This window comes from Anolis sagrei, chromosome 2 (genome assembly GCF_037176765.1).
Source record: "Anolis sagrei isolate rAnoSag1 chromosome 2, rAnoSag1.mat, whole genome shotgun sequence".
In the NCBI taxonomy this organism is placed as follows: Eukaryota; Metazoa; Chordata; class Lepidosauria; order Squamata; family Dactyloidae; genus Anolis; species Anolis sagrei.
The window spans coordinates 16,593,547-16,881,904 of NC_090022.1; the positions used below are offsets into that span (position 1 = coordinate 16,593,547).

Genomic DNA, 288,358 nt, shown 5'->3' on the forward strand with positions numbered 1-288,358 from the left:
TGTTTCGTCCTTTTTGTATAGTTCTTTATAGAATGTCGTAAATTGTTTCCTGATCTCCTCTTCTGTATGGTAGTTTTTTCCCTCTTTCGTTATCTTCGTTATATAATGTTGTTGTTTCCTTTTCATCAGTTTTTTGGCTAAGAGTTTCCCCGGCTTGTTTGCATTGGTGAAGTAATTTACCTTTGTATATTTGAGGTTTTTTGCTATTTGTTCTAGTTGAGTCGAATTAAGTTGTTTCCTCCTCAGTTCCAATTCCAATTTGATTTTCTTGTTTCCGGGTCTTCTTTTTAGAGTTGTTTCCAATTCCTCTATTTTTTCTTTAATTCTACTTGTGCTTCATGTCTTTTCTTGTTTCGGGACACCCCTTGATGGATGAAGTGCCCCCTCATCACTGCTTTGCAGGCATCCCAGACTACCTCAATTCTGGTTTCTTTATTGGTGTTAAACTTGAAGTATTCCTTGATATGATTTTTATTATTCTCTATGTCTTTGTCCAATTTTAGCAGGAATTGATTCAGTTTCCATTTCCTCTGGTGTCTCTCCCCTTGTAGCTCCACTAGTATAGGGCAGTGATCCGTGTTAGTTCTGGGAAGTATTTTGATCTTATTTATTGTAGTTAACATAGAATTGGTTGCCCAGACCATGTCTAGTCTAGACCATGAACTATGTCTATCGGAATAGAATGTGAAGCCCTTTTCCGTCGGGTTTCTTGCTCTCCATACGTCCTTCAGGAACAATTCATTTTTTAGGTGGAGGAATTTTGCCGGTAGTTTCCACTTTGTAGCCCCATTTCTGAAGGTTGGCTCTGCATCTCGTGGTGCCAGAGCGCAGTCTGTTCAGCGCCTTCCAAGTCGCCCAGTTTTCTGTCTGCCCAGGGGGGAGTCTCTCATTTGGTATCAGCCATTGGTTGAGGTGCTGGGTTTGAGCCTGCCACTTTTGGACTCTCGCTTGCTGAGGTGTTCCAGCGAGTGTCTCTGTAGATCTTAGAAAACTATTAAGTCGTTGACGTGCTGGCTGATACCCAAACAGGGGATGAGCTGGAGATATCTCTGCCTTGGTCCTTTCACTATTGGCTGCTACTTCCCTGTGGATGTCAGGTGGTGCAATACCGGCTAAGCAGTGTAATTTCTCCAGTGACCCCGTGATTATGTGGCATGTCTCATTAAGAGCCACATCTGCTCTCATGATTTCATCACATTCGGCCATGGCAGTTAAAGTGGTGTCAAACTGCATTTATTCTACAGTGTAGATGTACCCTAAGATTGTATGATTTAAAGCTTTTTGAACCCTTACTCTAACCCACTTTTGACCCTCCAACTCTGGCAACTATGACACACACATTTTGTCCTTGTTCATGATACTTTTTTTCAGCTTGAAATGGCCATGCAAAAGGGTGGAGGCAATTTAACTTACTGGATTGTTCCTATAATAAATTCTACACCTCCCTAAACTGGCTCCTGTAATACAAGAAGAATTGTGAAGAGGTGTTATATACTACAGTCAAGGTAAGCCCCATCTAACTAAGGAATGCTTGGACGACTCAGTTCCCCAGAGGGAAGGACAACACTTAAATCTGATAATGATGAGAAAGACATACGTATAACCTCTACTTCTCAGGTGCTTTCCTATTCAAATCCTTCCATTCTCTTCTCTTGGACTGTTTTGCCTAAACTACCTACCACTTTGATGGCCGAAAGTGAGGAGGAGCTGAGGAGCCTTCTAACAAAGATGAAAAAAGAAAGTGCAAAAGCTGGGTGGCAGTTAAACATTTTTAAAAAAACAAACAAGATTATGGCAAGCAGACTGATTGATAACTGGCAAATAGAGTGAGAAAACGTGGAGGCAGTGACAGACTTTGTATTTCGAGGTGCCAAGATGACTGCAGGTGGCGACTGCAGCCAGGAAATAAGAAGACGTTTACTGCTTGGGAGGAGAACAATGTCCAGTCTCGATAAAATAGTGAAGAGTAGAGACATCAAACTGGCAACAAAGATCTGCACAGTTAAAGCAATGGTATTCTCCGTAGTAACTGGACCATAAGGAAGGCTGAACAAAGAGAGATGGTTTTGAACTGTGGTGTTGGAGGAAAATTCTGAGAGTGCCTTGGGCCGCGAGAAGATCCAACCAGTCCATACTCCAGGGAATAATGCCCGACTGCTCACAGGAGGGAAGGATATTAGAGGCAAAGATGAAGTACTTTGGCCACATAATGAGAAGACAGGAAAGCATAGAGAAGACAATTATGCTGGGGGGAAAAGAAGGAAAAAGGAAGAGGGGCAAGATGGATGGATAGCATCCTTGAAGTGACTGGCTTGACCTTGAAGGACCTCTGGCGTGGTCTGGTCCATGAAGTCATGAAGAGTTGGAAGCAACTGAACGAATAAACAACAACTTTCCCCCATACAATCAGGGCTCTGAAGTCAGAGTTGACACTGACTCTGATTCCAGCTTCAAAACAAAAAATTATAACATTAAATGCCTAGTTCATTGCATACAATCGACTCTACATCGGCTGGCATTAGCTGCACATGAGCCCCTGTGAATGTGGGAATGAATGCATGAATGAGAATGAGAGAAAAAACACGTATTTGTTTGACTTGAGAGAACATGTATCTAGGAATTTATAGGCCCTTTAGTACAACTCTATAGGCAACTTCCAGCAGAATCACATCACAGAGTTACTGGATGACCTAGAGATTTCTTCGAGGGAACATTTAATCAGATTCGCAAAAGTCAAACCTAGGACTGACTGCCTCATAGGCATTTAAGAAAGTCTTTTCAGAAACTGATCAAATAAATTATGTGTTCTATCCTTCTACATAAAGCAACATTTCACATGCCCATGATTAAATGCCTGGTTTGAGTAAGTTTTGGTGTGCTAACCCCACAGCCCTGTACACAGTCACACTTACATGCACTCAGCATTTACACACATCTACTTGTGAACAGCTCACTTTGAAAGATGCCACAACACTTGCAAATGGTTACGAATCATGGGTTAATTTAATTACAGCATTGGTTAATTTGTACCACTTTTCTCCTTTGTCACCCCCAATGGGGAGAGAAAAGCCTTTTCACAGAGATTTCTGGGCCACAAAATACTGTTATCCAGGAGAAGGATATTCCCGCAATCCCGACAATTACGTCACTTCTAGGCCCAACTGCTGTCAACACCTTAGCCAACTGGAAATGGTGGTAAAGGAAGACTGAAATACAGCCAAGATCCCAGAATTACTCTCCTTACCCTGGCAAATGACTTTATATTCCTCACCCCACATTGACAGAGTAGTTAAAAAAACAAAAACTATCAATCAAAGGGTGGTCAAGTATGGCTTTCCAGAAGTTGGACCTCAGTTGTCAGCATTCCGAACATTGGCTATGCTGGCTTAAGCAAATGGGAGTTGCAGTCCAACAATACCTGGAAAGCCAGGCTTTGACCAACCCTGGAGTATCAACTCCCCATGCCTTCCTCTGCATCTGCAAAGGTAGCGGAGTATTTACATCCATTTTTTGGGAAGCGTTATGAAGGACTCCCTTGTGGTCATCTGAGGCCTCATAGTCGAGCTACCCCAATCTCAGTCCTCTCTGGTTGTTGACCATGGAGTCCAACTGAATGTAGACATTGTGATGACAAGCCATGCTCCAGCAACAACTCTAACCCTAGTCCTCCCCGGTTGTTGACCATGGAGCCATACTGAACATGGACATTGTGGTGACAACCCATGCTCCAACAACAACCCTAACTCCAGTCCTCTCCTACTGTTGATCATGGAGCCATATTGAACATGGACATTGTGGTTATAAGCATGCTCCAAAAACAACCATAAACCCAGTCTTCTTTGGTTGTTGACCATGGAGCCATACTGAGCATGCACATTGTGGTGACAAGTCATGCTCCAACAACAACCCTAACCCCAGTCCTCTTCGGTTGTTGATCATGGAGCCATACTGAACATGGACACTGTGGTTATAAGCATGCTGCAGCAACAACCGTAACCACAGTCCTCTCTGGTTGTTGACCATGGAGCCGTACTGAACATGGGCATTGTGGTGACGAGCCATTTTCCAACAACTACCCTAACCCTACTCCTCTCCAGTTGTTGACCATGAAGCCATACTGAACATGGACATTGTGGTGACAAGTCATGCTCCAAAAACAACCGTAAACCCAGACTTCTCTGGTTGTTGACGATGGAGCCATACTGAACATGGACATTGTGGTGATAAGCATGCTTCAAAAACAACCGTAAACCCAGTCCTCTCTGGTTGTTGACCATGGAGCCAAAATGAACATTGACACTGTGGTGACAAGCCATGCTCCAACAACAACCCTAACTCTACTCCTATCTGGTTGTTGACAATGGAGCCATATTGAACATTGACACTGTGGTGACAAGCCATGCTCCAACAACAACCCTAACTCTACTCCTATCTGGTTGTTGACAATGGAGCCATATTGAACATGGACATTGTGGTGACAAGCCATGCCCCAACAGCAACCCTAACCCCAGTCTTCTCTGGTTGCTGACCATGGAGCCATACTGAACATGGACATTGTGGTGATAAGCAGGCACATAAAGCAACCGTAAACCCAGTCCTCCCTAGTTGTTGACAATGGAGCCATACTGAATGTGGACATTGTCATGACAAGCCATGCTCCAACAACAACCCTATTCCCAGTCCTCTCTGGTTGTTAATCATGGAGCCATACTGAACGTGGACACTGCGGTAACAAGCCATGCTCCAACAACACCCCACCACTTCTCTCCTCCTGACTTTACTTTAATTTTCTACCTCTGTCACAAGACTTGATGTGGCAAGAGAGATGAGTGAGGTGCCTCCCTTTCTTCTTCTTTGAAGGGTGAAAGAGGAGAATACCTTCTGCCCCATAAATTCCATTCATCCCATGGACCACTTTATGTGCAACGAGTATCCCATAAGTAGGGCTGTGGCCCACCTCCCTGCGAGGTTTGTTCGGAGCAAATAGGCCGATGCTCGCAGTCTGCAAAAAATGATGGTGGTGAAAACATGGCTTCAACTGTGGAGAGGAAAACTGGAAGAGGGAATTAGCTTCTCTGCATTCCTCCCACCCCCTGGCACCCACATTTTCTCCCAGCAACCTAGAAGCAATAGGAAACCATGGCCACACACTTTCCTCCAGCATTTTCTGCCTCTCTTCCAAGGGATAAGAAGACAAGCACCAGAACACAGCTTGGTGGCCCAGTTGGCTGCATTTGTACCATCAAGCCAATAGCTACACTCTTTGAAATGTCAATATAGGTATATTTTTAATCACTGAGCCTCTTCAAGCTTCAGAAATATTTATCTCAGAAGAGAGGCAGAAATAATTCAGCCCTACGATCATTTGGATGTTCTTGCTCTCCCTTCCAGAGAATTACCCACAGCATTATAACGGAGGAACATGGCAACCACCCTTGTTTGCACAGTCACCCACAAAGTAGCCCTATTACAAGTTTAATTCCGTGTTGCAGGGAGATTAAAGAAAAAGGTAGAGGGAGATTTGCCATGGCCGACTTACATCCCGCTGCTCAGTTTTAACCCTTCCCTGTCTCCTGCCTAGCTTTGTGCAGTTTCCAAGCAACGCCACCCTCCACCCGACAACTGCCCCAACCCCACCCCACCCCGTAATATCACAGATCGTCTATCCAGTTTTGATAGTCTTTAGTATTTAGGGCGAATCCAGTGGGGGTCCAGCCAGTCAGACACTGAGCAGCCAAAAGAAGAAGAAGATGGCAATGAAGAGGAAGAGCGAATCCTGCCAGCTTGATGGCCTGGCGGCATCGACATCTGCACAACAAAATAAACAAAGAAAAAGGTGGAGAGACACTCAGGATTAGAAGGAAAGGGCTGGTGTCCCTCCAGGTCAACTTTTATCATACGCTGCAGCCAAGATGGAGCAATGCAGGGTGACACACAAGGAATTCACATGTTCCATGAGTGATATGTTGTCCCCAATATAGTTATTGCAGAGCTTCCAGGAAAAGTGATTATTTTCTTCTGGTTTTCAAAAATGGGGGGGGGGGGGGGGGGGGATAAACTATTATTTATTTATTATTTATTGATTTACCCCATTTATATCCCGCCCTTGTCAACCCCGAAAGGGACTCCGGGCAGCCTTAAAAAGGCAACAATTCAATGCCATATATTATTACAGTGATAAATGAACAAAAAAAGTTAAAGCCAAACTCATTAAAAACATAGCTTTAAAACATCAATTGAAATCACATGATCCAAATTGTATTTCAGGGCCGGTCTAAGTCGTCATTATGTTAATTTGTAGTCTCATATTGCACTACTCCCATTACCGGCCGAAAGGCTGATCCCAGAGCCATAATTTCAGTTTTTTCCTGAAGGTCAGTAGGGATGGGGTGGATCTAATTTCACTGAGGAGGGAGTTCCCTAGATGAAAGGCCACCACTGTGAAGGCCCTGTCACTCATCCCCACCAGAGCGAGCAGGGCCTCCCCCGACGATCTTAACCTCCGAGTTGGGTCATAGAGAGAGATTCATTTGGACAGGTAAGCTGGGCTGGAACCATTTATGGCAGTGGTTCTCAACCTGTGGGTCCCCAGGTATTTATTTATTTATTTACCGTATTTATATACCGCTTTTCTCAGCCTGAAGGCGACTCATTTTGGTCTATAATTCCCAAATCCCAGCCAGTTTGCCAGCTGTTAGGATTTCTGGGAGTTGAAGGCCAAAACATCTGGGGACCCCCAGGTTGAGAACCACTGGTTTAGGGCTTTATGGGCTAAATCCAGCACTTTGAATTGTGCTTGGTAGCAGACTGGCAGCCAGTGGAGCTGATGCAACAGGAGGGATGTCCTCTCTTTGTATGCCACTCCAATGAGCAATCTAGCTGCTGCCTGTTGGACCATTTGAAGCTTCTGAACAATCTTCAAGGAGTGCTTTGCAGTAATCTATTCTCAATGTAACAAGAGCGCGAACCCCCATGGCCAACTTCTACAAGAAATGGTTTAGGGAGCTCGGCACATTTAGCATTAAAAAGAGAATGTCTACATGAGACATGATAGCTATGTCTAAATATTTGAAATGATGTCATATTGAGGAGGAGGCAAGCTTGTTTTCTTCTGCTCTAGAGACTAATGCATGATAAAATTGATTCAAATTGTAGAAAAAGAGATTCCACCTAAACATTAGGAAGACCTTCTTGATGTCTGACAGTGGAATATGCGGCCTGGGAGTGCAACAGAGTCTCCATCTTTGAGGGACTTTAATCAGACCTTGGATGGGCTTCTTTGGGAAATGCTTTAGTTGTTATTTCTGCATGGCAGGACGATGAATTGACTGGCCCTTGGGTCCCTTCCAACCCTTAAGATTCTAAATATGGCTTGACACACAAAAAAGTAACAATCAAAACCTGCCAAAATTCCCTCTTCCGGAGAGTCATTATAGGGACAGAAACCATCTGCAGTTTTTACTCTGGGAACCCTAATTATACTCCCTCTTTCACTAAAGTGGATGAAAAAGACAAGCACTACTTGCTGTCAAGTGTTAGGATCAAGGAGCGCAAATACATATGACGGGGAGAGAGAGATAGGGTAGGGCAGGGGTCCTCAAACTAAGGCCCGGGGGCCGGATACGGCCCTCCAAGGTCATTTACCCGGCCCTCACTCAGGGTCAACCTAAGTCTAAAACTACTTGAAAGCACACAACAACAACAACAACAACAATCCTATCTCATCAGCCCACACTTCCCATTAAAATACTAATAAGTTTATATTTGTTAAAATTGTTCTTCATTTTAATTATTGTATTGTTTTAAGCATTTTTTGCACTACAAATAAGACATGTGCAATGCGCATAGGAATTCATTAATGTGTTTTTAAAATTATAATCCGGCCCTCCAACAGTTTGAGGGTCTGTGACCTGGCCCTCTGTTTAAAAAGTTTGTGGACCCCTGGGGTAGGGTATAAAAAATGAGTGCCAAACTCTCTAAACCACAGAGTGGAATGATAAAGGGTTAGAGCACATGTCAAGGCAACAAGTACCTCTTAAAGTGATGTGGCTTAATGCTGGCTTTTGCCAAGCAGAAAGTGTGGTTTAATAGTAGAAATAAAAAGTATATGTGGCCCTCCAGATTTGTTTGGGTCTAGGGCAGTGGTTCTCAACCTGTGGGTCCCCAGATGTTTTGGCTTTCGACTCCCAGAAATCCTAACAGTTGTTAAATTGGCTGGGATTTCTGGGAGTTGTAGGACAAAACACACGTTGAGAACCACTGGTCAAGGGCTACAGGATCCTATAACAGAGGAAAAACGGAATAACAAAATACTACTTTTTTAAACTGAAAGAACACAGGCCATGATTCTGTGGTCACTCTCCAGGGGAAATGTATTTGTTTGTTTGATTGATTGATTTATATATCACTTTCCTCAACCCCTGGGAGACTCAAAGCAGTTCACAACAAAGAAAATGACAAAATTCAGTGCCTCACTATATAATATAATATAATATAATATAATATAATATAATATAATATAATATAATATAATATAATATAATATAATATAATATAATATAATATAATATAATATTATAATATAATATAATATAATATAATATATGTTGGCCATAGTTTCATATTGGAGGACTAGAGATTCCCAGAGAGATTATAATATTCAAAATTGTAAATAGTCAGATTTTCAGAAGTTGAACCAGCAAATGTGGAGGGCCTCATCTGAGTCATGCCATAAACAATGTGGAAAATTTTATGGCATTTCACAGTCACCACACTGCAGTCAGGCAGGAAAGGCCATGTTGGGACCTTTACGAATCCAGGAACATATCCAGGGCAATTTTTAAAAACATAATGAAATAGAGTAAGAGCGATGGAACATGAACAGTCCTTTGCAGGCAGACTTATACTACAAGCTGAGGCCAGGTTACCTGCTCTTTCCCCTGGAGCACTGTATCCCGTGGCAAAGAACCCAAAGGGAAATGCGCCGATGCCAAATGCCATGTGGAAGCCAGTTGCTGCTTCGGGGAAACCAGCCATGCCCTATGGAGGAGGAGGAGGAAGAGCAGGGAGGAAAAGAGAGGGAGACATTAACACACTGCTTCGTAAGGCAGAGTTTCCATCAGGATGAGAATGGGCAGCAGTATTTCTCCAGCTAATATAATCACTGGGAATACTGGTTAAGGGACTCTGCAAGTTGCAGAGCTTTTTAAAAACAAAAAAGCTCTGGAAATGGGACACAGTTGCACTCACCCCTCGAGACTCAGGCTCTGGGCGCTGGCCTCGTGGTCTGGGAGGTGTTTTCAACCTGTGTGAGGAGAGCAAAGTAAAATATGTATATATGTATATACATACACACTGCATAACATACCATGCCTTGGAAAAGTAGCCATTCTACCCTTTGACTTTTTTCACATTTTGTTGTGTAAACAACTAAATACTGTATACATCAACTATATTGTCACTAGTTGATTATACAGGAAAGTCAGTATTTAAGGCACATGTATTAGACAAGGTATGCTTATAAACACATACGTTGCGAGAAAATACATTCAACATGCACATTTATATACATTTCTGGATAGATAATTTTCAAAGAATTGGACATTGAATTCAAAATAGAATAGATCATAGAAGTTATGAAAGCAAAACTTAGGAGCGCCAACCAACCAACCTGCCCTTTCTGGTTGTGCTGCCTTTGTTGTTAACTGTCAAGTCAACATTGACTTACGGCAACCCCATGAATGAGAGATTCCCGAGTCACCCTGCCATCCATAGCCCTACTCAAGTCTTGCAGACATGGTTTCTCGGATTGAGTCTGCCCATCTAGAATGTGATCTTCCTATTTTCCTATCACTTTTTGATGAATTATTAGCTTTTCTCATAAGTCATGTCTTCTCATGACAAAATCAAGGTACAACTGATTCAATTCAGTCATCTTGTATTTGTTGTAGCTCAGCCAGGGGCTGATGGGTTCACTTATGATTCAGAAGGGATTGTGGGATTTTCTTGGCTTCAAAGTGATGAAGATTCAGGCCAGGGAAACAAAACTGGTTAAACAGTGATGAGCTCCAAAGTCAGATGAGCCAGAAATAACATAATTAGTTAAGGGGTCCAAGGAAGAGGTAAGTGAAATGGAAAGCTCTTCCTGATGTTACAGAGATTAGCAAAAATCTTTGTTTACAGATCAGAGCAGAAAACAAACTCCATAGGTCAACAAGATCATGTAAGGAAAATATAGAGAAAATTCATGGGAAATGACATGATTTCATGAGTGCTTATTAACAGCCAGTTGTTTACCTTAAAGTTAGTTCAGGCAACATTGGCTTTCGTGCTGGAAGCTAGGCCTGAATCTCTGGTCATTGTGTCAAATCAAGTCAGTTTTGGATTTAAGTATCCTGAAAGTTTTCTATACTCTTGTTTTATGATTCCTGCTCAAGTTTTACGAAGTATACATTTTGCTTATAGATTTATGCTGTGGTTGTGATTTTTGGCTATTCCTGGACAGTGTTACCTTTGGATTTTTATGAGAGATTTGGATTCTTGTGTGGTTATCAGATATTTCTAAAAACCTATTTGGATTATTCCCCGTCTTTCTATATTCCTGCTTTTTCATATATTTTATGTGTATTTACAACAAACCGCTTGCTTATATTCTGGACTCTTGTGTTGTGCTATTGGAACAAACAGTTTTGTGTCTGCATGTTGTTTTTGTTCTTGATGACACTACTTCACTACAAGAAGTTATTTGGCTCCCTGGCACAGTTCCCATAGCACAAAGCAACTAGTATTTTTCATTAGATATGATTTTAGGACATTCTTATAGTTTTTTTGTGCTGAATTCAGATCTGTTTATTTTTTCATGGATAGTTTTTGTCATGAGGCTAATCAAATAATTAATGCATTTACACACTGATATCAACACAATCTAATGGATATCTAATGCTTGCCTGCGTCGCAAGCACGTTTGGTGGGGACACGAGACAGGGCCTTTTCTGTGGTGGCCCCCCGACTCTGGAACACCCTCCCCAAAGATCTTAGACAGGCCCCTACACTGGCAGTCTTCAGAAAGAACTTGAAGACCTGGCTTTTCTGATATGCCTTCCCAGAATAGGAAATCTCCAATACCAAGTCCCAGAAGCACTTTATTAAAACTAAGATTGCTGCACACTGCACACTGCACTTGCCCTATAATCCTACATACCTCCTGTCACATCAGCACTTTTAATCCTGTACCCATTACTCTAGCCCGGCCCAGTTTTATTGTGTTTTAGTGTATTGTTTATTGCTTGTTGTTTATATTGCTTTAATTGTTTTTAATTTGTCTTAGGTTTTGTATTGTTGTATTGTGTGTTGAGGCCTTTGCCTTTGTAAGCTGCATCGAGTCCTTCGGGAGATGCTAGCGGGGTACAAATAAAGTTTAATAATAATAATATCAGTGTGTAAATGCATTAATTATTCGATCAGCCTCATCGCAAAAACTACAGGTGATCCAAAAAAATAAACTCGGATCTTAATTCAGTGCAAAAAACTCTACAAGAATGACCTAATATATCTGATGAAAAATACTTGTTGGCTTGTAATTAATTAGATTCTATTTATATCAGTGCATATACACATTAATTATTTGATTAGCCTCATCCCAAAAACTACATGTGACAGAGAAAAAAAAATAAACCCAGATCTGAATTCATCACAAAAAAAACCCTATAAGACCTAAAATCATATTTGATGAAAAATACTTGTTGGCTTGTGTTACACGAATATGATGTGAAATGTGCAGACTTTACAGTAATCCGCTGTAATGTACCATTCATCGCATTTTAAAAAGTTGATGTGATGGGGAAAAAATTAAGACATATTTAAAATCAGCATAAAAATTGATTTAAACTGTGCTAGTCTCATTTCTGATTATTACAAAAAGTTTGATTTTGTTGGCTTGTGTAGCCATACACAGAAAATAATCTGAGCCACATCTTCAGAAGATATTTTTTTTTAAAGGCTGAGATACATAACAGTAATAGTGTGTGAATGTGTCCCTATTAGCTCCAAGGCCATGGGACCTAGACATTTGAAATGTGGCATACATACAAAGGGACTCTTTTTTTTAAAAGTGCGAATGAATTGGAGCGTTGTGTGGTTTCTGGATTGTATAGCCATGTTCTGGCATCATTTCCTCCTGGTGTTTAGCCTGCATCTGTGGCTGGCATCAAATTAATTAATTCAGTGTTGATCTGTTACTTGCTATACTATCCTTTGTTACTAGGTGGCACTCCTCCCTTAGAGCAGAGCTTTCCAAGTATTTCATGTTGGTGGTGACACACATGCATCATTTCACGACACAGACATCCCATTTTACTAGAAAGCTGGAGGTTACGCCAACCTTTGATTAGACACACACATAAATACGAATAATAAAACACCCTGGTGCTTTATCCAATGGTTTTGAAAATATCACAAGGGGAAATGGCTTGGAGAAAATGCTACTCTAGTCTCTTAGGAGGACTACCAGAATTGCACAGAGAATGGGAATTCAGGTATGGGATGGGAAAGGTCTACCTGGGATCCTCCTGTGTAGAGCTACCACGACCATAAAGCGGGATGACTTTGTCACGGCTGATGCCTGCCTTGCACACAGGACACTCCTGACGGTCTGGCCGCGTTTCTAACCACTGTGCAAAGAAAAGAAAGCACAAAAGGGACAGGGTTGAATGTGGAGGCACCTTAATCACACTGCTCTTGTCCCAATTGGAGACTTTCAATCCTGATCCACTTCCTTCAGTACTGTTTCAATGTCATCGTTTCTCTCAGGCTCTTTCCACACAGGTGAATGAAACCCTACATTATCTCCTTTGAACTGAAATATCTGGCAGTGTGGACTCAGATAACCCAGTTCAAAGCAGATATTGTGGGATTTTCTACCTTGATGTTCATAGAATAATTGAGTTGGAAGAGACCTTGTGGGCCATCAAGTCCAAGCCCACCAAGAAGCAGGAAAATCGCATACAAAGCACCCCTGACAGATGGCCACCCAGCCTCTTCTTAAAAGCCTCCAGAGGAGGAGTCTCCACCACACTCTGAGGCAGAGAGTTCCAATGCTGAACAGCTCCCACAGTCACCAAGTTCTTCCTCATGTTCAGGTGGAATCTCCTTCTTTGTAGTTTGAAGCTATTGTTCCACATCCTAGTTTCCAGGGCAGCAAAAAAACAAGCTTGCTCCCTCCTCCCTATAACTTCCCTCACATAGTTATACATGTCGGCCATCATGTCTCCTCTTGGCCTTCTCTTGTGCAGGCTAAACATGCCCAGCTCTTTAAGCTGCTCTTCATAGCGCTTGTTCTCCAGACCCTTGATCATTTTAGTCACCTTCCTCTGGATACATTCCAGCTTGTCAACATCTCCCTTCAACTGTGGTGCCCAGAATTGGATGCAGTATTCCAGGTGTAAATATTCTGGGTTATATGGCTGTGTGGAAAGACCCTGAGTAGAATGGCAAAAGGCAACAGTTTGGTCCATTCCAGGAGAACCTAAAAGAAGCACCGACCTACTCTACTCACAGTGCCACTTCTGGTCTTTTCAAATGTCTGAGCAGGAATCGGTGGCAATGGCTGCCAGGTGCATCAGGCCACCTGAGGAGGTAGTGGTGCCTTCCCCTCTCTACTGAATAACCCTTGAATTATCTATAAACCATATCCAAATCCATAATTGTCATAGCCAGCTCAGATAGCAAGGACGAGAAGTTGCTGAAAGGACTAGCGAAGGAGATGGAGACCAGCAGCTCCCAGCAGCTTGCCATGCTTAGCTCGGCTGTGATTGAAAACAAGCCTTCAGCAGAAGCAAATACTTCTCACCAGACTGAGCAAACTCCTTTAGAGGAAGCAAAAGCTCTCAGCATTGTGAGTCTTTTGCTGTGACACTGTTGTTTCCTGGTCTGTTTGCTTTCATCCTTGGACCTGACTCTGCTGCTTCTCAATCTGTCATTCAAGAACTTCTGGTTTGACTTCTGGTAACCTGACTTTTGGCTCTGGCATCTCTGTTTATTTGAACTTTGTGCTTCTGACCCTGGAGTGAACTCTGTTTTCTAAGGACCTAAGTATGCTTTTCTGGCCCTGGACTGTTGGCATTGGCAATCTTATCTATTTCAGTGAGATTGTTTGGATTCTGCTCCCAAGAAGCAGCCCTGTTTATGACAATGATGTTGGCCCTAAAACCTGCTCTCAAGTTATACACTAGTGTATATGGTATGTTATATTTTACCAAACGTCTTGAGCTGGGATGCAAGGCTGCAAGCCAAAACATCCAGAGAGCATCTGACTGTTGTCCAGTCCTTTAAAAAGTAAGTTCAGAGTATAGATGAATGAAATTCAAACTTATGGAGGGGGGGGGGGGGTAGCTGTAAATTCTCATAAGCTAAGCTACATTGGCTATGGTAAGGGATGATGGGAGTTTCTGTTCAAAACATTTGGAGAAAGAGGAGCCCTTGGTCGCGTAGTGGGTTAAACCCTTGTGCCGGCAGGATGGCTGACTGAAAGGTTGGAGTTTTGAATCCGGGGAGTGGGGTGAGCTCCAATCTGTCAGCTCCAGCTTCTTGTGTGGGGACATGAGAGAAGCCTCCGACAGGATGGTTAAACATGCGGGCATCCCCTGGGCAACGTCCTTACAGATGGCCAATTCTCTCACACCAGAAGCAACTTGCAGTTTCTCAAGTCACTCCTGGAATGAATTTTTTTTGGTGAGACTTGCCCTTTTCCTATTACAAGTGTAAGAGGATATTGGGTTAAGCAGGCATGGTGAGAGCTACTAAATATGGTAGAGATAGAGAACTTAAATGGGTGGAAAGTCAGATGGACCCATCTTTAAGCTTTCACAGTAGGGTGGGCAAAATATGGCCCCAAAAATACATGTAATATCACTAAACGCCACCTCTAGGCTGAAAACCCCCAATTTTATCTTTTAAAAGACCTGATTTTCAAGCTTCCCTCTCCAAAAGCAGCCATAAAGTAACTGCATTTAAACTTCCCAGCTCTGCTTTACATAAACCTTGTTATACTCTCAGGAGACAGTGAAAAGTGCAAATCAAGAATACCTCGAAACTACTTTCAAGAATCCATACCAGGGCCTGTTCTCAATACAAAACCAGGAAAATATGGAGAATGGATAACCGAGTGCCTGACCATGCACAAAGATCATTTTCCCCAAAGTAACCCCATTTTGACACTCCCTGGTTTTTGGTCTCACATTAAGTCCAGTCGTATCCGACTCTGGGGTGTGGTGTTATCTCCATTTCTAATCGGAAGCATCAGCGTTGTCCACAGACACCTCCAAGGTCATGTGGCCAGCATGACTGCATGGAGTGCCATTACCTTCCCACCGGAGCAGTAGCTATTGATATACTCACACTTGCATGTTTTCGAACTGCTAGCCTGCCAGAAGCTGGGGCTGACGGCGGAAGCTCACGCCACTCCCTCGATTTGAACCTGCGACCTTTCGGTCAACAAGTTTGGCATCTCAGTGGTTTAACCCACTGCACCACCGGGGGCTCCTTGACACTTCCACTTTAAGGAAATGTACAATTTTGGAAAGGGAGGACTTTTCAGAATAATAAATGCTGAAATTATGTTGATTATACATAAGCCAAACAAATTGGGTTTAAAAGAGGGAGAGGAATATAAGAAGCATATGTTGAATATGGCTATCATCAGGGTGTTCTGAGAAGCCCAAAGGCTACAATGAGAAACTGTGTTGCATATCTGAACTAGAAAAATTCTTGTGCAAGTTTAGTAACTAAGTTTTATTAATGTTAGCGCAAATGGAAACAATGACATCTGGAAACAATGTACAGGCCTTGAAAGCTTTTAAAAATGTACACATCCTAATGTTTTCTGTTTCTATTTGAGAATAATAAAGAGATGTACATTCAACCCTCCATATTTTCTAAGATTTGGGGTGTAAGGACCCCCACATCAATAAAATGATATTTTTAATGGGAGAGAATACCTCCCCTGGAAACTCCAACTCCTCTAGTATGACTCTATAGTCAACCTCCACCAGAAGCTAATCACCTAAATGCTCTGGAAGACATAGAGATGTTTCCCCTAGGAATCTCTAGGTCCTCCAATATGACTCCATGATCAATGGCAATTTGTGGATTTGATTAAAATCTTTAGGTCCTCCATTGTGACTCCATGGTCAACAGAAGAGGATCATGGAGACATATTGGAAGACTTAGGCAGTGGTTTTCAACTTGTGGGTCCCCAGGTGTTTTGGCCTACAATTCCCAGAAATCCCAGACAATTTACCAGCTGTTAGGATTTCTGGGAGTTGAAGGCCAAAACATCTGGGAGCCCACAGGTTGAAAACCATTGACTTAGAGGCTCCCAGAAGGAAGGTTTTAATCAACTCCATGAATAACCAAGTCTGCCAATAATGCAGGTGTGTCTGGCAGGGACAAGAGACAGGGCCTTCTCAGTGGTGGCCCCTCAGCTGTGGAACTCCCTCCCTAGATCGGCACCCTCCCTCCTGACTTTCCAAAAAAAGTAAAAACTTGGCTCTTTGAACAAGCTTTTGGAAATGCAACATAACAGATAAACATGAAACTATGAAAGAATGAAACATGGAACAGCTTAGATGATACCACTGGAAAATGAGATTAACTGAAGACATTGGCGATATGTTTTATTGGGTATTTTGTATGGATTTTTATGATGTTTTCTCTAAATGTTTTTAATTGTATTTATGACTGTTGTGGCATCAAATTGCAGCCAATTTGTAAACCACCTTGAGTCACCTTTGGGCTGAGAAAGGCGGGATAGAAATAAATAAACAAACAAACAAACATTGCCCTTAAATTCTGGGCACTTTATAATAGAATTGTGTAATTGTTGATTTGCCCCATCTTGAGATCAAATTCTAATTAAAATATATATCATATTTAATTAAATTAAGAACACATACATGTTTCTGCAAGCAATGAATTATTAAGTGATACAAAAGGTAAACAAGGCACAGGGTTCTCCCTGTAACAATGATGAGCTTAGAGATCGGAAAGTTACCTCAAATTCCTCAATGACTATTCTGCTTGAAGGATTCTGGTATTGCAAGAAAGGTAATTTCCCAATTAATGTGAAGCTAAAGGCCAAAAGTAAGGAAGAAAAAAAGTCACTCTCCTTCCGTAGTGAGCCTTTGGCACCTGTTTTTGATAGAGGCTGAATTAAGAACTGGGGATGTTTAACTTGGAGAAAAGAAGTTTGAGAGAGGACAGGATACCCACATTTAAGTATTTGGAAGGATGTCACATTGAGGAGGAGGCAAGGTTGTTTTTTGCTGCTTTGGAGACTAGGACACAAAGGAACAATGGATTCAAACGGCAGGGGAAAAGATTCCACCTGAACATTACGAAGAACCTCTCGGTGGTAAGAACTGTTTGGAAGTGGAATATGCTGTCTTGGACTCTCCTTCTCTGGAGGTTTCTAAGCAGAGGCTGGAGGTCCATCTCTCAGGAGTGCTTTGACTGTCTTCCTGCCTGCCAGAATTGGGTTGGGCTGAATGGTCCCCGTGGTCTCTTCCAACTTTATGATTCTATGAAAAAACATGCCCTGTTGTTTACTTTTCTCCCTCTTTCTCATGCTTTTCCTTTGATCTTGAGCCTTGTACAACTGTTTGATAAAGATATTCATCCTAATGACGAGGGCTCTGTTACTTAAAGCTGAGATGTAGAGCAGCCATTGGGCTGTTTATCAAGTCTTCTAAGTGAGCATGAACACTGCTAACTCTAGCCTTGTAAAAAGTCTGGCTCCATTGAAAGGACTCAATCTTCCGGAGATCTATTCAGCCACACCGATGACCAAATCCTGATAAAACCTTATGCTTTCCCCCAACCAGCCCCAAGTCCCAGGTCCCAAAGAATATGATGCAAAGACAAATAGAGACTCACCTGATGAAGACAGGGCCAGCTGGAGAAAGAGAGAAAGGGGGGGGGGGAGAGAAGAGCATTAATTCTTTGTTGCTTGGAAGAGATGCCACTTAAAAGAAATCAGGGTAAATTATACAGCATGAGGGAGAGAAGATAAGCTGATCAAGACTCATAATCCTACACAAAGATATACAGTCAACCCTCTCCATTCACTTAGTTTAGGGCAGCGTTTCTCAACCTGGGGGTCAGGACCCCTGGGGGGGTTGCGAGGGAGTATCAGAGGGGTCACAAACACCGTATTTTCTGTTGGTCCTGGGGGTTCTGTGTGGGAAGTATGGCCCAATCATATCGATGGTGGGGCTCAGAATGCTCTTTGACTGCAGGTGAACTTTAAATCCCAGCAACTACAACTCCCAAATGTCAAGTCTAATTTCCCCAAACTCCACCAGTGTTCACATTTGGGTATCTTGAATATTCGTGCCAAGTTTGGTCCAGGTCCATCATTGGTTGAGTCCACAGTGCTCTCTAGATGTAGGTGAACTACAACTCCAGAACTTAAGGTCAACGCCCACCAAATCCTTCTAGAGTTTGCTGTTGGTCATGGGAGTTCTGTGTGCCAAGTTTGGTTCAGGTCCATTGTTGGTGGAGTTCAGAATGCACTTTGATTGTAGATGAACTATAAATCCCAACAACTACAACTCCCAAATGACAAAATCAACCCCCCCCCCCAACCCCACCAGTATTCAAATTTGGGCGTATTGGGTATTTGTGCCAAATTTCATCCAGTGAATGAAAATACATCCTGCATATCAGATATTAACATTACGATTCAGAACAGTAGCAAAACTACAGTTATAAAATAACAACGAAAATAATGTTATGGTTGAGGGTCACCACAACATGAAAAACTGTATTAAGGAGTCATGGCATTAGGAAGGTTGAGGGGCACAGGATCCCCTGAAAAAAATACCACATTTGTATTTTTTTTGTACCTGAGAGAACATCTCACTAGGATTTCCTAGGTCTTCCAATATGACTCTTTTTTTAACCTTCTAGAAGCTGAACATAGGATTACACTGGAGGACGTAGAGATTTCGAGATAGAACCTTATTCATCAAATCCATGAATAATAATATCCACAAAAATCAAAGCTCTAAACGTGGAGGGATAATTGTATTCTTAAGGACCTCAGTTTGACTAGATACTCTAATAAGCAAATGCGGGAGAACCTGTTGTTCTACAGTTGTTGTTGGGTCCCATTTCTTATCAGCCCCAGCCATCATAACCAAAGGTCAAAGATAATAGGAGATATAGTCCAAACAACATTGAGAAGGTCATCATTAGCTTCTTCCCTAAAGAGAATTAGCTTTTATGACAGCTTCTTGGTCACAGTGATCTTCATGGATAATGCATATTCCTAATTCATTGCATAGTTAAAGCAATGGTATTCCCCGTAGTAACCTACAGATGTGAGAGCTGGACCACAGGGAAGGATGAGTGAAGGAAAATAGATGCTTTTGAACTGTGGTGTTGGAGGAAAGTTCTGAGAGTGCCTTGGACTATGAGAAGATCCAACCAGTCCATCCTTCAGGAAATTAAGCCCAACTGCTCATTGGAGGGAAGGATAGTAGAGGTCAAGATGAAGTACTTTGGCCACATCATGAGGAGACAGGAAAGCTTAGAGAAGAGAATGATGCTGGGGGAAATGGAAGGAAAAAGAAAGAGGAGCTGACCAAGGGCAAGATGGATGGATGGCATCCTTGAAGTGACTGGCTTGACCCTGAAGGAGTTGGGGGTGGTGATGGCCTACAGGGAGCTCTGGCATGGGCTGATCCATGAGGTCACAAGGAGTCAGAGGTGACTGAATGAATAAACAACAACAATTCTAGGTCCAATACTACTACACCACATTGCTGTTGTCTTTTACTGTTGTTATCTAACCCATATAAAACATCAGCTAAAAGATACCACTTCAAATGAGATAAACTAAACTGGGTGATGTTCCTATAATTTTTTAAAGAAACCCTTCAAGTGAAATCAGGTGGAGTTTGGACTCTCAAGAGTGAAAACTGGAGGCCTCTGGTCCCTTTAAAAATTGTGCATCTGCTATATCAGTGGTTCATGGCCTATGGATCCCCTAATTATACTCTCTCTTTCACTAAAGTGAATGAAAAAGACAAGCACTTTTTGCTGTCAAGTGTTAGGATCAAGGAGCACAAATACATCTGAGAGGATGGAGAGATGGGGTAGGGTATAAGAAATGAGTACCAAACTCTAAATCACAGAGTGATAAAGGCTTGGAGTACATGTCAAGGCAACAAGTACCTCTTGAAATGATGTGGCTTAATGCCAGCTTTTGTCAAGCCAGAAGTGTGGCTTAGCAGGAGGAATGAAAAGTACTGTATAAGTGGCGCTTCACATTTGTTTGGGTCTAGGGCAGTGGTTCTCAACCTGTGGGTCCCCAGATGTTTTGGCCTTCAACTCCCAGAAATCCTAACAGCTGGTAAACTGGCTGGGATTTCTGGGAGTTGTAGGCCAAAACACCTGGAGACCCACATGTTGAGAACCACTGTGCTATATGGAAATCCAAACTACTCCAAAATCCCACACCGTCCACATGAATTTATTTATTCATTTATTTATTTGCCATATTTATATCCCGCCCTTCTCTACACCGAAGGGGACTCAGAATAGCTATTACATAGTAATACCTCTGCGTTCTGATGGCATGATATATGCAAACTATTACACGGTGTATAAATTATCTTCTGGCTATGTGTTTATGTTAAACTTAAATGATTTTTGTGTTCAGGCTATAGTCCTGCCTCCAAGAGACCTGACTCTATGTGCACCTTCAAGTCACCTATAGCCAGAAAGTCTCCAAAAAGGAAAGAAAAACTTGCAAGTAAAAGAACACACAATAAGTGCCGATCACTGGTTCCTTGGAAAACAATAATTTCCACACACTAACATCAGATAATCCCAGAAGCACTGTTTTTTCATATGTGAGCAAAAATGCCTTCAAGTTATCCATCAAATTATACTGGTTCCAGGAATTTCATAGGGTTTTCAAAGGCAATGAGGTGGTTTTGCCTAGTCTCAATGCTAGTATGTTTCATTGCACTCCTTTCCTTGATTGCTGCATTTATGTGTATGTGAGTGGGACTTCTTGGTGAACGTGACCACATAGTTGCCTTCAAAGGCTTGCACTAAGGTCACTTAGATCAATGTTGGATTCCAAAAAAAACCAAAAAAAAAACCAAACAAAACAAAAACAAAAATCTGCCCACAATAAAAGGTTTCTGAATGTCACCTAGTGGCTGTTATATGTATTTACATCAATCTCTCTACAGTGTTTTTTTTTATTATTTACTTATTTGTGTCATTTATATGCCGCCCTTCTCACCCCGAAGGGGACTCAGAGCAGCCTACAAGTCATATGTACATACAACATACTATATTATTAGCATAGTACTAATACATCATTCATAATATTAGTATTATATAATATTATATTGTTGCTGGGGGAGGGGCTCTGATGTCACAGGAGACAAGATGGAACTCTTTACTCTGGCCCGAGTGGCCGTTGTCAACAGTGGGATGCATTTTTAGTGGACTCTGCATAAGACGCACTTCATAAAAAAAATCAGATTGTTTAGCAAGCCTCGTAATTGCTGATTTATTATCAGTAAATGTTTAATTTCAGAGATGACTCCCATGTTCAGAGCGCTCTTCTAGTCCCACCAATGACGAATCTGGACCAAATTTGGCACACAGACTGTAACGTCCCCCCCAAGACCAGAAAAGACTGGAGGGTTTTTAAAAGGGGGGGGTGACCCTGGATTTGGGAAATTATAGTTCACCCCATATCCAGGGAGCTCTGTGACTCCCACACACAACAGATCTCAACAAAATCCAGCACACATACCCAACATGATCAGCTTTAAGTACTTGCAGAGTTTCGACGGAACTGACCTTGGATGTTGAGAGTTATAGTTAACCCACCTCAAAAGAGCACCAGGAACCCAAATGATGGTGAATCTGGGCCAAACTTGACACACCCACCCAACACAGCCAACTTTGAATATTAGTGGGGATTGGAGTGGAATTGACATTAAATTATGGGAATTGTAGTTCACCCACATCCTTATTTCTTTTCTAATCAAAGCATTCATGGAAACAATGACTATTCCTTGTAAACAACCTACAAAAGGAATAACTTGGGCATCACCGGATAGCTAGGTTAGTATACTTGGGGTCACATGAAAATTTCTCTGCATAAGAGTGGAAAGGGGCTGTGAGTGGAAAAGTTTAAGGAGCCCTGCTGTTAGGTACCACTGCTGGATATTTTTGCAAGGAGGGGATAGATGGGGAGAGTCTGGAATGAGTGCACCAGCTAAGAAAAATGGGGAGGCGGGCTGCTGTGGTTTTATATGTTTTTATGGATGTAATCTGAATTATTTTTAATGCTAATGATGTTTAATACTGTTTAAATATGTGTATATTTTAAATTGTATGCTTTTATGTCAAACTGCTTTGAGTCCCCTTTGGGGAGATAAAGCAGGATATAAATAAATATAATAATAATAAAGCTAGGAAATTAAATTAAAAGATATGTGTGTACATTCAGTTCTCCACATCCCCCCCCCCCCCCCAAATGAATATGAAAAACAATAAATAGAGAGAACATGTCTCTAGGAATCTTTAGGCTCTCTACGGCCAAACTGTGCTGGCAACTGAGCATATAATTGCTTTAGAGTCCTATAAAGATGTTCTCTCTAGATCTTTCAGAGTGAATGGGGAACACTGACAACAGAGTCACACTGGAGGACTATGAGAGAAAATGTTTACTCAAATCCATCAAAGCCAAATTCACAAATAAGGAGGGACAACTGTATAGGCCTTATTGCATGGGCAAACTTCAGCCCTACAGGTGTTTTGGACTTCAACCAATTGTGCTTTCCCTGCATGGTAGGAAGTTGGACTAGATGGCCCATGTGGTCTCTTCCAACTCTGAATCTATGATCCTATGACAAAGCCCACATGAAATGTATGAGAGTTTATTTGGATGGGAGAAACATGTTAAACTTCAATATGTAATTTCTTATTTAAGCGATGGCTGGGTGTAAAATAAAAGGGATTGAGAATGGGTTGGATAAACAAACTGGCAGAATCAAAAATAAAAATAAATATCCAATTTATGATGCTATGACATTTTGTAAAATTGTGATGCCATTTGGCATGTTATTGGTCAACAATGGCTGGTACCAAGAATAACATTTAGGTATATTCTTTCAAATTGTTCTGATAGTTATTTACATTTAATATGAAAGGGTTTATTTAAAATCCTTTTGTTGTAATATTTATTTATTTGAAACATTTATATTCTGCCCTTCTCATCCCAAAGGGGACTCAGGATGGAGCACTACATATATATGGCAAACATTAAATGCCGGGACACAAAACCATAAATATATACAAACATTAAAAACACTTATATTCACATTAAAAGTTGCTTGAAAACCATTTCAGAACATCATTTTATTACTGACTCGTTGCACTGCCCCAAAGGCTTGGTCCCATAGCCAGGTCTTCACCATCCTTCTGAAGGACAGGAGGGAGGTGGCTGATCTAATATTGCCAGGAAGGGAGTTCCATAGCTAGGGGCAATCACTGAGAAGGCCCTGTTCTCTTGTCTCCGCCAAACACACCGGTGACGAGAGCACAGTCACAGGTGCATTTGACGAGGACGAAAGCAGGGCCTCCCCAGATCTTAGTCTTTGTAATGGTTCATAAAGGGAGATGCGTTCAGACAAGTAAATTGGAATTCAGAGTGCTCTTAGATTGCAGGTCAACTATAAATCCCAGTACCCAACTCCTATAAATAATGGTGATTTCTCCTCAAACCTCTCTAGTATGTTCAGTTGCTGACCAATTCCTCTGTTTGCTGTGTGCCATAGAAAAGAACTGTCGTTGTTTGTTGTTGTTCATTCGTTCAGTCATTTCCAACTCTTCATGGCCTCATGGACCAGCCCACGCCAGAGCTCCCTGTCGGCCATCACCACCCCCAGATTTTTCAAGGTCAATCCAGTCACTTCAAGGATCCCATCCATCCATCCTGTCCTTGGTCGGCCCCTCTTCCTTTTTCCTTCCATTTTCCCCAGCATCATTAGCTTCTCTAAGCTTTCCTTTCTTCTAATGATGAGGCCAAAGTACTTCATCTTTGCCTCTACTATCCTCCCCTCCAATGAGCAGCCGGGCTTTATTTCCTGAAGTATGGATGGGAAATAGATGGAGAAAACATGGAGGCAGTGACAGACTTTGTATTTCTAGGTGCAAAGATGACTGCAGACGCAGACTGCAGGCAGGAAATCAGGAGACGCTTACTTCTTGGGAGGAGAGCAATGACCAATCTTGATAAAATAGTGAAGAGTAGAGACATCACACTGGCAACAAAGATCCGCATAGTCAAAGCAATGGTATTCCCCATAGGCACCTACGGATGTGAGAGCTGGACAATAGGGAAGGCTGAGTGAAGGAAGAAGAATGTATCTCCTTCTATGTCCCACCTCAGAGTTTAAGATCTGCTGGGGATGCCCTGCTCTCGGCCCCACCTTTATCACAAGCGAGGCTGGTGGGGACGAGAGACAGGGCCTTCTCGGTGGTGGCCCCTCGCCTGTGGAATGAACTCCTGGGGGAGATTAGATCATCAACATCCCTCCTTTACTTTCAGAAGGAAGCTAAAAACCTGGATGTGGGACCAGGCCTTCGGGTAAGCTGGCAGATGGACAAAGATAACCAATGACGACCAGAGTAGGAAAGGATAATGATGATGCTAGATGGATCATGGACTATGAATTGGCGAACATGATGATTTTATTGCTGCTAGTATATTGTTTGATTGTTTTAATAAGTTATAATTGTTGACATTATATGGTAAATTTGTGTATTGTATATTGTACTGTATTTTATGAATTGTCAGGCATCGAATTGTGCCTTTTTTGTAAGCCGCCCTGAGTCCCCCCTAGGGGGTTGAGAAGGGCGGAGTAGAAGCACTCCAAATAAATTAATTGGAGGAAAGTGTTGAGAATGCCTTAGACCACGATAAGATCCAGTCAGTCCATACTTCAAGAAATAAAGCCCGACTGCTCACTGGAGGGAAGGATAGTAGAGGCCAAGATGAAGTGCTTTGGCCACATCATGAGAAGAAAGGAAAGCTTAGAGAAGACAATGATGCTGGGGGAAATGGAAGGAAAAAGGAAGAGGGGCCGACCAAGGGCAAGATGGATGGATGGTATCCTTGAAGTGACTGGATTGACCTTGAAGGAGCTGGGGGTGGTGACGGCCAACAGGGAGCTCTGGCGTGGGCTGGTCCATGAGGTCATGAAGAATTGGAAACGACTGAACGAATGAACAACAACAAACAACAACAATTCTTTTCTATGGCACACAGCAAACAGAGGAATTGATCAGCAACTGAACATACTAGAAAGGTTTGAGGAGAATTCACCATGATTTATAGGAGTTGGGTACTGGGATTTATAGTTGACCTGCAACCTAAGAGCACTCTGAACTCCAATTTACTTGTCTGAACGCATCTCCTTTTACAAACCATTACAAAGACTTAAGATCTTCTGGGGAGGCCCTGCTTTTGTTTCCGTCAAACGCACCTGTGGCTGTGCTCTCGTCACCGGTGCATTTGGATGGATGGGATCCTTGAAGTGACTGGATTGACCTTGAAGGTGCTGGGGGTGGTGACGGCCGACAGGGAGCTCTGGCGTGGACTGGTCCATGAGGTCACGAAGAGTCGGAAACGACTGAACGAATGAACAACAACAAATGGACTGGATAGATCTTCTCGCAGTCCAGAACATTCCTCCAACACCACAGTTCAAAAGCATCTGTCTTCCTTTGCTTATCCTTCCCTATGGTCCAGCTTTCAGAAAAGAATAGGAAAGGGTTAAGGGAGAGGCAGTGGGCGGGGTTAATCAAATTCCACACCAATGGAGAGAGTAAGAAACACTGGGATGTCTGTGGTGGAGGAAACACATGGAATCTTGGATGAAACTGTCCCCATATGAAAGCCTTCAATATGCATTTAATATGGTGACAACCTCAAAGCAATGATTCCCTGAGCCTTTAAGTGTTTTGGACTTCATTTCCCAGAAGCCCTCCCCATTGGCCACAGAAGCAAAGGCTTCTGGGAGTTGAAGTCCAAACCTCCCTGCTGTTGGGAATCACTGTGATAAAAGGATACTCCACCTGCACAAAATGAAGGGGATGCCAGTATTGTTATTTACAGTGATCCTGGCTCCCATCTCCCCCCAGCCACGCCCCTCTCACCAGTACAGGTGGCCACAGAGCCCAATCACTGCTTCCCTCGCAGGTTCCAGGCAGATATTGCATTCAAACGCGCTCCGGTCACGGTTTGACCCCTCCTGCTCCCCGTCCGGAACCCCCGGACCCGTCCCAGCCGCTGCAGCCGCCGCCATCTTCCGCCCTCACTTAAACTAAAGGAGGGGGGCGGGTGTTGTTGGAAACGCCCGCTCTTCGCCAATTGATCCTCTCGGCCGTCCGTCACGCCGTGCCGACATCTCATTGGGTGACGCCTCGGTCAATTGTGGCCTCTGGCGACGCGGATTGTGCACGTTCGAGGGAGTCCCGCCCACGGCGCTGTGTGGGGAGCATGAAACTTTTCTCATTGGCTGCGTGGGTTGACTCGCTGCTTTGTCATTGGCTGGGGAGTCTCAGCGGCCTGCCTTCGTCGTCCAGAGAGCAAAATATGATGTCATGTGACTAAAGGAAAAAGGGGGAGGGAATAGAAGAGGCGCGGCTTGATTGATTGGATCGTAAGCCTCTCATACGCCACGGAACAAGGGATGTCGGGGGTGGGGCTATCCTCTAAAGAGACGAAAGCAGTCGCCTGATTGGTCTACATGGACTCAGATTGGGGCGGGACTAAGCTTGATTGACGCGTCGGTGGCCCAATAGTGACACAAAGGGGTTGTTTTCGGTCGAATTGGTCTACATGGACTCAAATGGGAGCGGGACTAAGCTTGATTGACGCGTCGGTGGCCCAATAGTAACACAAAGGGGTTGTTTTCAGTCGAATTGGGAGCAATACTGAGCTGGACGCCTTTCCATGATAGCAAATAATCGAAGGAGGGGAAAGGGCATTTCCTGCCTTGGCCTGGATTTCTGATCAATTCCAGCTCCTTTAAAGCATACAGGCCCATTGGGCCTCTATGAGTAAAGGCTCTCCAGTGAGACTGTAGGGCATGCATGGGCCAACTTGGGTCCTCCAAGTGTTTAGGTGTTTTGGTGGGCAGGAAAAGAGATTTAGAGATGGGCTCAAAGCCAACCTTAAAAACTCTGAACTGGGAAGCCCTGGCCCTTGCACACTCCAGCTGGAAGTCGGCTGTGACCAGCAGTGCTGTAGAATTTTGAACAGGCACTAATGGAGGGCAAATGAGAGAAACATGCCAAGAGGAAGGTGCGTCAAGCTGATATCGAGCTAGAATTTGGAGGCTTCTGCCCAGGAGAGAGGAGCCCTTAGACCAGTGTTTCTCAACCTGGGGGTCGGGACCCCTGGAGGGGTTGCGAGGGGGTGTCAGAGGGGTCACCAAAGACCATCTGAAAACACAGTATTTTCTGTAGGTCATGGGAGATTCTGTGTGGGAAGTTTGGCCCAATTCAATCATTGGTAGGGTTCAGAATGCTCTTTGATTGTAGGTGAACTACAAATCCCAGCAACTACAACTTCCAAATGTCAAACTCTATATTCCCCAATTCCATCAGTGTTTGCATTTGGGCATATTGAGAAGTCGTGCCAAGTCTGGTCCAGATCCATCATTGTTTGAGTCCACAGTGTTCTCTGGATGTAGGTGAACTACAACTCCCAAACTCAAGGTCAATGCCCAACAAACCCTTCCAGTATTTTCTGCTGGTCATGGGAGTTCTGTGTGCCAAGTTTGACTCAATTCCATTGCTGGTAGAGTTCAGAATGCTCTTTGATTGTAGATGAACTATAAATCCCAGCAGCTACAACTCCCACAAGACAAAATCAATACCCTCTTCCAATCCCACCAGTATTCAAATTAGGGTGCATTGGGTATTTGTGCCAAATTTGGTCTAGTGAATGAAAATACATCCCGCACATCAGATATTTATATTACTATTCATAACAGCACCAAAATGGCAGTTATGAAGTAGCAACTAAACTAATTTTAGTTTGGGGGTCACCATAACATGAGGAAGTGTATTAAGGGGTCATGGCATTAGGAAGGTTGAGAACCACTGCCTTAGACTCACCAAAGAGAGTCCGAAACCCTTGACAAGTGAAAGAGGAGAAAGGCCCAGAATTTTCCCTGATTTTTCCCAAATAAATCTCACCAAGGTTGAAGAAAAGCCATCAAGGTTTATTTAGCGATCCAGCTGAAAAGGATGCAGAGCTGCGATCGTTCGCCAGCGGAGCATAAAGAAATACATTTGATACAGCCATATTTATAGTAAATTCAAAGTTGTAGAGTTCAAACTCCCCGCCCCGGCCTCCCTGCTGCCCTCCACTGTGATTGGACAACGGGCAAACAGCTGGGAGGTGGCCCTCCCGCCCCCGCGCCCCTGGACCAATCAGGAAGCTCCAACGGTCCGTAGGGTCCAATGGGGAGGCTCCTGCCATCTAGCGGCGATAGCAAATCAGGAAAGAGGGAGGCGGGATGATAGAACACAAAGGAATCTTGTGAATGAATTCTAAAAAAAATGCCATGTGGCCTGCGAGACAAAGAGGGAGTCTTAAGCAAGCCTGATCTTTTGTGTTTTGATTGGAATGAATCAACATGTGTAAAGGCAAGTCCGGATTTTACTAGCCAGCAAATATGAAGACAATGAGGGTGAAACTGGGGTGAATGTTCCTTAGTGGGAAGTTAGTTAAATCAACCAGTGCGAAGGTGGGGGCTTTTCGAGGGTCCCCTGACCTCCAGGTAGAAAAATGATTAGGGGTCTGCCAGGGGGCAAACAGCATTGTTGGGCAATCCTCCGAGAACAAAGCTGCCTGCCAGTTTATTTTTCATGCAAAGGAAATTGTGGATTGGGGTCTTTGGAATGTCTGGAGATCTGCAGTTTCCTGAGGGGATTTCTTCTTAAGGAAAGGGAAGGAAAAAAGGTCAAGGGAAGGCCACTAGTACAAAGGAAAATATGAAAATATATACATTTGATGTAGCAGAAACCATGTGCCTATAATTCATAACAGGAAAAGTCCATATAAGTCCAGTATGTTTTTGAAAGGGAAACAAAAGGGTTTATGGGGAATGATTAAAAGCATGAAATTCACGAGAAAAGGTCCAAAAGTTTTCACTGAGCCAGTCAAGGAAGTCCTGCAGCGTTGAGGTTGAGACTTGTCTTTGGCCCTTTGCAAGACTATAAGATATTATCTCTTATTGGGGGGGGGGGGGGGGGCATGCTCGGCTTCAAAGCCAACCTCGACGAGGACCGCCTTCCACCTGGAAACCAATGCCCTCACTATGGGAGAAGATGCAGATCAAGAATAGGACTCCACAGTCACCTACAGACCCACCGCCAGTACACCGATCTTGGAAGACAATCCTACTCAGACAATGAGGGATCGCCTAAGTTTGGACTTCAATTCTCACAATTCCTAACAGCCTACCTGCTGTAGAATCAGACAATGGCAAAGCTACTTTTTTGGACTACACTTCCCATATGCTTATCTTGCTGGGGGATTCTGTGAGATGCAACCCCAAAAGTATATTTTTCAATGTGTTTCAATGTGCCATTTATAGATGTCCTAGTCACCGGCAAAGCAAATCAACAATTGGATCACACAGCTTACAGAAAATCTACACACACGGATAGATACTTACATAAAAACTCCCAACTATCACCCAAGTCAAAAATGTAGCACCATTAAAGCCCTGGCAGACCATGCAAAAAGAATCTGCAAACGCCACCTCCTCCAAGAAGAACTGAACCACTTAAACTGGGCTTTACATGCCAATGGAGGCTCCACCACAGGCATCCGAAGAGCTGCAAGACCAAGAACCAGCCACGCGAGTAAAGACAAAGATCCACCCAGAGGAAAAGTTCTTGCCATACATCAAGGGAATCATTGACCGCACAGGGAAGCTGATGAGGAAACACAATCTACAAGCTATCTACAGATCCACTAACAAAATCCAACAAATGCTGCTTTCAGCAAAGGACAAGAGGGGCCCTCTCACCTCTGCAGGAGTCTACCGTATACCATGCAGCTGTGGACAAGTCTACACAGGGACCACCAAATGCAGCAGCATTGCCCAGACACAAATCAAGGAACATGAAAGGCACTGCAGACTACTTCAAACAGAGAAGTCAGCCATAGCAGAGCACCTGACAAACCAACCTGGACACAGCATATTATTTGAGAACACAGAAATGTTGGACCACTCTAAAAACACAAAGAAGCCATTGAAATCCACAAGCATGTGAACTTCCTTTCAACAGAAAGGAAAAATTAATATGAAAATGAACAAAATCTGGCTACCAGTATTAAAAAATTCTAAAATCATAACAGTAAATAAAGACCAGGGAGCTCCAGACAAGAAACAATCGGGGACAGCTAATCACCTCAACAAAGGATACTTCCGGGCAATAAAAGCCACACCTTGAAAACTGTTAGGCCATTAAATGGTAATCAAGGTGACGCACACCTACCTGCAACAGACAAAAGTTCTTTTTCCCACCCTGGACTTTCCACAGACATATAAACTCTATTTTCCTAGATTGTTGTAGGTTTTTCGGACTATGTGGCCATGGCCTAGAGGCATTCTCTCCTGACGTTTCGCCTCCATCTATGGCAAGCATCCTCAGAGATAGTGAGGCCTGTTGGAACTAGGAAAAGGGCTTATATATCTGTGGAATGACCAGGGTGAGACAAAGGACTCTTTGTCTGCTGCAGCTAGCTGTGAATGTTTCAACTGACCACCTTGATTAGCATATAATGGCCTGACAGTGCCTAGAGCAAACTTTTGTTGAGAGGTGATTAGATGTCCTTGTCTGTTTCCTCTCTGTTGTGCTGTTGTAATTTTAGAGTTTTTTAATATTGGTAGCCAGATTTTGTTCATTTTCATGGTTTCCTCATTTCTGTTGAAATTGTCCACATGCTTGTGTATTTCAATGGCTTCTCTGTGTAGTCTGACATGGTGGTTGTGAGCCCCTGAGAAGTCCTTCTGCCATCTTTAAGTGCCATTCCACTAGCCGATAAGTGGAAAGGACCCAGCCTACCAACCAAGCCCACTCCAACAGCCCCTGGGAGACAACTCCGAAATCTTTAACTACTATTCTACCAGCTAGTGAGTGGGAGGAAGCCAGCCCACCAACCAGGAACTCTCCAACAGTCCCTGGGAGCCCCTCTTTAACTGCCATTCCATCAGCAAGGGACCCTACCAAGCCCACTCCAATAGCCCCTGGGAGGCCATTCCGCCATCTTTAACTGCCATTCCACTGGCCGGTGAGTGGGAGGGACCCAGTCCGCCAACCAGGAACTCTTCAACAGCCCCTGAGGGGCCTTCTGCCATCCTTAACATCCACCAGCCAGGGAGTGGGAGGGACCCAGTCCTCAACCATGCGCTCTCCAGCCACCCCTGAGAGGTCCTTCCGCAATCTTTATCTGCTATTCCACCGACTGGTGAGTGGGATGAAGGCAGGTCACCAACCAGGAACTCTTCAGTGGCCCCTGAGAGGCCCTTCCGGCATCTTTAATTGCTATTCCACCGACCGGTGAGTGGGAGGGAGCCAGCCCACCAACCAGGAACTCTCCACCAGCCCTTGGGAGCCCTGCCACCATCTTTAACTGCCATTCCATGGGCTGATAAGTGGGAAGAAGCCAGCCAACCAACCAAGCCAAATCCAACAGCCCCTGGGAGGCCATTCCACAATCTTTAACTGCCATTCCACTGGCCGGTGAGTGGGAGGAAGCCAGCCCACCAACCAAGAACTCTCCAACAGTCCCTGAGAGGACCTCTTTAACTGCCATTCCACCACAAGGGAGTGGGGGGGGGGGGACCCAGCCTGCCAACCAAGCCCACTCCAACAGCTCCTTGGAGACCATTCCGCCATCTTTAACTGCTATTCCACTGGCCGGTGAGTGGGAGGGAGCCAGCCCACCAACCAGGAACTCTCCAGCAGTACGAAGGAGACCATTCTGCCATCTTTAACTGCCATTCCACCGGCCAGGGAGTGGGAGGGAGCCAGCTTGCCAACCAGGCATTCGCCAGCAGCCCCTGAGAGGTCTTTCCACCATCTTTAACTGCCATTCCACCGGCCGCTGAGTGGGAGGGAGCCAGCTTGCCAACCAGGTATTCTCCAACAGCCCCTGAGAGGCTATTCCATCATTTCTAACTTTCATTCCACCTCCCTTTGTGTGGGAGGGAGGCAGCCTGCCAACCAGGCATTCTTCAACAGCCCTTGGATGCCCTTCCACCATCTTTAACTGCCATTCCACTGGCCACTGAGTGGGAGGGAGCCAGCTTGCCAACCAGGTATTCTCCAACAGCCACTGAGAGGACCTTCTGCCATTTTCAACTGCCATTCCACCAGCCAGAGAGGGGGAAGGATCCATCCTGCCAACCAGGTATACTCCAACAGCCCTGAGAGACCCTTCCTCGATTTTCAACTGCAATTCCACCGAACGGTGAATCAGAGAAAACCAGCCTGCCAACCAGGCATTCTCCAGCTGCCCCTGAGAGACACTTCTGCCGTCTTTAACTGCTATTTCACCAACCGGTGAGTCGGAGAGAGCCAGCCTGTCAACTAGACGCTCCCCAGAAGCCCCTGAGATACCCTTCCACCATCTTTAACTGCCATTCCACTGGCTGGAGAGTGGAAGAGAGCCAGCCTACTAACCAGGTGCTGTCCAGCAGCCCCTGAGAGATGCTTCCACCTTTTTAACTGCCATTCTACTGGCCAGAGAAAGGGAGAGAGCTAACCTGCCAATCAGGTATTCTTCAATAGCCCCTCAGAGGCCCCTCCACCATCTTTGACTGCCATTCCACTGCCAGTCAGAGGGAGCCAGACTGCCAACCAGGCATTCTCCAACAGCCCCTCAAAGACCACTCCGTCACTTTTTACTGCCATTCCATCAGCCAGAGAGGGAGAGGGAACCAGCCTGCCAACCAGACGCTCTCCAGAAGCCCCTGAGAGACCTTTTCACCATCTTTAACTGCCATTCCACCAGCCGGCGAGTGGGAGGGAACCAGCCTACTAACCAGGTGCTGTCCAGCAGCCCCTGAGAGGCCATTCCGCCATCTTTAACTGCCATTCCACTGGCCGGTGAGTGGGAGGGAGCCAGCCCACCAACCAGGAACTCTCCAACGGCCCTCGATGGCCTTCCTGTCATCTTTAACTGCCATTCCACCTGCTGGGGGGTGGGAGGGACCCAGTCTGCCAACTATGTGCTCCCAAATAGCCCCTGAGAGGTCCTTCCGCCATCTTTAACTGCCATTCCACCAGCCGGTAAGTGGAAAGGACCCAGCCTGCCAACCAAGCCCACTCCAGATTGACTGGCCAGTTTACAGAGAAATATTAAAAGTCAAACAAGGGGAGATAGAAATGAAAGAACAACAGGAATGAATCTTAATTGACAAAAATATAACATGGTTGCAGTATTGGCAAATCAAAGAGAAATTTAAACTAGATAGGAAATTAGGTTTTGCACAAGGCAACGAATTCTGGGATAACATCATGGAAACAGAAACGAAATTAATAACTAAGTTATATAAAAATTGTTAGAATGGTATTTGAAACAAAAGGAAGAGAAAAACTACATGAGAAGATGGAACGAAAATATACAAAGAAATATTAGAAAAGAAGAATGGAAGGAAATTTGGAGAAAAAGATTAAAGTTCACATATGCAATAGAGCTTAGAGAAAACTGGGTAAAAATATCGCAAAGATGGTACTTGACACCGAAAAAAAATAGGTAAAATATATAACAATATGAGCACGGCCTGCTGGAAATGCAGGAGTAAAGAAGGGTCCTTTTTTCATGCATGGTGGACGTGTGATAAAGCGAGAAAATTTTGGAGGAGAATACATAAGGAAATTCAAATTATGTTGAAAATACAGTTGCCCTTGAAGCCGGAGATATTTCTGCTTGGAATGTATGATAGAAAACTGGAGGAGAATAAAGACAAAATACTATTTCTGGCATTGACAGCAGCAAGGATGTGCTACGCCAAAGTGTGGAGGCAAGAAGAGATCCCAGAGGTAAATGACTGGGTAACAAAAATGCTGGATAGTAGGAACTTGGACAGGCTAACCGTTCTATTGCTGAAGAACAAAGAAATTAAAAGATAAGAAACGGATTGGAGTGAAGTTACAGAATACTTAAAAAAGAAGAAAAAAGAAATAGTAATTTAAGAAGTACAAATAAAGTCTGAAGTACGTCAAAAAGAGGGATAGAAGAAAAACAAGAACATAAATAACAAAAGGACTGAAAAGATTTTCCGAAGATACCAGGGGGTCAACTTTTAGATTCATTTTTCATCTTTTTTTTTCTTCTTTTTTCTTCTTTTTTTTTCCTTTTCCTTCCCTCTTTTTCTGTTTCTTTTGTTTCTCTCTTTTCTCTTTGCTATATTTTATGTTTTATGAGAGGTGGAGTTAGCCAGTCTTCCAACCAGGCACTCTCCAGCAGCCCCTGAGAGGCCCTTCCACCATCTTTAACTGCCATTCTACTGGCCGCTAAGTGGGAGGGAACCAGTCTGTTAACCAGGCACTCTCCAACTGCTCCGGGACAGCCTTTTCCATTGGCTGCCTGGCTGACTAGTGCTCTACTGAGGGTCTGATCCCATCAGGGCACTTATGGTTTCACACAGACCTGACCACCAGCGAGAGCAACGAATACCACGATTTGATTGGTGGCTTCCCTGAGCTGTGCTCCACAGCTTTCCCTCCCACTGTCCAGCATCAACCTGGAGAAGATGGTCCAGCAGAGTCGCTCTACCATCACCACCATTTCCTGCTACTGTGCCATGACCTTGGGTTAGTCATAACCCAAACTTGCATCAAGTCACTGATACCTTGTAGGACGACTGTACTGGGGAATTGTACCAACCAGCTCCACTTTGATCATCAACTTAGTACTGAAACTGTGCTTGGCTTTGGGCTGCTGACTTCTCTGCTGACGCTCAATTTTCGACTCTGTTCCCCCTGGGCTGTAGCGGGGTCTTTTGTTTTTGTTTTGTTTTCAAATTTTATTTTATTTTACTGTATTTCTTGTCAAGACGTCTCTTAATTTTCTCACTCGGTCATATTTTTCACTGATGACTAAGCTAAGTGAAATATACTGTTTAATTAATGTGTCTCCATAATAATTGTAATTGGTTTTAGATATTTTAATGATGTGTGTGTGTGTGTGTGTGTGTGTGTGTACAGGACGTTATTTTGCTTTGCTTGATTTTTTTCTTGTACTTTATGTTTGTGTCTCAATGTATTTCAATGTAACAAGTCATTGAATGTCTATTTATATGCTGTAATCCACTCTGAGTTCCCTTGGGGAGAAGGAATATAAAGTGTTGTTGTTGTTGTTGTTGTTGTTGTTATTATTTACGAACAAAGCTCTTCGGCAGGGAGATTGAGTGACAGCATCCTCCCCCCCCCCCCCAAGTGGCTGGAACTGATCACAAGCCTTCAAGATGCCAAAAATGGGGAAAGCCTATATATACCTCTATTTCATGTACAATTGTTTGTCTTGTCTGTATATAAAGAGCACTGAATGTTTGCTGCATATGTATGTTCTGTGATCTGTCCGGAGTCCCCTTCAGGGTGAAAAGGACAGAATATAAATACTGTAAATAAATAAATGTTAAAACAGAACCAAAGTGCATCATTAAAACAATTCAGCTTTGCCTAAAAGGATAATATGCCATTACCCATTTAAAACGCCCTTTAAAATAATTCACTGTGCAACACGATTTTTGTTTCTGGGTTATAAATGTCATTTCCTAATTGGTCTATCACAAAAACATGGAAAAGGATGATTGAACTGCAAAAACTAAAAGCTTTATTTTTGTGGGAGGGTCATCCTGCAGCACATTTTCCTATAGTTTTTTTTTTAAAAAAATAAACATCTCTTTGAGTGTCAACCAACTCAACATAGTTTGTGGCAGCCACAAAAACAAAGTTTCTGGAGTATAACAAATACTTTCAAAGTAAGTACCATGTAATTGAACAGGAAATAACACTTTCAAACCAAGAACATAATTTTTTAAAAAAATATCTGTTACATAAGCAACACAGCACTCTCTATATCAGAGCTTTCCAAACATTAAATGTAGGTTACTCACTTTTTAGACACATTATTTTGTGACACAATCATACAGTTTTATTAACAAACAGGAGGTTAAACCAAACCCTTTAAATTGCAACACCAAAATGTACAGGGACACAATGTACTCATGAAAACTTCCATTTATACTTTTAGAAAATACATAGTTTGTAAGATAATAACATACATTCGTAAGATTTTTGACATTTCTTGTTAAGTTCACGTCATACACCTACACACTGCAGCTGACATACTACACATAGTTTGGTAAATTCTACCCTAGACCATTGCTTTAAAATGTTCTGTTTTAAAAGTCTGTCTGGATATCAAGGTTTCTCTGATGATCTCAGAGTTTGGGCAGGTTTATACAGGGAGATACGGCCTGCCAAATAGCTTGGACCTGGGCCATACAGGGCTTTCTGGGTCATGACCAGCACTTTTAATTGTGCCCTCAACAAACTGGTTAACTACCTGGCTGCAGCTTTTTTATTTGCACAATCAAAGCTAGCAGATTAACTGTACCCATTCATGGATGTTTGAAAACCCAGATGTTTGAAAACTTCAAAATGCTGAAGCCAGGTTACTGATGGGGTCGGTGTCTACAGTATGGAATCAATGCGGTTTGAGGCCACTTGAAGTGCCATAGCTCAATCCTAGGATTTGTAGTTTGGTGAGACACCAGCATTCTTTGGAAGAGAAGGCTACAGACCTTGCAAAACCACAACTTCAAGCATTTCAGATCATTAAGTCATGGCAGTTAAAGCAATCTCAAACTCCATTCATTCTATGGTGTGGATGCACCCTAAGATTAAATGATCCTGTCTTTTTTCCACCCACAGTACAGCAGCCTGTGTTTTGGACTCTCCTTTGGGGAATGGCTATGGGAACCATTATGAAATGCACCCCAAAACTGATCAATACATTTCACTTTAAAATACATGAAAACTCAGTGTCTGACTAAGGTTCACATAGTAATTTAAGGAAACCAGTTCAGTGACACATATTTAACAGTGTGATTAATTGTGACAGAGTGCTGATATTGACCAATAAATATCTGGAAAATGTGCTTGACTTGGAATGCACTCACACTGCAGAATTATAGCAGTTTGACACCACGTGAACTGGCATGAATGGAGTGGTAGTTTGGTGAGGCACGAGCACTCTGGTTAAGAAGGCTAAAGACAATGTAAAACTACAACTTCCTTGATTCCATAGTTTTGAGCCATGGCAGTTCAAGTGGTATCAAACTGTGAGAGCCGTTCAGCAGTGGAACTCTCTGCCCCGGAGCGTGGTGGAGGTTCTTTCTTTGGAAGCTTTTAAACAGAGGCTGGATGGCCATCTGTCAGGGGTGATTTGAATGCAATATTCCTGCTTCTTGGCAGGGGGTTGGACTGGATGGCCCATGAGGTCTCTTCCAACTCTTTGATTCTATGATTCTATGATTCTATGATCTGTCGGAAGTCTTTTGAATCAGATTTTCCTGCTTCTTGGCAGGGGGTTGGACTGGATAGCCCATGAGGCCTCTTCCAACTCAATGATTCAATGATTCTATGATTCATTCCAAGTCAAATGCATTTTCCAGGTATATGTTGGTCAATATCAGAAGTCAGAATTAATTGTACTGTTCTATAATATTGAGCCATAGCACGGATTAAAGGAGTGTCAAACTGCCTTAATTCTACAGTGCAGATGCACTCACAGTTATTTAAAACTAAACCCCAAAATTATGAATTATGAGATGTGGCTTCATTTTGGAAATATAACTAGCCACATGGTTATCTTTGATTGCCCTACAATAACCTTCCTATGACATTTCCTGGAGGTATCTCACCTCAACCTCGCCCAGAGGAAATAATCATAGTCCTCACACAATGAACTGAGAAGAATGGGAGGAGGGCGCACAATGAACTTGTGTCAGAGCCTTTTGGGTACACTTTGTCTGTTTTACTTAATATGATCTAGACTAGCTCAGGAACACTCCTTTTCCCAGGTCTCTGTATTGGACACCTATTTAGAGACCTATTGACTTGGCCCAAACCTTGAAGCATCCTATTGTTTATCAAGCCTAATATCATCGTCCACATCAGAGCTGAAGTCCATTATCACCCAACACACCACATTTCTTCTCGATTGCGCCCTCTCCTGTGCAGATCAATAAACAGACTGACACTTCAAATGCTCCAATGACATTTTATCAACATTTCTAAACTAATCACAAGCTTGTGTGGGTTTATTTTTTAAATTTTTTTATTGAAGTTATATATAAATACATGGAAAGTGGGGGAACAATATGTAGAGGATAGTGCAGTAGGAAAAGGCATCGTTTCTGTGTCTCCAGAAAAACAACAAAAAAATTAAAAAAGAAGAAAAGAAGAAAAGAGGGGGGGTGTAAGAGGGAGAGCTTGTGTGGGTTTATTGAATAGCTGTCAGAATAAAATTAAAATGCTCTGTATTTGCAGTTGGATTGTCAGTTCTTCGGAGTGCTTTTTCCACTGACATCTTCTCTGGCTATTGAGAATAAACCTCTGATTTTGCCTTCAACTTGTACGTCTCATTTGGCCTTCTGGGAAGCTAAAACACTCCTGACCCTGAACTCACAATTTCAGCTGAGCAGAACTCACATAACACCACAATGAAGAGACAAGCACAAAGGAAGCAACAGATAAAGGAGAGGGAGACGGAGAAAAGGATAAATATGTGATTACATCTGTTTAGGCTTGACTGATTATATATTATATGCAATTACATGGTTACTGGGTTTAGAATTGGATTAATATATATTATATTATTATATGCAATTACATGGAAAGTTGGTTTCTGGGTTAGATTATTGCATGATTATATGTAATTACAGAACACTGGAGCTTGATTTATTTTACACCTTATGGTGAGAGTAACTATACCTTACGGGCAAAGTGTCAACATGGTGCAGTGCTCTGAGCGCTGGGCTACAGCTCATCAAGGGCTGGTGAGAGTTGGAGTCCCAGATTCTACACTGTAGAATGAATGCAGTTTGACACCACTTTAACCATTATGGCTCAATGCTAGTTAATCCTGGGATTTGTAGTTTGGTGAGGCATTAGTACTCTGGTAGAGAAGGTGGAAGTCCTTGCAAAACTAGAACTCCCATGATGTCTTAGCTTTGAGCCATTGCAGTTAAAGTGGTGTCAAACTGCATTTGTTCTACACTGCAGGTGCACTGCAGGGCGCTCTTGGGTTCATTCAGATTTGGGGGGGGGGGGGGGGGAGCTGATCTTAAGTATCCAAATATTCTGCACCCACAGTTTCAGCCATCTATGACTTTTAAATATTCAAACGCTAAAAGCAAACGTTTACTTTGTCATTTTATATAAGGGACACCATGTGACCACAGATATATAAACCCATTTTTCCTACTTCCAACAGACCTCACTAACTCTGAGGATGCTTGCCATAGATGCAGGCGAAACGTCAGGAGAAAAATTGCCTCCAGAACATGGCCATATAGCCCGGAAAAACCTACAACAACCCAGTGACTCCGGCCATGAAAGCCTTCGACAATACATTATTATTATTATTATTATTATTATTATTACATGTTATGAAGTATATAATGGGACTTGAGCACCCATCGACAGGAAAGGAGTCTCAGTCTAATGTATACATTACTGGGATATCTTGGGAGTTGGGACAGAAGCCATAACACAACATTAATTTATATGCCATATAAACTTTATATAAATACCCTAAGGGTAATTTTATGCACAATTCCTGCAATAATTTGGAGCATGAAGCAACGTTTATGTAAATGGAAGCAAAGGCACCATTTATGTGGTCCATTTTGGAGCATTTTGGATTTCAACACAAGAAAAGGATGTCTCACTGTGTGTGTGTCACTCTCAGCAAAAGTGCCATTCTCCAGGCCACTCTTGTGGACTATTCTGGAACATTTTGGATTTCAATAGGATACATACATAAACGGCATGTGTGTGTGTGTATATATGTCTATGTATATGTGTGTGCCACACACACACACACTAGCTGTACTCGCCAGGCATTGCTGTGGCCAACCTTCCCTCCCTCTTCTTCTTTCTTTCCCTCCCTCCTTCCTTCTCTTCTTCTTCCTTTCCTCCCTCCCCCCAACTTTTCTTTCCCTTCCTCTTTCTCCCCTTTCTTCCTTCTCTACCTATTCTTGGACTGCAACTCCTAGCAGTTCTCCTGATCAATCTACCTACCTACCTGTCTGTCTGTCTGTCTATCTAATCTCTATCTAATCTATCTATCTGGAGGATTGCTGGGAGTTGCAGTCCAGGAATACGAAATTGGAAATATGCCGGGATTGGGATGCTCTCAAAGACATCCAAGGAGAAGAAAGCTTGCATCTTGGAAGCAGTGCATATGGATCATCCTCTTCTCCTAAAGGGGCTGGTCTGGGGAATGCTGGGAGCTGTTGTCCGGAAGAGAGTGTGGATATGCTATTGTGTGTTTTGTTTGCCAAGGGGAGTCGTTTTTACACATGCACAGTAGCGTCTTTTTGCTTTTTTGACTTTTTAAGTCCCTTCCACTGTGTTTTTCAGTGTTTTTATGACTGATGGTCACTCATTGGCCTGATAGGTTATCGTGTCCAAATTTGGTGTCAGTTCATCCAGTGGTTTTTGAGTGATGTTAATCCCACCAATGAACATTACAAACATATATGGAGAGAGAAAGAGAAAGAGAGAGTCCCTGAGCTACAAATATTTGACTTACATAAAACTCATAGTTAAGAATAGGGGTGTGACAACAGGAAGTGAGAGAAATTTATCCCTCAGAAGAGAAATTTACACTTGAAAGAGTTATGATGTGAAAGGGTTTCTCAGCTGAAGCTTTATTACCAATCCTTGTTTCCTTAACAAACCAAATTTTTCAAAATCCAATTCTCACAGGCACAGAAAGTGAGGAGCAATCTTCTGAAGAGGGGCACAGACAGCAAAAGAAACACCACAGGGGTGTTAATCCTTCCCTAAGCTATCCAAAACTTATCTGTCTATCTATCTATCTATCTATCTATCTATCTATCTATCTATTTATTTATTAACTGTGCTTATATACCACTGTTCTCAGCCCGGGGGTGACTCACAGCGGTGTACAACATATCTATCTATCTTGCTGGAGTTACACTAAAAAAATGTACCTGTTCCGACTTACAAACAAATTCAACTTAACAAACTTACAGAACCTGTCTTATCCGTAACTTGGGGACTGCCTGTATATGCAATTGTATGTGTGTGTGTATGTGTGTGTGTATATATATATATATACGCACACATGTGTGCGTAAATATGCATGTATGTATTCATATCTCTGTCTCTGTATATTATATTTGTGTGTGTGTGTGTGTATGTATATATATATATATTGATGTATTCTTATTTATTCATTCATTTAAAACATTTATATTCCACCCTTCTCACCCCGCAGGGGACTCAGGGCGGAGCACAACATACATACGGCAAACATTCAATGCCGGGACATAAAACTATGTATGTATATATGTTTATATGCATATATCTGTGTATATATATGTGCATGTATGCATTCATGTGTATATATATTTATATATGTGTGTATATATATATGTATATAATATATATGTATATATTGATATTTATGTATAGATGTGTACATGTGTATTTATTTACATATGTGTATTTATATACACATGTATATGTGATTTATATATATAGTCTTAGAAGATTTTAATATTTTAGTTTTTACCATTGTCATCTAAGCATATAAATGTTTAATACTGCTTCTGCATCACTACTTCTTCTTCTCCTACTACTAGTAGTAGATATGGTGCCAGAATGCTGAGTCTCAACAGTTTTATCTATCATACTCAATACAGGCTTTTAACTATTTTTGATAATGTTTCTTAATACTGAAATGCATGTCACGATCCTATTTTGACGTTTGTTTACTTTTTGGTGCTGGTTGTTGACTATAATAATAAATATACTCTCTCGCTCTCTCTCTCTAAATGTAATGTTCGTTTGTGGGATTAACATCACACAAAAACCATTGGACGACTTGCTCCCAAATTTGGCCACAAGACACCTACTAACCCAAGGAATTACCATCACTCAAAAAATTGATTTTGACATTTGGGAGTTGTAGTTCTAGGGATTTATAGTTTAGAATCATAGAATCATAGAATCAAAGAGTTGGAAGAGACCTCATGGGCCATCCAGTCCAACCCCCTGCCAAGAAGCAGGAATATTGCATTCAAATCACCCCTGACAGATGGCCATCCAGCCTCTCCTTAAAAGCTTCCAAAGAAGGAGCCTCCACCACACTCCGGGGCAGAGAGTTCCACTGCTGAACGGCTCTCACAGTCAGGAAGTTCTTCCTAATGTTCAGATGGAATCTCCTCTTGTAGTTTGAAGCCATTGTTCCGCGTCCTAGTCTCCAAGGAAGCAGACTAGTTTACTTTGATTGTTTGATTGTTTACTTACAATCAAAGAGCATTCTGAACTCCACCAATAATGGAATTGAACCAAACGTGGCACACGGGACTCCCATGACCAGCAGAAAACACTAGAAGGATTTGGTGGGCATTGACTTTGAGTTTGAGATTTGTAGTTCACCTACATCCAGAGCGCACTGTTGACTCAAACAATGATAGATCTGACCAAACTTGGCAGGAAAACATGTTTTCTCCCTCTATTTCCCAGTTGTCAATCATTCTTGTTGCCATAATCTTGGTTTTTTTAATGTTTAACTGCAACCCAGCTTTTGCGCTATGCAAGTGTGTGTCTTTATGTTCATGTGTATACACATATTTGTTAATACTGATTTAATATTGTGTATTTGAAATCGCATTGTAATGCTTTGAATGTATAATGTTGCCGGTTTAAGTTTCCTTAGGGAGAAAGTGGGATATAACTATCTATCTATCTATCTATCTATCTATCTATCTACCTCTATCTATCTATCTATCTATCTATCTATCTATCCACATACATACACACATATATCAATATATAAACATGAAGATATATATAGATATATATTCATGAGTATATGTATGTGAATATATTTGTCTATGTGTGAGTATACGTATATGTATATGCATATGTGTCTCTGTGTGTGTATAACGGGAAAGAGAATGAATGAAAAACCTCTCTGGGTGGATGGCAGGCAAGCAGAGGATGAGGAGGAAGAAGAGGGAGTGCCAAGAAAAACAGAAAACAGGAAGGAGGGAGATAGAGGAGGAAGCCAGCCGAGAGAGTGGCCACTTTGGGGGAAGGAGAGCCTGCGGGAAGGGGAAAGAAGAGGGGGGAAAGAGGAAGAGGAGGAGGGGCGGAAAGGTCCGCTGCCATTGGCGGCCGGGGCTGCCCATCAGCTGCCCCCTACTTCCTGCCCCCTCCCTCTCCCCCCTCCCTCCCTCCTTCTCTCCCGGCAGAAGAAGCAGCAGGAGCAGCAGCCAAGCCAGAGCATCTCTCCCTTTCCTTGCTCTCCTTCTCACCACCCCTTTCCCCTCCTTCCTCTGAATCCATTTATCCCTCCTTTGCAGCGCATCTTGCAAAGCAGCAGCTGCAATTGCATCTCTCCCTCCTTCTCCTCCTCTTCTTCCTCCTCCTCCATCGCTGCCTCAATCTCTCTCTCCCTATCCCCCCCCCCCTTTCCCCTTTCCAAAGGCTAGCATGGCCTGGGCCTGGAGGCGAGGGGGGTAGCCAGCCTGGGGCCTCCGGGAGCCCCCTCCCAGGAAGGGGAAGCAGGTAAGGCTTGGCTTTGCTGCAAAGGGTGAGAGGCATCCTTTGCATTCCCTTTGGAGGGAAGAGCCGAGGCCCATTGGATGCTGCCATTTGTGGGGTTGCATAGGATTTGGGAGGGGGGGGGGATATGAATCATGGGGGTGGGTGGGTGGGCTGTGTTCTTTGCCTTGGAGAGAGGATGCCATGGGGTGGGAGGTTTCCTTTGCATGGTATGGGGAGAAGGTTGCATGGGGTGGGAAGGGGGATTTGTGGGGGATTTGAAGTGTCATTTGTGTTAGGGAGGAAGGCACAATTAACATTTTCCTGAGAGTAAGGTAATGGGGGAGGAGATGTGGGTCTAGGCCAGGCATGGGCCAACTTGGGCCCTCCAGGTGTTTGGACTCCAACTCCCACAATTCCTAACATCAGGCCTACTTGGGCCCTCTAGGTGTTTTGGACTCCAACTCTCACAATTCCTAACAGCTGGCGAACTTTGGCCCTCCAAGTGTTTTGGATTCCAACTTCCACAATTCCTAACATCTGGCCAACTTGGGCCCTCTAGGTGTTTTGGACTCCAACTCCCACAATTCCTAAGATCTGGCCAACTTGGACTCCAACTCTTACAGTTCCTAACAGCTGGCAAACTTTGGCCCTCCAAGTGTTTTGGACTCCAACTCCCACAATTCCTAACATCTGGCCAACTTGGGCCCTCCAGGTGTTTTGGACTCCAACTCCCACAATTCCTAACATCTAGCCAACTTGGGCCCTCCAGGTGTTTTGGACTTCAACTTCCACAGTTTCTAACATCTGGCCAACTTGGGCCTTCCAGGTGTTTCGGACTCTCAACTCCCACAATTCCTAACAGTTGGCCAACTTCTGCCCTCCTGGTGTTTGGACTCTGACTCCCAGCAGGCTGTTAGAAATTGTGGAAGTCCAAAACACCTGTAATGGGTGGGAGGTATCATTTTAATCATGCAGGGCAGAGGATAGCTTTTCATTGGGGATGAATAGATTGTTTAGGGCCCTTCCACGCAGCCATATAACCCAGAATATCAAGGCAGAACAACCCACAATATCTGCTTTGAACTGAGTTATCTGAGGCCCTTCCACACAGCTAAATAAAATCCCACATTTTATGTTTTGAACTGGAATATATGGCAGTGTGGAACTCGGATATTGTGGGATTTTCTGCCTTGATATTCTGGGTTATATGGCCCTGAGTCCACACTGCCATATATTCCAGTCCAAATCAGATAATGTGGGATTTTATTCAGCTATGTGGAAGGGGCCTTAGAGTGGGAGGTATAGTTTGAATTGTGGGGGGAAGAAGGTGTCACTTGCATTTGGGGATTGGGGAGAGAAAGTTTTGCATGGGTGAGAGGTGCAGTTTGAATTATGGGGTGCATCTTCTGCATTGGATGAGAGAATTGCTTGTGATGAGAGGTATAATTCTGGAAGGAAGCAAGAGGAAAGTAATGGAAGGGGGAAGTTGAGCCTCATGCATCAAAGGGCCCTTCCACACAGCCATATAACCCAGAATATCAAGGCAGATAATCCATAGTATCTGCTTTGAACTGGATTATCTGGGTCCATACTGCAGTATAATCCAGTTCAATGTGGATTTTTTTTACAGCTGTGTGGAAGGGGCATAACTCAAGGCCTACAAATGTGGTCCTCCATGTCATTATATGTGGCCCTCCTGAAGGTGGACTACAACTCCAGTCTTCCTCTTCATTAGACATCGTGGCTAGTGCTGATAGGAGTTTTGATATAATGACAGCTGGAAGGCTGCCGTTTCTTCTGTTTAGTCAGGAGGGTGGGGTTTGAGTTGAGATACAAGGATTGTGGCTGTAATGCCTGATGTTCATATGATGTCCTTTAACCTTTCCCAAACCTCAGAGCCACAAGTGATGTTGGGTTGCCTGTGATAAGACGTAACATTTTGTAGGGAAAGGAGAGGGAAGTAATGGAAGGAGGAAGTTGAGCCTCAAACTAAAGACCTACAGACTGAATGCAGCCCTCCATATCATTATATCTGGCCCTCCAGAAGCTGGACTACAACTCCTGACTTACTCATCATTAGACATCATGACTAGAGCTGATGGGAGTTGTGATATAGTAACATCTGGAAGGCTTGTTCTGTTTAGTCAGGGTGGCATTTGGATATAGATACAAACCTTGTGAATACGATGCCTGGCTTTAAAATGTCTTTTCACTTTTCCCCATCAGAATCACAAGTGCCCTTTGGTTGCCATTCCCATTATCCCCAGTCCACATGGCGGAGAATCAAAACTGATTGGAGTTGTGGTTCAATGACATCTGTGGACCCAAACTTGGTAAAGAACTAAAGAGCACGGACCACTGTGTGAAAAGGTTATAGTATCCATGGAGGTGGGAGATGTCATTGGAATTATGGCAGCAAGGCATCATTTTCATGGGGGGAAGGAGAGGATTGCATGAGGTGGTGGGATGCACACTTTGACCTATTATGACAGTGGTTCTCAACCTTCCTAATGCCACAAGCTCTTAATACAGTTCCTTACAGTTATGGTGACCCTCAACCATAACATTGTTTTCATTGCTACTTTGTAACTGTAATTTTGCTACTGTTGTGAATTGTAATGTAAATATCTGATCTGCAGGATGTATTTTCATTCACTGGAACAAATTTGGCACAAATACCTGATACGCCCAAATTTGAAAACTAGTGAGGTTGGGTGTGGGGGGGGGGGGGGGGAGAGGTTATTTGGGAATTTAGTTGTTGGGATTTATAGTTAACCTAGAGTCAAAAGGCTTCCCTCCAGTCTTGCATGCTCTCCCTCACCTGCACATGCACATCACACTACCATGCCCCGAGCATGCTTGCTCACCCCTCCTTGCTTGGAGTCTCAGAAAGAGCTCCCCTCTTGGCTGAGAGCTGAAGGAGGGCTTTTGGTGAGAGGATTTGCATCTAGAATCATAGAATCATAAAGTTGCAAGAGACCTCATGGGCCATCCAATCCAACCCCCTGCCAACAAGCAGGAAAATTGTATTCAAAGCACCCCCGACAGATGGCCATCCAGCCTCTGTTTAAAAGCTTCCAAAGAAGGAGTCTCTACCACACTCCGGGGCAGAGAGTTCCACTGCTGAACGGCTCTCACAGTCAGGAAGTTTTTTCTCATGTTCAGATGGAATCTCCTTTCTTGTAGTTTGAAGCCATTGTTTCTCATTCTAGTCTGTTTCCAAAAAGGAAGAGAAAGACAGGTGGAAAGATCTTCAGTGTTCTCTGCCAAAGGGGTTCTTAAGGCCATCAGAAATATGTGTTTTTGTTGGTCTTTGGTGACCCTTCTGAAACCCCCTTGTGACCTTCCCCCCAGGGGTCCCAACCCCCTGGTTGAGAAACCATCATCTGGAGAGGCTCTGCTCTCAGTCCCGCCACCATCACAGTCATGTTTGGTGGTGATGAGAGACAGGCCTTTTCTGTGGTGGCCCCTCTGCTGTGGAACTCCCTCCCTAAAGAGGCTAGATCTCCCCCTCGCTCCTGACTTTTCGCAAGACACTTAAGACTTGGCTGTGGGAAAAAGCATTCGCAGAATAGACGATTTTTATTGGCTTAGATGAGATTGTATGGATCACATTTTTTGGATGGATTTGGAGCACGTTTTAAACTTGGCAAACTGTTTTTAAAATGTATCTTTATTATTTTATGTAAATGTGTATTTTATCGGTGTTTTTATATTGCTGGAAGCCGCCCTGAGTCCCTTTTTGGAGGGCAAGAATAGGACGGAATACAAATGTTCTAATAAATAAATAAATAAATAGATAAATAAATAAATAATAAACTCTGAATTATGAAGTGGTGAGAGACGTTGTTTGCATTTTGGTGAGGATAAAATAACAGGGGCAGGAATTGTGGGCCTAGGCCTTGAATGCTGCCATATGGGGAGAAGGGGTCGCTTTGAATATGGGGTAAGTATAGAGCAGGCATGGGCAAACTTTGGCCCTCCAGTTGTTTTGGACTCCCAACTCCCACAATTCCTGACAGCTGGTAGGCTATTAGGAATTGTGGCAGTTGAAGTCCAAACCACCTGGAGGGCTGAAGTTTTCCCATGCCTGCTTTAGGTTATTTGTAAGTGTGTATTGCCTTCTGGTTGCTGGTCACTTTATTTTGCATCCATAAATTTAATAGGAAGACTCAAATGTGGTTTTGCCAGTTGCTTCCTCTGCAGTGTCTCAAGAACATCTTGGTAGTCACCCATTTGAATATTAACCATGCCTCATCCTGCTTAGCTTCCAAGATCAGATGGGATCTGCTGCCTTTTGGGTAGTTGTATGTATGTGCTCTCAGGTTGTCTACATGAATTTAATGGACTTTCTTAGACATAGAAGATGCAGCGCTGGTTTTACCAGTTCCTTCCTCACAATTATAGCCTACAGCATCTAGTATTTCTGTATTACAGTATAGTGGTATAGTACAATATAGTAATATATAATACTAATATTGTGCTGTGCTAATAAGATAATATATTGTATACACATATAATATTGATAATATTGTAATGTAATACAATATAATACTAATAATACAATATAATAATTATATATTTTCTGCTACACTAGCAGTCCCCTGCTATGCATTGCTGTGGTCCAGTCTGTGTATATGTGTTTTGTGTGTATATATATTTGTGTATATATGTATTTATGTGGTTATGTGCATTTATTGTAATGTATTATTTATTTTTTTGGCTATGTTTTTCAGTGTTTTTATGAGTGATGATCGCTCATTGGCCTGATAGGTTTATTGTGTCCAAATTTAGTGTCAATTCGCCCAGTGGTTTTTGAGTTATGTTAATCCCACAAACATTACATTTTTATTTATATAGATGTAATGTAATATGTGGGAACATTTGGTACTAATATTGTGCTATGCTAATAATATAATATATTGTATTTACATATAACTTGTAAGCTGCTCTGAGTCCCCTTTGGGGTGAGAAGGGCGGCATACAAATGTAGTAAATAATTAAATAGTCTCTCATCCAAGTACTAACTAGGTCTGATCCTGCTTTTCCTCCAAGAGCAGACAGGATCTGGTGCCTTGAGGGTACTTAGGTTGTCTGGTGGTATGGATACTGCTAAATATTTTTAAAAATGCAAAATAAGACGTGCATGCATCTCTGGGCACTCCTTTCAGATGTAACTGCAAGGTCTGTTATGAGGATTTTCGCACTTTAGAACATAGGGTGGGAGAAACAAAAGACATGACCAACTTTTAAGAATTTGACATGTTGCTGGCAATATGTTGCTAGACTACAACACCTGGAAATCCATGGTGGTCTCCCATGCATGATCTAACCAGGGCTGACCCTGCTTAGATCGGGCAAGATCTGGTGCCTTTAGAGTGTTTGGGTCTGGTTATAGTCTTCTGGTTTCAGTCTCTTCCATTGCACTTCTTTAAATATGGAAAACAGGCTTGTTGCAATGGGGGGTGGAGGAGATAAGTTTCAGGAGTTGAAAAGAATTTGGAATGGTCAGGGTCTGGAGAATATAACTGCATTGCGTTTGGATGTTTGTGATAGAAAACAAGCTATTGAAAGTTACATTTTTCCCCATCAGAGAAGGCTTGGAGGTACAATGTTTGTGTTTTTGACTTTATAGGAGTATGGGATTTGAGATAGATATAAAGAACAGAGCTTCCAAAGGTACATGTGTGAGGAACTGTAATTTGGAGGGAGGGGGAGAAAGGTTGTAGGAAATTAATGGGATTGGTGATGGAAAAACCTGGAGAGAAAGTTATGGTGATTCTATGGATTTCACAGAATTTTCTTAACTGAGGAATAGAGGTGGTTTTGTCAGTTCCTTCCTCTGAAATATAACTTACAGTATCATTATTCTTTGGTTTGTCAATTCCTTCCTTTGAAATATAGCTTACAGCAGTGTTTCTCAACCTTCCTAATGCCGTGACCCCTTAATACAGTCCCTCATGTTGCAGTGACCCCCAACCATAACATTATTTTCATTGCTACTTCATAACTGTCATTTTGATACTGTTATGAATTGTAATGTCAATGTCTGATATGCAGCATGTATTTTCATTCACTGGACAAAATGTGGCACAAATACCCGATATGCCCAAATTTGAATACTGGTAGGATTCGGGGGGGGGGGGGGGGAGGTTGATTTTATCATTCGGGAGCTGTAGTTGCTGGGATTTATAGTTCACCTACAATCAAAGACCATTCTGAACTACACCAATGATGGAAATGAACCAAGCTTGGCACCAGGGGCCGTAGCCAGAATTGGGGGGGGGGGGGTGTTGAAAATTTATATGGAAAATTTAACTTGATTGGTATTTTGGCAGAACATTGGAGGTGATGCTGGATAAGATTTTAGTGAAACTGAGTTGCCACTTGAAACATGTGTTCTTCCAAATGTTGCTGGGCTGTAGCTGTCCCATCATTCTGGCTCAGACTAATGGGATCTAGAGTACATCTTGGAGAGATCCACACCATTCCCTGCTTCATTCTCTCTCTTTTATTTAGAAATCCTTTAAAATTTCAATTCTTCCTAAAAGTTTAATGTACCAACAGAACGACAACATACACACACGACTACAATAAAGGAGATGCAAACATCAAAGACGATACAAACTACACTAGAACATTATATGACTTCTGACATCTTTTCTGAGGATATACAGAAAGTTCATTCCTCCCCTCTTATCAGTTACATTGTTTACACTTTAAAATATAACTCAAACTATTAGTCAGAAATCTTCTTATTGCCTTAATTGTTTCTCAGTTGTCAATTAAGGGTTTGCAAACTTATAAACAAATTCACAATGGCCTTTCCCCATTTGATCTCCCTTTCTAAGCATATAATATTCTTCCTGTCATAATCAAATATTAAAGTATTCTTTGAACATTAGTAACCATTAACTTCTAATGCAGTTACTCTAATTTAAGTTAGATAAAAACCTCTGGCTAATACATACTGCCTTTTATATAATCTGTTTATCTCCTTGCCCTCTTTTTAAACCATCCATTTCCTTTTCCCATTCTCAAGGAAAATACAGTTAGCCCAGCATGAATATTTAGGATTAATTCTTTGGGAATAAAGATTTAGGAGCAGCATTGGCAGCATATGTTTGAAGGTTTCTTGCACCAAACTTGTGGATTCAGTAAAGGCTGCCCTTTATAAAAATAATATGTCTTTTATAAAATTGTATCTTAGGTACCTGGTGATGCCTGGGTCAGGAATTCTGTAATGATAAATGGTACCATTAGAAAATGCATAAGGATACAGGTAAACTATGGACCCTTTCACACAGCCATATAACCCAGAATATCAAGGTAGAAAATCCCACAATATCTGCTTTGAACTGGCTTATCTGAATCCACACTGCTGTGTTCAAAGCAGATAATGTGGGATTTTATTCAGCTGTGTGGAAGGGCCCTATGTGTGTCCAGTTTGGTCCAGATCTATTATTAGTGGGGTTTATAGTGCTCTTTGATTACACTTTGTAACACAATTTTTGTTCCTGGGTTATAAATGTTAGTTCCTAATTGGTTATGTCATATAAACACGGGAAACTTTGTTTTTGCAGGACATCCTGCAGCACATTTTGCTACAGTTTTTCAATGAATATTATCAACTACATCAACATAGTTTTGGGCAGGCACAAAAACAAAGTTTCTGAAGTATAGCAACTACGTTCAAAGTAAATTTTGAAGAACTTTACTAGGAACAGAAAAAAAAATCAAATTTCATTACATAGTGTTATGGGTGAATTATATCTTCCATCATTCTGTTATTGCTCTTCAAACTGCACCAGTTGGTCATGTTGGGTATGTGTGCCAGATCCATCATCGGCTGGGTTTACAGTGCTCTCTGTGTGGTGGAGGCTCCTTCTTTGGAGGCTTTTAAGCCAAGGCTGGATGGCCATCTGTCAGGGGTGCTTTGAATGCGATTTTCCTGCTTCTTGGCAGAGGGTTGGACTGGATGGCCCACGAGGTCTCTTCCAGCTCTATGATTCTAGGTGAATTACATCTCCCTATATTCAAGGTCAAATCGCCCCAAACCCCACAAGTATTCAAAGTTCGCCGTGTTGGGGGAGTGTGCCAAGTCTGGACCAGATCCATCATTGGTTGGGTTCACAGTGTTCTTTGATTGTGGGTGAAGTACAATTCTGCAAGTCATGAGTCAATCCTGTTATCTCCCCCCCCCCCGCCCCTCCGCAAATCCCAGCAGTATTCAAAGTTGTTCATGTTGAATATGTGCGCCAAATGCGATCCAGATTCATTGTTGGTTGGATTCACAGTGGTCGTGGATTATGTGTAAACTACAAATCCTGAAATTTTGGGTAATTTTTCCTGCCCCAACCCAAGCAAGTGTTTAAAGTTGGCCATGGTGTGTATGTGTACCAAGTTTGTTCCAGATCAAATATTGGCTGGGTTCACAGTGCTCTCTGAGTGTAGGTGAACTACAGCTTCCAGAATTCATGGTCAAACCATCCCAACCCCCATCAGTATTCAAAGTAGACCATGTTGGGTATGTGTGCCAAGTTTGGCCCAGATCTATCACTGGCCGTGTTCAGCATGGTCTCTGGACATTGGTGAACTATAACTCCCAGAATCCAGGGTACATTTTCCCCAAACCCTACCAGGACTTAAAGTGGGTCATGGGGGGAGGAGTCTATGAGTCAAGTTTGGTCCAGATCCATTGTTTACGGGAGTTACAGTGCTCTGTGAAAATAGGGGCCATCTTGGAAAATACATACATACAAACTTTCTCTTTTATTATATACGAGCTTAGGTACCTGGTGATTCCTGGGTTGGGGATTTTGTAAGCATAAACATTAGAAATACTCATTGTTTGGTTTTGTTATTAATTGTTCCATTAGAAAATGTGTGGATGTGGGTGGACAACAATGCTCATCATCCCAGGTCAATACCCCGCAAACCCCACCAGTATGTAAAGCTGGTCCCGATGAGTATGTGTGTCAACTTTAGTTCAGATTCATCATCAGTAGGTTCACACTGCACTTTGTCTATGGGTGAACTATAACTCCCATCGTCCCCTTTCTTTGCCCCTCAAAACCTGCCAGCACTTCACGTTGGTCTTGATGGGTCTGTGTGCCATTTGTAACTAGATTTGTTATTGGTGGGAGACACAGTGCTCTCTGGAAGTGGAAGCCATCTTTTAAAATATATACATACCTACATATTTTCACTTTTAGATAGATAGATAGGTAGGTAGGTAGGTAGATAGGTAGATAGATAGATATAGATGTGAGCATGGGCTAGGCTCACATATTAATCTACAATGGCCCTGTTTCCAAAGACACGTTTTCTTGACATCAGCATCTAAAGGGTGCCTGAGACAAGTCAGGTGAAGATTTATATGGGTTTGCACTGGGCTTAGCTTTACAAGAGCTGGAAACAGAAGCTTTGGCTGTTTGATTTTATAGGTGAGGCTAGAGTGAGCGATAAAGTGGGAAGGTTTTTTAAGTTTGTTTATTCTTGCAAAGGCCCTTGTTAATCCCATTTTACAGATGATGAAACTGAGGCCTGGAATTGTGCAGGTCTCTTGGTGGTGTTGGGCAGCAACTCCCTGCAGCACAAGCCAGCAAAGATAGCAGTGTAATGGGAGTTGTGGTCCAACAAATGTCTAGAGGGCCAAACGGTTCCGGCCCAAGATACCTAACTGACCGCCTCTCGGCCTATGAGCCCACGAGGACTTTGAGATCTTCCGGGGAGGCCCTGCTCTCGATCCCACCTGCGTCACAGGCATGGCTGGCGGGGACGAGAGATAGGGCCTTCTCAGTGGTGGCTCCTCGGCTATGGAACACCCTTCCCGTGGACATCAGGCTAGCCCCCTCCCTGTTGATATTCCGCAGGAAGTTAAAGACCTGGCTGTTTAAGAAGGCATTTGATCAAGAAGTGCAATGACTGGTAATTTGACCATAGGAACGGAACAACGGAAATGATATCGGATTGTGGGTTTGACGATGAGACAACTCGGAATGGCTTTTGTAGTAATGTTGATGTTTTGATAAGATGTTTTTCTGATAATGATGAATTGTGGATTATTTTACACTATGTTTTGTAATTTGCACTTGTTTTTCCATGTTGTACACAGCAATGAGTCGCCCTTGGGCTGAGAATTGCGGTATATAAGCACAGTAAATAAATAAATAAATAAATAAATAATACAGTTCCTGCCCCTGTCATCAGTGAACTATTTGGAAGATGATAGAAGGGAGCTTTTGCAACTTTTGAATTTTTCAGTTTTGATAATTCACTGATTGGATTAAAATATTAACTCTGGAAATCACTATGTCCTCCAGTGTGTCTCAGGCCCCTTCTACACTGCCATTTAAAATCCAGATTATTTTATTTGCATTGGATTATCTGGCAGTGTGGACTACATTGCATTAACTACTTTGATAATCTGGATTATATAGCAGTGTAGAAGGAGCCTCAGTGGCCAACTTGGGTGCCATAATTGAAGTTATATGAATGTAGTGCAATTTAAAGCTTATGAATTGTTCATTTCTAGAGTTTTCCATCGACTACAGGTTGAATATCCCTTATCCAAAATAATTGTGATTTTTTTTCAGATTTTGAAATTTTGCATATTAATATGTCATTTGAGGCCCCCTGGTTGTGCAGTGTGTTAAAATGATGAGCTGCTGAACTTGCTGACTGAAAGGTTGGCGGTTAAAATCCGGAGAGCAGGGTGAGCTCCTGCTGTTAGGTCCAGCTTCTGGCAACCTAGCAGTTAGAAAACATGCAAATGTGAGTAAATCAGTAGGTACCACTTCTTCTGGAACGTAACAGTGCTCCATGCAGTCATGCTGGCCACATGATCTAGGAGGTGTCTACAGATAATGCTGGCTCTTCATCTTAGAAATTGAGATGAGAACCAACTCCCAGAGTCAGACACGACTAGACTTAATGTCGGGGAAACCTTTGCTTTTACCCTTATGTTATTTGAAGAGGGGACACAGAATTCATGTATATTTATGTATTTATTTATTTACAGTATTTATATTCCACCCTTCTCACCCCATAGAGCACTCAGGGTGGATTACAATGTACATACACATGGCAAACATTCAGTGCCATAGACACACAACATATATAGACAGACACTCAGAGGCTATTTAACATTCCAGCTTCTGGCCACCAGGGGAGCTGTTGCTTCACCGTCCATTTGTGACACTGATAAAGTACTTCCTCATTCTTTGCATACTTGCTGGAGATTTTTATGGCCTCGTAAATGAGTTAAATTAGCCTCCCTACATAAGTTGTACCTAAATTTCCTACTTGACAGATGCAACTGTCTTTCGGGCTGCAAAGGTCAACAACAAGCTACACAAATTGGTCGGAAGCTCACTCCGAACTGGGTTGGCTTCGAACTCATGACCTTTCGGTCAGTAGTGATCTTAATGCAGCTGACTTCCAGCCAGCTGCTCCTCAGTTTCATATACAGGGTGTCCGTAAAGTGTCTTTACTATTTCTCTTGATAAGTAGCCATTTTTAGGAGTAGGTATCATTTTGCAGTATCTCTTTCATCAACAGGGTACCTGAAATACACAAATGCAATGTGATAAGAAACTTTAACAACCACTGAGTACATAGAACAAATCTGATTAACATATCTCATCAATTGCCTTTGTAAATAAACTTTATGGACACACTGTATATCCCAAATACTTAGCCAGAAAGTAATTGTATGCACTATTTTAAATAATTTTGCATATGAATAAAGTTTGCTTATGTTGCATCATCAGAAAGCAAAGGCCTCACTGTCTCACCTTGTTTGGATCAGATCATGGTAGCACTACAACTGGATCAGGCCAGAGGTTTTAATCTAGCCCTGCATTGTGTTCCCAAAACGATCAACTGGATGCCTCCGGGAAGTCCAAAAATAGATCTAGGACACAATAGCATCCTCCCTTGTGTGTTTCCCAACAACTGGGATTCAGAGAGGCACGCTGCTCGTGTTACCGGAGGTGGGCACTGACAGCCTTATCCTCTTTAAATGTGTCTAATCCCCTTTTAAAGCTGTCCAACTTGGCAGCCTCCCATGCATCCTGTGCAAGCAAATCCCACAGCTCGGTTGTGTATCAAGGGAAGAGCATCTTCCTTTTATCTCTGCAGCCATTCAGCTTCAGCCAATGAACTCCACGTTTCTAGCAATATGAGACGAGGAGAAAAATTATTCCTTTCTTCACACAGAGTGAAAGCTGATATAATGTAGTGCTGTGAGTCCTGGGACTAGATACCGCAAAAACCATGGTTTGAATCCCTGTTTGGCCATGGAAACCCACTAAGTGATCTTGGGTGAGTGACACTCTCTCAGCCTCAAAGGAAGGCAGTTGCAAAGTCCCCTGAACAAATCTGGCCAAAAAAAAAAGCCCCATGATTAGGTTTGGTGTTTAAAATGGCACATAACAATGAACATCAGTAATCACATCACATCTATGTGATGTGTGTGGCATAAATATCCCAAAGTCACCAGATTTTCCCATCTTATTAAATATGCAGGATACAAGTTTAAAATTCATTATTAAAACTGGCAGGGTACTCAGGTCTTTGTTCTAGAGCTGAACTTACCCTAAATACCATAAATACATATCCTAACGTACCCTAAATACCATATATATGGACATACCCTGAAGGTACATGATTTTTTAAAATACGTATTTCTTTGGTTCTAAGACACACTTTACTCCTAATAAACATATCTAAAAACGGAGACCATCTTCGGTATATTTTTGTTGGTGATGGTACTGAAATTAGTGTGTGACTCAGAAGTGATGGTGCCTTAGAATGAAAGAGATGTAGTAATTTTTTGCATGAAACAAAGTTTGTTTACATTGAGCTACCAAAAAGCCATGGTGTCACTCTCTCAGCCACCCACGTGGACAGTTTTGGAGTGTTTTGGAATCCTGGTTAATCTGTCTTGAGGTCACAAGGACGACATAGTGATATTACTTTTGATAAGGAGTTGGCGCTTGCCGTGACGTGGGAATGTACGGAATCTCAAATTCGAGACATCCCCTATACATAACCTGCCGATGAGGTCATATTGTTATGATTATTACTCTTTGTAATTGTGATTGCTACCAGATGTCAAGATTACAGTTATTACGCTTAACCGCAAAGCACTTTTCATCAGGTGCAATGTTTCGTCCGCCTCTTACCCTCCCAGCCACCCAGAGGCAGCAAAGTTGTTAAAGACTCTCGTTTAACATGTTTTATAGGATGAGTAAATTTGCTGGTTTGGGCAGAGGTGAAAGTAGTATTCTTGAGGCTATTGGATCCTGAGATGAAAGGGATTTACGAGTGATAAGGCACCTAAAAAGTCCTTGTGATTCTAGGCTTCATCAATAGGAATGTGGTGTCTAGGGGTATTGAGGAAGTCATAATCCCACTCTATTCTGCTTTGGTCAGATCTCACCTAAAATAACCCTGTGTCCAGCTCTGAGCACCAGAATTCAAGAAGGATATTGATAAGCTAGAGGTTGTCCAGGGAAGAATGATCAAAATGGTCAAAAGTCTGGAAGTATGCCCTATGAGGAGCGGCTGAGGGAGCTGGATATGTTTATCCTGGTGAAGAAAAGGTTGAAAGGGGAGGCATTACAGTCAAGTTTAAATATTCAAAAGGATGTCTGAGGAGCGTGGCAAGCCTGTTTTCTGTTGCTTCAAAGACTAAGACACAGAGCAGTGGGTTCAAACTGCAGGAAAACAGATTCCAGCTAAATGTTAGGAAGAACTTCCTGATAGCAGAACTGTTCAGCCATGGAAGACTTCACCACTGCCTCATAGAGTGGTGAAGTCATCTTCTCTGGAGGTTTTAAAACAGGTTGGATGGCCATCTATTGGGAGTTCTTTGATTGTTTTTCCAGCATTACAGGAAGTTAGATTGGATGGCCCTTGGGGGTCTCTTCCAACTCTTGGATTCTTTGTTTCTGAGATGGTGCAAAATGGTGACAGAACTTATTCATTCGTGATGTGTATTTTTTCATTTGAGTTTGCTCATACCCAATAATAATAATAATAATAATAATAATAATAATTTTTTCAATGTCAGAAGCAACTTGAGAAACTTCTAGTTGCTTCTGGTGTGAGAGAACTGGCCGTCTGCAAGGATGTTGCCCAGGGGACGCCCGGATGTTTGATGTTTTATGTTTTACCATCCTTGTGGGAGGGTTCCCTCATGTTTCCTCATGGGGAGTTGGAGCTGACAGAGGGAGCTCATCCATGTTCTCTCCAGATTTGAACCTCCGACCTGTTGGTCTTCAGTCTTGCTGGCACGCAGGCAAGACTTGTGCCACCGGGGGGCTCCAATAATAATAATAATAATAATAATAATAATAATAATAATAATAATAAACAATGCAGAGCAGAAGGGAAAACTGGGGAAAAAGAAAAAGACTCACCAAGAACAGTTCCTGGGAAAAACTGAGAGCAAAATTGACAAGTAAAAAATATGGATATGACTCACAAATGGAATTTTGAAATTTTGCCTGATTCTGGCAGCCCAAGAACAAGCCATTAGAACCAATGCCATCAAAGTCAGAATCCTTAGCTGCTGCAAGAAGATTGCGCATATGGACTATAAGCAGAGGCATAATACCATTGTTCAGATGATCCATTGTAACTGCTGCCACAAATACTATCTGCCTGTGACAAAGAACTGGTGGGATCATAAGCCCCAAAAAGTTACAGAAAATGAACACGTCAAACTACTCTGGGACTTCCGAATTCCGACTGACAGAGTTTTGGAGCACAATACTCCTGACCTCACAATCATGTTAAAAAACAAAGTGGATTGTTGATGTTGCAATGTCAAGTGACACCAGGATTGAAGAGAAACAACTGAAAAAGCTGACACGATATGAGGATTTAAAGATAGAACTGCAAAGACTCTGGCACAAGCCACTGAAGGTGGTCCCAGTGGTGAGCGGCACACTGGGTGCAGTGCCAAAAGACCTCGCCCTGCACTAAACACAATCGGGACTGACAAAATTACCATCTGCCAGCTGCAAAAGGCCACCTTACTGGGATCTGCACACATTATTCGCCAATACATCACACAGTCCTAGACACTTGGGAAGTGTCCGACGTGTGATCCAGTACAACAGCCAGCAGAATGATCTTGTTTGCTGTGGACTCATCTTGTTGTTTTTCAAATAATAATAATAATACTATGTAACAAAAATGGAAAAAAATGTTCCTGGTTTGAAAGTGTTATTTCCTGTTTAATTGTGCAGCACTTACTTTGAAAGTACCGGAATTTGTTATACTCCAGTAACTTTGTTTTTGTGGCTGCCACAAAGTATCCATGGGGCCCACCAAAATCCATAATTTTGACCCCCAACCCTGCCTTCGACTTATAACGAGGTTGAGTTACACAGGGTGATATATGATAGGAGCCAGCCTATTGCCCTATGGAGTGGGAGGACTATGACTGGAAGTGTTTACCAGGAGTAATGGGAAGTCCTAGGCAGCTTTTGTTTACTGTGGCTTCTTTGGGAATGTGCCACCCTGAGATGGGTGTGGGGCCAGGATGGTGTGGGTGGGTGTCCCTGTTGTGGATTGCATGTCAGAGATCTTACAAGTGATGACACCCGTCTCTTCCCAACGTTTATATAGAGCTGCTATCTGAGTAAGCGGTGGGCGTGGGCGTGAGTGTGTGCACCACGATTACAACATGTGCCCTCTGTGTCTGTCCCCTCGGGACTTTGCTTCGATGCACCTCTAATTGAAATGGGGCTTGCTCCTTCTGCAAATTGAGCAATTGACCCGGCTGGCAAATGCTGACTTGACGTTTGGCAAGTTTCTGCAAAATGATATTTCAGACTTCCTGGAGTAAAATGCTGCAGGGTTAGAGGGTTCAAACAGCGAGACAGCTGGGGGGATTTGGTTTTACTGGCAGCCTTGTAAACAAACCCATGAAATGAGCAGTCAGTCCTGTGCATTCTCTGGGGTTGTTATTATACTTACTATATAACTCTGCATTAGCTGGGGTTAGAGGTTTGGGATACCTGTGAAAGTGGAAAACCTATACATGATAATTTTTTTTAAAAAAAAGCAACTTGATAAAATACCTCTCCAGAAACTCTAGATTAGAAGTTCTCAACCTTCCTAATGCCACGAACCCTTAATACAGTGCCTCATATTTGTGATGACCCCCAACCATAACATTATTTTCATTGCTACTTCATAAGTGTAATTTTGCTACTGTTATGAATCATCATGTAAATATCTGATATGCAGGATGTGTTCTCATTCACCGGACCAAACTGGGCACAAATATCCAATACGCCCAAATTTGAATACTGGTGGGGTTGGGATTGATTTTGTCATTTGGGAGCTGGGATTTATAGTTCACCTACAATCAAAGAGCATTTTGAAGTCCACTAACAATACCCAATATGCCCAAATTTGAATACTGGTGGGATTGGGGGGGGGGGATTGATTTAGTCATAAGGGAGTTGTAGTTGAGCCATCCAGTCCAACCCCCTGCCAACAAGCAGGAAAATTGCATTCAAAGCACCCCCGAGAGATGGCCATCCAGCCTCTATTTAAAACCTTCCAAAGCCTCTACCACATTCCGGCGGGGCAGAGAGTTCCACTGCTGAACAGCTCTCAACTTCTTCCATGTACTCTTTCCAGCTCATCTTTCTGAATAAGGGGTGAGAACTGTGTACCCTTCCAGATGTGATTGGACTGGATATCCCAATGGCCCTTATTCACCCTGAATTCCAGTTTGGGGGAAAATAATAGGTCTAAATAAAGATGTGTAAACAATAGAAACATATGCAATGGTGAAGCATGTTGCGGGAGCCAAATGGTTCTCGGCATGTTCTAAATTATTTAAAATCCCCCTTTTATTTAAAAGCTTGTTGGGGTACCGAAGCTGTTCCATGTCCCTTGATCATGTTTGGTCGCTCTTTTCTGTCCCTCATCCAGCTCTGCGCAATGCTTCTTTGAGATCTGGTGCTTCTGGGTGTCCACAATGACTGGGGAGGCATAACATTACAGTCTGGCTGTTTTCGCTTCTTTTCCCAACAACCCCTAGCATTGAGTTTTGCCTGTCGGTCTCTCTCTCTCTCTCTCTCTCTCTCTCTCTCTCTCTCTTCTGTTCCCTGTGCACACTGGATTGATGTTTTGATTGAGCTCATCCAGGCTCACTTCCTGGCTAGTCAACATCAGTTCCAGCCCAACAGCTTCACATTTAAAGACTCCATCTCAAGAGCCCATTCCAATATAATTTGTCTTTCTTGCATGGAGTAGCTTTTCTTCCATGGAGTGCAGGGTATACAGTCACATTCTCAGAGAACACTTCTTTAGGAATGCCTACCGTATATACTCGAGTATAAGCTGACCCGAATATAAGCCGAGCCACTTAATTTTACTCAAATAATTTACTGTGTCCAGGTTGGTTCATCAAGTGCTCTGCTATGGCTGACTTCTCTGGTTGAAGTAGTCTGCAGTGCCTTTCAGGTTGAAAGTTGCCTGTATGACAAAGCAGGCAGAAAAACAACTCATCCTGTTTATATACTGACTATTTCTGTCCTGCAATCTTGGCTCCTTTGACCTTCACATTTACTTAGGGTCTCCATGCATCTGGAACAACTTGAAGGCACATAGCAACATTAATGCTTGAGACTAAATATGGGAGCTGGGAGAAGTCACGGTTTTGGATACAAATCCAATTATGCTTCCAGGTCAGTTCTGTCATTAGTAGTGGCTGACCTCTCCATTCTGAAAACATTAAAAAGACATCTGTAGCTGAATCCTGTCTTTTGCCTGAGGTTGAAATAACACACCAACTACAATTTCAATTGAAGCAAATACAAAGTGAAGCTTTTGGACAATGAACAAATAAGACCAGTTGTGCAGATTCAAGGTGTGCTAGGGCTAGTCGACCTGGAAAGGATTTAAAATTCTGGCCACTAGATGTGAGGCAGAATGTGGCTACAAGGAAACCTAATGTCATTGTTAGGCAGTGATCCTGCAGCCATAGTCACAGCATGGAAAATAGTTTTGTGGTCATTCTGGTTGGGAAAGGCATTCAAGGGAGTGTGATCTAATATCTTATCTAAGCTCTGGCTATAGCTTCCAAGCCATGGGAAGTAATACAGCCATTCTGTAAATACTAAGTACTATATCCTGGTCCAGAACCTGTATTTTAATATAGAGACAATTTTCTCTCAGCTTGGAAGTAGCTGTATTGCACTAAAGTTTCCATGATCATCTTCAATATTTTTCCAACCTGGTCATGCTGCTGTCTGGAGATAGAAGGAAATATAGTCCCACCTGGAGGGCCCGGCTTGTAGGAAACTTCAAACAGAGAAACTGTAATGATGTGGAAACTGTTCCAATCTATTTGTTCTCATGTTACAGGAAGTTCCCAATGTTCTTTAGACAAGGAATTCTCTTAAGTAGGAGGCAGCAAACATGCATACTTGCTTAGTTAGAACATATTCATAGACCGGCCATCAAGGTGGGTCAGCGGTATCGAAAACAAATACCAGAAGGGAAGGTCAGAGGATCCAGGGTGTGAAACTTAAGAGAAAAGGCGGAACCGAGACACAGTTGTGCCCTCCAAAGACTTCAAAGGTTGTCACAAGGGAGAGGACACATTCTTGTTCTTTACCATCTCTGAGACTGCGACAAGATCTGTGTGTGATGCCTTCAAGTCCTCTGTTGATTTATGGAGATCTCATAATGCTTATAGGGTTTCTTTGGAAGTGAATAATTGGAGGGATTTACTATTGCATTTCTGTGAAATTACTGTACCTGGTGTTCCTTGATAGTTCTTCCAAGTACTCCCCAGGCTTGACCTGTCTTAGCTTCCAAAATTAGACCATATCTGGGGGCTTCTGAGTACTGTATTTAGTCTCCAGGGGGAAATATTTGATTGGGCATCACGAAGAAAAGAAATACAGTTGGCCTTCCAAGTTTGCAGGCTTGACTTTTGTGGATTTGATTATTCACAGATTTGATTGAAAATTTTATCTCTAAGGATATTTAGGTCTTCTAGTGCAAGTCTCTCCAGCAAAGGATCACCGCCTTGTCGGGGCGCTGGAGCTTGAGCACCTCAATGATGTCATGAGCGAAACCGTGAAGGGACACCCAAGACGGGACGGTTGTGGCAGAGAGGTCAGACCAAGCGTGATCCCTGGGGAAGGCAATGGCAAACCACTCCAGTATCCTTGCCAAGAAAACTAAATGGACCAGTACAACCAGAGATATGTCGGTATGCCATTGGAAGATGGGACTCCCAGGTCGGAAGATGGCCAAAATGCTACTGGGGAGGAGCAGAGGATAAGTTCAACTAGCCCCAGATGTGATGACGCAGCTAGCTCAAAGCCGAAAGGAAGGCTAGCGGCCGACGGTACTGGAGGTGAACGACGAATCCGATGCTCTAAAGATCAACACACCATAGGAACCTGGAATGTAAGATCTATGAGCCAGGGCAAATTGGATGTTGTTATTGGTGAGATGTCAAGACTAAAGATAGACATTCTGGGGGTCAGCGAACTGAAATGGACTGGAATGGGCCACTTCACATCAGAAGACCACCAGATCTACTACTGCGGACAAGAGGAACATCGAAGAAATGGAGTAGCCTTCATAATTAATAAGAAATTCGCTAAAGCGGTGCTTGAATACAACCCAAAAAATGACAGAATGATCTCAATTCGAGTGCAAGGAAAGCCTTTCAACATTACAGTGATCCAAATATATGCCCCAACCACAGCTGCTGAAGAAGCAGAAGTAGATCAGTTCTATGAGGATCTGCAGGAACTACTGGATAATACACCAAAAAGAGACATTATTTTCATTACAGGAGACTGGAATGCCAAGGTGGGAAGTCAAATGACAACAGGGATCACAGGCAAGCATGGTCTGGGAGAACAAAATGAAGCGGGACGCAGGCTGATAGAATTTTGCCAGGAAAACTCGCTGTGTATAACGAATACTCTCTTCCAACAACCTAAAAGGCGGCTTTACACATGGACCTCACCAGATGGTCAACACCGAAATCAGATTGACTACATCCTTTGCAGCCAAAGGTGGCGGACATCCATCCAGTCGGTGAAAACAAGACCTGGGGCTGACTGTAGCTCAGATCACGAACTTCTTATTGCCCAATTTAGAATAAAACTAAAGAGATCAGGGAAAATACACAGACCAGTTAGATATGATCTCACTAACATTCCTAGCGAATATACAGTGGAAGTGAAGAACAGATTTGAAGGACTAGATTTAGTAAACAGAGTCCTAGAAGAACTATGGACAGAAGTCCGAGACATTGTTCAGGAGGCGGCAACAAAGTACGTTCCAAAGAAAAAGAAAACCAAGAAGGCAAAATGGTTGTCTGCTGAGACACTGGAAGTAGCCCAAGAAAGGAGGAAAGCAAAAGGAAACAGGGATAAGGGGAGATATGCCCAGTTAAATGCGCAATTCCAGAGGTTAGCCAGAAGAGACAAGCAACTATTTTTAAACAAGCAATGCATGGAAGTGGAAGAAGACAACAGAATAGGAAGAACACGAGACCTCTTCCAGAAAATTAGGAACATTGGAGGTAAATTTCAGGCAAAAATTGGTGTGATAAGAAACAAAGATGGCAGGGACCTAACAGAAGCTGAAGAGATCAAGAGAAGGTGGCGAGACTATACAGAAGATCTGTATAGGAAGGATAATAATATCGAGGATAGTTTTGACGGTGTAGTGAATGAATTAGAACCAGACATCCTGAGGAGTGAGGTTGAATGGGCCTTAAGAAGCATTGCTAACAACAAGGCAGCAGGAGACGACGGGATCCCAGCTGAACTGTTTAAAATCTTAAAAGATGATGCTGTCAAGGTGATGCATGCCATATGCCAGCAAATATGGAAAACACAAGAATGGCCATCAGACTGGAAAAAATCAACTTATATCCCCATACCAAAAAAGGGAAATGCGAAAGACTGCTCCAACTTCCGTACAGTGGCCCTTATTTCTCATGCCAGTAAGGTAATGCTCAAGATCCTGCAAGGAAGACTCCAGCAATACATGGAGCAAGAGTTGCCAGATGTTCAAGCTGGGTTTAGAAAAGGTAGAGGAACGAGAGACCAAATTGCCAATATCCGCTGGATAATGGAGAAAGGCAGGGAGTTTCAGAAAAACATCTACTTCTGCTTCATTGACTATTCTAAAGCCTTTGACTGTGTGGATCATAATAAATTGTGGCAAGTTCTTAGTGGGATGGGCATCCCAAGCCACCTTGTCTCTCTCCTGTGGAATCTGTACAAGGACCAAGTCGCAACAGTCAGAACTGACCACGGAACAACAGACTGGTTCAAGATTGGGAAAGGCGTACGGCAAGGCTGCATCCTCTCACCCAACCTTTTTAACTTGTATGCAGAACACATCATGCGATGTGTGGGGCTGGATGAATGCAAAGCTGGGGTGAAAATTGCTGGAAGAAACATTAACAACCTCAGATATGCAGATGACACTACTCTGATGGCCGAAAGCGAGGAGGAGCTGAGGAGCCTTCTAATCAAGGTGAAAGAAGAAAGCGCAAAAGCCGGGTTGCAGCTAAACGTCAAAAAAACCAAGATTATGGCAACAAGAATGATTGACAACTGGAAAATAGAGGGAGAAACCGTGGAGGCCGTGACAGACTTTGTATTTCTAGGTACAAAGATTACTGCAGATGCAGACTGTGGCCAGGAAATTAGAAGACGCTTACTTCTTGGGAGGAGAGCAATGTCCAGTCTCGATAAAATAGTGAAGAGTAGAGACATCAGACTGGCAACAAAGATCCGCCTAGTCAAAGCCATGGTATTCCCTGTAGTCACCTACGGATGTGAGAGCTGGACCTTAGGGAAGGCTGAGCGAAGGAAGATCGATGCTTTTGAGCTGTGGTGTTGGAGGAAAGTGCTGAGAGTGCCTTGGACTGCGAGAAGATCCAACCAGTCCATCCTCCAGGAAATAAAGCCCGACTGCTCACTGGAGGGAAAGATACTAGAGACAAAGTTGAAGTACTTTGGCCACATCATGAGGAGACAGCAAAGCCTAGAGAAGACAATGATGCTGGGGAAAGTGGAAGGCAAAAGGAAGAGGGGCCGACCAAGGGCAAGATGGATGGATGGCATCCTTGAAGTGACTGGACTGACCTTGAGGGAGCTGGGGGTGGTAACGGCCGACAGGGAGCTCTGGCGTGGGCTGGTCCATGAGGTCACGAAGAGTCGGAGACGACTGAACGAATGAACAACAACAACAACAAGTGCAAGTCTATGGTAGGAGGGGGCTATAGAGCAGTGCAATCCAGGAGCCAAATATATTGCCAAAAAGTTGAGATGAAGGTAAAAGAAGCTGGAACAAGGGCAAAGTGGTCAAATGCCACTGTCCTACAGCAGATAATAGAGAACAAACAGTCTTTAAAAACATCTCAAGAAGCAAAACAGTGAGTTAGAATATCTATCAGGGATCACAACATAATACAGCCCCCCCCCCCCCCAATGTTTGCAGTTTGTGGATTTTGTTATCCACGGATTAGATGAACATTTCTTTCTAGAGCAGCATTTCTCAACCTGGAGGTTGGGACCCCTGAGGGGGGTCATGGGGGAGGGGTGTCAGAGGGGTCACCAAATACCATCAGAAAACAGTATTTTCTGTTAGTCATGGTGTTTCTGTGTGGGAAATTTGGCCCAATTCTATCGTTGGTGGGGTTCAGAATTCTCTTTGATTGTAGGTGAACTATACATCCCAGAAACTACAACTCCCAAATGTCAAGTCTATTTTCCCCAAACTCCACCAGTGTTCACATTTGGGTGTATTGAAGTATTCGTGCCAAGTTTGATCCTGATCTATCATTGTTTGGGTCCACAGTGCCCTCTGGATGTAGATGAACTACAACTCCAAAACTCAAGGTCAATGCCCATCAAACCAAGTTTGGTTCAATTGCATAGTTGGTGGAGTTCAGAATGCTTTCTGATTGTAGGTGAACTATAAATCCCAGCTACTAAAACTCCCAAATGACAAAACCAATCCCTCCCAACCCACCAGTATTCAAATTTGGGCGTATCGAGTATTTGTGCCACATTTGGTGCAATGAATGAAAAAACATCCTGCATATCAGATATTTACATTATAATTCATAACAGTAGCAAAATTACACTTATGAAGTAGCAATGAAAATAATGTTATGGTTGGGGGTCACCACAACATGAAGAACTGTATTAAGGGGTCGCAGTATTAGGAAGGTTGAGAACCATTGCTATAGAATCATGATGAGAAACCTAGAAATTCTGAGATAAGTGTTCTCTTGAGAGGAGAGGATGATTTCACTTTCCTGGGAATCCTGTGCCCCTTGCCCCAGGAAATGTGGAGGGCTGACTGTAATGCTAATTTGGCAGCGAGACCAATTTACTGAAGAATGTTAGGAATTTCCTTTTTGGGGGGCTACATCTTCCAGAATTGAGAAGTGATGTTGGCTGAGAGATTCTTGGAGTTAATTTTTTCAAACTTGGTTTTCCATCACTTCAGGCAACAGCTGCCGGACTACCGTACAAGTTCCTTCCAGCCCCATGATTTTGTCCTCTGATACAGTTGGGAGCATCTTTTTGGACCAAGAGTAATTGCGTGATCTGTATCTCTTCCTTTTGCAAGAGTTTGCTTCCATATGTTGACATACAATGAGATATTTTCATCAGCTGCTCCAAGGCTGTGGAATGACCTGCCGGAAGAGATCTGACAGCTAGATCATCGGTCGGAATTTAAAGCACAAGTAAAGACACATCTCTTCCGGCAGGCCTTCCTGGTCAATTGTGATTTTTAATCTGTATTATATCAGTGGATTTTAAATTGTATCTTAACTCTTTTTATCTTGTTGTGTATCATTTAATAGTGTTTTATCTCTTGTTTGAATGTGTTATATTTCTCTTTGAGTTGCAGGGAGGGACAGGTAATATTTATTATTTATTTATTTAAAAGTTTTGTATACCGGCCTTCTCACCTCTCTTGAGGGACTCAGACCGGTTTCCAACCATAATATCACATACAATCAATAAAACATCATAATACATATTACAGTAAAACATTAAAACAGCAATTACAATCAATAACTATAATGGTCAGTCGTCACACTAAAATCATTGCTCATCATCCTCCATCCATTTCTCAGGGTGTTGGCTCACTCGTCTCCATAACCAAGTCTTCACCTGTTTCCTAAATGTCAGGATAGAAGGGGCGGTTCTGATCTCCAGTGGGAGAGAGTTCCAGAGTCAAGGGGCCACCACCGAGAAGGCCCTGTCCCTCGTCCCCACCAGACGCGCTTGCGAGGCCAGTGGGACCGAGAGCAGGGCCTCTCCAGACGATCTTAATAATCTTGATGGTTCATAGGGGAGAATACGTTCAGAGAGGTAAACAGGGCCGGAGTCGTTTAGGGCTGTATAGGTTAACACCAGCACTTTGAATTGTGCTCAGAAGCTAATTGGCAGCCAGTAGAGCTGGTGTAACAACGGAGTGGTGTGCTCCCTGTACCCAGCACCGTTAGTAGTCTGGCTGCCGAGCGTTGGACTAGCTGCAGCTTCTGGGCAATCTTCAGAGGCAACCCCACGTAGAGAGTGTTGCAGTAGTCTAAACGGGATGTAACCAAAGCGTGGACCACTGTGGCCAAGTCAGACTTCCCAAGGTATGGGCACAGCTGGCTCACAAGTTTTAATTGTGCAAAAGCTCCCCTGACCACCGCCGAAACCTGGGGCTCCAGGCTCAGCGATGAATCTAGGAGAACTCCCAAACTGCGAACCTGCACCTTCAGGGGGAGTGTAACCCCGTCCAACACAGGCTGTAACCCTATACCCTGTTATTTATTATTATTATTATTATTATTATTATTATTATTATTATTTAATACACAGCAAGATTAGTACATAGCAAACAAGATCACTATGCTGGCTTTTGTATTCGATCACATGTTGGACACTTCCCAAGTGTTGAGCACTGTATGATGTATCGGCGAATAATGCATGCAGATCCGAGTAGGGTGGCCTTTAGCAGCTGGCAGATGGTTATTTTGCCAGTGCAGATTGTTTTCAAGTGCATGCCAAGGTCTTTAGGCACTGCACCCAGTGTGCCAATGACCACTGGGACCACCTTGACTGGCTTGTGCCAGATTCTTTGCAGTTCTATCTTTAACTCCTTGTATCGTGTAAGCTTTTCCAGTTGCTTGTTGTTGTTGTTAAATACGCATTCAGCTCGTCTGTTTAATTGTACTGATTAACTCCCATCTCGATAATAGCTGACTTCTCAGCCATGGCCTGTATTATTTTGTAGTGCCAGACCTTGTGCTATGCCAGATATGCTGTAACTGCGGTAATACATGCCCAAGGCAATTCCCTTCAGATGTTGTGGCTACAGTGCCAGACCCTGAGAGCAAACACTCGCTGGCTACATTATGTGTGGACTGCATAGCCCTCTAATAAACATTAGATATGTCTCATATGCACTTTGTCCAGGTTTGTGTAACTCTGAAGTTCTATAAAATAATGACGTTGGGAATAAACTTTTATGTGTTTCAACCAGTTCAGTGAGTAGGTTGGACTGAAAAGACTGCTGGGACTTGATAGGCCAAAGTTATTGCTTGTTTGTTAGCTGGTAACCATCTTAGGAGGAAACGATAGGATTGATATTTCAGCCCTATCCTACATGGGTCGCACTTCCCAAAACTCTTTAACAATGAGAGAGGTTAGTGGATATTTTTATAGATTAATATATATCTTAAAATTGGCTAATACCATTTGACTATTTTTGAAATATTTATAACTCTATATGAATATTTCTCAGCTTGGGGGTCCAAACCCCTGAGGGGGGGTTGTGAGGGGGAAATTAGAGGGGTCACCAAAGACCATTAGAAAACACAGTATTTTCTGTTGGTGATGGGGGTTCTGCGCGGGAATTTGGCCCAATTCTATGATTGGTGGGATTCAGAATTCTCTCTGATTGTAGGTGAACTATAAGTCCCAACAACTACAACTCCCATATGTCAAGGTCTATTTTCCCCAAATTTCAGCAGTGTTCATATTTGGGCATATTGAGTATTCATGCCAAGTTTGGTCCAGATCCATCATTGTTTGAGTCCACAGTGCTCTCTGGATTTAGGAGAACTACAACTCCAAAACTCAAGGTCAATGGCCACCAAACACTCCCAGTATTTTCTGTTGGTCATGGGAGTTCTGTGGGCCAAGTTTGGTTCAGTTCCATTGTTGGTGGAGTTCAGAAGGCTCTTTGATTGTAGGTAAACTATAAACCCCAGCAACTACGACTCCCAAATGACATAACAACTCCCCCCGCCTCAACCCCACCAGTATTCAAATTTGGGTATATTGGGTATTTGTGCCAAATTTCGTCCTGTAAATGAAAGTACATCCCGCATATCAGATATTTACATTACAATTCATAACAGTAGCAAAATTACACTTATGAAGTTGCAACAAAAATATTTTATGGTTGGGGGTCACCACAACATGAAAAACTGTATTAAGGAGTCATAGCATTAGGAAGGTTGAGAAACACTGCTCTATAGAATCATAGAGTTGGAAGAGACCTCATGGGCCATCCAGTCCAACCCCCTGCCAAGAAGCAGGAAAATCGCATTCAAAGCACCCCTGACAGATGGCCATCCAGCCTCTGTTTAAAAGCCTCCAAAGAAAGAGCCTCCACCACACTCTGTGGCAGAGAGTTCCACTGCTGAACAGCTCTCACAGTCAGGAAGTTCTTCCTCATGTTCAGGTGGAATCTTCTTTCCTGTAGTTTGAAGCTATTGTTCCATATCCTAGTCTTCAGTGGTGATACTTCAGCAGCACTTTAAAACTAAATTGTACCCAACTGTTTCCCCAACATATTACAAAATATCGCAAAAATAAAGCACACACCCCAGTCAGCAATCCCCGCTCTTACCCATTAAAACCCCGCAGACACAGAAAGCTCTTCGCTTTGTCAGTTCCTGCTTCTGTAATTCACTTCGGATCATTTTTAGTACGCTTCCGTTTTAGCGATTAAAAAAAGAAACAAATTAAAGAATGGATTAAAAACCAGCAGATTAGTTTGTATTACATTTTCTGAATGGTTCAATGTTAGCAAATTAACTTGAGAGATTTTGGCATTAGTACCTCAGTGCTGATGCTAATGTTTTTAAACCCGGTTGGAATTGATAGACTGTGCCTTCTTTCAGGGAGAATTTTTTAAGGGACCATACACAAAATATAGCTTGTTCTATACAATGAAAACAGTATAGAGCCTAAATATAACTTTTGAAATATCACTTTAATCCTACCTGGATTTTACTTACTTGTGGTCCCTCGTAGCTCGAGGATGATTGTCTTCCAGATGTGGTGTCTTGGCGGTGGGTCTGTAGGTGGCTGTGGAGCCCTATTCTTGATCCGCATTTTCTCCCACAGTGAGGACATCTCTTTCCAGAAGGAAGGCAGTCCCAGTCATGGTTGGCTGATGAGTCTTCCACTTGGCACGTTTCTTCCTTTCGCCCTCCATTCATGCCTCTTCGAATTCTGCAGCACTGCTGGTCACAGCTGACCTCCAGTTAGAGCGCTCAAGGGCCAGGGCTTCCCAGTTCTTGGTGTCTATGCCACAGTTTTTGAGGTTGGCTTTAAGCCCATCTTTAAATCTCTTTTTCTGCCCACCGACATTCTGTTTCCCATTCTTGAGTTCGGAGTAGAACAACTGCTTTGGGAGACAGTGATCAGGCATTCGGACAATGTGGCCAGTTGATGGCGGAGGAACATTGCTTCAATGCTCGTGGTCTTTGCTTCTTCCAGCACGCTGACATTTGTCTGCCTGTCTTCCCAAGAGATTTGCAGGATTTTTCAGAGGCAGTGCTAATGGAATCATTCCAGGAGTTGCATGCGACTCCTGGAATGTCCACGTCTCACAGGCGTATAGCAGGGTTGGGAGGACAGTGGCTTTATAAACAAACACCTTGGTCTCCTTATGGATGTCCCGGTCCCACTCTCTGCTTCATTAGGAAGAATGCTGCACTCGCAGAGTTCTGGCGGTGTTGTATTTCAGTGTCAATGTTGACTTTTGTGGAGAGGTGGCTGCCAAAGTAGCGGAAATGGTCAACATTTTCTAATGTTACACCATTAAGCTGTATTTCTGGCATTGGAGAGGGATTGGCTGGTGACTGCTGGAAGAGCAGTTTGGTTTTCTCGATGTTCAATGACAGGCTGAACTTCTCGTATACTTCTGCGAAGATGTTTAGAATGGCTTGTAGGACTTCTTCTGAATGTGCACAAACAACATTGTCATCAGTATATTGGAGTTTTAGAGCAAAGCTTTCACTCAGCCCCAACAACAAAATCTCACTGATTTTGCTCAACTTTGTTTCCTAAGTTATTCTTTTATGGGACATACGTATCCTTAATTTTATAAGCAACCACCTCAAGTCCTACTTTTGGGGCTAATGTGAGACATTGTTACAATATGTAACAATATCTCAAAAAGGATATTGTTATCCTTTTTGGGCTACAAAAAGGATATTGTTATCCTTTTTGGGCTCTCCTCACTTACATATTTTCTAATCCTACCTCATCCAGGGTTTTATCATTTTATCTCGTCTATTTGGCCTGCCCATTCTGTTTGACTTTATATTGTGTTAATTTGTTTTATTTAATTTATTTTGCTACTAAAAGTATTTTCTGATGTAATTTTTGTTGTCTGCATTCTGTATTTTATTGTGCTGTGTTGTATTTTTGGGCTTGGCCTCATGTTAGCCACTTCGAGTCCCCTTTGGGTAGATGGTGGCGAGGTATAAATAAAGTTTATTATTTTATTTATTACGATCCCCATATCCACGAGACCAATATCCACAATTTCATGTGTCTATCCTAAATATGATCTTTCTAGACATTTTCTGGGTCATCCAGCACAACTCTAAGATCCTGGAGTCCTCGTGGACAACAAGTTAAACATGAGCCAACAATGTGATGTGGTGGCAAAAAAAGCCAATGGGATTTTGGCCTGCATCAATAGGAGCATAGTGTCTAGATCTAGGGAAGTCATGCTAGCCCTCTATTCCTCTTTGGTTAGACCACACCTGGAATATTGCGTCCAATTCTGGGCATCACAATTCAAGAGAGATATTGACAAGCTGGAATGTGTCCAGAGGAGGGTGACTCAAATGATCAAGGGTCTGGAGAACAAGCCCTATGAGGAGAGGCTTAAGGAGCTGGGCATGTTTAGCCTGAAGAAGAGAAGGCTGAGAGGTGACATGATAGCCATGTATAAATATGTGAGAGGAAGCCACAGGGAGGAGGGAGCAAGCTTGTTTTCTGCTTCCATGGAGACTAGGACGTGAAACAATGGCTTCAAATTACAAGAAAGGAGATTCCATCTGAACATGAGGAAGAACTTCCTGACTGTGAGAGCCGTTCAGCAGTGGAACTCTCTGCCCCGGAGTGTGGTGGAGGCTCCTTCTTTGGAAGCTTTTAAACAGATGCTGGATGGCCATCTGTCAGGGGTGATTTGAATGCAATATTCCTGCTTCCTGACAGGGGGTTGGACTGGATGGCCCAGGAGGTCTCTTCCAACTCTATGATTCTATGATTCTAAGGTATTCTTGGGCTAGCAGTCCTCTATTTGAATAGGATTTGCTGTTGTCTGTGTTCATATATGCACGTACCCCTGTGAATATGGAGATTGTGCTTGTCAGTTGCAGATTAAGGACTTGATTAAAATGTTCTCTAGATCTATTGTTGTGACTCTGTGGTCAGTGTTTGCTGGACTCATGCTAGAGGACTGTCATCATCTCTATCTCATGCCATCCAACTATCCTGACACCCAGCGCATAGCCATGAGCCAAAAGGGAGGACAGGATATATGAACCAACCATAAAAGTCAGTTGCCCCGAGGTGGGGGGAAAAAGGGAATGTGGAAAGGGGAAAGCTCCAGGAGCCAGGACTCTTGCGTGATTTATGATCTTGTAGCTAGGCCTATATAGACCGGCAGTTGTGCAAGACTCTCGTATTCTGAACAATAATGACATATGGTATTTTCAGCCCTTGTGTGTCTTGCTGTGAAGCAACACAGTTGGAGCTCAGAAACCTTACAAGGACCAAGGGATTTCTAGAGAGATGTTTTTTCTGGAGGTTTTTTTGGGGAGAGGTGCAGAGGACTCACTGAAGGAAAAACATTTTTCATAAATGGGAGGTAAGAGGTTTAGGGCAATACTGGAGCTTCAATGACCCCAAAAAAAGAGTGACCAATGTGCTGTTCTTTCTCCAACTCTGCTTTAGAGTACTTCTAATTGAGAAGCTCCTGCTTCGGTTACCGGAGACTTAGGAAGTGGATCCTTCATTGCTTGGCTCTTCCAAGGCCACAATCTTGAATTCAATCAAACTGGTTGAGCAGCAGGTGTCTTTGCACAGTTGCACAAACAATAGCAGGGTTGGCAGTGCTTTTGCGCTGCCTTTCTATTGTGCCTTGTTAGAACGAAAACAATCGGAAAAGTCAATTGATGCTTGCTTGCAGCTGCCGAGTCTTCCCCCCTTTGTGATGACCTGGAAAGCAGAGTGAGAAAATAATAGTGAGAGAGCTGCATATGACAGAAAGAATACAATAATTTGTTTTGTGTTTTGCTTATTTATCTTCTAAAGCAGTGTTTCTCAACCTTCCTAATGCTGGGACTCCTTAATACAGTTCCTCATGTTGTGGTGACTCCCAACCATAAAATTATTTTCATTGCTACTTCATAACTGTAATTTTGCTACTGTTATGGATCATAATGTAAATATTAGATATTCAGGATAGATTTTCATTCACTGGCCCAATCTTTGTGGTGGCATTATTATTATTTGAAACACAACAAGATGAGTCCACAGCAGAAAAAATCACTCTGCTGATTCTTGTATTGGATCACACGTCGGACACCTCAAAATATGTTAGACCACTGCTTTTGAACCCCAAATAGGGATCCGTTAGCTCAATGTTGAATCACAAAAAATGGCCACAGTAATTTTTTTCTGGATGCCACACATTTACATAACTCCGTTAGCAACAGTGTGCAGTGTTTACAGTGGATTCTACAGACGATGCTTCAGCTGTACTCCACAAAAAGGAATATCAGCCTGTTAAACAAGCCTTGGTTTATTATCATTAAATGTTTGGGATTTGTACCTATTTTATATACCTATATGCCCAGGGGTCATATACAAATTTGTTAGGTGGAAAGGAATCTCTAGTGGGAAAAGTTTAAGAAGCTCTGTGTTAGACCACAAATTCCTCCACCCCCAATCCCACAGGCCAACATAGTATGCTGGGGATGGTGGGAAATCTAGTCCAAACCTACATAGATGGAGGGTGCTGAGTTGCTGAAGAATCTTTTGAATATATACCAGTCCCCAAGTTACGAACAAGATAGGTTCTTAAGTTGAATTTGTATGCAAGTTGGAACAGGTATATATTTAAAGTTAAATGGCTGAGCTGCTGAACTTGCTGACCAAAAGGTTAACTCTTCAAATCCAGGGAGTGGGGTGAGCTCCCACTGTTAGCCCCAGCTGCTGCCAGCCTAGCAGTTCGAAAACATGCAAATGTGAGTAGATCATTAGGTACTGCTTCTGCAGGAAGGTAACAGCGCTCCATGCAGCTATGCTGGCCACATGATCTTGGAGGCGTCTATGGACAACACCGGCTCTTCAGCTTAGAAATGGAGATGAGCACCTCCCCACAGAGTTGGACACAACTAGTCTTCGTGTCAAGGGGAAACATTTACCTTTACCTCCAGTCAAATATATTATATTAGGGAAGGATCAAAACCCCTGTGACATTTGTTTTGCTGTCTGTGTCCCTGTTTGGAAGATTTCCCCTCCATTTCTGCTCCTGTGAGAACTGGATTTTGAAAAATGTGCCTTGTTGTGGAAACAAGGACTAGGGATAAAGCCTAAGTGGAGACACCTTTTCCCCATGAGAAGTCTTCTAGGACTGGATTTCCTTTCCTAGGGATAGATTTCTCTCGCTTCCTGTTGCCTCACCTCCGTTCATAGCTATGAGTTGGATGTATGTCGGATGTTTGTAACTTGGGGATTGCCTGGATGTATATTGTTGATTGATCTTAAAGGATGCTGGGTTGGCGAGGAATCTTTGGAATCCTGGGACAGATAGTCTATTCAGATTTTGTTGGGTAATCATGAGATGAATCGATTGCAAGCATCGTCCTGAAAGGCTCCAGTGAGCAGGAAATGATAGGGTGGAACTCATACATCCACCATGCTAACCTGATGTGCCCCGACCTTTTCTTTGTTCTGTTCTGTTTGTTTTTAATCTCCCCTTCCTCCTCTTTCCTCCTGGGATCCTGCCAGGACAGGTTTCCATTGTAGATTGCACAAGAGCCGAGAGGAAGTGTGCATTTTCATCCTCTCTGTGTTGTTTGGGAGAAGGCTCTGAACGCCCGGAGTGGCTGGAGGTTGAGCCTGGAGGCTCAGCCCTGCCTCTTCGGCCTCTAGATTCCTCTCCCTTGGTATCTACCTGGTCTTGCACGCCCCAAAGTCATTTGCCATGGCCCCACCTCTGGGCAGTCTTCCTACCCTGGTCTTAATCCTCGACCTTTGGGTTGCCTGGTCATTTCTTGTCCATTGCTCTGTTCAACCAGCCTTTGGGGTATCTCTTGCCTGCTTTTCTGGCTGGGCAAGCAGCCATTCCTTCCAGAGGAATAGTCGGGAAGGCTGTTCGCCATCCACTGATATCCAGGTATGTGCTGAGATAAATATTATTTATTTATTTATTTACGACATTTATATGCCACCCTTCTCACCCTGAAGAGGACTCAAAGTGATATATATATATATATATATATATATATATATATAGAATATATTAAATTATTAGCATAGTACAATATCAGTATTATATATTACTACTAGCTGTCCCTGCCACGTGTTTCTGTGGCCAAGTCTGTTGATCTGGAAAATAAAATAATGAGAAAATGTTGGTTTCTAATATATGTAATTTCTTCATGCTTGTGGGTAAACAGTATTTTTTGCTCTTTCTTGGTCAGTGTTGATGTGGAGAGTGTCTGGTTTGCCCACCCTGGAACATGCAAGATATCATTGTCCTTCTTTAAGGGTCCCTTTCAAGTCTGTGATACTATATCTGTGTGTGTATGAATTATATCTATCTATCTATATCTATGGCTGGATGGCTATTTGTCAGGAGGGCTTTGATTATGTTTTCTTGCCCTGATGAAGGGAGTTGGATTGGATGGCCTTAAGTATTTTCTGTCATGGGGGTTCAGTGTGGGAAGTTTGCCCTGATTCTGTCGTTCATGGGGTTCAGAACGCTCCTTGATTGAACTGTGAATCCCAGTGACTACAACTCCCAAATGTCAAGGTCTATTTCCCCCAAACTCCATCTGTGTTCATATTTGGGTGTATTGAGTGCTTGTGCCAAGTTTGGTCCAGATCCATCATTGTTTGAGTCCACAGTGCTCTCTGGATGTAGGTGAACTACAACCCCCAAACTCAAGGTTGATTCCCACCAAACCCAATATTTTCTGTTGGTCATGGGAGTTCTGTGTGCCAAGTTTGGTTCAACTCCATCATTGGTGGAGTTCAGAAAGCTCTTTGATTATAGATGAACTATAAATCCCACCAACTACAACTCCCAAATGACAAAATCATAAATTTTTGAGTGATAGTCAATCCTTGTGTAGTGAGACATTTTGTTGCCAAATTTGGTGTGATTTCGTTCATTGGTTCTTTTGTTTTTAAGGCACTCATTATGCACAGAGCATTTTTATATATATAGACTATATGGTACTACACCATTATATTGTAATATTATTAGTAATATTACATGTAATATAAATATATATAATTATAATATCATATCATTATTAGTATTACATTGTATTATATTATAATATAAATATTATATGTATGTATGATACATTACATTACATTACATTATATTATATTATATTATTAGCATAGCACAGGATAAAAGGTGGAACTGTCTTCTGCCTGCCTCTCTCTTCACTCTGGCCCATATGCAGGAGACAAGATGGAATTTATCCACAATATCTGATTTGAGCTGGATTATCTGATTCCTCACTGTCGTATAATCCAGTTCAATGTGGATTTTATACAGTTGTGTGGAAGAGCCCTGAGATGAGAAAAGGGCTTCTCTGATGATCTCAGAGTTTGGGCAGGTTTACAATATAAATATAAGATATATAATTATAATATTGTAGTAGTAGTAGTAGTAGTAGTAGTATTATATTGTATTACATTATAATATATTGTTGGCTGATGAGTGTACTTGTGAACATACCATCATTGCTGCACATTTGCTGGGTTGCAGCACAGGACTCTTCATGAACATTTTTTTTCATGTCAGTAGCAACTTGAAAAACTGCAAGTTGCTTCTGGTGTGAGAGAATTGGCCATCTGCAAGGACATTGCCCAGGGATGGCTGGATGTTTTGATGTTTTACCACCCTTGTGGGAGGCTTCTCTCATGTCCCCGCATGGAGAGCTGGAGCTGACAGAGGGAGCTCATCCGCACTCTCCCCGGATTAGAGCCTCCAACCTATTGGTCTTCAGTCCTGCTGGCACAAGGATTTAACCCACTGCGCCACCAGGGGCTCCTACATAAAAGTGAAAAACTGTGAATTAAAAAAGTCACAAAGAGAATATTTGATATTTGTTCCGTGTATTTTAATATGTATTTTGTTGAAATATGTTTCAATTTGTGTACTTTATCGAATATTTTAGATCAGTGGTTCTCAGTCTTCCGAATGCCACGACCCCTTAATACAGTTCCTCATGCTGTGATGACCCCCAACCATAAAATTATTTTTGTTGCTACTTCATAACTGTCATTTTGCTACTGTTATGAATTGTCATGTAAATATCTGATATGCAGGATGTATTTTAACTCACTGGACCAAATTTGGCACAAATACCCAATGCGCCCAAATTTGAATACTGGTGGGGTTGGGGGGGGGGGGGATTGATTTTGTCATTTGGGAGTTGCAGTTGCTGGGATTTATAGTTCACCTAGAATCAAAGAGCATTTTGAAGTCCACCAACAATGGGATGGAGCCAAACTTGGCACACAGAACTCCCATGACCTACAGAAAGTACTGGAAGGATTTGGTGGGCATTGACTTTGAGTTTGGGAGTTGCAGTTTACCTGTATCCAGAGAGCACTGTGGACTCAAACAATGATGGATCTGGACCAAACTTGGTGCAAATCCTCAATATACCCACATGTGAAAACTGGTGGAGTTTGGGGAAAGTAGAACTTGACATTTGGGAGTTGTGGTTGCTGGGATTTATAGTTCCCCTTCAACCAAAGAGCATTTTGAACCCCATCAATAATAGAATTGGGCCAAACTTCCCACACAGAAGAAAATACTGTGGTTTCTGATGACCTTTGGCGACTCCTCTGACACCTCCTGGCAACCCCCTCAGGAGTCCCGACCCCCAGGTTGAGAAACACCATTTTAGATTATTGTGTGTTTTTAGCAATTGTGTGTTTTACCACAAGGAGAGGCAGGTAATAAATAAAATAATTATTATCTAGGAATATCTAGCCATTCCTAGATAATAATAATAATAATAATAATAATAATAATAATAATAATAATACTCTGTGGACATACTGGAAGTTGACTACAGAATCACACTGGAGTACCTGAAGAGTCCTTGATTATTCCCAGATTTGATTTCAACGAATCTCTCCAGGAATCTCTAGGTCCTCCAGTAATATGACCCTATGGTCACTTTCCTGAGGTCATGCTGAAATCTCTCCTTCCCTCAACATGACTAAAGGAAAGTGACCATAGGGTCATAATGAAAGACTTTTAACTTTGCATATGCACAGAATATGTTTGAATGGTTTTTAATGAATGTGAATTTTTAATACTATTTATATTTAATTCTATTTTAATATTGGTATATTTGTATATTTTAAATTGTCTACTAATGCTTTTTATGTTACGCCCCTTTGAGTCCCCTTCAGGAGAGATAAAGCGAAGAATAAATAATAATATTAATAATAACAACAACAATAGTAGAGGTTCTTGGAGGTAACCTTTTAAAGAAAATCTGGGAATAATCAAATCTGCAAAAGTCAAAAGCGCAAATGTGTAGGGATATTATAGTTCCAAAATAATAACATTTTAAAGTCGCCATCTGCTCACCCACAGAAAACCATATTTAATAAGCCTTGACACTATAAGAAGGTTTCTTGCAACAGTAATGGTGAGGCCGTGGACCATATTTTAGTTCTTGTGGACCACTGGTGGTCCACGGACTACAGGTTGGGAACCACTGTTCTATTCAGATGTATTCTGATGCATTGGAAGTCTGGTTACCATTTTGTTGATATTTTTTTCAGTTTGGGATATTTTAAGCCATTATATTTATGGCCAGCTTTGGTGCATTTGGGGCAGAAATAAATAAATTCTTCCTCTAACTCAGTGGTTCTTAACCTGTGGTCCGTGGACCACCAGTGGTCCGCAAGAATTAAGATATGGTCCGTGATCTTACCGTTACTATACTGTTTCAACAAGAGCTACTGGTCTCGCAAAACCCTCTTACAGTGCCGAGTCTTATTAAATATGTTTTTTTTTTTGTGGGCAAACAGATGGCGACTACTGGATAACATATGTTCTGTATCAGAAACTAGAGCTTATGTGGTCTATCCGATGCAATTTTCTGAATCAACACCCCAAATAACCAAACACATTTACATTTAAAAGAATCTGGGCATTTGTAATTTGGTGATGGAAAATTTTCTGTTAGAAAGTTCTAGTGTTCTTTTACAGAGGTCCCTCCCAAAACTATACATCTCAGGATTCCATAAGATGGGATCCATAATAGGTAAAGTAGAGCAGATGCACTTGTAGTTTGAGGGAGTGCTGTACTGGTTTTTTTAGTGGTTCCTGCCCAAGAGAGATGGATTTTGGAAGCTAAGCAGGGAAGGCCCTGGTTAGTTAATAGATGAGAGACCGCCAGCAAATGCCAAGTGCCGTAGACAGAGGAAGGAACTGGCAAAACCAGCTTTGAGCCTTCCTTGCCTAGGAAAACCTCATTTGATCCATAGAGTCCTCAGAAGTTGTCAGGCAACTTAAAGGCATGTATACATACATTCAGGAATTTGAAATGTTATCTCTGCATATCTGAATTGTCTTTTGGCATTAACTTTCCTAGGTAACAGGGAATTGTCAAGGTTCAAAAAGACCTGTTCTCAAAAGTCATGAGTCAGAAGTAATGTGGTTACCCCACTAAGGAATTACTCTTGTCGGGATCTACATTGTAGAATTAATGCAGTCTGGCCCCATTTTTACTGCCCTAGCTCAGTGCTGTGGAGTTCATAGTTTTCTCTCCCAGATGCCTCTCCGAATACATCCAAGTCCTACCCAGGGCAAAATCCTGTTCAGCTGCCAGGATTTCAGGGGAACCTGTTTTTATTTATCGTATCAGAAGCAAACCAAGTGTACAGTTGTAATATATTTAAAAAACACAAACGTTTTAAAAACTTGGCATAATGCTAAATGTACTTTGACCAGTAGCTGGCCACTTGGAGTGCCTCTGGTGTTGCTATAAGAAGATCCTCCATTGTGTATGTGGCAGAGCTCAGGCTGCATTGTAATAGGTGGTCTGTGGTTTGCTCTTCTCCACACTCACATGTTGTGGACTCCACTTTGTGGCCCCATTTTTTAAGGTTGGCTCTGCATCTCGTGGTGCCAGAGCGCAGTCTGTTCAGCGCCTTCCAAGTCGCCTGGTCTTCTGTGTGCCCAGGGGGGAGTCTCTCATTCTCTCAGTCGGTATCCACCATGGCTTGAGGTTGCAGATTTTTGCCTGCCACTTTTAGACTCTCACTTGCTGAGGTGTTCCTGCGAGCATCTCTATAGATCTTAGAAAACTATTCATGCTCCCCCTCTATTCTGCCTTGATTAGACCACACCTGGAATATTGTGTCCAATTCTGGGCACCACAATTGAAGAGAGATATCAACAAGCTGGAATGTGTCCAGAGGAGGGTGACTAAAATTATCAAGGGTCTGGAAAACAAATCCTATGAGGAGCATCTTGAAGAGCTGGGCATGTTTAGCCTGAAGAAGAGAAGGCTGAGAAGAGACATGATAGCTATGTATAAATATGTGAGAGGAAGTCATAGGGAGGAGGGAGCAAGCTTGTTTTCTGCTGCCGTGGAGACTAGGATGCGGAACAATGGCTTCAAACTACAAGAAAGGAGATTCCATCTCAACATGAGGAAGAACTTCCTGACTGTGAGAGCTGTTCAGCAGTGGAACTCTCTACCCCAGAGTGTGGTAAAGGCTCCTTCTTTGGAAGCTTTTAAATGGAGGCTGGATAGCCATCTGTCGGGGGTGCTTTGAATGCAATTTCCTGCTTCTTGGCAGGGGGTTGGACTGGATGGCCCATGAGGTCTCTTCCAACTCTATGATTCTGTTCCTTGATTTAAGGCATTGGCATGCTGGCTGATACTCGAACAGGGTGTGGGCTGGAGATGTCACTGTCTTGGTCCATCTGTTGGCTTTAGGGTATTTGGACCCTTCTTTTTATCAGGTCATGCAAAGATTGTGAAAGCATAGCTTGCCTGCAGTGTTTACTGTAATCTCCACCACTTTTAAGTGTCTAGTGAAGCCTTCCACGTAAATCTCTTCCTCATTGCTCAAGATTACGGATCCAAAAGCCTCCGAGGCCATAGTTTTGCTATTCAAATTCCATTTTGCCTGCAGGCCTGTTACAGACAAAGAAGGAAAAACATTTGTTAGATTATAAGAATGCATCTTGGCGTAAAACTAGGTGGGGCAATTGCATTTAAATGGCAAGTGCATGTATTAGTCTACTGTCATCATTCTTCCTGTATTGGTCCCAAGCAGCTTACGGTATATTATTTGAAGACACAATAGGAAAGATTCAAAACCATAAAACAACCAATCTAATTAAAATGTTCATCTGAAACAGTGATTCCCAAACTCTAATCTTCAAGGTGCTTTGGACTTCAGCTCCCAGAAGCCTCCGCTGCCTTGGCCAATGATCAGGGATTCTGGGAGCCAATGTCTAAAACTTCTAGAAGAGCAGAGTTTGGGAAATATTGATTTAAAACTTCTAAAAAATCATTGAAGGCATTGTATAAAAAATACAATACACATGCTTAAAAGCCTCCTTGGAGATTTGGAAGGAGGATCTTGACCAGCAGGAATTACTTATACCTGATGCCACAAATGATTATGTTTCCAATTACTTTTTAAGGACTTTTAAAAAGAGATTTTTCAGGCTGCATGCAATTATTGCAACCTACATGCAATTTGTTTATTTATTTGAGATAGAGAACAACAACCAGAACAACCTTGGGGAACACCCTCCCCAAGGACAATAGATCGGCCCCCACCCTCTTAACATTTTGCAAAAAAGTCAAAACCTGGCTTTGTGAGCAGGCTTTCTCAAATGCAGTGTAGCAAATAATTACTTGACCTCGGAACGGCTGGAGAATTGCGATCGGATGATGATTCTGGAAATGAGATGTGGAGGATTTATGTTTTATTGATTTTTTGCCTATGGAACTTTGTGGTTTTTATATGCTTTTAACTGTTTATATTGTGGCATCAAATTGTGCCATTTTGTGAACCGCCCTGAGTTGCCCTTGGCTGAGAAGGGCGGTATAGAAATATAGTAAAGAAATATAGTAAATAAACAACACTTTTTTTATATTCCGCACTATCTTACCAAGGGGACTCAGAGCAGATTTCAACATACACAGATAGGCAAATATTCAGTACCTTTAGTACAGTGAAATAACAATGACACACAAATACACAGAACAAAGGTAAAGGCTTCTCCTTTCATTTCCGGCTTCTGGAGGCGATGCTCAACTCCGACCATGGAGAGGTGCTCTTGTTCCATTTCCAAGCCAAGGAGCCTGTTGTCTGTATGGCAGCATGGGCTCCTTTATTGCCTTCCCATCGAAGCGGTATCTATTGATCTACTCACATTTGCATGTTTTTGAACTGCTAAGTTGGCAGGAGCTAGGGCTAACAGCAGGAGCTCACCCCAACTCGTAGCTTCAAACTGCTAACCTTTATATCAGCAAATTCAACCATTCAACAGGTAACCCATGCACCACTGCAGCCCCAAGAATAATAGATAGATAGATAGATAGATAGATATTAAGGGACAAGTAATCTAATAATTTACTTTTTAAAACACTATAGTATACTACAAGTATGTTAAAAATCTCTTTTGTTCCAAAAGATCAGGAAAGATCTGATGTTATGGAGTTGGCAGCCATATCCATACCCATAGATACTATATACACAGATTCAGGCTTCTATGGCTTAAAAATATTTTTTTAATTCCAAAAAAGCCCATCTTGATTTTGCCATTTGGATATCCACGGGGTTCCTGGAACCAAACTCCGAGCAGATACCAAGGGCCCACTGGACTCAGTTGAGTTTTGCGGGCCTGAGTTCATGAAGTGGATCCCCCAAAGTCTGCTTTAGTTCTGGCCCAACTTACATATCCAAACGTGTCTCCCCTTACGAACCTTCCAGGGATTTAAGATCATCTGGGGAGGCCCTGCTCTCGATCCCGCCTGCCTCACAGGTGCGCTTGGCGGGGATGAGAGATGGGGCCTTCTCAGTGGTGGCCCCTCAGCTGAGGAACTCCCTTCCTGGGGATATTAGATCGGCCCCCTCCCTCCTGACCTTTAAGAAAAGAGTAAAAACCTGTCTCTCCGAGCAAGCTTTTGGAACCACATTGTAACCAGAGAAACTCAGTATTGTGAATGAATATGGAACGGCTTAACGATGCAAATGGACATGGATTTTAACCTGGAATTTATAGTTTTAAATTGTTTTTATATGAATTTTATTATGTGATTTAACCTGTTTTAAATGATGTATTTATGTGTGTTCGGCATCTAATTGTTGCCAGTCTGTACGCCACCCTGAGTCACCTTCGGGCTGAAAAGATTGGGATAAAAGTGTGGTAAATAAATAAATAAGGGTGGTCTCTTGAACACTCCTCAAAGTCTTTCTCTGATTTTCTGGCACTGAATGTCAGCACATTCCCCCTGGAAGCGCTTTCCCTTTGTGGAGACAGCATTGTTTAAGAAAGAAGTCAGCCATCGCTGCAACTGGTATGATATACATTGTTCCCTCCTCGCCTTTAAGAAACACCTGAAGACATACCGTACTTCTGCTCACTGGCTTATGAGGAGGAGAAGGAGGAATAGATAATGACATTGCTATTATACCTCTGAGTAACATCTGCAATCCGTTCTTGGGTCTTTCTGCCCAATTGACATTTTGAACAATGATCAATTTATATGCCCCCAAGAAACTGTTGACTCTGCTTTGGGTTTTTGTGTTATGTTTGTTTTTATGTGTTATATAATAGGTCGTTTAAATTTTATTTTAATTTGCTAAGGGATGATTTGTTTTTATATGCTGTGGAGTTTAATTTTTGTTATTATGTGTCTATTAGTTGTTATACTCAGGCATTGAATGTTTGCTTTTTTTGTGATTGGAATCTGCCCTGAGTCCCTCCAGGGAGATAGGGCAGAATATAAATATTCATAATTATCCAAATGTTGGGCTAGAGCAGTGGTTCTCAACCTGTGGGTCCCTAGATCAGCGTTTCTCAACCTGGGGGTCAAGACCCCTGGTGGGGGGGGGGGTTGTGAGTGGGTGTCAGGGGGGTTGCCAAAGACCACCAGGAAACACGGTATTTTCTGTTGGTCATGGGGGTTCGGTATGGGAAGTCTGGCCCAATTCTATTGTTGGTGGGGCTCAGAATGCTCTTTGATTGTAAGTGAATAATAAATCCCAGCAACTACAACTCCCAAATGTCAAGGTCTATTTTCCCCAAACTCCACCAGTGTTCACATTTGGGCATATTGGGTATTTGTGCCAAGTTTGGACTCTCTTTGAGTCCACAGTGCTCTCTGGATGTAGGTGAACTACAACTCCAAAACTCAAGGTCAATGCCCACCAAACCCTTCCAGTATTTTTTGTTGGTCCTGGGAGTTCTGTCTGACAAGATTGGTTCAATGCCATCGCTGGTGGAGTTCAGAATGCTCTTTGATTGTAGGTGAACTATAAATCCCACCAACTACAACTCCCAAATGAATGAAAATCCATCCTGCATATCAGATATTTATATAATGATTCATAACAGCAGCAAAATTCCAGTTATGAAGTAGCAACAAAAATAATGTTATGGTTGGGGGTCACCACAACTTGAGGAACTGTATTAAGGGGTCGTGGCGTTAGGAAGGTTGAGAAACACTGCCCTAAATGGTTTGGCTTTCAACTTCCAGAAATCCTAACAGTTGGTAAACCGACTAGGATTTCTGGGAGTTGTAATCCAAAACACCTGGGGAGACCAGGGCCGTAGCCAGAAAAAAAATTCGGGGTGGGTTGAAAAATTCGGGGGGGGGGGGTTGAAAATTTCAGGGGGGGGATTAGGGTCACGCTGAAACAAAGAGCACAGCAGAGGGCAGAGTAGCCTTCAGTAGCCTGCAGCTCCGCCCCTGTCAACCACCTCCACCAAGTCTGGCCTCCTTAATGAGAGCATTCAACACTCCCCCCCCCCCAACTTGGTTGCTTCACTACATCGGCTATTGCTGCAAGTAATGACAGTGTGAATAAGTTGTCAATATTTGCTTGAGATAGTGCTTGCAGTTCTGGAGGGACTCTTAATTTTTTGCGTCTCATAGTCTTTGCATGGGGATTTGGTTAATCAGTTAAAATTAATGAGTAAACCAGGATTTTTTTTTAACCTGAAAAATTTGGGGGGGGGGGGGTTGAACCCCTAACCCCTAACCCCCCCCCTCCCCCGGCTACAGGCCTGGGGGAGACCCACATGTTGAGAACCACTGGGCTAAAGCTTGTGAGACCTATGTTGAAGTCATGAAACTCACTAGGTAATCGTGGGCGAATCATGCTCTCACCGCTGGTTTTGGCTCACAGGATTGCTATGAGGATATAGCGGGGAAAGGAAGTGAATCATCTAAGCTCCCTGGAACTCAGCAGTAGAGCAAAGTTTCGTGAGTTCAGTACCTGGCATTTGCAGGTAGACCCTGAGAAGACATCCACCTGGACGGTGAATGAGAACCATGCCTTCTTGAATCTCAAAAAGTTTGGGATTACAGCTACTGTTTCTCCTATTCAAAACACTCTTAAGTCATTGCATCCTCCAGATGTTTTAGACTCACTTTCTAAAGTCTGGAATATTGACAAAGTTGATGAATAGCTCACCTGAAGTATTTGGCAAGTATTAGGAGGCTGATGTGAACAATAAGGAAGTACAGGTAGTCCGCAAGTTACAAACAAGATAGATTCTGCAGGTTTGTTTTTAAGTTGAATTTGTATGTAAGTTGGAACAAGTACATTTTTAAGTGGAATTCCAACTCTCTCTCACACACACACACACAAACACACACACACACACATGTATAGGGCTGTGTCCCTTAGTCCCAATCTGTTCTGCTTTGTATGGTCGAAGGCTTTCATGGCCAGAATTACTGGGTTGTTGTAGGTTTTTTGGACTATATGGCCATGTTCTAGAAGCTTTCTCTCCTGACGTTTTACCTCACAACCTCTGAGGATGCTTGCCATCGATTCAGGTGAAACGTCAGGAGAGAATGCCTCTAGAACATGGCCATATAGCCCCCAAAAAACCTACAATAACCCTGTTCTGCTTTGGTTAGACCTCATGTGGAATAACACTGTGTCCAGTTCTGGGCATCATAAGTCAAGAAGGATATAGGCAAACTCCAGAGAAGGGCAGGCAAAATGATCAAAGGTTTGAAAGCCAAGCCCTATGAGGAGCGGCTTGGGGAGCTGTATATGTTTATGTTTAGGGTAAAAGAAGGCTGAGATTGTATATGATAGCCATGGTATTCCCTGTAGTAACCTACAGATGTGAGAGCTGGACCTTAGGGAAGGCTGAGCGAAGGAAGATAGATGCTTTTGAGCTGTGGTGTTGGAGGAAAGTGCTGAGAGTGCCTTGGACTGCGAGAAGATCCAACCAGTCCATCCTCCAGGAAATAAAGCCCGACTGTTCATTGGAGGGAAGGATACTAGAGACAAAGTTGAAGTACTTTGGCCACATCATGAGGAGACAGCAAAGCCTAGAGAAGGGAATTATGCTGGGGAAAGTGGAAGGTAAAAGGAAGAGGGGCCGACCAAGGGCAAGATGGATGGATGGCATCCTTGAAGTGACTGGACTGACCCTGAAGGAGCTGGGGGTGGTGACGGTCGACAGGGAGCTCTGGCGTGGGCTGGTCCATGAGGTCACAAAGAGTCAGAGACAACTGAACAAATGAACCAACAACAACAAACCATGTTTAAATATTAGGAGGAGGTGAGCATGTTCCCATCAGCCTTGACCTCAGTGTTGTGACTTGCCGCAAATTGCAATTCAGCACCCTTGTCTGTCGTTCACTCACCTCTGTTCTAAAACCTTTGTTTTCATATCCTAAAACTCTAGGATAAAAGAAGGCTGAGATTGTACATGATAGCCATGTTTAAATATTTGAAAGGATGTCACATTGAGGAGGAAGTGAGCATGTTCCCATCAGCCTTGGACTCAGTGTTGTGACTTGCCAGGAATTGCAATTCAACACCGTTGTCGTTCACTCACCTCTGCTCTAAAAGCTTTTGTTTTTATATCCTAACACTATTTGCCTCAAGTCAGCTTTGTCACACTGGGCTTGTGGGCTTTTTCGTCATTCTTTGTCAGCTGCTTTTTTATTTTCTGATAAAATTAATAGTAAATGTGATTTATTTAAAGCATTTCTACCCTGTCCTTTAGACGGAAGGGCTCCAGGATTGGCTTACAGATCAATACGCACAAGACAGTCCCTGATCTTGGGCTTGCAAGCTTAAAATAAAAGAGCTGCTCCAAAGGGGGAGAAAGAATGACGAGGGGGAAGGTAAAGCGTGAATATTCAAGGTTTTAATGCTAGACAGATAGCTTTCCAGCTGCAGGGGAAGATAAGTGAGATAGAAAAGGAATGCAATAAAATGAAGGCTTGTGAAAATCAGAGACTGAGATTTGAAAATATCCTCAAATGATGGATAGAGCAAACCTTGGAAATGTATTGTAAAAGGCTTTCATGACCAGAATCACTGGGTTGTTGTAGGTTTTTCAGCCTATATGGCCATGTTCTAGAAGCATTCTCTCCTGACATTTCACCTGCATCTATGGCAGGCATCCTCAGAGGTTGTGGGGTTTCTTGGAAACTTGGAAAAGATTGGAAATGCCATTTTTGCAGCATTGTTATTTTTAGGCTCCTTGGTGACGCAGCGGGTTAAACTGCTGAGCTGCTGAACTTGTGGACCAAAAGGTCCACAGTCCAAATCCTGGGAGGGGGTGAGCTTCTGCTGCTAGGCCCAGCTTCTGCCAACCTAGCAGTTCGAAAACATGCAAATGTGAGTAGATCAATAGGTACTGCTTTGACGCTCCATGCAGTCATGCCGGCCACATGGCTTTCGAATCATAAAATTATAGAATTAATTGGAAGAGACCTCGTGGATCATCCAGTCGAACCCCCTGCCAAGAAGCAGGAAAACCACATTGAAAGCACCCCCGACAGATGGTCATCCAGCCTCTGTTTAAAAGCCTCTAAAGACGCCTTGTAGGTGTCTACAGACAATGGAGACCACCCCCCAGAGTCAGACATGACTAGACTTAATGCCAAGGGGGGACCTTTACCTTTACCTATTTTTTTGTAAATGGTCAAGTTTGACTTTGACTTTAAGAATAAGAGATCCCCGATTCACCCTGCTCAGTCCTGCTCAGGTCTTGCAAAATCATAACTATAGGGCTTTATTTCTTGAATTTATCTACCGGTAATGCAATTTTCCTCTTTTCCTACATGCTTCCGCCGTACCAAAAAGTATTTCCTTTTCTAATGAATCTGTCCTTCTTTTTGGAACTACAGTTGGCTCCTTATTTTGGGTTGGAGTTTTGTGGGTTGGATTATTCTTGGTTTTGATTTTATTGTTTTCTTCAGGAATCTCTAGGGGCCTTTCACAGTCTTGTAATCCAGAATATCAATATCCACATTATCTGCTTTGAACTGGATTATCTGAGTACACACTACCATATAATCCAGTTCAAAGCAGATTTATTTATTTATCATGTCATAAGCGAATTGAGGGTATAATTACTGTATAATGTATTTAAAAACTTGGCATTGTGCTAAATGTCCTTTGACCAGAAGCTGACCACTTGGAGTGCCTCAGGTGTGGCGTAAGAAGGTCCTCCATTGTTCATGTAGCAGGGCTCAGGCTACATTGCAATAGGTGGTCTCTGGTTTGTTCTTCTCCACACTCACATGTCATAGACTATACTTTGTAGCCCCATTTCGTAAGATTGACTCTGTATCTCATGGGGTAGAGCACAGTCTGTTCAGCATCTTCCAGCTCACCCAGTCTTCCATGTGCCCAGGAGGGAGTTTCTCATCTGGTATCAGCCATTGATTGAGGTTCTGAGTTTTTGGCTGCCACTTTTGGACTCTCACTTACTGAGATGCTCCTGTGAGTATCTCTGTAGATCTTAGGAAGCTATTTTTAAGATGTTGGCATGCTGGCTGATATCTGAACAGAGGACAGGCCAGAGATGTCACTGCATTGGTCCTTTTGGCTGCTACTTCCTGACGAATGTCAGGTGGTGCAATACTGGCTAAACAATATAATTTCTCCAGCAGTGTAGGGTGCAGACACCTGTGATATTGTGGCATGTCTCATTAAGAGCCACATTCACTGTTTTAGCATGGTGGGATGTGTTCCACACTGGGCATACATACTCAGCAGCAGAGTACTAAAGCACAAGGGCAGATGTCTTCACTGTGTCTGGTTATGATCCCCAGGTTGTGCCAGTCAGCTTTTGTACAATGTTATTTCTAGCACCCACTTTTTGCTTGATATTCAAGCAGTGCATCTTATAAGTCAGAGCACGGTCCAGAGTGACTCCCAGGCAGGTTTTTTTTTTTTGGTCATGTCAGGAGCAAATTGAGAAACTGCAAGTTGCTTCTGGTGTGAGATAATTGGCTGTCTGCAAGGACATTGCCCTGGGGACGCCCAGATGATTTGATGTTTTTATCATCCTTGTGGGAGGTTTCTCTCGTGTCCCCGTATGAGGAGCTGGAGCTGATAGAGGGAGCTCTTCCACCTCTCCCCAGATTTGAACTTGCAACCTGTCAGTCTTCAGTCCTGCCGGCAAAGGGGTTTTACCCACTGCGCCACCGGGGGCTCCCAGGTAGTTGAAAGCATATAATCTAGATTTTATACAGCTGTGCAGAAAGGGTCTAGGTCTTCCAATTGATTCTGAGGTCAATTTCTGGAGGAAAGCGGCTATGGAGTCACGATGGAGTTCCTAGAGGTTCCTGGAGAGATGTTCATTCACATGACTGGAGAGGGCTGACTGTAGTCAAAATACAGGGTTTCTACAGGCACAAGCCAATCAAGGTGGTCCCAGTGATGATCGGCACACTGGGTGCAGTGCCTAAACACCTTGGCCTGCACTTAAAAACAATTGGCGCTGACCAAATCACCATCTGTCAACTGCAAAAGGCCACCCTACTGGGATCTGCACACATTATTTACTGATACATCACACAGTCCTAGACACTTGGGAAGTGTTCAACGTGCGATCCAATACAGAAGCCAGCATAGCAATCATGTTTGTTATGCACTAATCTAGTTGTGCATCAAATGATGATGTAATAATAATAATCCAGCATCTGGAGGGCCACATAAAATGACATGGTGGCGTGGATTCGGCTCATGGACCTTGAGTTTGACACATCTATACTAGCGGGAAACTATTAAACCAAATGTGAAATGAATCAATTCAATTCCCATGACTCCGTGCTATGGAATCCTGAGAATTTTACTTTAGTGACATCTCAGCATTCTTTGGCAGAGAAGACCTTGTAAAACTACAGTTCCCACAATTTCATAGCCTTGAGCAATTACAGTGAAAGTCTTGTCAAACTACATTTGTTCAACAGTGTAGAGAACAAAAAATACCAAAACAAGATACTAGCATTTGGGAGCTCTCTAGGCTTTTGTCTGGGATGAAGGGTTCCTAAGCTGCTGGCAGGCTGCCCAGGAGATGAGAAATGTTTCTCCCGGCACATCTAGGAATGCAAAGTATTTTTCCAGCCGTGTTCCCAGTGACCTCTGTGCCTCGTAAGGAGTTGGGTTGCCAAGTTGCATTCTGTGTTCTGTTGGGGCTTTGCATTCTCCCCTAGGCCAGACCAACCTACACACATGTTCTGCTTTGCATTGTGGTTAGACACAGACCTCTTAAAGGGAAACGTCAGCATAATGTGAAGATGCACATTCCTGCTGAAGAGAAGTTTGAAAGGAGATAGGATAACCATATTTAAATATTTATCATATTCATGTTGGATATGTTATCTGAATGTTGGACTACAACCGTTTTCCTCATAATTAGACATCATGACTAGAGCTGATATGTATTGTGATTCATTTCATTTAGGTGATCCCTCGTTGGACGAGTAAGATGGTCTTCCATTATGGATTTCCTTGTGGGTCCGTATGTGGCTGTGGAGCCCTATTCTTGCTCTGCATCTTCTTCCGCAGTGAGGGCATTGGTTTCCAGGTGGAAGGCGGTCCCGGTCGGGGTTGGCTTGACGTGCCTTCCTCCTGGCACGTTTCTCTCTTTCACCCTCCATTCGTGCCTCCTCAAACTCTGCAGCACTGCTGGTCACAGCTATCCTCCAGCTGGAGCGCTCAAGGGCCAGGGCTTCCCAGTTCTCAGTGTCTATGCCAGAGTTTTTGAGGTTGGCTTTGAGCCCATCTTTAAATCTCTTTTCCTGTCCACCAACGTTCCGTTTTCCGTTCTTAAGTTCGGAGTAGAGCAACTGCTTTGGGAGACGGTGGTCGGGCATCCGGACAACGTGGCCGGCCCAGCGGAGTTGATGTTGGAGGACCATCGCTTCAATGCTGGTGGTCTTTGCTTCTTCCAGCACACTGACGTTTGTCCGCTTGTCTTCCCAGGAGATTTGCAGGATTTTCCGGAGGCAGCGCTGATGGAAACGTTCCAGGAGCTGCATGTGACGTCTGTAGACAGTCCACGTCTCACAGGCATAGAGCAGGGTTGGGAGGACAATAGCTTTATAAACAAGCACCTTGGTATCCCTACGGATGTCCCGGTCCTCAAACACTCTCTGCTTCATTCTGGAAAATGCTGCGCTTGCAGAGCTCAGGCGGTGTTGTATTTCGGCGTCGATGTTGACTTTGGTGGAGAGGTGGCTGCCAAGGTAGCAGAAATGGTCCACATTTTCTAATGTGACACCATTAAGCTGTATTACTGGCATTGGAGAGGGATTGGCTGGCGACTGCTGGAACAGCACCTTGGTTTTCTCAATGTTCAGTGACAGGCCGAGCTTCTCATATGCTTCTGCGAAGGTGTTTAGAGTGGCTTGTAGATCTTCTTCTGAATGCGCACAGATGACATTGTCATCAGCATACTGGAGTTCTATAACAGCTGTTGTTGTAACCTTAGTTTTGGCTTTCAGTCTGCTGAGGTTGAATAGCTTGCCATCTGTCCGATAGATTATTTCCACTCCGGTGGGAAGCTTCCCATCAACAAGGTGAAGTATCATAGCGATGAAGATGGAGAATAGAGTTGGGGCAATAACACATCCCTGTTTGACACCCGATTCCACCTTAAATGGGTCACTTTGGGAGCCACTGCTGTCCAAGACTGTTGCCATCATGTCATCATGGAGGAGCCGCAGGATGTTCACAAATTTGTTTGGGCACCCAATTTTGTGGAGGATGGTCCAGAGAGCGCTGCGATTCACTGTGTCGAATGCCTTTGCAAGGTCGATGAATGCCATGTACAGAGGTTGGTTTTGTTCTCTGCATTTTTCTTGGAGCTGTCTTGCAGTGAAGATCATGTCCACGGTTCCTCTGGAGGGGCGGAAGCCATTCTGGGATTCTGGGAGGGTGTCTTCTGAGAGGGGCAGAAGGCGGTTTGCAAGGATTCTTGCGAGGATTTTCCCAGCAGAGGTTAGAAGGGAGATACCTCGATAGTTTCCGCAGTCTGTTCTTTCCCCTTTTTTGAAGAGGGTGATGATGGTGGCGTCCTTGAAATCTGCTGGGATTTTCTCGGTCACCCACACTTTTTCTATGAGCTGGTGGAGTTGGTGTGTCAGCTCAGGTCCTCCCTCTTTAAAGATTTCAGCAGGGATCCCATCTGGTCCGCTGGCTTTGTTATTCTTCTGTTGGCTGATGGCATTGCTGACTTCTTCCAAACTAGGCAGTGCTGCAAGCTCGTCCCTGGTTTGTTGTTGTGGGATTTGTGAGAGGACCTCTTCGGCCACATTGGAGCTGCGGTTCAGGAGGCTTTGGTAGTGTTCTTTCCAACGTAGTGCAATTGAGTTTTGGTCCTTCAGGAGTTTGGTTCCATCTGATGAGCGTAGAGGCTGTATCCCATGGTTTCTTGGTCCATAGATGACCTTTGTGGCTTTGAAGAATCCCTGAGCATCATGGGTATCTGCCAGGTGTTGGATTTCTTCAGCCTTCTTTGTCCACCAGATGTTCTTGAGTTCTCTTGTCCTTCTTTGGACCTCAGCTTTTGCACTGGCATAGATCTTTTTCTTAGCAACACAGTTGATGTCTCTCTGCCATGCTTGGAAGGCTTTCCTTTTCTTGTCAATTAGCCGTTGGATCTCGATGTCATTTTCATCAAACCAGTCTTGATGTTTCTTGGCTTGGTATCCAATAGTTTCTTCGCAGGCTTGGATGATGGAGGTCTTCAATTTGTTCCAATGTTCCTCGACATTTTCGGGGTGTACTGTGGGTAGATGGTCCTTGAGTGCTGTTTGGAGATGGGCTCGTCTGGAGGGCTCCTGAAGGGCTTGGGTGTTCATTTTGCGCCTTGTCTTCCTTCCTTGGAGTCTGCGCTTGGGGGCAATCTTGAGAGCCATCGAGGATCGAATTAGCCTGTGGTCAGTCCAGCAGTCGTCAGCACCTGTCATGGCTCTTGTGAGGAGCACGTCACGACGGTCTCTGGCGCGTGTGATTACATAGTCTAAGAGGTGCCAATGCTTTGACCGGGGGTGCTTCCATGATGTCTTGAACTTGTTTTTCTGGCGGAAGAGCGTGTTGGTGATGACGAGGTTATGCTCCGCACATTTGGTGAGAAGCAGGATGCCATTTGAGTTGCTGTTTCCAACCCCGTCTTTTCCGATGGTCCCTGGCCACAGGTCGAAGTCTCGCCCGACTCTTGCATTGAAGTCCCCCAGGAGGATGATTTTGTCCTCCTTAGGTATCCCCGATAGGACAGTATCCAGCTGACAGTAGAATTTCTCCTTGATGTCTTCGTCAGCATCTAGTGTTGGTGCATAGGCACTTATGATGGTTGCCCGTTGGTTTTTGGCAAGATCGATTCGGAGGGTTGAGAGTCGTTCGTTGATGCCAGTGGGTGCTTCGGACAGATGTTTCACCAGATCATTCCTGATGGCAAAGCCAACTCCGTGCATTCTTTGGTCTTTTTCGGGCAGTCCCTTCCAGAAGAAGGTGTAGCCTCCTTTTTCTTCCTTCAGCTGTCCCTCTCCTGCTCTCCGGGTCTCCTGAAGGGCTGCTATGTCGATGTTGAAGCGTCCCAGCTCCCTTGCAATGATGGCAGTTCTGCGTTCGGGGCGTTCACTGCCACTGTTGTCCATCAGAGTCCGTACGTTCCACGTACCGAAGTTCATTTTCCTTTTTTGGCCGCAGGGTGGTGACCCCACTGGACGCGGCAGTCCAGTCAGGGATAAGTGAGGCAGACTATGTTTAGGGCACCTTTTCTAGCCCCCTCCCCATGTGGGGTGAGCAGAATATTTATCATATTCATGTTGGATATGTTATCTGAATGTTGGACTACAACCGTTTTCCTCATAATTAGACATCATGACTAGAGCTGATATGTATTGTGATACACTAACATTTGGAAGGCTGCAGTTTCTTCTGTTTAGTCACAATATTGGGGTTTGAATATATATACAATGCTTGTGGATATGATGTCAGGCTTTAAAATGTCCTTTAGCCTTTCCACAAATTAAGAGCCACAAGTGCTATTGGGTTGTAATTCCCATTATCCCCAGTCCGCATGGTGAATAATCAAAAGTGATGGGAGTTGTCATTCTTTAACATCTGGGAAACAAAACTTTCTCAAAGCTAAAGAGCACTGAACACCATGTAGAAGCAATTATCGCTGGCCCTCTGTATCCATGGATTCTCCATCCATGGATTCAATGGCCCTTTGAAGGCAACTATAAGTGGCCCTCAGTGAAAGTAAGCTTGACACTTCTGTTATAAGACTTCAATATCTAAGGGTGGATTAATAATTCATATATATATATATATATAATAAAAATAGTACAAGCATTCCCTGTCACGTGTTGCGGTGGCCCAGTCTGCATATATGTGTTTTGTGTGTATATATTTGTATATATATTTGTGTATATATGTATATATGTGTGTTTAAATCTCTTCTGTGTTTTTCAGTGTTTTTATGAGTGATGGTCGCTCGTTGTCCAAATTTGGTGTCAATCGTCCAATGGTTTTTGAGTTATGTTAATCCCACAAACTAACATTACATTTTTATTTATATAGACTAGCCGTCCCCTGCCATGCGTTGCTGTGGCCCACTCTGGTGGTCATGGGGGTTCTGTGTAGGAGGCTTGGCCCAATTCTATTGTTGGTGGGGTTTAGAATGCTCTGTGATTCTAGGTGAACTATAAATCTCAGCAACTGCAACTCCCAAATGTCTATTTTCCCCAAACTCCACCAGTGTTCACATTTGGGCATATTGAGTATTTGTGTAGAGTTTGGTCATTGTTTGAGTCCACAGTGTTCTCTGGATGTAGGTGAACTATAACTCCCAAACTCAACATCAATGCCCACCAAACCCTTCTAGTGTTTTCTGTTGGTCATGGGAGTCCTGTGTGCCAAGTTTGATTCAATTCCATCATTGGTTAAGTTCAGAATGCTCTTTGATTGTAGGTGAACTATAAATCCCAGCAACTACAACTCCCAAAAGACAAAATCAATTTTTTGAGTGAAGGACATAGATTGGGTTGTTAGGTGTCTTGTGTCCAAATTTGATATCAATTCGCCCAGTGGTTTTTGAATTCTGTTAATCCCACAAATGAACATTACATTTTATTTATTTAGATTTGTAACTACTTGATCAGATCCTTCGGATACATAAATGGAGGCAAAGAAACAACAAGTAGCTACAAAAAAACCCTCTAAACAGGGGCAAACTCTGAAAAATTAAGTATAGCTTATTATTTAATTGAGTAGCTATTTTAGCAACTTTTGAATGTTTTTCATTCAAAAGCCAGGGCCAACTCTTCAAAAATGTTAACTTCCTCTTCTACTTTTTTAATGAAGCCAAAGTGCAGCAGTCCCAGAACTAACAACAGGGGTGTTTGCACAACAAAAGGGGTGAATAAAGAGAAACAGCAAGGTATTGTGGTTTGAACGCTGCACTACAACTTTGGAGACTAATCACGATTTGACCATGGAAACCCATTAGGTGATCTTGGAGGGGTCACATTCTCTTGGCCTCAGAGGAAAGCCACGCTGAAGCCCTTCTGTACTAACCTTGCCAAGAAAAAATTAGGATTGGTTTGCCATAAGGTCTGAATATGTTGAAAATGACTTGAAGGCAGACAACATTATTATTGAAGCAACATGTGCAAGAGGACATGACAGCTTAATAGCATGCACCATGCATTATTTAGATGTTATGAAGAAAATTCAGAAACCCTGAAAGGATGTTAATATATTGCCTGATGTATTTTTTTTGGGGGGGGGGGGAGTCTTTAAATATAGTCAGCCTTCCATGCTTGAAGGTTTTACTTTTGTGGATTTGATTATTTGCAGATTTTATATTTGCTCAAGGATAACTTTATGTTGTTGAGGCTTTTTTGTCAGAAGCAACTTGAGAAGCTGCAAGTCACTTCTGGTGTGAGAGAATTGGCCATCTGCAGAGACGTTGCCCAGGGGACAGCTGGATGTGTTACCATCCTGTGGGAGGCTTCTCTCATGTCCCCATCTGTCAGCTGGAGCTGACAGATGGGAGCTCACTCTGTCTCACAGATTCGAACCGCCGACCTTCAGGTCAGCAGTTCAGCTGGCACAAAGGTTTAACCCAGTGGCTCCCAACCTGTGATCTGTGGATCACCAGTGGTCCGCAAGAACAGAAATATGATCCATGGCCTCACCATTACTACACTATTTCCTCAAAACCACTCAGCAGACAAGAAACTCACCAGGTATTGCGTGTTATTTCCCACAAAAGAAGAATTTCCAAGGTGCAGACGAAAACTTTGATTCATAACTTCACAGCATGAGAAAATGCATTTCCCATACAACCAAAGCATCTCTCCACAGGTCCAAATGTGACTGTGGAGGAGGTGGAAACTCTGCACTGTCATCCCTGAAATTAATAAAAGGGAATCATATTGAAAAGAAACCTTAGATCTGTCTGCTTACGTCTATCATCTTGGACAAGAGCTCTCAGCTTTTCAGTCACCTTGGTTTCCCAATGTTTGTATACCAAGCTTGAGAGGAGATCTCGCCTATTAATATTAGTCTTTCAACAAAACTTAAAACATATGATCAGATCGTTATGATGCAATGCCTCACAGTCATTACAAAATATGGCAAGAAGTCCTATTTTTTGGTAAACAGGAACTGTTTGGCCTGTAATTTGACTCTCTAGTATTTGTTCTAAAATATTTATTACCTTTGAAATGATTCTGAAACGTCCGTAGTGTTTCCATATTGTATTACATGTCTCTCCTTTTTTTGTAAACCACATAAAAGACATTTTATTTCAACACAATAGCTGTGTTAGTCTGGAATATCAGTGTGCAAAGGGACCGTGTAGCATCTTAGAGACAAAGGATGCAACTGCACTACATGATTATGGCAGTTTAACACTACTTTGATCCCCATAGCTCTGTGCTGTGGAAACCTAGAAGTTATAGTTTGGTGAGGCCCAAGCCCTCTTTTGCAGGAAGGCTAAAGATATTGTACAACTACAGCTCCTAGGATTCCCATAGCATTCCGTGCTGCAGTTAAAGTGGTGTCAAACTGCAATGATTCTACAGTGTAGATCAGGCATGTAAGAGCCTTTGCAGTTCGATTTTGAGGTCCTGATAATATTTTTCCTGTTGTTTTTCCTCAATGCGACTGTCACCTGGTATGGTGACATCAATAATCCAAACTTTTTTTCTTTTCCACAATCGTGATGTCTGGTGTATTGTGTTCCAAAACTTTGTTCAGTCTGGATTTGAAAGTCCCACAGTATTTTTGCATGTTCATTTTCCACGACCTTTGGAGGTTTATGATCCCACCAATTCTTTACTGCTGGCAGGTGGTACTTGTGATATAAGTTCCAGTGAATCATCTGGGCCACAGAGTTGTGCCTCTGTTTGTAGTCCGTCTGTGCAATTTTCTTGCAGCAGCTGAGGATATGATCCATGGTTTCCTCAGCTTCCTTGCACAGTCTGCATTTGGGTCATCACCTGATTTTTCAATCCTGGCCTTAATGGAATTGGTTCTGATAGCTTGCTCCTGGGCTGCAAGAATCAGGCCTTCTTTCTCCTTCTTCGGTGTTCCATTCGTGAGCCATATCAAGGTCTTTTCCTTGTCAACTTTTCCTTCAATAATAATAATAATAATAATAATTGTTAGCTTTAAGCCCATTTTTAAGTCTCTTTTCCTGTGCACCAAAATTCAGTTTTCTGTTCTTGAATTCGGAGTATAGTAACTTCTTTGGAAGATGGTGAGTGTGGTGTCTATAGACAGTCCACATTTCACAGGCATATAACAGGGTTGGGAAGAAAATAGCTTTGTAAACAAGCACCTTGGTAGATGGATGCATGCTTTGGATAACACAGGAAAAGCTTAACACCCCTGTGGTGTTTGTTTTGTTGTCTGTGCCCCTGTTCAGAAGATTTCACTTCACTTTCTTCTTCCTGTGGGAACTGGATTTTGAGAAATGTGGCTTGTTGTGGAAACAAGGATTGGTGATAAAGCTTCAATGGAGACCCCTTTTCCCCATGATAATAACTTTTTCAGGAGTGAATTTCCCTTCCAAGGGGTAGATTTCTCTCACTTTCTGTTGTCCCACCCCCATTCTTAACTAAGAGTTGTTTGTAAGTCGGGGACTCCTTGTGTTTTCATTGCCATGACTAAATGCAATGGAATTCTTGGAGTTGTTGTTGTTGGGTCCTTGTAAAGCTAACCATCTTGCAAAAGTGCAAACATTCATGGTTGCATAGCATCAAGCCATGGCAGTTAAAGTGGTATCAAACTGCATTAAATCGACTGTATAGATGCAACCTAAGTCCATGCTAACTAGGGAGTTCTGTGAGATTTTATCCAGAAAGAGAATGTTTCCAAGCCCTGTGTTTTACTAGATCTTCTGTTCTGACGGCTTCCATCTTCTTCTGTCTCCCAACAGGGACAATGGAGATCTCGCTGGGCCAATGGATCCTCATCCTGATCCTGGTGGTCGTCCCCCTTCTTTACGAATGGAGCACCACCTTCAAGTACTTCTGCAAGATGGCGTTCTACAATAGCTACATCCTCTTCTTGGCTGTCATCGTCATCCCCATCTGCGCCATCCGGGGACGCAATGTGGAGAACATGAAGTGAGTGGATGAGTTCCCCGTTTACATGACAGTGTCAATCTGCATGATTTGGTGATGTAGATAGGACCTTTGTCCACAGGCAACATCAGCCAGACTTGGCTCTTTGTCAGTAATGCAGTCTCTCTTATTTATGGGTTTCCCCCCTTTCACGGGGGTCTGCTCACTTAACACCACTGAATGCAGATGGGCTACCATGCATATACCTCACATGTTATCTTAAACAGAAGTCAGATTTAATGGTTTGATGTGTTTTTACTCTGTTTGGATTATTTTTATGGCTTTACATTCTGAGCGGTGTGGTTGGATAAATAATAAATGGCACAGTGAGAGCTGAGAGTAATTAGTCCAACCGGCCTGGGGCAACTGAGATGCTTTTTTATTGATTCAATAGATTTCTATCCTGCTTTTCAGCACCCATTTCCCCAAAAAAGAACTACTAATACAAATCTGGTTTGACCTCCAGTTTAAGGTCTGAAACTAGCCTTTTAGGAAAAAAAGCTAGTTTCTAAAAGTTACATTGTGATCTTTATATAATACTTGTGTCAGTGTAGTGTAGTGGTTTGTGGGTTAGACTATGGAATGCCCGATCACCGTCTCCCACAGCAGTTACTCTACTTCGAACTCAAGAACAGGAAACAGAATGTCGGTGGACAGGAAAAGAGATTTAAAGATGGGCTTAAAGCCAACCTCAAAAACTGTGACATAGGCACCAAGAACTGGAAAGCCCTGGCACTTGAGCGTACTAAATGGAGGTCAGCTGTGACCAGCAATGCTGCAGAATTGGAAGAGGTACAAATGGAGGGCGAAAGGGAGAATGTGCCAAGAGGAAGGCACATCAAGCCAACTCTGACCGGGGCCGCCTTCTGTCTGGAGACCAATGTCCTCCCTGCGGGAGAACATGCAGATCAAGAATGGGACTCCACAGCCACCTACGGACCCACCACCAAGACACCACATCTGGAATACAATCATCCTCGAACAACAAGGAATCACCTAAGTAAAAGGTACTAGAGACCATGGTTTGAAACCCAGTTCAACCATAGAAACCCACTGAGCGACTGTGGTAAAGTCACACTCTCTCAGCCTCAGAAGAATACAAAGACAAACTCATTTTGAACAAACAAAAGGGCCAGGCTTTAGCACAGCTGGATAGTCACCAGCAGCAATAAGATCACACCAATCGAAAGTTTGGCAGTTCGAAGCCCAAGTCGGGGTGAGCACCTGACCGTAATCCCAGCTCACTGTCAACCTAAGCAAAACACTGGAAGGGTTTGATGGGCATTGACCTTGAGTTTTGGAATTGTAGTTCAGCTATATCCAGAGAACACTGTGGACTCAAACAATGATGGATCTGGACCAAACTTGGCACAAATACTCAATATGCCCAAATGTGAACACTGATGGAGTTTAGGGAAAATAGACCCTGACATTTGGGAATTGTAGTTGCTGGGATTTATAGTTCACCTACAATCAAAGAGCATTCTGAACCCCACAAACAATAGATTTGGGCTAAATTTCCCACACAGAATCCACATGACCAACAGAAAATACTGTGTTTTCTGATGGTCTTTGGTGACCCCTCTGACACCCCTTTGCAACCCTCCCAAGGGTCCTGATCCCCAAGTTGAGAAACACTGGTTGACAGCATTGAATAATTGACATGTATATGTTCAATGATTCACACTGAGTTCCCTTCAGGGTGAGAAAGGCGGCATATAAATGCTGTAAATAAATGATAAATAAACAAACACTGTGAATAAAACCACATAAGAGACTCACTTTAGGGTTGCCATAAGTAAGAACTAATTTGAAAGCAAACAAAAACACATCCTGCTTTTGAAAGTCAATGTGATGTAATCATGTGGGTTCGAATTCCCATTGAGCCATAGAAACCCACAGACGAACATTTTTTAAGAAGTATTCAATACAATCCTCTTGAATAAGCTATTGGTTTAAAACAATTAAAAGCGGATTAAGATTTACCAATTCCTAGTGCAAATCCCATTAAAAACGAAATCCCTGTTTAAATGTAACTGAGATGGTGGCTGGATCATTGCGGGAGGAGTCCTCCCGCAAAGGCCGTTTCACACAGACTGTTGTCAAACGCGTTTGTACCCATCCTCAATCTGTGCAATTCATGTCTTCTTACATTTTTCCTTGCCGAAATTCATGTTTGTCCCCAGCTCTCTGATTATATTAAGGTCATTTAGATTCTGGTCCTGACTTGCTAAGAGCATCTCTGATTGATCTAGATTGAACTTCAACTTGTTTGCTCTCATTCGATCCATTACTGATAACAGACACTGGTTTAGCATTGAAAAAATTTCCTTGGAGTCAGACAGAAAGCGGAAATAGAGCAGGGGAATCACCAGCTACAGCTCTGATATTACTTAGAGTGCACAATACTATGCTGGATCCTGGTGGCTGAGTACCTTTATCAAGATAAGTAACAAAACAATTAGGTTCTTGTGGGTTTTTTCGGGCTATAGAGCCATGTTCTAGAGGCATTTCTCCTGACGTTTCGCCTGCATCTATGGCAAGCATCCTCACTACCTCTGAGGATGCTTGCCATAGATGCAGGCGAAACGTCAGGAGAAATGCCTCTAGAACATGGCTCTATAGCCCGAAAAAACCCACAAGAACCTAGTGATTCCAGCCATGAAAGCCTTCGACAATACATTGAACAAAACAATTGCTGGAAGAAACATTAACAACCTTAGATATGCAGATGACACCACTTTGATGGCCAAAAGCGAGGAGGAGCTGAGGAGCCTTCTAATCAAGGTGAAAGAAGAAAGCACAAAAGCTGAGTTGCAGTTAAACATAAAAAAACAAGATAATGGCAACAAGAATGATTGACAACTGGGAAATAGAGGGAGAAAATGTGGAGGCCGTGACAGACTTTGTATTTCTAGGTGCAAAGATGTCTGTAGATGCAGACTGCAGCCAGGAAATCAGGAGACGTTTACTTCTTGGTAGGAGAGCAATGTCCAATCTCGATAAAATAGTGAAGAGTAGAGTCATCACACTGGCGACGAAGATCTGCATAGTTAAAGCAATGGTATTCCCCATAGTCACCTACGGATGTGAGAGCTGGACCTTAGGGAAGGCTGAGCGAAAGAAGATAGATGCTTTTGAACTGTGGTGTTGGAGGAAAGTGCTGAGAGTGCCTTGGACTGCGAGAAGATCCAACCAGTCCATCCTCCAGGAAATAAAGCCTGACTGCTCATTGGAGGGAAAGATATTAGAGGCAAAGTTGAAGTACTTTGGCCACATCATGAGAAGAAAGGAAAGCTTAGAGAAGACAATGATGCTGGGGAAAATGGAAGGAAAAAGGAAGAGGGGCCAACCAAGGTCAAGATGGATGGATGGCATCCTTGAAGTGACTGGCTTGACTCTGAAGGAGCTGGGGGAGGTGACGGCCAACAGGGAGCTCTGGTGTGGGCTGGTCCATGAGGTCACAAAGAGTCAGAAACGACTGAACTAATGAACAACAACAACAACAAAACAATATACTAGATTGTTTTTTTTAATGTGAATTCACTGCTTAAAGCATAGCAGGCTCAGATGTTATTCTCATATCTGAGGGTTGTCTTAAGTAAACTAATAAAAAGTAGGACTTTAATTTTTTTTAAAGGTTCTTAAAAAAAGAACCCAGAATTCCTAGTTTTACTAGTCTTGAGATTATTTATTTATTTCTAGCATTTTTACCCCGTCTTTCTCAATTCGATGCCAACACATACTAAAACACAATACAACATGACATAACAGAGTGGATAAAAACATTAGGTTAAAATTTATTTAAAACATTATTATCAACCATATTGCCATATCTGAGTCCAATTAAGCGACCAACGACCCAGTCCAAAGCCTGTCCATAGTCCGTTCTAAAATATTGTGATTGCTGTCAAGCCTATTACCCAAATGCCTGGTCCCAAAACCATGTTTTGAGCTTCTTCCTAAAGGAAAGGAGAGATGGAGGGATAGTTGTACGAAATCATGGTAATACTTGATGACGCAATTGAATAATGACTTGACATGGAGATGCTCATGACAGTGTTTTAAGGCTTTGTACAGTTTCATATTTTTATATTGTATGCTAATGTTTTTAATAGTATTTTATGAGTGTTTTACTTTTTAATTGTTATGATTGTTGAGGTATCAAATTATTGCCAATTGTAAACTGCTCCGAGTCGCCTCTGGGCTGAGAGGGGCGGTATCTAAATATGATAAATAAATAAATAAATAAATGGTAAATGGAGCTGTCTTAGTTTTGCTGGGGATCATGTTCCACAGGCAGGGGGCCACCACCAAGAAGGCCCTGTCTCTTGTCCCGGCCAAATGCATCTCTTGGGAAAGGTTAACTATTATTTATTTATTTACTTTGCTTATATACCGCTGTTCTCAGCCCGGGGGCGACTCACAGCGGTGTACAACATAGAAAGAACAAGGTTCAAAATTCAAGACACAATCTAAAATAATCAATCCAGCATTAACCAAAAACATCATCATCAAAAACATCATCAATAATACAAAAGCCATTCCGCGTCATCTCATCGTCTAAACCACAAACCAGTATCATTTTCTGTTGTTCCATTCCTGTCGTCATTACCAATTATTGCACTTCTTGTTCGAACGCCTTCTTGAACAGCCAAGTCTTTAGTTTCCTGCGGAATATCATCAGGGAAGGAGCCAGTCTGATGTCCACGGAGAGGGTGTTCCACAGCCGAGGAGCCACCACCGAGAAGGCCCTATCTCTTGTCCCCACCAGCCGTGCTTGTGAAGCAGGCGGGATCGAGAACAGGGCCTCCCCGGACGATCTCAAAGTCCTGGTGGGCTCGTAGGTCGAGATGCGGTCGGATAGGTATCTTGGGCCGGAACCGTTTAGGGCTTTATAGGCCAACGCCAGCACCTTGAATTGAGCCCGGTAGCAAATCGGCAGCCAGTGGAGCTGGTACAACAAGGGCGTTGTATGCTCCCTGCGTCCCGCTCCTGTTAGTAACATGGCTGCCGCACGTTGGACCAATTGAAACTTCCGGGCCGTCTTCAAGGGCAACCCCACGTAGAGAGTGTTGCAGCAGTCTAAACGGGATGCAACCAGAGCGTGGACTACCGTGGCCAAGTCAGACTTCCCGAGGTACGGGTGCAGCTGGCGTATTGAGGAAGGAAATTGGGTGTAAGAATTCAGGATGTCACAAATCGGTTTTCTCGTTTTTTCTTTAACTTCCAGAATCATCAGATTCATGTTGCTGCATATAAAATACCTGTACGGGGTCAAGATCGAAGTGCGAGGGGCGGAGAGCTTCACCATCAAGGAGCCTTATGTGATTGTGTCCAACCACCAGAGTGAGCTTGACTTGCTCGGTACGTCTGATGGAAAAGGATGGAAATGGGAGGAAATGGGCATGGAGGGAGCGTGAAGAGAAGAAATGTCATGTTATGCATGTATTTATGAGAGAGACAGTCGACTTACAGGAATATATTTTTTTACTGTTTTGAAAATACCCCTTTAAAAAGGGGGGTGCGTCATAGAATCACAGGTGTATCTTATGTAGTTCTATGTGTTGTCGAAGGCTTTCATGGCCAGAATCACTGGATTGCTGTGAGTTTTTCAGGCTGTATGTCTGTATTCCAGTAGCGTTCTCTCCTAATGTTTTGCCTGCATCTGTGGCTGGCATTTTCAGAGGTTCGGTTGGCAGAGATGCAAGTGGAATGAATCCAACCACAGTTTTCAGCATCGGGATTGTAGCGCAGCTGGCTGAGTGTCAGCTGCATTAAGATCACTCTGACTAAAAGGTCATGAGTTTGAAGTCAGCCCGGGTAGGAGTGAGTGTCCGATCAAGTGTGTAGCTTGTTGTTGACCTTTGCAATTCAAAAGACAGATGCATCTGTCAATTAGGTACCACCTATGTGTGGGGAGGCTAATTTAACTAATTTATGAGGTCATAAAAAAAGACTCCAGCAAAGCACTCCAGCAAAGCATTGCGGGGAATGTGGAAGTATTTCATCAGTGTCGCAGATGGACGATGAAAGCGACAGCTCCCCTGGCGGCTAGAAAAAGTTAGCCTCTGTGTATGTCTATATAGGTTGTATGTCTAATTGGCATTGGAAGTTTGCCATATATGTGTACATTGTAATCCGCCCTGAATCCCCTGCAGGGTGAGAAGGGCGGAATATAAATGCTGCAAATAAATAAATAAATAAATAAATAAAGGCCACCAGAGTGGTAATTCTTAGTAGATTTTAATTGTTTTAATGTTTTTAACTATTTATAATTATTGACTGTTTTTATTATGTACATATTGAGGCCTCGAATTACTGCCGATTGGAAGGTGCCCTGAATCCCCCCAGGGGGTTGAGAAGGGTGGGGTACAAATATTAAAAATAAATAAATAAATAAATAAATGTATATCTATATCTTTATATGCTCTGTTCGTTTTGAGTGACATCATAACTCAAAATCTGCTGGAAGAATTGCTGTCAAATTTCGGCTGTTAGGAATTGTGGAAGTCCAAAACACCTGGAGGACAAAGTTGGCCCATACCTAGTATACACACTAAGTCCAGAACACCACAGGGTCTCCTCTGTATCTGCTGCTGTGGCTAACCCCTCTTTTTCTCTCCACCACCCACAGGGATGATGGAGATTCTGCCAGATCGGTGCGTGCCAATTGCCAAGAAGGAACTGATGTACATGGGTACGGTGGGCTTGGCGTGCTGGCTGGGGGGCATCATCTTTATCAACCGCAAGAAGACAGACGACGCCATCAACGTCATGTCAGAAGCTGCCCAAACAATGTTGACTGAGGATGTAAGTCTCACTGGAGGACTGGGGATTGCTGGGAATTGTGGGAGAGCTGGAGGTGGAAGGAAGGGTTTGGAAGAGGTGAAATAATCCCTGGTTTATATATACCCAGATGTTGGTTGCAGCAATGGGAACATAGCAAGTTTCCCTTTGCTGGACTGCATCTTTAGAAATTCTATATGTCAGCATGGTTAACCTGGTGGCTATGCTTGCTGATAGCGTGACCGCATCACAGTCTACAAACCCACACGTTCACTCCGGTCATCAGGAGAGGCCCTGCTCGTGATCCTGCCCGCGTCGCAGGCGCGTTTGGTGGGAACGCGGGACAGGGCCTTCTCTGTGGTGGCCCCCCGCCTCTGGAATGCCCTCCCGAAAGATCTCAGACAGGCCCCTACTTTGGCGGTTTTCAGAGAGAACCTGAAAACCTGGCTGTTCCAACGTGCCTTCTCAGATTAGGAACCCCACTACCAAACCCCAGAAGCACTTTAGTAGAGTCAAGATCACCCTCACTGTACACTGCACTTATATTTAATCCCATATCCCTCCAACACTTCAGCACTTTTAATCCTGTACCCTACTCCGGCCGGCTCAGTTTTTAATAATGTCCTGTTGTATTGCTATTGCTATTGTTTTCTGCTTTAACTGTTTTATTTGCTATGTATTGTATTGTTGTATTGTGTTGGGCTCCGGCCTGTTGTAAGCCGCATCGAATCCCTTGGGAGATGCTAGCGGGGTACAAATAAAGTAATAATAATAATAATAATAATAATAATAATAATAATAATAATAGCTGTAGTGCAGACAGTAACTTTCTGATACCTTTATTGTGTTTCCCACGATCTCTGGACACTGGCCATACTGGGTTGTTGTGTGTTTTCCGGGCTGTTCCATATTACACCTGCACTCAGAGGAAAAGTGTTCTTACCAAAGATCAAGGGAACTACTGATGGCATAGGGAAGCTGATGAGGAAACACAATCTACAAACTATCTACAGACCCACCAAGAAATGCTACATTCAGCAAAGGACAAGAGGGATCCTCTCATCTCTGCAGGAGTCTACCGTATACCATGCAGCTATGGACAAGTCTACATAGGGACCACCAAACGCAGCATTACCCGAACATGAAAGTCACTGCAGACTACTTCAACCGGAGAAGTCAGCCATAGCTGATAACCCAATGAACCAATCTGGACACAGCATTTTATTTGAGAACACAGAAATGCTGGATCACTCTCACCACCATGTCAGACTACATAGAGAAGCCATTGAAATCCACAAGTATGTGGACAGTCTCAACAGAAAGGACATTGTTTTGGTGCTAAATTCATAAATACAGTAATTACTACATAATGTTACCATGTTATGCAGTGGCTGTGTGGAAGGGCCCTTAGTCCTACCCACAGTTTCACGTAACCATGGTCCAGTCAGGAAGCATCCCCATGAACACAGGGATCTTACTGTACAACCAATATTTCAGAATATTTCCATGCTTTCATCGTGATGCTTGTTTCCTGACCAAAGAGCAAAATAGTAACCAGAAAGAGTGGCATAGGAAATCATTCCTGTGTCAAGCAAAAAAAAGCTTCCCTGCTGGCTCCCTCGCTTCTCCCAAAAGTGAGTTACGCTCTTTTCAAAACACTCTTGTAATGGAATATTAGGCTAGTGTTAAGCCTCCAAGGTGTTTCATATTGGTACAGTCCATCTAGGAGAATATAGAACCCATCCAGAATAAGCAAAATATGTGAGGCAAGTGGGAACTAGTGAATTTTGGTAAAAGAAGACAAAACAGTTGGTAGGAAAGTGCACATCCCAGATCTCTACACAGACTTTCTGCCTACAGAAAAATAGTGGCATTGCAGAACTGATGAAACTCATAACTTTGCTGCATGCTGGAACAAGCTGGAACTTTGCTTCAACTTTGCCGCAAGCTGGAACAAGCTGGAATGTGTCCAGAGGAGGGCAACTGAAATGATCAAGGGTCTAGAGAACAATCCCTATGAGGAGTGGCTGAAAGAGCTGGGCATGTTTAGCCTGAAGAAGAGAAGGCTGAGAGGAAACATGATAGCCATGTATAAATATGTGAGAGGAAGCCACAGGGAGGAGGAGCAAGCTTGTCTTCTGCTGCCGTGGAGACTAGGACGCAGAACAATGACTTCAAACTACAAGAAAGGAGATTCCATCTGAACATTAGGAAGAACTTCCTGACTGTGAAAGCTGTTCAGCAGTGGAACTCTCTGCCCCGGAGTGTGGTGGAGGCTACTTCTTTGGAGGCTTTTAAGCAGAGGCTGGACGGCCATCTGTTGGGGGTGCTTTGAATGCAATTTTCCTGCTTCTTGGCAGGGGATTGGACTGGATGGCCCACGAGGTCTCTTCCAACTCTATTATTCTATGATTCTTACCTCGGCCAGATTGTAAAAGTGCTTATTAGATAGAGTTTTCAAGCTCTGGAGCTCCTGTGAGATTATGGAGATGATATGAGTTCTCCCTGTTATTAGTGTGTCATTGTTATGACATCTGTGTTGTCGGTGCTTTGATTGTAACATAATCAAATGTGAGTCTTGACAGCAGGTGGAGCAGAAGCCCAATTTTGTCATCTCTGCCTTTGCCCAGAGGCAGAACTTGGCACCCAGTTAGATCTTGCATCTTCCTGTATATCCTGTGAGTGGGCAGGCAAGTGGGAGAAATCCAGTTGGGCCACACCAGCCATTCAGCCTAGAATTTGCTTTCTTGACCAAGTCAGAGGGTGACAAATGCCTCTGATCTGGGCCTGGTGCCAGAAAGCAGCTTAAGCTGACAAATGCTCTCCATTCAGCAGGGCTTACTTACTGCTGCCTCCACTGGCATTGCTGCCACACCAACCTAGCATCCCAAGTTGGCTTTATCCCAGTGCATGTCTTTTCAGGAATGATGCAGAGTTTGATATTCCCTTCTTCGCTTTGAATCCCAAAATCCTTTCATCTGGATCTAACACAGAGTCACTCGTTGCAACCATTCCATGCCTAGTGGAGTTAGATATCATACAGATTTAATCTACTTTAATTTGTAAGGTATCTTGAGTCTCCCAGGTGATATGATGGTGGTGTACAATAAAAATAACAATAATCAAGCAAAGGTGTTATTATTTTCTGGTAGAATAACAACAACAACAACAACAACACTTTATTTCCACCTTTCTCCCTGAGGGGACTCAAAGGGGATTACAGCACATAAACAGACACAGGCAAAGACTCGATGCCTTGTGAAATACAGTGCGACACAAAGACACAGACAAAGGCTTCTCCTTTCATTTCCAGCTCTGGAGGCAGTGTTCATCTCTGGTTCTGGGGGAGATGCTGTTCTCCATTTCCAAGCTGAAATGCCTGCGTTGTTCATAGACACCTCCTGGTCATGTGGCCAGCATGACTGCATGGAGCAGTGGTTCTCAACCTGGGGTCCCCAGATGTTTTCAGCCTCCAACTCCTAGAAATCCTAACAGCTGGCAAACTGGCTGGGATTTCTGCGAGATGTAGGCCAAAAACATCTGGGGACCCCAGGTTGAGAACCACTGGCATGGAGCATCTTTTTCCCTTTTCCCGCCAAAGTGGTACCTATTGATCTACTCCCATTTGCATGTTTTCAAACTGCTAGGTTGGCAGGAGCTAGAGCTAACAGCAGGGGCTCAACCTGTCCCACGGATACAAACTGCTGACCTTCAAGTCAGCAGTTCAGCAGCACAAGGGTTTAACCCATTGTACCACCTGCTGTTCCAGATCTCTAGACAACACAATTTGTGCGTTGTTGTAGGTTTTTCGGGCTGTATGACCATGTTCTAGAAACGTTCTCTCCTGATTTTTTGTCTGCATCTATGGCAAGCATCACAACCTCAGGAGAGAATACTTCTAGAACATGGCCATCCGAAACACCTACAACAACCCAGTGATTCCGGCCACGAGCGCCTTCGACAATGCATTGAATACAATTTGTGTCTGGCTGCAGGGACATAGCCAGATGCAAAATATGGCCCTACGGCTGTGTTGGATGTCACTTGCATAACAAGAAGAAGGCAGGAAATCAAGTCCCAGCCCAAACATAGCATAGAATTTCACTCAAAAGAGCAAGGGAGTGCACAAACATTTCTCTTTCCTTGGTAGAAATGATTGCCAAATCAATGATGCCGCAAGAGGCTGACAGTTCATACTTTCTAAATGGACAGAGTCTTTTGTAGGTTTTTTTGTTAGAAGAATTACATTTTTTTTCCTTTTGAGCAGAACTCAGAACAACCATTTAGGAAAAATTGCTGTTTTACCTGACAACCTGCATCTCCCACTATACTTTCAGACTGCAACTTATTTATTTAATATTTTGTGTCAAAAGCGCTGCATAAATAAGTATAAAATTGATAAAATAGGGGAACCACAAGCAGCTAAATAATTTTAGACCAAAAACAGGCAACAGTAACCGCATTGTCTGTAGCTATAAACAATTATTTCTCTGTGCATGAGGCAGGGCATTGTGGGCAAACATACAGGTGTGGGGTTGTTTGTTCTGCTCCACAGTCGCACAAGGTGGGGGATTCTTTTAGGGAGTGCCATTTGCCAGATTGTCTTTTGATCTACCCACTCCACTTCTGAGTCTGTTCAGGGACTTCCCCATTGCCCATTCTTGGTTTGCTCCTGGAGGAAGGCCCTCATGGGGGACCACCGAGTTAGGATTTCTTGGTCTAGCTGTTCAGAGGGATATTCTTGCTTTTGCTAGGGGGACATTAAGAGGAGTGCTGGTTCTCATTAATCTTTTCCTTGATTTGAGTCTACTGGGAGGAGGCTGATAGCCATGCAGTGGGTGGCTTTCACAGTGTTCAACCTTGGGCGAGATGGAGGTGGGGTATAAATAAAGTATTATTATTATTAGTAGTAGTAGTAGTACTATTATTATTTCTCTCACAATTAGCAGCAACTTCCTGTTGCACATCGGGGGGGGGGGTACAATGCTAGCTAGCTTATAAAGTCTATCAATACGTGTACGTTTGAGACATCCTGTGATTAATCTGCATTACTATCCAATACAGGATTGCCATGCCTTTTAGTGCTTCACTTTTGGACCCCTCTCTCTTTCAACAGATTTAAATTCTAGCCATATACCACACTTTCAACCACTGGTCCGCTCTTTCAGCCATGCAGCTTTTCACCCCTGTCAACACAGTTTTTTCTCTTTGTCAGCTTGGTGCCATCTAGTGCTCAGCCTTGCATTTGCAATCTAAAAAAATAAGGCTGGGTTGTGCTTTGTAACCAATTTTAGTTTTTGATAATATCCTGGTTGCTAACCCATCTAAAAAAAACATGGACGATCTGTATACTAAAATGTAGAAATCCTAACATTGACATGTAATTATACTCTTAAATTAACAAGATCTTTACAAGTGTCTCTCTTGGAATTTCTATGTCTTCCAGCATGAATTTATGGTCAATTTTTGCTGTTGACTAGAATCATATTGGAGGATCTAGAGGTTCCTAAAGATGTGTTCTCTCTAGAAATCTCGAGGTCTGAGTTGCCGTATGTTTTCCGAATTGTATGGCCATATTCCAGAAGCACTTTCTCCTGAGAAACCCCACCAATTTGCATATATATGACCCATAGTTTTTGAATGGTATCCACTCACTCATGCTTTCTTTTTCTGCAGGTTCGGGTCTGGGTCTTCCCAGAAGGCACTAGGAATCACAGCGGCTCTATGCTACCCTTCAAGAGGGGCGCTTTCCACCTGGCTGTGCAAGCCCAGGTAAAAAGGGCAAAGAGTGGGACAGTTCTTTCTGTCCACGGATGATAAGTTGAGCATCCCTTATCTGAAATGCTTGGAACCAAGGAGTGCTGGCCACCTTCAAAACCTAGGGCTTTAGGCTCAGAGATAAATCCAGGATCACTCCCAAGTTGTGAACCTGTGTCTTCAGGGGAGTGTAACCCCATCCAGCACAGGCTGTAACCCTATGCCCTGTTCAGCCTTGTGACTGACCTCTGTCTTGTTTGAATTCAATTTCAGTTTGTTCACCCTTCCTTGTATGTTTAATTTTCCCTCTTTTCTTGCTCCTGGTCCCCTTCAGGTTCCTGTCATCCCAGTCGTGATCTCATCGTATCGGGATTTCTACAGTAAGAAGGAAAGACGCTTCACTACAGGTGAGAGTCCAACATTTAGTGCTCCTTGTTATTGGGAGTGAAGGCCCAAATAGTAGTAGTCGGGGGCCAGAACCGTTTTGAAGCAGCATAGGCTCAAGACTGGTAAGCGGTTCATGAAAAAAATTGTAAATCCGAATTATGATAAGAATTATAGTAAGACCTCCATATTAGCATGGCATACATTTTCACCCAGGTGACGATTACCTGAAACAGGTACGGGCTAATGCCATTGAATTAATATGGTATGCATTTCCACCATACTATACTGTTGCCTTTGGAGGAACCTAGACATTCCTAGAGAGGTGTCCAATCTAAGAATTTTCTAGATCCTCTGGGCAAATTATATGGTAAAGTCCAGGAGAGTTATACCATTGATCACCTGGAGGACCCTAAAAATTCCTATTTCTCCCCAGGACCTGGTAGCTGAAACTAGATAAGGGTCTTCCTGTGACTACCATGAAACATTTACAAAATAATTCATGCACTATTATAAATTGTTTAAAGCACAACATTAATTTATCAAGGAACCTGTAAAACTGTACAGGTTGATTTGAAATGTTTGGGACCAAAGGTGTTCCGTATTTCAGATTTCTTTTCAGGTTTTGAAATACTTGCATATACATCAGAAGATATCTTGAGATGAGACTGAAATACAGTACACTTCAGGTCCAAAGAATTTCAAACATTACATAAATATCTACACTGGATGAACAGTCATGTAAGCTTCCAAAGTTAGTATTGTTAGGGGAAACTAGCCTAAAATAAAGGAGCAGAGCACCCCAAAACAAACAGGATGCAAAAGTTGAGCATCAGCTCATTAGCGAGCAGAGCGTGAAGTCCCGTGTGATGTGGCTGTAAAGAATTCAGAGCTTAGACAACAAGAGACAGAGTCCAATCTTAAAAATCACAAAAGGTTTATTTACAATAATAAGAAATAATTGCATTTCTTAATAATCAAGAACAGGTCTGAACTGCTCCAACACCCATCTCTTGTAAGGTTTCAGAGAGAGGGGAAAAACACCAATCACTACATCGCACCTTATTTCTAGCGGGCAATTAAACCCCATAGTTTGTCCCGTCTGTATCTCCCACCAGATAAATCACTCCAGTTTTCCCATCTCACCCTATGCCCCTTGCACACTTCGTTTAACCTCTTACCCTTAATTATTATTTTATTTCATCCCCGGTGCTTTTATCTCACTGTGTTATTTTTATTTCATTGTTGTATTTTATTGTTTCTACTGCTTGTACTTTATTTTAGTTATTATTTGTTGTATGTATTTTGTATTGTCGAAGACTTTCATGGCTGGAATCACTCAGTTCTTGTGGATTTTTTCGGGCTATATGGCCATGTTCTAGAGGCATTTCTCCTGACGTTTCGCCTGCATCTATGGCAAGCATCCTCAGAGATGAGGTCTGAGGATGCTTGCCATAGATGCAGGCGAAACGTCAGGAGGAATGCCTCTAGAACATGGCCATATAGCCCGAAAAAACCCACAAGAACTGAATGTATGTATTTTATTTGTTTACTGTATTTTTGGGGCTTGGCCTCATGTTAGCTGCCCGATTCCCTGAGGGGAGATGATGGGAGGGATATAAATAAGGTTTTTTAATTATTATTATTTCATATCAAAAGCATTGCATAAATTAGTATAAAATTAATAAAAATAGAAGGAGCGCAGGCGGTTAAATATCTTTTGACCAAAAACGCGCAACAGCAATGGCATTGTCTGTAGCCTCCAACAATTCTTCTCCTGTACATGAGGCAGGGCACAATGGACAAGCATACAGATGTGGAGTTGTGTGCTCCACATTCACAGAAGGTGTGGGATTCTTTTAGGTAGTGCCATTTTGCCAGGTTGTCTTTTGATCTGCCCACTCCACTTCTGAGTCCGTTCAGGGATTTCCAAGTTGCCCATTCTTGGTTTGCCCCTGGAGGAAGACCCTCATGGGGGGCCATCCAGTTGGGATTTCCAGGTTTAGCTGCCCAGAGGGATACCCTTGCTGTTGCTGGGGGGACGCCAAGAGGAGTCTACTGGGAGGAGGCTGGTAGCCATGTAGTGGATGGCTTTCATAGTGTTCAACCTTAAACCCTTCTGTTTAAGGAGCTCCATTGGCTGCCGTTCATTTACCCAGTTCAAGGTGCAGGTGCTTACCTACAAAGCCCTAAACGGTTTGAGACCCGCCTACCTGCGTGACCACATCTCTGTGTACGAACCCACATGATCTCTTCGATCATCTGGAAGGGCCCTGCTCGCGCTCCCACCACCATCAGTGGAGACGAGGGAGAGAGCCTTCTCGGTAGTGGCCCCTCGACTCTGGAACTCACTCCCCAAGGACATTAGCAGTCTTTAGGAGGAGCCTGAAAATGTGGTTGTTTCAGTGTGCCTTTCCAGAATAAGGAAACTCCCAGCAATATGTCCCTAAAGGCACTTTATTAGGTTTGTCTGCACATTTCATCCCTCTCCAAAACTTCTATCTTCTATCATCTCTCCGACATAGAGAGAGATCTCAAAGCACACAGCACATACTCTCCATGCTAAAGTATAAGAAGGCAGAAGTCAGATTCAAAAAAGCTTGCAGTCGAAAAGTATCAATTTTAAACTGCAAATTAGAATGAGAGCAAAAACACACAGAGAGAACAAAATAGATGCATCCCCAACTGTCATTCAGGAGACTTAGGGGAATGGAAAGACTTAGTCTATACTAAACTAACTAACTTCTCCTCATTGAGGACTTGACATCTGGGCAGTGTGGGGTTGAATTCCAACAAGCATGACATATTTTGCACCTTTTGTTGACTTAATAAAAGTATCACTGCAAAATGGATTTTGGATTTTGATTTATGGTCAGTGTGACTGCTCCTGAAAAATGTTGACAGACATGTCTCTCTTCTTTCTTTCTCTCTTCTCCTTCCATCTCAATGGGTCTCTTGCCACAACCACCACTCCATGTCATGGCACAGGGCGCTGCACGGTCCAGATCTTGCCTCCCATGCCCACGAAGGGGCTCAGCGCCGACGACGTGCCGGCCCTGACGGAGCAGGTGCGCCAGGCCATGCTTGTTGCCTTCGACGGGCTCTCGGTGGAGCTGGGTGCCCCCCAGTGACCCCCTTCTCCTACTTCTTTCCCCAACTTCCGGCCCTAGAGTGCTACGGGGTGGGACTGGGAGCAGCGCACGCCCACAGGCGGCCATGGAGACTGGGCCAGGATGGAAGAGGGTGCGGCACCTACCCCAGCAGCAAAGCCAGGACCAGGAGCTATGGATTAGGCATCTTGAGGGGAGCGTCCACACTATGATCAAGCATGGAGAAGATGATGATGGTGGTGATGATGATTGGGGTGGAGCTTTACATGGTCACACAAATACACGAGGAGCCACGTGAGCGGAGTTGATCCCAGCCACGCCCGTTACCATCTTGAGTTTTGTACCAGAAGTCTGGCCTCTTCTCCCCTCCTGGTCCTCCTCCTCTTTTCTCCTGTGTAGGTGGTATGGTCCTTCCCAGCCTCCTCCTCTCTGCTGGTGTTTCCTTCTCTTCCCCCCTATGCCCCGTTTTGTTGGTCTGAACTGCTCCATTTTGAGCTTCTTGGACTCAACCACTCCACTCCCCGTCTGGGGGAGGATAGGACGGAGCTGCTCAATAGGCACTGTAAAAAACCGAAGCACTCCTTGAATCTTGAAGAAGGAGCTGTGGACTGGACCATCCCTGGCCTGCAGAGGGGTGGGGAGAAGAGACGAGATCCGGAGGAAGGACTGCGGACGTCAGTGTTAAAGTCACTGTGAATTTTTCAATGTGAAACAGATCGGCAACACAATGAAAGTGTGCCGTTGAGTGATCCACTCAGTGAAGGAGCCAGATTTGGAACAAATCACTCCAGCAGCCTTTGAGGAGGAATAGAAGGACGACTTGGATTGAACCATCTGACCCTCTAAATATGTGGAGGTTCTGGTGAGGTATCTCCAAAGGCTTGCTCAGAAGGATGGAAGACTTGCAGTAAAATCATGGACGGAGCCTCATCCCCTCTGCAAAAGGGGGCCTGATGGGGTGGAGAAGGATGAATGTGGGTTCTTTTTTGGCACCTGCATGGACAGGGATGGAACAATGTTCTGTGGGAGTGAGATCATGTTGACTTTCCCACTAGAGCCTTGCTTGGGGGTCACTTTTGGCCTTTTGGGAGGCAAGGAGGAATGGAAACAGTGGTTCCTGGGAGGGAGGGCAAACAAGTTGATGCCAATCTTGCCTCTTGAGGAAACTTCACTCCATCTGGTCCTTTCAATGTTGGTGAAGAGCCTTCAACCCCAAAGGAGCAGTCAAGGGTGCACTTATCCGATGGCCAGTGTTGATCAATGTAGCAACCTCTCTCCTTTGTATAACTGAAGTTGGCAGAAGGAGAGGGGGCGTAAATTTCTACTCCCCTTCCTCCATTTTTGGCCAAGGGGGTGCATGTGTCCTCCCTTTTTTGGTAGAAAACGGAGAGGCAGAAAAGCCAGGAAGGGTTTGGATGACGCAAGGACAGCTTCCTCTAGCTCGTTGCCCTTAGGATGTGGTGGACTAGAAACCCACATAATATGGGAGTTCCAGTCCACCACATCTGGAAGTCACCAGGTTGAGAACAGCATTGGACAGCTCAAGAAGTGTTTGAGTTAGACAAGACAGAGGTCACCAGACCACATTTCTCAGTGAGGTTACCTAATGGGCAGGGATTAGTCATCCTACATCAAGGGAACCTGCCTATTAGGACGTTGGGATGGAAGTCACAGCAGTGGGGGCTGCTAAATTCTCCACTATCTCCTGCTGAGGCAGCCCAAAGCGAGAACCAAGTCAACCATCTGTTTCTGAGAGCAGGAGTGCAAAATCAGTAGGTAGATAGCTGCTTTGTAGGACAGGAGAAGGGATGTTGGCTAGTTGTGGGGAAATCTAAGTGCTCAGGAAGCAGTTTGGGAGAGGAACTGTCCTTTGGAGCAGGGAAAGCCCTATGGTTTTGCCAAATATTCCCTGTTCCAGGAGGATGAAGAACTGCCTCTGCTGCTCTTCTGCCTTCATTAGAGTTTTGTCCTTGCTATTTCTATCTTCGGTCTGGTTGGAGATCCAATATTCTCCCCTTCCCAACACTCTTCCTTGGGGACAGAGAGAGGGGAGAGTGTGGGGCAGGGGGAGGAATGAGGACTGAAGGAGGGGCATCACCAAGTCCATGTTCCTACAATCTTCCTGCTTTTAATAAAGGCCCTCAAACAATTCCCCCCTCCATTGCACTTGTGTCTTACTCTACCTCTTTTTGCAGAAAAGCCCTGTGTCTGTGTGGTGTCACCTAATCATTTCCTCTCTCTTTAGCACCTGTTGGGTTAGGGACCGCTTGGGAAATGGTAGAAGCGTGAACCACACGTCCATTTCAGCACCTCTGGTTTTACAATTACTAGAATTAGGACTTTTCTTTCAAAATAAAGGAGCAAGTAAAAACCAACTCGGTGGGGTGTGCAGAAGATAGAACAAGGAAAAGTTAGGTTTCGGGGACAACATACTCAAAAGGTGCATCTACAGTAGGGGTCCTCAAACTAAGGCCCGTGGGCCAGATATGGCCCTCCAAGGTCATTTACCCGGCTCTTGCTCAGGATCAACCTAAGTCTGAAATTGCTTGAAAGCACACAACAACAATCCTATCTCAGCCAAAAGCAGGCCCACACTTTCCATTGAAATACTAATGTTTATTAGGGCTGGTCAATTCGTTTTGTTAATTCGTAATTTGTTAAAAAATTCGTTAATTTTTGAATTACGAAACGATTACAAAACTTATTTTTAAACCTGGAAGTGTTTTTAAATATCGAAACGGCAGGCGCCAAAAAATTTTGTATTTCCGTCCATTTCGGAAATACGTAAGATGGCCGCCTGGCTTGCTGGGAGCTCTCCTCTCTCGGAGCCGGCTGAGCAAGCGAGAGGGCGAGCGGCGAGCGAGAGGGCGAGCGGCGAGTGAGAGGGCGAGCGAGAGGGCGAGCGAGAGGGCGAGCGAGAGGGCGAGCGGCGAGCGAGAGGGCGAGTGAGAGGGCGAGCGAGAGGGCGAGCGAGAGGGCGAGAGGGAGGTCTCCTTCTCTTTCTTTCATTGGCTCAATGCTGTAGCATCCTGGGAGTTGTAGTTTGGCAGCCTGGGAAAAAGAGCCCCTCCTGGAAGGAACCCATCCTAGTGAGAGGGCGAGAGGGCGAGCGAGCGGCGAGCGAGAGGGCCCGCCAGAGTGAGTGCCTGCCTTCCCTCAATAATAATTTCTCCTCCCTATTCTACTAAATTAATAATTAAATTTAAAAAATATTTTAAAAATATTGAAAAAAAAAGGGCGCCATCTTTACAAAATGTTTTGTAAATATTTACGAAATTTCGTAAATACCGAACTTTTTTTTTGGAAAATTTTGTAATTATTTTAAATATCGAAACAAAAAAACACCCCAATTACAAATCGATTTTAGAAACAATTTTTTGCGTTGTTACCCAGGCCTAATGTTTATATTTGTTAAAATTGTTCTTCATTTAATTATCGCATTGTTTTTAAGTATTTTTTTGCACTCCAAATAAGATATGTGCAGTGTGCATAGGAATTCATTCATGTTTTTTCAAATTATAATCTGGCCCTCCCAACTGTTTGAGGGACTGTGATCTGGCCTTCTGTTTAAAAATTTTAAGGACCCCTGATCTACAGTATAGAGCCGGGCTGTAGCACAGCTGGTTAATTGCCAGCAGCAATAGATCACTGTCGACCAGAAGGTGGCAATTTTGAAGCCTGAGTCAGATTGAGCACCCAACTGTTAAGCCTAGCTTACTGTTGACCTAAGCAGTTCGAAAACAACTGAGCTGTGAGTAGAGAAATTAGGTACTGCTTAAAGCAGGGAGGTGTTTTACGACATCATAAAAATACCAGCGATGAAAGAACAAGAAAGAAATACGATCAAAATGACTCAGCGTCATAGTGGATGAAGCAACCGCACTCCCCTGTGGCCGGAATTGAGGATAACCTCCATGTGCTGAAGTTGGAAAATGGTAAAATACCTCTATCTGTCTGTCTGTCTTGGATGTCTAAAAATGACATTGAATGTTTGCCGTCTAGATGTGCATTGTAATCTGCCCTGAGTCCTCTTCGGGGCAAGAAGGACAGAATATCAATACTGTAAATAAATAAATTTAACTGCATGGCTCAATGCAGTGGAATCCTGGGAGTTGTAGTGTGATGAGGCACTCTTAGGTAGAAATGGCAAAAGACTATAAAACTACAATTCCCAGGATACTATAGCATTGAACCAGTTAAACCGGTGTTAGAGTGCATTAATTCTAGATGTACACTTAGAATCCCTTAGCTATAATTGGTATGTTGGTTGACGAATCCTGAATTATTAGCAATAGCAATAAAGTAATAACCCATATTTGGGTTTAGCATTGCCGTTTCCCAGAAAACAGTGGCAACACTATGGCTGGTGGACTCTAATTCCCACCATACCAGCAAGTGGTGGTATCTGCTGAGCCTATTGGGCGCTTGAGGACCAGCCCAAGAGCCATGAGTTACTTGCTTGTGGATGAATGTAAGGAACAGTACTAGGAACCTTTGGCACCTTACTCCCCCACAATATTTAGAACAGCAAGTCTCACAGAGCCATAGTGGTTCAGGAATATGGAAGTTATATGCCCAAATACTTGAAAAATTGAGTCCTCGGGTATAGCATCTTGGCTAAGCACCTTCAAAGTTACCAGCTGTGACAGAAGCCAGTTTCTATTGCCCAAATAGTGGCCACTATCATATATATATTTGGCCCTATGGTATCATCAGTGGAGTTGACATCTGATCTCTATAGAACAAGCCCTTCTGGAGAGGACAGACAACTCCCATCAGACTTCTGTACTACTGATGGGATCTGCTGTATAACAAGCTTTGGGGGGGCTGCAATTGGCCAAGCCCTGTGTGGCAACCATGTGTACCATTCCTGAATGACCTGAAGGCAAAGGTGAGACACATGTATCAAATACCTTAGAACAGTGGTTCCCAACGTGTGGTCCATGGACCACCAGTGGTGTGTAAGAACTAAAATATGTTCCGCGACCTCACCTTTACTACACTGCTGCAACAAGAGCGACTGGTCTTGCAAAGCCCTCTTATAGTGCCAAGGCTTATGCTTTTCTGTGAGCGAGCAGGTGGCGACTACTGGATGGCATATGTTCTGTACCAGAAACTAGAGCTGATGTGGTCTATCCAATGCAATTTTCTGAATCAACACCCCAAGTAACCAAACCGAATCTAAAGTTGACCAAAAACTGATTTGTAACCCTTTTGGTACTAATGTTGGAGAGTGGCCCCTGGTCAAAGTGGTCCCTGGTCAAAATAAGGTTGGGAACCACTACCTTAGAAGAAGCAACACCCTACCTTAACCTTTTGTTCCTATGTAATCGTTCTCAAATTTCTAAAAGCCAGGCTCTGTAAGCCCTTAGGGAGCCGAATATGTTCAGCCTGGAGAAGAAAGGGTTAAGAAATGATAAGATAGCTGTGTTTAGATATGTGAAATAATGTCATGTTGAGACTAGAAGTTCTCCATCTCTGCTCTAATCACAACAGGGCTGGTTGCACAGCCCTGGTTGCACTGCTGACCAAAAAGTGGCAAGTTCAAAACCCGAGTCTGGGTTGAGCTCCCGAATTTAAATAGCCCAGCTTACTGTTCACCTAAGCAGTTTGAAAACAGCTGTGCTGTGAGTAGAGAAATTAGGGTCCGCTTAAAGCAGGGAGGTTTATGACGCCATAAAAATGCCAGAGAGCAAGGAGGAAATGCTACGATCAAAAGGCTGGATGTCATAGTGGATGAAGTGACAGCTCTCCCTGTAGCCAAATCAAGCAACCTGCAGGATCCAAAGTCCTGAATGACCTCTTTCTGTCTATATGACTTATATGTCAAAAACAGCACTGAATGTTTTCCGTGTAACTGTGCATTGGGATCCCCCCGAGTCCCCTTAGGGGTGAGAAGGGCGGAATATAAATACTCTAAGTAAATAATAAATAAATAAACAGTACACCCAAGCACCAACCACTCCATTGAAGTAGGCATTATTCAAAACATGGACATCGAAGGCCTTCCTGTTTTTGTCCTTTTGTTCAGGGGGATCCTTCAAGAATAAACTTGAAAGTCAGTAATCACAGAAGATGGGAAATTGTTCTGGACTTGGTTGTGTGTCTTTAAGTCAATTCCGACTTATGGCAACCCTATCAGGGTTTCCTTGCTAGGATTTGTTCAGAGGAAGCCTCTGCCCAGGGCCACCCAGTTGACTTCCATGGGTGAATGGGAATTTGAATCCTGGACTCCAGAGTCATAGTCCAGCACTTAAACAACTACAAACGGGACTACAACTTCCAGAATAATGCTGGTTGAGAGTCTGGGTTTTATCATTCCAAACAGTTCTGTTCCCAAGCTGTGGTTTTAAGTCCGTAAAGTACGAGGGTTGAATGAAAAGTAATTCCTCTACCTTCGTAACTCCTCAACAGATGGGAGTACTGGTATGCGGCAGATACTGGCTTGTTCAGTTGACTCTCCTCTACAGTTCCATTTTGGTGGGAAGCCTTAGCATTGAATGGTTGTGTTGTTAAAGTGTAAAGTATGAAACCCTGCGCAGACGGTCAGTCAATGCGACTTAAGTAACGTGCAGTCATTGAATTCTTGACAGGAGAAGGTCTCGCCCCAAAGGAGATTAATCAGAGAATGCAAGCTGTTTATGATTATTGTGTTGATGTGAGTACTGTGTGTCGTTGGGCGAGTAAGTTTAAAGATGTTGAGGTGGGAACATCTGACTTGCATGACAAACAAAGAGTTAGATGTCCTGTGACAGCAACCACCGAGTTTCACAAGCAAAAGGTCAACAAATTGATTCAGGACCATTGTCGTATCACTCGGAGAGAAATTTCAAGCATAATCGGCATTTCACAAGAACGTGTGAGTCACATTATTGCTTTGCTTGGCTACCAGAAGATCTGTGCACGATGTGTCAACTTCCGTCATGGCTTCAGAAAACATGTTCATCGTTAGCAGAAATGTATCCAATTGTCTGGTGATTATGCAGAAAAGTGAATAGTGGTAGTTAAAGAGCACATTCTAAGGATTATTTCTGCATTTGATTTATTAAAATATTCCCATCCAAACTCAAGTAATGAAGGTGTAGGCATTACTTTTCATTCAACCATCGTAATTTACCCACAGGGCTGGAGGCTGCAGTTGCCATTCCGTTCATAACCTTGTCTCAGCTGGAATCACCAAGAGTAGCCTGAGGATTCGGATTGAGCAACATGACCCCTTATTTTGGAGTCTTCAGTGTCTACTAAGGCAAAGGCCATAGGTAATCTGTCGGGTGTGTTTTACATGCAATTTTCCTGATTCTTGACAGGAAGTTGGACTGGATGGCCCATGAGGTCTCTTCCAATTCTATGATTCTAATGGAAGCTGGAACAAGAAAACAAGTAAAATCGACCAGAGCAGTTCAAGAACCTGGCTCTCAAACAGATCTCAGTGAACATACCTTTATTAGATCAACCATGCAGCAGACAAGTTGCCTAAGTAGAACCCAGATTTCCTCTTTCCCCAAAGCAATGTCCAAGGGTTGAATATAACACAGTAAAAGGTAAATGTTTTCCCTTAAGTCCAGTCGTGTCTGGCTCCGGGGGTTGGTTCTCATCTCCATTTCTAAGCCGAAGAGCTGGCATTGTCCATAGACACCTCCAAGGTCATGTGACTGGCATGACTGCATGGAGCCCCATTACCTTCCCGCCGGAGCGGTACCTATTGATCTACTCACATTTGCATATTTTCAAACTGCTAGGTTGGCAGGAGCTGGGGCTAAACTGGAGGTCATGCCGCTCCCAAGATTCGAACCTACGACCTTTTTGTTAGCAAGTTTAGAAGCTCAGCCGTTTAACCAACTGCGCCACTGAGGGCTCCAAAAAGGTACTGGGCAGTAATTTCAAAATATCAATAGAGGAAATTGTCAAAACGCAAGGCATCCAAAAAGGAAGAATCCTGTAGAGGGATTTGCTGCAGGCCATTTTAGACCCAGAGATTCCCCATCCAACTATTCTGTTGTTTAGCAAAATGCCTCCACGCATAGAGCTCCCTTAAAAGCCAATAATGGTGCAGTCCATAAATTATTTATGAGTTGGAGGAATTATGGAGAACACCATCCTGGCAGGAGTCTCAAGCTAGATAAATCAATTAATAAAAATAGGTAGTGTAGAATATGAAGATAAGTGGCTAAGAGCAGGATACTTTTCGTCTTGAAGGAACTGTATGGGTTGAGTTAGCTTACAAGGATGTCTGGCTACAACAGAGGAATTAGTTGAAGTTATACATGGGAATGAGGAAAAACCAAGCAACTACAGCATGAGGCAGTGTGTTAGGGAGAAGCAAAGAGGGAGACATACAAATTAGTGTTTTACATCTTGGCAAGGAAACCACAGCATGCTAGTGGGGAATCAGAGACTATTTAAAGAACATGTTGGGCAGGATATCTCTTTGCTTTAAAGTGGGATACAACTCAGCTATAATTAATCATGTTTAGATATTTAGAACCAAACATTACCAATCATATACATTCTTAAACTTGATGTAGAGCAGCGTTTCTCAACTGGGGGGTCATGAGGGGGTTTCAGAGGGGTCGCCAAAGAGTATCAGAAAATATATTTCTGATGTTCTTAGGAACCCCTTTGGCACAGAAGGCTGAAGATGTCTCCGCCTGACCTTCTCCTCCTTTTTGGAAACAGACGGTGAATCTTTCCACCAAAAGCCCTCCTCCGCTGCGATTGGCAACCTCTCAGCCAAGGGGAGGGCAGTTTCTGAGACTCCAAGTGGGGAGGGGAGAGGAGGCATGCTCGGCGCATGGCTGTGTGGTGCTAATATGCGGGTGAGGAAGAGCGTGTGAGGCTGGAGGGAGTCTCACACCAACGAGTCCCTTCAAAACATTGAGGTTATGTGTGGGAAGTTTGGCTTAATTCTTTCATTGGTGGGGTTCAGAATATTCTTTGTAGGTGAACTATAAATCCCAGCAACTACAACTCCCAAATGTCAAGGTCTATTTTCCCCAATATCCACCAGTGTTCACATTTGGGGTATATTGAGTATCTGTGCCAAGTTTGATCCAGATCCATCATTGTTTGGGTCCACAGTGCCCTCTGGATGTAGGTGAACTACAACTCTAAAACTCATGGTCAATGCCCACCAAAAAAACTTCCAGTATTTTCTGTTGGTCGTGGGAGGTCTGTGTGCCAAGTTTGGTTCAATTCCATCATTGGTGGAGTTCAGAATACTCTTTGATTGTAGGTGAACTATAAATCCCAGCAATTATAACTCCCAAATGACAAAATCAATCCCCACCCAACTCCACCAGTATTCAAATTTAGGCATGTTGGGTATCTGTGTCAGATTTGGTCCAGTGAATCAAAATACATCCTGAATATCAGATATTTATATTATGATTCATAACAGTAGCAAAATTACAGTTCTGAAGTAGCAACGAAAATAATGTTATGGTTGGGAGTCACCACAACATGAGGGACTGTATTAAGGGGTCGCGGCAATAGGAAGGTTGAGAAACACTGCTGTAGAGAATAGTACAGTCACCCCTCTACATTCACTGGAGTTAAGGGCACAGGACCCATGCAAAAGTGAAACCACACATTTTAAAAAGCTGTCTTTCAACCTCAAAATATACCTCTACAAAACTCCAAGTCCCTCAACACAGTTTTTGCTGTTGACCAATCCACAAATAATCAAATCCATAAATGTTAGACCTACAAATGTAGAGGGCTGACTATTTTTATTATTGAGTTTACATAGGGGATTATAATATTTTGAGCACCTTAAAGGTGCTTTGTAGTCACTATTTTTTCATTGGCCTTAAGTGCTTCAAGTAGATCTCTGATTTCAAAGCTCACTTCCATCAATATGACATTAATTCATCCCATAGAAGGGCTTAAATACCCCAAGGCCACAAGATTATATCTGATCTTGGAAGCTAAGCAAGGTCAACCCTAATACTTAGAGGGGAGAGCACCAACAAATACCAGAATCTGTGCATTGTATTTCGGAGGAAGGAACTGTCCAAACCACCTCTGGGTATCCCTACGAAATGCATGGGTTCTCCATAAATTGACAGATCACTTGACAGCGCATACACACAGTCCAGTACAACTCTTCCCCTTCCATATAGTTTGCTCTCTGTTAGTGATGGGTGTCCACTAGCATAAATAAGGGAGGAGAGATTAACTTGAATTCTGTAAAACAACAGCCACCAGCATGCAGTTAGAAGTCAGCAGGCAGGCAGGTTTCCCATCAATCCACTTCTGATTCGAAGGATGCAGGTATCACCGGGCGATGTCATAGCCAAAGCCGTTTTTGCCGTTCTGACAGGCACCTAGGAATAAAGGCAGGGAAATAAAATAAAAGGGGGGTTAAGAAGTAAAGTGGTGAACGGCCCAAGATCACCAGTATCCTGCAAGAAGACTTCTGTCTGCTTCAAAGCCATACTTCCAGGAATATGGCATCAATTAACCCTGACCTTGAAGGAGCTGGGGGTGGTGACAGCCGACAGGGAGCTCTGGTGTGGGCTGGACCATGAGGTCACGAAGAGTTGGAGACGACTGAATGAATGAACAACAACCCTGCACAAGGTCTTAAAAGCCCTAAATTCTGTCTGATCTTGAAACCCACATATCCCAAGTCCTGAGCCACTACTAATATACCTCATTGCTTCCTCTTTGAAGATACCAGGAAGTCAAGAGACTCTTAATACTTTTAATACTTCAATTTTCTTTCTTTTAACACTATATTTCTCTCTCTTTTTTTTCTTTTAACACTATTTCTCTTTCTCTTTTCTCTCTCTCTTACCCCTTACCCCCCATCCCCTACATGCTATATTCTTTTTCCTTTCTTACTTTCATGCTTTTCTATATCCCTTCTTTATACCCCAAAGATCCATTGGATTTTTTTATTGTGATAAATTTTAAATTCAATAAAGATTATATAAAAATAATATACCTTATTGCTATTTAGGTATTACATTTTTAAGTATCTGAAGTTAAAATATTGCCTGCAATGAAAGGTGCAGATTTTGTGTGTGTGTGTGTGTGTGTTAGGAGTGACTTAAGAAACTGCAAGTCGCTTCTGGTGTGAGAGAATTGGCCATCTGCAAGGACATTGCCCAGGGGATAATAAATAATAATAAATAATAATCTTTATTTGTACCCCGCTACCATCTCCCCGAGGGACTCGGTGCGGCTTACATGAGGCCGAGCCCACAACACAACAATAAAAACAATAGCAACAGTAATACAAACAATAAATAAAACTCATAAACAGAAAATAGCAATAAACATTAACAATAACACAATGACGTTTAAAAACCTATGGCAGGGCCAAATATACTAATTAAAAATTTAAAAAAAATGCTGGGCATGACCAGGTGACATATAACCAGGATAGAAATTTTGGAGAGGGGTAGAGGATGCCCGAATGTTTTGATGTTTTTACCATCCTTGTGGGAGACTTCTCTCATTTCTCCATATGGTGAGCTGGATCTGACAGAGGAAGCTCAACCTGCTCTCCCTGGATTGGTCAGCAGTCCTGCCAGCACAAGGGCTTAACCCATTACATCACCGGAGCAATATAATATAAATAATATAGTAATATAATATAATATAATATAATATAATATAATATAATAATCTGCTGCTCTAGAGACTAGGGACTCTTCTACATTGAGCACTTAGGTTGGTTTGGAACCAGTTTAGCAATAACTTATTTGCTATGCAGATGTTTAGCTGACATTTCTGGGAAGAGTTTGAGGCCAGGAATGTGATTGCAATAACCACAGAATGTGGCCTTAGATTGGTCCAGAATCTGCACCATCCATCACGTGGGATTTTCCCCCATTTCTTTGGTGAGATGTGCACCAGTGCTCTGGAGATATGAGAGGTGGAAGGGAAAAAGGAAAATGCCAGTTAGTAGTGGAGATAATAAACGACCTGTCGTAAGGGTCAATTGGCCTCTACTGTCTAGATATGCCCTTGGGGCTTTTTCTGGCAGGTCCTCGTGTTCCAAATGTTACAAACCACTCCAGTGTAGTGGGTTGCTGTGAGTTTTCTGGGCTGTATGGCCATGTTACAGAAGCATTCTTGCCTGACGTTTCACCCAAATCTGTGGCAGGCATCCTCAGAGGTTGCCTACCATAGATATGGGTGAAGTGTCAGGAGAAAATGCTTCTGGAACATGGCCATATGTTCCAAAATAACACATTCCAATGCTGTTTTGCTGGCAACGTGCTTTGTATTTGGGGTTTAGAATCATAGAATCATAGAGTTGGATGAGACCTCATAGGCCTTGCAATCCAACCCCTTTCTGCCAAGAACCAGGAAAATCACATTCAAAGCACCCCCAACAGATGGCTACTCAGCCTCTGCTTAAAAGCCTCCAAAGAAGGAGCCTCCACCACACTCTGGGGCAGAGAGTTCCTCTGCTGAACAGCTCTCGCCATCAGGAAGTTCTTCCTAATGTTCAGGTTGAATTGCCTTTCCTGTAGTTTGAAGCCCTTGTTCCGCATCCTAGTCTCCAGGGCAGCAGAAAACAAGCTTTCTCCCTCCTCCCTATAACTTCCCCTCACATATTGATTCATGGCCCTTGTCATGTCTCCTCTCAGCCTTCTCTTCTGCAGGCTAAACATGCCCAGCTCTTTTAGCCGCTCCTTATACGGCTTGTTGTCCAGACCTTTGATCATTTTAGTGTCCCTCTTCTGGACACATTCCAATTTGTCAACATCTCCCTTGATGCATATTAATGGGCTTATATTGGACTTCTCCCTCAATTTTGATTGATGTGCTCAATTCCCCTTAATCCATACTGCAGCGTGCTTCAAGGTGTTTGACTTGTAGCTGCTGCAGTTTGAAGCTAGCTTTGCATTTGATCATATGTTCCGTGTAGATGTTCCCTAGGACATAAACAATGGATTAAAACTGCCAAAAAAGAGGAGAGATTCCAACTAAACATTAGGAACAACTTCCTATCTATAAGAACTGTTCAGCAATGGAATAAGATGCCTCTCAATTGGGTGGAGTCTCCTTCTCTAGAGATATTTAAAACAGAGGTTGGATGTCCATTTGTCAGGAGGGCTTAGAAGCTGTATTCCTGCCTGGCAGAATGTGATTGGACTGGATGGTCCTTGAGGGATCTTTTCCAACTCTATGATTCTAACATGTTTTAATTGCAGGCAGGAAAGGAGACATATCTTGAGATCTTTCTGATACTCACAGTCTCCCAGTTTCTCCTCAAGGAAAAGGAGCTGGTCACTGAGCGACTCCACTTGGTCCAGGTAACGGAGGCGACTCCACATCTCTTTCAACTGGGCGGGCTCCAGGGTTGAGGGTAAGACGGAGATGGCACGTTCAAGGCGCTGTTGGCGGACAGGGAAGGGGTGCTTCAATGCCAGTATTTTCTTAGAACCGCACAAGTCTTGCCAACCAGTTACCCACTTTCTGCAGATGTCCCCTCTGCCCATACTACACTATCAATGGGAATCAAAACACCACTGAAGGGAGTGCAATTGTCTTATTTCCGTCTTATAAACAGTACTGATAAATATGCACGCTAGCCCTCTGTTTTTGGTAAGTGCTGGACTATTGTCTACTGGCTTGTACTCGCACACAGCTGAAAGATGCCAGTATTAAAAAAAATCTCTAAAATCATAAAAACATGCCCAGCTCTTTAAACCTCTCCTCATAGGGCTTGTTCTCCAGGCCCTTTATCATTTGAGTTGCCCTCCTCTGGACACATTTCAGCTTGTCAACATCTCTCTTCAATTGCTCAGAACTGGACACAGTGTGTTTCCAGGTGTGGTCTAACCAAGACAGAATAGAGCATGGGTAGCATGACTTCCCTGGATCTAGACACTAGACTCCTATTCATGCAGGCCAAAATCCCATTGGCTTTTTTTGCAGCCGCATGACATTGTTGGCTCATGTTTAACTTGTCCACGAGGACTCCAAGATCTTTTTCACACGCCCTGCTCTCGAGCCAGGCATCGTCTCCCATTCTGTATCTTTGCATTTCCATTTTTCTGCCTAAGTGGAGTATCTTGCATTGTTGCTGTTAAACTTCATTTTGTTAGTTTTGCCCCATCTCTCTAATCTGTTATTATCTGAGATAACACCTCTGTAGAAGTTTCTACATCTTCCAACACATCTCTGTGGTTGACATCTACTGGAAACTGACTGCAGAATTGCACTGGAAGAACTAGGGATTGCTAGAGAAGTATTATTTCTAGAAATCTCTAATTCCTCCAGCAAGACCAAAGTTGACCACAGAGTCACATTAGAAGACCTGAATATTCCCAAAGGAAACACTTTTAACAAAAGTCTGTGAACAATCAAATCCACAAAAAGTCAAAACTGCAATTGTGGAGGGATGGCTGCACAGCTCCAGCACTCCATCACCCAGCATTGTAGCCGCAATGTTTGCAGGATTCCAGAAACCAGAATCCAAAAAGTAATTTTCCAAGTTCTCAGGCAGATGCAGTAGGTCCTTTGTCCCTCTGAATTCTCAAAATGCCTTCTGTGCACACGCCTTGCAAATCAAAAGCTGGATTCATTCTGTGCGTTTCTGCAAAATGCCTCCGTCCTGATCTTTGCTGCCTGGAGGAATGTCATGCTGAAATGCTGGCAGCATATGTTCTGTTCTCTGTCTGTCATTTTCGCTCAGGGTCTCATTGTCTTCCTCGGGTTTACAAAAGTTATTTTCTTGAATGAGCCTGAACAGCAAATCTGGGATCCTTTGAAAATTGGCAAAAATGGCACTGCCATACTTGGAGTACATCATAAGATGGCATGACTCTTAGGAAAGGAAATAAGGCAAGAAGCCAGCATAGTATAGTGATTTGAGTATGGGATCATGATCCTGGAGACCATGGTTTGAAACCTTGCTTAGCTATGAAACCCTAATATGTCACCTTGGGAAAGTCACTCATTCTCTGCCCCAGAAATTGCTATAATAGGGTCCTGTTTGACACCACTTATCTGCCGTGGCTCAATGTTTTGGAATTATAGAATTCATTTATTTACTTACTTACAGTATTTATATTCCATCCTTCTCACCCTGCAGGGGACTCAGGGTGGATTACAATGTACATATACATGGCAAACATTAAATGCCATTAGACATACAACATATATAGACAGACACAGAGGCAATTTAACATTCCAGCTTTCTGGCTTCATGAGGGTATGCTTGATTCCGGCCACAGGAGGAGCTGCCACTTCACTGTCCACTTGTGACACCAAGTCCTTGATGGAGTACTTCCTCATTCTTATGCAGGCTGCTGGAAGGTTTTATGGTGTTGTAAATTAAATTAAATTAGCCTCCCCGCATAAAGCGGTACCTATATTTTCTACTTGACAGATGCAACTGTTTTTTGGGCTGTATAGGTCAACAGCAAGCTAGACTATTAATAGTCGGGAGCTCACTCTGACCTGGGCTGGCTTCGAACTCATGATCTCTCGGTCAGTAGTGATTTAATGCAGCTGGCTACTAACTAGCTGCACCACAGCCTGGTCCAGTTGTAGTTTTACAAAGTCTTTTACCTTCTCTGTAAAAGAATGCTGGCTCCTTCTAGAATTCCATATCCTTGAGACATGACAGTTAAAATGATGTCCAACTGCATTAATTCTACAGTGTAGATGCACCCAAAGTGGAAGCCAATAGGAAAAGAGATAAGACAGGTGGAGAACTCTGTCCCTGATTTTGCAAGACCTAAGCAGGACAGACAATAACCAAGGATCTTGCAGGTCTTCCATTCATAAGCCTTCTAGGTCTTCCAGCACATTTCCATGGCCAACTTCTGCTGTAAGCTGAACATAGAATTGTATTGAAGTGTCTAGAGGTTCCAAGATTGATGTTTTCTGTAGGAATCTCTCAGTCCTCTAGCATGACTGGAAGAAGTAGACCACACTGGATGGCCAAGAGATTCCTTCAGAGAACAATATTAATCAAATCCATGGATAATCAAATCAGCAAGAGTCAAAGCTGCAAGTGTGGAGGGTCAACTGTACAAAGATCTCACCTCTTCCAGCTGCTCCACTCTAGCTTGAAGCTCCTGGATCTCATTCGGGATTGTCTCTTGAATCCCTAAAACTTGACCTGGAAGGAGGGAGAAAAAGGATGAGTAGAGCTGGAATGAAATCCCAGATATGTTATGAGGAAAGAAATTGGGTCAGGAGCACAACTAGAAATAACCAGTATAGTGAATGTGATTTGAGTGTTGGACTAGGATTTGAGTCCACACTCAGCCATGGAAACCCACCAGGTGACCCTAATCAAGTCCCACTCTATCTCAAAACATGGGAAAAACAAACCCCATTATTAGGGTCGTCATAAGTCAGAACAACTTGAAGACACACAACAACACCATGATATTTGCTACCAAATTTTCTTTTGACTTTGATTAACCCTATGCATTAGAGACCACCAAGGACTGTAGTAATTAGCCACCTGCTCAGATCTGCTAAAAAGAACACCTCTCTAGAAATCGCCAGGCCCTGCAGAAATAATTTTGTAATCAACATCGGACAGACATTATGACCCTATGGTCATCTTCCAGCAGACGGTGACATTACATGAGGCTTGGCCTCATGTAAGCCGCACCGAGTCCCTTGGGGAGATGGTAGCAGGGTACAAATAAAGGTTTTTTTTTCATCATTATTATTATTATTATTATTATTATTATTATTATTAAGTTGCATGGAGGACCGAGAGTTTAAATCTGTGAATAATCAGAATAATAGTCAAACCCGCAAATCTACATGGCCGACTGTATTATGCGCTTGGCTGTGGATTTCAAAGACAAGGAGCCAGCTTATCCCTAATCCATCTAAAACACAGACGTGTGCTTTTCACCTTAAGAACAGACAAGCATCTCGAGCTCTGAGGATTACCTGGGAAGGAATCCCACTGGAGCATTGCAGCACACCCAAATACCTGGGAGTTACCCTGAACCGTTCTTTAACCAACAAGAAGCACTGCTTAAATAGCAAGCAAAACGTGGGCACTAGAAACAATATCATATGAAAGCTGACTGGCACAACCTGGGGATCACAACCAGGCACAGTGAAGACATCTGCCCTTGCGCCTTTCATAGTGAAGATACATGCCCAGTGTGGAACACATCTCACCATGTTAAAGCAGTGGATGTGGCTCTTAATGAGACATGACACATTATCACAGGATACCTATGCCCCACAACACTGGAGAAAATATATTGTTTAGCTGGTATTGCACCACCTGACATCTGTCGAGAAGTAGCAGCCAATAATGAAAGGACCAAGGCAGAATAGAATATTGGCGACTCCAAAGATCATTCAATTCACATCTCAACAACCCATTTGGCCCGAAATTAATAAGGACTTATTGACAATTCCAAAACACTCTCCCGACAAGATACAGCTGAGGTGCCAGGTTGGTGGCCCCTCCAGGCTAAAGGTGGTGCTGCTCAATGCCAGGTCAGTAAATGGGAAAACTTCCATTATTAAAGATCTAATCCTGGAAGAGCAAGCTGACCTGGCTTGTATAACGGAGACCTGGCTGGACGAGGGGGGAGGGGTAAATCTCTCCCAACTCTGTCCACCAGGTTACTCCGTTCAGCACCAACCAAGGCTTGGAGGGCGGGGAGGCGGAGTCGCAGTGGTCTATAAGGTTTGTATTCCCCTGATCAGGTGCCCCATCCCACAGTCATCTTCTTTTGAGTGTGCCGGCTTTAGGATAGGTGACCGGGACAGGATAGGGATTCTGTTGGCGTACCGACCACCCCGCTGCACAACAGTCTCCTTACCTGAGCTAGCGGGAGTGGTCTCGGACTGGGCATTAAGCTTTCAACAGCTTATAGTCTTGGGGGACTTCAATGTCCATGCCGAGACCTCTCTTACGGGTGCAGCTCAGGACTTCATGGCCGCCATGGCAACCATGGGCCTGTCCCAATTAGTATCTGGTCCCACCCATAGTGCCGGGCACACACTGGATTTGGTCTTTTCTCAAGGATGGGGTGAAAGTGACGGGGTGGAGGAGCTGACCATCGCTCCATTGCCATGGACCGATCACCACCTGATCAGGTTTAGACTCACTGCGCCTCCTAACCTCCGCAGGGGTGGTGGGCCTATTAGAATGGTCCGCCCCAGGAGGCTTATGGAGCCAGAAGGCTTCCTGACGGCTCTTGGGGAATTCTCCACCTTCATGGCTAGCGACTCTGTCGATGTCTTGGTCTCTCGCTGGGATAGGGAAATGACCAGGGCAATCGACACAATCGCTCCGGAACGCCCCCTCTCGAGTAACCGAGCTAAACCTGATCCTTGGTTTACCAAGGAGCTGGCAGCAATGAAGCGAAAGAAGAGGAGGCTGGAGTGCGTGTGGCGCCGGAACCCCACCAACCCGGCCCAAACACACCTGAATGCCTTCCTAAGGTCCTATGGTGTGGCAATTGCGGCGGCACAGAAAACATTTCTTGCCGCCAACATTGCATCTGCGAAGAACCGTCCAGCTGAGCTGTTCCGAGTTGTCAGGGGTCTGTTAAATCCGCCGAAAAGCGAGGCCCCTGATAACACGGCAGCTCGCTGTGAAGCATTTGCTCGATTCTTCGCGGATAAAATTGGGCGGATTCGGTCGGGCTTTGACGCCACATTAACGGCAGTCTCTGGGGATGTAACGAGAGCATCTGCTTGTCCAGTTTTGTTGGATTCATTTCAATTAGTTCAGCTTGAGGATGTGGACAGGATCCTTGGAGAGGTGCGACCCACCACATGCATCCTAGACCCCTGCCCTTCCTGGCTGATCAAGGAAGCCAGAGGGGGTTTGGCAGGGTGGGTGAAGGTGATGGTTAATACCTCCTTACAGAAAGGAGAGTTTCCAGCGAGCTTAAAGCAAGCTATTATAAAACCGCTGTTGAAGAAACCATCACTGGATCCCACCCAATTCGACAACTATCGGCCAGTTTCCAATCTCCCCTATTTGGGCAAAGTCATGGAACGTGTGGTGGCAACACAACTCCAGGGGTTTCTGGTAGACACTGATTATCTAGATCCGGCACAGTCTGGCTTTAGGCCGGGACATGGTACTGAGACAGCCTTGGTCGCCTTGGTAGATGATCTGCGCAGGGAACTAGACAGGGGGAGTGTGTCCCTGTTAGTTCTGCTGGACCTCTCAGCGGCCTTCGATACCGTCGATCACGGTATCCTTCTGGGACGCCTCATGGACATGGGGCTCGGGGGCACTGCTCTGCGGTGGCTCTGATCCTTCCTTGAGGGTCGGTCTCAGAAGGTGTTATTGGGTGACACCTGTTCGGCTCCACAACCGTTGTTGTGTGGAGTCCCACAGGGTTCTATTCTGTCCCCGATGTTATTCAACATCTACATGAAGCCGTTGGGAGAGATCATTCGGAGTTTCGGAATGAGATGTTATCTCTACGCAGATGATGTCCAAATCTGTCACTCCTTCTCACCTGTCACCAAGGAGGCTGTTCAGACCTTGAATCGGTGCTTGGCTGCTGTGTCGGACTGGATGAGAGCTAACAAATTGAAATTGAATCCAGACAAGACAGAGGTCCTACTGGTCAATCGTAAGGCCGAACAGGGTATAGGGTTACAGCCTGTGTTAGACGGGGTTACACTCCCCCTGAAGACGCAGGTTCGCAGCTTGGGAGTGATCCTGGACTCATCGCTGAGCCTGGAACCCCAGGTCTCAGCGGTGGCCGGGAGAGCTTTCGCACAATTAAAACTTGTGCGCCAGCTGCGCCCGTACCTTGGGAAGTCGGATCTGGCCACGGTGGTCCACGCTCTTGTCACATCACGTTTGGATTACTGCAACGCACTCTACGTGGGGTTGCCTTTGAAGACTGCTCGGAAACTTCAACTAGTCCAGCGGGAGGCAGCCTGGTTGCTTACCGGAGCGGCATACAGGGAGCATACCACCCCCCTGTTATGCCAGCTCCACTGGCTGCCAATCCAATTCCGAGCACAATTCAAGGTGCTGGTTTTGACCTACAAAACCCTATACGGTTCCGGCCCAGTGTATCTGTCCGAACGTATCTCCCTATACGTCCCACCTCGGAGTCTAAGATCTTCTGGGGAGGCCCTGCTCTCAACCCTGCCTTTATCACAAGTGAGACTGGCGGGGACGAGGAGCAGGGCCTTCTCAGCAGTGGCCCCCCGCCTGTGGAATTCACTCCCCGGGGAGATCAGATCAGCGACCTCCCTCCTCTCATTCAGGAGAAAGCTGAAAACTTGGATGTGGGACCAGGCTTTCGGAAACTCTGGCAGCTAAAAGAAAAAGAGAAAGACCATAATGATGGGCAAACAATGAAGAATCTGTTGGACCTTGGAATGTGAAACACTGACCATGAGACTGTTTATTACTACGCTATGGTGCTATATATTGATGTTTTTAATCTGTTAATTATTTAATGATTGTAACTGTTTTTATATTTGTATGTATTTGGATATAGGCATCGAATTGTGCCTTCTTTTTGTAAGCCGCCCTGAGTCCCCCCTCGGGGGTGAGAAGGGCGGGGTATAAGTAACAGAAATAAAATAAATAAATAAATAAGTGACATCGCTTGCCCATCCTCTGTTTGGATGTCAACCAGCATGCCAATGCCTTAAATCAAGAAATAGTTTTCTAAGATGTACAAAGATATTCACGGGAACCCCATAGCAAGCGAGAGTCCAAAAGTGGCAGGCTAAAACCCAGAACCTCAATCCATGACTGATACCAGATGAGAGACTCTCTCCTGCACACACAGAAGACTGGGAGACTTTGAAGGTGCTGAACATACTGCACTCTGACACTACAAAGTGCAGAGTTAATCTTCAGAAATAGGGCTACAAAGTGGAGTCCACAACATGCGCATGTGGAGAAGAGCAAACCACAGACCACTTACTACAATGCAGTCTGAGCCCTGCCACATGCACAATGGAGGACTTTCTTACAGCGACACCAGAGGTATTCCATGCAGTCAGCTTCTGGTCAAAGGACATTTAATATAATGCCAAGTTTTTAACTTTGTTTGTGTTTTTAAATACATTATAACTGTACCCTCAACTCATTTCTGACATGATAAGTAAATAAATAAGTTGGCCATCAATATTAGGCCTAATTTGATTATTGGCAGATTTAATTTATGGATTCTATCTAGGAATGTCTAGGTCAGGTGGCGCAAGCCAGGTGAGGGGCTTCACATGAGGTGCAGCCTCCCTCGCCTGGCTTTCACCACTTGCCAGGCTTGATGGGCAGTGTGAGTCAGGTGAGGGAGGCTGCACAGCACAGTCTGGCTTCGCATGAAGCCCCTCACCACTTGCCAGGCCCAACAGGCACTGAGAGGGAGGCCTCCTCCTCAGCGGGCCAGATAAGTGCCCTTGGTGGGCCGCATGTGGCCCACGGGCCGTAGTTTGAGGACCTCTGGTCTAGGTCCCCTGAGCAATTTTGTGATCAGCTTCACTTTATGACCTTGGACAAATCACATTATCTCAGCCACAGAAAATGCTGTGATAGGGTTGCTTTAAGATTGCCAGAAATTGGAACTAACTTGAAGGCACACAACAACAACTGTCAGCTTTTTAGAATAGGAAAAGGCCTTGTGTAGTTTCTAGGAAGTCCCTTAACCTCTAGTTGAAAAGCATTCTGAGAAAAGGGAACTATTTAACCATTCCCTTTTTCAAAATGTTTTCTTTGGTATTGTGGGAGATACAGAAATGTATCCACTGACACAAGCATGGCAAACATACCTTCTTCTTAAAAGACTTCAGAGAGGGGTGATTTCTCCACAAACTCCAAACTACAGAATTAATGCAGTTTGGTACGACTTGGACAACCATGGTCCAATGCTATGGAGTTGTAGCTTGGTGAGACTCCAGCCCTCTTTGGCAGAGAGGACAAAATACCTTGACAAACTAAAACTCCCAGGATTCTATAGCACTGAACCATGGCAGTTCAAGTGGTGTCAAACTGTGTCAATTCTACAATGTAGAGATACACTCTGGCTGCTTTCCTTGGCTCCGTCTTTGGGTTCCAAAATGGTGTTCCTGCAATTTTCAGGGTCTCAATCTCAGGATATTGGCCCATGACTTTATAAACACATGACTTAATTGGAATAGCATACTAAGAAAAACAAAACAGAACTTCTACACATTTACAGGATGAGCATATCTTATCCAGAAATCCAAAAATGCTCCTTCCCACACAGGTGGCTGAAAAAGATGAAACTATTGCTTTCTGATGATTCAGTCTGTACAAACTTTGATTCGTGCACAAAATTATTTAAAATATTGGATAAAATTACCTTCAGGCTATGAATATGAGTAATGTATGAAACATAAATGAACACCTGTCAGTGACAAGGATCCCACCCTATCCCCCAAGAGATTTCATTATATGCAAAGGAAGGTGTTCCAAAAATACCCAAAAACCTTAAGCACTTCTGGTCCCAAGCATTTTGGATAAGGAATGCTCAGCCTGTGCCTCCCAGTATTGCTTCATTTATTCTGTTTGTCATGGAATCGGAATAAGGATTTCTTCCAAAAGTCAGAGCCTGACTCCACATTTACAGCTCCCAGAATTCTTCATGCCAGTGGGAGATTCTGGGGATTGCAGTGTAAACATGTAACCTTTCAAAACTCTGCTCAATATTTTATTTCTAAGTTCTCCTTTCTGACCTCTTAAGATTTTGTCAGGTTTCTGACCTAACATTCACCATGACTCCATTCCCAACCCTAAAGGCTAGAAACTTGTGTTTACCAAGGAAATCTGTGGTTTTACTTGGGATGCTGACAGGGTAGAGGTTTAAAATATTTTTGTCGTGTAATTAATTATCGTGTCAGGAGCAAACCAAACAGCTCTATTGCATTAAAAACAAACAAACCACAAAGTTTGCAAACTTGGCATTCTATTAAATGTCCTTTGACTAGTAGCTGGCCACTTGGAGTTCTTCTGGTGTTGCTGCAATAAGGTCCTCCACTGTACGTGTAGCAGGGCTCAGGTTGCATTGCAGTAGGTGGTCTGTGGTTTGCTCTTCTACACACTCGCATGTCGTGGATTCCACTTTGTGGCCCCATTTCTCATGGTGCCAGAGCGCAGTCTGTTCAGCGCCTTCCAAGTTGCCCAGTTTTCTGCATGCCCAGGAGGGAGTCTCTCATTTGGTATCAGCCATTGATTGAAGTTCTGGGTTTGAGCCTGCTACTTTTGGACTCTCGCTTGCTGAGATGTTCCAGAAAGTGTAGATCTTAGAAAACGGTTTCTTGATTTAAGTCATTGGCATGCTGGCTGATATCCAAACATGGAATGGGCCGGAGTTGTCACTGCCTTGGTCCTTTCATTATTGGTTGCTACTTCCCCGCGGATGTCAGGTGATGCAATACCGGCTAAACAGAGTAATTTCTCCAGTGATGTAGGACTGAGACACCCCGTGATAATGCGACATGTCTCATTAAGAGCCACAGCCACTGTTTTAGCGTGATGAGATGTTTTCAACACTGGGCATACATACTCAGCAGCAGAGTAGCAAAGTACAGATGCCGTTGGGTGTCTACTGTCTAGTACAGTGTTTCTCAAACTCTGCTCCTCCAAGTGTTTTGGACTTCAGCTCCCAAAAATCCCAGCCAACTTACCATCTGTTAGAAACTGTGGGAGCTGAAGTCCAAAACATCTGGAGGAGCCCAGTTTGAGAATCTCTACAACCTCCGAAAACGATTATAACTGTTTGTAAGAAGAGACAAGGAAGTTGCGTAACTAGATGCGCCACCCTCTTTAGTCATGGCAGCAACGGCACCCTAAGCAAAATGCACACATTCAACCTCACATGATCAGTATTGCTGCATACTCTGAACACAACAAAACAAACGTTATAATGTCCAGTCAGCTAGCATGGTATCATGGCTTGAGTGCTGAGCCATCATGTAGGACAGGGTTCAAATCCCCATCCAGCCAAAGCAACAAACTGAATGACCCTGGCAAGACACACTCTCACATCCTCAGATGAAGGCAATGGCCACATCCATACCGATCCCTTAGGTTGGTATAGAGCTGTATCAGCCCCATGATGGCTGAATGTTGTGTGGGGCTGATGTAACGGGGCAAGACCATACCTGCCACCAATTCAGCATAGGACACACCAGATCGGCCCCACAGTATTGGTCAGTGTAAATCTGACCATTGACAAACCACCTCTGAACAAATCTTGCCAAGGAAAACCCATAATAGGTTCACCTTAGGGTTGCCATGAGTCTAAAACAACAGCTTGCAACAATAGGTATAAAAGCAACAAATCCCTAATAGGTATAAATATGTGAGAGGAAATCATAGGGAGGAGGGAGCAAGCTTGTTTTCTGCTGCCCTGGAGACCAGGATGCGGAACAATGGCTTTAAACTACAAAAAAGGAGATTCCATCTCAATATTAGGAAGAACTTCCTGACTGTGAGAGCCGTTCAGCAGTGGAACTCTCTGCCCCGGAGTGTGGAGCAGGCTCCTTTTTTTTAAGGCTTTTAAAACAGAGGCTGGATGGCCATCTGTCAGGGGTGCTTTGAATGCAATTTTCCTCCTTCTTAGCAGGGGATTGGACTGGATGGCCCATGAAGTCTCTTCCAACTCTATGATTCTATCTATGATTCTAGGTGGCTATCTAACCACTTCTATCAAAAGCTACGGTGTATGTCATTTAAAGCTATGTAGGAAATCCACGGCTTTATGGGGTACTTGAATTTTACTTCAAACAGTTTACTTTTGGGAAGTTTTCCAAACGCAGTTAACATTCTTTCTGGTGTTTTGAAACCACTGACTGATCTCTTACTCCCTGGAGCAAGGGAAAATTCCTTATCCGGAATTCCAGAATCCAAAATCAAGTCCACATAAGATAATAACACTTTAAATTTCTGAAAAGTCTGTGTTTAGACATGGGTCCCATTTCCAAGATATCTCATTATGCAACTACAGGTGTCAACTCGTGTATGTGGAACTCTCTGCCCCAGAGTGTGGTGGAGTCTCCTTCTTTGGAGGTTTTTAAACAGAAGCTGGAAGGCCATCTGTTGGGGGTGCTTTGAATACGATTTTCCTGCTTCTTGGCAGGGGCTTGGACTGGATGCTCTATAAGGTCTCTTCCAACTCTGTGTACAGATGTCTGTGGACCCATCTACACTGCCATATAATGCAGTGTGGTACTGCATTACATGATCAATGTAGGCCAGTGATCCCACCCTTCAAGTTTTCAGAACAAATCTGAAAACATGACTCTTCAAACACATCTTTGACCCTATCTGTTATATTTGAGGACCTAGCACTTTACAGGACTAATATAAATTACAGTCTATTTTTATATCCGCAACCACTGCTGCGTTTTATTGAATTTTTTAAGTCGGTAGGGGTTTTATATGATGTTTTATGTAATTTATTTATGCGGACTTTATTGTTATTGTGTTATTTTCTTTATGTACTTTGTTATATTTTTATTTTTGAACTATTGAGTGCTTTTGGGAGCCACCTGAGTTCCTTTCAGGGAGATGGTGGTGGGGTATAAATAAATTATTATTATTATTATTATTATTATTATTATTATTGGTCCTCCGGGTGTTTTGACTTCAGCTCCCACAATTCCTTATTAAGGGATTTCTGGAAGACCAAAACAACTAGAGGACCAAAGGTTAGAGCACTGTGATATACATTTTTTTTTAAAAAAAATGGAATAGTACTTGAAAACCATTACACCACATGGTTCTACAAATAATGATGCCATACTCTGTAATTTTCTCCAGCTTTAACCTGTCCCCCCATCATAATGGTACCCACCTTTGTTGCTGAGCAAAGGAGCAGCCTGGGCTGTGGGAAGGACGCGGCAGCTCTTGCCGTCTGGCTCCAGGGCATAGCCAGGATTGCATTGGCAGTGAAAGCTCCCCTCGGTGTTAACACAGTGGTGTTGACAAAAATCAACGGGTGCGCGGCATTCATCCACATCTAGGGAAAGAGAGAAAGAATTCATAACAAGAAGCTCTGTGTGTGATGATTACAGTTCTTAAGTGCCTGTGTTGGGGTCTTTTTCTCTGGAAGGGTTGAAGCAGAGGCGTAGACCTCTTCCACACAACTGTATAAAATCCACATTCAAATGCATTATATGGCAGTGTGGACTCAGATAGAATCATAGAATCATAGAATCAAAGAGTTGGAAGAGACCTCATGGGCCATCCAGTCCAACCCCATTCTGCCAAGAAGCAGGAATATTGCATTCAAATCACCCCTGACAGATGGCCATCCAGCCTCTGTTTCAAAGCTTCCAAAGAAGGAGCCTCCACCACACTCCAGGGCAGAGAGTTCCACTGCTGAACGGCTCTCACAGTCAGGAAGTTCTTCCTCGTGTTCAGATGAAATCTCCTTTCTTGTAGTTTGAAGCCATTGCTTCAGTTCAAAGCCATAATTCAGTTCAAAGCCGATATTGTGGATTATCTGCCTTGATATTTTAGGTTATATGGCTGTGTGGAAGAGCCCTAATTGGCCATCTGTTGGGAGTATCTTGGATTGTGTGTTCCTTCGTTGCAGAATGGAGTTGGACTAGATGACCTTTGGGATCTCTTCCAGCTCTATGTTTCTATTATTCAAGTCACCTTTGACTGATGGCAAGCCTAAGGCCTCATCTACACTGCCATTATTATGCAGACTGAACTGGATTATACAGCAGTGTAGACTCATATAATCCAGTTCAGTGTGATTCAGTCTGCATTATATGAGTTTACACTGATCATATAATGCGGTTCAACCTGCATTATATGACATTGTAGATGGGACCGAAGAATGTGAGACCTCCAAGTCACTTAATGCTCAACCACTTTGCTCATTTCTTGCATGGCTTCCTTTATTGAGTCCATCCATCCCTCTTTTCCATTTACCTTTCCAAGTATTATCTTTTCTAGTAAATCTTGTCCTCTCTCGATATGTCCAATGTACAACAGTCTCAGTTTAGTCATCTTGGCATCTGGGACCTGTGTGTTTGTCCTTGTGTATTCTCTTACTGCTGTCATCATTGTGTACACCTAATATTAAATATTCTGTACTATTACTGTAATAGGCAAGCCCAGGAAGCCTCATGCTTATAGCCCTTTTGGGAGAAATCAAGACTACAAAAAGTGCCTATTGATTTCGTAGAAGAAGCTCCGAGGAGCAAGTGAATCCTGCTGGGGCATGCTAAGAATCAATGAGTGTGTTTGTGTCAACTGTAAAATAAGATGCACGAAACTGATTGGTTGAGCTTTGTGCGGGGAGCCGGCTGAGCCTGGGACTTTTGGTTACTGTTACATTTTTGTTCAGGCTTGAGCTATGAAGGTGCTTAGAGAGAAGTAGTGTGAAGCAGAGAGAGACAGAGTTTGGAGCCTGCTCTCGCTTCTTGAACAGCTGAAAGGAGTTTATCCACATGGACAAAGAAAGACCATTTTAAATCTCTCATAAAAGACATTGTGTGAGTTGATGCAACTGACTACATTGTACATATGTTGTTCTGAACTACGAAGAGTAAACTACTTGTTATTTATTGTTCATCTGTGTGGCATATTTTCTTTCTCTGGCAAGGCAGTGTGTGGCCTGATCAAGCATGGACTACACATTGTTTATTTCTACATTATGCCACAAATCCTGTGTGCGTAAACTCCCACTGCAACCTGCATCTACACTGTAGAATTAATAAGAGTTTGACACCAATTCAATGCTATAGGAGTTGTAACTTTCCAGTGTCTTCAGCCTTCTTGGCCAAAGAGGGCTGGTGCCTCATTAAAACACAACTCCCAGGATTCGATAGCCCTGAACCATGACAGTCAAACTGCATTTGTTCTACAGTGCAGAGCCAGCTGATGTCAGCCACCAAACTGGAGGAAAAGAAGATGGGACAAACAGAGCAAAACCCCCCAGCTTCCACTTACCAACATGGCAGTACCGTCCACCCCATCCTGGTTGGCACTGACACTGGTTTGGCTTGGTACAGGTGCCTCCATTCTGGCATGGCTTGTGGCACATAGCTAGAGGAAGAAAGCGATAAACTCTTGGCATTGCATTGACAACACTGAGGTAGGCAGGACCCCTGGTGAATTAGGGGACCATAAACAACTGCAACATTCTTGTTGCTATGTGCCTTTAAGTTATGTCCAACTTATGATGACCCTAAGGCTTTGTTTTCCTGGTAAGATTTGTTCAGCGGCAGGTTTTGTCTTTGGTTTCATCTGAGGTTTAGAAAGTGGGACTTCCCTAATATCAGCTGGTGAGTTTCCATGGCTGAGCGGATATTCAAGACTTTCTCTCCAGAGTTATAGGACCCATATACACTACCATATAACGCAGTTTCGAACTGCATTTTATGGTCACGGAAAACTTACATATTGCAGTTCACAAAGCTAATTTAACTAATTTACGACACCATAAAAATCCCCAACAGCCATGCAAAAAGAATGAGGAAGTATTCCATCATTGTCACTAATGGACAGTGAAGCAACAGCTCCCCTGGTGACCAGAATACCCTCCTGAAAGCTGGAATGTTAAATTGCCTCTGTGTCTGTCTATATATGTTGTGTGTCTATGGCATTGAATGTTTGCCATGTATGTGTACATTGTAATCCGCCCTGAGTCCCCTGCGGGGTGAGAAAGGCAGAATATAAATACTGTAAATGAATGAATGAATGAATAAATAAATAAATAAAAGCAGTTAAACAACATTATATGAGTCCACAGTGACCATATAATGCAATTTGAAACTGCATCAAATGGCAGTGTAGATGCCGCCATAGTACGGCACTCAAGCCACTAGACCATGCTAACTCTCTTTTAAAAAAATTACATAGTTAGTATTATTGTTCCAAACATTTATACTCATTGTTATAGTTGCATTTTTCCTTTCTAAAATGTAAACATCATGGCTACTTTTAAGAGTTTCTTTATAAACTAGATTGCTCCAGGCCCCATCCATCTCCCTGTCTTCTCAACACACAAAACAAAACAAAGGCAGTAGCAAAAAGTAGCACTTGAACCAGGAGATTTCTCTCTTCTCCTACTGAATGAGATTATATTGCTACAAAAAAAACCCCCAAACCAAATATAAAAAAACAACTATACAAGGGGGGGTGACACTAACCCTTGTTAGGTTCCAAAGGCAATGTAACATTCAGGCCCCATCTACACTGGCATATAATGCAGTTTCTTAAGCAGCATTATATGGCAGTACAGACTCATATAATAGACTTGTGCATGGATTCGGAGTGGTTGGTTCCCTTACGGCCAATACGCATTGGTCAGATGGCCGTAACAGCAAGGGCCCAGTCATCATGTCTTTCCGTCCATAACGGGATCACGTGGCAGCCGATCACGGCTCTCCCCGCCCCATTCAGCATCATGCAGCACGCAAAGAGGCTGCCGTGTCCTGCTCACATGGGGTTTCCCTGTGAGCCCTGCCTGTTGGGCCAATCGGAATATAAGGATGCCGTGACGTGTCTTACAGAAGCTGTGTCTGCTTCCTTAATCCCATTGCTTAAACCCAGGCTCCCCTGAAGGGAAAAAGGTAAGGATTGGAAAGGGGAGCCTCGTTAAGTTCCCCATTGCTGCCAATGGACCAGATCTAGGCGCATTTTTCAGTTGCGGGCCGAAAATGGCTATCTGGCTACCTGCCCATTTTCGGAAGATGTGTGAAAATGGATACCGGAATCCAACCAGCAGAAACAGATTGAAGTTCAGCCGAAATGCACAAGCCTATCATTACTTACTTAGGCGATCCCTCGTTGGACGAGTAAGATGGTCTTCCATTATGGATTTCCTTGTGGGTCCGTATGTGGCTGTGGAGCCCTATTCTTGCTCTGCATCTTCTTCCGCAGTAGGGGCATTGGTTTCCAGGTGGAAGGCGGTCCCGGTCAGGGTTGGCTTGACGCGCCTTCCTCCTGGCACGTTTCTCTCTTTCACCCTCCACTCGTGCCTCCTCAAATTCTGCAGCACTGCTGGTCACAGCTGTCCTCCAGCTGGAGCGCTCAAGGGCCAGGGCTTCCCAGTTCTCAGTGTCTAAGCCAGAGTTTTTAAGGTTGGCTTTGAGCCCATCTTTAAATCTCTTTTCCTGTCCACCAACGTTCCGTTTTCCGTTCTTAAGTTCGGAGTAGAGCAACTGCTTTGGGAGACGGTGGTCAGGCATCCGGACAATGTGGCCGGCCCAGCGGAGTTTATGTTGGAGGACCATCGCTTCAATGCTGGTGGTCTTTGCTTCTTCCAGCACACTGACGTTTGTCCGCTTGTCTTCCCAGGAGATTTGCAGGATTTTCCGGAGGCAGTGCTGATGGAAACGTTCCAGGAGTTGCATGTGACGTCTGTAGACAGTCCACGTCTCACAGGCATATAGCAGGGTTGGGAGGACAATAGCTTTATAAACAAGCACCTTGGTATCCCTACGGATGTCCCGGTCCTCAAACACTCTCTGCTTCATTCTGGAAAATGCTGCACTTGCAGAGCTCAGGCGGTGTTGTATTTCGGCGTCGATGTTGACTTTGGTGGAGAGGTGGCTGCCAAGGTAGCGGAAATGGTCCACATTTTCTAATGTGACACCATTAAGCTGTATTACTGGCATTGGAGAGGGATTGGCTGGCGACTGCTAGAACAGCACCTTGGTTTTCTCAATGTTCAGTGACAGGCCGAGCTTCTCATATGCTTCTGCGAAGGTGTTTAGAGTGGCTTGTAGATCTTCTTCTGAATGCGCACAGACGACATTGTCACCAGCATACTGGAGTTCTATAACAGCTGTTGTTGTAACCTTGGTTTTGGCTTTCAGTCTGCTGAGGTTGAATAGCTTGCCATCTGTCCGATAGATTATTTCCACTCCGGTGGGAAGCTTCCCATCAACAAGGTGAAGTATCATAGCGATGAAGATGGAGAATAGAGTTGGGGCAATAACACATCCCTGTTTGGCACCTGATTCCACCTTAAATGGGTCACTTTGGGAGCCATTGCTGTCCAAGACTGTTGCCATCATGTCATCATGGAGGAGCCGCAGGATGTTCACAAATTTGTTAGGGCACCCGATTTTGTGGAGGATGGTCCAGAGAGCGCTGCGATTCACTGTGTCGAATGCCTTTGCAAGGTCGATGAATGCCATGTACAGAGGTTGGTTTTGTTCTCTGCATTTTTCTTGGAGCTGTCTTGCAGTGAAGATCATGTCCACTGTTCCTCTGGAGGGGCGGAAGCCATTCTGGGATTCTGGGAGGGTGTCTTCTGAGAGGGGCAGAAGGCGGTTTGCAAGGATTCTTGCGAGGATTTTCCCAGCGGAGGTTAGAAGGGAGATACCTCGGTAGTTTCCGCAGTCTGTTCTTTCCCCTTTTTTGAAGAGGGTGATGATGGTGGCGTCCTTGAAATCTGCTGGGATTTTCTCGGTCACCCACACTTTTTCTATGAGCTGGTGGAGTTGGTGTGTCAGCTCAGGTCCTCCCTCTTTAAAGATTTCAGCAGGGATCCCATCTGGTCCACTGGCTTTGTTATTCTTCTGTTGGCTGATGGCATTGCTAACTTCTTCCAAACTAGGCAGTGCTGCAAGCTCGTCCCTGGTTTGTTGTTGCGGGATTTGTGAAAGGACCTCTTCGGCCACATTGGAGCTGCGGTTCAAGAGGCTTTGGTAGTGTTCTTTCCAACGTAGTGCAATTGAGTTTTGGTCCTTCAGGAGTTTGGTTCCATCTGATGAGCGTAGAGGCTGTATCCCATGGTTTCTTGGTCCATAGATGACCTTTGTGGCTTTGAAGAATCCCTGAGCATCATGGGTATCTGCCAGGTGTTGGATTTCTTCAGCCTTCTTTGTCCACCAGATGTTCTTGAGTTCTCTTGTCCTTCTTTGGACCTCAGCTTTTGCACTGGCATAGATCTTTTTCTTAGCAACACAGTTGATGTCTCTCTGCCATGCTTGGAAGGCTTTCCTTTTCTTGTCAATTAGCTGTTGGAACTCGATGTCATTTTCATCAAACCAGTCTTGATGTTTCTTGGCTTGGTATCCAATAGTTTCTTCGCAGGCTTGGATGATGGAGGTCTTCAGTTTGTTCCAATGTTCCTCGACATTTTCGGGGTGTACTGTGGGTAGATGGTCCTTGAGTGCTGTTTGGAGATGGGCTCGTCTGGAGGGCTCCTGAAGTGTTCATTTTGCGTCTGGAGGGCTTGGGTGTTCATTTTGCGCCTTGTCTTCCTTCCTTGGAGTCTGTGCTTGGGGGCAATCTTGAGAGCCATCGAGGATCGAATTAGCCTGTGGTCAGTCCAGCAGTCGTCAGCACCTGTCATGGCTCTTGTGAGGAGCACATCACGGCGGTCTCTGGCGCGTGTGATTACATAGTCTAAGAGGTGCCAATGCTTTGACCGGGGGTGCTTCCATGATGTCTTGAACTTGTTTTTCTGGCGGAAGAGCGTGTTGGTGATGACAAGGTTGTGCTCCGCACATTTGGTGAGAAGCAGGATGCCATTTGAGTTGCTGTTTCCAACCCCGTCTTTTCCGATGGTCCCTGGCCACAGGTCGAAGTCTCGCCCGACTCTTGCGTTGAAGTCCCCCAGGAGGATGATTTTGTCCTCCTTAGGTATTCCCGATAGGACGGTATCCAGCTGACAGTAGAATTTCTCCTTGATGTCTTCGTCAGCATCTAGTGTTGGTGCATAGGCACTTATGATGGTTGCCCGTTGGTTTTTGGCAAGATCGATTCGGAGGGTTGAGAGTCATTCGTTGATGCCAGTGGGTGCTTCGGACAGATGTTTCACCAGATTATTCCTGATGGCAAAGCCAACTCCGTGCATTCTTTGGTCTTTTTCGGGCAGTCCCTTCCAGAAGAAGGTGTAGCCTCCTTTTTCTTCCTTCAGCTGTCCCTCTCCTGCTCTCCGGGTCTCCTGAAGGGCTGCTATGTCGATGTTAAAGCATCCCAGCTCCCTTGCAATGATGGCAGTTCTGCGTTCAGGACATTCGCTGTCACTGTTGTCCATCAGTGTTCGTACATTCCATGTACCGAAGTTCATATTTCTTCTTTGGCCGCAGGGTGGTGACCCCACTGGACGCGGCAGTCCAGTCAGGGATGAGAGAGGCAGACTATGTTTAGGGCACCTTTTCTAGCCCCCTCCCCATGTGGGGTGAGCAGAGTGGGTCCTCAATAGGGCTGCTCAGTCGCGGATACAGCTGCCGAACTACTCAACTGCCTCGGACCTTGAGGTAGAACGACTGAGTCCGTACCCACCGCCCATGTGCCAGTCTGTGACTAGGGGCTTCCAGATTTCACAGTCCTGCCCCCGTCGCCACTCGCTGATCGCCATGGGACTTTGGTTGGTTGGTTTTTGTTTTCTTTGGAAGACGCCTGTGCGTGGGTTTTTTTAATGTGTGGAGGTCAGTGCACAACTGATCAACACACAGACTTCACAGAGTGAGGTTCCACTGGTGATGTAGTTTAACACAATGACCGTGGCTTCTCAGTCTGTTGCAGCCTTCTTCCGCCTTCGCAGCCGTTGTAACATGTGCCATGTTATCCTCCGCCTGCTCCGCCGTTGAGGTCTTTGGGTCTTGAGACAAGCCTATCATATAATGCAGCTGGTGTTTGATGCCATTCACTTTTCACTTTTTTTACTATTTTATTTTTGATATTTTTAGTCCTTTTTCAAAACAAGTCCTCTTAAGATCATTTACACCATAACATGAAATGCTGACTGAGTAATGTATTCTACAGTCAGCTTCTGCAGAGACTGGAATAGCAGGAGTACAGTTGACCCTTGATTTGGTTCTAGGAGCCTGGCGAGTACCCAAATTCACGGATGCTCAAGTCCCATTGTGCACAAAATGATGTCTCTTATAAAAAATGACAAAATCAAGGTTTAATGTATGGATACTGATTGCATATATGTTATACTGCGCTAGCACCCCATGGTGCTTTATGGGGATATTCAGGACTCACCTTCCTCACACTTGGTATCTCCCAGGTGCCGCTTCTTCCAACCTTGGCAGCAGATGACGTTGCTCTGCAAAATCTCCTTCCGCACTTGCCGAGTGGCTATTCTGTATGTAGTCCTACAAGAGAAAGTCCCAATATTGAGGAGTGGGTTATCATATTGAGGAGAGGAACATATTTTCAGCTGCTCCAGAGATTAGGACACAGAGCAATGGATTCATAGTGCAGAAAAAGAGTTTCCACCTAAACATTATATATTTTACATTACATGTAATATTACTAATAATATTACAATATAATTGTATAATACAATATAGTGATGTATAGCACTGATATTGTACTGTGCTAATGGTATAATGTATTGTGTGTGTGTGTGTGTATGTGTATGTAGATAGATAGATAGATAGCCACTCTGAATCCCCTTCGGGGTGAGAAGGGCGGCATATAAATTTCGCAAATAAACAAAATAAATAAATTAGGAAGAAATTCCTGACTTTAAGAGCTGTTCATCTGTGCACTACATTGCTGCCTTGAAGCGTGGTGGACTCTCCTTCTGTAGAGGTTTTTAAGCAGAAGCTGGCATTTGATGCTACCCACTCCTCACTTTTTTACTATTTTATTTTGCATATTTTTAGGGTATTTTTCAGGAAAAGTTATCTAAAGATGATTTACACCAAATACAATATCATAACATGAAATGCTGGTTGAGTGATGTATCTCTTACCCAAAATGCTTGGTAACAGATTTATTTTGAATTTCAATTTTTATAGTTGGAAATTACAACCTTTTCATGCCTCTTCTAGTACTTTATTTGTATATAATCCTGTTGCTTACTTATTGTATGCATGTTCTGATATGAAGCTTTATTTCCTTTATGTTTCCCTGAGAAATTGTGGGAGGGGCTGCAGATCACATCTTCTGCTCTGAGACTGCTCAGACCTCAGACTCCATTAGACTTTAGGACTGCTCAAACCAATACTTGCCTGCTGTTGTTGTAAGAAAGATGCCCTGTGCCATTTTCTTATGGAGACTATCTTAAACATATCTGAAACTGGACTGATAAGCTGTATACCTGTGTATGCCGAACACATGAAGTTGTGAGTAAACCAAGAATATTATTTTTACCAAGTATACTTCATTTTTGTCTCTTGAGTGTATGATATAAAACAAGTTGTTTTATGGGAGAGTAGATATACTTTTGGGTACAGAAAAACACTTCTGAAGCACAGCCATTTTATGCACTGGCATATTCTCTGTTTTCGTAACAGATCAGAGATAACAGGTTTATTCAGTCTAACAACTGAAAGCCAATTTGCTTTGCATAATTATACCTGGTTGTATACCACTTGGGAAGATTCAACTCAAACAGGTCTTGGCTCTTCTCTGAAAGGACATGTTTTCCTAAAAGGTTGTGATTTCCAAATGGTTATGAATACTATTTTCTAAAATTTCATATAACTGTACAATCAGCCCTCTCCATTTACAACATTGAATTTAATGAATTTGATCAAAGGCAATGAGAAAAAGTACAGTTTGACACCACTTTAATTGCCATAGCTCAAGGGTTTGCATTCCTGGGAAATGTAGTTTCCCAAAGTCTTTTGCTTTCTCTGGCAGAGTGCTGGTGCCTCCCCAAATCCCAGAATTTCATGTTCCCTGATGGCGCAATGGGTTAAACCCTTGTGCCAGCAGGACGGAAGACCGACATGTCAGAGGTTCGAATCCAGGGAGAACGGGTTGAACTCTCCTGTCAGCTCCAGCTCCCCATGTGGGCACATGAGAGAAGTTTCCCACAAGGATGGTAAAAACATTTTTAAAAAACATCCTGGTGTCCCTTTAGCAATGTCCTTGCAGATGGCCAATTCTCTCACACCAGAAGCAACTTGCATTTTCTCAAGTCACTCTTGACACACACAAAAAATGGTTATTAAAGAAGTGTCAAACGGCATTCATTGTACAGTGAGGATGCACCCATACTTTTCCTTCTTTCCCCATTTGTATTTTGAACCCCTTCTTCTTTAGTCCATTCATATCAGACATAAAGTGCAAAACATTTCTCACCCATCCTGGGCTTCAAAACACACAGCGACTACAAACCTATCTCTCTATTGCTATGTTTCCCATGTAAAGATGGTCTTCACATACCTGTAAGTGCTGCATATCCGAGGTCCTGGGCACATTTTTAAGTAAGGCTGGTGCTGAGGTTTGGTATACGTCTCGTTGTAGACTAAGGGGATCCGTAATGTATTTCGAGCACAGACTCGGCTACAGGTAGGGAAAAAAGGGGGTTCAATATTGGGATAAGGGTGGAATATATATTCAGCAGCAAAGAAATTGGCTTATTTTCAGGAATGGAGCTGCAAAGAGCATAAAATGAGGGCATTGCTCCCCCAAATAAGAATCCTTCAATCTGAGTTTTCCTTCAATCTGAAAAATCTCCAACATTGCAATAAACTTCCATTTCAACTGAGCATTAGAAATATACAGTTTGGGCATCCAAAGAACAGCCAACACAGCAAATGGCATAGTTTTAGATATGAACACTTATCCATGACTTAGGATGCATCTACACCAGGCATGTGCAAACTTCGGCCCTCCAGGTGTTTTGGATTTCAATTCCCACAACTCCCGGCTGTTAGGAATTGTGGGAGTTGAAGTCCAAAACACCTGGAGGGCTGAAGTTTGCACATGCCTGATCTACACTGTAGAATGAATGTAGGCACCACCTTAAACTGCCATGGCTCAATGTTACGTTGTTTTACCGTGAGTCTTCTCTGCCGAACTACAACTCCCAGAATTCCATATCATTGAGCTATGGCAGTTACAGTGGAAACAAACTGTGTTCATTCCACAGTGTAGATACAGTGAGTTGTTTGGTTGCCTGGGAGGATAATGGTGAATTATCTTTCTTTGGAAGTCTCTAGACAGAGGATTAGAAAACGCTAGAAAATGTTGACCATTTCCACTACCTTAGCAGCTACCTCTCCACAAAAGTCAACATTGACACTGAAATACAACACCACCTGAGCTCTGCGAGTGCAGCATTTTTCCGAATGAAGCAGAGAGTGTTTGAGGACCGGGACATCCGTAGGGATACCAAGGTGCTTGTTTATAAAGCTACTGTCCTCCCAAACCTGCTATACGCCTGCGAGATGTGGACTGTCTACAGACGTCACATGCAACTCCTGGAACGATTCCATCAGTGTTGCCTCCGGAAAATCCTACAACTCTCTTGGGAAGACAAGCAGACAAATTTCAGAGCGCTGGAAGAAGCAAGGACGACCAGCATTGAAGCGATGGTCCTTCGCCATCAACTCCGCTGGATCGGCCACATTGTCCGGATGTCCGACCACCATCTCCCAAGGTAGTTGCTCTACTCTGAACTCAAGAATGGAAAATGGAATGTTGGTGGGCAGGAAAAGAGAATTAAAGATGAGCTCAAAGCCAAACTTAAAAACTCTGGCATAGACACTGAGAACTGGGAAGCCCTGGCCCTTGAGCGCTCCAGCTGGAGGTCAGTTGTGACCAGCAGTACTGTAGAATTTGAAGAGGCATGAATGGAGTGCCAAAGAGAGAAACGTGCCAAGAGGAAAGTGCATCAAGCCAACCCCGACCGGGACCGCTTTCCATCTGGAAACCGATGCCCTCACTGCGGGAGGAGATGCAGATCAAGAATAAGGCTCCACAGTCACCTACAGACCCACTGCCAGTACACCGATCTTGGAAGACTATCCTACTTGGACAGTGAGGATTCTCCTAAATAAGTAAGTGACAGAATGGGTTAGACTTGGATGGCCCTTGGAGTCTCTTCCAACTCTAAAATATTTCCCTTTTGTTTTCTTACCCTTCGGTTTGTTTGCTCTGTCCAACGGCTTCTTTCAGCAGGAAGAGAACGAAGAGGTGCCTACAGAGGAAAGCTGTGAGGAAAGCTCCCGACTTCCCCATATCAAAGCCAGCAGAACCGTATTCAAAATTCAAAATCTGTAGGGAAAGAAAGAAGATTTGGTGTAGCAGACTGAAAGGAACAAGGCCACAGTCCCCAAATATTCTCTCTTTGACATTCATAGCCATATATTATTTTTTAATGGCTAAGAATTCTCCTAGGATGCACCTGTACTTTAGAACTAATGCAGACATGGCGCAATGCTATGGAATCCTGGAAGCTATAGTTTAGTGAGGTCCCAGCAATCTTTGGCAGAGAATGCGAAAGGCCTCATGAAACTACAACTCCCAGGATTTCATTGGACTAGACTACGGCAGTTAAAGGGATGTCAATCTGCATTTATTTATTTATTTATTTATTTATTTATTTATTTATTTATTGAATTACTATGTTTATACTCTGCCCCTCTCACCCTGAAGGGAACTCAGAGCAGCTTACAAGTAGGCAACAATTCAATGCCACATAAAGAGACATAAATAAAATGCATATACCTTAAAACCAAAAAGTTGCAAACATCTAAACATTGAAACCAATAATTGAAACCACACAATCCAAAATCATAGTCTAGAAGCCATCCCAGTCATAACTGCACTTATTCCGTATCCACTTATTGCACTAAATTATTGCTCAAAGGCTTGGTCCCACAGCCACATTTTTAATTTTTTTCTAAAGGTCAGGAGGGAGGGAGCTGATCTGATTTCACTGGGGAGGGCGTTCCATAGGTGAGGTGTCACTGAGGAGGCCCTGTCTCTTGTCCTCATCAACCACACTTGCAATGGAGGCAGGACCGAGAACAGGGCCTCCCCAGGTGATCTTAATCTCTGAGGTGGTACATAGGGGGTGATACATTCAGACAGGCAAGCTGGGCCAAAATCGTTTAGGGCTTTATAGGCTAAAACTACTTTGAATTGTGCTTGGTAGCTGACTGGCAGCCAGTGGAGCTGGCACAACAAATGCATTCAGGATCACTCCCAAGCGACAAAGGAGTTCTATGCTCCCTGTATGCTGCTCCAGTGAGGAATTTGACTGCTGCCCATTGGACCACTTGAAGCTTCTGAACAGTCTTCAAAGGCAGCCCCACTAGAGCATGTTGCAGTAGACTATTTGGCATGTAACAAGAGTGTGGATCACCATGACAAAGTCTGGTTTCTCAAGGTACGGGTGCAAGTGACACACAAGTTTTAATTGTGCAAAAGCTCCTCTGGCCACGGCCAAAAATTGGGGTTCCAGGCTCAGTGATGAATTCAGGATCACTCCCAAGCGGAAAACCTGTGTCTTCAAGGGGAGTGTAACTCCATCCAGCACAGGCTGTAGCCCTATACCCTGTTCGGTAGGCATGGTTAGGTTTGGTCAGAATCTTTGTAATTCGGAATAAATTTGGAAATATTTGCTTTTTGAAGCAATTTCAAAGTTTTTAAGGAAACCAGAAGTCCCTTTGCCTTTCCGAAGCTTTTTCCACGATTTCTGTTATGAAGCAGTAAGTGAGTCAGAAATGATTCTGCTTTTCCCGTGCGTCTAATCCCTGGCCTCAGCTCAAGCCAGAGAAGCCGTTTTAAACCAGAGTGGATAGATTTCCTCCCTTTCCTCTCCCCCACTTCTGTTTCAAGCTTGGGAAGCATTTCAAACCAGACAATGCAGAGGAATAGATAGCATGAAACTATGAATGATAAATATGGAATGGCCAGATGATGTTACTGGAAAATGATTTTAACAAGGTGACATTGGTGACTACATGTTTGAATGGTTTTATATATGTTTTTATATTGTTATGTTGACTGTTTTTCATCGCACTTTTATGAATGCATGGCATCGAATAGTGCCAATCTGTAACCCACCTTGAGTCACCGTATGGTTGAGAAAAATGGGCAATAAATAAATAAATAAATAAATAAATAAATAAAATCACATTCAAAGCATCCCCAACAGATAGCCATCCAGCCTCTGCTTAAAAGCCTCCAAAGAAGAAACCTCCACCGCACTCCAGGGCAGAGAATTGCACAGCTGAACAAATCTCACAGCCAGAAAGTTCTTCCTCATGTTCAGGTGGAATCTCCTTTCCTATTGGAGGCCAAAACACCTGGAGGGCCAAAGTTTACCCATGCCTGGTGTAGATGTGCCTTGAGACAAGGACCAATGGATCCAAACTGCAGGAGAAGAGGATCCACTTAATGTAGAACGAATGGAGTTTGACACCACTTTAGCTGCTATGGCTCAATGCTATAGAATCCTGGGAGTTGTGTTTTGGTTATTTATTTATCATTTCAGAAGCAAATTGAGAATGAAGTTATGATGTATAAATAACCACAAAGTTAAAAACTTGCGATTATAGTAAGTGTCCTTTGACCAGAAGCTGGCCACTTCAAGTGCCTCTGGTGTCGCTGCAAGGTCCTCCGTTGTGCATGTGACGGGGCTCAGACTGCATTGTAGTAAGTGGTCTGTATTTTGCTCACCTCCATACAGCACATACCAGAAGCAACTTGCAGTATGTGCTTTGGTGATGCATCAGAAAATGCTAAAGAACTTTCAAAATGACATCTCCACTATCCCAAAGCACTGAGTCACAGCAGTGAAAGTGTTGAAGTCCATTCATTCTACAGTCTGGTTGCCTCATCCCATTAGAGAGAAAAAATCCACAAAATCCAGTTTCTGCCTCCTGCATAATTCTGGGGTTTGTAGTTTAAGGAGGAGCCTTTAACAGCCTTAGGTAAAGGTAAAGGTTTTCCCCTGACATTAAGTCCAGTCGTGTCCGACTCTGGGGTATGGTGATCATCTCCATTTCTAAGCCGAAGAGCCAGCATTGTCCGTAAATACCTCCAACATCATGTGGCTGGCATGACTGCATGGAGCACCGTTACTTTCCCGCCGGAGCGGTACCTATTGACCTACCCACATTTGCATGTTTTCGAACTGCTAGGTTGACAGAAGCTGGGGCTAACAGTGGAAGCTCACGCCACTCCCCGGATTCAAACCTGTGACCTTTCAGCCAACAAGCTCAGCAGCTCAGCAGCTCAGTGCCAGCCTTATTAAACTATAAACCCCAGAATTCTGCAAAAGGCAGAAACCAGATTTTAAGTGGGGTTTCCCCCTCTCTAGTGTGATGATTGTTAGTGCACACTAAGATTGCCATTCTGGGAGTTGTCATCTCCAAAAGCACATTTCCCAATTAATGTCGCTTGACACCACTTTAACTGCCATGTCTCAATGCAAAGGAATCATGGCACCTTCTCTCTCTAAGGACTGGAACCTCATCAAACTACAAGTCCCAGGATTCCACAGTGTTGAGTCATGGCAGTTCCAAAGGCATCAAATGCCATTCATTCTACAATGTAGAACAGGCATGGGCTAACTTGGGCCCTCCAGGTGTTTTGGACTTCAACTCCCACAATTTCTAACAGCCTAACAGATGAAGTCCAAAACACCTGGAGGCCCAAACTTGCCCATGCCTGGCGTAGAATAAGAGAATCATAGAGTTGGATGAGACCACAAAGGCCATCCAGTCCAACCAACTACTATGGAAGAATACACAATCAAGGCTCCATCAGTTTCAAGCTATGTATAGTGCAACAAGGCTTTCTCCAAATGCAAATGCACACCGTACCTGTTTCTTTTGCTCTCCCTCTGCTTTGGCTTCTTCCCAACTGTGTATCTGGATGCCCCTTCGAAACCTCAATCGGACGGCTGTCTGCTTTGTGTGCGTTTCAGCTAGACGTTCTTTGTATGCCTGTGTGATGTGATGTGAAGCCGCCAAGCCTTCCCCACCTCTTTTGGACGGCATCCATGCTCCCCTGCAGTAGCTGCAAAGCCCCCACCCACCTCTGGCTGATGCCCCCTGGCATTTCGTCCCCTTGGCATGACTCACAGCCCCCTTGACCCCAAACCCGCTGAGGAGGCGGGCGCCCCAGACAGGGCTCCATTGTCCCTTCTCCACCCCCTTGGGATTCCTCATTCTCCCCATAGAACAAACCCTCACATTGTCACTCTTAGGGTCCCTGGAATCGCACCAGAAGACCTTTCCCCCATCCCCAAACAAGGCCAGGATCTTTGGGGTCCCTTTGTGTGTGTGTGTGTTTGTGTGTGTGTTGGAATTTCAGGGTGTTTGCTTCTGGCAACAAAAGCCAGAGGGGTTTGGAGAGCAAGCACCGTCTGGGCATTTACAATAGGACAAAGGCAGGAACTGGATCCAGGCTGTGACGGAAAAAGATCGCCCACAGATGTCGGCCTTTAAAACAAACCAACTGGCTACAGCCACATGCATTGTCTCCCACAGTCCTTGTGCATGAAGGGGCCGGCTGGAGTCTTGGGTGGGCTTGGTGGAGTGGAGTGGAGAGGAGGGGGGCAAACGCCTTCAAGCACCCTTTCCCCTCCTTCCCTTCTTGGCCTCGAGATGCCTGACCTTTCTTTTCTATGCCTGCTCTCAGCATAGAAATCATAACATCATAGAGTTGGAAGAGATCCCAAGGGCCATCCAGTCCAACCTCATTCTGCCTTGCAGGGAAACACAATCAAACACAATCAAATCCTGTTTGGATTACTGCAATGCTCTCTATGTGGGACTGCCTTTGAAGACAGTTTGGTAGCTGCAATTAGTGCAAACATCAGTGGCCAGATTGCTAACTGGAGTGCCCTATCATGAGAGGACGACTCCCATGTTACAGTAGCTCCACTGGTTGCCGGTCCACTTCTGGGCTAAATACAAAGTGCCGGCCGTTACCTATAAAGCCCTAAATGGTTTGGGTCCAGGCTATTTGTCCAATCGCATCTCCCTATAGAGACCATCCCGTGTAGTGAGGTCAACAGAGGAGGCCTTCCTCTCAGTCCCACTCCCGTCTCAAGCATGACTGGTGGGAATGAGAGGAGGGGCCTTCTCTGTGATCGCTCCCCATCGCTGGAACTCTCTCCCTAAAGAAGTAAAAATGGCCTCCACCTTCCTCTCCTTTAAGAAACTTTTGAAGACAGCCTTATGCACTTTCGTATATGGAGAGGAGAAGGGCTATGATACTATTGCACCGGAACACTGGTGAATATGATGGCTATGATACATTGTAATAAACACCTGTGTTAGCCACTTCATATGCAACTCATGTCTAACTGTTTTTAATGTTATACAGTAGAGTCTCGCTTATCCAACATAAACAGGCTGGCAGAATGTTGGATAAGCGAAAATATTGGATAATAAGGAGGGATTAAGGAAAAGCCTATTAAATGTCAAACGAATTTAGCACTAAAACACCACAATGTATTGAAACAGTTGTGGTTCCTGGTGGAAGGCAGACTGCGTTGGATAATACAGAATGTTGGATAAGCGAAGGTTGGATAAGCGAGACTCTACTGTATATTTAATATTTACATGTCCTAGTTTATTGTCTAATTGGTTTATCTGCATCTCAACTTTTAATTCTGTTCATTGTGTTTATTGCTATTATTGTGTATTATTTTGCATTATTCCTGATGTTGATTGTTACTTTGTAAGGCATTGAAAGTTTGCCTGTTTTTCTGCTGTAAACCACCCTGAATCCCTTATGGGAGAGAGGTGCAGTCTTGAAATAAAGTGTCATTATTATTATTTTTTTACTGACACAAAAACACAGTATGTCATGGCAAATGAGATCTATATGCTGGATTTCGTATCACAAAATCACAAGTTGAACACAGTCTAGGACTGTGTGATGTATTTTTGAATGATGCGTGCAGATCCAAATAAGGTGGCCTTTTGCAGTTGGCATATGATTTTGTCAATGTTTATTGTTTCCAAATGCCAACTGAGATCTTTTGGCACGGCACCCAGTGTGCCGATGACCACTGGGACCACCTGTACTGATTTATGCCAGAGCCTTTGCAGTTTGATTATTATTATTATTATTATTATTATTATTATTATTTTACTGACACAAAACCACAGTATGTCACAGCAAACGAGATCTATATGCTGGATTTCGCATCAGAAAATCACAAGTTGAACACTTCCCAACTGTCTAGGACTGTGTGATGTATTTTCGAAAGATGCGTGCAGATCCAAGTAAGGTGGCCTTTTGCAGTTGACAGATCGTGATTTTGTCAATGTTTATTGTTTCCAAATGCCGGCTGAGATCTTTTGGCATGGCACCCAGTGTGCCGATGACCACTGGGACCACCTGTACTGGTTTATGCCAGAGCCTTTACAGTTCAATTTTGAGGTCCTGATAACGGCTGAGTTTTTCCTGTTGAATACTTCCATCCCACACAATCAAATGGTGGTAACATTCATGTGAATGCTTCAGCACATTCACATTTGCCATTTTATATAAATCTGCTGGTCTATAGAATCTGCAAATACAGAACTGATATCATTGGCCAGTTTGTCCCAATTTTATATATTTTGTTGCAGCTTAATTTCCTGCCATTATGTGGTGTACACACAACAGTTACCACAAAAAAGGCACAGCTCCTATGGATCTTTGTATTCTGTTTCTGTTGAGAGAGAAAAAAGCATGCTGCCAAAGAGATAAAAGGAGAAAAAAAGAAGCCTAGTATGGCCAGCTCTTGACCCCCCGTCTCCTTGCCAGACTATTTTGTCCCAAAGCCAGAATTAAGCTGTGCAGCCCACACATTAACACCAAAGCCTTAGCCTTTTGAGCTTAAGCCCAGGGCACTGTTTCACACAGCATTTGCGTGTGGGTCTTATAGGCCGGCGTGTCTGAAGTTTGTCCACAGCCGTTCTTCCACCCACCCACAAATGCCCACAGGTGGCACAAACAGAACAACATGGCAACTTGTTTGGGACAACTCTCACATATGCAGGCCACATGTGTGGTAGGTTTTTCTGAGATGCCTCACACCCCTCCTTCATTGCATCCACTACTATGGCGCTTAAAATGCAAAGCCAGCCAAATAGAAATGTTGGAGAACACAAAGAAAGGGGCAAAATCTCCTTTACGCCCTATTTCTGGCCAGTCAAAAGGCATTCAAATAGTCCTTTTTTTTTTGATCCACCATGATGCCTTTTGGGCTCCAAATCCTTTGAGTAAATGCTAGAGTTTGCTAGGTATCCCTAAGCATAAGTGATGTCCCTTGTTTGTATTCTAGAAAACCTGCCCCTTAAAGGACTGGGAGCATCCTCTATCTTAAAGAATTGTATATACTCGAGTATAAGCCGAGTCTTTCAGTCCTTTTTTAAGTGAGAAAAAGCCTCCCTTGGCTTATACTCAAGTCAAAGTTATTTATTATTTTACTCTGTTATTATTATTATTATTATTATTATTGTTATTATTTGAAACACAACAAGATTAGTCCACAGCACACAAGATCACTCTGCTGGCTGTTGTATTGGATCACATGTCGGGCATTTCCTAAGTGTCTAGGACTGTGTGATGTATCGGCAAATAATGCGTGCAGATCCCAGTAAGATGGCCTTCTGCGGCTGGCAGATGGTAATTTTGTCAGTGCCGATTGTGTTTCAGTGCAGGCCAACGTTTTTAGGCACTGCACCCAGTGTGCCAGTCACCACTGCAACCACCTTTACTAGCTTCTGCTAGAGTCGTCTTCTTCTTCTTCTTATTATTATTATTATTAATAATAATAATATTTATTATTAATAATAATATTATAATAATATTATTATTATATTTTTAACAGGAGCGGAGCGCAGGGAGCATACAACCCCCCTGTTGCGCCAACTCCACTGGCTACCGATCTGCTACCGGGCTGAATTCAAAGTGCTGGCGTTGGCCTTTAAAGCCCTAAACGGTTCCGGCCCAAGCTACCTATCCGACCGCATCTCTGCCTATGAACCCACCAGGAATTTGAGATCTTCCGGGGAGGCCCTGCTCTCGATCCTGCCTGCTTCTCAAGCACAGCTGGCGGGGACGAGAGATAGGGCCTTCTCCTCGGCTGTGGAACGCCCTTCCTACGGACATTAGACTAGCACCATCTCTAATGGTATTCCGCAAAAAAGTGAAGACCTGGCTGTTTGAGCAGGAGTTCGAATAATTAGTGCAATGATTGGTTAATGAACACTGGAATGGAACAATGGATGATGAATCTGGAACATGTTTTTGATGACGAGACGACAGTGAATGGGTATTGTAGTAACTCTTTATTAATTGTGTAATGTGTTAGGTTGTTAACTGTTTCTATACTGTAGCACTGAATTTTTGCTGTTCGTATTTGTTATGAACCGCTGTGAGTCGCCTTCGGGCTGAGAACAGCGGTATATAAGTAAGGTAAATAAAATAAATAAATAAAATATTATAACATTTATTATTTACTCTATTTATTATTATTACATTTACATTATTTTATTACATTTATTATTTTACTCTCTTATTAGTGGAAGGATATGTAAGCATGTTTACATTGAAGAAGGTTAGAATAATGGTTTGATCAGTGTTGGACAGGCTTATCTTAAATTACAGTTTTATGTAAATATTCAAAAACATTTAACCTACTGGTGCTTCAATTAATGTAATTTTATTGGTATCTATTTTTATTTTGAAATTTACCAGTAGCTGCTGCATTTCCCACCCTCGGCTTATACTCGAGTCAATACGTTTTCCCAGGTTTTCTTTTGGTAAAATAAGGTGCCTTGGCTTATACTCTAGTATATACGGTATGTCCCTTTTTGGGTGGCCAAAAAAGTTTGTCCTTTATATGATTGTCAGGAATCTCCTGTTTTAAGGGATGTCGCTTATTTGATGGCCGGAAAGATTATCCTTTATTCTATTTCAAGTAAGGTGCAAACCACCTTACTTGGATCTGTGCGCATCATTCGAAAATACACCACACAGTCCTAGATGCTTGGGAAATGTCCGGGAAATGTCCGACGTGTGATCCAATACAACAGCCAGCAGAGTGATCTTGTCTGCTGTGGACTAATCTTGTTGTGTTTCAAATAATAATAATAATAATAGAATTATAGAGTTGGAAGAGACCACAAGTGCCAAACAGTGAAATAGAATTAGTAAGGTGGCCTTTTGCAGGTGACAGATCGTGATTTTTGTCAATGTTTATTGCTTCCAAATGCTGGCCGAGATCTTTTGGCATGGCACCCAGTGTGTCAAACAGTCCAATCCTCCGCAGGAACACAATCAAAGCATTCCTGAAAGATGGCCCTTTAGTTTCCATTTTAAAAACTCCAGAGAAGGAGATTCCACCACACCCACAGGCAGCATTTTCCACTGATGAACAGAAACTACCATCAGTAGGTTTTTCCTAATGTTTCGGAATGTTTTGAATCCATCACCATGTGTCCTAGTCATTGGAGTAGCAGAAAATAAGTTCCTTCCTCCATTAGTGTGACATCCTTTCAAATATTTAAACATAGCTATCACATCTCCTCTCCACATGCTCTTCTCCATACCCAGATCCCTAATCTGCTCCTCATTGGACTTGGCGTCCAAACCTTTCACGATTTCGGGCACAATCCAGCTTGTCAATATCCTTTCTGAATTGCAGTGCCCAGAACTAAACACAGTATTCCAGATGTGGTCTGACCAAATCAGAATGCAAGGACACCATTATTTTCCTTGATCTAGATCAGACATGGGCAAACTTCAGCCCCCCCAGGTGTTTTGGACTCAACTCCCACATTTCCTAACAGCCTACCAGTTTATTGTCAAAGGCTTTCATGGCTGGAATCACTAGGTTCTTGTGGTTTTTTCGGGCTATATGGCCATGTTCTAGAGGCATTTTCTCCTGACGTTTCGCCTGCATCTATGGCAAGCATCCTCAGAGGTAGTGAGGTCTGTTGGAATTAGGAAAATGGGTTTTATATATCTGTGGAATGACTGGGGTGGGGCAAGGTGGTCAGTTGAAACATTCACACCTAGCTCCAGCAGATAAGAGCTCTTTGCCCCACCCCAGTCATTCCACAGATATATAAAACCCATTTTCCTAATTCCAACAGACCTCACTACCTCTGAGGATGCTTGCCATAGATGCAGGCGAAACGTCAGGAGAAAATGCCTCTAGAACATGGCCATACAGCCCGAAAAAACCCACAAGAACCTAGCCTACCAGTTGTTAGGAATTCTGGGAGTTGAAGTCCAAAACACCTGCAGGGCTGAAGTTTGCCCTTGCCTTGTCTAGACACTGTACTCATTTTGATGCAACCTAGAATCGCATTGGCTTTTTTAGCTGCCGTATCACACTGTTGAATCATGTTCAACTTGTGGCCCACAAAGACTCCTAGATCCCTTTCATATAACTGTTGTCAAGCCATGCAACACTCATCCTCTCCATTATATTTTTTCTACCTAAGGGTAGCACTGTACCTTCCCCCTTGTTTAAATTAGTTTTGTTAGTTTTTGCCCAGCTATTTGAGGGTTGGAAAGCTTTTCCTTTCATATAGACTGAAGGCCAACAAATCTTGTGTTTTGGGGTGCGGACCCATTATGAATGCAAAAATGTATGCATTAGGCATTTTATGAGTGTGGACAATATGCTAATTTTGCAGAGAAACACATGGCAAGCTTAACTGGAATAAATAAAGGTTGAGTATTGTTTATTCAAAATACTTGGGACCAGGAGTGTTTTGCATTACAGAGAATGGATTTCAGAATATTTGCATATATATAAAACAAGATACTGGGACTTTAGTATCCAATGAGGTTTGGTTCCAGGACTCCTCTGAATATCAAAACCTGTGGATGCTCAAGTTCCTTTATATACTATATAGTAGTAAAATGATATCCCTTCAACAAGGTCCCTCATGACCTTCTGGCAAACAAACTAGTCCAATGTGGGCTAGGCAAAACTATGGTTAGGTGATCTGTAATTGGTTAAGCAGACGAACCCAGAGGGGGATTCTTCCCAATGTTTCCTCTTCATCCTGGAAAGAAGTGACGAGTGGAGTGCCATCAGCGTTCTGGGCCCGGTCCTGCGCAGGATCTTCATTCATGACTTAGATGAAGGGTTAGAAGGCATGATCATCAAGTTTGCAGATAACACCAAATTGGGAGGCATAGCTAATACCCCAGAAGACAGGAGCAGAATTCAAAATGATCTGAACATATTAGAGAGATGATTGGCCAAAACTAACAAAATGAAGTTCAACAGGGACAAATGCAAGATACCCCACTTGGGCAGGAAAAATGAAGTTCAAAGATACAGAATGGGGGACGCATGACTCAAGAGCAGTACATGTTAAAAAGATCTTGGAGTCCTCATGGACAAAAAGTTAAACATGAGCCAACAATGTCATGCGGCAGCAAGAAAAGCTAATGGGATTTTGGCCTGCATAAAGAGGAGTATAGTGTCTAGATCCAGGGAAGTCATGCTATCCCTCTATCCTGCCTTGATAAAACCACATCTGGAATACTGTGTCCAATTCTGGGCACCACAATTGAAGGGAGATGTTGACAAGCTGGAATGTGTCCAGAGGAGGGCGACTAAAACGATCAAGGGTCTGGAGAACAAGCCCTATGAAGAGCAGCTTAAAGAGATGGGCATGTTTAGCCTGGAGAAGGCTGAGAGGAGACATGATGGCCATGTATAAATATGTGAGGAGAAGTCATACGGGGGGGGGGGGGGGAGCAGGCTTGTTTTCTGCTGTCTTGGAGAATGGGAAGCAATGGAACAATGACTTCAAACTACAAGAAGGGAGATTCCACCTGAACATTAGGAAGAACTTCCTGACTGTGAGAGCTGTTCAGCAGTGGAACTCTCTGCCCCAGAGTGTGGTGGAGGCTCCTCCTTTGGAGGCTTTTAAACAGAGGCTGGATGGCCATCTGTCGGGGGTGCTTTGAATGCAATTTTTCTGCTTCTTGGCAGAATGGGGTTGGGCTGGATGGCCCATGAGGTCTCTTCCAACTCTTTGATTCTATGATTTTAATCTAAAATTACAAAATCAAAGTATGCTTTTTGGATTGTTTAAAATATGTTTTCAAGTTGTGGATTATGGAATCTATAGCTGCAGAATCCCTGGATACAGAGGGTGGATTTACTTATGCTTTTTATATATACCTATACACTTAACAGAAAGGCAGTGTGGTACCCAATAATATTAATAATTTTGTGCACTAAACAAAGTTAGTGCTCATTGAGCCATTAGAAAGCAAAGGCATCACTCTCTCAGCTACCCTTGTGGATTATTTCAGATTCTGGAGACTTAACTTCCATTAGGTATTTTGGCAGAAGATAGATTTCAATGTTCTGAGCTGCTATTCTGAAAATCAGGCCATATTGGGAAATAGCCATGATGAAATGGGCAAATCTTTGCGTAGCTGCTTTCTGCAGCTGTTTATCTCCAGAATCCTGCAAATCTTTTGGGAAGACAGGCAGATCAATGTCAGCATGCTGGAAGAAGCAAAATCACCAGCACTGAAATGATGCTCCTATGCCATCAACTCTGCTGGCGTGGCCACGTTGTCCAAATGCCCAAAGATCACCATCTCCCAAAGCAGAAGCAACTTGAGAAACTTTGTGTCAGGAGCGCCTTGAGAAACTGCAAGTCATTTCTGGTGTGAGAGAATTTGCCGTCAGCAAGGACGTTGCCCAGGAGAATCTTGGATGTTTGTTGTTTTACCATCCTTGTGGGAGGCTTCACTCATGTCCCCCACATGGGGAGCTGGAGCTGACAGAGGGAGCTCAACCCGCTCTTCCTGGATTCGAACACTGACCTGTCAGTCAGCAGTCCTGCCAGCACAAGGATTTTATTCATTGCACCACTGGAGGCTCCATTCCTAAAGCAGTTACTATACTCCCAACTGAAGAATGAAAAACATAATGTTGGTGGACAGGAAAAGAGATTTTAAAATGGGCTTAAAGCTAACCTTTAAAAACTGGCATAGACACAGCGAACTGGGAAGCCCTGGCCCTTGAGCACCCTAACTGGAGGTCCAACAAAGATTAAGCCAAGAGGATCTTTAAATTGGGACTATAATTATGTGTGCATGTTTTTAACCAACTTGGTTCCAGGAGCAGATATTGGCTTGCTGGCAGGACAAATGCTCCTCCTGCAGAAAGTCCTGAATTCATAGTCTTTAGCTTGCTCTGCTAAAACTACGGGGCCCCGGGTGATGGCACAACCCTAGGGTGCCTGTGCCAGGCAGTCAGCAGGTCCAGCTGTGCCATCTGACAGAGCAAAGTGGATGCCTGAGGCCAACACTCCTACAAGTCATGAGAGGGCAGCAAATTGCAACTGGTTACATTGATTTGCACTGTGTTGCAAATCACCTCCAAGGGAGAGATGTTTGTAGGAATTTACGCCTTGGGTGTCAAAATAATTTGATCAACATCAGGATCTTGGTACTTTGCATAGCAGCGATGAAGTGGTCCAGCGTCATTCATATTTTGCTGGAGGTCCTGCCAGTCATAGCAGAGATGTAGATTATCTGGCATTTATAAGAAAACAGTTTTCCAGTGTTTATCCTGTTGCTGATATGGCATGGGATTGATCGCATGCCTGTTTTAAGCATGTCTCCTCCACTGAATGAAGGTTTTTATTCTCAGTTTTAACCCTGTAGTACTTCGCTCTGAGCTGCAAGCAAAAGATGCTATTATTCTGTTGTTGAAGGCTTTCATGGGTCTTCAGAATCACTGGATTGCTGTGAGGTTTCTGGCTGTCTGGCTATGTTCCAGAAGCATTCTCTCCCAACGTTGCACCCACATCTATGTCAGGCATCCTCAGAGGTTATGAGGTCTGTTGGAAACTAGGAAAATGAGGTTTATTTATTTATTTATTTTATTTCAATTACTTTTACCCCACCCTTCTCACCCCAAGGGGGAACTCAGGGCGGCTTACAGACGAAGGCACAATTCGATGCCTGAATCAACTAACAAATAATACAGAAAAACAATTCAAACAGTTAACAAATTAAAAACATCAATACATAATAACATAGCAAAACAATCTCATGCTCAGTGTTCAGAGTCCGTATATCTATTCCATTGCATCTGTCCTTATTTATCGTCAGATTCTTTAGCTGCCAGAATGTCCAAAGGCTTGGTCCCAAATCCAGGTCTTCAGTTTTTTCCTGAACGTCAAAAGGGAAGTCGCTGATCTAATCTCCCCAGGGAGTGAGTTCCACAGGTGAGGGGCCACCACTGAGAAGGCCCTGCTCCTCGTCCCCGCCAACCTCACTTGTGATAGTGGCGGGGTTGAGAGCAGGGCCTCCCCAGATGATATACCTGTGGGATGTCTGGGGAGGGAGAAAGACCTCTTGTCTGCTTGATAAAATACAGCTATATTTATTGTTTTTGTTGATGCTATTATTATTATATTAATTATTATATTAATTATTATTATATTTATTATTATTATTTGAAACACAACAAGATGAGTCCACAGCAGACACTCTGCTGGCTGTTGTATTGGATGACACATCGGACACTTCCCAATTGTCTAGGACTGTGTGATGTATCGGCGAATAATGTGTGCAGATCCCAGTAAGGTGGCCTTCTGCAGCTGGCAGATGGTAATTTTGTCAGTGCCGATTGTGTTTAAGTGCAGGCCAAGGTCTTTAGGCATTGCACCCAGTGTGCCAATCACCACTGGGACCCCCTTTACTGGCTTGTTCCAGAGTCTTTGCAGTTCAATCTTTAAATCCTCATATCGTGTCAGCTTTTCCAGTTGTTTCTCTTCACTCCTGCTGCCACCTGGGATTGCAACATCGACAATCCATACTTTGTTTTTTAACACAATTGTGAGGTCAGGAGTTCTTCTTCTTCTTCTTCTTCTTCTTCTTCTTCTTATTATTATTATTATTATTATTATTATTATCCGCTGGATAATGGAGAAAGGCAGGGAGTTTCAGAACAACATCTATTTCTGTTTTATTGACTATTCTAAAAGTGTTGACTGTGTGGATCATAATAAATTGTGGCAAGTTGATGGTATGGGGATACCAAGTACCCTTGTCTGTCTCCTGAGGAATCTGTATAACAACTATGTAGCAACAGTAAAAACAGAATGGTTCAAGATTTGGAAAGGAGTATGGCAGGGCTGTCTACTCTCACCCACCCTACTTAACATATCATGCAACTTGCAGGGCTTGATGAATCCAAGGATGGAGTTAAAATTGCTGGAAGAAACATTAACAACCTTAGATATGCAGACGATACCATTTTGAAGGCTGAAAGAGTGGAGAAGATGAGGAGCCTTCTAACCAAGCTGAAAAAAGAAAGTGCAAAAGCTGGGTTGCAGTTAAACATTTAAAAAACCAAGATTATGACAACCAGGCTGATCCATGAGGTCATGAAGAGATGCTATTTTAAATTGTAAGTCGCTCAGACCACCTTGCTGGAGAGCGACTAATTAAGAAATAAAGTGAAGCGAAGTGAAGTGAAGGTGATCAGTTGAAACATTCACACCTAGCTCCAGCAGGGAAGAGCTCCTTGCCCCACCCCAGCCATTCCACAGATATATAAACCCATTGTCCTAATTCCAACAGACCTCACTACCTCTAAGGATGCTTGCCATAGATGCAAGCGAAACGTCAGGAGAAATGCCTCTAGAACATGGCTCTATAGCCCGAAAAAACCCACAAGAACCTAGTGATTCCAGCCATGAAAGCCTTCGACAATACATTGAAGTGAAGTCACTTCATTCTGAGAAAGCTTCACACACCTGGCTCTTTCGCTTGTCTCATTGGTTTTGAGACCAATGGGAAGAGAGACAGAAAGAAAGTTGGCGTGAGAAACATACTATATAGCAAGAGCAGGAAGCGGTAGTAGCTTCCCGTGTAGAAATAAGAGGCGTAGCCAGCCAAACAGATCAAGCAAAACCAAGAAGGAAGGAGAAAAGTGACAGTAGGCTGAGTCTCCTGAAGACAAAGCAACAGTCACACAAAAGAGAAGGAAGATGGTCATTTGGCACAGGCGCCAGTGGTGGAAATAATACGAGAGGGGCACAAAAGGTGAGCACAATGGTAAAAATGGGATTTCCAAGACTGGAGTGATCAGTAGCCAAGAATGGGTGAGTCTATAGAATGAATGCAGTTTGATGCCCCTTTTACCACTTGATCAATGCTATAGAATCAAAGGGAGCTGTAGTTTTACAAGGTCTTTAGTCTTTTCTGTCAAAGAGTATTGGTTCCTCACCAAATTCCAAATTACATGATTCCATAGCGTTGAGCTAAGGCAGTGAAAGTGGCATCAAACTGCATTCATTCTATATTGAAGATACACTCAAGGTAGCTGGGTGTTGTGGAAGTATAATGAGTTATTTGTTTTTTTGGCTCAATGCTATGGTATCTTGGGAGCTGTCATTTGATGAGGCACCAGCACTCTGATGGAGAAGGATCAAGACCTTGTAAAACTTCAACTCCCATGATTTGATGTCATTCTATTTTTAACTACTGGAGCTTTATTTATTAGCTAAGACAGTAGTTCTCAACCTTCCTAATGCCATGACTCCTTAATACAGTTCTTCATGTTGTGATGACCCCCAAACATAAAATTATTTTCATTTCTACTTCACAACTGTAATTTTGCTACTGTTCTGAATCGTAATGTAAATATCTGATATGCAGGATGTATTTTCATTTACAGGATGAAATTAGGCACAAATACCCAATATGCCCAAATTTGAATACTGGTGGGGTTGCGAGGGGGGGGGGGATAGATTTCATAATTTGGGAGTTGTAGTTGCTGGGATTTATAGTTCACCTAATCAAAGAGCATTCTGAACTATGTGGCCAGCATGACTGCATGGGTCACTGTTACCTTCCCACCAAGGTGGTACCTATTGATCAACTCACATGTGCATGTTTTTGAACTGCTAGGTTGGCAGAAGCTGGGCCTAATAGCGGAAGCTCACCCTGCTCCCTAGATTTGAACTGCCAACTTTTCAGTCAGCAAGTTCAGCAGCTCAGTGGTTTAAACCTTTGTGCAATCAGGGGGCCCACCGCCTGGTATTGTATGCAAATTGTAATATGACACTATATAGTGAAATAAGCATGTGCAATGCCAACTAGTTGATGTAACCATTTTCATATTGAGCAAAAAAAAAACAAAACACCCAAGTATTTCACACATAACCAGTTAGGATCTTTGTATGCTGATGAAGGGAAAATCTGATGCTATAAATATCATGTTGAAACTTTTGCTCAGCATTTGGTCCTTTGAGAAATCTCTCTGAGTTTAGGCCTTCTTGCAAATTGCTGTCCGGAAGCTGCTGAGTGATTTCCAATATTTGGTGTGATCATGGACCTGATGCACCGAGCAAGGAATTTGCCAGCTCTAATAATAATAATAATAATAATAATAATAATAATAATAATAATCCCAGTGGTGATCAGCACACAAGGTGCAGTGCCTAAAGGCCTTGGCCTGAACTTAAACACAATCGACGCTGACAAAATTACCATTTGTCAGCTGCAAAAGGCCACCCTACTGGGATCCGAACACATTATTCACTGATTGGGAAATGTCCAACATGTGATCTAATACGACAACCAGCGCTGCGTACTAATCCTGCTGTGTTTCTAATAATATTAATATTAAGAATAATAGTAATAGTAATAGTAATAATGTTATTTGTTACCCATCTCCTCATGTCTCAATGCAGGACACAACACATAATGCATCCCCATAAAATCCATACAATAACATGCATGCATTAAAGCACATTTCTATAAAATGCACATATTAAAATGCAGGGTACAAATATTGCAATGCAATAATGATAAATTTAAAATTCATGATTTAAAACTGGGTTTAGTGGCCATATTCCAAACCCCCTAAAAACCCCAAAATCCTAAGCACATCTGTTCTGAAGCATTGTGGCAAGGGGATTCCTGTTTAGTTATCATCTATTGCTGACCCTTTTGGATTATACACCTTATTTCCTTAGACCTGAATTTTCCATATACCTTTAATGTATTTTTACAGTAAACTGATTGCTTATACTCAGGACTCTTGTGTGGTGCTGTGGTCATCGGTGGCTTCAGGCCTGGGGTGCAACACTCAAATACAAGTTGATACCACTGTGAGTTGTATTTTGTTGCATCACCAGCTATCTTGGGCAGAGATGACGAAAGGTCTTGTAAAACTATGGCTTCCAGGATTCAATAGCATTGACCCATGGCAATTAAAGTGGTGTCCAACTGTATTAATTCTAAAGCATATATGGTGTGTGGGTGGGAGCTTAATCATTTTGGCTTCACCACGGTTCCACTTGGATTTGGGGCTTTCATGCTTGTGATTCGGGATGATAAAGGGGGGAAATGGACATTAAGAGGAACATTCCTTCCATGAACAGTCGTGGGCAGAGGTAAAATGTGAAAGCCTTTTCTTCCATGACATTGCCCCGTGAAGGCAATTTGCATCCTTGTAACCAACTCATATCACACTTGGTTGGGTCCAACAGTGTGAAATATTCACCCACAACGGTTGCATTGCAATCCACAGGAGAGTTTTCTGTTGCTTCCTGCTGCCTGGGGAGGAAAAAATACCTTATGTGAGGCACTGCTTGCAACACCTTGAACTCTGTGACTTCCCAAGCGGTTGCAAAACATCTCTTTTCCCAAGTGCCTTTTATTTGCCATAGCAAAGAGATTCTGAGCATGTGCAGAGTCAGCATCAACTGCAACGTTTTTGGCAACGTTGAAATATTTCTAATGGTGATGATCACACAATTCATGTGGCTTCTAGCTGACTCTGACATGTGAGAAGTTTCTAGGAATGATTTATTCCAAGTAGGTTCAATAGCTCCTTCCTCTTAGGGCAGTGTTTCTCAACCTTACTAATGCCACGACCCCTTAATACAGTTCCTCACGTTGTGGTGACCCCCAACCATAATATTATTTTCATTGCTACTTCTTAACTGTAATTTTGCTCCTGTTATGAATCATCATGTAAATATCTGATATGCAGGATGTATTTTCATTCACTGGACCAAATTGGGCACAAATATCCTATATGGCCAGATTTGAATACTAGTGGGTTTGGGGAGATTGATTTTGTCATTTAGGAGTTGTAGTTCGCTGGAATTTATAATTAATCAACAATCAAAGAGCACTCTGAACTCCAACAACAATGGAATTGTACCAAACTTGGCACACAGAACTCCCATGACCAACAGAAAATACTGGAAGGGTTTGGTGGACATTGATCTTGAGTTTGGGAGTTATAGTTCACCTGCATCCAGAGAGCACTGTGGACTCAGGCAATGATGGATCTGGACCAAACTTGACATGAATACTCAATATGCCTAATTGTGAACACTGGTGGAGTTTGGGAAAAATAGACCTTGACATTTGGGAGTTGTCATTGGTGGAATTTATAGTTCACCTACAATCAAAGAGCCTTCTGAACTTCATCAACATTAGAATTGGGCCAAACTTTCCACACAGAACCCCCATGACCAACAGAAAATACTGTGTTTTCTGATGGTCTTTCACAACTCCTCTGACTACCCCCTCGTAACCCCCCAGGGGTCCCAACCCCCAGGTTGAGAAACACTGGTCTACAGTTTTACACACTGTGGGATGAATGCAGCCTGACAGCACTTGAACTGCCATAGCTCATTACTAATTAAAAAATAAAATTATTTTTGTTGCTTACTTCTTAACTGTAATTTTGGTACTAGAATCATAGAATCATAGAGTTGGAAGCGACCTCATGGGCCATCCAGTCCAACCCCCTGCCAAGAAGCAGGAATATTGCATTCAAATCACCCCTGACAGATGGCCATCCAGCCTCTGTTTAAAAGGTTGAGAAACACTGTCCTAAGAGGAAGGAGTTATTGAACCTACTTGGAATAAAGTAAATATCTGATATGCAGGATGTATTTTCATTCTCTGGAACAAATTGGGCACATATGCCCAATACGTCCGAATTAGAATATTGGTGGGGTCAGAGGGGCATCAATTATGTCATTTAGGAGTTGTAGTTGGTGGGATTTATAGTTCACCTACAATGAAAGAGCATTCTGAACTCCACCAACAATGGAATTGAGCCAATCTTGGCACACAGAACTCCCATGACCAAGAGGAAATACTGGAAGGGTTTGGTGGGCATTGTCCGTGAGTTTTGCAGTGTCAGTTCACCTGCATCCAGAGAGCAGGAGGAGGACTTTTGGTATGACGATTCTCCTTCTGTTTCCAAAAAGGGAGAGAAGGACAGGCGAAGAGATCTTCAGCCTTCTCTGCCAAAGAGGTTCCTAAGACCATCAGGAATATGTGTTTTCTGATGGCCTTTGGTGACCCCGCTGAAACCCCCCTCGTGACCCCCCCCCAGCGGTCGTGACCCACAGGTTGAGAAACACTGTCTTAGGGTGAGAGAGTGTGACTTCTCCAAGGATACCTAGTGCTTAGGGACTTGAACCCTCGTTTCCCAAAAAAATCATACAATTTGACCCCACTTTCACTGCCATGGCTCAATACTGTTTATTTATGGGAGCTGTAGTTTGGTGAGGCACCAGCACTCTTTGGCAAAGAAGGTTACAGATTGTGTAAAACTACAACTCTCATGATTCCAAAGCATTGACCTATGTTAGTTAAAGTGATGTCAAACAGCTTTCATTCTAAAGTGTAGATCCACCCTGGGGACAGTTTCGGCCAAATTGCGACCATTGTGTGATGTTTCTTTAATTGTGTGTTTTAATATTTATTGGAATTGTTTTGGGTAATTTTATCTTTCATTTTGTGAGCTGTCTTGATCCCCACGTTGGGAGGAAGGTAATGTATAAATAGACGTAAATAAACACGGTAGACCAGTCTCGGAAGGCTGATCTCTCTATAGATAAAAATGTCTTTCCTGGAAGCTGTTAGCAGTAAAAATCGATATTTTAAATACGTTCCAGAGCGGTAAGGCACCATTTAAGATAAAAAAAGTACCTGTTTTGCAAAAACAGAAGTGAGTTTTAAACTGCTTCCTTTTTTGGTGTTTTGTTTGGATATTTTTCAACTAACCACGTTGATTCCAGGGAAGAAAATGGGCCAATCGAGTAACTCACCCATTCCTGCTATAATTATACTATCTTCATGCTAATAAGGGCAACACTGTAGAGTTAATGCAGTTTCATACCAGTTTAACTTCCATGGCATATTGTTATGGAATCCTGGGAGTCACAGTTTTGCAAAGCTTTCTCTCTCCCATTGAGTTTTGGTGCCTCACCAAAGTACATCACTGTGGTGGTGCAAGGGGCTGTGGTGGCACAAGGGGTTAAATCACTGAGCTTCTTAACTTACTGACTGGAAGGTTGGCAGTGCGAATCCGCAGGACGGGGTGAGCTCCCGCTGTTAGCCCCAGCTCCTGCCAATCTAGCAATTAAAAAATGTGAGTAGATCAATCGGCGGGAAGGTAAATGGCGATTGATCTACAGTCATTGTGACAACATGACCTAGGAGGTGTCTATGGACAACACAGGCTCTTTGGCGTGGAAATGGAGATGAGAATCTCACCCAGAGCCGGAGATGAAAGGGGAAGCCTTTGCCTTTGTCTGTATATCTATGTTTCATTGTTTAGAGGCATTGAATATTTGCCTGTATATAGAATAATAGAATCATTGAGTTGGAAGAGACCTCATGGGCCACCCAGTCCAACCCGCTGCCAAGAAGCAGGAAAATTGCATTCAAAGCACCCCAACAGATGGCCATCCAGCCTCTGCTTAAAAGCCTCCAAAGAAGGAGCCTCCACCACACTCTGTGGCAGAGAGTTCCACTGCTGAACAGTTCTCACAGTTAAGAAATTCTAGTTCTTCCTCATGTTCAGGTGGAATCTCCTTTCTTGTAGTTTGAAGCCATTGTTCCGCATCCTAGTCTCCAGGGAAGCAGAAAACAAGCTTGCTCCCTCCTCCTTTTGACGTCCCCTCACCTATTTATTCATGGTCACCATGTCTCCTCTCAGCCTTCTCTTCTGCAGGCTAAACATGCCCAGCTCCTTAAGCTGCTCCTCATAGGGCTTGTTCTCCAGACCTTGATCCTTTTAGTCGCCCTCCTCTGGACACATTCCAGCTTGTCAACATCTCCTTTCAGTTGTGGTGCCCAGAAATGGACAGAATATTCCAGATGTGGTCTGACCAATTCTGGACATCACAACTGAAGGGAGATGTTGATATGATGGAATCCACCCCGAGTCCTCTTGGGGAGATAGGGAGGAATACAAATCAAGTATATTATTATTATTATTATTATTATTATTATTATTATCTCCATACCACATTGAGCAATGGAAGCTAAACTGGTATGAAACAGCATTAACTCTACAGTGTATTTGCACCTCAGGAAGCCAGTTGTGTCCAAAATGTAAAAAGGGAGAGAACAGCAGTCAGAAAAGCAACAGGGCCAAACCCACTGTTAAGCAACCAGCAGTTACTTGGTGTTGAGAAAGAGCAGGAAGCTGGTGATGATTTACCGTACTTTGTTCTTCTTATATTTTTACTATCAGCAATGGAAAAATTCTTCTGTGAGTTTGTACACATCCAAGGTACTAAAAACAATCAGGATAATTCCAGTTATTATTAGGCACCAAAACATGGATGTTCAGTTCTATTTGGGACACAGAGCTTGGAATAGTTGTGTAAATGGCATTTTAATGTTGACCTTAATCATTACACAATGTAACACGATTTTTGTTCCTGGGTTATACATATCATTTTTTAATTGGTTCCATCATAAAAACACAGGAAAAGTTTATTAAACTGCATAAAGAGGAGTCTAGTGCCCAGATCCTGGGAAGTCATGCTACCCTTCTATTCTGCCCTGGTCAGACCACACATGGGATCACACTGTGTCCGATTCTGGGCACTGCAATTGAAGGGAGATGTTGACAAGTTGGAATGTGTCCAGAGGAGGGAGACTAAAATGATCAAGGGTCTGGGGAACAGGCCCCTTTATATACTATATAGTAGTAAAATGATATCCCTTCAACAAGGTCCCCCATGACCTTCTGGCAAACAAACTAGTCCAATGTGGGCGGCAAAACGACGGTTAAGTGGATCTGTAATTGGTTGAGTGGACGAACCCAGAGGGTGATTCTCCCCAATGTTTCCTCTTCATTCTGGAAAGAAGTGACGAGCGGAGTGCCATCAGCAGGGTTCTGTCCTGGGCCCAATCCTGCTCAGGATCTTAATTCATGACTTAGATGAAGGGCTAGAAGGCATGATCATCAATTTTGCAGACGACACAAAATTGGGAGGCATAGCTAATACCCCAGAAGGCAGGAGCAGAATTCAAAAGGATCTGGACAGATTAGAGAGATGATTGGCCAAAACTAACAAAATGAAGTTCAACAGGGAGAAATGCAAGATACTCCACTTAGGCAGAAAAAAGGAAATGCAAAGATACAGAATGGGGGACGCATGGCTTGAGAGTAGTATGTGTGAAAAAGATCTTGGAGTCCTTGTGGACAGGAAGTTTAATATGAGCCAACAATGTGATGCAGAGGCAAAAAAGCCAATGGGATTTTGGCCTGCATCAACAGGAGCATAGTGTCTAGATCCAGGAAAGCCATGCTATCCCTCTATTTTGCCTTGGTCCGATCACACCTGGAATCACACTGTGTCCAATTCTGGGCACCACAACTGAAGGGAGATGTTGACAAGCTGGAACGTGTCCAGAGGAGGGCGACTAAAATGATCAAGGGTCTGGAGAACAAGCCCTATGAGGAGTGGCTTAAAGAGCTGGGCAGGTTTAGCCTGCAGAAGAGAAGGCTGAGAGGAGACATGGTGACCATGCATAAATATGTGAGGGGAAGTCATAGGGAGAAAGGTTGTTTTCTGGAGACTAGGATGCAGAACAATGGCTTCAAACTACAGGAAAGGAGATTCCACCTGAACATGAGGAAGAACTTCCTAACTGTAAGGAGAACTGTTCAGCAGTGGAACTCTCTGCCCTGAAGTGTTGAGGAGGTTCCTTCTTTGGAGGCTTTTAAGCAGAGGCTGGATGGCCATCTGTTGGGGGTGCTTTGAATGAAATTTTCCTGCTTCTTGGCAGGGGGTTGGACTGAATGGCCCACGAGGTCTCTTCCAACTCAATGATTCTATGATTCTATATACAGACACAAGACAAATATTCAATGCCTCTAAACAATGAAACACAGACAAGAAGGCAAAGGCTTCCCTTTTCATCTCCGGCTCTGGGAGAGATTCTTATCTCCATTTCCAAGCCGAAGAGCCTGTGTTGTCCAGACACCTCCTAAGTCATGCTGTTGGCATGACTGCATGGAGCACCGTTTACCTTCCCGCAAATGCGGTACCTATTGATCTACTCACATTTAATTTTTTTCCCCCAACAGCTAGGTTGGCAGGTGCTGGAGCTAACAGCGGGAGCTCTCTTCGAACTCTAGGATTCTATTATTCTAACTGTATTAAGGGGTTGCGGCATTGGGAAAGTTGAGAAACAGTGGACTACCTCACCTCACTAACTCTGAGGATGCTTGCCATAGATGCAGGCGAAACGTCAGGAAATGCCTCTAGAACATGGCCCTATAGCCCGAAAAAACCCACAAGAACCTAGTGGACTAAAGACTCAGGGAGAACTAGATTTGCATCCCCACTCAGCCTTGAAACTCCTTGGGAGACTTTGAGTCAGTCACACACTCTCAGCCTCAAAGATAGTCCAAGGCAAACCTCTTCTGAATAAATCCTATCCAACTACAACCCCCAGGATAGCGTTGAGCTATGGCAGTTCAAGGGCTGTCAGGCTGTGTGTAGAACTGTAGATGCACCCAGTGCAAAGCCAGAGGAGCACAGGAGAAAAGGAGGCCTGGCCCTTTAAGAGAGGTCTGGGCCGCCCCCAGCAGCCTCCCACTCGGGAGCCATTTCCCCAGCCAGCTCTCCAAGGGCGCAAAGCAGCTTCCCCTGGGTTTGTGTTTGTTTTGTGCTGCTGTTGCAAAAAAGAGAAAAGTTTTGCTGGGGAGCAAAGAGCCATTTCAACGGGGCTGGAAAGATTTGAGTGAAGGAGGCGCTCCTCAACAGAAAGGTAGGTCCCCAAGCTGCAGGTTGCACCTGCACTGTAGGATTAATGCAGTTTGGACCCGTTTTAACTGCCAGGGTTCAAGGCTATGGAATCCTAGGAGTCACAGTTTCAAAGGTCTTTAGCCTTCCCTGGCAATGATTGCTGGGGACTTACCAAAACTACAAATCCCATTGGACAGAGCCATGGCGATTCAAGTGTTGCCAAACTGCATCCGTTCTGCAGAGTAGATGCATTCACAACTTTGCAAACTTTGAAAGCGCATTTCCCCAAGAGGATTATTTTTAAGGCTGGATCCAACTGCCCTTATATCCCAGGAGCTGATCCCAGATTATATATTCTTATCCCAGATTATATGCCAGTGGGGACACATATAATCCGGTTCAAATCTTAGATCAGACCCTGGGATATAGGGCAGTGTAGTTCCAGCCTCGGAGGGTCCTGATTAGTTTTAGTGAATTGTTTTGAACAGTTTTTTTTAATGTAGTTCTCATTTAAATACATTGAATTTTTAGCTGATTTGTTTTAATAATGGCCTTACTTTGGTTCTCTTGTAATGTTTACCCTTTTTGTGTGTTTTAATTGCATGTTTTTTTAAGGTATTTTAGTGTTGTGAGCTACTTTTGGGTTTCTTCTACACTGCCATGTAATCCAGATTATCAAAGCAGATAATCCACATTGTCTGCTTTGAACTGGATTATATGAGTCTACACTGCCACATAATCCAGTTCAAAGCAGATAATCTGTATTTTACATGGCAGTGTAGAAGAGGCCTAGGATAAACCTAATAATAATAATAATAATAATAATAATAATAGTGGTGATGTTGCTTAATTTTTGTGCTCGTATCCTCTGCAATCCTGGGATTTGTAGGGCAGGTAGGGACTAGGATTTTACAGTGGTCCACCAAAAATCTCTAGTGCGATCTAGCCTGCATCTACACTGCAGAATTAATGCAGTTTGGCACCACTTTGATACCATAGCATTGCCATGGCACAATACTATGAAATCCTGGGAGCTGTAGTTTCACAAGGACTTCTATTCTACCTTGGTCAGACCACACCCGGAATATTATGTCCATTTCTGGGAACCACAATGGAAGGGATATGTTGACAAGCTGGAATGTGTCCAGAGGAGGGCGACTCAAAGGATCAAGGTTCTGGAGAACAAGCCCTGTGAGGAGCGGCTTAAAGAGCTGGGCATGTCTAGCTTGAAGAAGAGAAGGCTAGAGGAGACATGATGTATAAATATATGAGGGGAAGTCATGGGGAGGAGGAAGCATGCTTGTTTTCTGCTGCCCTGGAGACTAGGACACAATGGAACAATGGCTTCAAACTACAGGAGAGGAGATTACACCTGTGAGGAAGAACTTCCTAACCATAAGGAGAGCTGTTCAGCAGTGGAACTCTCTGCCCCAAAGTGTGGTCAAGGCTCCTCCTTTGGAGGTTTTTAAACAAAGGCTGGATGACCATCTGTTGGAGGTGTTTTGAACATGAGGAAGACCTTCCTGACTGTGTGAGCTGTTCAGCAATGGAACTCTCTGCCCCAGAGTGTGGTCAAGGCTCCTCCTTTGGAGGCTTTTAAACAGAGGCTGGATGGCCATCTCTCAGAGGTGCTTTGAACATGATGAAGAACTTCCTGACTGTGCAAGCTGTTCAGCAGTGGAACTCTCTGCCCTGGAATGTGGTGGAGGCTCCTTCTTTGGAGACTTTTAAACAGAGGCTGGATGGCCATCTGTTGGAGGTGTTTTGAACATGAGGAAGACCTTCCTGACTGTGTGAGCTGTTCAGCAATGGAACTCTCTGCCCCAGAGTGTGGTCAAGGCTCCTCCTTTGGAGGCTTTTAAACAGAGGCTGGGGTGGTCATTTGTCAGGGGTGCTTTGAACATGAGGAAGAACTTCCTGACTGTGCGAGCTGTTCAGCAGTGGAACTCTCTGCCCTGGAATGTGGTGGAGGCTCCTTCTTTGGAGACTTTTAAACAGAGGCTGGATGGCCATCTGTTGGAGGTGTTTTGAACATGAGGAAGACCTTCCTGACTGTGTGAGCTGTTCAGCAATGGAACTCTCTGCCCCAGAGTGTGGTCAAGGCTCCTCCTTTGGAGGCTTTTAAACAGAGGCTGGGGTGGTCATTTGTCAGGGGTGCTTTGAACATGAGGAAGAACTTCCTGACTGTGCGAGCTGTTCAGCAGTGGAACTCTCTGCCCTGGAATGTGGTGGAGGCTCCTTCTTTGGAGACTTTTAAACAGAGGCTGGATGGCCATCTGTTGGAGGTGTTTTGAACATGAGGAAGACCTTCCTGACTGTGTGAGCTGTTCAGCAATGGAACTCTCTGCCCCAGAGTGTGGTCAAGGCTCCTCCTTTGGAGGCTTTTAAACAGAGGCTGGGGTGGTCATTTGTCAGGGGTGCTTTGAACATGAGGAAGAACTTCCTGACTGTGCGAGCTGTTCAGCAGTGGAACTCTCTGCCCTGGAATGTGGTGGAGGCTCCTTCTTTGGAGACTTTTAAACAGAGGCTGGATGGCCATCTGTTGGAGGTGTTTTGAACATGAGGAAGACCTTCCTGACTGTGTGAGCTGTTCAGCAATGGAACTCTCTGCCCCAGAGTGTGGTCAAGGCTCCTCCTTTGGAGGCTTTTAAACAGAGGCTGGGGTGGTCATTTGTCAGGGGTGCTTTGAACATGAGGAAGAACTTCCTGACTGTGCGAGCTGTTCAGCAGTGGAACTCTCTGCCCTGGAGTGTGGTGGAGGCTCCTTCTTTGGAGGCTTTTAAACAGAGGCTGGATGGCAATCTGTTGGGGGTGCTTTGAACATGAGGAAGAGCTTCCTGACTGTGCGAGCTGTTCAGCAGTGGAACTCTCTGCCCTGGAGTGTGGTGGGGGCTCCTTCTTTGGAGGCTTTCAATTTTTTTACTTTACTTTTACTTACTTAAGTGATCCCTTGTTGTCCGAATCAGATTGTCCTCCAAGTTTGGTGTACTGGTGGTGGGTACGTAGGTAACTTTGGAGCCCTATTCTTGATCCGCATATTCTCCCGCAGTGAGGACATCAGTTTCCAGGTGGAAGGCGATCCCAGTCAGAGTTGGCCTGATGCGTCTTCCTCTTGGCACCTTTCTCTCTTTCAGTCTCCATTCGTGCGTCTTCAAATTCTACAGCACTGCTGGTCACAGCTGACCTCAAGGGCTTCCCATTTCTTGATGTCTATGCCAGGGTTTTTAAGGTTGGCTTTGAGCCCATCTTTAAACCTCTTTTCCTGTCCTCCAACATTCCATTTTCCGTTCTTGAGTTTGGAGTACAGCAACTGCTTTGGAGGCTTTTAAGCAGAGTCTGGATGGCCATCTGCCGGGGGTGCTTTGAATGTGATTTCCCTGCTTCATGGCAGAATGGGGTTGGACTGGATGGCTCATGAGATCTCTTCCAACTGTAGGATTCTTCTCTGCCAAAGAGCATCACCAAGCTAAAAATCCCAGGTTTCTATAGCCTTGAGCCATGGCAGGGAACGTGTTTTCAATCTGCATTCATTCTCCAGTAAAATCCAGCCTTAAGATATGGCCTGTTTTGCTCAGGAAAGCCTCACTAAATCTATTGCCGTGTTGTCTTGACTTGTTCTGCTCTCCTTGCCTTGCAAATGTTTTTCTCCCCTCTCGCCTTCCTTGTTATTCATCATGACCCTCCTGCCTTCATGCACTTCCTTTCTTGCTGTATCTCTTGTGCCTCCCACGCCTTCTTCTTTGCACTTCTGTTTACATCTGGATCATGTATGTTTCTCCAAGGCATTGGCATTCGATCTAAAAATTCTGAAGGGCTTCGTCTATTCAAACCGTGCCAGCCTCCACCTTTCCAAAGCTGGCTCTTATAGACCTCCACTTTATATAAAGCTGTGTTTCTCCACCTTCCTAATGTCGCGACCCCTTAATACAGTTCCTCATGTTGTGGTGACCCCCAACCATAAAATTATTTTAGTTGCTACTTCATAACTCTAATTTTGCTACTGTTATTAATCATAATGCAAATATCTGTTATGCAGGATGTATTTTCATTTACTGGACCAACTTTGTCACAAATAACCGATACGGCCGAGTTTGAATACTGGTGGGATTGGGGGAGGGATTGATTTTGTCATTTAGGAGTTGTAGTTTCTGGGATCTATAATCAAAGAGCATTCTGAACTCCACCAACAATGGAATTGAACCAAACTTGGCACACAGGATTCTCATGACCAAGAGAAAATACTAGAAGGATTTGGTGGGCATTGGCCTTGAGTTTTGGAGTTGCAGTTCACCTACATCCTGAGAACCCTATGGATTCAAATAATGAAGGCTCTAAACCAAATTTGGCATGAATACTCCATATGCCCAAATACGAACACAGAAGGAATTTGGGGGAAATAGAACTTGGCATTTGGGAGTTATAGTTGCTGGGATTTGTAGTTTACCTACATTCAAAGAACATTCTTAACCCCACCAACGATCCGCTCAAGCAAAATGAGCCTTGTTGTCCTACTCTAATTGCAAGACACACACACACACACACACACACATATATAAAATGCTCTGTTCGTTTTGAGTGACATCATAACTCAAAAACTGTGGACTAATTGCCACCAAATTTAACCACAAGACACCTACTAACCCAAGGAGTGACCATCACACAATTTTTTTGATTTTGTCATTTGGGAGTTGTATTTGCTGGGATTTATAGTTCACTTACAATCAAGGAGCATTCTGAATTCTACCAACGATAGAATTGAATCAAACTTGGCACACAGGACTCCCATGACCAACAGAAAATACTGGAAGGCTTTGGTGGGCATTGACGTTGAGTTTTGGAGTTGCAGTTCACCTACATCCTGAGAACCCGGTGGATTCAAACAATGAAGAACTTCCTGACTGTGAGAGCCGTTCAGCAGTGGAACTCTGCCCCGGAGTGTGGTGGAGGCTCCTTCTTTGGAAGCTTTTAAACAGGGGCTGGATGGCCATCTGTCAGGGGTGATTTGAATGCAGTATTCCTGCTTCTTAGCAGGGGGTTGGACTGGATGGCCCATGAGGTCTCTTCCAACTCTTTGATTCTATGATTCTATGAATTGGACACCATGATTAGCACTGAATGGCCTTGCAGCTTCAAAGCCTGAATGATCTTACAGCTTCAAAGCCTAGCTCTATGAGCAGGCCTTTGGAAACCAGGGCAGTGCAGTATTTTGAATTGAAATCTTGTGCAATTTGATCTTGGAACAGACTCAGACCATAAACTTTGGATGGTGTGTTTTCTAAGTTTTTAATTTTACTCTGTTTTAACATGTTGCAATATTTTGAAATGTTTAGGTAATTGTTGTTGAGGCACAATGTGTGTGCCACTGTAAGCCACTTTGAGTTCCCTTGTTGGAATTGAGAAGGGGGGATACAAGTATGGCTATTAAATACATAAATAAATATGCGGTCAGTGGCTCCTTTGATGTTTGGAAAGAACACTTTTCCTCTGGGTGGATCTTTGCCTTGACTCTCATGGCTTGTTCTGGTCTTCCAGCACTTCTGATGTCTGTGGTGGAGTCTCCATTGGCCTGTAAAGCCCAGTTTAGGTGGTTCCGTTCACCTTGACTATTTCCTTCGGCTATTTTTGAAAGTCACTTTCTAAACTCTCAGTGCTGAGTGAAAAGCATTCTGGACATGCTTACTGGAAAACACCAAGAGAGAAAAGCGGGGTAACAACAACAACAGGTTCTTGTGGGTTTTTTCGGGCTATAGAGCCATGTTCTAGAGGCATTTCTCCTGACGTTTCGCCTGCATCTATGGCAAGCATCCTCAGAGGTAGTGAGGTCCTCATTACCTCTGAGGATGCTTGCCATAGATGCAGGCGAAACGTCAGGAGAAATGCCTCTAGAACATGGCTCTATAGCCCGAAAAAACCCACAAGAACCTAGTGATTCCAGCCATGAAAGCCTTCGACAATACAACAACAACAACAGCTTTGAATCCCTGTATTGGGAGAAAGTCAGGATAAAAATAAACTAAGCAAATAGATATAATTCTTGCTTCTTTGCCGGTCAAGTTACTTTCAGTTCCTGGCTTCCCCTGGGGAAATTCCAGGCGTTGCAACCTTTTAAAAAGGAACTTTTCAAAGTTTTGCTTCAAAGCGACAGTATTTCAGATCCCCCCACCTGTGTTTTTGCTTCTCCTTTTCACTATTGAACTGTGGGTTCCAGGAAATGACAGTAACAGCTTCCCATAGAGATAAAAAAACACTGATAGTATTGTTGATTTGTGATAGCAGTGTTTGTAAAAGGGCATGAATTGCCTCTGGGTTTGCATGCAGCTCTTGTGGCAGAAAAGCCAGCAGTTGAAGCCTTGGACTATGACTCTGGAGAAACTCCTTAAGGCCCCTTCTACACTGCGATACACAATCCACATGATTTCCTTTGAACTGGGATATATGAGTCCACACTGCCATATATGCACGCCAATTCAGAGCAGATAACCAGTGGAGAAGGGCCCTAAGTGACCTTGGGTGAGTCACACTCTCTCAGCCTCAGAAGAAAGCAAAGGCAAACCCCCTCTAAACAAATCTTGCCAAGAAAACTCTGGGATAGTGTTGGAAATGACTTGAAGATACACCGCAAATGTTCACCTGGGTTGTGGTGAGTTTTCTGGGCTGTATGGCAATGTTCCAGAAGCATTCTCTCCTGACGTTTCGTCTGCATCTATGGTAGGCAAACTCAGAGGTTGTGATGAAAATTCTTGTAGACTCTTTTCTGCACTGTGTTGAGAAATCCTTCTTGGTTGAATCATAATCATAACTGTATGGTCAAGTTCCAGAAGCATTCTCTCCTGACGTTTTGCCTGCATCTATGGTAGGCATCCTCAGAGGTTGTGATGAAAATTCTTGTAGACTCTTTTCTGCACTGCGTTGAGAGATCCTTCTTGGTTGAAGACGGTAATCATAACTGTATGGCCATGTTCCAGAAGCATTCTCTCCTGATGTTTCACCTGCATCTGTGGCAGGCATCCTCAGAGGTTGGGATGAAAATTCTTGTAGACTCTTTTCTGCACTGTGTTGAGAAATCCTTCTTGGTTGAATCATAATCATAACTGTATGGTCAAATTCCAGAAGCATTCTCTCCTGACGTTTTGCCTGCATCTATGGTAGGCAAACTCAGAGGTTGTGATGAAAATTCTTGTAGACTGTTTTCTGCACTGCGTTGAGAGATCCTTCTTGGTTGAAGACGGTAATCATAACTGTATGGCCATGTTCCAGAAGCATTCTCTCCTGACGTTTCACCTGCATCTATGGCAGGCATCCTCAGAGGTTGGGATGAAAATTCTTGTAGACTCTTTTCTGCACTGTGTTGAGAGATCCTTCTTGGTTGAAGATGGTAATCATAACTGTATGGCCATGTTCCAGAAGCATTCTCTCCTGACGTTTCGCCTGCATCTATGGCAGGCATCCTCAGAGGTTGGGATGAAAATTCTTGTAGACTCTTTTCTGCACTGTGTTGAGAGATCCTTCTTGGTTGAAGATGGTAATCATAACTGTATGGCCATGTTCCAGAAGCATTCTCTCCTGACGTTTCGCCTGCATCTATGGTAGGCATCCTCAGAGGTTGGGATGAAAATTCTTGTAGACTCTTTTCTGCACTGTGTTGAGAGATCCTTCTTGGTTGAAGACGGTAATCAAAACTGTATGGCCATGTTCCAGAAGCATTCTCTCCTGATGTTTCACCTGCATCTATGGCAGGCATCCTCAGAGGTTGTGGTGAAAATTCTTGTGGACTCTTTTCTGCATTGTGTTGAAAGATCCTTCTTGGTTGAAGATGGTAATCATAACTGTATGGCCATGTTCCAGAAGCATTCTCTCCTGATGTTTTGCTTGCATCTATGGCAGGCATTCTCAGAGGTTGTGAGGTTGAAAAGAATAGAATAGCGGTATTGTCAAAGGCTTTCATGGCCAGAATCACTGAGAGTTTTCCAGGCTATATGGCCATGTTTCAGAAGCATTCTCTCCTGACATTCCACAGACACATAAACCCCATTTTCCTAGTTTCCAGCAGACCTCACAACTTCTGAGGATGCTTTCCATAGATGCAGGCAAAACATCAGGAGAGAATGCTTCTGGAACATAGCCATATAGTCCGGAAAACTCACAACAACCCAGTGATTCCAGCCATGAAAGCCTTCGACAATACAAATGTTCACCTTTTGGGGCCATATGATGTATCAGCTGTAAAAATGTTGAAATCTTAATTATTATCCAGATTTTGCCTGTTCTTGCCTTTAAAAAGGACACTTACTGAAATATTGGATAGATAGAGCCACCATGAATGGCATAGTAAAGCTAAAGGTTTTTCCTTAACATTAAGTCTAGTTGTGTCCAACACTGGGAGGTGGTGCTCATCTCCATTTGGAAGTGGAAGAGATGGTGTTGTCCATAGACACCTCCTAGGTCATGTGGCCGGCATGACAGCATAGAGCACTGTTACCTTCCCGGTAGAGCAGTACCTATTGATCTACTCACATTTGCATGTTTTCGAACTGCTAGGTTGGCAGAAGCTGGGGCTAACAATGGGAACTCATGCCGCTCCCTGAATTTAAACCACTGACCTTTTGGTCAGCAAGTTCTGCTGCTCAGCAGTTTAACCCACTATGCCAGTGTGGCCCCAATGCCATTCTATTAATGATATAGAAATGTACAAACTGAATTCTTTTTGGGTTGTTGTGAGTTTTCCAGGCTGTATGGCCATGTTTCAGAAGCATTCTCTCCTGACGTTTTGCCTGCATCTAGGCAGGCATCCTCAGAGCTTGGAAACTAAAGAAATGGGGTTCACTTATCCATTTTCCTAGTTTCCAACAGAGCTCACAACCTCTGAGGATGCCTGCCATAAATGCAGGCAAAATATCAGGAGAGAATGCTTCTGGAACATGGCCATTCAGCCTGGAAAACTCACAATACCCCAGTGATTCCGGCCATGAAAGCTTTCAACAATACATTGAATTCCTTTGGGTGAGACGGTAGACTTAACTTCCATTTCATTCCTTCTTGATTTGGCAGAACCCCCTGGCCTTTAACAAAAAATATATATAAATCATTATAATTACCTTTTCTTGGGAAGAGGAAGGATGTAAATCTTTACTCAATTCATTTCTCTCTTTTTGCATTCAAGAATGAATTATTTGAAAGTTCCCTTGGCTCCCCACTGGGCCTGATTTATGAGGGGTTTTTTGTACATTGTTATGTGCCTTCAAGCTGTTTCCAAAGAATGGTGACCCCAAGGCCAAACGGTGGAGTTGGGTTGCTGTGAGTTTTCCGGGCTGTCTGGCTGTGTTCCAGAAGCATTCTCTCCTGACATTTCACCCACATCTGTGGCAGACATCCTCAGAGGTTGTGAGGTCAGTTGGAAAGTAGGCAAGTGGGGTTTATATATCTGTGGAATGTCCAGGGTGGGAGAAAGAACTCTTGTCCGTTGGAGGCAAGTGTGAATGTTGCAGTTAATCACCTTTATTAGCATTGCAAAGCCTTGCAGTTTCATGGAGTTTCTTGGGAAGGTTTATTCAGAGGGACTCTGTCCTGGCCTTCATCTCTGAGGCTGAGAGAGTGTGACTTGCCACAGAGTTACCCAGTGCATTTCCACGACTGAGCGGGGATTCTCACTTTGTCCTCTAGGTCTGAGGGTGCCTCTACATCAGTGGTTCCCAAACTTTGGTCCTCCAGTTGTTTTGGACTAGCTTTTAGGAATTGTGGGCGCTGAAGTCCAAAACACCTGGAAGACCACAGGTTGAGAACCACTGCTCTACACTATAGATTTAATGCAGTTTGACACCACTTGGACAGCCTTGGCTCAATGCCGTGGAATCCTGGGATTTGTATTTTCGTGAAGCGCTGGCACTTTTTGTTAGAGAAGGCTAAAGACCTTGAGAAACTGCAACTCCCAGGATTCGGTAGCATTGAACCGTGGCAGTTGATCTGCTTTAAGTGTCAGTGTAGCCATAGTCCAACTTCCAAGCCACTATCTCCATCATGTTGTCAGTCTGTCACTGGTATAATGGCGTGACTCCAGGCTGTTTCTGAAACAAACTGATTCTAATTAATTAATTAATTAATTAATTAATGTGATTTAATGTTTTAAATGTATGTAATCATTGGATTTTATTATGTTGCTGTGGCCCAGTCTGTGCATAAGTGTTTTGTGTGTGTATATATGTGTATGTATATATTTGTGTATGTATGTATATATGTGTGTTTGCATATATATGTAGTTTTGTGCATGCGTTGCAATGTATTTATTTATTTATTTATTTGGCTTTTTTATGTCCCTTCCACTGTGTTTTTCAGTGTTTTTATGAGTGATGGTCACTCGTTGGCCTGATAGGTGGATTGTGTCCAAATTTGGTGTCAATTCGGCCAGTGGTTTTTGAATTATGTTAATCCCACAGTGGCACAGTGGGTTAAAGCGATGAGCTGCTGAGCTTGCTGACCGAAAGGTCGCAGGTTCAAATCTGGGGAATGGCGTGAGCTTCTGCTGTCAGTCCCAGCTTCTGCCAACCTAGCAGTTCAAAAACATGCAAATGTGAGTAGATCAATAGGTACTGCTCAGGCGGGAAGGTAATGGCGCTCCATGCAGTCATGCCGGCAACATGACCTTGGAGGTGTCTACGGACTATGCCAGCTCTTCGACTTAGAAATGGAGACGAGCACCAACTCCCAGAATCGGACACGACTGGACTTAATGTCAGGGGAAAACCTTTACCCCAATCCCACAAATGAACATTACATTTTTATTTATATAGATTTTATTATGTGTACATTGGAGACATCGAATTGTTGCCCTGGAACCCGCCCTGAGTCCCCCCCCCCCCCCCGGGGGGGGGTGTTGAGAAGGGCAGGATACAAATATCTGAAATAAATAAATAAATTTCCAACTTATATGCTTCTTAATGTGATAATAATACAGGGTTTATTCTGGGATGGGCTTACCTTTTGCCTCCCTCTGAGGCTGAGGGAGTGTGACCTACCTAAGATCACGACAGCCTCCCATTTTTGGTGCATTCCTTCTTTAATTCATTTGCGACCATTTGACAATAAGGAAAAATGATCCTTTGTTTTCAGTGGGTTCCTGGAGCCTCCAGTGGCAGTAAACCCTTGTGCTGGCAGGACTGCAGATTGAAAGGTCGGTGTTTTGAAGCTGGGGAGCAGGGTGAGCTCCCACCTGTCAGCTCCAGCTTCCCATGTGAGACATGAGAGAAGCCTCCCATGGGATGGTAAAACATTCCAGGTGTTCTCCGGACAACATCCTTGCAGAGGGCCAATTCTCTCACACCAGAAACAACTTGCAGTTTCTCAAGTGGGTTGTTACACATACTACGAATAATGCAAAAAAGGACATTCTTGTTGACTCTTTTGTGCACTGTGTCGAGAGATCCTTCCTGGTTGAGGATGAGAAATAAATCATGAGCCTTCTCCTGTCTTCCTAGAGAGGAGGAGGAGGAGGAGGCATGAGTGCTTATGCCTATATGTGGACCGCAGTGATATGATTTATTAATAGGGCACCAAAGTGGGGATTTAACTGGAGCGTGTTATTTTCCCTTCCTGTACGAATAATGCTCACACGCTTGGCTTCGTTTATCTCTCTCCAAAAGCGGAAGGGGCCGAGTGTCAAGGTGTCTGCTTAGTGTCTCCCTTCTTTGACTTCGTAGGGAGAAGACAAACAAGCCCTCTCTTTACCTTCTGCCCCGGAGAAAACTTCCAGGCAGCCGATTGGGAACCAGCCAAGGAAATGGAGCACAAAATGGATGCGGCCATGGAGGAAGGAGAGATGTTACCGGGCGGCGAACCCGCTGCCCTCACCAAGGGAGAACAGGTAAGGGGCATACCTCCGAATGCACGCGAGGGGATAGTGGGCGGTGGCTGTGTATCATTGAATTACAAGTCCCAACATTCTTACAGCAGCTGGGAGCGAAAGTCCCAATACCATCTGGAGAGCTTACAGGATTCTCACCTGTTCCCAAGGAGAGTGAACATGGGCTCCAAACTACTAGGATATTATGGGGCAAATTTACTTATTTACTTAATTACTTAGGCAATCCCTCATAGCCCAAGGATAATGGTCCTCCAAGTATAGTGTCTTGGTGGTGGGTCCGTAGGTGGCTGTGGAGCCCTAGTCTTGATCCGCATGTTCTCCCACAGTGAGGACATTGGTTTCTAGTTGGAAGGCGATCCCGGACAGGGTTGGCGTGATGCACCTTCCTCTTGGCATGTTTCTTTCTTTTGCCCTCCATTTGTGCCTCTTCAAATTCTGCAGCACTGCTAGTCACAGCTGACCTCCAGTTAGAGGTCAGCTGTGACCAGCAGTGCTGGGGCAAACACAGTGACTATCATAGGGTATATTTACAGTGGTTCCCAACGTATTGTCGAAGGCTTTCATGGCTGGAATCACTGAGTTGTTGTAGGTTTTTTAGGGCTATATGGCCATGGTCTAGAGGCATTCTCTCCTGATGTTTTGCCTGCATCCAGGGGCGGCTCAACCATTACGCAAAGTAAGCATTCACAGTATAGTTGATTTTGCCCAGGGGCGCTCTTGGGGGAAAATAGACCTTGACATATGCGAGTTGTAGTTACTGGGATGTATAGTTCACTTAAAATCAAAGAGCATTCTGAACTCCACCAATGATGGAATTGAACCAAATATGGCACACAGAACTCCCACGACAAACAGAAAATATATATCAATGATTGGTTGGGGGGCGGGGATGTTTGCTTACTCTTTGCTTACCATTGAAATTTACCTAGGGCCACCTCTGCCTGCATCTATGGCAAGCATCCTCAGAGGTAGTGAGGTCTATTGGAACTAGGAAATATATAGATATATAAACCCATTTTCCTAGTTCCCATAGATATATAAACCCACAGATATATATAAACCCTTTTTCCTAGTTCCAACAGACCTCACTACCTCTAAGAATGCTTGCCATAGATGCAGGCGAAACGTCAGAAGAGAATGCCTTTAGACCATGGCTATATAGCCCGAAAAAACCTACAACAACCCAATGGTTCCCAACCTTTGTTCCTCCAAGTGTTTTGCACTTCAACTCCCAGAAATCCCAACCAGCAACACAGTGACTATTATAGTGTGTATTTCCAGTGGTTCCCAACCTTTGTTCCTCCAGGTGTTTTGCACTTCTACTCCCAGAACCTAATTACCAGCTGTTAGGAATTGTGGGAGCTGAAGTCCAAAACACCTGGAGGACCAAAGGTTGGGAACCACTGATTCGCAATGCAGAATCAATAAGGTTTGAGAGCACTTTAATTGCCATGGTTCAAAGCTATGCAATCCCGGTCGTTGTAGTTTGATGACGTCTCTCACCTTCCCTACCAAAAAGAGCTGGTTCCTCACCAAACTACAACTCCCAAGATTCCATAGCATTGAGCCACGGCTGCATTAATTCTACAGTATAGATGCATCCGAGAATTCTTAGTAATTAAAAAAAGTAACACGTGGCTATGAATGTGGGAAGGCAAAGAGAGAATATTTGGGGACTCTGGATTTCTGAGTCTTGAGCAGCAGTGTGCTTGATCTGCAAAGATTATTATTTAGAATCATAGAATCATACATTCTATGATTCTAAATAATAGTATAATTATTTATGTATTTATTTACGACATTTATATGCCGCCCTTCTCATCCCAAACCGGATTCAGAGCAGCTTACAAGATATATATACATACAGTATTTTATATTATTATATACTATATCTGTATTAATACTATATTGTATTATACCATTATATTTTAAAATTATTAGTATTAATACATGTAATATAAAATATATAACTATAATATCATATTATTAGTATTACATTATATTGTATTACATTATAATATTATAAATAGTATATGTATATACAATATAATATAATTTATATATTATTATAATTATAATATATTATTATTATTATTATTAGTAGTAGTAGTAGTAGTATATTGTATTACATTATAATATTATAAATATTTTATGTATGTACAATATATTATATTACATTACAAGAGAGGAGATTCCATCTGAACATGAGGAAGAAGTTCCTGACTGTGAGAGCCGTTCAGCAGTGGAACTCTCTGCCCCGGAGTGTGGTGGAGGCTCCCTCTTTGGAAGTTTTTAAACAGAGGCTGGATGGCCATCTGTCAGGGGTGATTTGAATGCAATATTCCTGCTTCTTGGCAGAATGGGGTTGGACTGGATGGCCCATGAGGTCTCTTCCAACTCTATGATTCTATGATTACATTATATTAGATTATTAGCATAGCACGGGAGACAAGGTGGAACTATTCTGACTTCCATTTTGTGGTTGGAAAAAAGAAACCCTTCCTTGGTGAAAAGCAATAGCTTAGTTTTACAGGATGGTTGTATGCAATATCCTCTTGACTCAGCCCAGTGACACACTTCCTGCTTTAAATTATTGCTGCCACATTTTCGGTCTCCCTCTCAGGGCACATTGCAGAATTAATGCAGTTTGACACCACTTTCACTGCCATGGTTTGATGCTGTGGAATCCTGGAAGTGGTAGTTTGGGGAGGCACAAAACCCTTTGGCAAGGAAGGCTAAAGACCTTTTCAAACATTTTGGACCAGGAGAAGCCTTTTTTTAAATAACAGGAAGTGATGGAGGTCACTTTTTGTTGACGTTGTGTTTCAAAAAACACCTCCAAGATTAAACTGTGGCTAGAAATGCCTGCCATGGGGCCTTTGGGCAGATTTTGGAGCAAAAAGTATATTCCATTCTGCTTGCCCCTGCTCAAATGCATTAATGGAGAATTTGTGTATTGTTAGACTGCAACTCCCATCAACTTCATCCTTTGTAGAAAATGGCAAGTGAAGGGACATCTAGGATGCCATGCACCCTCATCTGTGGGTGGAGAGAGCAAGAGATATTGACAAACTGAAATGTGTCCAGAGGAGGGCGACTCAAATGATCATGGGTCTGCAGAACAAGCCCTATGAGGAGCAGCTTAAAGAGCTGGGCATGTTTAGCCTGAAGAAGAAAAGACTGAGAGGAGACATGGTAGCTATGTATAAGTATGTGAGAGGAAGTCATAGGGAGGAGGGAGCAAGCTTGTTTTCTCCTGCCCTGGAGACTAGGATGCGGAAAAATAGCTTCAAACTACAAGAAAGGAGATTCCATTTGAACATTAGGAATAACTTCCTGGCTGTGAGAGCTATTCAGCAGTGGAACTCTCTGCCCCGGAGTGTGGTGGAGGTTCCTTCTTTGGAGGCTTTTAAATAGAGGCTGGATGGCCATCTGTTGGGGGTGCTTTGAATGCAATTTTCCTACTTCTTGGCAGAATGGGGTTGGACTGGATGGCCCATGAGGTCTCTTCCAACTCTAGGATTTTATGATTCTAAGGCAGTGTTTCTCGACCTTCCGCATGCCATGACCCCTTATGCAGTCCCTTATGTTGTGGTGACCCCGAACCATAAAATTATTTTCGTTACTACTTCATAAATGTAATTTTGGTACTGTTATGAAACATAATGTAAATACCTGATATGCAGAATGTATTTTCATTCACTGGATCTAATTGGGCACATATGCCCAATACATCCAAATTAGAATACAGGTGGGGTTGGAGGGGCATCGATTATGTCATTTAGGAGTTGGAGTTGCTGGGATTTATAGTTCATCTACAATCAAAGAGTATTCTGAACTCCACCAATGATGGAATTGAACCAAACTTAGCATACAGAACTCCCAAGACCAACAGAAAATACTACAAGGGTTTGGTGGGCATTGACCTTGAGTTTTGGAGTTGTAGTTCATCTACATCCAGAGAGCACTATGGATTCAAACAGTAACGGATCTGGACCAAATTTGGCATGAATACTCAATATGCCTAAATGTGAAAACTGGTGGAGTTTGGGAAAATTAGACTTAACATTTGGTTGTAGTTGTCGGGATTTATAGTCCACCTACATTCAAAGAGCATTCCAAACCCCACCAATGATAGAAGGGGGCCATCTTTCCCACACAAAACCCCCATGCCCAACAGAAAATACTGTGTTTTCTGATGGTCTTTGGCGACCCCTCTGACACCCCCTCATGACCCCCCCAGGGGTCACAACCCCCAGGTTGAGAAACACTGATTTAAGGCAGCATTTCTCAAATTGTGGGGTCTTTGAAGTATTTTGGACTTCAGCTCCCAGAACCCCCAAATGACTTGCCAAGTAGTAAGGAATTCTGCACGCTGAAGCTAAAAACATCAGCTGAAACAAAGTTTGGGCGGCACCAATCTAATGCAATGACTCCAGTGCCTTTCTCCTCTCATTATACCATGGGAAGGGGTTTGTGTGCAGAAGGCCTTGGGTTCAATTCCTAACCCATCTAGATAGTGTTGCAAAAGGAGCTGCGGTGGGACAATGGGTTCAGCTGAACTGCTGATCTGAAGGTCAGTGGTATAAATCCATGGGATGAGCTCTCATCATCCTCCACCACTGGTTGTGAAGCCCTCAGTGGCGCAATGGGTTAAACCCTTGTGCTGGCAGGCCTCAAGACTGACAGGTCAGAGGTTCGAATCTTGGGAGAGCGCAGATGAGCTCCCTCTGACAGCTCCAGCTTCCCAGGCGGGAACATGAGAGAAGCCTCCCACGGCATGGTAAAAAACATTTCGGTGTCCCCTGGGCAACGTCCTTGCAGATGGCCAGTTCTCTCACACCAGAAGCAACTTGCAGTTTCTCAAGTTGCTTCTGACATGGAAAAAAAGTGCTGCAAAAACTGCTTTCTTGAATCTCTGGAGACGTCTGGCAGTGAAAACAGGCTGGAAGTTGGCATATTGTAAGCTTCCATTTAGGCTGCAGCTCTCATCATCCAAAGCCAGTATTGCAAAGAGTAAGGACTGAATGAAGTTGCAGGTCAGCAACAAACCCTAGAGTGACATTTCTTTGTCAGTTTCTCATCCAGAGTTTTATCATTTTATTTTGTACACATGGCCTGCTAATTGTGATTGATTTCTCGTTGCTTTATTTTGTTTTGTTTTACTTTGCTTTGTTTTATTGTATTCCTAGGTTGTTTTGGTTTTATTATGTATTTTGCTGTAATGTATTTCCGGATTCGACCTCATGTAAGCTGCCCCAAGTCCCCTTTGGGGAGATGGTGGTGGGGTATAAAAAAAAAGATGATGATGATGATTATTATTATTATTTATATGTTGTCCATCCCAGACGTGGGTATTACAGAATTGGATCGATCTTGCTCATTTCCCCTCTGTTTTCTGTGGATAAAGTGCTGGATTAGGATTCTTGGAGACAAAAGAGTTTGAATCCCCACAGACACAGTGGGTGACCTTCGGCAAGTCACACTCTCTCAGCCTCAGAAGGCAATGGCAATTCTCCTCTGAACAAGCCTTAGCAACAAAATCAAATGGGAGAGTTGCCTTAGTGTTGTCATAAGTCAAAAATTACTTGCTGGTACACAGCACACTTTCCACTTTGAAGGATAAAGGAACAAGTCACATCAGGGTATTGTAAAATAGTTTACAATTCGCTTTGAGTAAATATGATGTTGTGGTTCGATTTTGTTTAAATAAGACTCAGGCTGACCAGGATTCGAATCCCTGATGGGTGACTTTGGACACTCAATCTCAGAAGAGTGTCTTATTTGGCTGTTCTAGACGCTAGTGACCTGTTGGGTGGGAAAACGTCAACAAAAAATTGTCCATATTAAGGAATACTGAGCTTCCCACTCAAATAGCCTCGTCTTGATCTTTATTTCGCCCTTCCTGCACTTCAGGCCCAGCTTTTCTCTCAAGACGACATCAGCATCCTGCCAAACCCAGGGGCTATTTTGCGTTCGAGACAGAAAAATCGGCAACATGATCAAGCGCGACCCTGGAACTCCTTGCCGGCCACCCCGGTCGGGGAGTTGGAGACGGACAGAACAGGTAAGAGAGACCTGCCTGTCAGTTGTCTTTTTCGCTTTTCCAGAGATTGAATGAGTTTGTGGACTGCAACACCCAGAATCTCCAGGGCAGTTTCACAGAATTATAGAATTGGACTTTTTTTTAGTAAAACTGAAATGTTATTTTTTCAAAGAAGACTAATTTGTTCCATCTTTTGAGTGCATGTTTTAAACAAGAGGCTTTTAAGGGTAAGTAGATAGGCAACTTCAACTGAAAAGAAACAACCATACTCTGCTAATCCAATATATTTTTGTAGTGGCATGTGTTTATCCTTGGCAGTTTAAAGACATGGTTCTTTAGTTTAACATCTGAGTTACCTGTGTGCCATTACAGCAGTGTTTCTCACCCTGGGGGTTGGGACCCCTGGAGGGGGGGGGGGTCATGAGAGTGTTTCAGAGGGGTCATCAAAGATCATCACAAATTTTCTATTGGTCATGGGGGTTCTGTGTGGGAAGTTTGGCCCAATTCTATCATTGATGGGCTTCAGGATGCTCTTTGATTGTAGGTGAATTATAAATCCGAGTAACTGCAGCTCCCAAATGCCAAAGTCTATTTTCCCCAAACTCCGCCAGTGTTCACATTTGGGCATATTGAGTAGTCGTGCCAAGTTTGGTCCAGATCCATCATTGTTTGAGCCCACAGTGCTCTCTGGATGTAGGTGAACTACAATGCCAAAACTCAAGATCAATTCCCACCAAACCCTTCCAGTATTTTCTGTTGGTCATAGGAGTTTGGTTTAATTCCATCGTTGGTAGAGTTCAGAACGCTCTTCAACTGTAGGCTAACTATAAATTTTGATTATTTGGCCCTTGTTTGGTCCAGATCTATCATTGTTTGAGTCCACAGTGTTCTCTAGATGTAGGTGAACTACAACGCCAAAATCAAGATCAGTTCCCACCAAACAATTCCAGTATTTTCCCAGCAATTACAACTCCCAAATGACAAAATCAACCCCACCCCCAACTCCCCCAGTATTCAAGTTTAGGCATATCAGGTATTTGTGCCAAATTTGGTCCAGTGAATGAAAATACATCCTGCAGATCAGTTGTTTACATTACAATTCATAACAGGAGCAAAATAAGAGTTATGAAGTAGCAACAAAAATAATGTTATGGTTGGGGGTCACCACAACATAAGGCACTGTATTAAGGGGTTGCGGCATTAGGAAGGTGGAGAAACACTGCATTGCATTAATGCTTGTGAATATCACTTGTTCAAAGGGTTGACTTCTAACAAGATCATGCTCTTCTTGACTAGTGGTTTCAAAAATTGGTCTCCACATGTTCATGGAAATTCACATTTGCCAAACGAATGTGACATCATTTTTACCTTTTTCAATAAGGTTATGGAACACTCATTTCCAATAGGTTATGGAATTTCCAATAGTACTCCACAAAAAAAGGAAAACCAACCTGTTGAACAAGCTCTGCAAAGGCTGATTTGTTATCACTAATGTTTGGTTTTCATATCTATTTTATATACCAACATACCTGGAGTTACATTAAAAAAAATCTCAGGTGGAAAGGGATCGTGAATGGAAAAAATTTAAGAAGCCCTACTCTTGGGGTTGTTTGGACTTCAACTCCCAGCATCCCTAAGCAATGACTGCAGGCTAGGGTTGATGGGATTTGCAGTTCAGTATCGAGAGCACTGTGTGATTATCATTCCCGAATTAAACTCTTAGAGTTTTAGACAGAACTAGCTGTCCCCTGCCACGTGTTGCTGTGGCCCAGTGTGGTGATCTGGAAAATAAAGTAACTGCAGCTCCAAAATGGCAAGGTCTATTTCCTTCAAACTCCATCTGTGTTCATATTAGGGCATATGGAGTGTTCGTGCCAAGTTTGGTCTAGATCCTTCATTGCTTGAGTCCACAGTGCTCTCTGGACGTAGGTGAACTACAACTCCAAAACTCAAGGTCGATGCCCACCAAACCCTTCTAGTATTTTCTGTTGGTCATGGGAGTTTTATGTGCCAAATTTGGTTCAATTCTATCATTGGTGGAATTCAGGATGCTCTTTGATTGTAGGTTAACTATAAATCCCAGCGACTACGACTCCCAAATGACAAAATCAAAATGTTTTAAGTGATGGTCACTCCTTGGCTTAGTAGGTGTCTTGTGGCCAAATTTGGTGGCAATTAGTCCAGCGGTTTTTGAGTTATGATGTCACTCAAAACAAACAGAGCATTTTTATATAGATAGATAGATTTCTTGCAATTAGAGTAGGACAAGAAGGCTCATTTTGCTTGAGCGGAGCTGCCTTGCAAGGTTGATTGAGCACCACTTGGGGAAATTACCTTTTGGGACTACAAAAACCAGAACCATTCCTATATTGGCTGGAGAATTCTGGGCATAACCCTCCCAGAATAACTTTTACAAGAACGGAGTGTAAGAAGAAAATGCGGTGAGGAGGAAGGCAGGAAGGAAGGATGTTTGTATATCGTTCCCCTTTAGCCCTTGGTGGAAAGGTGAGATACAGAAAACAGAACACTTTGGACAGATTGTGCCTTTGAGCTATTTTTTGGGTGTTTCTGCCTGACGGATTGAAACCGAAATGTTTGACAAAATAAGCCGCAGCTATGCTCTCACTTCCTAATTATAGCGACAGCTTTATGCTTATTTTTAACCTTCGGGTGACCCTTATTCATTGTATAACGTTAAACATCCGGAGGGAGGTTCTCATGAAACAAGAACTCTGCCGATCAGTCATTTAGTTCAAGGTGCTTACAATTAATTTTCCACTTTGCACATGAGTTTTCACGAAGACTGCAGAATTTTATCTGGAAAGCTTATTTATTTATTGGCCTGGGGTTCATCTTCTTGTCTTTGAAGAAATGTGTTCGTGTATATCAGGATAAAAGCTTTTTAAAAAGCTAGGTAAAGGTAAAGGTTTTCCTCTTGACATTAAGTCCAGTCGTATCCGACTCTGGGGCTTGGTGGTCATCTCCATTTCTAAGCCGAAGAGCCAGCGTTGTCTGTAGACACCTCCAGGGTCATGTGGCCAGCATGACTGCATTACCTTTCTGCCGAAGCAGTAGCTATTGATCTACTCACATTTGCATGTTTTTATATAGTTTACGTTAATGCAGTGTGATACCACTTCAATTGCCATGCCTATTGTCCTTTCCTAATTTGGTGGTATATTTTCTTTCTTTTATTTGGACAGTTTAATCCATTTACATTATTTGAATATAGTTAAAGAGGTCTCGAATTGCATTAATTCTACAGTGTAGGTGCACCCAGGGATGGGGCCATTTGGACCTCTTTAGGGAGGAAGCTCCAAAGTCTGGGAGAAACCATTGAGAAGGCCCTGAAATAAGGGACAACGCTTATATTAAGGGACACCTGGCAACCCAAATCATAGCCTAGAAAACAAACTTTTTGGAGCTCCAAAAGTTAAGATGGAGCGCACTGGCTATGGAGCACTCGATTCCCACTTTCCTGCCAAGACAAATTCTTCCTGTCAAAGCATTGCTTGAGAATTTTTTCCCTTCCTCCACAAACCTTTTTTGTTTGGAATTATTCCTTTCAAAGTGGAAGGCTTGGGGCAAGGACTGTCAAACATACTCAGTCCTGTTTCACTTCAGATCTGCCTCCAGAGTGGTAATAATTCAGCCAGTTCCAGTATTCAAAACACCTTCTCTTCCTTCTTTGTCCACACAACATATCCTCCCTCCCCCCCCCCCCTCCAGCTGTGCTGTCTCTTTCATCCGCCTTCTCCTTTCCATCCAGCCTTTCCGTCTCCTAAACATTTGGTTCCATTGGGCACCAAATATGTCTGAATCTCCCTATCAGGACATATTCTTTTGAATGGGCAGCAGAAGTTGGGTGACATATTAGTAGCAAGTCCTCTCTGCGGTTTAAGGCAGATTTTAAAGGAGTGATCTAAAAGCAGTGAGCCATGACAATTAAAGTGACATGGAACTGCATTAATTCAACAGTGCAGATCCATCCATGTCTACCCACCCAAGGGTCTGGAGAGCAAGCCCTTTGAGGAGCAGCTTAAAGAGCTGGGCATGTTTAGCCTTCAGAAGAGAAGGCTGAGCAGAGACATGATTAGGGCCATGTATATATATGTGAGGGGAGGAGGGGGCAAGCTTGGCTTCTGCTGCCCTGGAGACTAGGACACGGAACAATGGCTTCAAACTACAGGAAAGAAGATTCCAGCTGAACATAAGGAAAAACTTCCTGACTGTGAGAGCTGTTCAGCAGTGGAACTCTCTGCCCGGGACTGTGGTGGAGGCTCCTTTGGAGGCTTTTAAACAGAGGCTGGATAGCCATCTATTGAGGGTGCTTCAATTTCCCTGCATCTTAGCAGGGGGTTGGACTGGATGGCCCATGAGGTCTCTTCCAACTCAGTGATTCTATGAATCTATGATTCTACCCTTGGATATGTTTTCTGGAATATTGGTGAATGTTTATCTCAACTTTGGCATTCAAGCCATTTGCAACTCGAAAGATCCAACAATGCTTAACTGAGCGCGTGGCTTTATAAATGCTGAAGAATTTTCTAACAAAAAATGAATGTGTTGCTGTACAGCCAACCCATTGTTTGCTTGAAAGGAAATATTATCTGCGTTATGTTCCAAGTATTTAGTTCAAGTAGGCAGTTTCTTTCTCAAATGGCATTGTGTTACACAGTATTTATTTATCGTGTCAGAAGCGGGTTGAGGGTACAGTTGTAATGTGTTTAAAAAGACACAAACAAAGTTTAAAACTTGGCATTATTCTAGATTTCCTTTGACCAGAAGCTGGATATTTGGAATGCCTCTGGTGTTGCTGTAAGAAGGTCCTCCAATGTGCATGTGTCAGGGCTCAGACTGCATTGTAATAGATGGTCTGTGGTTTGCTCTTCTCCACACTCACATGTCGTGGTCTCCACTTTGTGACCCCATTTCTTAAGGTTGGCTCTGCATCTCGTGGTGCCAGAGTGCAGTCTGTTCAGCGCCTTCCAAGTTGCCCAGCCTTCTGTGTGCCCAGGGAGGAGTTTCTCAACTGGTATCAGCCATGGATTGAGGTTCCGGGTTTTAGCCTGCCACTTTTGGACTCTTGCTTGCTGGAACGTTCCTGCAAGTGTCTCTGTGGATTTGAGGAAGCTATTTCTTGATTTAAGGCATTGGTGTGCTGGCTGATATCCGAACAGAGGGTGGGTCAGAGATGTCAATGCCTTTGTCTTTTAATTGCTGGCTGCTACTTCCCGATGGATGTCGGGTGGTGCAATACTGGCTAAGGAATATAATTTCTCAAGCAGTGTAGGGCATAGCCATCCTGTAGTAATGCAGCATGTCTCATTAAGAGCCACATCCACTGTTTTTAGGTGGTGAGATGTGTTCCACACTGAGCATGTATATTCAGCAGCAGAATAGAAAAGTGCAAGGGCAGATGTCTTCACTGTGTCTGGTTGTGATCCCCAGGTTGTGCCAATCAGCACAAATTGTTTCTAGTGCCCACTTTTTGTTTGATAATAAAGCAGTGCTTCTTGTAAGTCAGAGCACAGTCCTGGGTAACTCCCAGGTATTTGGGTGTGCTGCAATGCTCCAGTGTGGGATTCCTTTCCAGGTCATCCTCAGAGCTCGAGATGCTTGTCTGTTCTTAAGGTGAAAAGCACACTTCTGTGTTTTAGGTGGATTAGGAATCAGCCGGTTTCCCCTGTAATAGGCAGGAAGAGCACCTAGAGCTTCAGAGAGCTTCTGTTCAATTATTTCAAGGCACCCTGCTTGGGCGGTGATGGCATGATCGTCAGCATAGATGAAGCTATCTGTTCCTTCTAGCAGTGGCTGGTCATTTGTGTAGATTTTGAACATTGATGGAGCAAGTAGGCCGTTCTTCTGTTTTCGCCATCTGCTTCTCTGACCCTGGAACTCAACAGAAAAGCTCCTGTTTTGTAGCAGATTTCTTATGAAGTGGGGGAGGGTGGTAATACTTTGTGATATTATAAATTTTTCTCAGGAGAAGCAATGATTTACAGTATCATATTCTGCTAACAGGTCTATAAGTTATACAGTACACTTGAAACATTTTTTTTTCTGGACCAAACATAGTTGTAAGTCTCAAGAGATTTTAGATATTGGATCTAAGGTAGTTTTCCATTGGTTGTTTTGTGCAGAACAGTATCTCTTTTGTTTCACTCAAGTCCAGCTACGTTAGCACTGAATGTTTTCCAACAAACCTTTATAATTTAGACTTGTTGGTTTCTGTTTCTCTCAGGATATAATGAATGTTTTCCAATACAGTGTGGAGGCGGGAACTAGCGCTTGTTGCTGACGGTCCATATATAGACATCAAAAGGTTTAGCATTGTAAAGATTGCCATGGTTGGTCCCTGAATCTAGTGAGCACAATACAATAATGAAAATGGCAATTCTTGGTCTGGTCCAATCAATTGATCCAGTGTGGTGTATTGGTGTGACAAAGGGTGAGTCACAAGAGCTGTCGTTTTACAAGATTTTCTTGGTAAAAGAAAGACACACCAGGACCCCAGAGCATTGAACCATAACAGTTCAAATGGTGCTAAACTACATTAATTCCACAGTATAGATGCACCCTAGGACACCTTAAATGCAATTGTAGTTTAAGATGGAATTCTTAACTATGGATGTATGTAAAGTAGAAAAGTGCAGGATGACCCTACTCTAACCACCTTAGCTCCATGCTGTGGAATCATGGGAGTTGTAGTTTCATAAGGCACCAACACTCTTTGCAGAGAAAGTTCAAGACCTTGCAAAACTACAAATCCCTGGCTTCCGTATCATGTGTCAAACAACATTAATTCTATGATGTATATGTGAGTTTTATGTGCAGCAATTGACTGCATCTACACTGTCGCCTAATGCAGTGTCATAATTGTATTAGTGTGGTGCATCCATCCTGTAGTTGCTGATGCTTCATCGTTCAAGAGAGCTTTGGAGGGGAGGGCTTATTCTGTATGGATGCACTACGCTAATGTGATTGCTACACTGCATTATATGGCAATAGAAACAGGGCTTACAAGGGCCATCTGCTAAGTAGGAAATACCATATCAAAACCCTCTAGATAGATGGCCATCTAGCCTCTGATTTCAAATCTTCAGAGAAAGACTCTGCCACATTTCCATGCCAAATTACTTTAAGGATTACTGAGCTATAGGCAGTATTACTGCTTTTGATTACAGTTCCTGTAATCGGCCAGCATGTAAGAATGCGATCTTCCCATCCTTTTTATTTTATCCACAAAATTGCATTACTGCCCTCTGCAGGAGCATCAAGGAAATACCTCTATTGGTTCCATGATCATATCCACTTGAGTGAATTGAAATAGTGGCACCTTGATTTTCTGATGCTTCAATGTAGACAAAATATGTTTTATACGGTATCAAATGATTACAGATACTGTATAAAATTCAGGCGACATATGTATGATGTACAAGAAACATAAATTAGTTTGGGCTTTGGGGTTGGCTTCTGCCAACCTAGCAGTTCAAAAACATGCAAATGTGAGTAGATCAATAGGTACTGCTCTGGAGGGAAGGTAACATCACTCCATGCGGTCATGCCAGCCACATGACCTTGAAGGTGTCTATGGACAATGCTAGCTCTTCGGCTTAGAAATAGTGATGAGCACTAGCCCCTAGAGTTGGACACAACTGGACTTAATGTCAGGGGAAAATTATTATTTATTTATTTACTGTATTTGTATACCGCTTTTCTCAACCAGTTGGCAACTCAAGGCAGTTTACAACAAATCAGTACACATAATATCATAATACAGGTTAAAACAAGATAAAACACAACAGAAGCAATGAAAAAACAACATCATTAGCGTCTCCTTATTATGAAAACATTGTCCAATTCCATTGTCGAGTCATTGATTTCCTATATCAGTTGCTCTGCACTTGTAAACGCTTGCTCAAACAACCATGTTTTAACTTGTCTCGGAAACGTTAAGAGGGAGGAAGCTGATCTGTTCTCCCTAGGTCAGATAGCCGAGGGGCCACCACTGAGAAGGCCCTGTCTTTTGTCCCTGCCAACCATACTTGTGATGAAGGTGAGATCAAGAGCAGGGCCTTCCCAGACCTTTAACTTTTTACCTATGTCTTCTTTGGTTTTCAGTTTCCTTAGCTCTATATACTTGAGGCAGTGGGAAGGGCTGCAGGTCATGTGATTGTTTAGAATGCAGTTTTAAAACGTGGTGACAGTGAAGGAGTGATAGTTGAATCAGTTAGAATACAGAAATCAATGTTAGAAATTAGAAGATAGTTAAGCCTTGAGTAAGAAGTCTGTTTTTCTTCAGCTTAGAAATGAAGATGAGCACCAACCCCCAGAGTTAGACACAACTGGACTTAATGGCAGGGGAAAACCTTTATTTTTACCTTTTACCTTGGGCTTTGGTCACATCTCCAGGAAAGGGACATTTATGCAAATATAGCTGTTCCAAAATCAGGGGGGAACCGAACTCCAAATACAACTAATCCCAAGCATTTTGGATAAGGGATACTAACCTGTATTATTATTACCATCACCAACATCATCATGATTATGTTGCAGTTATCTATGACTGTTTTGTGATGCTATCAGATTGCCTGGTGTACCCTTGTTTGTAGTGTATTTGTCTTCTTGTAATCATTTCGCTGACGTGACCACAAGGACTTAATATATGCTTAACATTTTTTTCCTTTCTTCCTCCAGTCTTCTTCTCTTCATTGACGTCACTCCAGGCGGAAGAGTTCTTCGACATGGTGGCCAAGGCCCAGGCCCGAAGGCTCAATGACCAGCGGGCAGATTTTGCAGGTGCTGAGGAGCCATGTGCTGGGAACGTCAAAGTTGCCAAAGAGCAGCTCTATGACACTATCTTGGAGCATCAGGTGAGTGGCATTGTCCTTCACAGAAGGCTGGAAGGCATGCAGGTAGCAAATGTTTTTAACGATGTTATCAGTTAATGTGGGTCTGTGGGTTGTTTCTCACTTAACGGTGACTCGCTTGCAGAGTGGTTTTGTTCAGAGAAAACTCACTGGGCAACTTGTGGTAACTCTCAGCCTCAGAGGGAGACAAACCTCATCTGGAGAAATCTTGCCTAGAATAACTTTACAATAGGGTTGCCATAAGCTGGAAAAGACTTGAAGATACAGAGCAACAAATAAACCCCTATTATTATTATTATTATTATTAATAATAATAATAATAATAATAATACACTTTCTTCATATTCCACTCTATCTCCCCGAGGGACCTCTGAGCAGATTACAGTATGCACATATATAGACAAACATTCAGTCCTTTTCATACAATAACAGCAATGACATCCAATGCAAGCAAAGGTTTCCCTTTCCATCTCTGGTGTCTGGAAGCGATGCTCAGCTCTGGCCATGGAAAGGTGCTCTTGTTCCATTTTTCCATGCCGAGGAGCCTGTTATCCGTAGACCTTCCTGGTCATGTTTGTCAGCATGGCTGCATGGGCACATTTTATCTTTTCGCCAAGACGGTACACAGTAATCTACTCACATTGCATGTTTTCGAACTGCTAGGTTGGTAGAAGCTAGGGCTGACAGGGGGAGCTCACCCCAACTCGCAGCTTTGAACTGCTGACCGGAAAGTCAGCAAGTTTTTCTGCAGCTAGCGGTTTAACCTGCTGTGCTACCATGGCCTCCTATTGAACCCATTAAGTCATAGAATGGGTTAAAAGAAGCCATTGGTCATCTAATTGGTTCAGAGAACATTTGTCACAGTTCCCTTCTGAGGCTGAGAGAGTTTGACTTGCCCAAGATCACCTAGAAGGTTTCTGTGGTTCAGAAGTGATTTGAACACTGGTTGCCAGAGGTGTTGTGTATGCTTTGAATGCGATTTTCCTGCTTCTTGGCAAGGGGTGGGATGGGATGGCCAACGAGGTCTCTTTTAATATTCAACTGTAAGCCTACTTCATTCCATTTTCCATGACTAAGCCAGAATTTGAGTCCTGATCTCTTTGGACCCTTCTAGACAGGCCTTATATCTGATCACAGGTTTTCCATTTATCCCAGAATATCTGGCAGCGTGGACTCATATAATCCAGTTTAAAGCAAAAAACGTGGGATCAGATCCTCGGATATAGGGCCTGTCTGGAAGGGCTCAAAGGCTGTCTTGAGATATGTGGTGTTCCCACATTACAACTGGTGAATGCACACATTAAAATTGATGAATGCATCCGTTAGCACAGTGGGTTAAATCAATGCCTGCAGAAAAACTTGCTGACCAGAAGGTAGGCAGTTCGAAGCCACAGATTGGGGTGAGCTCCCACTGTTAGCCCTAGCTTCTGCCAACCTAGCAGTTCAAAAACATGCAATGTGAGTAGATCGATAGGTACCACCTCAACGGGAAGGTAAAAGGTGCCCATGCAGCCATGCCAGCAAAACAACCAAGAGGGGTCTTTGGACAACAGGCTCCTCAGCATGGAAAAAATGAAACGAGAGCACTCCCCATGGCAAGAGTTGAGCATTGCCTCCAGACGCCAGAGATAGAAAGGGAAACCTTTGCCTTTGTTTGTATTGTATGTCATTGTTGTTATTGTATAAAAAGCATTGAATGTTTGCCTATATATGCATATACTGTAATCCGCTCTGGGGTATATCTCCTTGAGGAGATAAAGCAGAATATATATAAAGTGTATTATTATTGTTATTATTACCTTCAATAACAATAAAACTTAATTACTATGTTGTAAGGTGATGAATGCAGCACAAGGTGTGTTACCAATATGAAACGTTTGGAAAGCTGTGGTCTAGAGAAACCATTTTCCTCTAGAAAGGGGCAAGAAAGCCACAAAAATGGGTTCTGCAGTTAGAATAAAGGTTTCCTCTTTACATTACGTTTATTAGTGTCCAACTCTGGGGAGGGGGTTGCTCCACATCTCCATTTCTAAGCCGGAGAGCTGGCATTGTCTGTAGACACCTCCAAGGGCATGTGGCCAGCATGACTGCATGGAGCACAGTTACCTTCCTACAGAAGTGGTACCTATTGATCTACTCACATTTGCATGTTTTCAAACTGCTAGGTTGGCAGAAGCTGGGGCTAACAGCAGGAGCTCACCCTGCTCCCCAACCTTTCAATCAGCAAGGTCAGCAGCTCAGCGGTTTAACTTGCTTCACCACCAAGGACCCCTCTGCACTTATAGGGGGGTCTTAATCTATTCCAGACCAAATCAGATCCATTAGTGACATTGTAAGTTGTATCAGCCTTCTTTCTGCAAGAATGGTATTTTTCTTTGTCCTTTTGGCTACTAATGTCTCTATTCCTCCCAGAGCCACCGCCTGGAGGACCAGCGCACAGAGCCACCCATCCCAGTAGGAATTCAGGGACTGCTGGATTTGCTGCTGAGAGCCCAAGGGACCCGGATGGAGGACCAGCGCTCGACTCTTCCCCCAAGCCTTGCCGCATCCTCCTTGCAAAGAAGGCAGCCCTCCTTCCTCCACGGCATGTGAATCCACTGCCTTTCAGCTGTTGGGTTGCAATGGACACTTGCTGGAAACATTAGAAATTGTGTTGCCTTTCAATTAACAGTAGTTGGGACTGAGAAATCGAGCTCACGCAGCGAAGGTGCCACGTCTTGCGGTAACAAAGACTGTGCAATACAATGGCAGGATATCTCCAAGCACTGCATTGCAACCTGATAATCGCTTCTGTCTGGCTAAGATTTCCTTCTGTCCTAAGAATAACAAGGAGTTGCCTTCCATTCAGCTACTGGAGATAGCCGTAGTATATAGTATCTCTTGTAAGAACCACAGATCTCACAAAGTAGTAAGCAAGTTTTGGGGTGTTCGACGAACTCTTCCTCAGGCCAAACCAAGGCGAAAAAGAGAAGGACTTCAACAAAGATACCCTTTCTCAATATGTGACTGGCTTTCAGATGGTGAAAGCGGTTAGTATTGCGGACTGATGAAGTTGATGTGTGCCTGGGATTCATTATACCTGCCAGAAAAGCAGTTCTGTTCGCACATAATGCAGGGTCTTCATTCAGGGATGTGCAATGTTTGCCCTTCCAGATTTTGCCTTGTTGCAACTCCAATAATATCTAGCCAGGATAGCGGTGCTGAGGGATGGTGGGTTTTGGAGTCCAACTGTATCTGGAAGGTCACCTGTTGTCTACCTCTGTTCTAAAGATAGGCCTTGGAAATGTAGCCGGAAAATTTCAAAAACATGAACTCCAGTTTACCCAAATTTGCCTGTAAAAGAATGGTTTAATTTGCTTCTATTAAAAAAATATGGATATTGTTTTGTTGGATGCTTTCTTCTTGGGGTAATCCGCCCTGAGTCTCCTCAGGGAGATAAGGTGGAATACAAATATAGTTTTATTATGTTTTAGTAGCCATCCCTTGCCATGCGTTGCTGTGGCCCAGTCTGTGTATATGTCCTTTGTATGTGTATGTATATATATATTTCTGTGTGTGTATGTGGTGTTGTGCATGCGTTGTAATGTACTTTTTGTTTTTTGGCTTTTTAAGTCTTTTCTGCTGTGTTTTTCAGTGTTTTTATGAATGATGGTCACTTGTTGGCCCGATACTTTTATTGTGTCCAAATTTGGTGTCAATTCATCCAGTGGTTTTTGAGTTACCGTATATTCCGGCATATAAAACTACTGGGTGTATAAGACGACCCCCAACTTTTCCAGTTAAAATATAGAGTTAAGACAACTCCCATGCATAAGACTACACCCGCGTATAAGACGACCCCTGACTTTTGAGAAGCTTTTCTTGGGTTAAAAAGTAGTCTTATATGCCAGAATATACTGTATGTTAATCCCACAAACGAACATTATATTTTTATTTATATAGACTGGCTGTCCCCTGCCACGCGTTGCTGTGGCCCACATGAGGGTTCTGTGTGGGAGGTTTGGCCCAATTCTAGCGTTGGTGGGGTTCTGAATGCTCTTTGACTGTAGGTGAACTATAAATCCCAGCAACTACAACTCCCAAATGTCAAGATTCTATTTTCCCCAAACTCCACCAGTGTTCACATTTGGGCATATTGAGTACTCTTGTAGAGTTTGGTCCAGATCCATCATTATTTGATTCCACAGTGATCTTTGGATGTAGGTGAGCTACAACTCCAAAACCAAAGGACACTGCCCACCAAACCCTTACAGTATTTTCTGTTGGTCATGGGAGGACTGTGTGCCAAGACTGGTTCAATTCCATGGTGGGGTTCAGAATGCTCTTTGATTATAGGTGAACTATAAATCCCAACAACTACAACTCCCAAATGACAAAATCACTCCAACCTCATTCTTCAATGCAGGAATTTATTTATTTATTTATTTATTTATTATTTATTATTTACTTTACTTGTATACCGCTCTTCTCAGCCATTTGGCGACTCAGAGCGGTTAACAACCAGTATCAGCAATACAATACAAAATCATAATCATTTAAAACAGTAATATCAATCAATTAACATCAACATCAATACAGCACTACAGAAAACAACAATCCATCACGTCTCATCAATAGAATCAGCATCCGATCTCGTTGTCCATTAATCCATATTCCAGTCATCGATCAATTGTACTGCTTAGTTGAAAGCCTGATCGAAGAGCCAGGTCTTCACTCTCTTCCTGAATGCCAATAAGGAGGGGGCCGATCTAATGTCTGTGGGAAGGGCGTTTCACAGCCGGGGGGCCACTACTGAGAAGGCCCTGTCTCTCATCCCCGCCAGGCATGCTTGTGAAGCCGGCGGGACCGAGAGCAGGGCCTCCCCAGACGATCTTAACGTCCTAACTGGTTCATAGAAGGAGATGCGTTCGGACAGATAGGTTGGGCCAGAACCGTTTAGGGCTTTAAAGGCTAAAGCCAGCACTTTGAATTGTGCCCGGTAGCAAATTGGCAGCCAGTGGAGCTGGCACAACAGAGGAGTTGTATGCTCCCTGAGTGCCGCTCCTGTTAGCATCCTGGCTGCCGATCGTTGGACCATTTGAAGCTTCCGAGCAGTCTTCAGAGGCAACCCCACATAGAGAGCGTTGCAGTAGTCTATACGGGATGTAACCAGAGCGTAGACTACCGTGGCCAAGTCAGACTTCCCAAGGTACGGGCGCAGCTGGCGCACTAGTTTTAATTGTGTGAATGCTCCCCTGGTCACTGCTGAAACCTGGGGTTCCAGGCTCAGCTGTGAGTCCAAGATCACACCCAGACTGCGAACCTGCGTCTTCAGGGGGAGCGCGACCCCATCCAACACAGGCTGTAACCCTATACCCTGTTCGGCCTTACGACTAACCAGGAGTACCTCTGTCTTGCCTGGATTCAATTTCAATTTGTTCGCCCTCATCCAGACCGTTACAGCGGCCAAGCACCCGTTCAGGACCTGAACAGCCTCCTTAGAAGAAGGTGGAAAGGAGTGACAGAGCTGGACATCATCTGCGTACAGATGACATCGTACCCCGAAACTCCGGATAATCTCTCCCAGCGGCTTCATGTAGATGTTGAACAGCATGGGAGACAGTATTGAACCCTGAGGAACCCCACAAGACAACGGTTGTGGGGTAGAACAGGTGTCTCCCAATAACACCTTCTGAGAGCGACCCTCTAGGAAGGACCGCGCAATCAAAGCACCCCTAACAGATGGCCATTCAGCCTCTACTTAAGAACCTCCAGAGAATGAGACTACCACACTCCCAAGCATTTTCCACTGTTGGAACAGCTCTACCACACACTACCACACTCGAGAAATTGCAAATCGCTTCTGGTGTGAGAGAATTGGCCGTATGCAAGGATGTTGCCCAGGGGACGCCCGGATGATTTGTATTTTTATCATCCTTGTGGGAGGCTTCTCTCATGTCCTTGCATGAGGAGCTGGAATCATAGAATCATAGAATCAAAGAGTTGGGAGAGACCTCATGGGCCATCCAGTCCAACCCCCTGCCAAGAAGCAGGAAAATTGCATTCAAAGCACCCCCGACAGATGGCCATCCAACCTCTGCTAAAAGCCTCCAAAGAAGGGGCCTCCACCACACTCCGGGGCAGAGAGTTCCACTGCTGAATGGCTCTCACAGTCAGGAAGTTCTTCCTCGTATTCAGATGGAATCTCCTCTCTTGTAGTTTGAAGCCATTGTTCTGTGTCCTAGTCTCCAAGGAAGCAGAAAACAAGTTCGCTCCCTCCTCCCTATGACTTCCTCTCACGTATTTATACATGGCTATCATGTCTCCTCTCAGCCTTCTCTTCTTCAGGCTAAATATGCCCAGCTCTTTAAGCCGCTCCTCATAGTGCTTGTTCTCCAGACCCTTGATCATTTTAGTCACCCTCTGGACACATTCTAGCTTGTCAATGTCTGTCTTTAATTGTGGTGCCTAGAATTGGACACAATATTCCAGGTGTGGTCTAACCAAGGCAGAATAGAGGGGTAGTATTACTTCCCTGGATCTAGACCCTATACTCATTTTGTTAGTTTTGGCCCATCTTTCTAATCTGTGAAGATCATTTTGAATTCTGCTCCTGTCTTCTGGAGTATTGGTTATCTCTCCCAATTTGGTGTTGTCTGCAAACTTCATGATCATGCCTTCTAACCCTTCATCTAAGTCATTAATGAAGATCCTGAACAGGACCGGGCCCAGGACGGAACCCTGCGGCACTCCGCTTGTCACTTCTTTCCAGGATGAAGAGGAAGCATTGGGGAGAATCACCCTCTGGGTTCGTCCATTTAACCAATTACAGATCCACCTCACCGTAGTTTTGCCTAGCCCACATTGGGCTAGTTTCCTTGCCAGAAGGTCATGGGGGACCTTGTCGAAGGCCTTACTGAAGTCCAGATATGCTTCATCCATGGCATTCCCCACATCTATCCAGCTTGTAACTCTATCGAAAAAATAGATCAGATTAGTCTGGCATGACTTGTTTTTGATAAATCCATGTTGACTATTAGCGATGACTGCATTTGTTTCTAAGTGTTTGCAGACCGCTTCCTTAACAATCTTTTCCAGAATCTTGCCCGGTATCGACGTGAGGCTGACCGGACGGTAGTTGTTTGGGTCATCCTTTTTTCCCTTCTTGAAGATTGGGACCACATTGGCCCTCCTCCAATCTGCTGGAACTTCTCCTGTTCTCCAAGAACTCTCAAAGATGGTTGCCAATGGTTCCGAAATGACTTCCGCTAGTTCCTTCGGTACTCTTGGGTGTAGTTGATCTGGCCCTGGGGACCCAGACTCGTTCAGAGTGGTCATTGTTCTGTTCCTCTATCTCAGGCATGGGTGAACTTGGGCCCTCCAGGTGTTTTGGACTTTAACTTCCACAATTCCTGGTTTGTTTGTTTTTTGTTGTTGTTGTTGTCATGTCAGGAGCGACTTGAGAAACTGTAAGTTGCTTCTGGTGTGAGAGAATTGGCCCTCTGCAAGGACTTTGCCCAGGGGACACCCGGATGTTTTACCATCCTGTGGGAGGCTTCTCTCATGTCCACACATGGGAAGCTGGAGCTGACAGGTGAGAGCTCACCCTGCTACCCAACTTCAAAACGACAACTTTTCAATTTGCAGTCCTGCCGGCACAAGGGTTTGCTGCCACCGGAGGCTCCAGGAACCCACGGAAAACAGAGGATAATTTTTCCTCATTTCCAAATGGTCACAATGAAATAAGGAAAGAATGCACCAAAATGAGAGGCTGTCGTGATCTTAGGTAGGTCACACACTCTCAGCCTCAGAGGGAGACCAAAGGAATAACTTCATGACCGTGAGAGCTGTTCAGCAGTGGAACTCTCTGCCCCGGAGTGTGGTCGAAGCTCCTTCTTTGGAAGCTTTTAAACAGAGGATGGATGGCCATTTGTTGGGGGTGCTTTGAATGCAATTTTCCTGCTTCTTAGAATCATAGAATCATAGAGTTGGAAAAGACCTCATGGGCCATCCAGTCCAACCCCCTGCCAAGAAGGCTTCTCTCATATCAGAAGGGCCTGAGGCCAGGAATTGTGGGAGTTGGAGTCCAAAACACCTGGGAGGGCCCAAGTTTGCCCATATCTGGACTACACTATCCCACCTTTTTCATTGTGTTGTTGAAGTGTATCACTCCATTTATTTCATGTGGTTTCATGAGCTGTTTTATGTTATTGCAATTGGGGTGCCTGGTTTCTTTTTATGGGGGGCGTGAATTGCTTTATGTTGGAATCACTAGGTTCTTGTGGATTTTTTCGGGCTATAGGGCCATGTTCTAGAGGCATTTCTCCTGACGTTTTGCCTGCATCTATGGCAAGCATCCTCAGAGGTAGTGAGGTCTGTTGGAATTAGGAAAATAGGTTTATATATCTGTGGAATGGCTGGGGTGGGGCAAGGAGCTCTTCTCTGCTGGAGCTAGGTGTGAATGTTTCAACTGACCACCTTCATTAGCATTTGAAGGCCTGCCTGAGCCTGGGAAAATCTTTTGCTGAGAGGTGTTAAGATGTGCCTGGTTAAGATGTGCCTCTAAAATTACAACAGCAAAACAGCAGAGAGGAAACAACCAGGCACATCTTAACACCTTTCAACAAAAGATTTTCCCAGGCTCAGGCAGGCCTTCAAATGCTAATGAAGGTGATCAGTTGAAACATTCACACCTAGCTCCAGCAGAGAAGAGCTCTTTGCCCCACCCCAGCCATTCCACAGATATATAAACCCATTGTCCTTTTTCCAACAGACCTCACTACCTCTGAGGATGCTTGCCATAGATGCAGGCGAAACGTCAGGAGAAATGCCTCTAGAACATGGCCCTATAGCCCGAAAAAACCCACAAGAACCTACTGCTTTATGTTGGTTTATTTCATGTTATGGCTGAAGGGTATGGTTTGACTACTTGTCTGTTGATGTCTGATGGGGTTGTCTTTGCTGACTTTCTGTGCAGGAAAACTATGCATTGGACTAGGCAAGAGAAAGGAAAGAAAGACTGAGGAGGAGGAGGAGGAGGCTCTCAATCAGTGGGAGGGTGAAGAAACTTGAGCGTTTTCCTTTTTGCAAACGCTTTGCTGGAAAAGTAACTTCTCCAGGGCCGGGCTCCACCCTTCTTCCTTCCTCCTCCTCCTTCCTTGCTCCCTCCCCTTGAGCCACGTCAGCTGGCAGCTCCAGTCCTGCCCCAACTTTCTCAGGGGGCTTCTTAGGGAGTGGAGGAAGAGAGGAGAGGGGGGTCCTCCCAAAGCAGGGCCCCTCCTCTTTTCACCCCCTTCCCCACTCCTGCCCCCCAGGATGGTCTTGCTGACTATGATCAGCCGGGTCCAAGACGGGCTCCTCTTGGCTGCCTCCATGCAGGAAACTGAGCAGGTAAGGAAGAGACACACACCAGAGAGGGGATGGAGCAAGCCTTGCCCCCCTTTGGCTCTCACCACTAGGCAAGGCTCCCTTCCTCATCATCGCTTGTCTTTTCTTTAGCTAATCCTCTTTCTTAAAAATCTTAACCAGGAACTTGTTTTGTTATTATATTCCAGAATTAGTCCTAAACATGAGATGGAACTCCCTTTTTTTGTTATTAAACCCATCTATATAAATAAAAATGTTCATTTGTGGGATTAACATAACTAAAAAAACTGACACCAAATTTGGACACAATACACCTATCAGGCCAAGGAGTGACCATCACTCATAAAACACTGAAAAACACAGCAGAAGAGACTTAAAAAGCCCAAAAAGCAAAAAATACATTACAACGCATGCACAAAACCACATATATACACAGACTGGACCACAGCAACACATGGCAGAGGATGGCTAGTCTAGGTAAAGGTAGTCCCCTGACATTAAGTCCAGTCATGTCTGACTCTGGGGTGTGGTGCTCATCTCCATTTCTAAGCCGAAGAGCCAGCGTTGTCCGTAGACACCTCCAAGGTCATGTGGCCGGCATGACTGCATGGAGCGCCATTACCTTCCCGCCGGAGCGGTACTGATTGATCTACTCACATTTGCATGTTTTTGAACTGCTAGGTTGGCAGAAGCTAGGGCTGACCGCGGAAGCTCACGCCGCTCCCCGGAATCAAACCTGCGGCCTTTCGATCAACAAGCTCAGCAGCTCAGTGCTTTAACCCACTGCGCCACTGAGGGCTCCCCCAACAGCTAGTCTATATATATATATAAATGCTCTGTTCATTTTGAGTGACATCATAACTCAAAATCCACTGGACAAATTGCTGTCAAATTTGGCCACAAACACCTACTCACCCAAAGAGTGACCATCACTCAAAAAATATTGTTTTTGTCATTTGGGAGTTGTAGTTGCTGGGATTTATAGTTAACCTACAATCAAAGAGCATTCTAAACTCCACCAATGATGGAATTGAACCAAACTTGGCACACAGGACTCCCATGGCCAACAGGAAACACTAGAAGGGTTTGATGGATATTGAGCTTGAGTTTTGGAGTTGTAGTTCACCTACATCCTGAGAACACTGTGGATTCAAACAATGAAAGCTCTAGACCAAATCTGGCATGAATACTCCATATGCCCAAATATGAACACAGAAGGAGTTTCGGGGAAATAGATCCTGACATTTGGGAGTTATAGTTGCTGGGATTTATAGTTCACCTATAATCAAAGAGCAATCTGAACCCCACCAACGATAGAATTGGGCCAAACATCCCACACAGAACCCCCATGACCAACAGAAAATAGCTAAGGCCATCCAATCCAACTCCCTTCACCAGGGCAAGAAAACGTAATCAAAGCCCTCCTGACAAAGAGCCATCCAGCCATAGATATAGATAGATAGATAGATAGATAGATAGATATGATTCACACATACACGGATATAGTATCACAGATTTGAAAGGGACCCCTAATGAAGGACAATTATATGTTGCATGTTCCAGAGGAGGCAAACCAGACAATCTCCACATCAACTCTGACAAAGAAACAGCAAGAAATACTTTTTACCCACAAGCAGAAAGACATTACATATATTAGAAACCAACACTTTCTCATTACTTTATTTTCCAGATCAACAGACTGGGCCACAGCAACGCGTGGCAGGGGGCAGCTAGTACAATTATAAAAACTAACTGAAAAATAAGCAAACTTAAATGAACATAACATAACACATCACAAACATTTGGATTTAAAGACACAGAAAACAGGCAAAAGTTGCCCAGTTGGTATCCTATATATTAGGCATGGGCAAACTTGGGTCCTCCAGGTGTTTTGGACATCAACTTCCATAATTCCTAACAGCCTCAGTCCCTTTCCTTTTCCCCCTGATGCCAGGAATTGTGGGAGTTGAAGTCCAAAACACCTGGAGGGCCCAAGTTTGCCCATACCTGCTATATAGGGTTGCAATCATATTGGATGTCAAGGGATATCCAAGAATGTCAACATGGCAACAGTTCTTAATGAGTGACAGAGGCTTCAGAAGTTTACTTTTGCTTCCGCCGATCCTTTCCCGCCTCCTGCTGAGTTAATTGAGTGCAAACTGATTTTCAGTTTATGGGAATTGAAGTAACTCAGGATGAAAGGACAGAGTGGGAGGCAGTCACTTTGCCCCTGAATTGAATTTAGACCTAGGTTATGGTAAATTTAACCATAGTTGCATCCATTTGTGTATCTTCAAATAGATCGAGTGTCCCATATCTGGATTCTGAGATTCAGAATATTCCAAATTTCAAAATTGTTCACATGAGTGGCTCATACGTTGACACTTTTGCTTTTGGTTGGTTCAGTGAACACAAGCTTTGTTTGTGTATCAAACATATATAAATCTGGATTATTGTAGGTTTTTCGAGCTATGTTCGAGCTATGTTCATCTGGGTTGTGATGAGTTTTCCAGGCTGTATGGCAATGTTCTAGAAGCATTTTCTCCTGACGATTCACCTGCATCTATGCCAAGCATCCTCAGAGGTTGTGAGGATGCTTGCCATAGATACAGGCAAAACATCAGAAGAGAATGCTTCTAGAGCATGGCCATATAGCCTGAAAAAAACCTACAACAACCCAGTGATTCCAGACATGAAAGCCTTTGACAATACCATATATAATTCCCTTCAGGCTAAATAGATAAAGTGTATATGAAACATAAATGAGTTTCATGTGTAGACTTGGGTACCACCTCCAAGATATCGTATGTTGTTTCTACACGCACATACAAGCGTTCCAAAATCCCCAAAAATCTAAAGAGCTTCTGGTCCCAAGGATACTCAACTTGTATCTTTTTGCTTTGTTTTATGTTTTTGCCCTTTCTTTCTTTTGTTTGAGCAGTTCACTATTTCTGTCAACATTAATAAACAAAACCAAAAACTGCAATAACATGCTGTCATTCTACAGTCAAACCGAAACTTCCAGGAATACCATAGCCAAGCCAAGCAGCTTTTCCGCAAACTTGGGGATCATTCACCAAGCCGGTGTTCTCTGGAAGCCGGGCCAATGACTTTCCAGTAAGTGCTCTGCGACTCTCGGATGTATGTGTGGCAATATGATTTTCCTGTGCAGAAAGTGCTGGGGTGATTTCTTTTTTTGTGCAGAACAACTCTTTGCAAATTTTTGTGGAAGTTTTCAGTCTCCAATTCTCATTGGTCCAGGATTTGTGTTTAATAATAATACAATAATAATACCCTTTATTAATATTCTGCTTTATCTCCCAGGAGAGTCTCAGTGCAGATTACAGAACATATAAGGCAAACATTCAATGCCCTTTTACATGAAAAACGACATATAAATGCCTTCCCCTTTTTCTATCTCGGGTGTCTGGTGGTGATGCTCAACTTCCAGCCATGAGGAAGTAAAGGTAAAGGTAAAGGTAGTCCCCTGACATTAAGTCCAGTCATGTCTGAGTCTCAGGTGTGGTGCTCATCTCCATTTCTAGGCCGAAGAGCCAACGTTGTCCGTAGACATCTCCAAGGTCACGTGGCCGGCATGACTGCATGGAGTGCCGTTACCTTCCCGCCAGAGCGGTACCTATTGATCTACTCACATTTGCATGTTTTCGAACTGCTAGGTTGGCAGAAGCTAGGGCTGACAGCGGAAGCTCACGCCGCTCCCCGGAATCGAACCTGTGACCTTTCGATCAACAAGCTGAGCAGCTCAGTGCTTTAACCCACTGCGCCACCGGGGGCTCTAGCATGAGGAAATAGTCTTGTTTTATTTTCCATGCCAAAGGAGCCTGCTGTCTGTAGACATCTCCCATCTTTTTGCTAGCATGTCTGCACGTGGGGCGCCCTTTTACCTTCCTCCTGAGGTGGTACCTATTGATCTACTTGCATTGCATGCTTTTGAACTGCTAGGACAAATAGTCAGGAGCTCATCCCAACTTGCGGCTTTGAACGGTTGACCCTCCAGTCAGCAGCTCTCCTGCAGCTAGTGACTTTAACCTCTGTGCTACCGCAGCTCCTATGTTTAGATTTTGGGTCATCTTCAAGATGTCTCATTGTGTATGTATAAGCAAACAAAGGTATTCTTAAATGGGAAAAATCCCAAAATCCTAAACTCTCTTAATCCCAGGCATTTCATATAAGGGATACTACTCAACTTATATTTACATTGCGTTGTTTTAGGTTTTTTCGGGCTATATGGCTGTGTTCCAGAGCAGTGATTCTCAACCTGTGGGTCCCTAGATGTTTTGGCCTTCCACTCCCAGAAATCCTAACAGCTGGTAAACTGGCTGGGATTTCTGGGAGTTGTAGGCCAAAACACCTGGGGACTCACAAGTTGAGAACTCAACATTCTCTCCTGACGTTTTGCCTGCATCTATGGCAAGCATCCTCAGAGGTACAGAGACCTCACTACCTCTGAGGATGCTTGCCATAGATGCAGGCGAAACGTCAGGAGAGAATACCTCTAGAACATGGCCATATAGCCCCCCAAAAACCTACAACAATCCAGTGATTCCGGCCATGAAAGCCTTTGACAATATATTTACATTTTTTTAGTCCAGAATTATTTACACATTGGACCCATTATATCTGTAGGGTTCGATAGATTACTGTGATCCATATTATTAAATAGTGGTGAGATGAATGTGCATGCTTCAGCTGGACAGTATTATTAATTAATTTCTCTGGTATAATTATATAAAGGTAAAGGTTTCCCCTGACATTAAGACTAGTCGTGTCTGACTCTGGGGGATGGTGCTCATCTCCATTTCTAAGCCAAAGAGCCAGCGTTGTCCGTAGACACTTCCAAGGTCATGTGGCCAGCATGACTGCACAGAGCATCTTTTTGCCTTTTCCTATTGATCTACTCACATTTGCATGTTTTCAAACTGCTCAGTTGGCAGGAACTAGGGCTAACAGCAAGACCTCATTCCATCCTGCAGATTCAAACCATCAACCTTCAGGTCAGCAGTTCAGCAGCACAAGGGTTTAACCCATTGCGCCACCACATTACCCTATTGCACCAACAAAGCAAATACAAAATAAAACTAATTGAATAGTATGTGTGAGTTAGGTTGAGATGCAATTAAAATATAATTAAATACATTTAAAATACATTTGAAAGCACACAGCCCTCTTCAAATCCCACCAACAACCTCCCCAGCAGCATGCCCCTTCTCCTTCTCCAAATGCCTCATTCTCATCTCAATAATGTAATAATAGAGGTGTGATAGTCTGAGGTCCATAGACATTGAGGATCAGAAGCTTGTGAATATGGGGGACTCACTGTACAGATAGATTTTGCAAATGTATTTCCAAGGCTTTTTTTCGTCCTCACAGTTCTCTGGAAGAATTTTAACTCAGGGTCTCTCCTTGTCCCACCTGCCCCCTTCTTCTCCTTCTCCTTCTTATCCTACTTTTGTCCAGTTACGTGATCAGCCAAGGCATTTGCTACTTGACGCTGTGTGAAGCTGCGTACTCTAAGAAACTGGCCTTCTCTTTCCTGGAGGAGTTGCAAACTGAATTTTGGGAGCTGTATGGAAAGAAAGTTTCCTCTGTCTCACGACCTTATGCTTTCATTGAGTTTGGTATGTATGTGCCAAGGCAGAGAGGGCAAAGGGGTACCCATGGGCCATATAGAGCAAGCCAAGCTGAGGGCCCGTTCTCACAATTTGTGCTGCAAATAATCCCATCTTCTCCAAGAGCCCCACAGTAGCCCCTGCTTCAGGTATATTGCAGAGTTAACTCTCTCTTCTTCAGTAGCCAATAAAATCTGGCTCTCTTAATCTGTTTTGCCAGGCTTTTCTAATGCCTCCTCCCTATTTTGTTTTCAGAGATTATACGAAAACATCCAGAGTTTTGGAGTTCGATGTCACCTGTGCACAGATGACGTTCAACTCTTTCACTCCTTTCCACCTGTTAGTAAGGAGGCTGTTCAGGTCCTGAACTGGTGCTTGGCAGCTGTGACGGTCTGGATGAGGGCAAACAAATTGAAATTGAATCCAGACAAGACAGAGGTCCTCCTGGTCAGTCGTAAGGCCAAACAGGGTATAGGGTTATGACCTGTGTTGGATGGGGTTACACTCCCTCTGAAGACACAGGTCTCTAGCTTGGGAGTAATGCTGGACTCATTGCTGAGCATGGAACCCCAGGTTTCTGCAGTGACCAGGGGAGCTTTTGCACAATTAAAACTTGTGCACCAGTTGTGCCCATACCTTGGGAAGTGGTGGTCCTCGCTGTGGTTACATCTTGAATAGATTATTGCAATGTGCTGTATGTGGGGTTGCCTTTGAAGACTGTTTGGAAGCTCCAAGTGGTCCAATGGGTGGCAGCCAGATTACTCACCAGAGTGGTGTACAGGGAGTGTACTACTCCCCTGTTACGCCAGCTCCACTGGCTGCCAGTCTGCTACCGAGCACAATTCAAAGTGCTGGCTTTAGCCTATAAAGCCCTAAACCAGTGGTTCTCAAACTGGGGTCCCCAGATGTTTTTGGCCTACAACTCTCAGAAATCCTAACAGCTGGTAAACTGGCTGGGATTTCTGGGAGTTGTAGGCCAAAAACATCTGGGGACCCAAGGTTGAGAAGCACTGCCCTAAATGGTTCCAGCCCAGCTTACCTGTCTGAACCGATCTCTCCCTATGAACCATCTTGTAGATTAAGATCATCTGGAGAGGCCCTACTCTCGGTCCCACCTCCTTTGCAGGTGAGACTGATAGGAACGATAGACAGGTCTTCTCGGTGGTGGCCCCTCGGCTATACAACACCCACCCCAGCAATGTTAGATTACCCTCCTTTCTCCTGACCTTCAGAAAAGAGTAAAAACATGGCTCTGGGATCAAGCCTTCAAATAAGAACCATAATGCAATTAGATTTACTGGAACTATGAGCAATGACTATCGGAAAAACCTAGATTATGATAGCAGCCTGCATAGCTTTATACTGATAGTAATGTTTTATAATGTTTTAATGTATTTAATTTTAATGTATTTTAACTGTATACTGTTGTGAAGACATTGCATTATTGCCTATCTGTAAGCTGCCTTGAGTCTCCTCTGGGGACTCAAGGCAGCTTACAGATAGGCAATAATGCAATGCCTTCACAACATTATATAGTTAAAATACATTAAAAAGGCGGGATATAAATATAGTAAGTAAATAAATGAATGAAACAGACAACCAAATATTACAAATCATTTTTGTTCAAACTGATTTGGGCCCAAGCCTACTAACCAGTCATATCCTCCGGTTTAGACATTTATATCCAGAAGCTGAAGAAGTCCTATCTGGATACCTGGTCAAAGCGTCACCTGAGCAGCATCAACCTGGAACTCCAGGATGTCCAGAAAATCATGGTCACCAATATAGAAGAGGTGCTTCAGCGTGGAGAGGCCTTATCAGGTAGGGAAAGGGAAGGCAGTCTGTTGAGGTCAAGAGCTGGGTTGTCCAGGTGCACATTCTTGCAAGGGTTGTTGATGATGATGATGATAACAACAACAACACTATATTTATATTCTGCCGTGTCTCCCCAGGGGGACTCAGGGCGGATCACGGTACACATACTCGGCAAACATTCAGTGCTGTTTTGTATAGACAGGACAGAGACAGACAGAACAGAAAGGAGATATGTTGTGTCAACATCCATCTTTTTTGACACCTTGGAGGTTGTGCTCGAATCCAGCCACAGCGGGGTGGGATCACTCCATCCTCTATGACGAAGAGCCATCAGGACTCCTTCCTTCCTTTAAGTTCTGAGCATTTTTCTTTATGGTGTCGTAAAATACCTCCCCCACTTGTTTTAGCGGTACCTAATTTCTCTAATTACTGCTCAAGCTGTTTTCGAACTGCTTAGGTATACAGCAAGCTGAGATGACTGTCCGATACTCACACCGACCTGGGGCTTCGAACTGGCAACCTTTTGGTTGGTAGATCTTATCATTGCAGGTGATTTACTAGTTGTGCTAAAGAGACAATCACATAGTATACACAGCCAACTTGTGTATACTGTCAGCCCTCCACAAATATCTCTGGGGACAGGGCAAGTCCTTCTTGTATTGCTGGCAGGTGTGGCCTGGTACAGGTAGAGCACTATTATTCACAATTCAAAACTCCAAAATACTCCAAAGTCAGAGGGGGCCACGAGAGTCACCCCTTTCCTTTCTGATAGTACAGTGTATACAAATGCACATTTAGCTTCAGGAAGGAAGAAGAAGGTAAGAGACTCAATAGCAGCCTTTCTGTATTGGAAGAGCTGTCATGACCAAGATGGAGTGGATATGTCTTGTTTTGCTCCAGAGGACAGGGCTGGAACAGAGAGGTGGAAATTACAAGGAAGGAGATAAGAGTTGTTTGACAACAGAACATGATGCCAGGCTCAGGTTTTGCCAGGATCTCCTTTCGCAGAGTTATTTCATAGCTGTCACAACAACCACCTGCTAGGAATTCAAGTTCATCCAACACTGAGGGCCCTGAACCAATTGGCAGGCTAGATCAGATGAACTCCCAAAATGTACATAGTGATGCTCTTGAAGAGTTTTAGCTGGGGACTCTGGAGATCCAAATTTGAGTTGACACTGAGCCATGAAAGTCACTCCCCTGAAATTAAGTCTAGTCGTGTCTGACTCTGGAGGGTGGTGCTCATCTGCATTTCTAAGCCGAAGAGCTGGTGTTGTCCGTAGACACCTCCAAGGTCATGTGGCTGGCATGATTGCATGGAGCGCTGTTACCTTCCCACTGGAGTGGTACCTATTGATCTACTCACATCTGCATGTTTTTGAGCTGCTAGGTTGGCAGAAGCTGGGGCTAATAGCGGGAGCTCACCCTGCTCTCTGGATTCGATCTGCCAACCTTTCAGTCAGCAAGTTCAACAGCTCAGTGGTTTGATCAGCTGCACCAGTGAAGGTTAGCCACCCTTTTTCAATGTGACTTATCCCACAGGGTTGTTGTGAAGTTCAAATAGCAGAAGGCACATCTACACTTTAGAACATGCATGAGAAAACATCAGCCCTCCAGGTGTTTTGGTCAGGAAGTTCTTCCTCATGTTCAGATGGAATCTCCTTTCTTGTAGTTTGAGCCATGGCACTTAAAGTGATGTCAAACTGCATTCATTCTACAAGGTAGCTAAAGAGAGCCTTGAATTCAATGCAGAAAAGATGGGCTTTTATCTAAGAGCCAATGTAGCGAAGCAGTTTGAATGTTTAATATATGGAAGGATGTCACACTGAGAAGGGGCACACTTGTTTTCTGCACCTCCGGAGATTAGGACATTACCAATGTTTCCAAACTGAAGGAAAAGAGGTTCCATCTAAACATTACAGAGGAACTTCCTGATGATAAGAGCCATTCGACAATGGAATGTGCTGCTGCCTGGGAGTGGTGGAGTCTCCTCTGGACATTTTAAGTGGATACTGAATGGCCATTTGCCAGGAGTACTTTGAATGTATATTCCTGCATGGCAAATGGGGACTGGATGGCCTTTGGGGTTCCTCCCAACCCTATGATTCTATGGCAACTTACCGTATATACTCGAACATAAGCCTAGTTTTTCAGCCCTTTTTTAAGGCTGAAAAAGCCCCCCTTGGCTTATACTCGATTCAAGGTTATTTATTATTTTATTCTGTTATTATTATTATTTTATTACTTTCATTTTACTCTATTTACTATTTTTAATGCATTTACATGATTTTACTCAATTATTATTTTTATTATTTTACTCTATTTATTAGTGTTATTATTACATTTATTCATTTACTTTACTTATTGTTATTATATTTATTATATTTATTCTTTTCCTTTGTTATTGTTATTATTATTACATTTATTATTTTACTCTATTTATTGTTATTACTGGCTGTACCCACCATGTGTTGCTGTGGCCAACCTTGCCTCCCTCATTCTTTTCTTTCTTTCTTTCTTTCTTTCTCTCCTTCCTTCCTTCCTTTCCCTTTTTTCTTTCTTTATCTCCTTCCTTCTCTTCTTCCCTTCCTCCCCCCCCCCCTTTTTCTTTCCCTTCCTCTTTCTCTCCTTTATTCCTTCTCTAACTATTCTTGGTCTGCAACTCCCCGCAATCCTCTATCTATCTATCTATCTATCTATCTGGATGATTGCTGGGAGTTGTAGTCCAGGAACAGGAAATTGGAAATTTGCAGGGATTGTGATGCTCTCAAAGAAATCCAAAAAGAAGAAAGCTTGCATCTTGGAAGTAGTGCATTTGGATCATCCTCCTCTCCTAAAGGGCCTGGCCTAGGGGATGATGGGAGCTGTAGTCTGGAAGAGAGTGTGGATATGCTATTGTGTGTTTTGTTTGTTCGGGGAGTCGTTTTTGCGCATGCACTGTAGCATTTTTTATTTTTTGGCTTTTAAGTCCCTTTTGGTGTGTTTTTCAGTATTTTTATGAGTGATGGTCACTCATTGGCCTGATAGGCGTCTTGTGTCCAAATTTGGTGTCAATTCGCCAAGTGATTTTTGAGTTATGTCAATCCCACAAACGAACATTACATTTTTAGTTATATAGATTATTATTTGTTACTTTATTCTATTATTACATGTATTATTTTACTCTGTTATTACATTTTAATTATTTTACTCTTATTATTATTATTATTATTATTATTATTATTACATTCATTATTTTACTCTTTTAATTATTACTAGCCGTCCCCTGCCACGCGTTGCTGTGGCCCGCATGGGGGTTCTGTGTGGGAGGTTTGGTCCAATTCTATCGTTGGTGGGATTCAGAATGCTCTGTGATTGTAGGTGAACAATAAATCCCAGCAACTACAACTCCCAAATGTCAAGATTCTATTTTCCTCAAACTCCACCAGTGTTCACATTTGGGTCTATTGAGTATTCGTGTAGAGTTTGGTCCAGATCCATCATTATTTTGAGTCCACAGTGATCTTTGGATGTAGGTGAGCTACAACTCTAAAACCAAAGGACACTGCCCACCAAACCCTTTCAGTATTTTCCATTGGTCATGGGAGTTCTGTGTGCCAAGTTTGGTTCGATTCCATCATTGGTGGAGTTCAGAATGCTCTTTGATTGTAGGTGAACTATAAATCCCAGAAACTACAACTCCCAAATGACAAAATCTTTTTTTTTTTTGAGTGAAGGACATACATTGTATTGTTAGGTGTCTTGTGTCCAAATTTTGTGTCAATTCGTCCAGTGGTTTTTGAGTTCTGTTAATCCCACAAACGAACATTACATTTTTATTTGTATAGATTGGAAGGATACGTAAGCACATTTACATTGAAGGAGGTTAGAGTAATGGTTTAATCAGAGTTGGACAGTCTTATCTTAGATTACAGTTTTATGTGTATATTCAGAAATATTTAACCTACCGATGCCTCAATTAATGTAAATTTATTGTTATCTATTTTTATTTTGAAGCTTACCAGTAGTTGCTGCATTTCCCACCCATGACTTATACCCAAGTCATTACGTTTTCCCAATTTTTTTGTGGTAAAATTAGGTGCCTTGGCTTATACCCGAGTCTATATGGTATAGATGAGGTTTTAGACACCCATTAATGTATCTCCTCTTCTTTCTCCTCATCTCAGCTCTGGATTCCAAGGCCAGCAGCTTGTCGACTCTTTCCAAGAAATACCGCCAGGACGCCAAACTCCTCAACAGCCGCTCTGCTTATGCCAAGGCCGCTGCCACCAGCCTGATCTTTGTGGTACTGATGCTCTACATACGTTTTTGGTGGCTGGTATGACTGCAAAGTCCTCGTCTTCATCTTTCTCTCCCACTCCATAATTACAGTCCAGCAAAAAAAAAATGTTCCCATCCATCCACCACATCTCCAGTAAGACAGAATTGAAACAAGTGGCACCAGCACCACCGACTTCTGGAGAGAACGAGAACTGCTAAAATATCCTGAAGCAACACCCATGACCTCACCTCTGAGGATGCTTGCCATAGATGCAGGCGAAACGTCAGGAGAAATGCCTCTAGAACATGGCTATATAGCCCGAAAAAACCCACAAGAACCGAGTGATTCCAGCCATGAAAGCCTTCGACAATACATTCAACACCCATTATTTTTTAGATTATTTTAAAATATGGCACTTTTGCCACCATGTGGCCCAAACAGGAATGACAATTGTTGAAGTTTTTTTATTTAAAAAAAATCTGTGGTTCTTCTCTTATGTGTAAAATAAAGAGTCCTGTATTTTCAATGAACCAGGAAAGGGGGACGGCAAGAGATACAGCCACTGACGGATTGTAAATACAGTTTCCATACAGACAAACAATGTCATGGCACCTTAAAGACTGTACAGCGTTATTGTAAGTTTTGGCCACAATAAATCTGATATTCTAAGATAACACAAATCTCTCTGTGTGCATTTGTGGTAACAGCTTAACATGGCTACCCCTCTCGCTTGTAATTCTACATTCCCCTTTTCTTTAAAGCTGGGACTCTGTATCTTTGACATCTTTGAAATACAATTATAGGAATGAGATTCCATTTAAAGTTTTGGAAGAACTTCCTGATGGTAAGAGCTGTTCGGTAGTGGAATATGCTGCCGCCACCTGTTGTGAAACCTCCTTGTTTAAACATGAGCCAACAATGTGATGCGGCAGCAAAAAAATCCAATGGGATTTTGGCCTGTATCAATAGTGGTATAGTGTCTAAATCCAGGGAAGTCATGCTCCCCCTCTATTCTGCCTTGGTTAGACCACACCTGGAATACTGTGTCCAATTCTGGGCACCACAATTGAAGGGAGATGTTGACAAGCTGAAATGTGTCCTGAGGAGAGTGAATAAAATGATCAAGGGTCTGGAGGACAAGCCCTATGAGGAGCGGCTTAGGGAACTGGGCATGTTTAGCCTGAAGAAGAGAAGGCTGAGAGGAGATATGATAGCCATGTATAAATATATGAGAGGAAGCCACAGGGAGGAGGGAGCAAGCTTGTTTTCTGCTGCCCTGGAGACTAGGACGCGGAACAATGGCTTCAAACTATAAGAAAGGAGATTCCATCTGAACATTAGTCAGAACTTCCTGTGAGAGCTGTTCAGCAGTGGAACTCTCTGCCCCGGAGTGTGGTGCAGGCTCCTCTTTTGGAGGCTTTTAAACAGAGGTTGGATGGCCATTCATCGGGGGTGCTTTGAATGCGATTTTCCTGCTTCTTGGCAGGGGGTTGGACTGGATGGCCCATGAGGTCTCTTCCAACTATGATTCTAGAAGTTTTTAACAAAGGCTGGATGGCCATCTGTCAGGAGTGGTTTGATTGTGTTTTCTTGCCCTTGGGATCTCTTCCAACTCTTTGATTCTATGTAACATATCTAACAAAGGTCTAGTTTGGAGTATGCAGGACTGTTGACTGTCATCCCCTTGCTATCTGGCATCATCACTCATGACATCAAAAATGTCCTCCAGGAGTGATGTCACAGCCATCTATTGTGCTTTTCTGTGACATCATCATTCCTTCACTCACATTAATCAGGATGACACTCCACCATGGCTTGACCCAACATTACTGAACCCCCATTGTCCTGTCTGTCTGTTCCACACCCCAAAGGGGCAGAGTCACTCAGTCGGTGGCCTGGCAGCATCTTCAGGTGAGCTATTTGGATCTTCCTTAAAAAGATCTTCCTTCTCAGGCACAGGAGTTAGCCACAGTTGGCTAGTCTGCCCTGGTAACCTGTGAAGGTTGGCCGTAGTCCGATGGGCCTGTGGCCGTGGTCTATGTGGTGATTGCTGACCAGTCCCACAAGAGGGGGAAGTCTGATCCAAGAGAGATACAATATCGTGGTGGAGACGCTCTTGGGCCACATCCTTTGGGAGGCGCCCCAGGTGGTCTCGGATGTTCTGCTTGGTTCCATGTTGGAGGAGGAGGCTGGCCACTTGGTAGCTCCCTTCTTGAGCAGCCAGGAACAGAGGGGTCTGTGCCTATGAAGCCAGAAAGGAAGAAAAAGGGTAAATGTAATCAGCCCTTGTGTTTTATCCAAATTGCAACAGCTTCCCTAGCTGCCGGTTTGTTTCCGGGCACAATACAAAGTACTGGTTATGACTTATAGAGCTGTATATGACTCAGGCTATTAGGCAAATCATATCCCCTAGTTCAGTGTTTCCCAACCTTCCTAATGCCGTGACCCCTTAATACAGTTCCTCGTGTGGCAGTGACCCCCAACCACAACATTATTTTCATTGCTACTTCATAACTGTCATTTTGCTACTGTTACGAATCGTAATGTAAATATCTGATCTGCAGGATGTATTTTCATTCATTGGACCAAATTTGGCACAAATACCCAATATATCCAAATGTGAATGCTGGTGGGGTTGTGGAGGGGATTGATTTTTGTCATTTGGGAGTTGTAGTTGCTGAGATTTATAGTTCCCCTACAATCACAGTGCATTCTGAACCCCACCAATGATAGAATTGGGCCAAATTTCTCACATAGAACTCCCATGACCAACAGAAAACACTAGCAGGGTTTGGTGGGCATTGATCTTGAGTTTGAGAGTTGTAGTTCACCTACATCTGTGGACTCAAACAATGATGGATCAGGGTCAAATTGTATGCACCAGCTGTATGCACAGTTGGCCATGTTGGGTCTATGTACCAAGTTTAGTCCAGATCCGACGTTGACTGGATTCACTGCTCTCTGGATAAGGATGAACTATAACTTCCAAATCCAGGGTCATTCACCCCTCCCCCCAAACCCCACCTATATGCACAGTAGGCCGTGTTAGGTCTATGTGCCAAGTTTGGTCCAGAGCCATCGTTGCTGGATATGGTGCTCTCTGGATATGGGTGAACTACAACTTCCAAGGTCATTCACCCCCAAACCTCACCTGTATGCCGTGTTGGGTCTGTGTACCAAGTTCAGTCCAGATCTGACGTTGGCTGGCTTCAGTGCTTTCTGGTTAAGGATGAACTATAACTCCCAAAATCAAGGTCCATTCTCACAAACCCCTGCAGTGTGTTCAGTTGGTCATGGGGCACACACATACACATTTTCACTTTTATTATGCGTATCGATGAGAGTCAAACTTATTTATTTTATTTAAGGGGGACTATTATATAAACTTATAAATATATAAACTTAGAGAATCTTATATGGAAATGTAGGCAATTTTATTTTGTCTATCTCCTTTCCTATCTCAAGGTGGATTTCCTGAAATAATACATGTAAGTTTTCCTTTTTTAAACCTTAAAACAGTATTTTCTCTAGTTTCCTGCCACAAGTTCACATAGTCCTGGCTATGCTTCACTCTGCTTTGGTATGTATACAAAATGTTCCTATAGTGCAGTGGTTCTCAACCTGGGGTCCACAGACGTTTTCGGCCTTCAACTCCCAGAAATCCTAACAGCTGGTAAACTGGCTGGGATTTCTGGGAGTTGTAGGCCAAAAACATCTGGGGACCCCAGGTTGAGAACCACTGCTATAGTGTTAAAGGAGCGACCCGAGATGCAGATGGCTCAATGCTATGGAATTACAGTAGGTGTAGTACTACAAGGTCCTTAGCCTTCCTTGCCAAAAAGTGCTGGTTTGTCACCAAACTACAAATCCCACCGCATTGAACCATGGCAGTTAAAATGGTCTGTGTTGAGATATATTCCTTGAGTTCTTCCACACCTTTTTTTTTTTTTTTTTTGAGATAGAGCCAGCAGACATAATACATTACCCGGTTGTCCAGAGCATCCTTGTCAGCTCCGTTTCTCAGCAGGACGAGGGCGGCACGGACATTATTCACAGCTGCAGCCCAGTGGAGGGCACTCTTTCCTGCCAGACATGGAAAGAAGTGATGAGAAGTTCTAGGCATTAACTTGCTTAAAAGCAGGTACTCCAGGACCAAGAAAGGACAGAATCTATACCCAAATGAGACCAATCATCTAGTGCGGGCATGGGCAAACTTTGACCCTCCCGGTGTTTACTATACTCCCAACTCAAGAACGGGAAATGTAATGTTGGTGGACAGGAAAAGAGATTTAAAGATAGCCTTAAAGCCAACCTTAAAAACTGTGGCATAGACACCAAGAACTGGGAGAGCCTGATTCCTTGAGCGCTCTAATTGGAGGTCTGCTGTGACTAGCAGTGCTGCAGAATTCAAAGAGGCACAAATGGAGAGCCAAAGTGTCAAAGCGGTAATAAAACTTGGATGGATTGTAGCCATAAAGTAATTAGCTTTATTTACATTATATACACAAAGACTAACACAGCACAGAGCAAGCAAGTCTGCTCTGGCAGAGACATCTCATCAAGATGGCAATTACAGCCTTCTCCTTATCAGTAACGGCACCCCTCTCAAATAGTTTTCTGATGACCAAAGTCTGGTATCATCAGAGGAAACAGGAAAACACTTCTAGGACAAGCTTTACAAACACATGATCACAGCTTTAAAAACATACACTTTGAAACCTCCCAATAAATCAAACACAGCAATAACAGAAAGGGAGAAACATGCAAAGAGGAAGGTGTGTCAAGCCAACCTTGACTGAGACCGCCTTCCATCTGGAAAAGATGTCCTCACTGTGGGAGAACATATGGGTCAAGAATAGGGCTCCACAGCCACCTACGGACCCACCGCCAAGACACTACACTTGGAGGACCATCATCCTTGGGCTACGAGGGATCACCTAAGTATCATGCCTGCTAGGAGTTGAAGTCCAAAATATCTGGAGAACACTAGGATGTGGAAGGATGTATTAATCCAGTTTTGTTGAATGTCAACACCCATCATTCTCAACCCATGTGATGGCGCGAGTGGCACCACCTATGTGTAGAACTGTTAGTTGCAAGATTTAAACTGTTGTATCATGCTTAATCCTGCCTTTTTACCCTGCTTATGTATAGTTGGATTGATTGGTTATTTACAGCTGTCAATCAGTGTTGTTTGCACCAGTTGAATTGCTTTTTCAGCTCAATTGTTTGGCTCCACCTCTTCCTGGAGGAGGGGAGTGCTTCCCTTTTTCATTCTGCCATCAGAGTTTCTATCAGATGGACGTGAGTAAGAGACTTGGCTCAAAAGCCCCTGATTAAATTACCTCTCAGCACCAATTCTGAGGTTCTTACCCTTGAGACTTATGCTTCATGTTTAGACCAACCTGAATGACGTTGGGAAGTCTCAAGCGCCTTCAGACCAGTTCTTTTGGCACCAGAGGAAGACCCTGTGTCTTCAAACATAGGCCATCTGGACTGGGGTTGTGGATTGCTCCAGCATTTACAGCCATTGAGAAAGAGGGACCTGGAAAAGCTTCTCAGCTTCAAACCTTTTTCGACCCAAGGCAACCAGAGACTGTAATGTACATTTTCCTTCACCCCTTTGAAACTTCCAGCTTATTGCCTTAAAGAGATAACACTTTGTGAACAATAAAACTTATTTTGAGTTATCCACAGTGTTTTGGGTCTTTGAGAGTTCCAGTTGCCTAAAGGAGGGCAAGAAGCAATCCCCTGGGGAAAGATAGCACGTCCATACCTCTTTCACTAAGAGCTGTAGCCCCCAGGCACGATGGCACAACCCATATGCATAATGAGAGTTGAAGTCCAATGTATTTGTAAAGCACCTGGGTGCAGAATGATTGATTCATCCAGATATTTTTGAACAATAATTCCCATTATTTTCAGGCTGCATAGATGTTTTTTAAATCTTGAAATCCAACGTATTTGGAGAGCACTAGAGTGTGAAAGAATGGATTCATAAAATGAGGGGCTCCCCTCTCAAAGTTGCAACATTCCCAATTCTTCCACATCCTACCTTCCATCTCCCTGTGTTTTATTTTTCATGTCTGCAACTTGCACTGCATCCTTGACAGACAACCACAAATGCTGTCTAATCCCAAAATGGCAAAATATTTATTATCTCACAGTTAACTCTGTGCTGGACAAAGCCCTCACCTCTCTTGTCTGTGGCCCTGATATCTGCATGATTGGCAACCAGCTCCTCCACCATGTTTTCAACAGCCAGCCGCGTGGCAAGGATGAGTGGGGTAGAGCCATCTTGGGTGGATGCATCCAAATCTGTCTGCCTTTGCCGGAGTAGGATCTGTTGGAACAGAGAAATGGGTGTTTCCGGTGAGATTTATCTGTACGTCCAAGAAAGTATTTCTTCCTGCATGGACTCATCTTCTGATCAAGGCCATCTTCAAAGCAGTCATTTATGTGGACAGAACAGGTAAATTTGCAGAGAAAAGCAGAGACTTTTCAAACGTGGCCCCACAACTTGTAGAACAAAATCACAGGAAGTAATATGCTTGGATTTAATCCCTGACCTTTAAAAGCTCATTCTCCAAGAGGAGGCCTAGCGATACCGAATTTGGAACAATATGACACATTTCAATTATTTCAACTAGGATAATTTGTCCAGAAAAACAACTCTGTTGCCTGGGTGCAAATTGAAAGAAACAAAGTATCAAAAGATACTATGGGAAGTACCGTATATACTCAAGTATAAGTCGACTCGAATATAAGCCAAGGCACCTAATTTTACCACAAAAGACTGGGAAAATGTATTTACTTGAGTATAAGCCGAGGGTGGGAAATGCAGCAGCAGCTGGTAAATTTCAAAATAAAATTAGATACCAATAAAATTACATTGAGGTGTTTACTTCTTGAGAGGAGAGCAATGTCCAATCTCGATAAAATAGTGAAGAGTAGAGACATCACACTGGCAATGAAGATCCGCATAGTTAAAGCCATGGTATTCCCCGTAGTAACCTACAGATTTGAGAGCTGGACCACAAGGAAGACTGACCGAGAGATGCTTTTGATCTGTGGTGTTGGAAGAAAATTCTGAAAGTGCCTTGGACCGCAAGAAGATCCAACCAGTCCATACTTCAGGAAATAAAGCCCGACTCACAATTCAAGAGAGATATTGACAAGCTGGAATGTGTCCAGAGGAGGGCGACTAAAATGATCAAGGGTCTGGAGAACAAGCCCTATGAGGAGCGGCTTAGGGAACTGGGCATGTTTAGCCTGAAGAAGAGAAGGCTGAAAGGAGATATGATAGCCATGTATAAATATGTGAGAGGAAGCCACAGGGAGGAGGGAGCAAGCTTGTTTTCTGCTTCCTTGGAGACTAGGACGCAATGGAACAATGGCTTCAAACTACAAGAGAGGAGATTCCATCTGAACATTAGGAAGAACTTCCTGACTGTGAGAGCCGTTCAGCAGTGGAACTCTCTGCCCCGGAGTGTGGTGGAGGCTCCTTTTTTGGAAGCTTTTAAGCAGAGGCTGGATGGCCATTTGTCAGGGGTGATTTGAATGCAATATTCCTGCTTCTTGGCAGAATGGGGTTGGACTGGATGGCCCATGAGGTCTCTTCCAACTCTTTGATTCTATGATTCTATGACTGCTCACTGGAGGGAAGGATAGTAGAGGCAAAGATGAACTCCTTTGGCCACATCATGAGAAGACAGGAAAACTCAGAGAAGACAATTATGCTGATGAAAACTGAAGAAAAAAGGAAGAGGGGCCAACCAAGGGCAAGATGGATGGATGGTATTCTTGAATGGACTGGCTTGACTCTGAAGGAACTGGTGGTGGTGACAGTCGACAGGGAGCTCTGGTGTGGGCTGGTCCAGGAGGTCACAAAGAGTAGGAAGTGACTGAACGAATAAACAACAACAAATTGAGGCATCAGTAGGGTAAATGTTTTTGAATATTTACATAAAACTGTAATTTAAGATAAGACTGCCCAACTCTGATTAAACCATTATTCTACCCTTCTTCAATGTAAATGTGCTTACGTAGCCTTCCAATAATAATAAAGAGAGTAAAATAATGCAAATGTAATAATAACAATAATAACGTAAAAATAAATGTAATAACAACAATAATAGAGTAAAATAATAAATGTAATAACAATAATAATAATAATTAGAGTAAAATAATAAATGTAATAATAATAATAATAATAATAATAGAGTAAAACTTTGACTCGAGTATAATGTGAGGGGGACTTTTCAGCCTAAAAGAGGGGCTGAAACATCGGCTTACTTGAGTATATACGGTATGTTTGCAGATAAAGTAAATACAACAAAGCCACACAACCCTTTTACTGAGGGCTTGATTAACATATGGTTCCAGTATAAGAAAGTATATATGATTCTGTGATATGCTTCTCCTGAAGGTTGACCACATAGTCATGCTGGAGAACTTAGAAATACTAGAGAGTTGTTCTCTATAGTAGGCATAGGCAAACTTCAGTCCTCCGGGTGTTTTGGACTTCAGCTCCCACAATTCATAACCGTTGGTGAGCTGGTTGGATTTTCTGGGAGTTGAAATCCAAAACACCTGGAGGGCTGACCTTTGCCCATGTTTTCTCTATAGGCAGTTTCTAGGTCCTTTCTGGTATGCTTCTGCCCAGGCATGTAGCCGGGGGGGAGGGGGGCTTTGGGGGCTCCCCCCCCCCCCCAAATTCTCATGGTGGTCTGCGAAAAGGCCTTACTGGTACATTATTCAAACTGTTATGTTTATTCATATCATGATCTGATCACCATGCTCAATATATCTCATATGCATGGGGGTATTGGGGTAACAATACAAAAGGTTTGCTAGGGTAGACCCTCTTTCACTCAGACTCAGCCCCCCCCTCCCCCCGAATCAAAATCCTGGCTATGGGCCTGCTTCTGCCAGAAGTTGTTGATGCATAGTCCAATGCTCAAACCACTCCAGCACACACTTATTTCAATCCAGGAATAGAATATTCTGACCTGAAAGACACCCAATGCGTCAGCGGCTACAGCACTGTGCAAGGGGGTGCGTCCCCACTGGTCGCGGGCGTTGACGTCGGCCCCAGAGGCAAGGAGGCGGCGGGCAGCATCGGCACGGGAGAAGCGCGCTGCCAAGTGAAGTGGGGTCTCTCCAGAGATGTGCGTTTGCTGGTCTGTCCAGGATCCCTCCACTTCCAAGCCGGGAGAAGCAGCCATAGGCATCAAGGGTGTCAAACCACAAACTGGGAAAATAAAAGGCCACAGAGAAAGGTGGGAAGAAAGGATTTGGTTCAAATTACAGGAGATTCCACCTGAACATTATAGGAAGAACTTTCTGACTGTAAGAGCTGTTCAGCAGTGGAACTCACTGCCTTGGGATGTGGAGGAGGTTCTTTATTTGGAGACTTTTAAACAGAGGCTGGATTGCCATCTGTCAGGAGTGCTTTGGTTGAGCATTCCCACATGGCAAGGGGTTGGACTAGATGGCCTCTGTGATTGGAAAAGCCAGATCTTTGTAGTTTGCTGTCTATTCTACTGTCTATTACACTTTGTAACAAAATTTGGGTGCAAAAATCTGTTCCTGGTTTGAAAGTGTTATCTCCTGTTTAATGGTGCGGTACTTACTTTGAAAGTAGTTGTTATACTCCAGAAACTTTGTTTATGTGGCTGCCATTTTTAATCTTTCATGTGCTATTTTTAACTTTTTGTGCAGACCACAAAAATAAATGGGTTGTTGTAGGTTTTTTCGGGCTATATGGCCATGGTCTAGAGGCATTCTCTCCTGACATTTCGCCTGCATCTATGGCAAGCATCCTCAGAGATAGTGAGCTTGCCATAGATTCCTCTAGACTATGGCCATATAGCCCGAAAAAACCTACAACAACCCAGTGATTCCAGCCATGAAAGCCTTCGACAATACACAAAAATAAAGTTTTTGCAGTTTAATAAACCCTTTCCATGTTTTTATGATAGGACCAATTAGGAAATAACATTTATAACCCAGGGACAAAAGTCATGTTACATAGTGTTATTTCTTTATCATTTATTAGTGAAATGAGTCTCCCTTCTAGTTAAATCAAGGCAGCATACAATTGACCCTTCACTTTTGCAGATTTTTAAGTATGTTCTCTCTATGAATATGTAGGTCCTCTACTGCAACTTTATGGTGAACATCCGGTGAAAGTGAACCCAAAAGTCACACTGGAAGTCCTAGACAGTCCTAAAGAGAATACTTGCCTAGGCATTTATAATTTGTCAGAACAATTCTGTTAAAAGTTGACGACAGAGTTGCACTGGCATTGAATTTAATCATATTAGTTTTCCATTTTTCCTGTACCCCTGGATGGATGGTATCCTTGAAGTGACTGCATTGACCTTGAAGGAGCTGGTGGTGGTGACAACCGACAGGGAGCTCTGGCGTGGACTGGTCCATGAAGTCACGAAGAGTCAGAAACAACTGAACGAATGAACAACATCCCTCACGTTGTCCTCACAACAAACTGTGAGATTTTGTGTGTGTGCGTCAGGAGCAACTTGAGAAACTGCAAGTTGCTTCTGATAGGAGAGAATTGGCCATCTGCAAGGATGTTGCCCAGGGGACACCTGGATGTTTTGATGTGTTACCATCCTTGTTGGAGGCTCCTCTTATGTCTCCACACAGGGAGCTGGAGCTGACAGAGGGAGCTCATCTGCGCACTCCCCGGATTCGAACCACTGACCTGTCAATCATCAGTCCTGCCGGCACAAGGGTTTAACCCATTGCGCCACCGGGGGCTTCATCATCTGTGAGATCGTAGATATATTTTTCCTTATTGATCTTACTGCTACTAGAGTTGGGGCTTCCTGCTTCACCAATTCCCTGCTTTGGAGTCAGACATCTCTCCCCTTACCTGGCTCTCGATTTTTCGCATTCTTTGGTCTGGTGCTCTTTTCCTGGGTCGGTGTGCTGCCTGGCATCTGCCTCTTGGGCTTCGGCTGGCCCTGATCTGGGACTGAGACACAATCAGAATCATCCTGCAAAACAGAGACTGCGTTTTTAAAAACCCTACTGGTCAAGGATCAGCATTTTACAATCTGTCTTTTTAGAAGTATTTTCCTTTATTTTATTTCTAAGCCATCTTTCTTACAAGTGTCTTACAAAGTTAGTGAATCATAGATTGCACTTCAGCTGCCATTCAATTAAAAGATTTATATCAGTGTAAATCACAATGAGAGCTTCTTAGTGTCGCAGTGCATTAAACCACTGAGCTGCTGGACTTGCTGACCGAAAGGTCGGCAGTTCAAATCCAGGAGCAGGGTGAGCTCCCGCTGTTAGCCCAAGTTTCTGCCAATCTAGCAGTTTGAAAGCATGCAAATGTGAGTAGATCAATAGGTACTGCTTCTGCAGGAAGATAACAGCGCTCCATGCAGTCATGACCTAGGAGGTGTCTACGGACAATGCCAGCTCTTTGGCTTAGAAATGGAGGTGAGCACCACCCCCAGAGTTGGACACGACTAGACTTAATGTCAAGGAGAAACTTTTATCTTTAAACCACACTAAGCATGTGCAGTGGACAATGTGCAACAATCATATCCAACTGATGGCAGCATACATTGTGCATGTGGGACTCTGATACATTCAGTAGCGCATTATAACACAAAAGCACTTTTGCAATTGCACTGTGCAATTGCACGGTGGGTCAACATTACACTATGGTAGCATTCAGTATTGTGGTTGAATAATTTAACTCAGAGGAAGCAGACTTAGTCTATGAAAGCTTATGCTACTAAACTCACTGCAACCCACTTATGCTACTAACTTTGTTCTCTCAAGACATTATCACATGATGCTGTGGTCGCATACATGTTGACCACAACCATTACACTATGGTAGCATTCAGTATTGTGGTTGAATAATTTAACTCAGAGGAAGCAAACTTAGTCTACAAAAGCTTATGCTACTAAACTCACTGCAACCCACTTATGCTACTAACTTTGTTCTCTCAAGACATTATCACATGATGCTGTGGTCGCATACATGTTGACCACAACCATTACACTATGGTAGCATTCAGTATTGTGGTTGAATAATTTAACTCAGAGGAAGCAAACTTAGTCTACAAAAGCTTATGCTACTAAACTCACTGCAACCCACTTATGCTACTAACTTTGTTCTCTCAAGACATTATCACATGATGCTGGTTGCATGTTTGCAGCTGTTTAACATCACGTGACTGTACTGCTTATCACGCAGTACCACTTGCACATCAGTTTTCTCCTTGTGTTTTTTTTCATTCATGGGAGAAATCCATGAATGTGTTCCAAATAGTGTGTTGTTCCCCCATTACTAGTGGTGTGATAGGAAACTGGTGTGGCTGCTGCAATATTTCACAGTTCCAGCACCCCCAAAACATATTGCACACTGATAACACCACCATCTTTCTGGCATTATAAATTGATTTGTATAATATGTTGTCATCCACTGGAGTTGGCGATGCTTCCATATTATTACTGTATTGTGGAAGGCTTTCATGGCCAGAATCACTGGGTTGTTGTAGATTTTTCGGACTGTATGGCCATGTTCTAGAAGCATTCTCTTCTGACGTTTCACCTGCATCTATGGCAGGCATCCTCAGGGGTTGTTATTATATTATTATTATTATTTTATGACAGGAGATAAAGAGAAATGAAAACATATAACGGAAACTGAAACAGCAGCACTATGTAACCATGGAATGACATGCCAACGAAAACATGAAAAGGGGATTCTCACAGCAATGGGTCAAATCTTGAAATTGCACTTTCTTTCAGTTTTTTTTAAGTACTTGGGTTCAAAAGGGCAAGCCAGGTAGGGAGGAAAAGTCTACAAGGTGGTGTGGTAATAGGATGTGTGTTAATAGGGCGCTATTATGGAGACTGTGCAAAAGGAAGAAGGGCAATGCAAGCACATTCCTCTTTTCACAGAGTCTTCTCCTTTTACCTGGAGTTGTGCTTACTAAAACTGGACTATGTAGCATTTTGGCCCAAACAGTATAATACCCATATCCAACAAAATAAGTCCTTTCTATGAATTTCCAGGCAATTCTATGGCATACATCTACCAGAAGTTATAAGAAAATTTTGCCCTGGAGGACCTAGCTAATTCCTAGCTGATTTTCTAGATTCTCTAGAGAGATTTTTAAAAACTGTGGCATAGACACTGAGAACTGGGAAGCCCTGGCTCTTGAGCGCTCTAACTGGAGGTCAGCTGTTACCAGCAATGCTGCAGAATTCAAAGAAGCGTGAATAGAGAGTGAAAGGGAGAAACGTGTCAAGAGGGAGGCATGTCATGCTAACCCTGACCGGGACCACCTTCCATCTGGAAACAAATGTCCTCACTGCGGGAGAACATGCGGATCAAGAATAGGGCTCCACAGCCACCTATGGATCCATCGCCAAGACACTACACCTGGAGGACCATCATCCTCAGGCTACGAGGGATTGCCTAAGTAAAGTACTAGAGAGTTTTTATGGTAATATCTGCTGGAAGTAATTTATTTCAATAGAGCTTGCCATTGTTCCTTGTTTCTGCAGTGAGCTGAGGCATGTATCCTTTGCAGATAATGTAGCTGTACTGTAATTTAAGATATGCATGAAACACAGCACATCAATAAAAACATTAAAAGCATACACTTTCATTTTGACCCAGTTAGTTAATGAAGGCCTGTCTAAATCAAAATTCCTCTTGCTGCGGATGGAGGCAGCACTTGACGTTCACTAGGTTACCTCCACATCCTTGGTGTTCAGAGGTCCATCATAATGGGGACTGGAAAACATATCCATCTCTTCTACAAATTCAATCTCCATTTTCCTTGGCCTGCGTTGGGAGAGAACATGAAAGGAAAGTTTGGGCAAATTGTCAACATGTGATAAAATAGTTCTTTAATGCATCGAAAGGGGACCCATCTGAGAAATTATGTCTCCTGTCCTTGAAATGAAACCACACAATACCCAAAACCATATAATTTGATCTCATAATCACTTTTCCCAGGTAAATAATTAACCAATTTCTCCCCTTGCTCCTCAAAGTCTACTGTTAGTAATTGTGGGAGTTGAAGTCCAAAACACCTGGAGGACCAAAGTTTGCGCATGCCTGCTCTATATACTTACTTTAACCCAATAGCATCTTCCCCGACAGGTTCTCTCCGGCGGCGCCGTTTCTTGCCCTGGTGTGGAGCAAATCCAGGCGGGAACCACAACGAACCGTGTTCTCGGTGCTGGGGCCGGCGAATCCTCCAGATCCCCACAAAGATGCCCAGGGCTATCACCAGGACACCTGCCACCACGCCGTAAAGGAGGGGCCCGGAGAAACGTGGAACGGAGGTCTGTGAATCTGGCAAGACGGACTTCATTTACTTTCATCGAACATGTACAGTTAACCCTCCACTGGGCATGCACTGGGCTAAAGGGAATAGAACCACCACAAAATGGGGGGAAATGTGATTTTAAAAACTATTTTTATCTCCCTAGGAATCTCTAAGTCCGCCAGCATTCCTCTGTGATGCATATCTGCTAGAAATTGTTTTGGAGGCTCTAGAGGTGATTAGGGAGGTATTCTGACATAAGGGGACCCTCAAGTAACCTAGCATTGAGTTTTCCTGGCAAGAGTTGTTCAGAAGGGAGTTTGCCATTGCCTTCCTCTGAGGCTGAGAGAGTGTGCCTTCCCCAAGGTCACCCAATAGGTTCCTATGCCTGAGCAGACATTTGAACCTGGTCTCCCAGAGTCCAACATTGAGTTTTCCTGGCAAGAGTTGTTCAGAAGGGACAACCATTAGAAGTAACCATAACATCCAGATAGTTTTCTCTGAAGTCCCACAATAAATATTTATTATTTACTGCTTTTATATCCCACCCTTCTCACCCTGAAGAGGACTCAGGGCAGCTCCCAAAAAGGCACAATTTGATGCCACATATACATACATAGGATAAGGCATATTCCAGGAGCCATTCAAGTTGAAAATTGCACTATTCCATAGTTACTTATTGCACTGAGAGTTATTTCCCAAAGGTTTGGTCTCACATCCATGTTTTCACTTTCTTCCTGAAGGTCAGGAAGGAGGGGTTTGTTCTAATATCTCACTGGGGAGGGAGTTCCATAGCCAAGGGGCCACCACTGAGAAGGCTCTGTCTCTCATCTCCAGCAGTTGCACCTGTGAAGGGGGTGGGACCAAGAGCAGGGCCTCCCCAGACGATCTTAACCTCTGAAGTGGGTCATAGAGGAAGATATGTCCAGACAGGTAAGCTGGAACTATTTAGGGCTTTATAGGCTAAAGCCAGCACTTTGAATTGTGTTCGGTAGAAGACTGGCGGCCAGTGGAGTTGGTGCAACAGGGGTGTTATGTGCTCCCTGTACACCGCTCCAGTAAGGAACTTGGCTGCCACGCATTGGACTACTTGAAACTTCCAAACAGTCTTCAAAGGCAACCCCATGTGGTGCACATTGCAGCAGTCTATTTTGGGATGTAACCAGAGGGTGGACTACCATGGCCAAGTCTGACTTCCCAAGGTATGGGCGCAACCAGCGCAAAAGTTTTAATTGTGCAAAAGCTCCCCTGGCTACTGCCGAGACATGAATTCTCTCCATGCTGTAACTTGGATTTAACACATTTTCTTTACTGAGTGGACCCTGAAAAAGATATATAGGCTGAGTTTGCAAATCTGATTGTTGAGGATTGCAGCTCTGAGGAAAATAGGGAACCCATGAGCAAGATTTCCTTTAGCATTTAGGGCTTTGTTCTCTGCACCCGACCAGAATTTCTGCCCTTCTCCCTCCCATTGATGTAACGTACCATTTTCCACCGACTCAAGCCAGGCTGCGACCAGCGGGTATGAAAGTAAGGATTCCAGGGATCCCTTTGCTGACAAGGCCCCCAAAATATTCAGGACAGATTTGGGGGATGAGGGACACAGCCCTGAACACAAGCTGCTGTCCACAATCAGAAAGATAGTAAAACTGCAATAAGAAAAGACACAAGAAATTAGGCATTTGTGTAGAATATGCAGTGGTCTTCCTGCATAAAACCACAAAATACAGTTGGTGCGCCAAATTTAGGCCAACAAAACTCTTACCCAATGGTTTCTGTTACAGAAGTCTTTTTCTGAGTCCAGTTGCTCTTGCTTCCAAGCTCTTCCTTCCCAGTATAGGGATAGATCCGCTCTTTGCCCTCCGAGTCCTGCCTAACCTGTAGCACGGCCCGCGTAACAACCGTCAGGGAATGCAGAAACTGAGGGATGGCTTTCCGGGGAAGCAGGACCACCAGCCCCAATAGTGGTGCCTTCACTGGGACAGGCAATGGCAAGCAGTCTCCTCCGTCCCACCCGCAGGAAGCCACGTTGCACCCTCGGTCACAGTGTCCATCACGGAAGCGGTCCCGGCAATACATGGCATAGGATGGGCTGGAGAGGAAAGGTTCATGACACAGTGATGCATGGTATGGAGTTCACCCATTGGTTGTCCAGGTGTTTTGGACTTCAGATCCCAAAATCCCCAGCCAGTTTGAGGATTTTGGGTCAGTGATTCTGGGAGTTGAATTCCAAAACACAAGAGCTCAAGAGTCACTGGTGTAGAGAAACAGACAAAGAGAGAAACAGATGAAGAGAGATATTATTTCCTGTCTTCTATACATCAACATTTGAAAGATTTCTGGGAGTTGAAGGCCAAAAACATCTTGAGAACCACTGCTCTAGGTCCTTTAGCATGACTCTATGAACAACTTTTGCTACAAGTTGAGCATAAGATCGTGCTGGAGGACCTAGAGAGATTTTTAGAGAGAATACCTCTGTAGGAATCCCCATGTCCTCCAATGCAATTCTGGGGTCATCTTGAAGATATTGAAATTCCTAGAGAGGTATTCTCTCAGCTAAAAAAAAAAAGAATTAGGTTTTTGTTTTTTTTTAAGAAACTTTCATGGGAGTCCTTTGCTTCTAACCCAAGCATGGGCAAACTTATCAAAGCAGAAAACCCACACTGTCGGCTTTGAACTGGATTATCTGAGTCAACACTGTCATATAATCAGTTCAAAACTGATAATCTGGATTTTATATGGCATTGTAAAAGGGCCCAAGTCTACACCATCATATGATCTAATCCAGTGGTTCTCAACCTGGGGTCCCCAGATGTTTTTGGCCTACAATTCCCAGAAATCCTAACAGCTGGTAAACTGGCTGGGATTTCTGGGAGTTGTAGCCCAAAAACACCTAGGAACCCACAGGTTGAGAAGCACTGATCTAATCCAAAGCAGGTAATCTAGATCTGGAAACTGGGCTGAGGAAATGTGACTTTGGGTGTGTCTACACCAGACACGGGCAAACTTCGGCCCTCCAGGTATTTTGGACTTCAACTTTCACAATTCTGAACAGCCAGTAGGCTGTTAGAAATTGTGGGAGTTGAAGTCCAGAACATCTGGAGAGCTGAAGTTTGCCCAGTAGGCTGTTAGGAATTGTGAGAGTTGGAGCCTAAAACACCTGGATGGGGCATTCTGGAAGCTATCATCTAAAAATGAGTTTGCACATGCTCTGGCTGTTTGTCCATTCCTCATCAACATCCTCTTGTTAGGATTGTCAAGCCTTCCCCCCCCCTGCCCCCACTTTTGGACACTCACTTGCATTCCTTCTGTTGGACACAGTCAAAACCATCATACAGGCAACCTTCATTGTCACAGGCACGCTGGCAGTGCCCATTTCGGAAATCCGCCTGGCACAGTTCTTGCTTTGGGCAACCTCCCCAAGGATTGAGCAAGCCCAGGGAACAGTCGCCACCATCCCAATTGGTCTCAGGGGAGCTGCAGGCCCGGTCACAACGCCTGTCTCCTGAGGTCTTCTGGCACTCAGGTTTCAGGGTGCCATTGGTAGCTGTGCAGGAACCCGAAGAACAGGGAGGTTGGCGGCAGTCTAGCCCAGAGAAGCCTGCCACACAAAGGCACCGTGGTCTGGACTGGGGTGAAATGCAAACCCCGCCATTGTGACAGGAGACGGGTCCACAAGATGGTGTGTGTTGGTCACAGGTGGTTCCTTCATACCCCTAAATGTCGGAAGGAAGGAGGATGCTTTTAATGATCTCCACAAGCTTTTGTATGGGTTCTTTCCACTTCCCTGAAGGGCAAAATACTGAATCTTGTTTACCAGAAGAAAGAGGCTTTGAGTTACATACAATATGTATGGATGATAAAACATCAAATCATCCAGGCATCCCCTGGGCAACATCCTTGCAGATGGCCAATTCTCTCACACCAGAAGCGACTTGCAATTTCTCAAGTCGCTCCTGACATGACAAAAAAAGTGCTAAGCACTATTGCATTTCAAAAAATCTGGAAGACATCAGCTTGTGGAAGACTGTTAGACAGACCACTGCTTCTTAAACTGTGGGTCCTGATTCCAAATGGGGTCCTTTTAACACAATGTTAGGGTTCTGAAAAATTTGGGATCAGTAAAAGTTTTCTGAATATCGTTTTGTGACTGTTCAAGACATTTACACGAACCTGTTGTGCAGTGTTTACAGTGGACTCTGCAAAAGATGCTTCAGCTGTACTTCAGAAATAAGGAGATCTTGCATAAACGGATTTGTTATGAGTAAATGTTTGATTTGTGTACCTATTTTATATAACTATTCACAGAAATATTTCTCAGGCCAAAAGAGAAAATCGGAGTGGAAAAGTTTAGGAAGCCTGTTACAGACTAAATAGACCAGATATGGCAATGCCCTAGTGTTAACTTCCATTTGAGTTTACTTCATGTTTTAGTTCAGACATTAACCTGGAGATCCTAGGTGCTGATTTTATTGGCGGGATAGGTACCCGTACTCTGGCTTGTTACTATAAAATATGAAGTAAAACATGCGCAGGGCATTCATAACATCCAATTGTTACAGAAAGCACTAAAAAGGTAAAGGTTTTCCCCTGACATTAAGTCCAGTTGTATCTGACTCTGGAGTGTGGTGCTCATTGTGGACTACACAAGTTTTTGTGTCATCAAGTTTCTAGTCCTCAATGAGTAGCTGGGCTAGCAACATTCCTATGTATGTTTCCCAAAAAGGGCTTTGTCTTTGTTCTTCCTGCTAGCCACTGTCTCTTCCCCTTTGATGACATAGTAATGGGATTTCTGTAAGAAAACTTTCTTTTAAATTTAAAGTGCCCTGGGTTGACCATGCGGTCTCCACCATGTTAGCTCTGCTTTTCCTTTCGCCCTGTGAGGGCGCATTTTGCCTCTCTCTAGGCAAAATGTAGCTGCATGGACTTTTTCCCTTTACCTTCTTTAGAAGATGAGCTTTAGTAAGCTAATTAGCTCCAAGACTTTTCTATCAAGAATGTATTTCTTTTTTACTTCAATAAATATTTTTGAACCCAAGTTCTGACTCTGCAGTCCTGTGCCATCCTCAAAAATAGAAGGCTATCCCTTCTCACCATACTTAAGTTTCTGTTGGTTATGGAGTTCACTACTGGTACCCTGCTATATTTTGGTGGAATTGCCCCAACTGAGGGTCATTTTTGAGTCTTAACAGCTCAGATTCCCCAACAGTTTTGGATTTTTTGCGGCTTTTTGGATATAAATACATCGATCCATGGCTGATACCAAATGAAAGACTCCCTCCTGGGCACACAGAAGACTGGGTGACTTGGAAGGTGCTGAACAGGCTGTGCTCTGGGACCATGAGGTGAAGCACCAACCTTAAGAAATGGAATCTACGACATGCGAGTGTGGAGAAGAGCAAACCACAAACAACCTATTACAATGCACACTGAGCCCTGCCACATGCACAATGGAGGACCTCCTTATTGCAACACCAGAGGCACTCAAAGTGGCCAGCTACTGGTCAGACATTTAGTATAATGCCACGTTTTTTAAACTCTGTGTTTTTTAAATACATTACAGCTGTACCCTTGGTTTGCTCCTGATACGATAAATAAATAAATACATAATGAGATATCTTGGAGATGGGACCCAAGCCTAAACATGAAGTTCATGCAGGTTTCACATATGCCTTATACACAAAGCCTGGAGGTCATTTTATGTATCATATTTATAATAATTTTTTGCATGTGTACAGTGAACCATCAGAAAGCAAAGGTGTCACTATCCGAGCCTTCCTATGTGGATGATGTTGGAGTGTTTTGGAATTCCGCAGAATACTCAACCTGTACAGATTTTAAGTTTTGCAATTTCTTTTACAAATTAAGCCCTCCTTTATTATCTCACCAGTGCCATTGAATTCCCCAGTTACATTCTCCCAACTCCATTCCTACCTGTGGACAGTGGCATGTGAATTCAAGAGGGTTGCCAGGCACCATTGTACAGCTTCCACCATTGAGGCAGGGATTGGCCTGACAACTGTCAATCACAGATTCACACAGGATCCCTAGAGAGAAGGAGGGATAAATAAGATTAAATAAGATTTGGTTTATGAGTGGCAGGGGCAGCTCAACGCATTACGCAAAGTAGGCATTTGCAGTATAGTTGATTTTGCCCAGGGGCACTCTTGAGGTGCTCTTGGGGGAAAACAGACCTTGACATATGCGAGTTGTAGTTACTGGGATGTATAGTTCACCTAAAATCAAAGAGCATTCTGAACTCCACCAATGATGGAATTGAACCAAATAAGGCACACAGAACTCCCACGACGAACAGAAAATATACGTATATCAGTGATTGGTTGGGGGGGGGGGGGAATACTGTTTGCTTACCATTGAAAATTACCTAGGGTCGCCTCTGATGAGTGGAGACAAAAACCAAACAGACTTAAGAATAAAGATGAGTAAAATCAAGACCAGGTGTGCCATTTGAAGGGAAAACATCATTGGGTTGTTGTGGGGGGGGGGGGGGGTTGGGCTATATGACCATGTTCTAGAAGCATTCTCTCCTGACGTTTTGCCTACATCTATGGCAAGCATCCTCGAAGGTTGTGAGGTCAGCATTTCTCTCCAGTGGCTTCCTACACTCTTAAGTGGAGCATCCACAATATAGAAATAATGTGGTTTGGCAGCACATTAGTGGCTCTGGTTCAAGATAATTTAATCCTTGGAGTTGTAGTTTTTCAAATTATTTAGGCTTCTCTGCTCAAGAGGGCAGGTGCCTCACCAAACTACAACTCCCAGGATTCCATAGTATTGAGAAATGCCAGTTTAGGTAGTATGGAACTGTATTCATTTGACTGTATGGATGCACCCTTATAATGGCACAGAGGCAGTCTCTTCTGCTTTGAACCTTCTTTCAGTCTTTCTCCTTTACCTGTGTATCCTGGGGCACACAAACAGTGGAAGCCATGTTCGCTGGACTGGCAGTCGTGGGCACCGGGTCGGTGGCATGGCTGGGAGAAGCAGGCATCCACCACCCCTTCACACCGCTTGCCAACATACCCAGTAGGGCAGATGCAAGAAAACCCTTCAGGCTGAGCCACACAGGTGCCGCCATAGTAGCAATGCGGACCGGGGAGAGAGCAGGGGTCCATATCACAGCGGGAACCTAAAAAATAAAAGGAAGCATTAGTCAGGGTGCAGCTACACTACAGAATTAATGCAGTCTGACACCGCTTTAACTGCCATGACACAATCCTACGGAATCATAGAATCAAAGAGTTGGAAGAGACCTCATGGGCCATCCAGTCCAACCCCCTGCCAAGAAGCAGGAATATTGCAATCAAACAGATGGCCATCCAGCCTCTGTTTAAAAGCTTCCAAAGAAGGAGCCCCTACCACACTCCGGGGCAGAGAGTTCCACTGCTGAACGGCTCTCACAGTCAGGAAGTTGTGGTAACTGTAGTTTTGCAAGGTCTTTAGCCTTTGCTGCCAAAGAATGTTGGTGTTTCATCAAACTCCCATGAGTCCACATTGAGCAATTAAAGTGATGTCAAAACTGCAGTTGATTCTACAAAGTAAATGCACACCTTTGTATATATTTCAAAAATAGGAATTGTAGAGAAATGTTTATTATAGAGTGTTTAATGTACTGTGTTTAAACTGCATTTATGTATTACATTTATTTCCATGGCCTAGCTGTGAGGGATAGGTTACCATGGTGACAAGACAAGGCAGCAGAGGAGGTGGGCGGAGCTAAAGGAGTAAAAGGTTTGAAAGTGGCAGTTAAGCTCCAGTCCGGTGGAGGAGACCCGGAGAAGAGCAGAGCCAGTTGGGGGCTCTGGGAAATAGCAGAGTCAAGAGAGGACTCTGGGGAAAGTAGTTTAGTCCGGTGGAAGAGACCCGGGAAAGAGGATAGCCAGTTAGGGCTCTGTTGTGAAGCTGTGAGAATTCAGTAGTTCCTAGAATTTGTGAATATTTCTTCAGCAAGAGAGCTGAAGGTGTTACCTTGTTAGATTGCTTAGGTTAAAAGAATCTAACAGAGGGGGTCTTCAGGATTGCCAGTAAGGAAAGACTGGTGATCAGTGGTTTGTTCCGAGTATAGGGCAAACAGTGTGGACATTCACAATAGGGAACTCTAAAGTAGTATAAGCACTTCACTAAGAAGAAGTTTGTAGAATTGTATCATCAGAAGCATGTATCTCAAACCAGCCATTTTGTAACATCAAGCCTTGTGCCAAGTTCAAATTCTCAAAACTGCAACAATTACATTCTGTTAACAATAAAACTTGTTCTCTTTATATTTCAAACCTGCCTCCTCGATTGCTGTCATGCTTGGTGCATTCCACACTACCAAAGTCACCTCACAACACAACTAAAGATAAACAGAGACCTAAACCAGCGTCTCTAAACATATTGGTGGCAGCTGAATTGATATCTAAAAGAAGGTTCCTCACAGAATATTAGTGGCTATAAAGAAGATTAATACTTCCTCACATAATATTGTTGACAAGCGGTGGGATTAACGCTTCTTTACATAATTTGGTGGCAGACGACGGGATTCGTGTAACAACTAATCGAGTGCCTTAAGTTTAATTTTAAAATAAGTTGTGAGGTAAAAGTTGTTGAAAACATGGCTACCAGGCGGCAGAGAAAGCTGGCTGAGGAAAGAGAGGGAGACCAAGGGGAAAGCTCGAGCTCTGAGTCAGAGACAGAGCCAGTGCCTATGACAGAAATGGCTTATAAATACAAGCTGGAAATGGAGGAAAAACGATTAGAGATGAAACGATTGGAGATGGAGAGAGAGGCGAAACAAAGAGAATTTGAGGAAAGACAAAGAGAGAGAGAACTGGAGATGGAAGAAAGACAAAGAGTGAGAGAATTAGAACAGGAGTTAGAATTGAAGAGAATGGAGTTTGAGCTAGAGAAACAAAGATTGGCTTTGTCTCAAACATCCAGTGATGTTCAGGAAGGGAGATCTGGAGGGGATACCCCAGATTTGATGAAGAAATTCCCAAAATATACCAAGGAGGATTGTCCAGAGAAATTCCTAATATCTTTTGAAAGATGTTGTCGTGATTTTGGAGTGGCTAAGGAAAAATGGATGACATACCTTAGGCCACAGATAAGTGGGAAACTTTTGCAGATTTATGGACAGATGCCGGAGGAGTCTTGTAGAGACTATGATCTGTTTAAGAAACAGGTTCAACAGGAATATAGATTGACTCCTGAATATTATAGATTTAAGTTCAGGACGTTGAAGAAAGATAAAACACAAAGTTTTGCTCAGGTGGCCTCTAGATTGTCTCAACTGTTCGATAGTTGGATAAAGACGTCTGAGGTAGAAGATTATCAACAGCTGAGGGAACTTTTGAAATTGGAACAATTTTTCCAATTAGTTCCTTATGAAATTCGTTGGGTGATTCAAGATCGCAAGCCATCCACGATTGTAGAGGCAGCGGGTATGGCAGATCAAATAACAACCTTGAAAGAAGGATTTAAAAGGGAAGATCTGCCAGGGGACAAAAGAACAAACAGGCAGCCATTTTATCCACAACAAACGCGCCCACAGCATGAAAAGGGCTCTGAGATAGAAAACACCATCTATAGGAGGCAGGGTGTAATAAGACCAACTGCTCCTGAGGTAAAACGTCGGTGCTATCAATGTGGAAAATTGGATCATATAAAATATCAATGTCCTCTGTTAAGGAATGAGAAAAAAACCCTCTTTGTGAATAAAATGAAAGAAACACCGAGGGCAGAAGCAGATACTGTTTCAAAGGAGAGTTCAAGCTCAGAGCCTCAAGAGAAACAATGTCTGTTCATCCTGTCAGGCAGCCCATCTAAGGACTACTTAGAAACCATTTCTATTGATAACAAAGACAGGAAAGGACTCAGAGATACAGGTTCCGAAGTATGCATCGCGCACCCTGAAATAATACCTCAGAAATTTCAACAGCCAACCTCTGAAATAAAATTAAAAGGTTTAGGTCCCGCGATCCCGACACCCGTGGTGACCTTGCCAATAGAATATAAAGGATGGAAGGGTATGTGGGGTTTTGCAGTCAGTCCTGACATACCATATCAATGTTTAATTGGAAATGATTTGGCTGAGGAGATTAAATTCTGTAAGATGGCGTGTGGGGAGAAAGAATGTAACAATGAAAGCCCTGAACAGAAAGCCCTGTGTTTTGCCATACAACAAGATGGGGACGAGAGTCCAGAAACCAGCGCTACAGTTGCTAAGGTTGTTGAGAAGACAGGAGGAGTTGAGGAAATTCAACAGGAACAAAGAGCAGAAGAACGACCCTATAGATTTATTGCTGGAGGTGGTGTTCCAAATATAAAGTCAGAAGTGTACAGCCAGGAGAGACCATGCAAACGAGGAACAAGCCCTGCAGCAGAGCCGATTCCAGTGGCTGTTTATTTGAGAACCTGTGAAGAGAGTATAGAAACAATAGGTCTGGAAAGACAAGTGATAAACTCTGAGGAGAAAGAGGAATCCTTGACCTTAAAAGATGTATTTCCTTCAGCTCCACATAAAGAAATTACCTCAGCCGAACTTTTCGACAAAAACAATAAAATAAAAGTAAAAGAGAAAGCTAAAGGAAAACAAACTCTGGATGTGACAGTAGGAGCTGATGCGAGTTCAGAATATCCAGGGGTCTTCTGTGAAACAAAGATCCATACATCTGAAGAGAAAGTGAACAGAAAAAGAAGATTTGGCCATGTGTCGGAAGAAAGATCTCCTTTATCCTTGAACGGAGAGGAAGGAGAGAGTGGAGGCCGAGCTGATGAACTGTCAGGAGAGCTGATGTACGCAGACTGTAATGGTGGTGATAAAAAGAAAAAGCTGCAATTTCTAGCTTTAGAAGTTTGTCCAGATAGCAGTGATGAGCTTGCCATGAAGAAGGACAATATTCGTGTTCGTTCTTCTAATGACAGTGAATTCTCTTCAGTGCCAAGAAAAGATGCTAGAGGAATTCCAGATTATTCACTACAACCTGATGCTTCATGGAAGCAAGCCATTGTTCAAGCCCTGAAAGTCGATGGAAACAGAACTGTTCCTGATAATTGGAAGGTTAGATTAAAAGAAGATACCCCAGCAACAAAAAAGAGAGGAGAAAAGACTTGCAGACATCGTGTGAGGAAGAAAACCATATCTCCAGGTAATCGAAAAGACATCAAGAGACAAAAGAAGAAACCTAAAAAGAAGAAACGAAAAAGTGGGAAAAAGAAGCTAAAAGATCATCATAAAGAGACATTGCTGTAGACAGTTGGTCCAGTACAACCGAGGTTGTGTTTGAACCATGGGACATTGGACACTAAGACATCTATGTCGATGATCAAATGTGGAAATTTAACTATTGTGTGGGCTATTAACAAATTGAGACCATATGTATGGAGAAAAGTTGTGGTATAATATATAGATAAATGTCTTATAAATTAACCAGACTAGGTAGAAGGTCAATTATATATGTTAATGAGATAGAAACACATTTGGACAAGGATATTTGATGTTGATATGGAGAATTGGATAGAGAATGATCACAGATAGATCCAAATTATATAAAGGTAATGTATGTGTAATATAGTATAAAATAGTATAGTGTAATATTTAAACCAAATGGGTATACTGTTTTATTATAGACTTATAAAATATAGGATGTTATTACAGTGGTGAACTGTATATGTTTCATACCATAGATATAAGATATAATCCCATTATAATAAAGTGTGATAGGTATATATGTTTTACAATAGGCAATAAATATTTACAACTATATATATAAATATAGAAATGTTTAGATATATTGTTTATGTATAAATATAAAAATGTGAGGCTTTGATACCACATCCATAGATGATACTAGAATTTCGTAGGTTAAAGGTTTGTATGTATGTGTAATTGAAATGTATTTAACCCTAATATGTTTCCCTTTCAGAATTGATATATGTATATTTATTGTTAAATGTTATGTAGGATTATTTTTGCTATTCTAGGATTAAGAAATATGCAAAAATATTTTTCGGGGGGGGAAGGTGTAGAGAAATGTTTATTATAGAGTGTTTAATGTACTGTGTTTAAACTGCATTTATGTATTACATTTATTTCCATGGCCTAGCTGTGAGGGATAGGTTACCATGGTGACAAGACAAGGCAGCAGAGGAGGTGGGCGGAGCTAAAGGAGTAAAAGGTTTGAAAGTGGCAGTTAAGCTCCAGTCCGGTGGAGGAGACCCGGAGAAGAGCAGAGCCAGTTGGGGGCTCTGGGAAATAGCAGAGTCAAGAGAGGACTCTGGGGAAAGTAGTTTAGTCCGGTGGAAGAGACCCGGGAAAGAGGATAGCCAGTTAGGGCTCTGTTGTGAAGCTGTGAGAATTCAGTAGTTCCTAGAATTTGTGAATATTTCTTCAGCAAGAGAGCTGAAGGTGTTACCTTGTTAGATTGCTTAGGTTAAAAGAATCTAACAGAGGGGGTCTTCAGGATTGCCAGTAAGGAAAGACTGGTGATCAGTGGTTTGTTCCGAGTATAGGGCAAACAGTGTGGACATTCACAATAGGGAACTCTAAAGTAGTATAAGCACTTCACTAAGAAGAAGTTTGTAGAATTGTATCATCAGAAGCATGTATCTCAAACCAGCCATTTTGTAACATCAAGCCTTGTGCCAAGTTCAAATTCTCAAAACTGCAACAATTACATTCTGTTAACAATAAAACTTGTTCTCTTTATATTTCAAACCTGCCTCCTCGATTGCTGTCATGCTTGGTGCATTCCACACTACCAAAGTCACCTCACAACACAACTAAAGATAAACAGAGACCTAAACCAGCGTCTCTAAACATATTGGTGGCAGCTGAATTGATATCTAAAAGAAGGTTCCTCACAGAATATTAGTGGCTATAAAGAAGATTAATACTTCCTCACATAATATTGTTGACAAGCGGTGGGATTAACGCTTCTTTACAGGAATATTTACTCTTTTGGACCACAAGTCCCTGAACTCCCACTAGCATAATGTGTAGTGCAAAGAAGGTAAAGGTAAAGGTTTGCCCCTGACATTAAGTCCAGTCATGTCAGACTCTGGGGGTTGGTGCTCATCTCCATTTCTAAGCCAAAGAGCCGGCGTTGTCCGTAGACATCTCCAAGGTCATGTGGCCGGCATGACTGCATGGAGCGCCGTTACATTCTTGATGGAGCGGTACCTATTGATCTACTCACATCTACATGTTTTCGAACTGTTAGGTTGGCAGAAGCTGGTGCTAACAGTGGGAACTCATCCTGTTCCCCAAATTTGAACCTGCGACCTTTCGATCAGCAAGTTCAGCAGCTCAGCGGTTTAACCCACTGTGCCACCGGGGGTTCCAGTCCAAAGAAAGAACTACATAATTAAACATCATTAGTATTAAAACAATTCATGAAGGCTTTCATGACTGGAATTACTGGGTTGTTGTAGGTTTTTAGGGCTGTACGGCCATGTTCTAGAAGCATTCTCTCCTGACGTTTCGCCTGCATCTGAGGATGCTTGCCACAGCTGCAGGCGAAACGTCAGGAGAGAATGCTTCTAGAACATGGCCATACAGCCCGAAAAACCTACAACCCAATTCATGAATAAAGAAACAAATACCTGTGGTTCCCAGTGGGCACAAGCAACGGAATTCACCAGAGATCCTGATGCAGGTTCCTCCGTTAGGACACTTTCCCCCTGGAAGGCACTGAAACCAGAATGATTCAGAGTAGAGTTATGAAAACATTGATAGTGTACACCATACAGACCCAGATTTGCTTTGCTAGCAATCAGCTTGTTATATGCTCCAGAAATGGAAATCTATGGCTCTCCCTACAAAAGAACTTTGGATTGTGGCTTTGAATTGCACCCCAAAAAAGGTTATCATCCCTGCTCCCAAATGTTCCCAAGGTCTTTCAGACACAAGACACAGTATCCCCATGTCATTTCCATGCTCACCTGACAGTTAAACCCTCCGACCGGATCTGTGCAGTTATCTCTATTCAGGCTTGATTGCTGTTGGCATCGAGAGCCAGTCCAACCCGGGGGGCAGAGGCAGTGGGGGGCAGAGTCTTTTACGACACACTGGCCTCCATGTCCACAGGGGTCTGTTGTGATGGACAGATACAGGCACAGAGAGTGAAAATAAGATATAGCCAGCCCTCCTGAAAAAGTGAAAGGCCACTAAACATACTTGTATATTTCTTTAGGCAGCCAACTTGGCATATATACCAATCATGACCAACTGAATATACAATCAGGGATTGGAAATAATCAACCCAGGGTTATGGGAGTTGTAGTACACCCACATCCAAAGACCCATGTGTCGCCTACATTCGTGAGTACTTCTAATGGGACCATTCCAGGCCCGTAGCCAGGATTTTGTTTCGGGGGGGGGGGGCTGAGTTTGGTTTGGGGGGGGGCTGAGTCTGAGTGAAAGAGGGTCTACCCTAGCAAAACTTTTGTATCGCTACCCCTATGCATATGGGATATATTGAGCATGGTGATCAGATCATGATATGAATAAACATAACAGTTTAAATAATGTACCAGTAAGGCCTTCTCGCAGACCACCATGAGACCCCCCCCCCCCCCCGCCCCGGCTACATGACTGGACCATTCATAAAACCCAAAACCAAACAATGACTACTTTTGTAATAAGTAGTATTACAAAAGACCTGACCCAGGTATTACTGGGGGTACCTAAACTGGAAAGTGTCCTGAGAAGGGTGGCCAAAATGGTCAAAGGTTTGTAAGCCAAGCCCTATGAAGAATGTCTTAGGGAGATGGGTATTAGGCATGGGCAATCCATGGTTCTAAATGGTTCTAAAGTACTTACAAAACTAGGGGGTGCTGGTGCTTTCCTTCTAAAGTGTTGCTAAAGTTCTGGTGGTGAAAATTTCAGAACTCTAACAAAACTTTCAAAATTGCATTATAAATGGCAGTTCCTAATTGGTTCTGTCATAAAAATCGCCAATAACAAAATTATAATGAAATTTTGAAAGTTTTGTTAGAGTTCTGAAATTTTCACCACCAGAACTTTAGCAACACTTTAGAAGCAAGGCAACTGCACCCTCTAGTTTTGTAAGCACTTTAGAACCATTTAGAACCATGGATTGCCCATGCCTAACTGCGTATGGCTAATCTGAAGAAGAGAAGGTTAGAGGGTAGCCATGTTTACATATTGAAAGGACGTTATATTGGGAAGGGGACAAGCTTCTTTCCTGGTCCTCCAGAATTGGGGGGGGGGGGGGGTTGAACTGGATGGCCCTTGGGGTCCCTTCCAATTCTATGGCTCTATGATTCTATGACTCTGGCTCCCACATACTCACTTGGTGAACAAAGATCGAGGGTTATTTGGCACTTTGGGCCAGCGTAACCCTTTGGGCAGAGGCAACGGAAAGTTCCAGGGCTGTTAAAACAGGATCCAGAGTGAAGGCAGGGGTCTGCCTGGCATTCGTCCACATCTTCTTCACATGTTGTCCCTGGACATTGCGAAGGAACAGAATAATAAACTGGTGATTGATAGATAAAGTTGTAGAAAAAAAGTCTTATAGGCTAGGATGAAGACAGAAAATTGGTTGTAATCAAGACTGTAGCCAAGAGGGTGTGAGGGTTGGTTGGTAGGGGTCCAACCCCCCCCCCCCCCCGAAATTTTTTAGGTAAAAAATTTGGTTTACTCATTAATTTTAACTGGTTAACCAAATCCCCATGCTAAGTCTATGAGAAGCAAAAATTAAATGAGTCCCCCCAGATCTGCAAGCACTATCTCAAGCAAATATTGACAATGTATTCACACTGTCGTTACTTACAGCAATAGCCAATATAGTGGAAGCAACCAAGTTGGCCCACCCATAACTGGCAGGCAAAGCCTACGGCACCGCCGGGGGGGGGGGGGGGGGGGGAGTTTGAAGACCCTCATGAAGGAGACCATATTTGGTGGGGGCAGTTGAGAGGGACAGAGCTACAGACTATTTAAGGCTGCTCAGCCCCCCTGCTGTGCTCTTTGCTCTTAAGTGAGGTAGGAGGCCTTTCCCTCCTTGCTCCCCCTCCCTCTACTTTAGCAGATAGTAGAGTTCCCATTGCTATGCCTATATGTAGGTCGTTTTCAACTCTTAAACATTTGAAAACATACATAAGAAGCACAATGGGGCAAGAAAGACTGGCTGGACTTGCACTTTGGACTTGTCCACCAAAGTGTATCAGTGGAGCCTGATTTCTGGTGGCCAGAAGCTGGAAAGTTAAATAGCCTCTGTGTGTCTGTCTATATATGTTGTGTGTATATGGCATTGAAGGTTTGCCATGTATATGTACATTGTAATCCACCCTGAGTCCCCTGCGGGGTGAGAAGGGAGGAATATAAATACTGTAAATAAATAAATAAAATAAATAAATCTGTCAAAATGTATTGACACAGTTTTCAAGTGTTTCTTTTGTAACTATACATTACCAATTAATAGTCATTTTCTGTTATTTTAAGACTTAAAACTTTGTAACTAAAATTGAAAATTGATTTAATTAAATCTATACAAAATATAGAATGAACCATACTGTTTAAAATATTTTGTGTTATGGAACCACCCTTCATGATTTGCTAAAAAAAAAGTTTCAACCCCCCCCCCCCCATTTTTTTTCTGACTATGGCCTTGGTTGTGATCATGAGGAAATTCAGCTGCTCAAGGAAGGAGATGGGGAGCGGGTCAGGGAGGCTTACCTTGGTAGCCACTGGGGCAGAGGCAACTGAAAGTACCTCGTTGGCTAATGCAAGTGCCCCCCTGGTAGCAGGGGCTGGAATCACAGGCATTGATCTCCGTGCCACAGTCTTCTCCAGTCCAACCTGGTTGACAGAAACAATGCAACCTGAAGGGACAGAGAGGGAGAGAAAGAGAAGGGGGAATGAAGTGGGCAAGGGTGATATGGAGAGAGGGGTGAGAGAGAGAGAGAGGAGGGATTAGGTCAACAGTCCATGGATTTGTAGTCCCAACTTTTACAACATAAAGCTCAGGAGAAGTCAGCATAATTTTTCATTATGAAAGCCTGTTCCACCCCCTACCTTGACCCTGCCCCATCCATACCCAGTTTCCGTTACCTGGCAAGTACCTCCATTGAGGCACTGCCAGTTCTGACAGGGGTCGCTGAGCTCTGCACAGAGGGGTCCCGTGAATCCTGGAGAGCACACACATGCAAAGGAGCCGGGGCTGTTCACGCAGGTCCCGTGGACGCAGGGGCTGCTGTGGCATAAGTTGGCCTCCCTCTCGCACTGGTGCCCCTCGAAACCTGCAGAAGGGGAAACCTTGACACTGACATTGGTCTCAAGACTTGCTTAATTTGTGCTTTTCTACTCCTCAGAAGTCAAAACCTGAAAATAACCAGAAGACCCATCCATGCGCAGGGTTCTCTTGGTAAGATTTTTTCAAAGAGCACTTGCCTTTAGCCTGTTCTGAGGCTGAGAGAGTGTGACTTGTCAAAGGTCACTCAGTGGACTTTCTATGACTGAAGAGGATTTGAACCCTAGTTTCCAAAGTCGAAGCCCAACACTCAAATTACCACTTGCACTCTCTATTCTGTGTTTCTACCATTTTTAGAAACCATAAATGGGTGTATGTACAAGACTCAACCTTCCACCTTAAAACATTCCTGGTTCCCTACTAGCTATTAATTTTATTTCAATACTATTATGGCGGCAGCTTTCCCATTTAACCTGAAAATTATAGGTAATCCTATGCCCCATGTCACTAACTGGATGACCCCAGTTAGAGGTACACAAGGAACTGTCTTTCCCAATGTCTTCTGATCCTGGCTTCTATCCCACCCACCCTTTCTTCACACACACATACTCAGTTACCTGGTGGGCAGGTGCAGTGGACAATCCCCATTGAATTCTGGCACTGGCCCCCATTCCTACATGGATTACTGGCACAGCCATCCACTTCCCGCTTGCATCGAGGTCCCTCAAAGCCTAAATAGAGAGGGTGAAAGAAGAAAGGGAATTACAATAAAACTTCGGAATGGTTAAAAAAAACAGAAATCTATGTAGAATACAGGTGACTCAACCAACTGTTTGGCTCTTGTGTTTCTTTGGGGTTGGGGATCTTCGTAACTCACCAGGGAGACACTTGCAGGTAAATCCTTGGCTTTGTTGGAGGCAAGTTCCTCCATTGAGACAGTGGTCTGTCACACATTCTTCCACTTCACATAATGGCCCACTAAACCCTGGAGTAAAGAGAAAATTGTTTTTATTGTGTTGTTGAAGACTTTGATGGCCAGAATCACTGGGCTGCTGTGAGTTTTCCGGGCTGTATGGCCATGTTCCAGAAGCATTCTCTCCTGATGTTTTTGCCCATATCTATGGCAGGCATTCTCACAGGTTGTGAGGTCTGTTGGAAAACTATGCAAATGGGGTTTATATATTTGTGGAAGGTTCAGGGTGGGAGAAAGAACTCTTATTTGTTGGAGGCAAGTGTGAATGTTGCAATTAGCCATCTTGATTAGCACTGGATGGCCTTGCAGCTTCAAAGCATGGATGCTTCCTGCCTGCGGGAATCCTTTGTTGGGAGGTGTTAGCTGGTCCTGATTGTTTTTTGTCTGGAATTCCCCTGTTTTTTGAGTGGTTTTTTTATTTATTGTCCTGATTTTGAACGACACTAAAATAACAACACCCCAGTGATTCTGGCCATTAAAGTCTTTGACAATACACTACTACTACTACTACTACTACTACTGTCTTTACCACCATGTCAGTTACCTTACCTGAGGGACAGAGGCACTGGAATTTGCCCAGCAAGTCAAGGCAGGAGGCTCCATTATGACAAGGCTGGCTGAGACACTCGTTAAGGTTGGATTCGCACCGAGAGCCAGTGTAGCCCTCGAGACAGCGGCAGGTAAACGAGCCAAGTGTATTGTGGCAGCTTCCGCCATGTTCGCAGGGATCTGCACCTGATGGGGGTAAAAGATGAAGCCAGAAAAAAAGACAGTTATGAATAAACACAGCCATCTGCCACTGTCAAGGCACGGGCAAGATATGTTTTCTGCTTGAAGTGAAAATGGTGTTTTCTCTGCCCATATTTGGCCAGCAATGCCATTATAAAATGGGGAGACATGTGCTTGCGGCCACAGATTTTAGGTAAAGGTTGATTATCTCTTATCAGAAATCAAAAGTCCAAGGGCTGTGGTGGTGCAATGGGTTAAACCCTTGTGCTGCTGAACTGCTGACCTGAAGGATGGGGTTTGCTCCCAGTTCTTGCCAACCTAGCAGTTCAAAACCATGGAAATGTGTGTAGATAAATAGGTACTGCCTCGACGAAAAAGACATAATATGCTCCAAACAGCCATGCCGGTCACACAACCAGGAGGTGATAACTCAGGCTCCTCGGCTTAGAAATGGAGAATAGCACATTCCCCGGAGCCAGAGCACCACCTCCAAAGCCGGGAATGAAAGGAGAAGCCTTTGCCTTTGTTTGTGTTTGTGGGTCTCATTGTATTGTAACAAGGCATTGAATGTTTGCCGGTATCTGTTTGCACTGTAATGTGCTCCGAGTCCACATGGGGGGAAGGGTAGAATATAAATAAACTGTATTGTCGAAGGCTTTCATGGCCGGAATCACTGGATTGTTGTAGGTTTTTTGGGGCTATATGGCCATGTTCTAGAGGCATTCTCTCCTGACGTTTCGCCTGCATCTATGGCAAGCATCCTCAGAGGTAATGAGGTCTGTTGGAACTAGGAAAAAGGGTTTATATATCTGTGGAATGACCAGGGTGAGACAAAGGACTCTTGTCTGCTGGAGCTAGGTGTGAATGTTTTAACTGACCACCTTGATTAGCATATAATGGCCTGACAGTGCCTAGAGCAAACTTTTGTTGAGAGGTGATTAGATGTAAATAAACTGTTGTTGTTGTTGTTGTTGTTGTTATTCTCCAAAATTCTAATGGTTCAACATACACGGACCTTGCTTCATACACAAAATTACCATATTAGAAATATTGTGCAAAAAAAACTACCTTCAGTTTTTGTATACGATGAATATAAGGCATACATGAATTTCCTCTTTCAATTTGGGTCTCATCTCTCATATATATGTCATTATGTATAGGGAAATATTCCAAAATCCAAAAAATCATTGATTTTTGATTAATCATGCTGGAGGATATACAAATGCCTAGATAAACATTCTCTCCAGGAATCTCTAGGTCGTCCAGTGCAGTTCTATAACAGAAGTCACCCAAAAAGACCTAGAGATTCTTAAAAGAGCCTATCAACCAAATCTGTGAATAATTTGGCAAAATGAAACTCACAGACATAGAGGGCTAACTATGTTCTGAATGTACATCTCAAAGTATCTAGTAAAGTTTGAGTTATAAAATTTGCATGCTGCATGTTTGCCTCCTTTGCTGAACCAATCTTAAGGGACTGAAGCTATTCAGTGACTCTGCAGCGAACTCTACTGAAAGTGGCTGACCATTCACTGAACCATTCTTCTTCTTTCCCCACCAAAAAGGGGAGAACACCCCAGAAATCGTTCCTGAAACAGCGGATGTTGAAACATTTGGAGGGGCTGTGTCTGCTTCCCACTCAACAGCATCAGCCAAGTGAGTCAGTTGCTTCACTTTGCCTAATAGTAAGTCTTAACAATATAATTCAATACAAGAGGGGCATTTTTATGATGTTCACCTTCCCCTCCCTCCAGACCACTTTACCCATCTGGCACTCGTTGATGTCTTCATTGCACAGGGCTCCAGTATAACCTTGTTGGCATGTGCAAACGGCGTGGCCAGTCAGGAGGTCAGTGTCACAGTGCGCATCTGGATGACATGGGTCGCCGAGACAGGCATCATGTAAGTGGCAGTGAAGTCCTGTGAAGACAGATTTGGCTAGGTCAGCAAGACAGTTGCCCGACTGAAGTTTGGGTTCATAGAATCATAAACTGTGGATAAAAAGGTATTATTATCCATTAAAGTTGCATAGGATCAATAATAGGAGTATCAAAAAGTATGCTGGAGAGGATAAGGAACACTAGGAGATTCAAACCATATGCCCAAAGATACCAAAGCTTTGAGAAAAGATCTTAACTTGGATAACTTTGACAAGATAAATAATAGGATAAAAGATTTACTTTAGAGGGGCATTACTGCTTATTTTCAGGAATCTCTAGTCTACATCCTCCAGTTCAATTCTATGGTCAACTTCAATCAGAGATTTCCAGAGCAGTGGTTCTCAACCTGTGGGTCTCCAGATGTTTTGGTCTACAATTTCCAGAAATCCCAGCCAGTTTACCAGCTGGTCTTACTGTTGCTACTTGGTCGTTATACAGATTTCTCAGGAGACAGACGTGTGTATTATTATTATTATTATTATTATTATTATTATTATTATTATACATGTAGTCCAGTTTAAAGCAGATAATCTGGGTTCAGATCCTAGAATATTAGGTAGTGTAGAAGGGGCCTTAAGGGACCTAACAGAAGCTGAAGAGATCAAGAGAAGGTGGCGAGACTATACAGAAGATCTGTATAGGAAGGATAATAAAATCGAGGATAGCTTTGACGGTGTGGTGAATGAATTAGAGCCAGATATCCTGAGGAGTGAGGCTGAATGGGCCTTAAGAAGCATTTCTAACAACAAGGCAGCAGGAGACGACGGGATCCCAGCTGAACTGTTTAAAATCTTAAAAGATGATGCTGTCAAGGTGATGCATGCCATATGCCAGCAAATATGGAAAACACAAGAATGGCCATCAGACTGGAAAAAATCAACTTATATCCCCATACCAAAAAGGGAAATGCGAAAGACTGCTCAAACTTCCGTACAGTGGCCCTTATTTCTCATGCCAGCAAGGTAATGCTCAAGTTCCTGCAAGGAAGACTCCAGCAAGACATGGAGCGAGAGTTGCCAGACGTTCAAGCTGGGTTTAGAAAAGGCAGAGGAACCAGAGACCAGATTGCCAATATCCGCTGGATAATGGAGAAAGGCAGGGAGTTTCAGAAAAACATCTACTTCTGCTTCATTGACTACTCTAAAGCCTTTGACTGTGTGGATCATAATAAATTGTGGCAAGTTCTTAGTGGGATGGGCATCCCAAGCCACCTTGTCTCTCTCCTGAGGAATCTGTACAAGGACCAAGTAGCAACAGTCAGAACTGACCACGGAACAACAGACTGGTTCAAGATTGGGAAAGGCGTACGGCAAGGCTGCATACTCTCACCCAACCTTTTTAACTTGCATGCAGAACACATCATGCGATCTGCGGGGCTGGATGAATGCAAAGCTGGGGTGAAAATTGCTGGAAGAAACATTAACAACCTCAGATATGCAGATGACACCACTCTGATGGCCGAAAGCGAGGAGGAGCTGAGGAGCCTTCTAATCAAGGTGAAAGAAGAAAGCGCAAAAGCCGGGTTGCAGCTAAACATAAAAAAAACCAAGATTATGGCAACAAGAATGATTGACAATTGGAAAATAGAGGGAGAAAATGTGGAGGCAGTGACAGACTTTGTATTTCTAGGCGCAAAGATTACTGCAGATGCAGACTGTGGCCAGGAAATCAGAAGACGCTTCCTTCTTGGGAGGAGAGCAATGTCCAGTCTCGATAAAATAGTAAAGAGTAGAGACATCAGACTGGCAACAAAGATCCGCCTAGTCAAAGCCATGGTATTCCCTGTAGTCACCTATGGATGTGAGAGCTGGACCTTAGGGAAGGCTGAGCGAAGGAAGATAGATGCTTTTGAGCTGTGGTGTTGGAGGAAAGTTCTGAGAGTGCCTTGGACTGCGAGAAGATCCAACCAGTCCATCCTCCAGGAAATAAAGCCCGGCTGCTCACTGGAGGGAAGGATACTAGAGACAAAGTTGAATTACTTTGGCCACATCATGAGGAGACAGCAAAGCCTAGAGAAGACAATTATGCTGGGGAAAGTGGAAGGCAAAAGGAAGAGGGGCCGACTAAGGGCAAGATGGATGGATGGCATCCTTGAAGTGACTGGACTGAACTTGAAGGAGCTGGGGGTGGTGACGGCCGACAGGAAGCTCTGGCGTGGGCTGGTCCATGAGGTCACGAAGAGTCGGAGACGACTGAACGAATGAACAACAACAAGAAGGGGCCTTAGTTTTAAAAATTGTGATTATGTTATTCATGAATTCATCCTTTGGCTGGGGACTTGTCCCCCTAAATCCCATGAAACTAGAGGGCCTAGTACATATCTATATTTCTAAATTGTCATCTATATGTATTAAGCATATGGAAATTTCATGCAAGTGTTCTCTTTGTTTGGACACAGTGAAATAAAGAAAACACTTGCATGAAATTTCATTTGACTGTGTCCAAATAGTCATCACAAACACCACAAGGGACCTTGACCCCCCCCCCCCCCCAAAGCATGTTCCTTTGATAGTCAGATTGTTTTGTCTTATAATTACTTCAACAGGAAAACTATTCATCATTAAGGAAGACATGCATTTCCTGGCTTCCTTGTTTATCCATTCCCTTTGGAGGGTCCGGTACTGATAGCTCTCTTTTGTTGGCATTATGATGCTGGTTGTTTCATACTGGATTTCATTCCCAGCTTTAAGTTGCATGTTTTTCTGCTGCAGTGCACTAAGATAACACACAGAGAGCTTGCAGAAGTTGCTTTTTTGGATTATAATTCCCAGTATCACCCAGTAAGTATATTGGGGGAATGCAATGTTCCCAAAATGTTCCACACCCATTCTTTACCCACTCTGGAAATCTTTTCTCTGCCCACCCAGAATTTCTCAGAGAATATCCTATTCTGCCTTGGTTAGACCACACCTGGAATCACAGTGTGTCCAATTCTGGGCACCTCAATTGAAGCGAGATATTGACAAGCTGGAGTGTGTCCAGAGGAGAGTGACTAAAATGATCAAGGGTCTGGAGAACAAGCCCTATGAGGAGCGGCTTAAAGAGCTGGGCATGTTTAGCCTGAAGAAGAGAAGGCTGAGAGTAGACATGATAGCCATGTATAAATATGTGAGGGGAAGTCATAGGGAGGAGGGTGCAAGCTTGTTTTCTGCTGCCCTGGAGATTAAGACGCGGAGCAATGGCTTCTAACTACAGGAAAGGAGATTCCACCTGAACATGAGGAAGAACTTCCTGATGGTGAGAGCTGTTCAGAAGGGGAACTCTCTGCCCCAGAGTGTGATGGAGGCTTGTTCTTTGGAAAGGCTTTTAAGCAGAGGCTGGATGGCCATCTGTTGGGAGTGCTTTAAATGTGATTTCTTGGCAGGGGATTGGACTGGATGGCCCACGAGGTCTTATCCAACTCTAGCATTCTATGATTTCTATACACTTCCCTTCTCTTCATTATGACGCTGTATGCTGGACAAGTTATCAAAAATCTGCAGAATAATTCATTCATTCATTTAGGACAGATATGGACATGATTCTGCTAAAGATAATTAAAACAATGGGACAGACTTTAGCACAACAGGTTAACCGTCATCTGCAGCAATTCTTGCCAATTAAAAGATTGACAGTTAGAAGTCTGGGTCAGGGTGAACTCTTGGCCCAGCTTCTGCCGACCTAGCAGTTTGAAAACAAATGTGAGTAGATAAATAAGTACACCTCTTCCTAGAGAGCAGGACAGTGTTTCCTTTTCCATTCGACCATGAAACTTTCTATCAGATGGACATGAGAGAGAGACTTGGCTCTGAAGCCCTTGATTAAGTTACCTGTCAGCACCAATTCTGCGGTTCTTACCCTTGAGACTTATGCTTCATGTTCAGATCAACCTGGACGACGTTGAGAAGTCTCAAGTGCCTTCAAACCAGTTCTTTGGCACCAGAGGAAGGCTTTGTGCCTTCAAAATATAGTCCATTGGAATTAGGGTTGTGATTATTCTGATATTCACAGCCATTGAGAAAGAGGAATATGGAAAAGCTTCTCAGCTGCAAAACTCCTTGGACCCAAGGCAACCAGAGACTGTAATGTATATTTCCTTTATCCCCTTTGAAACTTCCAGTTTATTGCCTTAAAGGGATAACTCTCTGTGAACAATAAAACCTATTTTGAGTTATCTACAGTGTTTTGGTCCTTGGGAGTTCCAGTTTTCCTAAAGGAGGACAAGAAGCAATCCCCTGAGGAAAAGATGTTACGTCCATGCCTCTTTCACTAAGAGTTATAGCCCACAGGCGCGACGGCACATGGAGTGACAGCACCCCGCCCCCCCCCCCCCCCCCCGGCCAGAACTAAGCACAGCCTCTAAGACGTCGAGGATAGGAAAGCCTATATATACCTCTATCTAGGTACATTGTCTGTCTTGTCAGTGTATAATGGCATTGAATGTTTGTTGTATATATGCTCTGTGATCCGCTCTGAGAAGAGTGGAATATAAATACTGTAAATAAAAATAAATAAATAAACAAACAGACTATCAGAGAATATTACATTATAAGCGAGACTCCTGGGATCCTGAGGAAAGAGATTGAATCCTATGGGAGCTGAGACTGGATTTATCGCTTAAAGTGAAATTTGAAGGGAATTGTGGCTTAACAGGCACAGAAGATTAGAATGTAAGGAAAGCAGGCATACTTTCACCAACTTTACCTGTCCATCCTGGGAGACACTGGCAGGAATATGACCCCAATCCATCCTGGCAGGTGCCCCCATTGCTGCATTGATTCCCTACACAGTCATCTGGGTTCACCTCACAGTATTGACCTGTGTAGCCTGCAAGAGGAGAACGTCAGATCAGTTTGGTTGGTTAGAGCAGCAGTTCCCAAACCATATTTGGCAAATTCTAGGGTGCTACAAAAATCATAGTAAGGGTTTCACAAAAAATCTTTAAATAGATTTTAATAAGGTAAGAACAATTTTAACAAATATGAACTTATTAGTATTTCAATGGAAAGTGTGGGCCTGCTTTTGGCTGATGAGATAGGATTGTTTTGTTGTTGTTGTTGTTGTTGTGTGCTTTCAAGTTGTTTCAGACTTAGGTTAACCCTGAGCGAGGGCTGGGTAAATGACCTTGGAGGGCTGTATCTGGCCCCCGGGCCTTAATTTGAGGACGCCTGCTTTAGATACTACAGAGAAGAGACTGCAACAGAATGCATTAGAGAACTTACTGTTTAAACTTTCAACCAGTGTACCTGGAGGCTAAATACATGAAGTTTGTAAGTAAACCAACTATACTTTTAATGAAGATTACTTATTTTTGTCTTGAGAGAGCATGATTTTAAACCAAATATATTTAAGAGAGAGTAGATTTATTTTGGGAAACAGAAGTAACACTTCTGAGGATCTGCTATATATTTTGTGCATTGGCATAATCTTTGTTCCTAACAGTTCAAGGAGATAACCAGGTATGTCAGTCTAACAACGGAGAAACCTAATTTGCCTTGCATGAATACTAGTGGATATATACCACTAAAGAGAAGATTCACTCAAACGAGTTGTTAGATCTTCTCAGGAAGATCATACTTTACAAAAAGGGTATGATCATTCCAAATGCCCTGAAGGCCAATTAATCTCCAAAAGGTTACGCTTCCAAAAGGCTATGGAGATTCTGATTTTCCAAAAGATTATGATAACCAAAAGGTCATCCTTTCCCCAAAAGAATTCAGACGAAGGAGTAGAACCAAAAATACCAGTCTATTTTAGCTTACTGTTTCAAAAATGTTAACTGGGACACAAGTGGCCAAGGAGCATCAGAGTGTGGTGAAGGTATTAATGAAGAAAATGTCATCAGTTAGAAGAGGCTTTAGTTTTTGTCTGGGCCTCCTGAGAAGGGCACAATTCTGCCACCTTCTCTCCTTCTTCCCAAGTTCATTTTATGCCAATTGCCTTGCACTCAATTTGAAGCAACTGAAATAAAGTGAGGAAAAATGCTCTTGAAAACGGCCCAGAAATTCCAACTGGTCCAATGGGCGGCGGCCAGGTTGTTAACTGGTGCTCCTTACAGGGAGAGGTCAACCCTCCTGTTTAAGGAGCTCCATTGGCTGCCATTCATTTTCCGGTCTCAATTCAAGGTGCAGGTGCTTACCTACAAAGCCCTAAACGGTTTGGGACCTGCCTACCTGCGTGACTGCATCTCCGTATATGAACCCACATGATCTCTCCGATCATCTGGAGAGGCCCTCCTCACAATCCCACCTGCGTCGCAAGCACGATTGGTGGGGATGAGGGACAGGGCCTTCTCCGTAATGGCCCCCCAACTCTGGAACTCTCTCCCCAAGGATATCAGACAAGCCCCAACTTTGGCAGTCTTTAGGAAGAGCTTGAAGTTGTGGTTGTTCCAGTGTGCCTTCCCAGAATAGGAAACTCCTAGCATCATGTCCCAATTGCACTTTTACTAGAGATTTAAGATTGTCTGCACACCGCACCTATCTTCAAAAACCTATCCATCTCACCTGTCATGTTCAGCATTTTAAAATTTAATCATTACATTTGGCCCAGCCTTAGTTTTAAATGTGTCATGGTGTTATTGTCTAATGCTTATTGCTATTGTTTTAATGTTTATTGCTTGTTTTATGAGTTTATTTATTGTTGTATTTGTTCTGCTGTTGTTTTATTGATGTGTTGGGCCTCGGCCTCTTGTAAGCTGCACCGAGTCCTTCGGGAGATGTTAGCGGGTATAAATAAAGGTTTATTATTATTATTATTATTATTATTATTATTATTAAATGGTAAAAGAGGACAAAAGAGAAACTGGAACGTTTGTGGAATGGGAGAGAATTAACTGTGCCTGCCCAAATGGGACAGTTAGAGGGAATGTAAAGGGACTGTATCTCCTCCTATCAGTCCATATGAGCCTTGAGATCACTGAGGGAGAGACACTCCTCTCGGTCCCACCACCGTCCCAAGTACAGTTGGTGGGAACGAGGGGGGGGGGCTTTTTTGCTGGTGGCCCTGCGGCTCTGGAACTCCCTCCCCTTTGTTATGGGCCTTTTGCTCCCAGGTGAAGCAGGCCTTCCCCAACAGCACACAACAGCAGCTTATCTTGGTCAGACAAGGCTTACATGGCCAAAGAGCTCCGAAACGTCTAGTTTCATGTTTTAGGACAATCTCAGTGGCCTGAGGCATAGGGACTTTAATGATGATGATGATGATAATGATACATGTGGTTATTTTTATGCTTATTTATATTTATGTAATTTGTGTTTTATGCAATGTGTTGATTTATTGTTTTACTAGCTGTCCCCTGCCACACGTTGCTGTGGCCCACATGGAGGTTTGGCCCATCATTGGTGGGGTTCAGAATGCTCTGTAGTTGTAGGTGAACTATAAATCCCAGCAACTACAGCCCCCAAATGTCAAGATTCTATTTTCCCCAAACTCCACCAGTGTTCACATTTGGGCATATTGAGTATTTGTGTAGAGTTTGGTCCAGATCCATCATTGTTTGAGTCCACAGTGATCTCTGGATGTAGGTGAACTACAACTCCAAAACTCAAGGTCAATGCCCACTGAACCCTTCCAATAGTTTCTGTTGGTCATGGAAGAACTGTGTGCCAAGTTTGGTTCAGTTCCAACATTGGTGGGGTTCAGAATGCTCTTTGATTGTAGGTGAACTATACATCCCAGCAACTACAACTCTCAAATGACAAAATCAATTTCTTTGAGTGAAGGACATACATTGGGTTGTTAGTTGTCTTGTGTCCAAATTTGGTGTCAATTCCTCCAGTGGTTTTTGAGTTCTGTGAATACCACAAACGTACATAACATTTTTATTTATATAGATATGTTGGGTTGGGAGGGTGATGGTTATCTGTATTATGTAGTTTTGTTTTTCTATTTTGTTTGCCACTTTGAGTCCTATCTGTGGGAGAAAAGCGGGGTATGAATAAATAAATTTATAAGTAAGTAAGTAATGGGTGAGATTTCCCCCCCTTTTAGCATGGTGTCACCTACAGGAAAAGATTGGGGGCCCCAAAAGGCCAGTTGAAATACCCCAACGCTTTGGTCTCATTGCTTACCTGGGAGACACAGGCATCCATGGTATCGTTCATCCACCTCATGGCAGGTGCCACCATTGAGGCAGACTTCTGAGGAACACGGTGCCAGGTGGTACTGGCAGAGGGGTCCAGAGGAATCGGGAGGGCAGACACAACGGAAAGAGCCCATGTTGTTAATGCACCGGCCTTGGTTGAAGCAGGGGTTCGTATCCCCAAAGCATTCATTGACATCATGCTGGCAGGTGTGTCCTTCAAACCCCGGGCGGCACTGGCAAACGATGACTGGGTAGGTGATGACGCACGTTCCGCCATTGGCACATGGGTTTGCTGGGCAGAAATCCATCAGCTGGCAATTTTTCCCTGGAGTGAGATCAAATACTTAAGACAAATTTCCTGTTGCTTCTCTCCTCTTCAGACTCCTTATTCAGGAAAACCAAGGGTTGAAAGGTCGATCTAATCCAACATCCTGTTTCCGAAAGAGGATAGCCGGAAACCAGTGGGAGGTAAGATTGCCCGATGTCCACTGTTATAGATCCCCATCTGATCTTGGAAGCCAAGCAAGCTCAGACCTGGTTAGTAATCGGCATTATCAGATGCTGTAAGCCAGGTATGGGCAAACTTTGGCCCTCCAGGTGTTTTGGACTTCAACTCCCACAATTCCTAACAGCCTACCGGCTGTGCGAGTTGAAGTCCAAAACACCTGGGGGTCCGAAGTTTGTCCATGCCTGCTGTAAGTTGTATTTCAGATGAAGGAACTGGCAAAGCCACTTCTGAATATTCCTTGCCTAAGAAAACCCTAGGAAAAATCCTTGTGGGTGACACAAGTCAATTTGATGCCCCAACAGTGTACCTTTGGGTGCATCTACACTGTCAAATTAATGGACTTTAATATCACATTTATTGCCAAGGTTCAATGCTATGTAATACTAGGAGTTGTACTTTTACAAGATCTTTAGCGTTCTCCGCCAAAGAGGGTTGGTGCCTGACCAAATGACAACTCCCCCAGGATCTCATATCATTGAGCCATGGCAGTTAAATTGGTGTCAAACTGCATTAATTCTATAGCATATAGATGCACACTTAGGTGGGGCTCACTCTAAAGGAAGTTCAGGTGAAACTGCAGCCTCATGGGCCCATCATATATGCTCTGTCCAGGGTGGCTACATCTGCCCTGGTACCTCTAATGATGCCATTTCCAGCATTTAAGCAGCACTCTACTCATGAGCTCTTGGTTGCAGAATGGGGGCAGGAGGGATGCCATATTTTTACTTTCTTCAGGCCGCCAAATGTCTTGAGCTATCTCTCCTCCATGCCAGGCATACCTGCCTGTCTCACTCAGGCATTCTTCCCCTCCCTTTGCCAGACATACCTGTCCATCCTGATACACATTGGCATTGATACTGCTTTCCAGAGAGGCGCTGACACGATCCTCCATGTTGGCATGGTGAAGGGAAGCAAGGGTCTCCCACCAGACCCTGGCACAATTCCCCTGTAAAACCAGGTGGGCAAAGGCAAGTGGAGGAGGGAGGGTTTGGGGGATGGAGCATCTGGAGAGAGCATGTGCCCCCATTCTGGCACTGTTTGTGGGTACAGGGGTCAACAAACTGGCACAATTCTCCTACATATCCAGTGAAGCATCTGTCAAGAGAAGTAACAAAAACAAACAAACAAACAAATAAGGGTGAAAATGTATTGTCATTCCTCAGATATATAAACCCATTTTCCTACTTCCAACAGGCCTCACTACCTCTGAGGATGCTTGCCATAGATGTAGGTGAAACGTCAGGAGAAAATGCCTCTAGAACATGGCCATATAGCCCGGAAAAACCTACAACAATTCAAATAAGGGTGACTCTGTGTTCATCCATTTGGCCAGAACAATAATCTCTGGCCTTATTTTCACATGAAGAATTAATCCCTGAGAGAAGACTGGGTTGTAAGAGTCTAATTCTGAAGATGAGAGTATACGTCTGAACATGGAGAGATGTATTTTCTCCCATAGAAATAAAAAGGCCCTTCCACACAACCATATAATCCAGAATATCAAGGCAGATAGTCCACAATATCTGCTTTGAACTGAGTTATCTGAGTCCATGCTGCCATATAATCCAGTTCAATGTGTATTTTGTACAGCTGTGTGGAAGGGGATAGAGTCAGCCATGTGCATTTTTATGAGGTCAGAAGGAGAAATAGAGAGGAACACCCCTTTTTCAAAATCACCCTCAAATCGGCTCGCTTTTTTTTTTTTTTGGTCGTGTCAGGAGAGACTTGAGAAACTGCAAGTTGCTTCTGGTGTGAGAGAATTGGCCGTCCGCAAGGACATTGCCCAGGGAACGCCTGGATGTTTTTGATGTGTTAGCATCCCTGTGGATGCTTCTCTTATGTCATGAGGAGCTGGAGCTGATAGAGGGAGCTCATCCGCGTTCTCCCGGATTCGAACCTGTGACCTTTCGGTCTTCAGTCCTGTCAGCACAAGGTTTTAACCCACTGTGCCACCAGGGGCTCCATTAGGCTCGCAGTGCATCCCCACTGTAGAATTTATGAAATTTGACATTGTTATAACTGTCATAGTTCAATGTTATAGAAGCCTTAGAGTTTTAGTTTTATTAGGTTTTTAGCCTTCTCTGCCAAATAGTGCTGGTGCCTTAACAAAATACAGCTCCCAGGATTCCATAGCATGGAACCATGGTGGTTAAAGTGGAGTCAAACTGTATTAATTCCACAGCGGAGATGCACCCAAAGTCTGCGTTCTGCATCTGAGCGTACCTCTGGAAATGAGTTGTTCTCCAGATGTGGTTGGATTACAAATCTCTGTCAGTCCAATTAGCCAACATAATGATAGATGGTGAGAGTTGCAGTCAATCAGAATAAGGGATGTTAGTATGCTTCCCCTGTGGGTTGCCATAGCATTGCCTTGGAGAACATAGCAAATTGTGAGAGAGGAAATTTCTAGGAGGTTATCCAGAGATATAATCTATGATTATTGTGAGTTAAGAAATTAGGTGTGGTTGCAGGATCTCTGAAGGAGGAATGATGAGACAGAAGTCCAACATTTCCCTCAAACACAAGGCTCACTGAGGGCACATCTACACTATAGAATTAATGCAGTGTGGCACCACTTTAACTGACATGGCTCAATGCTATGGAATCCTGTAGAGTTATGAGGTCTTTTGCCTACTCTTTGATCAATGATTGCTGGTGCCTCCCCAAACTACAACTCCCCAATTCAATAGCATTGAGGTTCCCAAAAGGAAATAAAACTTCGTTAAGCCTTTTGAGAAACACACGTGAATCCTGGGAACTTACAGGCATGTAAAAGTCCCATTGGAGTGGTTCTGGCAGGTTCCTCCATTCTTGCATGAAATTTGGGTGCAAGGTAAACCTGGAAGAGAAAGAAGCAGAGTCAGAGATGCCATCTGAGCATGCCATTTGAAACACGAGTCCCTTGGTACATAAGCAAATAGATGGGTGGGTTGCCCAAATGCCACAGATAGTCTAGATGGCCATCCATATAAACCATAATTGAAAGAGGGATCAAGCTGAGGACAGATCTGCAATCACGTCATAACAGGTCAAAAGAACAGTGCTGTACCAAATGGATCAGTCTCAGAGCCTGGAGATATTAATGCCTTCTAACATTTCACAGGATGCATCTACACTAGTAGTTCCCAACCTGTGGCCCATGACCTAAAATAAGGTTTGTGGCTCTAGATTATTAAATATGGTTTTCTGTGGGCAAGCAGATGGCGACTACTGGATGGTATGTGTTCTGTATCGGAAAGTAGAGCTGGTGTGGTCTTTTCCATGCAATTTTCTGAATCAGCACTCCAAATAACCGAACTGATTCGTAACCGGGTTGTTGTAGGTTTTTCGGGCGATATGGCCATCTTCTAGAAGCATTCTCTCCTGATGTTTTGCCTGCATCTGAAGGTGCTTGCCATAAATGCAGGCAAAACGTCAGGAGATAATGCTTCTAGAACATGGCAATATAGCCCGAAAAACCTACAACAGCCCAGTGATTCCAGCCATGAAAGCCTTCGACAATATGATTCATAACCCTTTTGGTACTGATGTTGGAGAGTGGTCCCTGGTCAAATTGTCCATAGTCAAAAAAGTTTGGGAACCACTTATTTACACTGTAGAATAAATACTGCCATGGCTCAATGTTATGGGATCCTGGTAGTTGCCCCATCACCCTTTTGGCAGAGAAGCCTAAAGACTTTGGAAAATTACAACTCTCAGGATTTTACAGTATTGAGTATGACAGTTCGATTGCCATTAAACTGCATTCATTCTACAGTGTAGGTGTGCTTAAGACATTTTTTTAAACCAGAATTGCTACTCTAATTCTAATAATTGTTGTTACTGATTTACAAATTTTGTCAGGGACTCTGACTGAAGATCTGGGTTCAAAATCCCACTCAGCCATGAAAAGCCTTTATGTAATCTTGGACAAGTCATGTTCTTGCAGCTTCAGAGGAAAGCAAAAACAAATTCCCCCAAAACCAGACGCTTTGGGGTTTGCTGTAAGTTAGGAATGACTTTTGAAACCACACAATAACAAAGTTTTCATTCATTTAAAAAACCAAAACACTCAACAACACAACAAGCAATACCAACACAAAAACAACTCATTCCAGTATTTTAAAAGCATGTTGATCTTCAATCATTTTTATTCTTTTTCATTATTTTATGATGTGAAAATATGAAAATAAAATTAATATTACTAGTCAGGTACAAAACTCATTTGGAACAACTAAGCAAGAGATTGGTAAATGCAATCCCTTCTGCATGCAAAGAAGACAACTCTTCGCATGTTTGTGCCAACTGGAACTGCAGTTAAAAGTATAGCTGCAGAGGTTGGCTGAAAAGTTGGCAACTCTAACTTACAACCTCATGACAGTTTAAACTGTGACTTACCCTACTTAATGTAGGCCGATAATCTACACTGCCATATAATTCAGTTTTTGAATCCAGATTATCTGCTTTGAACTAGATTATATGGCAGAGTAGATCCAGTCGTACTTACCTCTGGCAAGTGGAATCAAAGTGAACAGCAGCTGCCAATGCATCATCGTGTCTGCAAAACCTCCTTATTTCATCTCTCCAGTTCACCCCCAATTCTTTCAGGTATAGGGCTGAATGCAGATGGGTTCAGGCATCCATACTAAAGTGTCAGATCAAAACCAAGCAATCTGGAGGACAGAGGCTAAGATAGTCCCTTCAACCTCATTTCTGCGGACAACTTGTACAACTCTTTGGCATTATTTCCTCCTTGCCGTCTCCCCCCAGAAAGAACAAGGCACATCCTGCCGTCTCAGAACTCCATTGTCGAAGGCTTCCTGCCCCACACAATGCTTGGGAGGAGAAAGATTTCCTGTTACCCAGGCTGCTTTTGTCAACATGCAAAAAGGGTGGGGAATATTGGGGTGTGTTTGTATGAGGAAGAGGGCCACTAAGCCTAGGAGGGAATGGGGTACCATCAAAAATATAAAATCATGCCTTTTCACACAAAGTGACTATAGCATTATGATCCCACTTTAACTGCCATGGCTGTGTTGTGGACATGCCTCCCCACCCCCAGGTCAAAATATATTAAATTCTCTTGTTGGGACTACAGTGGGCACAAGACGCGGCTGCAAAAGCCCTTTATATTTTTAAATCTCCTTTTTGCAGACAAATGAAGGTCTGGAGAAGCCCAGCAGCAGCTACCAATCTTTTCCTTTTTTAGTTATATTGGTTTAAACCCCTGTGCCGGCAGGACTGAAAACTGACAGTTCGCAGGCTCGAATCCAGGGAGAGGCGGATGAGCTCCCTCTCTCAGCTCCAGCTCCTCATGCAGGGACATGAGAGAAGCCTCCCACAAGGATGATAAAAACATCAATTCATCCGGGCATCCCCTGAGCAACGTCCTTGCAGACGGCCAATTCTCTCATACCAGAAGCGACTTCTGTGTGGGAAGTTTGGCCCAATTCCATGGTTGGTGGGGTTCAGAATGATCTATAAATCCCAGCAACTACATTTCCCAAATGTCAAAGTCTATTTCCCCAAACTCCATCAGTGTTCACATTTGGGCATAGTGAGTATTCATGCCAAGTTTGGTCCAGATCCATCATTGTTTGAGCCCACAGTGTTCTCCGGATGTAAGTGAATTACAACACCAAAACTCAAGGTCAATGCCCACCAAACCATTACAGTATTTTCTGTTGGTGATGTGTGTTGGTTCTGTGTGCCAAGTTTGGTTCAGTTCCATTGTTGGTGGAGTTCAGAATGCTCTTTGATTGTAGGTGAACTGTAAATCCCAGCAGCTACAACTCCCAGATGACAAAATCAATTCCCCTTCAATTGCAACAGTATTCAAATTTGGGCATGTTGGGTATTTGTGCCAAATTTTGTCCAGTGAATGGAAATACATCCTGCATATCAGATATTTACATTATGATTCATAACAGTAGCAAAATTGGAGTTATGAAGTAGCAACAAAAACAATTTCATGGTTGGGGTCATCACAACTATATTAAGGGTTTGCGGCATTAGGAAGATAGAGAAACACTGCCCTAAATAAATGGGCACCTTGGTTGCGTTATCCTCTAATTCTGCTTCTTAGTGTCTCTTTGTGCCTCTTGAATCAGTCCATCTCTACTGGCCCCATAAACCCCGACTGTGCAGAGGATGACAGGATCCATTTGCAGGGCCAGGAAATCATGTCGTTGTTCCACAATGACATTTCCTTTTTCCCAGGAACAAACTACTTAATCCTGTCAACATGGACAATATCTCTGCTTTTGGATTCAATGGACAGCAGCGCCAGAGGTGCTGGACCCATTCACTGGGGACTCATATCTCAATTGTCCTTACAACAAAATACATGGGACCTGATGGCCCCCTTTGTTTGTCCCATAGCTGGGACCTGATAATCCATTCAGAACTCTTAACCCTCCCTTTGTCTCCCAGACCAGCTTGCCCCCTGTCAGCCATTGGAGAGCGGGAACCTGCATTGGAAGTGGGGAACACTCTCCTATTGGCCAGTAGCCACTGCAGTCCCGCCTCTGCAGGGAATCCTGCCCAGCTGATCATGATGTCAATGGAGCCCAGCCAATCCAGGCAAAACTGACTCCAGCTGGGGTGGGAGTGGGCATTTGAAAGGATTGTACTGTATACAAATATCTGTTTTTCAATGTTATGACATCTCAGCTTACTTTGGTGGCTTACCGCAAGTTGGCATCCACTTCAGCTGACTTGAATAAAATACCTCGTTGGCTTCTCCTTCAACTTGGTGAAATTTCTTGATTTGGGAACACTGGGTAGCTTCTTCATCTTGCTAGGCAAACGGGTCAAACAGAGACCTCCCTGGCTCAAAATATTATATCAATAAACTTGGTACCGCAGCAGAGAGTTCCACAAGTAGCATGAGCCTGGGGTTCCACAAATTGGCATTGCGAACATATGGAGGAGCTCAGCAGCAGCTACCAACACCCGGGATACTCTTTGCAACATTCTTTCCCCTTTTTATAGTTATATTGTTTCCAACCCCTAATAAACATGCACCTTGGCGTGTTGTCCTCTATTTCTGTCTGTTTATATCTCCTGGTTATATCTCTCCTGTTTTCGGCTCCTGCAGCCAGCCCGATGGCCGCTTGGGCCACATGGCCCTTGCAGCCCCCATGGCCTTCCACGTCCCTTGGAATGGGGCTTATTCTCTTCCCCCCCCCCAAACTCTAACCACCCCTTCGTCTTCCTGAACCCCACTGCCAACCCTCGCCCCCGTAGGTACCCAGTTCCCTTAGTGGGAGCCCCGGTGTCCACGGACCCCTATTTTGACCTATTTAATGTGTGCGTTTTATATTTCCATGTATAAAAATATCTTTGAAGAAGCATGCCACCATTCATGACCTTTGGCTGACCTTTCGCCAGGATTCCATGCCTTGGGAAGTTCACTCAGCTCCTACCTGGGCATCATCTGCATAAGAAGGACTCAGTCACTCATCACCTTTGGGCCAGTTCATCTCTACTGGCCCCATAGACCCCCGAATGTGCAGAGGACAACAGGATTAATTTGCAGAGCCTCCCATCCTTTTTTTCAGTCACCTGGACATTATAATACCATTCATCACTTGGGCATGAACTACCTGTATGCCAGGAGGTCATGCCCTGTTCTCCAACAATGACATTTCCCCTTTCCCAGGAACAGACCACTTAATCCCATCAGTATGGACAATATTTCTGCTTTGGACTCAATGGACAGCAGCACCAGAAATGACGGACCCATTCGCTGGGGACAATTATATTTACAATAAAATGCACGGGACCTGATGGCCCCCTTTGTTTGTTGCTTGGCTGGGTCCCAATAATCATAGAATTATTGCGGGCGGCAGCCAGGATGCTAACCGGGGCTCATTATCAAGAGAGGTCTACCCCTCTGTTCAAGGAGCTCCACTGGCTGCCATTTATTTTCCGAGCCCAATTCAAGGTGCAGGTGCTCACCTACAAAGCCCTGAACGGTTTGGGACCACCCTACCTGCGTGACTGCATCTCCATTTACGAACCCACACGCTCACTTCGATCATCTGGGGAGGCCCTGCTCGTGATCCCGCCCTCGTCGCAAGCACGCTTGGTGGGGACACGGGACAGGGCCTTCTCTGTGGCGGCCCCCCGACTTTGGAATGCCCTTCCAAAAGATCTCCGACAGGCCCCTACTTTAGCAGTTTTCAGAAGGAACCTAAAAACCTGGCTGTTCCGATGTGCCTTCTCAGATTAGGAATCCCCATCCCAAGTCCTAGAAGCACTTTATCACAACCGATGTTACTGCACACAGCACTTTTACTCCTACGTTCCTCCTGCCATCTCAGCATTTTAACCCTGTACCCCATCACGCCGGCCGAACCAGTTTAATAGTGTCTTGATGTAGTTATTGTTGTTATTTTGCTTAATTGTTTGATTTGCTTGTTTATTATTGTGTTATGTTCTATTGTATTGTGTTTGAGGCTTCGGCCTGTGTAAGCCGCATCGAGTCCTGCGGGAGATGCTAGCGGGGTACAAATAAAGTTAATAATAATAATAATAATAATAGAATCATAGAACCATTGAGTTGGAGAAGACATCCAGTGCAACCCCCCCCCCCCCGCTAAAAAGCAAGAAAATCGCATTCAAAGCACCCCATTCAGAACTATTTACACTCCATTTGTCTCCTGATGGCCCGTCATTGTTCGTCCTGAAGCAGGGACAATGTAATCCAATCTTAAAACTATGTCTCTTTTTTCAAAAGCTTCCATCCTGCCCTTCGCCTGCCATTGGAGAGCGGGAATCTGCATCAAAAACAGGGAACACTCTCCTATTGGCTGGCAGGTACTACAGTCCCACCTCTGAAAGGAATCCTCATGACATCAATGGAGATTAGGCAATCATGGCGAAGCCAGCTCCAGTACGGGCAGGAATGTCAAAGGATTGAACTGTATAAAAATGTCTGTTTTGCAATGTGATGGTACCTCAGCTTACTTTGGTGGATTACCGCAGTCTGGCATCACTTCACCTGACTTAATAAACAACCTTGGTAGCTTCTTCTTCAACTAGGGGAGATTTCTTTATTTGGAACATTGGATTAGCTTCACCAGGTGCACAGGCCTGTCGCCAGTACTGGTATCCACTTACCAGGACTCAATATCCGCACTTTAGGTTTCACTATTCAAAGTTGCTCTAAATTTTTCTATTTCAGTGAAACCTGAAACTATTATTTTAGCCCATAACTGTGCAGCAACCTTGAAAATTAAGTGGTTATCTGATTTATTGGACTCCATCCTGTCCTTTTTGTTGTTGTACTGTTTGAAAATTTTAAAAATAGTTATCTATCTTATTCCAACTGCTTCCTTTCCTTGCTATTAAATAAATTATATTCAGGATATATTCTTGACTTTCATTGGGACTTTTATTTCACTTTTGAAGTTCAGTAAAAGCATTTGACTGGGTACAATTTTTCAACTGGCTTTTTTATAAAAAAAAAAGCCAGTTGAATTGTTTATATTTATGATTGCTTAGGTACAAATAGCAAATTTTCTGGAAAGGAAGGGCCTATACAATCCCAAATGAACATTGTTGCTCTTTGCCTTCAAGTTGTTTTGGTGTTATAGTGATCCCAGGGCAAATCTACCATAGAGTTCGAACTGATGAGGAAATTCTTGGACAGAGGCAATGAAAAAGCAGAGAAAATTAAGCAAACAAACCCAAAGGATGATTCTCCTCAATGCTTCCTCTTCTATCCTGGAAAGAAGTGACAAGTGGAGTGCCATCAGCAGGGCTCTGTCCTGGGCCTAGTCCTGTTCAACATCTTTACTAATGACTTAGATCAGGGGTCCTCAAACTAAGGCCCGGGGGCTGAATACGGCCCTCCAAGGTAGTTTACCCGGCCCACGCTCAGGGTCAACCTAAGTCTGAAACTACTTGAAAGCACACAACAACAACAACCCTATATCATCAGCCAAAAGCAGGCCCACACTTCCCACTGAAATACTAATAAGTTTATATTTATTAAAATTGTTCTTCAGTTTAATTATTGTATTGTTTTTAAGTGGGCTTTTTTGCACTTCAATTAAGATATGTGCAGTGTGCATAGGAAATCATGTTTTTTTTTTTCAAATTATAATCCGGCCCTCCAACAGTTTGAGGGACTGTGACCTGGCCCTCTGCTTAAAAAGTTTGAGGACACCTGACTTAGATGAAGGGTTAGAAAGCACGATAATCAAGTTTGCAGACGACACCAAATTGGGAGGGATAGCCAATACTCCAGAAGACAGGAGCAGAGTTCAAAACGATCTTGACAGATTAGAGAGATGATTGGACAAAACTAACAAAATGAAGTTCAACAGGGACAAATGCAAGATACTCCACTTAGGCAGGAAAAAAATGAAATGCAAAGATACAAAATGGAGAACAATGCGTGACTCAAGACCAAGAAGTATGAAAAAGATCCTCTTGGGGGGGAAGGTGAACATGAGCCAAAAATGTGATGCGGTGGCAAAAAAAAGCCAATGGGATTTTGTGTTTAGATGCTCCCCCTTTATTCTGCCTTGGTCAGGCCACACCTGGAATCACACAGTGTCCAGTTCTGGGCACCACAATTGAAGGAAGATGTAGGCAAGCTGGAATGTGTCCAGAGGAGGGTGACTAAAATGATCAGGGGTCTGGAGAACAAGCCCTGTGAGCAGTGGCTTAAAGAGCTGGGCATGTTTAGTCTGCAGAAGAGAGGCTGAGAAAAGACATGATGAGGACCATGGATAAAACTTTGAGGGGAAGTCCTAGAGAGGAAGGAGCAGGCTTGTTTCCTGCTGCCCTGGAAACTAGGAGTCAGAGCAATGGGTTGAAATTATAGGAAATGAGATTCCACTTGAACATTAGGAAGAACTTCCTGGCTGTGAGAGCTGTTCAGCAGTGGAACTCTGCCCCGTAGTGTGATGGAGGCTCCTCCTTTGGAAGCTTTTAAACAGAGGCTGGATGGCCATCTGATGGGTGTTCTTTGAATGTGATTTTCCTACTTCTTGGCAGGGGGTTGGACTGGTTGGCCCACAAGATGTCTTCCAACTCTAGGATTCTATGATTTCCTTTCTGCATTTTCCATTGTTGGACAATGATTTTCTCCATGAAATTTCTCATCTTGCAATATTATCATTTTTTCCTTCCAGAAAATAACTGGAGGAAAACAAAACTCTGCATCCAGTCTGTTTGAAACACCAATTGGACCTTGCAAGACCCACTATCCCCCCCCCCCCCCCCCCCAGGATTGAGACCCAAAGCAGCTCATAACTTCAGAAACTATACAATTTAATAACACACAAAAAGGTTCTGATTAAATACTTGATGAGCAACAAAACGTGAAAAAGCAAAAAGTTATAATTATACTATGTAACAAATTTGAAAAATGATTCTGGGAGTGTTATTTCCGGTTTAATTGTGTGGTACTTGATTTGACAGTAGCTGTTATACTCCAGAAACTTTGTTTTTATGGCTTCCACAAACTCTAAACTGAAATTTCCCGGCTTCCATGGAATGTTGCCAAGGCAGTTAAAGTGGAATCATAGCACTCTAAGTATACACTGCCAAACAGTGCTAAGAGGCTCCTTGCTCTCTTAGCTAATGCTTTGCGGGTGTTGTTACGGGACATCACCAGCAGGTGGCAGTGTCCGCTACCTCTGTTTCAGGGCAGCATGTAGTCAGCCATAGCAATTAGCCAGCCACTCTAAACACTTTTGCAGAAGCATATGAGAAGCTCGGCCTGTCATTGAACATTGAGAAAACCAAAGTGCTCTTCCAGCAGTCACCAGCCAATCCCTCTCCAATGCCAGAACTACAGCTTAATGGCGTAACATAAGAAAATGTTGATTTATTTCCACTACCTTGGCAGCCACCTCTCCACAAAAGTCAACATTGACACTGAAATACAACACCGCCTGAGCTCTGCGAGTGCAGCATTTTTCTGAATGAAGCAGAGAGTGTTGGAGGACCGGGACATCCGTAGGGATACCAAAGTGCTTGTTTATAAAGCTATTGTCTTCCCATCCCTGCTATATGCCTGTGAAATGTAGACTTTCTACAGACTCCACATGCAACTCCTGGAATGATGCCATCAGTGCTGCCTCCGAAAAATCCTGCAAATCTCCTGGAAAGACAAGCGGACAAATGTCAGCGTGCTGGAAGAAGCAAAGACCACCAGCATTGAAGCAATGGTCCTCTGCCATCAACTCCGCTGGACCGACTACATTGTCCAGATGCCTGATCACCGTCTCCCAAAGCAGTTGCTCTACTCTGAACTCAAGAATGGAAAACGGAATGTTGATGGGCAGGAAAAGAGATTTACAGATGAGCTCAAAGCCAACCTTAAAAATTCTGGCATAGACACTGAGAACTGGGAAGCCCTGGCCCTTGAGTGCTGTAGCTGGAGGTCAGCTGTGACCAGCAGTGCTGCAGAATTTGAAGAGACATGAATGGATGGTGAAAGAGAGAAACATGCTAAGAGGAAGGCGCATCAAGCCAACCCTGACCAAGACTGCCTTCCACCTGGAAACCAATGCCCTCACTGTGAGAGAAGATGCAGATCAAGAATAGAGCTCAATAAGTCACCTACAGGCTTATTACATTACACTGATCTTGGAAGACTATCCTACTCGGACAACGAGGGATTGCCTGAGTAAGTAAACTCTGGATGGCACTTCCAATGAGCTGCACCAGGCATGTTTCCCTTCTCTGCCACTTTCTGCCTTTCAAGCCAACAGTTTGCAGATACTCCTGGGCCCCTTCCCTCAACCTCTCTCCCTCAATTGCTTTGCAACCCAGAGAGCCTAGGCTATTTATAAAATGAGTCCTTTTGAACCATTTTAGCCTTGTCATTTCTGCTCACAGCCAGGAGGGGCAGCACTTGACCAGCCTCAGAAAGGTTCCTGCTGCCAATGTCCTTGTGATCAGAAAGAAGAAATGGGCACTGCCTTGTAAGTTAAGCATCAGGAGCCATGGCACACTTCAAATGATAGCACGATGATCCCACTTTGAAATTTATTTATTTATCATATCTGAAGCAAATCAAGGGCACAGTTGTGATGGATTTTGAGAAAACACAAAGTTTAAAAACTTGGCAAAAACTTGGCATTTCCATCTGAACATGAGGAAGAACTTCCTGACTGTGAGAGCCGTTCAGCAGTGGAACTCTCTGCCCCAGAGTGTGGTGGAGGCTCCTTCTTTGGAAGCTTTTAAACAGAGGCTGGATGGCCATCTGTCAGGGGTGATTTGAATGCAATATTCCTGCTTCTTGGCAGGGGGTTGGACTGGATGGCTCATGAGGTCTCTTCCAACTCCTTGATTCTATGATTCTATGAAATGTCCTTTGACCAGTAGCTGGCCACTGGAGTGCCTCTGGTGATTTTTCAATCCTGGACTTAATGACCTTTGTTCTGATGGCTTACTCCTGGGCTGCAAGAATTAGGCCTTCTGTCTCCTTCTTTGTGTTCCATTCGTGAGCCATAACCAGGTCTTCTCCTTATCAGCTTTTCCTTCAATTTTGTCAAGGAAATACCCATGCAAAGCCTTGTTGTGCCAGCTGTCAGCTCTGGTTTGTAATGCAGTTTTCTTGTACTGGTTCTTTGTCTGCTGTGCTTTTAGAAGTTTCTGATTATTGACTTCAATTAAAGCAAGTTTTTGCATTATTATTATTATTATTATTATTATTATTATTATTATTGTCAACTTCCTTGGAGAGATCAAAAGAAGTAATATGAACAAGGTAGGGTTAATTTGGGCAAAGAGAAGATTCAAAAGTAAAATTTCCTCTTGACTGGAGACTTTTTTTGTTTTTGTTTTCTGGTCCCCATCCCTTCTTGGACCCAAGGCCATACAAGACTCTTCATGAGTAAAGAGATGGGAAAGCTCCCTAGGGTTGGAGTTTCCCAGTAATTCATGATGCACTATTGCTTGCCATTTTCATTGTCACACAGCAGCAGAAGGCAGCAGAGAGGAGAATACAATACAGTTACCAAATGAAACCCAACAGTGATGATTGTAACAATTCTGGCAATCCTATATTCATCTTAAAATAGCTAAAATTGGTGGAAGTCCTTGAAGTCGATAGGATCTTTAGGAGAGTCTGCCCCAGGAGAGGAGACCCTGCGGACCCACCAAAGAGGGAACGCTACCTTGGCGAGCCAAGAGAAGCCTGATTTTTAAGCAATATTTATTTTCCTAATTTCCCAGAAAAAATCTCACCAAGGTTGAAGAAGCGATTCAGCTGAAAAGGATGCAATGCCGCAATCATTTGCCAAGCAGAGCATGTGGTTACAGAAATAAACGCTATTTTTATAGAGATAGAGTTGTGTGGTTCAAATCTCCCGCGCCCGCCCCCATGCCAGTCTTCGTTGTGATTGGCTGGTGCGTTAACAGCTGGGGAGGAGGCTCGTCCACCTTCCGGCACCTGGGCCAATCAGGGAGCTACTGCAGAGCGTCAGGGCCAATGAAAAGGCTTCTACCGCTCTGGCACTTCAACGAATCAGGAGGGAGGGAGGCAGGACGAGGGAAAAACAATGGATGCTTGAATGGATTATGAAATAAGGAAATGCCAGCGGCTTAACGAGTCCCAGGAAGGGTCTTCTAATCAAGCAGTTCTATTGATTCATGAATGGTGATAATTGAATACAAACAGAAAAATCCAGACTTTCTGTGGCGACAAAACAGAAGGACAAAAGGGGCAATATCAGGTGAAGTTCCTGATGAAGTTTTCCTCACTGTTGAGAAAAACTGAGTTTTTTTGAAAAATCAACCTAGCGCAGGAAGCATTCCAGGCCCATATCTAAAGAGAACAGCTTGCTCCCCTAAATAGTATGGTCAGGCCAATTGAATCACTAGGCTTGTGTTGACTCAATTCAGTCAACCTTGTTCCTCCCCATGGCCCTCTTCCTAGGTGGGATGGAACCACTATATTGTAACTAAATTGACAGAAAAACTGACAAATAGGTGACTACAAAAACACACAGCAGTAACGAAAATATCAGCATTTACTGTAGCACTGCAGTTGCAACCTTGCAACTCAAAACATAACTGTAATTTAGGAATAGAGGCAGATCTGACATGAGTCCATGTGCATAAGAAGCTCCACAAGTAGTTGTATGGATACAATACACGGAAGCTTGCTTTATGGAAAAATGGTTTTTGTGCCAGAGTCAGGGTGAGCACCTAATCTTTCAGGCCAGCTTCTTCCAACCTAGCAGTTCGAAAACACGAATAGATAAATAGGAACTGCATTAAAGAAGGAAGTATTTTAGGAATGGCTTTTCAATCAGAAATAGGAGGAAAGTTTATGAACAAAGAAAAGTGTTATTTGGCAATATAGAGCGACAGCACGCACACACACACACACACACACGTGGCCGGAACCGAGCACAGCCTCCAAAGATGCCGAAAGATAGGAAAAGCCTAAATATTATTTATTTATTTCCCACACTTATACCCTGCCCTTTTCACCCTGAAGGGGACTCAGGGCAGCCTCACAACTGGCAACAATTCAATGCCCAACAAACAAACAGATTCCAGAAAATAACAATTACAATTAAAACCAGCAATAAAACATCGATTGGTAAAACAGCAATTAAAATCATGCAAGTTCAAAATCGTAGTCCAGTATCAGTCCATTAGTCCGTCATTGTACAACCGGCATTGAATGTTTGCCATATATGTGTTCTGTGATCCGCCTTGTGTCCTCTTTGGGGTGAATAAATATATAAATACTGTGAATAAATAAATAAATAAATATTCCACCAGAAATAACTAGTAGAATATTTGTATAAAAATAATAAATGTATGCTAAAACACTGTGGGGGAGCCCAAGTGGCACAGTGGGTTAAACTGCTGAGCTGCCGAACTTGCTGATGGAAAGGTCCGTAATTTGAATATGGGGAGCAGGGAGAGCTCCCACTGTTAGCCCCAGCTTTTGCCAACCTAGCAGTTTGAAAATATGCAAAAGTAGATCAATAGGTACTGCTTTGGTGGGAAGGTAATGGCGCTCCATGCAGTCATGCTGGCCACATGTTGGGCTTGGCCTCATGTAAGCCGCTCCGAGTCCCTTGGGGAGATGGTGGTGGGGTATAAATAAAGTTTTATTATTTATTATGTCCTTGGATGCTGGCTCTTCAGCTTATAAATGGCGATGAGCACCAACACCTGGAGTCGTACACGACTGGATTTAATGTCAAGGGAAAACCTTTACCTTAAAACACTGTTTACATCCTCTGACACCCCCCCCCCCCCCCTTCCACTCCAATATTGTCACTGGGAAAGGTGGCCCCTATGTTTTAAAGAGAAATACTCTTTAAAATCAAGTGACATTTTGGATGATGAACTATTCCTTCAGCCTATCACCCCTTTCTTTCTGTCTTGGAAGTACAGGATCCTCACCACCACTTGCCATTTACACATGTCAACAGAAGGTGGCAGCAGGGTTCAAATCTTGTGCTCAGGCATTCAGATCTACAGTGTTCCTTAATAAGTCACACTCAGCCTCATGAAATGTTCATGAGAATAAAATTTCCGGGGAAATTGCACACTAGTGTTGCCATAGATCACCATCTTGGATCTACTGGATATGCTGGCTTTCATTCTTCTTGTTTTGCTATTGATCAAATTTCAATTTCATTTTGGATGGCATATTCGCAATTAATCAAATCTGATAGGTTCTTGTGGGTTTTTTCGGGCTATATGGCCATGTTCTAGAGGCATTTTCTCCTGACGTTTCACCTGCATCTACTTCTGTTTATGTTCCAACCTTTTATGTATGAAGATGACTTCTCAAGGAGAGTGGTGTGAACCGCTATGAACTGTGTTGCCTATTTTTTATCCTTAAGTGAATGAACTACTTTCAGTTTCTACTTTAAAGCACAGTTGACTCGAGCATTTTTTTTTCTTTCGTCAGGACTTGAGTTCAGGGACACACAGAGTTAGAAAGGGCTGTCACATCCTTCTCATGATAAGGGCTAATAATCTTCTGCACTCTGAAAATCAAACTTTACCGGTGGTTTGACAGTTATGGGACTGCTTCAATGTGACATGGCATAAGGTCATAGGTCTTCATTTAGGCCTTGGTTTAGTGGCATTAGCCTGGCAAAGAAAGCCATGGCATTCCAAAAGAACAAAAGCATGAAGATATGCAAGGAGGCAGAAATAAACCAGATCATAATAGAGGTTGTCTGAAAAGTGGCACTTTATTTGCTCATTTTTAAGTATTCCTGCTTGCTTTCCTGTCGAGCTGATTTCCATACCAGTAGTGGGCTTCCCGTTATGTGCTCCCAAAAGGAACGAAAGGATGGATGAAACAGGAGAATCTAATTCCACACACAATTCTAATGGCATATTTGCAAATAATCAAATTTGCATAGGTGGTGGTGATGGTTGTTGTTATGATGACGTTTATTTATACCCCGCTTTTTCTCTCTAGAAG

General features: G+C 43.4%; 6 protein-coding genes across 9 annotated transcripts; 3 read left to right on the forward strand and 3 right to left on the reverse strand.

Annotated features, from left to right (window-relative positions):
- Window positions 1–2,984: 2,984 nt before the first annotated feature.
- On the reverse strand, window positions 2,985–26,437 carry RNF5 (ring finger protein 5). 2 transcript variants are annotated; one of them, XM_060760255.2, is made up of 6 exons: window positions 26,251–26,437; window positions 17,929–17,947; window positions 12,556–12,668; window positions 9,250–9,304; window positions 8,928–9,039; window positions 2,985–5,808 (listed from the first exon to the last, which is right to left on the reverse strand). In XM_060760255.2, the coding sequence occupies exons 1-6, from the start codon at window positions 26,397–26,399 to the stop codon at window positions 5,720–5,722; spliced, it is 537 nt and encodes a 178-aa protein (XP_060616238.1). In that variant the 5' UTR covers window positions 26,400–26,437; the 3' UTR covers window positions 2,985–5,719. The 2 variants fall into 2 exon arrangements, with proteins under 2 accessions (XP_060616238.1, XP_067321578.1); XM_067465477.1 differs by lacking the exon at window positions 17,929–17,947 and having other exon boundaries at window positions 26,251–26,432.
- Window positions 26,438–43,609: 17,172 nt separating this feature from the next.
- On the forward strand, window positions 43,610–118,867 carry AGPAT1 (1-acylglycerol-3-phosphate O-acyltransferase 1). The gene is made up of 7 exons (XM_060760251.2): window positions 43,610–43,965; window positions 100,492–100,681; window positions 105,912–106,045; window positions 107,316–107,491; window positions 113,144–113,239; window positions 113,559–113,631; window positions 116,597–118,867. The coding sequence occupies exons 2-7, from the start codon at window positions 100,497–100,499 to the stop codon at window positions 116,737–116,739; spliced, it is 807 nt and encodes a 268-aa protein (XP_060616234.1). The 5' UTR covers window positions 43,610–43,965; window positions 100,492–100,496; the 3' UTR covers window positions 116,740–118,867.
- Window positions 118,868–126,412: 7,545 nt separating this feature from the next.
- EGFL8 (EGF like domain multiple 8) lies at window positions 126,413–158,295 on the reverse strand. Its single transcript, XM_060760250.2, has 9 exons — window positions 158,140–158,295; window positions 154,443–154,579; window positions 152,744–152,863; window positions 150,605–150,717; window positions 144,602–144,697; window positions 142,488–142,652; window positions 132,735–132,811; window positions 129,932–130,073; window positions 126,413–127,043 (listed from the first exon to the last, which is right to left on the reverse strand). The coding sequence occupies exons 2-9, from the start codon at window positions 154,541–154,543 to the stop codon at window positions 126,994–126,996; spliced, it is 864 nt and encodes a 287-aa protein (XP_060616233.2). The 5' UTR covers window positions 154,544–154,579; window positions 158,140–158,295; the 3' UTR covers window positions 126,413–126,993.
- An 11,969-nt stretch (window positions 158,296–170,264) lies between these two features.
- On the forward strand, window positions 170,265–209,513 carry GPSM3 (G protein signaling modulator 3). Of its 3 annotated transcripts, none has more exons than XM_067465472.1 (5): window positions 170,265–170,371; window positions 191,049–191,212; window positions 197,129–197,279; window positions 205,959–206,134; window positions 208,544–209,513. In XM_067465472.1, the coding sequence occupies exons 2-5, from the start codon at window positions 191,129–191,131 to the stop codon at window positions 208,721–208,723; spliced, it is 591 nt and encodes a 196-aa protein (XP_067321573.1). In that variant the 5' UTR covers window positions 170,265–170,371; window positions 191,049–191,128; the 3' UTR covers window positions 208,724–209,513. The 3 variants fall into 3 exon arrangements, with proteins under 3 accessions (XP_067321573.1, XP_067321572.1, XP_060616237.2); XM_067465471.1 differs by lacking the exon at window positions 170,265–170,371 and adding an exon at window positions 179,199–179,380; XM_060760254.2 differs by lacking the exon at window positions 170,265–170,371 and adding an exon at window positions 179,203–179,263.
- Window positions 209,514–215,347: 5,834 nt separating this feature from the next.
- LOC132765713 (vesicle-trafficking protein SEC22b-like) lies at window positions 215,348–227,862 on the forward strand. The gene is made up of 5 exons (XM_067465468.1): window positions 215,348–215,500; window positions 218,484–218,593; window positions 220,955–221,115; window positions 222,781–222,927; window positions 227,088–227,862. Exons 1-5 carry the CDS (start codon window positions 215,426–215,428, stop codon window positions 227,243–227,245), a joined length of 651 nt encoding a protein of 216 aa, XP_067321569.1. The 5' UTR covers window positions 215,348–215,425; the 3' UTR covers window positions 227,246–227,862.
- Window positions 227,863–228,339: 477 nt separating this feature from the next.
- On the reverse strand, window positions 228,340–275,695 carry NOTCH4 (notch receptor 4). Its single transcript, XM_067465483.1, has 26 exons — window positions 275,429–275,695; window positions 273,706–273,781; window positions 271,769–272,037; window positions 270,421–270,759; window positions 267,053–267,175; window positions 262,194–262,349; window positions 260,250–260,435; window positions 259,605–259,712; window positions 259,345–259,458; window positions 258,575–258,776; window positions 258,214–258,359; window positions 256,832–256,984; window positions 255,459–255,607; window positions 255,120–255,207; window positions 248,431–248,664; window positions 247,449–247,561; window positions 244,812–245,230; window positions 243,280–243,606; window positions 243,000–243,163; window positions 241,321–241,543; window positions 240,937–241,027; window positions 238,083–238,206; window positions 236,194–236,435; window positions 233,378–233,525; window positions 231,168–231,265; window positions 228,340–229,424 (listed from the first exon to the last, which is right to left on the reverse strand). The coding sequence occupies exons 1-26, from the start codon at window positions 275,472–275,474 to the stop codon at window positions 229,062–229,064; spliced, it is 4,701 nt and encodes a 1,566-aa protein (XP_067321584.1). The 5' UTR covers window positions 275,475–275,695; the 3' UTR covers window positions 228,340–229,061.
- Window positions 275,696–288,358: the final 12,663 nt, after the last annotated feature.

Coding starts and splice junctions, on each gene's coding strand:
- AGPAT1 (XM_060760251.2), top strand. CDS start 100,497: ATGGAGATCTCGCTGGGCCAATGGATCCTCATCCTGATCCTGGTGGTC. Junction 100,682..105,911: donor CGCAATGTGGAGAACATGAA/GTGAGTGGATGA, acceptor TTTAACTTCCAG/AATCATCAGATTCATGTTGC. Junction 113,240..113,558: donor ACCTGGCTGTGCAAGCCCAG/GTAAAAAGGGCA, acceptor GGTCCCCTTCAG/GTTCCTGTCATCCCAGTCGT.
- EGFL8 (XM_060760250.2), bottom strand. CDS start 154,543: ATGGGGAAGTCGGGAGCTTTCCTCACAGCTTTCCTCTGTAGGCACCTC. Junction 144,698..150,604: donor AGATACCAAGTGTGAGGAAG/GTGAGTCCTGAA, acceptor TTCTTCCTCTAG/CTATGTGCCACAAGCCATGC. Junction 132,812..142,487: donor TCCTTTGCTCAGCAACAAAG/GTGGGTACCATT, acceptor CCCTCCTTCCAG/GTCAAGTTTTAGGGATTCAA.
- RNF5 (XM_060760255.2), bottom strand. CDS start 26,399: ATGGCGGCGGCTGCAGCGGCTGGGACGGGTCCGGGGGTTCCGGACGGG. Junction 9,040..9,249: donor CAGAGCCTGAGTCTCGAGGG/GTGAGTGCAACT, acceptor CCTCCTCCATAG/GGCATGGCTGGTTTCCCCGA. Junction 5,809..8,927: donor TGCTCCAGGGGAAAGAGCAG/GTAACCTGGCCT, acceptor TTTGTTGTGCAG/ATGTCGATGCCGCCAGGCCA.
- NOTCH4 (XM_067465483.1), bottom strand. CDS start 275,474: ATGATGCATTGGCAGCTGCTGTTCACTTTGATTCCACTTGCCAGAG. Junction 259,459..259,604: donor TACCTGCAAGTGTCTCCCTG/GTGAGTTACGAA, acceptor CTCTCTATTTAG/GCTTTGAGGGACCTCGATGC. Junction 243,607..244,811: donor GTCCAACAGAAGGAATGCAA/GTGAGTGTCCAA, acceptor TTTCCTCTCCAG/CCCATCCTATGCCATGTATT.
- GPSM3 (XM_067465472.1), top strand. CDS start 191,129: ATGGAGCACAAAATGGATGCGGCCATGGAGGAAGGAGAGATGTTACCG. Junction 197,280..205,958: donor GTTGGAGACGGACAGAACAG/GTAAGAGAGACC, acceptor TTCTTCCTCCAG/TCTTCTTCTCTTCATTGACG. Junction 206,135..208,543: donor ACACTATCTTGGAGCATCAG/GTGAGTGGCATT, acceptor TATTCCTCCCAG/AGCCACCGCCTGGAGGACCA.
- LOC132765713 (XM_067465468.1), top strand. CDS start 215,426: ATGGTCTTGCTGACTATGATCAGCCGGGTCCAAGACGGGCTCCTCTTG. Junction 215,501..218,483: donor CCATGCAGGAAACTGAGCAG/GTAAGGAAGAGA, acceptor GTCATTCTACAG/TCAAACCGAAACTTCCAGGA. Junction 221,116..222,780: donor TTATGCTTTCATTGAGTTTG/GTATGTATGTGC, acceptor CCTCCGGTTTAG/ACATTTATATCCAGAAGCTG.